Raw genomic sequence first — 288,358 nt, 5'->3', positions numbered from 1 at the left:
CCTTGCCCTTTTTGACCCAGACTTTGTGTTAATACAAAAAGCCCATGTAGAGTTTTCATCTTAGTTTTTTTTATGACTTTGTACATCTTTCTGTACCTGCTATTTTCTCTCATGCAGCACAGAAGTATGTGTTTTTACATGATGAATCATGGGAAACAAATGCAGCTACAATTTCCATTGTGATTTATTGCAACTCACATGAACAGTGTTGGAACTTTATGAATGGCAGCATCTAACTGAGATTAGACTGGTGGTTTTTTAAGCCATATACTGTTTTCCTTTTTTTCATTATGCTCTGAAATATTCTTTTAAATGTATGAAATACTAGTAAAACTCTAGAAAACAAATAATTTATAATGAATATTACATTAAATAATCTAGGCAGGCATTCTAAATTAATTCTTTGCACAAAAATAGACATTAAGCACTAGAGAGCAACAATTCATAGAATTGTAGAATCATAGAACCACAAAATATGCTGAACTGGAAGGGATTCACAAGGATCTTCAAAATCCAGCTCCTGTCCCTGTGAAGTACACCCCAAAGTCACACCTGAAAGCATTGTCCAAATGCTTCTTGAACTCTGTCAGCCTTACTGCTGTGTCCACTTCCCTAGGGAGCCTATACCAGCATCCAGCCACCCTCTGGGCAAGAAACTTTTTCCTTGATATCCAAGCTAAACCTCTCCTGGTCATTCAGGCCATGTCCTCAGGTCATGCCACTGGCCTGAGTGGAGAATGAGAGTGAAGAGATCAGTACCTGCCCCTCTGCTTCCCCTCAGGAGGGTGTCAAAGAGCCCAGTGAGCTCTTCCCCGTCTCCCCCAGGCTGAACAGACCAAGTGACCTCAGTCACTCCTCATACATCCTCCTGTCAAGGCCCTTCACCATCCTCATGCCCTTCTTGGGACACTTTCCAATGTCTTTTTTGTATTGTGGCATCCAAAAATGCCCCCAGGACCCATGCTGAAGCCATCTGAGTGCAAGCAGAGCAGGGCAATCCTCTCCCTTGCCTGACTGGCAACACTGTGCCTGATGCCCCAGGACACAGATGGCCATCCCACACCACTTGACTGCTGAGGGCTGATGCAGATCTAACTTTAAGTATTTTATTGCTTTTATAAGTTGATAAACTGTATTTACAGTATTTATATTCCCAATACATCACCATCACCACTGTTCACTGCTTGGGGAGTGAATAGTAAAAAAAAAATAAAAATCTGGAAACAAATTACATCCAAGTCTCAAAACAATTAAAAATGCATGCAAATTATGGTGCTCCAGAAGTTAATCACTCCAACAGATGGCTGGTAGCTTGTTAATAAGAGTGAAGCAGACATTTGTCTTTTTTTTTTTGGAATCCCGTATCTTGAAGAGAATAGGAGTGCCAAGAGACCACCAAAAATGGGATTGCTGAAGCAAAGAGATTTGAATGTAAAATAATGATTAAAATGTCTCTGGAACACCAGAAACAAACCATTTGGGGCAACTCCAATCCAATTTTCCACTCTTCCTTATTCCCTGTCCTGTTAAGGCCTTGAATGCAAACACAATATCCCCTGAAGAGGGATTTGTATGTGGACTGTGAATGTGGATGTGGATGTGGCTTCCCAGGCTGGCTTACAGCTGGAATTGCTGCTATGCTCACAGCCACAGACTTTTCACCAGGGATCTGCAGGGATCCCTGGTGTGCAGGGAGAATCCTCTTGGATTCTGGAAAGCAGAACTTCAGCTTACTCCCAGCAAAACATTCCAAAATTGCCTTTAAAGATGAAATTCCTTTAACCGTACCTGTGGTGCTGAGGGGACAAGGTGCTGGTGGTCTAGAAGAATGTTTGCTCTGCTGTGCTGTTACCTTTAACTAAAAGAGAAAAAAACCCTTGCAACAGTGTTAGAGTAGTAAAGCAAAAAGAAGACCTTTTATTGGAAATTTCCAGGGGTCCTGGTGGTGATGGGGCACACCTAGCACCCGATTTCCACAATTTTTAAAGTTGATTAATTTGGATATGTAAGAGGTAAACCAATAGGAGATTCAGTTGCCCCAGTAACCCAACCCTGGGTCAAACCCTTGGAGTTGGTCCAAGTACCTCTTTACCCCACTTTTTGTTATGACTTCTCAGATTCTGTTTGGAAAAAAAAATCGTATTGTAGGTTCTCTTCCTGACAATTAGACTATACAATATTCGAGGAATGTGTTTAGAAGGTCAGCTTATTGTTCTAAAATCTTAGAGAAAGGATAGGAAACATATCAGAATTAATTAAGGAGATATATAATTATATAATAGTAGTTTACAGAGCTACGAATATATGAAAATTGAATAAAAAGCAAAAATTTTTTTGGCCTCAGTGCACACATGAACACACCTGTTATGTACAGTGATTTGGTTACATCTGGTTATTGTAAGAAGAATATTTTCACGGTCACTCCAGGCTCCACTGCCATGCTGTGCTGAGCCATGGGGCCTGTCCTGCATAAGGGTTGCAGGAGAAAACCTTCAGCCAGCAACATCTGAGCTGCCTCCAGAAGAAACATAAAACCATCAACGTGGCAGGGCAGAGCTAATTAGTAAATTAGAGTATTAATGCCTCTGTACTTCTGCTTCTAGGATCTGATTTAGGGTTTTCACTGACCATGGTCCTGTCCTCTGTAATTCAGTGGGGGATACTATGGGCTTCTGTTCTCAGTTTTGGGAGTTGGTGTGGCTGCATATTCCAGTTTCAGGCTTCAATATAATTTGGTTGTGCACTCCAGCTTTCTCTCTGCACAGAGCTCACAATTTCCAACACAATTATTTCCAAATTTAAAAACTCGGAATTTTACTGGTGTTGGGAAATTAGTAAACCAAAACCCACAGTCTAAATTAAAGCTTTTGAACAAACAGTGACAGAACTCAATTCTAATAAATAACATACCAGTTATTAATTAATAAATAATGCCCTGTTGCAAAGCCTATCATGCAAGATAGCACTTCTTCCTTCTGAAATGACAGCTCACAGATGAATATCACTGTGACAGTCTCTCTCACACCACAATGCATGTGGCTGTTAAAGCCTCCATTTAGTCAGCACACCCAAAGGAGCCTCTTAGAAAGCACAGATCTATAAACACTTAGGCCATATTCAGATACACACCCCTCCCATCTGCAGTGCTGTGCCCTGGCAGCAGCTGGCAGGGAGATGATGCTGCTGCCTGACCCAGCCCCTGCTGCAGGTGGGGACCAGGGGAGATGCTGAGCTGACCTCATGGGATGGCATCTGTCTCAGCAAACCAAAAACAGTGTTGGGGGGATCAGAGGCACTCTGTGAAGACAGCGAAAGTTCCAGTTGTGTTGAATGGGGGGCATATTTGTGGATAAAAGGGATAGAAAGGACTTCCTACATAAATTACTAGTCTGGGATGATAAACAATCCTTCACTTTTCACATCTTTTCTGTCTCCCTTGCCAAGACTTGCTGTGGTGAGAGGTGGTACAGGAGATCCTAAAACCCATTTTAGAAGCTTCCTTGTTGAGTAAGATCTTTAAACCTGCTTCTAAAATTATAAAGTGAGTTTCTAAAAAAATGCACACCTTTGTGACGCAGCTGTAAGATAACTAGCAGGCATTTTTTACTGCACAAAAAATACCCTCTTTTCCCCCTTGCCAGCTTCTCCTGCATCTCTGATCTTCACTGCTATACCTCTTTTCTTCAGTCATACACATCTCTAGGCTTAGTTTTTAAATGTTTTTTTTTTTTTTTTTTATGGCTGAACTTGCCTTGACTCTCACCCAAATACATCTGGCAGTATTGATAAAACTCAGGTAAATTGCAAATAAAGAAAACCCTCTACTTCTTGTTCTTCACACAACAAAGCCTTTATATTAAGCTCTTAGGAGAACATCACTCAGTTCCCTGTGCAGCTTTATAGAATTATAAGGTTACATGACTGTGACAATCTCTCCTTCTCTTCTGGTAACTCTTGTAATGTCTCCCTGGAATACTAACATAATAATCATAATGTGACACATTAATACATTTTACAAACCAGAATATTAACCACTTCACCTTTATCCTGCACATGCAGGTCACTAGATTTCAAATCCAATGGTCAAACATTATTATTTACTTCAAGTAACTTGCTGTTTTCATGCTCAAATTGAGTTCCCTCTGTATTGAGTACATTACTAGGCATCTAACACCTAAATTTGATTGTTCCTGTATACCATGTCTGAGATAAGAATCTGACCAGTAATATACACTTCTGGATAGTTTAGAAGAATAATTAATTTGCAGATTTCCTCTGTTCATAAAATTTTCAATACTCTAACAACCTATAAAATATCTATATATAGATATAGAAATGTTTATTTTCTGGTTTTATATAAATCAGGAAGTGACATTTCTGACTGGAGAATACTACATCAGACCATCTTATCTTGTTGCTTATTTTTTGTAAAGGCATTTATGCTGGAGCAAAGCTCAGAGCACTTTGAAAATGTAAGCAGAGGAGTCACGAATAAAAATCATACATGTATCCTAAATGCAGAACTCTTGATGCAGAAAGGCATTTGAAAGGGTTACAATGATGACATATGAATGTCAACATGACCAAGACTAAAGGAAAAGACATTGAACTGGGATGTTTCTTGCTGGATAAGAAAAATTATTTCCCATTCAGAAAATGCTTCAAAATCTAATTATTTTTATATAATCTGCCACTTCAACCTCTTCTTCCCAGCTATATGAACTACTGGAACAGGATTCTCAGCTTACATGGATTTCATCTTAATGAATTGCCTAATCCTTTCAAGAAAATATATTTTTATATGTAACTTTTGAGCACAGTGCCTTAATTATCAGCAAGAATGCTTGTGGACTGAAAACAAAGCCAGCTAGCAAGATTTGAAATTAAATTCAGAGCCAATTGCATTGGCAATAGCATTCCTGGACTGGAGTCAATATCTAGTTCCTGAATTGTGTGCAGTACCCCATGTTTCAGGAGCTCTTTTTCATGGATTGAAAACCTTGGAGTGTTACCTTACCCAGCAGCATGCTCTGCTCATGGCAGGGCAAGCCTCACCCCTGGCACATGGTAACTCTCCATGCTTCCATTTTCTGCTCACAGATTGTGGGGAAGGGGGATGTGGTGGGCTGCAGATGAGAAGCTTCTTCACATTTTTTCAAATATTGTGAATATCCTTTAAAGGACCAGACATGAGGGCAATTATCCTTTGACTAATCTCTCCCAAATACCCACAAGTTCATTTTTTTTTTTAAAGAGTCTGTGGGATTTACTTCAGTTTCTGCATTCTCAAGGGTTTTTTTCACCTTTTCTACCTGAGTTTTTCACCTGCTGTGAGTGGTCAAAATTTCAAGAAACATTTCAGACATCCCATGACAAGTGATAAGTTTCAGACCAGTTGGCATCAATGCTTCCAACAGCACTACTTGCAAGATTAGCTCTGCCAGCCTGTGGTTGGGCCAGGAGTGGAGTCAGGATCAAGAAACCACATAGCCACAGACTGCTTGCAGCACAGTGCTCCAGTTCTTCCAGAACAATCCCTATCATCCATCCTGATCTTCTTGCTGGATTCCCATGGGGTTTGCTGATGCTCTCCATGTTGTCTGAAATAAACTGGCTCAGGAAAACCAAGGCTAGAGGATCGCTGTGCTGTGACCACTTCCCTGGGGAGCCTGTTCCAGGGCCTAACCACCCTCTGGGGGAAGAATCCTTTCCTGATATGCAACCTGAGCCTCCCCTGACTGAGTTTCATGCCATTTCTTTGGGTCCTGCCACCGGTCCCAAGAGTGATCAGTGCCTGCCTCTCTTCTTCCCCTCACAAGGAAGTTGTAACTGCAATGATAACCTCAGTCTCCTCCAGGCTGAACAGACCTCAGACACTTCTCATACAGCTTCACCACCTCGCCATTTTTTGGCCCTTCTTTGGGCACTCTCTCATAGTTTTAAATCCTTTTTACATTGAGGTGACCAAAACCACACACAGGACTTGAGGTGAGGCTGCACTAGCTACACTCCACATCCACAGCTTTGGTAAGGTCTCTAGATTTTGCCAGGGAAGGTATGGTCTCCATCATCAAATGAAATTGATATGATTCATCTGTTTCTGTTCAAAGGATTATCTCTCTCTTTCCCTGGTTGTGCATATAATGAGGACTCAGAGTGACCATGCATCCACCCATCAGATTTCCTTTCCTGAATGCCGTTATGATGTTGTAATGAGAGACCTCAAAGTCCCCTCAAGGAAATAACTATAGCATAAAAAATACAAATCAAGTCTATCCTCAAGAGTCTGAGTCCTACAAATGCAAGGCTAGTAAACTTTCCACTGGAAGCAATCAGGCCTGTAGCTCTGTTCTGCACAAGAGAACTCCTACTGCAGTGGCTGAGACCACCTGCCACCTCCTGGGGACACTGTCTTTGTCTTGTAGACACAAGTGGCCAGGCACCTCCTTAATTGACTTCCACTTCCCCATTATCTCTTCCACCCTTTCAGGGCTAATATACACTTACAAATGTGAGCCACTCCCTCCTGCTCCAGGTCATCAGCATTTTTTCACTGTCTCTATTTTCTTTCTCATGAGCAAGTTTCTTCCTCACAAAAGGGCAATGATTAGTCTTTGCTCCAGAAACAATTATATGTTTGATTCTTTCAAGTAGTCATTAAAGCCTCAGATTATTTCCACACCATTTATTCAGCAGGATTTCACACACAGTCCTTCCTAGAGGGGGCAAAGTCAGCTTTGGCTGCTTTTACTAGTTATTTTCTTGAGTAACTAGCCAGCTTATTTCAGACACTGATGTTTCCTCTTTCTTTTTTCCTCTGTGCTCTACCTCCAGGTTTCTAAGCACCAACCTTTACATTTTCCCCTTCTCTGCAAAAGGGCAAGATACCAAACTCACTGACGTAAGTAGGTGCAGCTTCTAATTAAATCAAGGAGTTACACCTGCCCATGTCAGCAGAGAGCTTGGCTCGACATCCCTAGTGAGCAAAATGTCACATTACCTACCTGAGCAGGACATTTCAAATAAAACATTAGCAAAAACAATTAACTTTAAGCCATTAATCCCACCAAAGCTACATTCACCCTCCTAAGGATTGAAGTAAATTCTCAGTAAATGTCTTTGGCTTAATAGATTGTGAAGCTTTGGCATGAAATATATTGTTGAATGACACTGAATTAAGCATTGTCATATTGTATTTCTATATATAAATTACATTCTAGAACACATCTGACAACTTTTAACGATAATACTTAAGGAACTATTAGCAATGGAGCAGGTCATGTGGATCTTTGCATTCTATAACACCTATGAATTTTTGCAGAAATATGGAAGACATGTATATCTGTACATATATATATATATAGAGAGAGAGAGAGAGCTATCAAATACAGCACACTTTTGTATTCCATTAGCATCTCATTTTACATCAACAGATATGGAAGATTTATTACAGTATTGTTTCCTAAAAAATTTTATTTGGCACAGAACAGGTAGTAACAAATTTGCATGAGTGAGAGGTAAGGATGAAGTCTTGCTGTCAACACCTTCATTGCAGCTACAGAAGAGTTCAGCATGCTATCTAAGGAGATTTAAAGCCCAAGTTCAGCTCCATGCTAACTTTCCCTGAAAAGCACATGGCAGCTCACAGCCAGGTGGGGACCAGCATCTCCACTCTTTGTACTCTTGCACTCCTTTTTGCTTTGCAATGTTCATAAAACTCAGATAGGGTACACAGCCTCCCACTTCAGAAAAAGGATAGAACTGGCAATTCTTGTAGGTCAAAGCCCACTGTAGGCAGACCAAAGGAAAAGCTGGAGATAGAGATGGGGATCCCTGGAGGTGAGAGGAAAATAAATTTCTGCAGGAGCATAACATTAACAAAAGACTTCCAAAAATACAAGGTACCAGTTATATTCAGCCATAAGGTGAAAAAATATTGACTCAAACTTGAAGCATGAGAACAATGTAATTGAATCACTGCCTCATTCATTTTTAGTCAAAGTTTTCCCATGGAGAGAAGATCTAGGTTGACTTGAGGTACTTTTCCATGTACTCAGAGAAGTCTAAGAAAGGAGATTTGTACATACCAGGTAGAAGGCCAGGCAGGAGAACTGCCTGACTAACTTCTTTTTTAGAGGACACAATTATTTTTCTCCCTTGAAAATATAGCTGAATATGACAATATCTGATTTTGAATATCAGCATAAAGATCCTTTAGCCATGACCTGAGTTTGGCTTTATATCAAATCAACTGAAGTCAGGCTTACCATCAAAATCTAAATCTCATAGCACAATAGCATAAAAAATGTGTTTTAAAAACTCTTCCCACTTGAGAAGCAGCTGTCATTGCTGATGTTTGCAGTGATGGTTCCACACACCTAGTGTGAGTGCAGGTGAGTGATTTGATCTCACAGTGCACCTTCTACTGAAACACACTACTCAGCTCTCCTGCTAGAAATTCAGGACTGTTGCAATTTTCAATAGCTCTGCGTATTCTGCAGGGATACAAGTAGGTTTTGGTTCAATAATTATTTCGGATGTGTTACTTACAAGATTTCATACTTAGAGAATAGATTAAATAATCAATCTCTGCTAGCATTTCAGCAGGGGAATGAAGACCTCTAAACCCTGAGCACTGCTCTGGGCTTGACCCTAAATGTTTTCACAGCTGAAAACTCATGGTTTTAGAGAAGTCTTGCTGACGTGGAAGATTTGGGCCAGATACAGAAACTAACTCTTAAATTCAGGGCCAGCATGCTTCATCTCAGGACAAGCCCCCCAGGCACCTATGCAGCACCACTGCCCAGGTGCCAGGACGAGAAGGGAAAGCAGAGGGAGAGGAACACGTGCCCTCAGTTTGATCAGGGGGCCATGGCCAGAGAAACACTCTAGGGTGCTGTGATTTCAGTGCAGACTGGCAGCCCAGCTCTGCCTGGTTAAATCAATGAACATTTAGCAGATAATTTCTGGGTAGCTGCGATAGGCTGTGTGGTTCCATCCCTCAATTGCTTTAGCACTCTCCTCATTTTGAGCACATTAGCAGATTGATTGAAGTCAATGGTACAGTTCAGATACTTAAAATGAGTTGTGTTCTCAAGAATTTTGTTGAATTGAGGCCTTAATGAACATAGTTAATGAAGGTGGGATCCTCTGAGATTTGGACCATATTTGATCTTACGGTCCCCACTGCAGAGTCACTTGAATTCAGCAGAAGTCCCTGCTGCCAGCAGAAGGAATGTCGCCTCCCTCTTTCCTAGAAGATGCCCTTGACCACGACCCTGGCAGTGGGACCTGCAGTCGTGGCATTGGGGCTGCACAGGGCTGTGCAGTGTTGGACCTGTTGCCTGCACATGGCTGGGCGGGCAGCAGCAGAGGCAGGTGCTGGGGGTGGTGGCAGGTGGCCAGCAGAACTGCAGTGTTCTAGTTTGAAAGGCTCACATAACCACAGCACCACCTTTATTTCCTTGAAACAAGGAAATAAACCCCATGCTAAACCCCTGGAGCGATTATCTGACAACTAAGTATCCAGCAATTAGGTCAGAAGTTTAACAAGCTTATCAAAACTCTTTACCAGGGAAAACCTGGAGACTTCAGCATTTACATAAACTGTCATTAGTGAATTCAGACCAAACCTTATCTGCAAACAAGAGCATATACAACTAACAGACATAATGTGTGTACCACCTAGTGGCAAAGATCTGGGATTTCAATGTATTATTTCTGATTGAAATAAAATGCACATTCTGGGAGGAAGATCCTCTTAACCAGGCGTGCTACTATTGTGGATTTCTCATAATGAATATTTAAATCCATTAGCCTTTTTTGTGCTGTATGCCTAAAACCCATATTCAAATGGTGAAGAGTTTCTAAAAAAGTTTCAAGGGTTCTGGACCCCCTGAGTATGATGCTGATATATTCAGGGAAGGAAATTAGATAATAAATGTGATGGAATCAGAGAGGGACATACAAAATATTGCAATCAGGTATATACAACAAGACTGGTGGTTTTAAAGTCAGTGCCACTGCACACCTGTGTTCATTAGACACAATTTCTGGGTGTCCAGCAGCTCACATGAAATGGAATGAAATTAAGGGAAAAACCATAACTGTGTTTTCCACTGGATCAGGAGAGCTGATAATGTAGTAAGAGAATCCTGTTTTCAGTGTGGTAACCCTGCAACTGTTTGATTCATGTGTTCTCCTTAGAACTCAAGGGTGAATACCATGTTCTTTTGCATCCTCTGCCATGAAATGTTATTGGGCTTTCAACTGGAAAGTGCACAAAAGAAAAATCTCTGGATGGAGATGTCTCCAGACATGCAAATCATTACTCGGACAGTGAGATCACAACTCAAGAGAAAATAAATCCTATCATATTGTAAACATTTTAATTGAAAAAATGTTCCACTGGAAAATTATTAATCATTAATTTTTATAAGCTGTACAATAAACTTTTCAATTATAAGAAGCATAAAAATTATGCTTATTCTTCACAACCATCCAGTCAGTCTATTCTGAGCAGGTAATCCCATGCCCACACTTTGTGTGATGGCACTTTCAGTACCATCAACTAAGCAGGTTTGGAAATGGGCAGAAACACAGCAGTTATCTCTAGACAGGATGAGGAAACCTTCAGGCAGTCCAGGCAGTGAGGAACTCCTGGGTCTGCTCAGCACCAGTTTCTTACTTGAGGTAAGTCAGTAAAAAGTTCCTCCTGAGAACAGGCATGAAGTCCTGGCCATGGTGAAGTTTGCACCAAAACCTCTGTTAGCTGCACTTGTGGCACAATTTCACCTGGTGCTTCCAGTGATTTACAGCACTCCTGAACTGGATTCTGGACTGATATGGTTTTTAACCTCTCAAAGCAGCTTACAAAGTGAGGCTGCTTGATGGGACTGCAGCACCCACTGTGGGGGGATTCCATGCCTGTTTCAACATTTCAATCCTATTGTTGAGTATCTTGTGAATATTATTAACTTCAGCTTTGCAAAGGTGCTAATAGTCGTGATTCATGACAAGTTGTCAGCTAATTCTATATCTAATTACTTTTTAAAGACCTACACACCAATAGGGGTGGAAAAACCCAGGACAGATGCAGCTGGCATTTTAACATCCTGGGTGAGGGCATCACTGCAAATAGTTCTTGCACCAAAGAGAGCAGAAATGTAATAAATTTAACTTCAGATTTAGGAAGGACCCATGAGTTTCACCTTAGTTTGACAAGAGTCAAGCTCTCTATTGAGAGCCTGCTGAAAATGATCTGTCATTTAATGACAAAAATAATGACCTGCATAAGGTCATCACAGGTCCACTAGTTACATATGTACTGTAGAACAAGAACACAGTATATTTTCTACTGTAACACTGAATTTCAGATCTATCTGTTAAGCAGATAATAAAAGTCCTTTGGAAAATGAGCTGGATGCATCACTTAGAGAAGGGGACAAGCCCATCCATCAGATCCCTCACAAGCACCTGGGGCCTATCCTGTGGATCCCCACACATAAGTGAAGCTCTCAGAGAGAAAGAAAGCAGGTGAAATAACAAGGGCACAGATATGGAAACTGCAAAACTCTTGGTTGAGAGAATATATGCTTGTGATATAAAAATATACCCATCTTGTTTTCTCTTAAGAATAGAGATTGGATAAAATTGAACACTTTTCTTGTAGAAATAAAGAGTCAATCTTCATTTGCAATGTATCAAGAAAACATGAGTTTTGCCTGAGACTCAGAATTACTGAATTCTGTCAAGTTTTATAAAATTCAATGGGTAATTTCAACCATGTGATAAGAGATATTTCTGCACTGTTTTTGTCCAAGCTGATTTTCCTAAGTTGGGTCCCTGTACAAAAATTTCTGTTTTCTAGGCAGAACTTCCTGCTTAGCCCTGCCACCTCCCACCAAGGAGAGTGGATTGAGTTTGCTGGGGAAATGGGCTTGGTTAACATTTGTGCAGGCCCACAAAAGTGATCCCACTGCAGGCTTCTGTGCCTCATCCCTCCACATCCTGAAATAAACTGCATTCAGGTCTCTGCACTTTTCTACATGCCCACTTTGTTATCTCCCGTTTCTGGTATTACAAATATGGTGACTTCAGACAAAATTGCATATAAATCTTAATGTCAGACTGAAAAACAGCACCAGGTATTCCCTTCATGTAAAGAGGCACAACCACAAAGCAGCCATGCAGAGTGTAGTTTTTTCTGAGAAAAAAATACCACAAAAATATACTTTACTGAACTGCCACTGCAAGTATCAGTAATGACAGGAAATCGTTGGATTGATGAGTGTGACTTCCAAACTGCTCCCTTCAAGCATAGGAGAAAGTTGCCATGGGAATTCCACAATTCACCTCATATTCCTGTCCTGGGAAAAAATAGTCTTCCAGCAGAAAAGGACTACCTGTTTTGTCTGGACAAGCACAAAGTGTCAGACCATAAGGTGTCTTCCTACAAGTCACCTCCAGTTCAAGGAATCTTGGAAGCATTTCTCAAATCAAATGTCAACACTGTCACTTGGCTCTGTCAGTTTAGCAGCATGGGCCTTTCCAAATATAAATGAGTGTTTTATAAAATTTTGCACTTCTCAATTACATAAGTACATGTATTTTTTTTTTTTTTTTAATGATTGATAGCATGATGATACTCTTGCATTTCTTGAAGAGTGCTCCAGCTGGTTAGATTTTCACACAAAGAGGTGAATTGAAACCCCTGGCAAAACAAGAGATGTCTGTCATACCTTTTACTGATTAATAAATAGTTCTTGGCCTGCTAATGCCATTCTTAATTGGACTACACTGTGAGTAGCAATTAAGACTAAATGGCCACTTGCTGAGAGCTGGTGAAAAAGAAACTGCAGCTTTAGGCATTCATGTTCTCCAGATAAAGTACAGTTGCCTTACTTTGATGTTAAAGAAAGAAGCTTAATTTTTTTATGGTTTAGTATATTAAAAAAGAATTATTCAACTCACAGCAGGGAAATTGATTTTAGGTGGAATTACATTTTTTAAATTATTTTTTTCTTACGATCACTTTGTATATTTAAAGGCTCCTGACTGACAGCACTGGAGGTGGGACCCTCCAGTCCTAGAGCAAGGCAGTGACAGCTATATCTGCAATGACCTTGCCACATTGACTCACCTGTACCTTGACAAAATCATCCCAGGGCTAGAAGGAGATTTTCTGATGCAGTCCATGCACTGCTGGTCTGTCAGATAAATACTGAATGCATGATTTAGCAGTGCAGATGAAATCTGTCTAACTATTCACATCTCTAAATAATCCTGAAGCCCCTAATAGACTATGTAAGATCCTCCCTCTTCAGAAATAGGCCAGGGTGAGACTCATGCCTTTCCTCTGTAGTGGTTAAAATAAATGCCTGCAGTGAACTGAAATTATCTTTAGAGGATCACAGTCCTTATTTGAGAGAAACATCACATTCATTCCCTTATAACACCAGTTAGGAGAAAATTTTGTGCTCTTGAATGGCTAAACCTGAGGAGGACTACTAACCCCCACAGCTGGTAGTCTGCTGCCTTGCACTTAAGCTGAGGTTGAGATCCTGACAAAGTTTCCCAGCTGTTTTCTCTTCTACCCTTAGCCCCACCCTGGCAGCCTGCATCCTTCCACCTCCAATGCCAAGCCAGCTCAGGTGCTCCCACTCCCAGGGCACTGCTGAAAAGCCAGTGCCTGGACACATTCTCTGTGTCTCAGCCACCACAGCTCTTAGCAGAACTTTCAGCCCCCGAGTTCTCAGCCTGCCTGAAGGGATTTTGTCACTGGAAGCCTGCTGCAGTACTGGGAATAAATCCCCTTTTGGGAGACAGACTCAGTGCAAACTGGCTGGATGGGAACAGTGAAAAAGGCAGCTGTGGTCTCAGCTGCTTGGTCTAACCCCAGACAGAAAATACAGCCCAGAAGATATCAAGTTTTATGGGAGGGAAGCCTATATTTATAATGGTGGATCAAGAGCTCAATGAAGGTATCAGCCATAACCTCTAAATGTGTTTCTGAGCTCTGAATGAAAAGATTTCCACATTGGCTTGAACATAAGGAAACCTGATAGGTTTTCTAGGAAAGAAAATAGTTTCTCTGACACATCCTTACTAAAAAAAAGATCTTTGTGAATCCCAGTGCCCACATCACTTCTATACAGACTTTAAAAGCCTGAATGCCTAAGGATTTGTCTAAACCATGTCACATGCCAGGAATTTCAGCATGAGTTTTTCTTTGTATAACATATTTATAAATAGGTAACATATCCTTTCACAATGTTATCTGTATGTACACGTATATTTATATGTTTTTAACTTTCTAAATCTATTCTCTCCCTCCTCAAAGACCAAGACCTGAAAGTGCCTTGTCTATCATTGCAAGAAGTCTCAATGTCATTAGCATAATTTCATCACAGAGTATTATTTAGCACCACCACTAGAACAACTTAGCCTTATGAGATAACACTAGCAACAATGTTATTTCCTTTTTCCATTCCCCAAATATATTTCTTTACCATTTAGCTACTACTCAGCAAAAACACTGCTAAACGCCTGCAGGAAAGAAAACAAACTTAATCAAATTTATTTTGCAGATGCTGAGTGCCAGGGTCCTCTGCCACTCATGCAGCTTAGAGACCAGACTTCTGCACATTTTAAATAAGAAGCAAGTTGTTTTCCTTGGTTGTGGCAGTGATATCAACAAATGCAGTCTGCCTTTTAATGATGCCTGGGACAGGTCAGAGCCTGTGAGGGAGGTAGAAACACAAATGTCTCAAAGAAGCCAGGTACAAATCAGGAGAAATGGAGAAAAAAGCTGCTTTGCTGTCTGTTCCTCTATCCACTTGTGCATCTGAGGCCAGTCAAGGTGAAACAGAAGGGATTAAACAGAAAGCCACTTCTTACAGCAAATGATGCACTAGAGCTGGGCTGTGAAACACACTCAGTAATCTGCTCTGACTCAGAGACCAGCTGCAGCTAATTGGCACAGTTCCTGAGTTAGCTGCCATCTCTGCAGACCGTGCAGGGTGTGTGCAGTGTGCTGCAGCAGGGCACAGCACCTCTCAGTCGGGAGCCATCCCTCCCACAGTGATGCCCTGGCTGGGAAGGTTGTCCTTGGCCAAAGAGCAGCACTGGAGACCAGAGGGGAAACTAAGGAATGGTTCTTCCTTAAGTGCTCATGCAGCTGAGCAGCTGTCGTGGCTCTCTCCAGGCTGTCCCTGGTGGACTGAAAACTGGAAACAAATGTGCAGATGGCTTCTTACACTTGTTACCCTCTTACTACAAAGGAAAAAAAGGTGGTGCTTCCTTTAACACGCTTTCACCTACATTCTCCAATGCATTTAGCAGTGCAAACCTTTCATGTCCTGGAATGGGCTGGGATGTTCACCTCTAACCCACACATTTCATTGTCACTTCAGTACTGCCATATGGAAAAAGCTGCTCTAACCACAAATTGTGCATATTTGACTAAGTTTTTACTAAACAATTCGTAAAGTGGTGAGCTACCTCTTCTAAGAATAACATAATATCATATAGATAAGGCAGCAAATTTTTCTTAGCTACCAAAACAGCCTTCAACAGGCAAAACAGCAGTTTTTATTTTTTTGGTTTCTTTGGAAGAGGAGACATTTTGCAGAATATCTCTGAGGTTACATTTGCATAAGTTACATGTTCTGTTGTCCAAAGGGATCCATCCAAGGTGTCTTCTGCCACCCATCCTTTTCATGTTTACTTGTGAGGTTAGACCTCACATGCTCTTAATCACCAGCTTCATTGGGTTATCTTCTTAAATGAGCAAAGCAGCTAATAGTTGCTATGAAGGTGTTTGTTGCAAAGGCACACCAGTCTCAAAAAAGCAAAGTCACAGACATTAAAGTCCATGCTAAGTTTTGGTGTAGAGTCCCAAACAGAAGCAGAAGCTGCTCCTGTCAATGTCCTGGGAAGCTGATGTTGCTGTGGCAGCTTCTGTCTTCTTCTTGGGTGTTGATGATGGGGGCAAGAGAGCAAAGCAAAGCAAAGCAAAAAGCAGTGGCAAAAAGCACCAGCTCTCCCCAATGCACGCTCTGTATAGAAACTTCCCAACAAGCTGAGACACAAACTTGGACCACCACTTCTTAACCTGTTAGAATTCTAGTTCCTATAACACACCAGGTTACGTATAAACTACATATATGACCTATTTTGTTCTACCTGAAAATTATAAGCAATATTCTTACTATAGCTCTATTATGCCTAAAACAACTGGAGACTCCACTGAAAACACTAGTATGTTTTTCCTTCTATGCACTTCTACTCTGGCATCTGAACCTTGCACTTACTAAAAACATTAAAGCTCATTCTAAAACTTACTGACTCACTTACTTATCCTAAAATTTAAACTTATACCTCCACCTTGTGAGATGCTTAACATACTTCATCCATCCAAAGGCTTTAATTCAATCACTGCACTCTGATTTCTCTCTGAAGAATAAAGAGAGACTCCTGGCTCACTGACTCCAACACTTACTGCTCACCCTGCAGCTACTGAAGCAAGGGAGTCTCCTGATGCTTGTGGTGATGGGTAGGGATTCAGAACAGGGATGCTTCCAGGGCTTTATTCAGAGCCTTGTCACACTGTGGGAAGGCTGCAGGGATAAATCCTGTCTAGTTAGGTTATCCCAGGCATCTATTGCTCCTAGAAACAAGGCAAAGAGATGCAGGGGCACTTGCATAACACCTATCTTGAAGGCCAAATTCTTTACACTGTTACCACTTACTAGGTCTGCAACAAGTCCAGTTGAGCCAGCTTTCAAGGTTAAATTACATCTCTCTATTCTGAGTTGATGTTGCTGCACAAAAACAGAATTGGGCCCTTATTATAAGCATATTTTTTTACAGAGGATGACAAATATAAAAAATGCAAATTTTTTTGCTGGAAAGGGCTATACTTTCCTTGAAGATGATAGGAAGATCTTAGGAAAGTTTCACTCTAACATAGAATTTTAAATTGTATCAGACTTTCTCCTTCCTTGTCCTGGGATGAGACTGGGAAGAGTCATTACATATAATTACAGTTTCATATCTTAGGCCCAAATAGCTTCCCATATTTACAAGTCTATGTGCCATCACCATAGAAAGTTTTTATACATAAAATGCCAGTCCTTGTAGCTTGTGCTTGCTTTTCTAAACTAGACACAGAGCTATGCTTTACCAGCTTTTATCCAGAAGAGATAGTGCTGCCAAGTTAACAGCCTGGCTGTAAGCTTTCCATTAATTTTCAAATGTTCTTCATCGCAGTGGGCAGTGCAGATCTGAAGTTCAAATTTTTCATGGAAAGGAAAAGCCCCTTAGGAAGTCAGCAACTAATGATATAGAGCAACATAGCTCCAAATTTTACTGTGATTACATGAGCTGTATACAAATATATCTGCACAACAAATCCCAATGGACTGAGATGAGGTAAGTTGTGTTTTGGGTATTTTAAAAATCTGGAACATTCTTGGTGGAAAAAATTCCTCTCTCTCTTTTGCTGCATTTGTTTACACACAAACAACTCTCAGACCTTTTGTGCTTCACCCCATTTATGTCACTGAGGCTGCTCACATGCCTAGGAATGAAGGACATTTGTGTAAGAATCTCTGCAAATGTAACCCAAGAAAGCAGGCTTAGTTTGGTTTCCAGCTCCTCCTTCTTATGGGCTGGAATGGAAGATGCTGAGAAAATGACCTGTGGCTGCATGAGAGTGTGCATAAGAAAATTTAACAGGAATTTTCCATAATTCAAGCAGCTTGGGATCCTTTCCCTCACCTTGGAATATTTGGGTAATTGTGATGACATCCAGGGAAGGGAAAATAAGACTTTGGGGAGTAGGAAGGGCCTGGCTTGTGACTGGGTTCCTTCACATCCAGCAACAGGCTGGATCAACATCTCCCAAGCACCCAATTCCTAGCTGTGAAACAGTTTTCAGATGTGGTTTTTCACAGTCTTCTGCAAAGTTCACTGTACTCCCACACCCTAGACCATATGGGACTTATTAAACTCTTTGTAATAAATATACAAAGTCTGAGTTATGCCACTCAAAAAACAATGTGTCTCAATTCTGGCATCAGTCACCTGCCATAAAAACAGTGTGGTGCAAGTGAGAATAATATATTTTTCACTGGCATATTGTTGAGGATTTTGAAGATTGTTTCAGCCTGATGATAATAATATGGCAAAACTAGAGACATGATTTCCTCTAGTTTGAGAACTGTACAAAAATAGATTGCCTAGGGAGAAAATTAATTTCTTCATGTAGATTAAATGGAAGAACCTCTTTGAGGTACATTGTATCTTCCTTCTTAATGTTTTATGGTTTTTATTCTGTATTTTAAAAATTTAACATCCTGGGGCAGATGTCACTTATGTCACTTCCTGGGCAGGTTTGTCCTTATACAGTTAAATATAGAACACAGAACATCCATAACAGATGGAACTTCCATGCAGAGCAAAATCTGCTTTACTCTCACTTTTTCCTACCCAAATTCTGTTTCCCACAGGAGGGAGTTAAGCATGGAATCAAATTAGAGCTAATAAACTGTTGCATTTTTTAATTAACGAGAAGGCCACGTTCCATATGGAATGATGGAGTTTGACAACCTATTGCCAATCTTTCTGCTTTTTCACCCGTTTATCTGGGTCAAACTCTTTTTTTCTATGGAAGAAGGGTAAGTGAGGAACAACTCCACTGAGAGGCATGGAGTTACTCCATATTTATATACTATAGAAATAAGCCCAGAGTCTTTGTTTTGAGGAGCAGATGCAGACTCAAGAAAATTCAGCACTGTGACAGCCCATTACCATGGACTGCTGGGGGGCTTTACGCTGCAGTTCAGGCTGAGTCTCCTCTGAATGCTCCCACTGCTGTCACATTCCAGCATCATTGCTCCTGCTGGCCTCCTGCTATGCAGGAACAGCAGGAGCTGAGGTTGTGCTGACTCCCTTTGCCAAAGCAAGGACTGTCTAAAACTCTAGGAAGAAGCATAAAAAAAATCCAGGAGCTCCCTTTACTCCAAATTTCCCATGTGAGCAGCACCCAGTCTCATTTCTCTCACAGCATCCACAGAGAATTCTGCTGCAACCCTGAGACAGTGGGGTGTCCCACAACAGCACCAGCTGTACCCTGCATCAAGGCCTCCTTTGCTAAAAAGAAAAGAGGGGTAGCTGCAATAGGAATATCCCTACTAAGGGGAATGGAGGCCAGACCCAACTCACAAAAGTCTTATGTCCCCAGGAGGAGGGGTAAGGGACACTAATGGAAAACCTTCCAGTCTAGTAAGGCCTTCTGATTGCTACCTGCTACTGGCTGTTTAAACTGCCAGCAATTCAATAACAAAGAGAAGTCTCAGGACAATCAGAAGAGACTTCAGGCCCTAGGATGGTTGGTAGAGGGATCAGGAGCAGCAGTATTGATTTCAGAGACGGGACTGAAAAGTATCTGACAAGACAGTAAAAAACCTTTGAGAAATATTAAGGCAGAACCTATCTGACCAATCTGCAGACAGCTGAGTATTCAATTAGCATCCACCTTGTTAATAATTTTACCTTGCATTGTCCAGACCACCATCTTCTGGATGCATACCATGCCACTGTATGGCAGTGATTTTATTCTGGTGCTTTGTTGGATTTTGAGTGTCCTCTAAGCAGAAGCAGATCAGTGGAGATATCACAATGTTTATTTTAAAACTATTTGTTTTTTTATGTCAAACAGTTGGGAATTTCACTGAATTTGCATTACTTAAGTGCTATCTGAATATTTCTCCCAAGGTTGATCAGTCTAAAACATTCTACCTGAGTCATTTCATGGTATAGTTCTTGTAATTGCCTGAGCATGAAGACAAAACTTCTTCTTTTTATTTTTTATGTGCACGAATGACACTCAAGGACTCTTTAATTTATGGGGAAGCAAAGCAGAAAGGCATCTATTGGTAAATCAGATTGTATCTTTCAAACATATAAACTGAAATATAAACTGATGCACAAATGGCTTCATTAGTGATGAAATTATTGAAACTTTAAATGAAATAGTAAATGACATCAAAGCTGTAGAAGGCTTTGTCCCTCACTTATTTTTAAGTCTTTCACTTACTGAAAGAACTACTTTCTCTAAATGAACATCTGATTTCTAATAGAAAGCTAGTGTGTGTTCTGTTAGCTCAAAGCAAACAAGAACTAAAAAACCCCCTATCACATTGGTTTATATTTAAAATAAAACACACTATACATAAATATGTACAGAGTCAACAAAGCAGTTGCCTTTTATGCAATAGACATGAGAGAAGTTCCTAGAGAACTGTTGATCTGAGGTACTAAATTTCTCAGTATCTCCAGAGTAATTTTCAAATGGATAGAGATATTTCCTTTAATTACTAAAATACAACATAAATCTAATTAGTGTCCATAATTTTCAGGAATTGTCTTACTGAATTAAGTGAGAAAGTTAATGGATGCACTAGTCTTAAAATACTTTTAGGGTATCTTTGTTTTTAAAAAACAACATTGATCTTTAAATCAAATTTGTTGTTTCTCCTGATGTGTTATGCAGATTTCATCTGTGTCTACCACCCAGCCACTGTGAAAAGCCCTGTCATTCTCAAGGATGTGCCTGGAATCTCAATGCAGAAGGAAAATGCTATCCAACTGTCAGTTGTATTCTTTTTTGCAAAGTCCTTACCAGAATACAAATGTATTTATTTGGAGTAAAACACACTAATGTGCTCCTTAAATTCTAGGGTGGGTGAGTGCAATTCTACACTTTTTGTACTGTGACAACTGTTACTCCTCGTGTGAGTTGTTTCCAGCCTTTCAGAAGAGTCAGATGAATCAAATAATGTCCAGCTATTCCTCCAATGAGGTTCTCCTGCACAGGCAACCCCACCTCCCTTCAATATCTGCATCACCTGGCAAAAAGTCAGAAACTGAAAGAGAGGTTTAATCATGGAATATCCTGACTTGAAAGGGACCTGCAAGGATCATAAAGTCCAGCTCCTGGCACTACACAGCACAGTCCCAGAAATCACAGCATGTTCCTGGGAGCATTGTTCAAATGCTCCTTGAGCTCTGCCAGGATGGTGCTGTGACCACTTCCCTGGGGAGCCTGTTCCAGTGCCCAGCCACGCTCTGCAAGAAGAACATTTTCCTAACATCCCACACACACCTGCCCTGACACAGCTCTGTGCTCTTTCCTTGGGTTCTGTCACTGGTGATGGCAGAGAAGAGAGCCCCTTCTCTTTCCCTTGTGAGGAAGTGCCCACAGCAAGGAGGTCTCCCCTCATCTCCCCTTCCCCACATTGAACAGCCAGAAGTTCCTTGTGAGGCTTCACCTCAAGATCCTTCACCAGCTTCATGCTCTCCTTTAGACACTTTCAATCAGAGTTTTGTCCTTCTTGTACTGCAGCCATAACTTATACCCAAAGCTGCCCCCAGCACTGGAGGTGAGGCTGCCCCAGTGCAGAGCAGAGCAGGACAATCCCCTCCCCTGCCTGGCTGGTGATGCTCTCCCTGATGCCCCTCCTGGCTGCCTGGGCACTCCTGGCTCATGTTCACCTTGCCATGGACCAGGTTTCAGGAGAGTTTTTAACATGAAATTGAACGTCCCTGGTTTAGATGAGAAAAACTGGAGTTAAGTTGGGTTATTAAAACATATCAGTATTAATTTTTAGGGAAAACACAGCTGATCAAGCATAAAATCTAGAGATCAAGGAGTTCTGGGCTTTATCTGGGTATTTTAGTGCTTACTCTAAGGTGACTTGTTTTGAGCTAGGAAGTGGTAGACTTCAGTCCTCTGAGAAATATTGACCCTTGTCTCCTGCTCTAATGAACAGAATTTTATCTCTCCAAGAAGAAACTGTGTATGCATTAAAAATAACATGAGGAGAGACAAAATATGGATAAAAAGTATTTGCAGATTGAGGATAGAGTTTTTTTTTTTTTTTTTTTTTTGAGAAAAAGAAAAGTCTTAGAAAGAGTTATCTTTATTTTTGTGCACTCATGGGTGCCAGGCTGTCACCAAAGCCTCAGAGTGATATTCCAGAAACTTTGTGTTTAATGCTGGTTTATTAGGGATGGGAGATAACTTCCTCCTTTTCCCATCCAGGATCAGCTCTGCTGAAGACTACAGACATTAATTATAGCTGTACCTTCATTTTTTTTTTTATGGCATTGGCACACAGCTGAATTTCTGTTACATGTTGTGACTGCAAGGGAGGCAGCTGCCATGAAGAAGGAATTCACCTTACAAGAGCATCATTAGTGGTCTTGCATAGGCATCGAGCATTCAGACAGAATCCTGCAGCTATTTGTACACTCAAACAAAGTTTCCATGGAAATTTTAATCAGAAAACAACCTACAAAAGAATTGAGGTAAGTGTAAAGATAATGGTAATTATCCAAATGTAAACAGAAACTGTTAAAGAGACACCCTGTGTTACAGCTTTTTAGTTGACAAGCATGATCCAATTATTCAAATTTTGTGCTAGCATGATTCCAGAAAAAAAAAAAATTACACCAATTAATTTTTCCAAGCTATTCCAAAAGAGGTGAAGTAATTACATAACAATCTAAGCTAAATTTCTCCTCTCCAAAGCCTGAAAGCATGTATAAGGCATGGATTTGCTTTAGTGTGCAGAGAAATGAGAGAGAATGGAATGAAGAAATGGTCTGAGTAAATTAGGAGAACAAGGAGAGGAATGATACAGGGAGAAGGCGCTGAGACCAGAAGGGAAAAACACAGAAGAACAGGAACTACACCAAGAGGGAAGAAGTGAAGCTAAGAAAGAGCTAAAGCACTTATTTATTAATTATATTTAAAAATTCTGATGAAGATATTTCCTTGAACAGAGCATGAGACACCAAGAACTATGTTGAACCAGTACAGTTGTAGATTTGCAGGAAGAAATTGATACCTGATGGTCTGTTTCCCTGAAATCTCTACACCTCATAAATTCAAGGTGTCTCAGACTGGTCATGCTTGTGGTTAAATAAGAGGATAAACAGAGACACAGAGCATAAACAAGCTCTTTCTAAGCAGGCTACCTGACTAGCATCCCACATCATGCAGGCAATTATACCATTGACATTTATAAACCTTCTGCTGTAGAGAATATCCCCAATCCTTTTTGACAGAAATAATTTCTAAACTGAAGTGGAGTTGAGGAAGGGGTACAAATGGAAATGTGAAGGTAGTGTTCTTGACTTTCAGTTAACAGGATTAACGTCATTGAAGAAAACAAAATGTCTCCAGATCAATACTGGTGTAATTGAGGGCAGCACCTGACCCTGTGCTGTACTCACCTAACATTTAAGAGGGCAGCGTGCTCTTCTCCAGCTGTAACTTTCGTGATCTTTAAGTCTAACAGAAGTGGCTCAACAACTTCGAAGGAAATTTTCTTGTCCAAGATGGAAATTGAAGTAGAGAAGGGAGGCAGCCTGGCATGGGAGGTAAGATCACCCCATTAATTAGGTCAGTTCCTCTAAGCTTCTGAAGCTGGCTTGAAAATTCATTTGTAGCCTGAAAGAAAGTTAAAATAGCTGCTCACTATTTCAGAGAGAGAAAAAATTATTTCTTTATTGTTCTGACTTACTGCAGCTCACAGAGGTCAAAGACAGCATAGCCATGATGCTATTGCTCTCCTGTGAATCTGGAATGAAATCTGTTGTATACACTGCAATGCAGTCAACAGTGAAATTACTTCCAGTTGGGTTGCTGCTATTTTTGCTAATCTCAGCTAGAGTTTAGCTGGCTGTTTTCTCCTGAAGAATCCGTGTGAAAAGGGGGAAGATAATACACTGATGAAAATTACTGTTTCTGTTCAACATCCTATACGTAACAGTATTTGCTAGGGTCCTCTAAATATAGCAGTACATGTTTGGTGGTAGATGCTGCACACAGTTCAGACTGACGTTGCTGTGTGGGAGCAGTGACCTTCCCAAATGCCTTGTGAGCAAATCACGTCTACAGCCTTCCTCATCATCAGCTGCATCAGTTTCTTCTCCTTTAATAGAGAAACAAAATTGCAAGAGGGAATTAATTTCCCCAGCTATGTTCTTCCTTTTCATTCAAGTATTTTTCAAATTCAAGCACACAAGTAAATTAGGACTTATGCAGACTTGTAATTAAAATGACTGAAGATCCAAGGATGAATCAGATGGTGCACACAATTTCCACTAAAAATGCCAGTTAACTGAACCTAGATAACTTCCACCAAATCTCCCAGCTTGATCCTTTTGCTGGCCCCAGAAACAGGTTTGATGCTCCTAACCTGGAGCAGTGTAGGTGTCCCCAGGCAGGGGCCAGGCTCCAAGCCCTGCAGCAGCTGCTGCTGCCTGCCCCTCCCCACCCAGGGTGTCCAGTGCCTCCCAGCAGCAGCTCCCAGCTTTGCCCCAGAGCCACAGCTGATTTCCAGAGCCCCTGCCCAAGGCAAAGCTGGCATTCACAGCCATTCCAATGGCTGGGTTGAAGGAGCCTTTGGTTCGTGTGACATTTGGGTCACAGAAAGATTTCTGTTCAAAATACATAAACCAACTACAAATCCATAAAGCTGCACACCTGGTTTCAGGCCAGTTCTAGTATTCTTCCAAGGTATGAAAATCACTGTCTGTACCAGCCATAATCTTTGATTAAGAGACTAATGGGAATTTTTTTATCCACATGCAAATCACAGCCCTCACCCCGCAGTTTATAATGCTCAGGCAGACCACTGTGCTCAAGTGGAGCACTATTAACTTTAATGTGGGTCCCAGCCACGCATTCTAAATTGCCAGATTAAATTATATGCACACAGGGGCGAGTGCTGTCTACTGCATCTTCTACAGTGTGGAGCACATTGTGAGCATTTAACAAAGGATAATAGAAATATCATAATAATAACTATAACAATACCAATTGTAATTATGACAAAAATAATAAATAACATTGTCTACAATATTCTACTTCAATTTTCTTTGAGTAAAAAAACATACCAATTTTTATTGGAATAAACTATGATGTGTGCAGCAAGATGAGCCAAGTTTGAGAAAATTCAGCCTGGAATATTGAATTATTTTGCTGAATAGAAAACATCTTCATACAGAGTTGTTTAAATAAGAAACTTTTAATACCTTTTTATATGTGCTGCTTTCAAATTTATGATCATGGATTAGTGATGCACCCTTTCAGGGCTGGAGGGACTCAGCTCAGATTCAGCAGACTCCTGGCTCTCTCCTCAGCACCTAGGCCTGGTCCTTTCACCCTCCCCAAGGCTTCTGGATCACCTTTCCCAATCTCCAGAGGTGTGGGCAGCCCGTGGTGAAATCCCTCCTCCCAGACATTTTGGTCTGTTCAGGCTGGAGGAGACTCAGGGGACCCCTCTCTGCAGCTGCACCTTCCTTGGGAGGGGAAGTGGAGGGGCAGGCACTGATCTCTGCTCTCTGGTGAGCAGTGACAGGACTGAGGGAGTGGCCTGAAGGTGTGCCAGGTTCGGTATCAGGTTCGGTATCAGGAAAAGGTTCCTCACCCAGACAGTGCTTGGGCACTGGCACAGGCTCCCCAGGGAAGCAGTCACAGCACCAAACCTGACACAGCTCAAGAAGCACCTGTGGACACTGCTGAAGACCCAAGGAAAAATCCAACTCAGATTTTTCCCAGGCTGCTGGCTTTCTCATCTCCAGCTCGGATCTTTCCCAGGCTAAGAACTTTTCTCAGAGATAAACAAGAGAAGGAAGAATGAATGAATAACACCTGGTGTTGATCACAGAGCCGTGCGCGCGCTACGTGATGTTTTGCAGAAAGCATGTTTTCAGATGTTGCCTGATTAAACCAATCAACCTCTTCTATTCTGTATTGCACGATCTATCCTATATAAGAATGGTGGCCTTTCAATAAACTGCTTCTTCTTGCTGCCTTGAAGAAGTCGTCTGTGTGTTGCTATATTCACCATTCCTAGTCTAACAGCAACAAGCATCTGCACAACACTCTTGGTCAAATGGTGCAATTTATGGGGCTGTCCTGTGCAGGGTCAGCAGCTGGACTTAGGTGATCTTCATGGGTCACTTCCAACCCAGAATACTCCGTGATTCTATAAAATAAGAGCAGCAACAATTTGCAGCCATCCCACTCTGTTGTTAACAACTAAAATCTGAAATCTTTGAATCCAGTTGATTTCAAGATAACTGTATCTTTTAACTGGATCTTTCTCTGGGAAATGTAAGGGACCTATAATGTTTAGTGTTTTCTCCCCTGTAGACACCTATATATACCAAATAATTTTCATTATTGATTTTGGTAAGATAAATAGCTCAATTTCCTGAAGTTGCTTCTTTACAGTGTTTCCTGTGTGCATTTGCTGGACCTATTTCTGTACTCAGATTGCTAATGTTCTTCCCAGAGGAATGCAAGTAGCCCCAGCAACAGTGCCAGTTTGGTGAATCCTCTTTCTCCTATCTGATACTTCTATGCTTACATGTAAGGATAGATCAGGGTGAGAGATTTCTTTTTTCGTCTGTCCTGGTTGCAGTTTTAGTGTTTCTTATTTTGCCTTCCACAGATTTTAGATTGTTTTAGACAGTCTAATTCTAGACTTACCTACAGCTGATCAAGAAAAACCTTCAATAAATCAGTTGTTTCAGGAAATTCCATGATGTGAAGATCCAGAAACTTGTAAAAATTGGCTTGTTTCTGAAATACCTATGTCCTTAAGAAAAGAACTATATTTCAAAGCTGGTGTTAAACTAGTATATATATATATATATATATATATATATATATATACACACACACACATACATATATATCTTAGAAATTATCTGTATTTTTGACCTCCATTCTGGATAGACTCAATGTACTCTTCTTTAGGCTTCAGGAGAATATTACTTAGAAATAAGATCTAGGGAAAAAAAATTGAGAAATTCCCTTTGGCATGATCTAGAGTTTAAATCCCAAGGAATCTTCTCTATCTATACATTTTAGTCTACATATTTACTGGAATTGCTAAGAGGGATTGTATCTAGCCTTGCAGACCAATTAAAATTTGAAATCCTAGAAGACCACTTCCCTAACCACATCCTATCACAGCAAATTGTGACACATTAAAAGAGATTCTGGATATGAATTTATTAGGTCTTTCTCAAGTGGGAGATATAAAAGCCTCCATGAAACAGTATTAAATACTAGAAATTACTTATATCTTTGTTATAAGATTACTTATATTACTTAATAATGAACATGAAATTTCTATTTTCCACTTGAGCTTTTGGGGGTGGCCATAAAGACTTATATTAAAATGAATAAAGAAATGGAAGAGATATAATTATAATAAAAACCTAAAAAACAAAAAACCTGCCCAAAGTACAGTAAAATCAAACAAATCAACAACCCAAAACTAAACAAACAGGAAATGCTCTCAAGGCTTCATTTTCTTGGCAAAGGCCATGACTCAGGAGGTCACTTCCCCAAGAGTGTGAGCTGTGCTGGTACTGCTGGCTCCTGAGCCCTCTCCAGCCACTCAAATTCCACTTTAGACAGCTCTAGACTTGTTTTTGTTCTTGCTGAGGGCTTTAATCTCAGTTTGCACACCAGTCCCTGTTTTTGTAGCTTTCAGAAAAGCCAGGTATATTCTGTGAAGCTGATCTGTTAGTATGAGTGTGTTTACTACAAGCCACTTGTTACAAATGTGAGAAAGGATAAAGTTTTTTCAAGCCCATCTCTAAGCAGAGATTGATTATACTTCATAAATTACCTATAAAATAAAATTTTTTGCAGAATTTTTTTAATAATATGTTGTACTTCTGTAGGAACCTGTTGCCCACTACAAGTTTTTCTTAAAAGGCAAAAATGGAACTAAGTGAAGAAAAGCAGCCTAACTTCAGCATATATCTTAACCTTTGAGAAGTGCAGCATGACCTTAGAGGATTGAAATTGTATGTGCCTTCTGTTAAAGAGACTTCCATTAAAAAGCATATTTGATAAGGGCAAGCTACAAGGAAAAGTGCATTTCTGTAAGCACAAAAGCAGCACAATACATAAAAAGAAATTTCAAAAACAGTGATGATGTTGAAAGAGAAATTAGGCCCTTTCAGTAAGCCATTCAGTCCATCTGGAATGTCCTATAGACTGATCTTCATCCCAGTGTTTATTGCATAACTTCTATGTGAGTACAGTCACCTCTAAATTTTTTCCTTTTACTTAGCATTAGCACTCATCTGCAGAATGCTGGTCTGAAATGGGATTACTCCCTTTAACATTTAGAATCTCTTATCCTTTGAAATAGACTCTCCCTTTCTCTCTATGTGTTCTTTCCTCTACATTAGTAATTTAAAAGAAAACAGGATACATACTCTCATAGTGATGTAATAGTTTTTTGCTTTTAGCACCCAACCACATTATCATTTTCTGACTATTTAAAATATTTTTACTCTTTCTGTCTTAAATGGTTGTTTGTTGAGGTATTTAGCCATACTCCCCTGCAATATGATGACTTGATGGAGTAGCACATGTTTCATATTGGGAAAGAGATATCGATTGCTTCTGCTTAAATGGCTTGCAAACATCTAGTAAAGGATCCTGCTCTGTTCAGATTTTTATTCTCAATGCAGTGCCAGTGCACCATCTAGGAGCTGATGAAGGAATGGAGCTAACTGTTCAAAGTTCAAGGGTTATTCTTGCATTCTTGACTGGGATGATGTTAATTAGCCAAATGGTGAGTTGTTCCATCTACTGTTGTGATTGTCTCGATTAAATCTTATGTTCTAGCTCCCTGACTATATAATTTAATTCATTTATTAATTAACTTCAATAATTCCCTGTTTCTGAGCCACTTACATCATTATAGGCATCACATTATTGACTGGGGAGAAAGGCCTAGGTAACAAAGACCATCTACTTCACCCCAGGAAATCTGTTTCATTTCTGATATAATACAGACTGTCAGAAGCCACAATTTCCCTCTTCTGGCTCATCTGGCTGTAGAAAAATCTTGACAGCCTGCTGACATGAAATGGAAGAAGAAACACAGTAGAATAAGAGGAAATGATGCTGGGTTACCATGACCAGCCCATGGACCAAGCACATGCTCCCAGCAGCCAGTCATCCTCTTAAGGTAACAGCCATCAGCTGGAAACAAAATCTATTTGTTCTGTAGAGTGCCAGGGCCTCTCTGCTGAGAGCTTGTGGTCCAAGACACAGTGAAGGTGTCAGTGGCCCTGGTGCACTTCACAGAATTTACTTCCAACCTCTTAGACAGAAAGGAAATCACAGACAAAGTGAATATGATCCAGATTGGTGAAGTCAAGAGGTTTAACATTGCGGAATGCCTGACTGAAGGCAGTCATGCAGCTTTATCCTTTGAGACAGGTGTTTCAGGGAGGGCAGACGGTGAGAGCATGGCACAGGTGTGCTGGGAGCAGCACATGGTGTGTGCAGCATGGATGTGAGCTGTGTGGCTCATGGTGTGTGGTGTCCAGTGTGCAGTGCCCTTTCCAGCGAACCGATTTTATCCCAACACATGATCTTTGCTTTGTGATCCTCCAATTCTCATCTCCAGCCCTCCACAGAGAGGGGAGAGGGAGAGGATAAGGGGGCAAGCAAACGGCACATGGTTTGGAGAATCTCAGTGGGAGCACTAAACTGGGGAGTACCATTCCTAAGCCACAACAGGACGCAGTGGTGCCAATATTAGGTTTGGATGGCATGGCCTAGAGGGTCAAGATACAAGTATTAAACCTATTTGAGTTACTAAAGAACCTTGGTCTTGTTCATCATGTATGCCCAGATAAAATCTTCGTCAGCTTCTGCCCCATTCATCATGCACAAGGGTTATACAGACAGGGGTTTCAAGATCTCAGTGCTCTGACTGTTGATGTATTTATTTCTTCTTAAACTTTGCAAGAAAAGCAAAGGGCAGAAATGCAGAACAGGTGTGGTGATAGTTATCCTAGTAATCATGGGCTGTACCTTACTTAGGCCTGCCTTGTATTAAGGACTGTGCAGACATGAAGAAAGACTCTGCTCATGAGAAATTGGCAAATATGACAATCTCAGAGGAAGGAAGATGTGCTAGTGTGATAAAAAGCATGTGAGGAGAAAGGGTCTGAGATAACATTTCAAAGAGCAGTTTTACCCAAATCCATGGTGATATTCCTTCAAATCTTCCCCTATGATTCACACAGCATGATGACCTTTAAACACAGCTTCCATATTCTGAATTGGGCAGTGATAAACTAAAAGAGCTATGTTCAGCATGTTCCTTTTTTTCTGCTAACAACACCATAAAAGCCCTTTATCTGGTTTAATCATCAGCCTTTTCAAAAACTGTCTGTGTGACTACTGAAGACCTCTGGCTATCCCTTACCTCCTGAGCCTCTTTTTGTTTGCTTGAACTGCCATATCTTTTCTTACCTTAAGGGTATAAACCCTTCAAAGAAAGGGTTATCTCTCCCTTTCTCTTCCTGCTTGCTGTTTCAGTTTATTAGAGACCAGAATAGACTCTATTAGAAACTAGAAAAGACTGTTTTAATGAGAATGAGAATCCTTATTTATGTGGATGTGTTTATTCAGAAAACAGTGGTAATATTCTTGACATACTTTTAACTGTACAGGAATGGAAGGGATGCAACCCAAAACCTAACTAAAGCAGCAACATTTCATCCTCAGCCCTTATAACTTTATTATTATCACAGTTTTAACAATCAAACATAAATTGTGCCACCCTGTTTTAACTCAAAACCCGTTTCCAATAAAATTAATTTAATCAATAGATGGTCACACAGTTGGGTGTGTTGTGAAGTTTGGAAGTTAAACACGTGAGGGCACATCAGACAGTGGGAGAATACACAGCCTTTAAAAGGAATTAATAAAACCTTGGCTTCAAACTTATCACTCTGAATAATTTGAAATCTCTAAAGTAAATAAACCTTATATCCCTTGGTAAACAAAAAAAAATAAACCTTATAACCCCGTGCAGCCATTGCAGGTCACTCCATTATTTTGTTCTTTTTTCTGGATTTTTTTATTTGCTTGAACTAGATCTTGATCTATGTATCTGCTATGCTTTCCTCTTTAATTTAAGGAAGCAGTTTGAGTGCAAGGAGCAGTAGGAGGCAAGAAAGTAAAGGTATTTGTGTACTATTGGGAAATTAGATTTTCAAAGAAATCATCACGGACACAATTAATATAAGGCAGATGTCAAAAAAAAATAAGGAAGTTTAAAAAGGAACTTTCAAAAGGAACTTTCATATGATGTGAGTAGGAGGATAACAAAAATATTCACTGCAGCTGAGGAAAATTAATTCATCTGTTCTTTGAGTGCTGAAGTATTATGCCATGGGTTTGGGAAAGGCCAGAAGAAGGTTAATATGTCCAAGATCCATGCAGGTAATGATCTGACTGAGACTGTTGAAGAAGAGCAGACAGGCAGGACTAGAATCTAGAAAGTGCTGGGAGAATAAACATGGCTGAGGGTAGGTATGCAGAAGAAGTGAGAAAGCATTGTTAAAAATTGCAGTTCAACTATGAACCAGAGTAACAGAAAACAATAATACTGGTGTGACTGGCACTGAAAAAAAGAGTGGAAGTTGACAAAGGATTGAAAGGAGCTCAGTTTAAGCCAAGTTAATTTTAAGCTAAACATCTGATACCTGAAGAAAAGAAGAAATATTTTATTTGATCAAAGGAGATTACTTATGGGTAACAGAATAGTTTAAAATAGCTGCTTGGGTTTTTAAGGTTAAATATAGTAGCTCAAGCATATTAGACAGAGGTATCATAAAAGGAAAGGTCATAGAATAGACAGGGACCAAGAACTGTTCTTCAAAGGAGAAAAGGGGGGGAATTACCTAAAAGAAATTTTGAACTGGTGTTAGTGAGGATGAACAGACAAAAGAGAAGACAGCAGCACAGCAAGGAAGGTCAGCAAGAGCTTCAGGTGTGGAGTGTACTCAGCAACATCAGGAAGAGTAGAGATAAAAGTAGAGGATGAGGGGATGAGGTGGTTGATACAGACCTTAGTCAGAGGAGGAAGGACAGAATGAGGGCTAGAGCTGAATATAAAGAGTAGAATCTTCTCAATTCTAGGCAGGATGCACTCTTTCAGTAAGGTGTCAGCTAGTGGCAGGGAGATGGTGAAGCACTGAAGAAGCACTTTGTAAAGTTTGCTTTCTGCTGACACTGTACACTTTCTGCTTTCCATTTTCAAGCACAAAGTGCTGCATTCAGGTGCTGCACTCACAGCTCCTAAAGGCCTTTATAAATGCATTTGTTTTACCTGTACACTTCTTGTTCCTGTTCCTGCTGGCAGAATTGCAGATTGGATGTGCCAGGGTCAGAGCCCCTATGTCCTGATGGATCCTCCATTGCCCAACATGGTCATATAGCAGTGTCTACCATTTTTGCCACTGCTTTCTGTTAAAGTCAGTTTGAGACTGATGTGTTTCACTGGTAGCTTGGTCATATTTTGAAATCTCACTCATTGATATCACTTAATTCACTGTACATAATTTGGTAACTTCAGTAAGAAATATTGTATTATATATTACTAAATTCACTCTTTGGCAGAGAGTGTCCTTATTCTTTCAGCTTCTGTAATATATTTTCAACAGTGTGGAACAATTTTGAGTACCATATTTACATATGAAAGAGTTTTTTTTTCAGATATTCAACCTGAAGATGCCAACACATTCACCATTTAGAAGGTCTTCTACTGAGCTGTGGGGTTATAAGTTAAGTAGTTAATTTCCTTAAGCTCTTCCTGTTGCCTTACAGTGCCCTTTTTCTCCTTACTGCCCTTGTCATCAGCTAGTGGTCTTCCTTCCATTCCCCAAAATTTGCCCAGCTGTAAAAAGAACTGCCAAGTGAACTGCCAAGATTTGTCACTTAATAGTTGAACAACTTGTGAACAGATCACTGATGCAAAGAACACCTCATATGCAAGATGATGTGTTTATCCATGGCTACAGAATCAGTGTGTGAAGAGCTAAAGCTGGTGATGAAATCCAGCCTAGCCATGAAAGGGACTAAGGCTAAGCTCAGACCAAGAAGAGTTTCTAAATGCTCTGACACTGGGAGCTTGAGCTTTGACACTCCAGAAGGAGCCTCATTAAAGCAGCAGGTTCTCCAGTTATGTATGCATGGTTCTGCTTTCTGTAGTCCACTGTTCAGAGTAATAATTTGGAGCAGGAGATGTGGAAAAAGCTGAGCTAGGCAATGGATCTTGCTGAACTCAACAACAAAACACCTGTTCATTTACAGAGAAAAGAAGCTGCATTTCCAGGCACGCTTATTGCAGACATCAGCAGCATAAGGGAGAAAATATATGTCTTGGAAATGGTTTTCTGCTAATTTTCTGTTCTATGGATGGGAGCACTTGTGTGTTGCTTTACTAAAAGAGGTGGTGACCTTGAAAGAAATTAGCAGGAAAAAGGAGGATATAGCAGAACTTGTTTTACTCTTAATTACTTCTTTCCTGCATTTTCTCCTTCTGCTCAGTCAACAAAGAAGTTGCAAAATGATAAAGTGTATTTGAGATAAAAATTAAGCTGAAGAAGCACTATAGGTAATAGAAAGGCAAATGTGCCTCACAGTGGAATAAGATTGGAAAAACAGGAAAAAAAAAGAGAAGAGCCAAATATTTAAAAACCAAAATTTTGCCAACAGACATTATTGCTCTTTATAATAACAGATATTATCATATAAACATTTTGTAAAACAAAAAAGTAATTTATTAACATATTGTTCCAAATTTAATTCTTATATGTTTCTGTTTCTATGGGAAAGCATGGTCCACAGTATCAAAATGACATATATGGATTGACCCTACACCTGAGCATTCAGATGACATATAACAAATTTATTACTTCAAAATTGCTTCCTCTGTTACATAAAAGCCATTACTGTAGGCCAACTAATAGAATAATGACCAGGGAGACAGTATCTAATTGGCTTAAGTAGTTGCATGGCTGGCCAAATTTCATTGTGTATACTTACCTGAATTCAAGCTTTGAATTTTACAGAATAGAGACTATGACAAGTCACTACAGTGATTCTCTCATACTGTAACCTACACTTCATTTCAAAACATGAGGCATTTTAAAATAAGCCTAATGTTGTGCAAGGTTTCATGCAGCATCAAAATCACACAAAATCATACTCACAAATAAGAATTGATTTTTCTACTACCAAGATGCTTAATCATCCTGTGAGGGAGGTCAAAATTCTTATTCCATAGAAGACATTGGAAAAATTCAAATGGATTTACAAAACACTGTACCTTAACTCTGCTATTTCCTCTGCTACACACGTTTAGCTACCTGAAGGATTTAAGTTGTCACTCACCACCTTTGTTTCCCAGTGCCTTCCAAATCAAATTTTGAACAAGAGTGAAATACCTAAAGGAACCTCCATTTCAGTAAGACAAGAAAAAAGTCAAGTGTTTTTCTCCAAATGACTCAATCTCATTGCAGAACCACTGTGACTCAGGAACTCAGTCCATGACTGCTGCTCTGCTGTGAGGTCCCTGGTAAAGTTTACTAGAATGACTTCCAGCTCTCACACATGAAGAAGAAAATAAGCTTCCTCTCTCATTTTCTTCTCCCTTGAGCTCTTTAGAAAATAAACATATAGAATCAAATTCTCATTGGGTAAAATATGCTATATTCTCATAGCATTATTTCTAGTTGCTAGATTAGCCAGAGACAACTTCATGAGATGCCTGTGTGCCTCATCTGGAATTCAGCAAGAGCATTTCAATCAGGGCAACCAGCTTCCTTCCACTCTCTGCCTTGGAGGTCGCTGCAGATGCCTTAAAAATAAAACTGGTCATTACTATCCAACATAAAATATTTATGGTAAGAATACCTTGACCAAGCACAGGGCATTTAATTTTAGTTCAAACACCAGCTTGTGAATTACTGAGGGCTTCAGTGTTTTTTGTCTTACATTTATTTCCTGTTATGCTCCTTGATTAAATTCTGAAAAATATTCCGTTGACACAACCTTGCACTAGAATCCACAAAAGTACAAATACTGGGTTTTTTTGTATCTCACTGCTGATCTTTATTATTCAACCCTACAGAAATATCATGTTTTTATAGTTTAGATTTTTGCTAAACCAAATTAATGAAAAGATTGCACTGCAGAACACCTGGAAACGGCACTTTTTTTTCATTTTCTCATCATTTCATTTCCAGTAAAATTAGTGTTTCTAGTGTGGTTGCATCATTCTGCAGCAGTGATTTGTGAAGGAAATGGTGAGGCTAAATATACTGAAAATCTGATGAGTTCCCTGAACAACAAAGGAACTCAAGGCAAATGTTACAGTATTCCTGACAAAGCAGTAGTGCTTGTTTAAGCATTTGCTTCATAGACATTAAAATGGAGTAGTAAAAAAGAAAAAATCACACAAGCCTCTGCCTGGATCAGCCTTCTTATGCTATTTCTCTCTATTCTCTTTTAAAATAAAAGCTTGTCTGAAATAGCTGCTTTTGAGCCTTGGTGGTCTCTTCAGTGGCACCTCCCACAAGGTGGTCCTTGAAGGTTTTTTCCTTGACATGAGGGAGATATTTATTATTGCTTGCCTTCCAACATCACCCTCAGTAACTGCACAATGAACAAACCAAGGGAAGTTTCTGACCTGAAGAAGTGTATTCTGTCCTGTAGCACTGCAGAAAAGGCACATTGCTGGCAGGTGAGAGTGCTGGGTTTGCTCATTCATGGGGATTTGTGTGGTTTTGCTTTCTATCTAGTTCACTGGCAAGCTCAGGCTAAGAGACCTGCAGTCCCACGGCCAGACAGACTGGACACACTGTTCTTCCAGTGTGGGATAGCCTGGGAGGGAGCTCAGGTTCTGTGGGAGACTGGACTGCCAGTGATGAACGACTCAAACATCCAACCACCCTCAGTAACCACACAGGTGCTGTAAGAGGCTGGAATACTGGTGCCAATGGTTCAAACAACCAGCTGAGTGCTCTGCTAGTGATGCACAGAGTGGCCTCCCAGGTGCAGAAGGGCCTGAGGCTGCAAATGGGTGTCCAGATAAGGGAAAGGGCTGATAAGAGGCAAATCCTTCCAGGTGAGATAAATCCTTCCTATCATACCAATGTCCTCTCTCACATGACTCAGCTGTGAAAATTCCCCTCCCACGTGCTGGGACATTCAGTGGAAGGATGAAGGATTCACCTTGGCAGGTGGGCCATGGTTGATTCAACTACACAAACTTCAGAGGCAGAAGCAGGATATAGGAAGATATAAAAGATGTGGGAAGTGTCCAGTGATCCAGTATGATCCCATCCAGGGGAGGTACAGGGAGCATTCCCACCTAGCCTCAGCATAATAAACCCCATGGACATGGTTTTTTGCAGGCTTTTCCCCCTCCACCTGGTGGATACAGTCCACAACCACCATCTCGACAAGACTGCAGTCACTGAGAAGACTGGAAGAGGGCCAACAGGATGCTATTGGAATCTATAAAGAGTTGTGATATTTTTCAGCTTCATATGTTTCTCTGTTATTCTTTTTTTCTTTCCCCCCCACTGTTTCCTCTGTCTTTCTATTTTTTTGTCTCCTGTCTTCCTTGCAATCCTTAATGGCAGCTGAATCAACAAAAGCTATAATTATAACTTAGATCCAGCATTAAAAAAAAAGAAAAATATCTTTCGTGTGTATCTCTTGTTCTGTTGATGTCTGCTTGCAGAGGCCAGGTGAAGCCCTCAGGTTTCATGGTGTGATTCTGTAGTAGTTTCACAACAAGCATTGTGTTACAAGATTATCCTAAAGTGAGAGACTGAGCTGTGTAAAGCATCCTCTCTTGGATCTTATTTTGCTTTCATTTTCCATCAGTTCTGTCAATATTCTGTCTTCAGTACCCTCACAGATTTTATCCAGCCAGGATTCATGAACAAGAACATGCAGGAAAGCCTGCTCTCTCCTAAAAAGATGTCAGATGGAAAAATCTGGGGAGTTTTCCAAAGAAAACTGTCAGGAGAGTTTAGGTCACTATTTGAAGTGACAGGAGGCAGACATATTCATTTCAAAGTAGCTGCAGTGGCTAAACCTCTGACTGTCAACACTTTAAAAAGAAAGAATGACTACTTTTCCTCATGTGAGTTTTTAAATTTAATAACCAAGAAAAAGCAGTGGCAGCCATGCACTATTGGTGGCAACTGTGTAGCTGTCTATTGGTACCCACAGGAATAATTAAATTGGAATGCTAAAAGTCAAGACTAGGGAGACATGTACAGAGTTGTAGTTGAAAAGCTTAAGAAAAAATTCTGTTACCACAAAATAGATTTTTAGTGCTCTGAAGGGTTCATAATCACAGTGTACATTTGAGCACATTAAAGGGGCTGAAATAAAAAAGAAATGAAACCTTACGTCTTCAAGTGCCCAGATAATAAGTTGAAGGATGACATATAATCCCTGAGGTGAACTGAGTGTCCAGGCAGTAAAACTGCATGAAGAAGTAGCAGCTCTGGCTGTGGAGGGAGCCACAGTATCACAGAGGAACACCCAGTGCCTGTGTGACTCTGCTCAGACAAAGCTCAATGCCAGAGAAACCTGCAACAGCCCACAGCTGGCAGGAAGTTGATTTTTGTTCCTTTTAAAAAATTTTAAGGATAAAAGTGAGGGCTTCTTTTCTAGACACTGAGAGAATGTTTGAGGAAAATGTTTGAAGGGTGGTGTTAAAAAAGAGAAGAGGAAGAAATAGGCAATATCCTGAATTCTCCAATTCTGGAATGTCCTTTCAAAACATCTTTCTTATATTTCTCTGCCACTGAAGAAGTAGCTACAACACTAAAGCCAACAGTAATTGGAGTTATAAAGAGAGCAGAAACCAGATCAAACCAGGTATTATCCTCAAAAATTAAACTCTTGAAAATAAGATATCCCACATGTAAAACAGGGTTAAACATCAACAGCAAATCACTACCAAGCATGTTGTGTGCCCTGGGTGTTAGCAAGTGGCAAAGGAAGAAATAGCTTCCAACACTCTCAGCTGCAGAACTAAAGAGTAAAATCAGGAATAAAGGGGAAGAAAACAAATGGAAAGGCACCAGTGGTTGCATAACTGAGCACACAGTGCAAGACCCTCCTGGCCCACCTCAATCTTTTTGACTCAATCTTTATCAGGGTTCAGAGACACCAAGGCTATTCTGCTTTTGGTAGAAGTGCCCATGACACCAAAGAGATGTCTGGAATGATGTTCTGGCTGACAAGTGGTGACTCAGCAACCACAGCACTTACACTGTCATGGGAGGAATTGTCTAATACTGACAGCAGCATATCCCCTCAGCTTCTACACCCCATGGGCACAGTTTGCTTTTTGACTGGTGGTGTTCGTGTGTAGGGTCTCTGCCCTTCAAAAAGGATCTCCAAACTATTTTTCAGCAATGAACTAGGAATGCCAGAAATTAGGAAAAAGGAGTGGGGACTAAACCACAGAAATTAGGTAGTTTATATCTATGTAATGGTGCATGTATCAATTCAGACAAACAAGTAAAAAACCTACTGAGTATTACAGACTTTGTAAATAACATGATTACAAGAGAAACAAACAGGTTTGGGTTGGGACTGGTTTTTGTTTGTTTGTTATTTTTTTCATAACATCTTAAAAGCTAGAGAGAGATGGACATAGGTGTTATCTTTCTCACAAACTATGAAAATGGGATTGTTCCCTACTGACACACTGAAGGGTAGAAGTAACAGACTTGTAGACCATACTTTTCACAGTTATTTTTTGTTTGTAATCATTGCCTAAACAAACCATACCTCCACTATTCTTGCCTGAAAATCTCCAACACTTTTGCTTCCACTTCTTCTCAAGTCAGCCCTAATATTTTCAACTATTTGGGAGCAGGCAGTAATATCCTACAACACGTTTCTGACTGTGGGAGTCCTAGTAGTGTAAAATCTCTGCACTGCTTCTGCTTTTGCATTTGGTTTTGCAGACTGAGAAATATTTTTCTCAATCAATATCTTTATGTCAATCATGTAGAAGTGCAAGTCCAGCTGAGGCTTTGGCAGAAAGGAAGGATTGCTTCAAGTGCTCCCCAGCATCATAAGGTGATTAATTTGTGGGGCTTTTTGACCTGTTAGAACCTGATGAGTCTTACCTGTGCTACTGCTGCCTGTTTCATTGTCCCAGCCCCCTCACAACACTGCAGTTCATTTTTTAAGTCAGTGGGTAGAGATTTTCATTTAGCCCCATTGAATCACAGCCTATTTATTTATTTCAGTCCATTTAAACTCATTTAGATCTTATTTTCATTGAGATCCTTTTGAATGCCACCCCTCTTATCTAAAGCATTTTCAGTTCTTCCCAGACTTTTATGAAAATACATCAGGCATCCTCTCTCATTTTTCAACCAAGTTTTTATTCAATGGTAGGAAACACAAGACTGAGCCCCATACTATGCCACTCAATATGTGTGACCAAGATGGAAGTGAACCAGTGATTGCTATTCCCTGTGGCTGATTTTCTCAAGACCTATGTCATGGGTTTTGGTAGTTTCCCCTGGGCAGCATTGCACTAGTCTGCCTGTGAGCATGCCATGGGGGCAGCACAAAAAAAACACACTAAATCTGAAATATTACATCTCTACTTTATCCCTTTACCACAAACCTATTTACAGCGTCATTGAACAAAATTAGACTGGTCTGACACGATCTATTCTTGGCAAATCCATGTTGCCAGTTACTTACCATTTTATGAACTTTTTGGCATTGTCCCAGAATATGTATTTTAGAAAATTCTGATAACACAGTTTGGTTGTATATCAAACAACAAAATGGCAGAAAGTCAAGAGAGGACCTCCAACACCCTTCTGTTTTTCTGTATTGTCATCTCTACCAAAATCATGACATAAAAATCCCCATGACTGCACTCCCTCCTCTCTGTTTGAAGAAGAACATACTTAGCAATGTGGCCAAAAAATTTTAGTGTGACCCCTCACATCTCTTAGGTGAATATACTCACCCACACATGGGTCCTTGTACCACTAGGACATCTCTACAAGGACATTCTCTGCAGAAAGACCTTTGTGTGTCACTGCTTCAGAAAAATTCCAGCTCCACTCTGATGTTTTATAAGGTTAATAGTTTGACTGACAACTTTATTTCAAGTCATATTGGTTGGCATTGAACCAGCTGTGTAAACTCTTTTCTGATGGTCTGGGGATAAAGATGGGAAAGAGGGAGCATGAGGAGAAAGGACAGGATAATAAGATGTTTAGGACAGCAGTGTGCAAAACACATGGGTAATGTGCGTCATTGAGAGATATCACTGATGCCTGTGGCAAGCACATGATGAGACAAAAATGCCCAGATCTGTGTGTGAAGGGCAGAAGTGCAGTGAACACAGCTATAGCTCATACTTCTGCTCATTTCTTTGTTGGTTTGAAAAATGTTGTGCCCAAATGTCTGGCTTTTACCTTCCTGAAGAGAGGAGAAAATACTCTACCTGCATCCATGTGGTCTTGTCCTTTAACAGCAATGGCAGACAAACCAAAGTGGGTCTGGAGATGCCTGGAAGTGGATCTGTCTTCTCCATTAAACAGATTCTAATCCCACCAGCATAAATGTCAACTTGTGAACAGAGGATTCCATTTATTCTGCTTCTAGTCAGTGAAAAGCCATGGGCACAGATTCTGGGGTTCTGAGCTCCTCAGCTACATCTTGTTTTTGCCCAGCCATGCATAGAACAAGAGCCACTGGGAGTACCCAGCACACCAACAAGAATAAACCCAGTACTGCCTTTTCCCCTTGTGTTTTGCATTTCTTCCCATCATTAAGCCATTTGTGTGAAATACTGAACTGATTAATGTGGCATTTTCCACTAAACTGTTTCAGGAAATGCTGCACCTTACCAGTGGGATGCTTTTGAATAATTTAATCTCCTTAGTATAATTAAAGTTACTTTCTGAAGTTAGTACCTATTTTCCCTGGAGACACTCATCAAAATGTCAAGTGTTCCTTCTAGTGGAACAGCAGTCCCATACTACAAACAAATAGATTTCTCCACTGTTGGTTGCAAGTAGAAGACCTTTGCCTTTCTTCTTTGTCACTTCATTTTTTAACATGAGCAAATAGTGCATGAAATATTAAACAGTCTTTATGCACAGAATGACAGAAAATTTTGAAAAGCTTGAAGAAAAGAAATTAAGTACCATAGTTAACAATGATTAGAAGCATTTTTTGTATTTTACTGTGATTTAGGTGTGACTCTTAAAATGAAGTTTAAATGCTTATTTAAAAAGAGAACAAATATTATGAAACAAAATCTTTGCTTCCCTTAGCTTTTTCAGGGCATGCTTTTGCCTTAGAGAAAAGCAGGGTTGTGGTGCCACCACCTGGAGAGCTGCAGCAATTTTTCCTGTAGATAAAGTTTCTGAGAGTTGCTGGGACTGAACACATGAATTTACAGCTGAATCTTAGGGGAAAAACTCTATTTAAATTATAAGGACTGGCCTACAACCTTCATCTCCGGGTCATATGACAACAATTATCTACTCTGAAATCCAAAAGTAACAGGTAGAATGTATGTCCACAGCCACATTACTTTGTACCATTGGCCAAGTTCTACAAGTTCTCTATATGAGATTCTTTTATTAGCTTTTATTGGTTGAAAAGAAAACCCAGATAGAAGTTATGGTATGCATTTAGGGAACTGAGTAAATTTCAGCTATAACCTACATTATATGTGAAGGACTTGCATCTGTTCAGCATGTCATTTTTATTTATAATTGTTCTTCTTGCTCAATTTGGATGTAAAGTACAGTATAGTGTAAGCCAGAGATAAAGATAAGACTGTTAAATATCTGTTGATCATTAACTTCCCCTCAACTGAGCTAAAGATAGAAGAGTTAAATATCTGTTGATCATTAGCTTCCTCCTCCTAAGTTGTCATATATAAGCCATCAAGTTATTATAGGAAAGAGTTTGTGAAATAAGCAACACAATATCAAATATTGTCCTGTCTGACCTAGGCCACTGGTACATATGCATCGAGTCTAAGCTCATCAGGTAAGATCCTCCCTAATCACTGGGGACAGAGAGACACTGCTGGAATTCTTTACCCTGCAACAATTTCCTAAACCTCATGCAACAGACTACCTTCTGAAAAAGCCCATCTGTCCTCACCAGCCCAGACACAGCCTGCATACCCTTCACCCAGCAGATAACTCAGCTTGCAGATGGCCAAATGCCTGGTGGTCGTACCTCATCCTATTTCTTACAACATAAAAGGATTGTATAAACCTAGTGGAAACAATTTCTCTGCGCTGTACAACAGGAGTTTAGTGAATGAGAGGTACATCTGTGAATTTGAGGTACATCTTTGGAGGAAAACAGTTCTCTAACCAAATCTGTCAAGATGTTGCCTTTATTCCCACTGGTGGCATTTACATACATATGTATTAGTCATAACTGCTCTGCACTTCCTACAGCTAATCCTCCTGTTTATCACTTTGCTTGCAATGCTCCTATTATAAGATCACCAGATGTGGGGGGAATGACTGCCTGACAACACTGATTAGTCTAATGCACAACATAATTTCATTAGTATCTCGTAAGTACACTTGACGTTTAAACAGTCCCATTTCATAGTTTGCAAACATTTCAACCCTAGCACAGCAATGCCATGCAAGGTTGACTGCTCTTACTAATCCACTAAAGGAAGCCTACTGCTTTTGTACATAATGGAAAACCACAACAAATTTCTCTAATTTATTGGTCTATTGTATCAAGGATGCATAGACTTTAATCTGTTAACAAAATTTTAAGCTCAACCTCCTTGAACAAACCGTACATGTTCTTATTTTGTATATCTCCATTACCCATTAAGTCTAAACCCCACAGCCTTCAGCAGTTGCCTATGCACAGGCTGACAAACAGCAATGCAGCCACCCAGACCTCCCCCGGATGCCTCTGGGAGACTGTGCCCCTGTCCTGGGTTACAATGTAAAGATGTTCCCAAAGATATGTATTCTGTCACCATCTGCTGAAACCAGGAGGGGCAGTGATCCTTACCTCTGTGGGAAATATCCTCTGCTAATGGGCCATCTGTTAAAACCAGATGGGACAATGTTCTTTATGTTTCCCACAACCCATCCGTCCTCCAGGAAGATATTAACTGTTAATGGGCCATTGAGTCCCACTGCATGACTGATAAAATTACATCATCTCATTGGAAGATGCTCCAGCCAGGGGGTGGAGCCAAGCATTTCTCACCTAAATAAAAACTGAGATTTGGAATGCCAAAGCAGCCCTTGCCCACTGGTTTCCAGAGGACAAGAGTTACCAGGGTCATTGCTTCAAGAAGACCACTCATCTGGACTGCTGTCACTGCCCTAACTAACAGGGTGTCAGGTTGTATTCTGACTCTGTCAGTGGTTTTTCTTTTGTACTATTGCATGTATTTTATTTTTTCTCTTTTTTTTTCCTATTAAATTGTATTTATGACTTGGAGTGTCTCACTGGTTTTGCTTCCAAAACCACCACAGCCACTAACATGCATGAGCTTTCTGTTTTCTAATAAGCCAAAATTGTCAAGGACCAGTTAGGTGGAGCTTTTAAACCCTTTATCAAGAAAATAAACTTCTATGGTTTTAGTTGTTTAAATAATCTTGAGAGTGACAGACATATACCATCACAGTGTCCAAATGCCTGTGTATGGGATGATTCTGAAGAGTAACTTACATGGTTCTGGATTCAGAAGTACCACAAAACATGTTAATCACAGCAGTTATTAGCTGTTACAAGAGCCCCTCCAGTGCTTTTGTCATGGACCAGCCCAGACCCTCCTAAAGGGCTCCTGGAGTAGGTTCAGCTGCCCTGACTGACACCCTGCTGGGGATCTCAATTGCTCCCTCCCACCTGCACCTGGTCTGGGCATTGCTGCCCCACATCTCTTCTACCAGACTGTGAGAGGTGTCTCAGCTGGCATGGGCCAGGATCAGGCAAGCCAGCCTGCCTTCATGGGCAGATCACTAAAGAACAGCCCAAGGTGGGTAATCCTGAGAGCAGGCTCTTAATAGTGATTTTTTTTTTTTTAATTCCTCAGCTTCATCAGAGGGATAATTTATTTATTTGCCAGCATTTTCTTTATCTGTAGAATGAGGATTACAGTATGCAGCCTTTTGCAAGTTCGTACTTGTACAGCTCAAGTAGAGAGCGAAGATGATTAAATAGAGGATATTTGTAGAGGGATATGTCATGGTTTAACCCCAGCCAGCAGCTAAAGTCTACGTTTAGTCCCCCTGGTGGAAGGTAAAGAGAATCAGGAGAGTAAAAGCTAGAAAACTTGTGTATTGGAATAAAGACTATTTAGATAAAGAAAAAAGCCATGCATGCAAGCAAAGCAAAACAGGAAATTCAGCATTTTGCTTGGGCAGGCAGGTGTTCAGCATTTGCTGGAAGGCAGGGCCCCATCACATATATTGATTACTAGTGAAGACAATCAACATCCCTCTGAATGTCTGCTTTTTCCTTCTTCTCCCAGCTTTATATGCTGAGAATAATACCATACGGTATGGGATACCCTTGTGGACCATTGTCCCTGCTGTGTCACCTCCCAGCTTCCCACATACCTCCCGGAAAGGAGCGGGGAAGGTGCTTTTAAGATCTATTTCACTTTGCATTATCCTACTCTGATTTAATTGGTAATAAATTCCATTAATTTTGCCAAGTTCTGTTTTCCACATGAGAATGATCAGTGAGTGACCTCTCCCTATCCTTTTCTCAACTCATGAGACTTTCATTATAGCTCCTCTACCCTGTCCACGTGAGCAAGGCAGTGATAGAGTGGCTTTGGTGGACACCTGGCTTCCAGCCAGGGTCAAACCACCACAAGCACAAATCAAAACATAGTCATATACTACCCACTGTGAGGAAAATTAACTCTAGCACAGCCAAAAACAGCACAATATGGTATGGAAATGATGGATTTGAACTCCGGGGCAGGGAACTAGCTATGAAGTGGAATATTTTCCTCTTTTCATCTTCCATTAGTTTAGCAACAACTGACAGGAAGACTAATCTATAAGGCTGAAAATACCATGTCCTCTTTTAATATAAAATAAATCTTAAATATAGAAAAGCCCAAAGTAATGACATCACTATTATCCAAATTCATAAGGATGTCACTGAATGTGGTATTTCAACTGTGATGGAAAATAGTGTTTCTCAGTAGGTACAAATGGAAGCATCAATCACCTGCAATTGTTACAGCACTTTCTGCAGCAAAGGAAACCTGGTTGTTTTAGATACACCTACCTTACTAATGTGAATTTATTTTATCCTTGAGTCTCCAGTGGAGTTTCTAACAGTTGATCCTGCCTAGGTTTTTTTTCACAGGACACTACACAAGCTGTTAGACTTTTCAGTGTCTCACATACAGGCTCACAGTATGAAAGAAAATGACTCAAATTGCTAAATATGACACCAAAAGGTTTAGAGAGAGACAACATACCAAGATAAACTCTCATTGATTTAATAAATGGATTGCATATAAAGTACTCTTGGATGTTCTTAGAAGTACTACTGATACATATTCCTGATCTCTGAATTTACAATATGGAATGAAGAACTATATAGAAATAAAAGGATTTCTAACGAAAAAATGTTGGTAAAAATTGAAGGTTCTGTGACCAATATACTTTTAATTATTGTGTTCTTATCAAGAAGTATGATGTGATAATGTTCCTCAGAAATACACAGAGAAAGAGCTAGTCTTGACCTTTTAATGTGAAGGAAAGAAAAAAGAAGCATGAATATTTTTATTAGGAATGCTGACACATATTTTGTCTAGAATGAGGTGAAAGCCTATTCAGCCTTATGAAAATTTAATTTTAGTATTTTAAAAGATGCTTAGCTTGCATCTGTTGACTTTCGGTTTAAGGGGGGTTTTTTTCTTACTGATATTATTAATTTCTAGGATTTCAGTCTCCTGGGGCTACTCAATGGCCAATTTGCAGAGCCTGCTGTAATTAGCCCTGCTGGGTATCAGCCTGGTGATGGCAGTGCTCTTGCAGCTTGGAAACAAGAATGTCAGGCTGGACGTAATCTCACCCATTTCCAGAGAGAGGATCTGGATTATCACAAGGTCTGTACTGGCCAGTTAGGGAGTCACTTTTTATAGACCCTTCTTCATCACTTTGGCACTCTGTACTTGATGTCTTCATGGAGATTTGAGTATTTATATCTCATCCAGATCTGAGAGCTCTCTAATGTAGCAACAGAAGTTCCCATCTCAGGAAACACAGAATAACTCTTAACTACCACATTATTCTCATCAGTGAAGTGGATGTCTGTTTTAAACTGGGACCTTTTAAGCTGCATAAAGGGAAACAAAGACTTTTTCCTTAAAGAAGTTCATACATATAATACAAAATAGCATTTCACTTTTTTAGCAGTTTTGTCCCCTGGCTTGCCACCCTGACTGATTTGTAAAGATGTTTCCTTTCACATCACAGCAATGTCTGCCACACTTTTTTTACAAACCTGAGCCATCTGCCTTGGCTTATTGCTGAGCATGGACCAAAGGTTGAATGTCCCTTGTGCAGAGGATGCCAACCCAGCCTGGCTGGACCCTCTCCACACTCACAAGTTGCTCGGTGTGCCCACACCTCCTCACACTCCCCCTGCCCTTGGCTGCTTCCACCTGCTCTGAGTCACCCACGCAGTTAGACTTCCACCTCTGTTTAATCATTCTCAGAGTCCTTTAGTTTAAGCTGTCTGCACTTTGCACTGGCAGGCACAGATTTACCTGGGCACAGCCACAGTCACTGCCAAGCTCCTGCACTGCATGCAGGCAGGATTGCTTGCCTGTCTCTTTTTCAGCCACTGTTTGCCTTCATGTGCATGCAGCAGCTTTCCTGCACTGCCCTGCTCCCCAGGGAAGACCACTGCCTTCCTGTGATATTAAGTTCTGCCTAAGGCTGGTGGTAAAGCTTTGGTTTGTGCAGAAAAAAGAAAAAACTTGTGAAGTTCCATGTGGTATAAATCAGTGCTTAGATACTGTGAGGGTAATGCCATGAAAACATATCCAAATCAGCATTGAATCTGACAGTTTTTTGGTTTTTTTCCATGTGTTCTGCTGGAGACCCAAAGCTTAAATCTATTCCTTCGCTGAAGTAAGCATCTGCAGCCTGCTAAAGGGCTGATTTATTATTGTAGTGCTCATGATCTATTAACATTTAAAATATATTTTTAATTTATTTCAGGAAAAATTAATAAATTTGAGAAATGAACCTCTGAAAATGAGATTAATTTTGTACAAATAGACCCGCATAAATTATGTTTCTGGCTTCAACAAATTTAGTTTAATAAGGACATTTATAATTATGTCATATATCAAGAAAAGAAACCTGAATTACTTAACTCGACTCTAAAACTCAGCAAATTGTATAATCCTGAAATATTTCAGTTCCCACTGTAATGCTTTTCTGAAATATAAATAAAGAAATATTTTGAACTGTCTATAAATCTATCCTTCCAAATGTTGAATTCAGTTTAAAACAGCTTATCCTAAAAGAAAGATGGAAGAGTTTTGGAGAGCTGAAATCAGTACCTTCTCAGCTGCAGTGTAGAATATCACAAGCAAGCACATGCTCAAAAACAGCCACCTCTTTCCAAATGTAAAGCCAAAGCCAGAGAGGTCTGACAGTTGCTTTGACACCAGGTCTGTGCAAAGCAATTGAAATGGCACACCCATTTCCACTCACACTTTTCACTGTCTCACCATGGCTGGGCACCAACATAACCAAAAATAGATCTCACCCCTAAATTCAGTTCTTATTGCAAGTACTAGCCTGTAAGAGGAAATAACTTGGAGAACCTTTGAACCAAGTCTTATACTCTAGTTTTTATAAGGTTGTTACAGTTAGAATTTAATTGGTATTATTCAGCGTCATTTTGGCCCCATAATTCTTTGGCTTAGAATATACGCACTGGGGAGAAAATACTTTCTGGGGGGAAAAAATGACAGAAGGGTTTATGCAATTAGTTCCTGAAGAATTTATTTTAAAAGCCACAAAAATACTTAATTTATCAAGCTTGAACTTGTTGATGGGTTTGAATTGGCAAGCAATATGGGATTATAGAAATGAAAAAGGTTTATATGAGTATATTTTTTTCTAAGAATAAATAGTGATTTCACTAAGACAAAAATTCCAGAAGGAAGTATTTCCATAAGGTTAAAAACTAGACATACAGGTCTCCTCACAAAAGGAGTCTGCACAGTGGGTGACATTACAAGCCCAGTCCATCTCGTGCTCCTGCTCACCAGCCCACCAGCCCTCACCAGACCCCAGCCAGCCTCTGCAGGGTGGTATGGAGCACATCTCCAGGCACACACCAGAGCCAGGAGTCACCTGCCTGCTGTCAGCACCCCCAAGCACGGTGTGCACCACCACCACAGCCTGTCACCTATCTGATGCTGGTGAGAAACCCTGTCACCAACAGCATACCCAGGATCATGTGAATCCAGCTTGAAACCATCACTACAGACAACAGAGCTTCTGTGAGGGAAGACCATGCCTGGAACTAGCTGTACTTCCAGTGCATGGTTTCTGAGCCTACATGGCATTAACCTTGCTCATCTGAATGGGTCTGCTCAAGCCCCCATGTGCATTTTTTTCAAAAGCCATCCTCTTGCCTGGTTTATGTGGTGCTGTGCTCCCCAGCCCCAGCCAAAGCCACATTCACCAGTGGGGCTGTGATGGCCATATCCAGCTTTCTCTGACTCTGGGGCACGGATGGAATCCAGCAGCCAAGGGCTGTCTGGACCAGTGACCCACACCTCTTGCTGCAGTGCAGCTGTGGCTGTAAGGCAGTCAGCTCCCCACAAACATGGGGCCAGGCCAGGGATGCTGGGCTGCACCCCAGGATCTCCTGAGCAGGACTGTCTGTCCAGACTTCACCTCCAGGGTGAGCGAGCCCTTGCAGCAGCACATTCTCAGGACTTGATTAACTGCATGCTGAGCTTTGACACCTCAGCTGAGGGACACAAAGGCTTCATTGTGTACATAATCCTTCAGACACAAACCACTGTCCAAGTCTGCACTGCTGGGGTTGGACCCAGCCCCAGCCAAACTCCTCTCTGAGAGGTTCAGAAGCAAGTCTGAAACTGATGGGTCAATGAATGGCCCCTCCTGACATCTTTGCCTGACTCTGCCCTCTCTGCTGTAAATGGTTGAGTGTACCTTGCCACTGAATCTTGTTGAAACTGTCACATCTACTGCTGAAATTGGCTACATCAACAAAGCATATTGTGTCTTCTCTCTCACAAGTGAAGTGCATCACTCCTCCTGCAACAGACTGTCTTCAAAACTACAATTTCACAAATTCCCCAGCATTTTCTCTCCTTTCCTATATTTCATCTTACCCATGTGCTTTCCTACTGTGCATCCCGCCTCTGGAGTCCTTCAGGAGATAAAACTGACAGTGGAGAAAAAGACCCCAGTAATGTCTGAGGGCCAAGAGGTCACAGATGTTTCTGACAGGACAATTCCATTAATTCCTTCAAGAACGTTACAAAACTGACCATTTTTGGTCTACACCAAGAGACAAACAATAAAGAAATTTTGAGGTAACGTGCACATTACAAGCCATCATGCCAAAGTACTAGCAACAAGGCCAGAAGATGGCAATGACATCCCCTCAGGAAGCAAGGAAACAAACATTTTCTAGGTCAATAAGCCCTATCCCTTTCCATGAGGAGCCAGGTTACAGATGGTATGTTGTCAGGATTGGAGAGGCCACATATTACCTACTACAGCAGAACAAGTAAATAACAGGAACTTATATGAATAGTGTGAACTTGCCTTTAAGAGGTCAGGTAAGATCCAATAGAGGTTCTTCATTTTACCCAAGACCAAACAAAATCAAATAGAGGGCTCTTGCCCCTTGTTTAAACCCAAAGGACTTAAGCAGGACAGGTTTTCAGCCTTTTGCAGTTTGCTGATCCTTCCCTTACAGTTTGCAAGTTCCCCATGGCTCTGTATGCCAATGTAAGATGCCTGGCTACAGCATTTACCTGCCAAAGACCTACAAAAATTACCCTGAGACCTTGTTGTTGATGGGTCTTATCTCTGTTCAAGTCCAGAAAATGAAACAGAGGAGTCTCTAGACTAGGATTCTCCTTCAAATGACAATAGTTGCATCTGGCACAAAATTTCACTTTTCCAGTGCTGGAGCAAGGCACAGTGGATTGGTGTGATGTTGGGCAAGGCCCTTTTTCCTTGATGGTGTGCCATCAGCCAGTTCCCTCTGTCCTGGATATCAGAGATGCCCACAACACATCATAAACAGCCTGTAGCCCTGGAGGGCTGACCCTGTTCTCCATCTCAAAATGTGTAATTTCATGCTTTCCTAGTGTCCTGGTCAGCCAAGCAGCTGACCTTCAAGAGACAGACAGACAGGCATGGCTGAATGAACTCCCACTCCACCAGGAAGGGTGCCAGAATTTCCCTCTTATATATACCATATATAACTTAAAGGTTTTGAGCCCTGAAGCATGGTCAGTATAGGGGCATATGGGACAAGAAAAAAAGTCTAAAAAGCCAAGTTTCTACGGTGAGGGAGTCAGTGGCTCACACTGGATGAACTACAATTGCAGACATGTAAAACTATCATTGATAATGGACTAAAGCTGGAGTTTGATGCAAGTAAAGGTGTGTCAATTGAAGAATCTCACTAAAACTGTGACCTCCTCTAAAAGCAGCTCTGCATGTCAGACTCAGCCCCAAGAGCATGTCCCAAATCCAAGAAGGTGATTACACAGCTGAGCATTGAAGAAGTGTTGTCATGGGCTCTGAGTGCCTAGTCATGGACCCCTGGCTCATGGATAGGAAAAGATACAGCTTTTATTTTCTTGTTCAGAAGGAAAAGAATTAGCTTATTTCTCTCGGAGATATCTAGCACTGTAAATCATAGAATCACAGAATGAGTAAGGCTGGAAGGGACAACACTGAGTCCACAAATGGGGTATTGCCATTTAACTAATAAGCCATAGACATGCAGGAAAAGAAATGAATGATTTTTTTGTCATAGTCAGAGGAGATACATCACATGATGGGTTCTCCAAGCAGACACAATTTATAAATGGTGGAGTTGCTTTTAAGTATCCATTAGTGACCTACCTCCTTTCTCACTCAATTCACTCTAATTCAAAAATGATTTTTACCCAGCAGCATTATGATTTAAAGCCCTAATGCTTCCATTCAAAGCAAAATAATACATTTGAAGGATGAGATACATATTATTAAAAAGTTTAAATCAAAACAGAATAGTGCATTTTATTTTGAAGTGAATGTCTCGAAGAAATCTTATTCTTTACGTTTTGTCTCATACAGAATGTAGATATTTTGGGAAATGTCCACAGTTTCAGCAAAATACAGAGCTCCCAAGGTCAGGCTCTCTGCTCACATGGGATGGGAGTAGTGTTTGCCTGGCACAGCAACAATGTGGGAAGCTTATGTACTGCCTGCTTAAATGTAAACAATATTTCTTTCCAAATCCTCTTCTAATCCCTATCTGGTAAGACTGAGCAATAGCAATTCTAGCTTGACCTATCCAGACTTACAGATATTTTCTTGATGCTGAGCACAGGATATTTCTAGGAATTAACTTCTTTATTTAAGCAAATTCGTATAAAATAAGATTAGCTGACAAGTACAAAATGAGTGATAAGCCTAATACACATCAATATCTTTGGGTTTTTCTGATGGGAAGACCTTTCCTTGTTAATTTAAAAATCTTTGCATGATTCAAAAGAAAAGAGAGTTCAGGATTTTTATATATCAGCAGTCACCACTACAGGTCCCACCAAAACAACTTAAAAACAATGGCAAATGGCAGCAGGGATGATGGCTGAATTAACAGTTCAGTAAAACTATTGTTTCCTTGTGAGAATTAATATAAACCTAGTCATAGAGTCAGTTATTTGCTGGAAGTAGGATAATTTGAAAACACTAGGCTGAAATCTTTCAACCACCACTGAAAACACTGAGTGCTGAAGGAATGATGCTCTCCTTCACAAGCTGGTTTTACAAAAGAGACTATGAGCATGAACTAACCAAGATATCTACACAAGGATGTAGAAAGAGAACAAAGGGTTAGGTTCTAGATTTTGCTGGATTTAAATCCTTTAGCTGAGTGATTTCCAATCTCTTTCAAGTTAAGAAGAACTACCAACACTCAAGACCTCTCAGGGAGCTTCAAGATATTGGCAGCAGACTCCTGGACTTGAAACTAAAATTCTGTTTTTCTGTTTGCCATGGCCTCCTGTCTGTCACCCTGCAGCAAGCCACTGAGCCATCATAGGAGGGGCAGAGAGGAGGGAACTGCTAGTTTTCTGTCAAGCTAGCCAAAATTACATCTGTCTCTGTAAGGATTCACAAAAGAACAAAGAATGCAGCTAAACAAAAAAAGCATTCTCATGGATGTATGAAAGGATAATACATGCTGGCTGAGACTGAAGCCCTGATAAGCTGAGATAATATTTTCTGATAAACTTCTTACTCACATTTATCCACACACATCTGGCCCTCAGTGACAGCAGCACAACATTGCAATTTTTTAAAGAAAATGAGCTTAATTACAAAAATAATTTATATGGGTCTATCTGCACTAGTGAGTGCATTGGGAAAATGATGGGCACTTTTGAAAGCAATGAAAAGCAAACTGGGCTTGCAGGATTTTCCTGTTAGCCAAACATCTGTTTTACTGTTCCCATGGTGTTTACAGGTGTTTGGCTGAGTTATTTGCTTGGCCACACAGATACCAAGCACATGTCAAGTGACCCTGTTATTCTTCTTTAAGGAATCCTGCCTGTAGAGCCACAGCTCCTCACAGGCCTTGCTGCTGCTGCGTGGGATTACAGACAGCTCTTTATTATCTGTGACTCACGTCATGATTGGCTATTTGTACCAACACAGCCCGTGTATTGTGGATCCAGCTCAACACTCCTTTGTTCTCTGCTCACTGCCAGGGCTGCTGTCCCATCTCGGGTAGTCAGCATTGCATACCTTGTTTTTTGCCACTAACTCTGCAGCTGGGTTGCTAAACATGAGTGCTAAAACCTGGGTGCTCTCCTGGGTGCCTGTTCCCTATGGGGCCACTGCTGCTCGTTTGTGGTGGTTTGTTACTGGCCAAATGCCAGGCATGCACAAAAGTCACTCACTCACTCACCCTCCCCTGCCACAGCTGGGCAGAAGAGAGAAAAATTAAATAAAGGCTTCACGAGTTGAGATAAGGACCAGAAGAAAACAATTCAAGGGCAAAACATGCTCAACATAGGGGTGCAAAGTGAGTTTATTACAACAAAATCAGAGGAGGATAAGGAGAAGTAAAATAAGCCCTTAAAAACATCTTTTCTTCCCCCAGTCCTTGTCTCCTTCCCACAGACAGCTCAGGGAGACAGGGCCAGTGCATCACCCGAGGATTTCTCTCACTGCCAGGGAGAGCACCCTTCCCCTGTGAGACTGGGGGGTCCCTCCCACGGGACACAGCTCTCCATCAACTTCCCAGCCTGGCTCCAATCTCAGGAGCAGCACTCCTGCCAACCCTGCTGCAGCCTGAGTCCCTGCCACGGGCACACAGCCCTCCCAGAACTGCTGTGGTGTGGGTCACTGTTCCATGGGCTGCAGCCCAACAGGGACAGGCTGCTCCAGCCTGGGAGCAGGGCCCTCTGTCCCCCAGGTCTGCCACAGGGTCACAGCATCCTGCAGGCACCCACCTGCTCCATGGGCACCTTCCCATGGGCTGGGTGGATCTCTGCATCCCCTGGATCCCCATGGACTGGGGTGGATCTCTGCATCCCCCATGGATCCATGGGCTGTGGGTGGATCTCTGCATTGCCCATGGATCCCATGGGCTGGGGTGGATCTCTGCATCCCCATGGATCCCCATGGGCTGTGGGTGGATCTCTGCATCCCCATGGATCCATGGGCTGTGGGTGGATCTCTGCATTGCCCATGGATCCCATGGGCTGTGAGTGGATCTCTGCATCCCCCTGGATCCCCATGGGCTGTGGGTGGATCTCTGCATCCCCCATGGACTGTGGGTGGATCTCTGCATCCCCCATGGATCCCCATGGGCTGTGGGTGGATCTCTGCATTGCCCATGGATCCCATGGGCTGTGAGTGGATCTCTGCATCCCCATGGATCCATGGGCTGTGGGTGGATCTCTGCATTGCCCATGGATCCCATGGGCTGTGAGTGGATCTCTGCATCCCCCTGGATCCCCATGGGCTGTGGGTGGATCTCTGCATCCCCCATGGACTGTGGGTGGATCTCTGCATCCCCCATGGATCCCCACGGGCTGTGGGTGGATCTCTGCATCCCCCTGGATCCCCATGGACTGTGGGTGGATCTCTGCATCCCCTGGATGCCCATGGGCTGTGGGTGGATCTCTGCATCCCCCATGGACTGTGGGTGGATCTCTGCATCCCCCATGGATCCCCATGGGCTGTGGGTGGATCTCTGCATTGCCCATGGATCCCATGGGCTGTGAGTGGATCTCTGCATCCCCATGGATCCATGGGCTGTGGGTGGATCTCTGCATTGCCCATGGATCCCATGGGCTGTGAGTGGATCTCTGCATCCCCCTGGATCCCCATGGGCTGTGGGTGGATCTCTGCATCCCCCATGGACTGTGGGTGGATCTCTGCATCCCCCATGGATCCCCACGGGCTGTGGGTGGATCTCTGCATCCCCCTGGATCCCCATGGACTGTGGGTGGATCTCTGCATCCCCTGGATGCCCATGGGCTGTGGGTGGATCTCTGCATCCCCCTGGATCCCCATGGACTGTGGGTGGATCTCTGCATCCCCATGGATCCCATGGGCTGTGGGTGGATCTCTGCATCCCCCTGGATCCCCATGGGCTGGGGTGGATCTCTGCATTGCCCATGGATCCCCATGGGCTGTGGGTGGATCTCTGCATCCCCCATGGATCCCCATGGGCTGTGGGTGGATCTCTGCATCCCCTGGATCCCCACGGGCTGTGGGTGGATCTCTGCATCCCCATGGATCCCTATGGGCTGTGAGTGGATCTCTGCATCCCCATGGATCCCTCTGGGCTGTGGGTGGATCTCTGCATCCCCCTGGATCCCATGGGCTGTGGGTGGATCTCTGCATCCCCATGGATCCCATGGGCTGGGGTGGATCTCTGCATCCCCATGGATCCCCATGGGCTGTGGGTGGATCTCTGCATCCCCAGCTCAACACTCCTTTGTTCTCTTCTCACTGCCAGGGCTGCTGTCCCATCTCAGGTAGTCAGCATTGCATACCTTGTTTTTTGCCACTAACTCTGCAGCTGGGTTGCTAAACATGAGTGCTAAAACCTGGGTGCTCTCCTGGGTGCCTGTTCCCTATGGGGCCACTGCTGCTCGTTTGTGGTGGTTTGTTACTGGCCAAATGCCAGGCATGCACAAAAGTCACTCACTCACTCACCCTCCCCTGCCACAGCTGGGCAGAAGAGAGAAAAATTAAATAAAGGCTTCACGAGTTGAGATAAGGACCAGAAGAAAACAATTCAAGGGCAAAACATGCTCAACATAGGGGTGCAAAGTGAGTTTATTACAACAAAATCAGAGGAGGATAAGGAGAAGTAAAATAAGCCCTTAAAAACATCATTTCTTCCCCCAGTCCTTGTCTCCTTCCCACAGACAGCTCAGGGAGACAGGGCCAGTGCATCACCCGAGGATTTCTCTCACTGCCAGGGAGAGCACCCTTCCCCTGTGAGACGGGGGGGTCCCTCCCACGGGACACAGCTCTCCATGAACTTCCCAGCCTGGCTCCAATCTCAGGAGCAGCACTCCTGCCAACCCTGCTGCAGCCTGAGTCCCTGCCACGGGCACACAGCCCTCCCAGAACTGCTGTGGTGTGGGTCACTGTTCCATGGGCTGCAGCCCAACAGGGACAGGCTGCTCCAGCCTGGGAGCAGGGCCCTCTGTCCCCCAGGTCTGCCACAGGGTCACAGCATCCTGCAGGCACCCACCTGCTCCATGGGCACCTTCCCATGGGCTGGGTGGATCTCTGCATCCCCTGGATCCCCATGGACTGGGGTGGATCTCTGCATCCCCATGGATCCATGGGCTGTGGGTGGATCTCTGCATCCCCCTGGATCCCCATGGGCTGGGGTGGATCTCTGCATTGCCCATGGATCCCCATGGGCTGTGGGTGGATCTCTGCATCCCCCATGGATCCCCATGGGCTGTGGGTGGATCTCTGCATCCCCATGGATCCCTATGGGCTGTGGGTGGATCTCTGCATCCCCATGGATCCCTATGGGCTGTGGGTGGATCTCTGCATCCCCCTGGATCCCCATGGACTGTGGGTGGATCTCTGCATCCCCCATGGATCCCCATGGGCTGTGGGTGGATCTCTGCATCCCCCTGGATCCCATGGGCTGTGGGTGGATCTCTGCATCCCCATGGATCCCTCTGGGCTGTGGGTGGATCTCTGCATCCCCATGGATCCCATGGGCTGTGGGTGAATCTCTGCATCCCCATGGATCCCCATGGGCTGCAGGGCACAGCTGATTCACCATGGTCTCACCACAGCCTGCAGAGGAATCTCAGCTCTGGCACCTGGAGCAGTTCCTCCCCTCCTTCTCCACTGACCTTGGTGTCTCCACATTGTTTCCCTCACATGTTGTCACCTCCTCCTCTTCTCTGGCTAGGAAAAACTGTGTCCCACTTTGTTTTGAGGCTTTTAAAATATGTTATCACAGAGATGTTACCAACATCTCTAATTGGCCAGGCTTGTCCATCCTCAGAGCCATCAGGGATTGACATGGTGGGAGCTTCTGGCAGCTTCTGTCAGAACCTCTGTGGCTCCCCTGCTACCAAAACCAGGCCATGTAAAACTAACACACTGCTGTTAGTCAGAGCTTGGTTTTTGGAATTACAAGTTTTTGTATCTTCTGTTATTATCACCTTAAGCATAATTTTTCCATTTCAGAGAGTTGCAGTTTCGTCACCGAGGTTTCAGAACCTTTGGGAGAACAAGTTTGAATTCTTACTAACTGCAGAGCTCCTGATGGGCTTGGGAGGGGATAGATGGTCACGAGGACTGGGAAAAGACTTGATTTATTAATGTACTGTGTGCTTTGTCTGTGGCCTGGTGGTCTATAACAGAATCTCTGAAGTCACAGGCAATCCCTGGAGAAAGTTATTTTTCAAAAGGTGCAGTTAACTTTCAGTAAAGCTACAGAAGTGTTGCTGTAGGGCTTCTGAGTCCCTCTTTCCCTATAGCAATAGTGGTGATTAAAGCTGAGCAAGTTGCACAACTAAAAGTCAACTGAGTCTCTTTACTTTCAAATAATGCATGTGAAGCACATGCTTTATACACATAAAGCCACAGCAACCCTCTGTGGATACCAACCCATCCCCAGGAAGATGCTCAAGGCAAAGGGAGAGGGCTGCCTTGCTGTCCCCTCATCCTGCCTAGCTCTTTAGCTGAGAAACTGTAGTAAAGGGTCAGAATTGTACAGTGTCACTTTAAGACATAGAAGAATTGATAAGACTGATTGAGAAAATATGAGCTGGAGGCTTTGTTTATCTTGCACCCGGCTTAAGTGAGGACTATCAACTGAACGGTGCCTGGACTGCAGCTGAGGCCTCAGAGCTCAAGGTCATTTCACTTCCCCCTCTGGACCAGACAATGGCCACACTCCCTTCACCATGAAAAACAAGCCCTGTTGGAAATCTAGTTTATTAAGAAGAAAATGATAGGTGCAATGACCTTCTGATAAGAAAGCCTTATTGCCACTTCAGAATGTGGAGCAGGACCAAAGTGTTTGTTCTACTTCTTTTGTTAGCTATAAATCCTGACAGGAAGTAACAGAGATGCTCATTAATCCCCATTTAGATATTAACTAATTAACATTTAGATATTAACATACCCCTCAGGATGCAACGGAGAGAGAGCATGGGGCATGTAAAGCATGGGCATCATATGTCTCCAAACCCCACCTATAATGTGTGGTTCCATTCCTGTGGGACAGGCCAGAATTTATGGTGTAAAAGGAGAGAGCAGGATATGTTGGAGGGAGAGAACAGCTCTGGAGGAAGAAAACATCTCTGCCTGATTGGGATCTGTCAGTGGGCTCTCCTCCACTCCTGAAGAGGCTGTTCTAGATGAACCTTTTGCCTCCAACTGTGTTCATGTAGATCCATGAACATTCATTTGTCCATATGCATATACAGTGCTAACAAATCTTCCCCACTATACTTTCTGTTGTGCCTCATGTTAACATCTTTAGTGTATCAGCATGTATCAGTGGCAATCCTGAATTTTGCTTTCCTGTTGCTTTAATAAACCACACTATCCATGAATCTGGATCAGGCAAATCCATAATAAATGTGATATATCTGTAGTACTAAATTGGTAAATTGGATTATTGGTGCGTCTGTGCTCATGCAATTTTTTCTTTTGAGCTCAACCACACTTACAGTGCTAAACTAGCTTGTCTTGGTTTGAGAGATAGGTGCTTGTTAAGAAAGACAGGAGCCTTTCTTGAAATGGACAATGTAAACCACCTCCGTCCAAATTATTATAATTTCAGAATTAGGGAGGTCTCGGGCAAAGATATGGGAATAAGAATAACAGTTCTTTACTAGGAAAAATTAAAATAGAAATACAGTATCACAGAAAAAAAGAATCAAACCCAAAACACTGACGGAGTCAGAATACAATGTGACACCCTGTCAGACAGGGTGTTGGTAGCAGTCCCATTAAATGGTGGCTGCATCCTCCTGCAGTGGCAGATGTGGTTCAGCTGAAGCACTGGTCCTGTAGAAGGGTGCAGTTTTCCTCTGAAAGTTCAGTGATGATGTAGATGAGTCTGGTTTTCCTTTGGAACACAGCAGAAAATAGCCACTTTAATGTTCCAAATCTCAAATTTTAGTCAGGTAAGAAATGCTTGGCTCCTCCCCCTGGGTTGAGCATCTCGCAATGGGATGATGCAATTTTATCAGTCATTCAGTGGGACTCAATAGGCCATTAACAGAAGATATCTTCCTGGAGGAAGGATGGGTTGTGGAAAAGATAAAAAGCAATGTCCCACCTGGTTTTAACAGATGGTGATAGAATACATACTTTTGGTTTCATTCTGCTTTGCAAGCCAAGACATGACTATAATCAGAAATTTATCCCAGACACACACAGCTCTTCTGATATCTGAAGACCAGCTGGAACATATGGCAGTTTATTTTCAGCCTACACCCTTAATGCAACAGGAGTGAGACAATCCTGGCTGTGAAGTCCTGTCTTGCTGCCCTGAGAAATTCACATGGTGCTGGCCCTGGAAAGCTGCTAACCCCTACTGTGCCCTACCATGCATAGGGCACAAGAAAGAAAACCTTTCTGAAATGCAGCTGTCCATCATTGATCTGTGTCCAGCATCTCCACACCAGCCTTCTATCAGCTGAGATATGCCAAGACACATGTGCAGCTTGGTGATATCAAGCAAAGCACACTGAAAGGAGAGGGCTTCAAAGATTCACAGGTTTTTAACGCTGTTTTTAATGGCTTTAGCACTCTGACATGGCACTCTGTGGATGCTATAAAAAATGGATTTGTTAGTCAGGGGATTCCTTTGCATTCCTTTGTTTTTATTATCAAATTGCAAGAAGAAAACCCAAGCACTCCACAGACTTACATTATCAAAGCTCAGACAGAAACAAACCTCTGTGAGAAAATCTTAGAAAACTTCAAAAATATTCCACTCAGAGCATTGAAAAATCGGAAAACTTACTAGGATCTGTAATGCACATTTTATTTTTATGGACTATCTCTGAAGTGGTATTCCACAACACACCAGTGAGACCAAGGCTTGACATCAGTACAAAGGATTAAAAGGAGACTGATTCCAGTCACTGGCTCCACAAGACATATATTTTACAATGTGGCAATTTACAATTTGCAAAATAACAGCAGATTGCACTATGGCTTCTCACATGGAATCTCTGCAGAATGTAAGGTAGGGGAACATCCTTCTCACTCAGCTCCTGATGGCAGCTCAAGGAAGATGTATGTGATCCATCCCACAGCTGCCTAACTCCAGTGCTGACCAGCAGGAATCAAAGTATGGCCCTGCTCTCAAATCTTCCTTCATTAGGAAGGAGAGAGGTACACTAAGAGACAGTGCTAACAGAAAGTCCTGCCATTTCCTGTGGCTGGTTGGGACCCTTCAAGGAAGGCACAATCCATCAGGTAAAGCTTTCCTCCTTGGAAAGTCACTTCAGTTAAGGGAGAACACTTCTGCTAATTAGACTGAGTGCTGAACCACAGACAAGTCTGTGGTTCAGCACCTGGTGCCTGTTCTCTGGCACTAGGACTTCACCTCTTCTGGCTAGGGTGAAACTGGGAAAGAGAAGCTGAACAACAACTTTTTTAATGACTTGCTCTCTCCCAACAAAAGTACAGAAACCTGCAGCATACCTATACTGTTGGACCCAACAGAAGGAAAATGCAGAATGAACTGGGAGGAAATAACTTCTACCTTTTTAACCACATAGGACTAAAAAGTAAGTTGGTAAACTCATAGTTTAATCCCCTCTCTACTACAATCCAGTCTATCAGCAACAGTTTTGGAGTCCTTTTACTTTTGTTATGAAACAGCAGTTGTATTTTTTGGCATTTACCAAAAAGATATTGCTATGCTCTACCCCCTCTTCAAAAATTAAATCTTTGTTTAAAAAAAAAAAAAAAAAAAAGACTGTGGCTGTGGTAATAAATTATGTTTTCTGCATCATTAATATCTTCTTCTAGCAGATTGCCTCAGCTATGAGGTAAAAGCTCATCCCAAGAGAGGCAATGGTAATAGAGTACTCAAATAGATTAAGCATCATAGATTTGTTCTTCATTCCCTTATATTTATTCATGACTGTAGACTTTTTCCACATTAATACCAAATCTGCCCACATTTCTCATTAAAAAAAAAAACAAACATAAAAACAACAAACAAACAGAAAAAAAAGCCTGAAAGACATAGGGAAATAATCAGCCTCATTAAATACATTTAAATTAAAAAAAAAAAAAAAAGAGAGGCTAAAATTGTGTCCTGGATCGTGTTAATTTAAAAGTCCCATGAGAGCAAAAGTTGTTAATTTGGTAGCAAATTTCTATGAATCTGAATAGTAAATAAGCTGTAGATAGCACTAATTATGAAGATGTTTCAAATGTTACTGCTGCAGCTGCCAAAACACTTTCTATAGCTCTATTCTGTGACAACGTTTTTATCAAGAATTCAAAAGAAATAGCATCATTTCAACAGGCTGGCTTACATGTTTATATGGCTATATTTAAACAGATACTGTCATGCTTCATTGCTACAAAGCTTCAAGAATACTACATACTTCTGAGTGAAAAAAGTGGAACACTTAAAAAAAGTTGTAATCACAGTAGGAAATAACGACCTTTTAATTAAAAGATTCTCAGTCAACAAAAATCCATTGAGATATGAGCACATGGGCATAGTTTTGTAATTCTTGGCCTAAAAAATGTCTGCCAGGTTTAAGTATTCTAACTGAGACCATGCAAAACAGAGAAGTCATTGCAAGATCCATCTTTATAACCAGGGCCAATTGTATACTTCGTGCACCCAGAAGTTAAATCACCTTCCTTCCTGCCCCAACAGTATTTCAGCAGCTACAGTGTGTTCTTACTTCTTTTGTGCATAAGATTTAAAAGTTTTATAACTGGTATTTGTGAATAACAAATTATGTTTTTCAAAGTTGAAAGAGATAAAATAGCATTTTTCAAAAATTGAATGCATTATCAAAAGTGATACATTCCTGACATTAATCTATCATTGTAATTTCTTTCACTAAGTTGTTACTTGAATCAAAATGCATTGGAATAACTTAGTAGCCTCTACCATCTACTGCATGGATTCCTGCCACGGTCTAAAGAGAACATTTTTGCCCTAAAAGGCTCCAGAATTTTGCAGCAAGTCCATCTTTTTCTAGACAATTATCCCTGGATATTTCAAAATCTATGGACTGACGTGTAACTCCTGATTAGCTCTGGCAAGGGGAAATGTTTGGTTTTTCTTCATATCCTACAAAAAGACTGGGTTTTGACTAATATTAGACCTATTGTAACACAGGAAAGTCAAGTCAATCACAGTGATGGTTTTATTACAGTGATACTTGTTTTGAGTGTTTTGCTAATTTGTCGTGAAATTGTGTCCACTGAAAGATTATCTACAGAGCTGTAGAAAAGAAAGGGAAGCTTTCAAAGTGTTCTCTTGCTGCTTTTCTAGGCTCCTTGTTTAATTTTCCTCATTTACTCTAAACAAGAACGTGACAGAAGTGACCTTCTCAGAAAATTCTTTACGACACTTCAACAAGATATAATTCATGGAAAGTACATTAATGGTATGTTGGGGAGATAGTTCTTTATTCACAGATACTGTTACTTATTATTATGGGATATCTAACCAAGGGCAGAAAGCAGGAAACGGAATTTTCCAGACTCTACTTTATAGATTTTTTTTTCCTTATTTTGTACAAACCAAAATAAGTTCATTCTAACAGAAGAAAAAATACCCTCTTGACAACAGCAACCTCATTGTGCTGTGCTTTCAGGGGAGCCTGTCAGCAGCTGTCTGATCAACTCTGATCTTGATTCTCACTGTAAACATCAAAGATGCTTTTTGTGGTTTACCATAAAAAAGCATCAGACTTCAACAAGGGCTCTTTTGGGTTGGAGTTTTCTGGAAATCCTGTCTGCAGAAGTGCTAGAAGATATCCAATCAGTTTCTGCAGCTTCTGCTTCCCTATTCCAATGACCTTTAGTTAATCCTCTTGTTTCTCTTGCCAAAGTTGCAGCCTTTAGTCTTTTATACAGACCAATTAATCTCAAAACCTGTATAGTGGCTTAAATGCCAAATTGAAACACAATATTGGACACATAAGCATCTCTCCTACTCTCCTTTCACATACAGTTGACCAGACCTTCAACAGACCTTCAACAATACAATGGTTCTATGGATTTTGTGTCAGATTCTGTACTTGGTTACACAGGTAATGTTCACAGTGTTAATCTACCAACACAACGGGGTGGGATTTATACTGACGAGAACAGAGCACAAACCTGCATTTTTAAAATTCCTGAAAGCATTACAGTTTCCTTGAGTGTATCTTTAGCAAAGAATAATCTTAATGCTGTGCTTGATTTAGGCAATATTGACAGGCCCTACTGTTGACATCAATTCATTCCTTAGAGAAGACAATTAGAAATCCACTTCAGCCACAGTAGAATTGTATCTCAGTTGAAAGATATATCTGCAAAAAAATTGTCAAGAATGTGACATGCCCTATCTGTAGTCACCATGAAGACACAAAGACCTATGACCTATGTACAGGGCAGCTAGAACAAGACATATCTTCATTTCATTAGGCTGTTCTCAAAGCAGTAAGAAAGCTCTCAACACCACAGAATATCAAAAGCTTTCCTAAAATGTTAATGGTATGTGTACTCTAAAGACTTGCTCCAAATCTGTCAAAGGTCAGAAAAAAAAGGAATTTAGGAAAAGATTACCTTTTTCTTTTAATGAACACTTCTGTGTAATCCATTTATTATTGTGATATAATTGTAATTTGGTTAGAGAATCACATCCAGTGTTAAACAAATTAAACATTTGCTTAACATGCTATATATTTTTATGCAAGTTTGCTGAAATAATAGTGACCAGCACTTGGCTTGTATCTGGCAAGGTGTGACAGTGACATGCAACATACGACTGCAATTTGCATGTGTAATGCATTGACCAAGTTTGTTTGTATTTGTATAAAACATTTAAAAAATAAGATCCATAAATGAATGGTATAGATTTTAGGTACTAGTGAGCATAAATACCAATAAAATAGACAGCATTGATACATGAAGTGGACAGGCTAGTTAGTGCTGGTCTGCATGGATTAAAAGTCAATACACCTCTTCTGGTACAGTGATCATTTTATATAACATGATGCCCACAGCATCACAAAAATGCGGATGCCCTGAGGGACTCTCTGGATAAGTGTCTCCATGAAACAGCTTGCCTTGAGATCAGTCTTGCCCTGCAGCAAGGGAGATGTCTAAGCACATTCCCTCTGTCTCAGAGAGGATGGCTGAGCCGGGTTCACTGCTAAACCCTGGAGCACGGGGTCTGCTCTCCCGGCTGGTCACCAGGATTCCAGTGTTTCCATGTGCCTGCTGGAAACACTGCTGGCATCACCACCGTGCCACCCTCAGCTGAAAAACCTTATGACAATTTTCATAAACAAAGTTGAAATAGCACAGGATTCTGGGTGTCACTGCTGAACAAGAAACTCTTATAGCAATGAGTAATGCTCAAGTACCAATAATTATGCTTTGTATACACACACACCATTCCTATAAGGAAGTAAACAAAACTAAGCCTATGTAGCCAGTTATCAGGCAAAATGGAAAGGGAAGAAAGGAATTTTGTCTGCGCCTTTAATGTTTTTTTTTTCCCTATGTCTTTTAATAGTTTTAGTGTTTGGAGTGTCAAAGTACCATTGAAACTCACATAATTGAATTGTATAAGGTTACTGCAGATACATTCATTATTTCTGTTTACCAAAAAAAAACAACTTAAATCTCAAAACATATACTGAGTGTTGAGAAAAAATCTAGGACACAAGAATGTTCAGAATAACTTTAAGCTACAAGGCAATGACAGTTTCTTCATCATCTATAAAAGAGGATTTCTTTTCATGTATCCAAGATCATACCCTACTTTTCAGCTTTAAAATTCAACAGCTATTTCTTATCAAAAAGAATAAACCTCTCTAGTCCTCTTCTAAAATATTAACTAGTAAGTGGATTGTCTTAAGGTTCTCTGACTCATCTCTTGGGAGATGCTTTGTCTTCCTAAGTTACACTGCTGCCAAATATTTTTGCGAAGTGAAAGGAGAACTGGCATTCGCTGTCAGGAGTGACTTTTTGTCAAAATTTATCATTGCCATGGTAAATGTTATCACTTTGGTCAATCTAGTATACTGCATTTTAAAATATTAGTATATTGCATCTAAAATATTAAAGACAAATAATTTTTGAAGACAATGAATTTTTATTTATAATCTAAAACTGTTTAGAAATACATTCTGTAAACTCTTCTACATCTTTCATCTATTTATGCCTTTCATAGAAAAGTCATCACTCTATCACCTCTCTACTGAATAAAATTACGATCACAGATTGTAAGAAAAAGGACCCTAATTCTGCTGTATTCCTTCTTTCTCTTCCTCTTCCAGCCCATCACCTTCTTTTCATGGTCCTTGCCTTTCAGTGACAGAAAAACTGTAGGTAACACAAGAGATAGATTGTCTTCAATTACTATGATTTCAGATTTTATAGTATCTTGAAGTCAAATCTAATCCAACTAACCTAAACTATTACTTTCAGTGTAAAAATATGATGATCAATGAATGCTTATTTATGAATATATTGCTGTTTTAACCTGAGCAAATGAACAGCAACAATTCATCCTTCATCTCTCCTTATGCATGGAATTCACTGTTGATTTCAAATATGAAACTATTGATTACTGAGTGTAATTCCATACTGGAGTAAAAAGATGGTATTCAGTTTGGCATAATTCCACTTATTTTTATGTTAGGGATTTATTTTCTCTTTTTTCTTCCTCAATTCTGGTGGTTTTTAGCTTTAATAGTCCTTAGAGTTTGCCTTGCAAGTGCTATCAAATTCTTAAAAAGACAGAATTAGCACACTTCAAGGATTAAGTTTGAATTTAAATATTTAGCACTTTGCATAAAAAAGTGACCCAGTTTCAAAAATATTATCTGGAAAATTCCACACACAGCTGCAAACCTGGCACCGCTTTCTACGTATGGTTACCTATGCCATGGGCAATTTCCAATCTAATTCAAGAGAATCTATGAGAAATACTAGAAACATGTTTCTCCACATGCATTGTAAGGAACCAATTTAGGATATTTCAGAAACATGCAGTCATACAGGATATCAGACTTTAAAGTTTTTATTGATCCTGGGGACTAGACATCTCCATTTTGAATGTGATTTATGTCTGACGTATCACTTTCATCAACATTTTAGTGATTAACCTGGAAGACTCATTCCAAAAAAGCATCTTTCATGGTGGCCTACCTGAAGCTAATAAAACCAATTTTCATTTTGAATAGCTAGGTTTGAGATGGAAAAATTCTGAAATTATAGGGAATAGAAATCATTGTTCTGGTCTTTAAAAATGAAATTACTGAAGAACATTATGACATATGACATAATAAAAAGCATTTATTACATTAATTTCAACAGATTTTGACAAGCACTATCACCAGGATTTTCAAAGGGGCTTGTCTGGGCAACAGCTGGAGCCGCATCACAGAAAATGCAATGCATCCCATTCAGAGTGACCTGGAAGAGCTTGAGAAGTGGAGCCATGGGAACCCCATGAGATCCAGTGAGACCATGTGCAAGGTGCTGCCCCTGGGCTGGGGCAAGACCCATTATCAGCACAGGCTGGGGATGGACAGATCCAGAGTAGTGCTGGGAGAGGGATTTGGGGGTGCTGGTGGGTGAGAGGCTGGACATGCCCCAGCCATGGGCACTGCCAGCCCAGAGAGCCAAACGTGTGCTGGGTGCATCCAGAGCAGAGTGGGCAGCAGGGCAGGGAGGGGTTCTGCCCCTCTGCTCTGCTCTGCTGAGACCCCACCTGCAGTGCTGCACCCAGCTCTGGGGTCCCAGCACAGGAAGGATGTGGACCTGTTGCAGTAGTTACAGAAGAGTGCTACAAGGATGATGAGAAGGATGGAGCACACCTCTTATGAAAAAAAGCTGAGACACCTGGGCTTGCTCAGCCTGAAGAATAGAAGGCTCTAGGGAGACCTTCCTCTCCGTATTTAAAATGGGCAGATTCAGACTAGATATAAGAAAGGAATTTTTTACCATGAGTGTTGTGAGACACTGGAACAGGTTTCTCAGACAGATGGAAGACACCCCGTCCTTGGGGCTTTTTCAACATCAGGCTGGACCAGGCTCTGAGAAACCTGATCCAGCTGAAGATCTCCCTGCTTATTGAATGGACTAGCTGACCTTTAAAGGTCCCTCACAACTCAAATATTGCATGATTCTCTGAAGACAGCAGATACACGGTGGTGCAGCTCTTCCAGACCAACCTTCACTGTGCACAGGCCCATTGTGCAAAGAGGGATTCAGACACCTGGTACGTGCTGGAAAAGGAAGCTCTGTGGCTGAGGTGGAAAACTCTGAGCTGGCCCACAGCAGCATGTACACAATGCACACTAGTCACTCCAGTGGAGTCCTGGATAATGCATGCTTGGTAAGTAGCTGTATTTCTTTAATTAAGGCAAAATTGCCTGGAGAGGTGATAAGGTGACAGTAAGTTATTAAAAGGGCAGGTTGCCATATCTCAGTTACAGTTTTCCGGGAGAAAGAAGGCTCTAAATGCATGTGGAATAATTACACACTATAAGGAGGTTAAAATGAATATGCAGAGTTGCTCCTGGTGGGCATCATAGAAAAAGATTGGGTAGACATCTGGACAGGGCACTTCAGAACACTTCAGGATAAGGGTGAGCCTGTTGCACTTCACATTGCAAGGGCCTTGTAAGGTGGCAGACAAGAAAGAATGAGTACATATGAGAGTTCATATGTGCTGATTTTCTGATCATATGTTATCATCTGTTAGAAGAATATAATTAATCTTTAATAATAATTTTATTATTTGTATTACATATAACATTTATTGTCCTGTCCAATACCAACGGCTTTGTAAGCGTTGATAAATGTTTGCACTTTACTTTGGATAGATGTGCTTTTATAAAAATACTAAGTACAGATCTAAAAGCTGGGGAGCAACATGCCATAGAATCATATATATCTTATGCAAGACCAGAGAGTTTCTTACAAGGGAGAAATCACATTATTTTTCTGTCTGGTTGAAATCTAGGTCTTTTGCAGAAAAGTGCAACCATTTGGAAATGCATTCCTGTTGATGTACTCTAGAAGCAGAGTGAAAAATTAAAGCCACAAAGAAAAAGCTCAGATGAAAACCTAACTGAAGATTTATATCCACAAAAGGGCTCAGAAAGCATGTCAGAAATGGCAATCCAACAGAAATGTATTTTTCAGAGAAATCTGAGAAATATTGATGGAGTTTCAGGATCTTATCTCACCTAAGTGATATAATATTACTCAATGCAAACTACTGAGCTTTGTAAATGGCAAAATAAGAGATAAAATGTAGAAAAGTTCTCAGGTAATAAATCAGATCTTTGAGCCAACACAGGTACTATGTTTGTCCGCTTGAGCTAGTGTGATTCTTTAGTAAAGCACTAGACTATGATCTGCAAATATTTACCTCAGCAAATAATACTGCACAGTACCACATGCATTATTGATTGTGCAGCAATAATAGGCTATATTGTCAGCAGGCTGACTGGTCTTTAACATACAGCTTCATATGTAGCACAAATTTCACACCAAAAGACATCTCAACTGTTAGATGAATGGCTGTGGTTGTTCAGCCCTTAGAACAAATTCCCATAAAATAGGAAATACATGAAATGTTTCTGCATGTACTTGTAATTTTTTCTTACTCAGTGTATTTGGATTGGAGGACTCCTCAGACCTCCGGTTTCCTGGGATACAAGAATCAAATCTGGACCACAGAAAAATATTCAATAATTAGCTTTGCTTTCTTATGTACCAGATTAGGTTGGAAGCTTTTGTAGCAGAAATAGGACAGCAGAGATACCCACTAGGGTTCATGGTTTTGTGTTTGCCTTCATGGAGGTCTGCTGAATGTTGATGGTCTTGTTTGTGGGGACCATAACTCTGCTCATTCCTGGTGTTCTAGCACAAGCAAGGGTATCTAAATGTCATTGGTCTCAGTAAAAATAATTTATAGAGGATGCCTTAATCCCAATAATGTATTAATAACATATTTTAGCCAGGTCTAGGGAGACCTCTTTTTCTACATAGCAACAATATTTAGACTTATCTACCTGGCAGTTTCCTGGATAAGGTATTACTGAGCCAGCCTCTGGACACAATTTGCTTCAGTATGCCATTTTGTTGCTTATTCAAAGTAAGCCTTTCCCACAGTCTTACACAATTATTATCAGTCTTCCAGAGTGGTAGGTATTTGGCAGCGATGCAAGTTTTCTTTACCAATTATTCTGATGTGAATACTTTACACTTGTGTGAGTAGTGACCCATCAACGTTAAGGATTATGACAAATTAAAGAGTTTTCTGTGAAAGCAGTAAAACTTCAGGCAAAAAAATCTGTATGTAGTTTATTATGGGTCTGCCATGTGCCATCACCACCCAGAGTCATTCTGTTCACCTTTTGTTTGGTGAACACTGGGAAATCATGGAAAGCCAGCTTAATAAATATGTGACAATCTGTAAGATAGTCACAGAATGAAGTTATGAGATGATCTTTTATCTCTGGGGCACATAAGTTTAATCTCTAACTACAGTACCTCATTTGTAGAGTGTTTAGTACCCACAATTGTCTCCACAAGACCTATGAAATCAAATTCTTCAAAGATTTTAAATTAAAATAAGAAATTACATCTGAGGGGGGAAAATTGCAGTTTCTATAAATTAGTCATTGTGAATTAAACATCATTCTCTAAAATCTGTGGCAACTTCATGGGTAGATTATAACCTGTAGAATAGAAACCCATATGTCTCCCATTTAAGTTTCTCAATATGTTGGGTTATTTCAATAATTTATTTTACTCTAAGGATGAACAATTTGTGTAAAAATCACCTGTTTTTATAAACCTCTTTTTGTTTCAGAAGGAGATTAATATAAAAATATTTAAGTTACGAAGACAGGGAAATTATAGGACAGGGATTTTATTCTCATCATAACTAGATCTTGTTACTTTTCTATTTGCTTTGTATTGATGGCTGTTGACATCTGAGCAACAGAAACAACTTTTCTGGGGAATTTCTCATACAGGTATGCATGTATTGCATATCCTAGAATTGACTGGGTTAGCCTAGATTTGTCTGTTTTTTCTGATTTCCTTAGAGAAGGTTATAACCTCAGAATTATAAATGAAAAATGCTAGTAACTCTAACAACCTCAGTAATTACTAAGTTCATTTTAATGTCATTGATGGGCACTTAGAGGGTTTTGTATATAATTATATAGAAATACAACCTCTCCACATCTTCTGCCAGAATATGGAATGCAGGGATTCTTTCTTCAAATTCCTTAGCTGCATGCTCAAGCTACCAGGTAAATCATTTGGGCAGTGGTTGAACACACAGCATTAAACTTGTTGCTAAAATTATAACAGCTATGAAGTTCAAATGAAATCTGTTAATCCAGGTGGGGGAGAAGGTTTAAGCAGGAGAAAAAGGATTTGTCATGATTACAATAGAAATGTAAGGTTACAAGGATATGGAAGAGGTCATCTAGCCCATCCTCCTGCTCAGAGGTATATTCCATCTCTAAGAGACACTTAATCTCTTCTCGAATCACCTTCACTGGAGAATTATGACAAACACTTCGTATAATCTGATCCAGGGATTAAGTACATGTAACAGAAAGGATATTTTTTTATCTACAGTGTACCCTGTGCTATTCTTCAAGAACACATCCAGCCTAAACTGAACTTCTATTTCTGCAAGAGCAGCTTGACACCAGGTTGTATTAAGCATAATTATTGTGGGAATTTTCAAGGCACTATTATCGCACATTTCAATATTTTAATTCTCATTTGTGAGTTTAATATTTCAATTATGACATTTAATATTGCTGATATATTAGCTTTTGGGAATTGTAACTTTCTTCTACATGCCCAGTATAGTTTTTTAACAGCATGTTAGGAAGAAGGAAAAATGTCTCTTTTAAAATGAAACTTTGAAAAAAACATAAAATCCAGAGATGAGCTTTTGAGAGCACTCTACAGATTAGAAAGTCCAAAGGAGATAAAATGAAACTTGCTTATTTTTCAGATGCTTTTCTGCCATTTTCCTGGATGGCAATGGTGCCCTAAAAAGGAAGAAAATCAGTTATACCTTTACCAGAGGAAATAATAAAAATAAGAAAGGATCTTTCTTAGGGTAAGCTCTGTGACTCAGCTGGTACTTTATAGCACTTTACAAGTATATCTCAAAATTTTATTAACCAGAACTTAATACAAATATATTTCTTTAAACTGACAAAAGAGCACAACTTCAAAACATTTCCTACCTACCTTCAGAGCAAAACATAAAAAGCAGTTTCCTCCCCAGTATATTTTCACTGTCTGTATACTACTTAGTACATGTATAAAAAGCTTAAATGTATTTAAATGTATTTCACTGGGTGGACCCAAAAATATTCTAAGTGTTTCTTCCTTCATGCACTTTATGTAGTGAGCTTGGAAACTACAAGTTGATTGGAACACAATTATGAATATAAAAACTTTACACTATATTCACAGGGTATTGAGGCACGCTGATATTTTCAAATAACTTCTCTGCTGTGCCACCTGCAGCTGTCTGTGACTGTAGCCATGCCAGGCCTTTCAGCCAGCCACTGGATCCTCTTCAAAGGTGCCTCTGTCAATATGACAGATTCTATGCCTCCAGCTGGAGAGAGATGGAGACCTCCCGCCACCTCCTCCACAAGAAAAAGACTTGCTCAAACACTGATGCCTGCTGGAGTCCTTCCACACAAAAGTGTAACTTCTCCACATTTATACTTTGATCCTAAGAGATGTCTGTGCCACAGAATCCATTCCGGTACAGTTTATTTCTTGAAAATGGGTAGGATTTCACTGCCTGTTCTTTCAGAGTTGCACTCCTACACACTGAATCTAAAGGAATCCTTGATTTCAAATCATCTCAAAGTAGCAGTTCAGCTGCAACTATACTGAGGTAAACATCTGCTCTGACTGGGAAGTTACTGCAGTAAGTCCTTCAAGTCACAACCCTTCATTCTCATTGCTTTGGCAAAGTAAGAAGTGGTAAGACGTTTGCCTAGGGACTACAAGGCAGTAGGCTTTTAAAATGTTAGAAGTTTCATTATTTCTGAAACCCAGGAAAAAGGAACACTATTTGACCATAATAATTTGACATCGAAAAAATAACATATGTGTTGTTTTACAATAAAATGTAGGGTGTTAATAACTTTCAGCTATTGTGATTGTTACAATAAATAGTTACTTTAAAAATAAAAACATTATGCTTGCTGTGCTTATAAATTATGAGAGCTCTCTAAACACAAATTGATCAGAATGGTCTGCATGTATCATTTCTCTCTAGTTTCTAAGTTGAATAAATAGGAAGTGCAGTGAGATATGCAATGATATAGAAGTTGATAAATATTTTCAAATTTGTTTTTCCTCTGACATTAATGAAGACAAAAACATGCATGAATCCATTTGCAGGCAAATTTATTAATTTTTCCAGTGAATCTGTCAAATTATTAGACAACAAATGCATTTTAAGAAAATAATTTTATGTAGCAGTAATTTTTTTATAAGAAAACTTCTACTATTTTTCCTTTTTAGAAGACTTGATGAAAGTTTAGTCTTGGAAAAAACACAGAACAAAAATGTATCTGATTATTTTGTAGTAGGCTATGGATGAAAAGTGCCGTTTTAATTACTTTGATTTTTAAAAAACTTCTCTCACGATTTTTACTTCATAAAATTATGCTTCATAATAGTTACAAGTGGGCTTCAGTTGCACAATCGAGGTACTAATAGAGGGCTTTCTACTATCAGAGGTCTATGCTAGTGCTTGGAAAAAACTTTGGGATTGCTGTGCCATCATACTAATTTCCATGATTTTGTCTTCCAGGATTTGTGTAACCAATTCCACTGCTTGTCTTTCTTTAGAATAAATATCCGTTTAGCTTGAATTTAGGTCCTGACTATTGCATGACTGAGGAACTGCAAATAGGTATTTTTGCATTTTTTTCACTTGTATGTTGAGGAGCAGGCATTTTCAGGATGGAGCTCTGTGTACTCCATGCACATTACCAAGTCTGTTGTCTAGATGTTGACACAGTATGATGCCATGCAGTTCAGTCAGTTACACAAATGTTACACTAGACTTACAAAGGATATAAAAAAGGGGTGAAACCACAGAACAAGCACATTGACAATCAACATTAATTCAAATTTCAACATAAAAATGAGCTAAAGTGCTGCGTGTTAACACAAAAATACCTTATATATGAATACCTGGTTTTGCTTACGCTGTGTACTACTAGTACAGAAACCTATAGATAGCTATAGAATAAGATTTAGGACAAGTAAAGAAACCCCTCAGTTTATACAAGGTGGAATAGTTCTACATTGTTTGTTGCAGAAGTCTTTCTGGTGGTGCAAAGATGGGATGGAAATATTAGATTAAGCTCCAAAATAGATGCATGCATGCCAAAGTTCCTTTCACAGGTAATATGTCACTGGTAATTTCCTTCTGACAGAAAAGTGAAATTAGGTAGTAGAAGGATATAAGAAATGTATGTTTATCACTCAGTCAAATTGCCTGACTGGAACAATGTTTTACCACAATCTCTCTGAGATTTTCTGTGAAGACTTGGATAGGAGGGCTAAGAGAGAAAAGAAAGAAGGAAGAGGAGAGTGAAGGTTAAATACAAATATCCACAGTATAGGTGATCTGGCCTAACCTGTAGGCAGCAAGAAGCTCAGACAGAGGTTCATCTTCTCCTCAGTTTTACTCCAAAGCAGTTTGCTATCTAGTAGGAATTCTGCCTGTCTTTAGTACAATCAATAGGGAAGCATAATGAAACATGACCCCAGACACATAGCTGCCCTGGGCCAGACTCACTCAGCAGCAGCATATGGAGTAAGTAAGAGGATATGTAATGTGTGTGCCAGAGCTATAATGACCACATTACTGTCTACTGCAATCAGCACACCCAGCTTTCTTATTCTTCAGTGCTTCCCTCACTATTCTGAGACTTTTGAACTAGTGTAGTTTTTCTTGGATTGCCATTTTCACCTTAAGGACATATTAAAACTAATTCCACCAAGCACAGAAATAGCTATGAATACGGGGAAAAGCAAAAGATGTTGCCATCACTACTACAAATGTAGAGGTGGAGTGAAGGGCATGGTGAGAGAGGGAGGTGTGCTTTTCCCAGAAGCACTTTGTTTCTCTCATGTCTCCTGGTTTGAAAGGATTGAAATACATTCACATTCTTTTCACTTCTTGACTCCTTTATCTACCCAGAAATGCTCTGATTTTATGCATGCAGAAGCTCTTTAGAGTGCAGCTCAACCTGGAATAATAATGCAGTAAATGAAATAACAATTTTATTTCTACAGTTGCATTTGCTTTGGGGACAACTTTGCTCAGTGATAACTTTTCTCCAAACTTTTTAAACCAGTAGAAGTGTACTAAAACTTCTGGAGTGTTGGCCTTTTAACACGTGGAGTGATGGTTCCTGCAAGAGCAGAGACCAGCGGTCCTGGTAGCTCACTGACAACTCTATTAAATTCGAGATATGACAAGCATGTTTGAGCTTTACAGCAGCTGTTTCAGCACCTACATTCTCTATACAGGGAAAGCTATTATGCTTAGACATACCTGTCTAAATCTGAAAATCTAATCATCTATGTTGCTTCTAATATATAATTAGTTAATTATAATCTCCAAAGCATTGTTACTCAAATGAGTCATCTGTTAACTTGTTGAGAATTATAAATACATTTGTAGACATTTAAAACAATGGAATCTAGACTGCATGTGTGAAAGATAAAAGGTTAGTTATTAAACTTTGAGTGCCCAGTAGAAAACATTTTGACTCTCAGATAAGGGAGCTATGCAAAATTATGAATATTACAATAGTTCATTATTCAGAGGTAGTCAGATTTTTATATATGGTAATGCAGTGGGAAATACATTTAGGTATTTTATCTTCAAGTAAGGCAGTTCTCTTATTATTACTTTCTGACACTTTTGTATAGTGCAATTACTCAGGAAGTGCTGTGTCCATCGGGGGTATCTTTAAACAGTGATAAAATACAGATGAAGAGAAGCTTAAACAGAAAAAAGGACAGGAAGGGATCTGAGAGAGCTCAGCTAAACTGTTTTCACCAATGTACTGAAGTGGACAAGTCTATCAGTCTAAGTGGAAAACAGGGATGTCAAACTAGTTCACGCTCTTCTTGCATATTTTCTTACCCTTAAGTAAAATAAATCACCTATCATTATTAAATTTGCAATTTTTTTGGTAACAGGTTCTCATGATGACCTGAGAAGATATAGTTGTATAATGTCTTCTGTTAAAATTTGTTTCTACGTAATAAATAAGTCGACTTAATTTTTTTAATCTTACCAGTGACTACATGTTCCTTTAACCTGACTTTTGGCTGATCTGTTTACACATTTGATACCAGATTCATTCATAGAAACATAAATATATTTTCAGATGTGAGCTTTAAAAAGAAATTATTTCATATCAGTATGATTGTAAATGTGTACTGTGATTAATTGTATATGCTCACTAGGGCTGTGAAATAGTTAAAATACTTAATAAAAAATGACTTCTAAGTTATCATGCAGGTAGACTCCTAATAATAACTCAATTTTTATATTGAAATACAGTAAATTGAATTTTTTAATAAATATGATTGTGTCCGTGTAAAATGCAAGCATATGCTAGTGCTAGTTAAAGACTGAAGAATTCCTCCTAACAATTGAAACATAACTGGAGCATGATCTTTTTCCAGTATTTTGGATGACTAATCCAACAGCAGTCAAAGTGTTCAAATGAATGCCAGATCTTCAACAATTGCATTATTTTTCTGTATTGGCAAGAGCAATATGTACTGATGCTCTTGATGCATAAAAAGTAGACACAGCTCTTGGAATTTTGTAAATATTGTTTTAAAAATCATGAATACGCTTTCTAAAAATTGATCAGAATAATTCTATGTTGGGAGCTAGTAAAATGCTATATTCTATATAGTAAAATTTTCCTGTACCTCAATGAAAAATGTGTGACTAGATTTTGGAACTCAAAACTTTATTTTCCTCTTTAAAACTGGATTGAATATATATTAATATTAACATTAATAAATGAAAAATTTTAAGAGATATATGTTTAGAACACTAGGTAAGACCTGGTCTTTAAGAGTAAGTTTTGCAAGGGCTTTCTTGAAAAAAATAAAAAATAATATATTATTACAAAATCCCAACCAGTTAAGGATCTTTAATTTCATAAGAAAACTTCTTATAATGCATGGTCATATATTTTTAATATTTTGAATTTATTTATTATCAGCACTGTTCATTTTCCAGGCACAAACAAGCAGTTTGATGGCTAACTTGCACTGTGAATGCTTCTATGTGTATTTCATGACAATAACAAAAAAAAAAAAAAAAAAAAATCTCAGTTATAACAGCATATACAGCAATAAAATAATTGTGGGTCCTATTTTCATAAGTCAACTTCAAATATGTGTTTCAAGTTTGGAATATTTTAAAATAATTTGCTGGACTAAGGTCAAACTGTTTCAAAGATTTCAGGGTTACCTCCATCAGGGTTACCTCCAGATCTGTGTGTGCCTAAACACACATTTTATTTTAGAGTAGAACTTGATTTTGTAAACACTTAAGATTGTGTATATTTTTCTAAGATACACCTTTGTTACCTCAATGGGATGTTTTTTTTAGTAAAAGTAGTCACCTCTTTCTGCAATGACAGGAATCAAATAATTTTCCAGAAAAGCCTATATAGTTTACCACTCATATGTTATGGAGACATTTCCGTTAACACAGAGCAAATAATATGAAAAATAATTTCTTATTTAACTATTTCAAATGAGTCACTTTTCCATTACTCTGCATCTGACCTGAGAACCTGAATGTTTTTATTTTCAATACAAAGACATCAGGTAAGGTTGGAACAAACTAATCATAAATAAAACAATGCAGGTGAGCACAAAGGGTCTCACAACCACTGTCCAGTGGGTCACAAGAGAGTGGGCTTTATTCAGAGCAATTTTCTATCCTGGCCACAACTCAGGTCTGTAACTTTCCTTGAAGGTTCAATGACAAAAATATTGTTTCACTTGGGCTGTTTCCCAGGCAATAAAAGTAAGTTTCTAAGCTTATTGATTAAAACACAGGAGCTCATTAGATAAGGTGAGTTGCTGAGAGCAGACAGTTTTTATGATAAGCTCCAGAGCAGCTTAGCTCAGGTGTTAACAAGTATTTCTGAGATTGTAGTGTGGTGGGGGAAAGCTGTACCACCACAGCTGCTACTGTACATGTAGGAAGGTTGTAGGAACTGGGAGCCCGGCTTTCTTGACTCTGACTTTCCAGGCATCACACTGATTTCCGTACAAAACTGACAGTGGAAGCAGTGAGGTGAGGGAAGGAGAGAGACAGGCTGGCTGGGAAGGCATAGCTCTCAGTGCTGTGGCAAGGTTTCAGCTTTCATTCCATATACACAGTTGATGTGTGGATTGGGGGATTATTTTTACTAGACTAGTTTTTGCTTGGCAAGTAATTAGGGAGTTTGCTGTGATGCTGCTCTAGGTTACCAGAAGCTGTGCAGGAAGGACTATTTTAAACCAGTGGTAGATTTATCATGTCAGGAACCACCCTCAGAGGAGAAACCCAAAGGGCAATGTGCAACACAATGGCCTGCCTGGGATGAAGAAGCCACAACAGGGAAATGTGGAACACAAATCGTGTTTTATTTTTATTTAAGCTGTATAAAGACACTGGGCACGAGGCAAAGGTCATAGAATCACAGGATCTTAAGGGGTTGGAATGGACCTTAAAGAACATCTGGTTCCAAACCCTCTTCTGCGGGGCAGAGACGCATCTCTCAAGGACAAGCTGCTCAAGGCCGTTTTCAACCAGGCCTGGTTCACCACCCGGGCTGGGACATCACCCCAGCCTCCCTGGGAAACTGTTGCAGTGCCTCACCATTCTCACGCAGAATTTCATTCTAACATGTAACCTAAATTTCCCCTCTTTCAATTTGTACCCATTACTCTTTGTCCTATCACTACAGTTCGTGACAAAGAGTCCTTCTCTGGCTTCCCAGCAGGCTCCCAAGATGGATGGATGCTGTGATGGGATGAACTTCATAGATTAATGAAATATTCTCGAGAGATCCACAAGGATTATCTATCCAGCTGTGAGCTCTGCACAGCACATCCCCAGGAACCACACCATGTGCCTTCCCGGGGAACAAGAGCTGCAGGCAGGCTGGGGAGCAGGACTGCTCCTAAACTGCTCTGTTGAGCACATGGGAGCCGCATGAGCAGGCAGCAGGTAGATAAAGCTATTACACTAACGCTCCAGAGCAGGCCGGCCACCATCTGGTGCCGCAGGGAGCGTGTGTGTGTGCCCGTGTGCGAGGCCGGGGCAGCGCCTCAGGGCGACGCCGCCACTGCGGGCGCCCGGGCCCGGCCCCGCCCGCGCCCCCTGCGCGCGCCCGCGGCGAGGGGCGGGGCCGCGGGGCGGGGCGCGCGGGCTGCGGCCGCGCGGGCCCCCCGCCCCCTCCCGCCCGCCGGTGTCGCCGTGACGCCGCGGCGGCCGCGCAGGCGCAGAAGCGCCCGCAGCGCCTGTTGTATCCGGCCGGCGCATTTTCTCCGCTCCCCGCCTCCCCCTCTCCGGCCGTCCGTCGCTCCCGCCCGGAGCCGCGGCCGCCTCTGCCGTGCACAGCCTCCCCTCCCTCCCCGCGCTGTCCCCGGCCGGCTGCGCCTTCGATCCCCCCCGGCGCGCCCCATGAAGCGATGGCAGCGGCCAACTTCGGCAAGATCCAGATAGGGATCTACGTGGAGATCAAGCGCAGCGATGGTGAGCGGGCCGGGGGGGGCGGCGGCTGCAGACACCCTCCCCCCCGTTCCCCGCATCCCGGGCGGGCGGTGCCGCGCGCGCGGGGCGCGGGGGTCGGGCGGGGCCGCGCGCGCCGGGGCCCATTGTGTGCGCGGGGCCGGGGCGGGGCCGCGCGCGGCGCGCGCTGCGGTTGTCAGGGGAGCGCGGGCGGGGCCGGCGGGGACCCGGGGGGACCCGGGGGGACCCGGGGGTGCGGCGGGCACCGAGACGGGCGGGGCGGCCCTGGCTGGGGGGCGGGGGGGCGTTCCGGGCGTGGGTCGGTGGGAAGGGAGCCGGGGAGCTTTCGGTAGCGAGGGAGGAGGGCCTTCGGGGAGGGGATGAGGTGATGGAGAGGGGGGGGGAGGGAGGGAGGAAAGGCCTTTCCTTTGAAAGGGTAACTTCTTGTGTGCTCTGAAAAATGACACAACGGTTCCCTGACAGGAACGCTTTTGGACATTTCCATCACTTGGCATAAAGCATGATGTTATTATTTCAGATGTTCTTTGTGATTAAAATGTAGGAAGAGTGCTTGCTGTATATGCCCGTGAGTTGTAATTTCTCCGTTGAGGATCCAGTGTTTCTCGTCTTGCCCAGCTTCTCTTGGTGGGTGGATGTGTGATGCTGTCTGAAAATACATGTGAACCAAGAAGGCGTGTGTGCCAGGTTTAGGGTGCTAACTCTTCATATTTGTCTCTGGACATATTCAAAGCCCACAAAGATGTGTTCTTGTGTAACCTGCTCTAGGTGACCCTGCTTGTTAGAAGGGCTGGGCTGGATGATCTTCAGTGGTCCCTTCCAGTATCAACTGGTGTGTTAGGAGACAACTGACATGGGAAGTTGACTGAATCAATGACAGGTCACTCATTACTTCAGCTCTTGGATTTGAGTGGGAATATGTAATCTGTTCTCAGCCTCTCTGAGGTCTTTGAAGCCTTCTGAACAGGGGTGGGGTTCTGCTGGGATTTTCCGGAAAGGTTTTGTTGTTATTGTTGTTGCTGCTGTTGTTTTGTTTTGTTTTGTTTGTTTGTTTGTTTTGTTTTGTTTTGTTTCTTTCTTTTTTCTCTCCCCTGGGATCCAGAGGGTTGCTAAAGAGTAAACAGATGGCAAGAGAGGGAAAAGGGATGTGGAGGTCCAAAGCTCTGAAGCTGTCATGGTTCTGTCATGAGACAGGAAAAAAGCCACCAACAAGCCTTATGCAGCTTTTCTTTCTTGTGTTCCCTGCTGCAATTCAACCCTACAATAAAATAATGGTTGGTGTTGGCTGAACACAATTGCACCCAAACCCTCAATTTGTGCCAAATGCCTTGCCTGCCACGTGAAGAATCTGATCGGTCTGGCGATGATTTGCATAACTCCTGTGGATCTCTTGTCTGGGATTTCAGAAAGCTTCCCAGTAGCAACTTGTAAAACTTTTTCTGATATCTATGGGAGCTCCTAAGAAATATTACTGTTTGGTTTGTATGCCTTTGGAAATAAGGCATGAAAATGCTTTGCTGCTCTTGTTTTCCACTCTGTAGGGTTCTACACATTTCTTAATATCAGAAGAGATTTTGGTAACTCTCAAATATAACAATACTTATTTTCATTACTATTAGTGGCTTATGTATTTTGCTGTATCACTGAAAAAGGTCATGCAGCACATTAAGTATATTACTCATCAGTATTATGTATTAGGGGGATGTCTTCACATTAGTTTCTCAAACTGTAGGGTTTTGAGTATTTGTGTTAAGTTGGTCCATGTGTGAGCAAGACTGCAGTGTCATAATTAAGTGGTAGGTCGTGATAATTGTGAGGTGTCCTTGTTTGTCTTTGGGACTGGAAGAGATGTCCTGTTCAGGCTCCTGCAGCTAACTGTCCTTCTCTTACCATTAAACTGTAGGAGAAACTATAGGTATGTGGAAGTGGGCATTTTGAGGGAGATATGGAAGGACAGCCAGAAGATTGGATTGCCTCATAGAAGGAAGTTTTCTAACCTTAGCTGTGGTTCCATCAGTGAAAATTGGTCATGTTGCTGCTAACAAGGCGAGGGTTTTGCTGCTTGTCCCTCTGTCAGCTGAGTTGTTCCTACAGACTGTCTCCCATCCAGTGTGTCTAATGATTTTTTTCTTCTAATTATTTAATGTATTAATTGATTATTTGATTAACTAAACATAGTAGAAAACTTCTGGATGTGCTAGTTTTCTGCACAATTAGTGTGTTCCAGTAGCTTGCAGAGGGGTCTATGACCCCATCAGTATCAGTATGTAGGAAATATACATAGTCATAGTCGGGATGACATGAAAGTCTTTACATGTGATCTTCTGGATCCGCTCTCCCCAGAGCTGTATCCTAGGAAGAATCAGGGCTGTCTGTCAAATCAGCTGCTGTTGGCTGAGAAAGCACCATTAAAATGGTTTAGGAAACTTTTGGAAAGAGGAGTGTGTTCATAGGGGCTTTTCTTTTTGCATACTGTCTTGTCTGTAGTGAGTAGTTTCTTTAAACTAAATATTGTTTTGAGGGGTAGATATAGCAATTCTTTAAGTTTTTCTTATTTACCTATTTATTTGCTGAATCCAGAGAAGAATTGTTTAACATCATTAGTGAGATCAGTGAAAAAATGTGTGGGTTTTTTCATCTATCTGCCATCTATTTTTTTTCTGAATAGAGAGTTTTATTGATTCCAGAGACCTGTTTTTCTTTAAGTAAAGAAATGCATTTTTTTGGTGAAACATGATTGTTACAAGTAAGACCAGAACATTCTGGAAAAAATAAGTCCCATATTCTGTCATTTTGACAAGTTCTAATTAGCCTGAAGTGAGAGATTTATTGTAGGACTGAATAGAAAATGAATGTTGTACAAAAGAAAGGCATTGTTAGATATCGTGGCCAAAAACACGTGAAAACCTGTTTGTATAAACTCCTGCATTTTCAAGGACTGATATTGCAGACCTTGCTGTTTTTCCTCAGTGGGTAAACATCCTTATAACTGTTATGTTCAGCTGCAGATAGTATTTCCAGTTACAACTGGAATAACTAGTTACGTTTATGTATCGAAAGAGGTACTAGGTGGCCACCTAGCTCAGGTTTTTAGAATAATTTCTGATACTGAAATTTACTGCTTGGTTTAATTTATGTGTATTGCTTGAAATATGACCTGGTAGTCTGTCTTGGAAATGGGAAAGAACTACTTTGTTTTAGGTTGCAGTTTGCTAAGAATGGAATTTGCTAAGAATTTCCACATTTGAAAAATGTGCCTTATCACATGGAAGCTTAGGGCAGTTGGTAGGAAATCAGAAGGTACCTGCCAGACTCAGGGTAATGGTCCTATCCAGAAGATGTCCCTTGTTGAGGTCTAAAGATAGGCATTTTTCTGTTAATGAGTTCCATTTACACAAATGGCTATAGCCTGCTGTTTTATGTGTGAACTTACACCTGGATCTACACTTCTTGTGCATTATCCCATTAATGATGACAAAGAACTGTTTAAGTTCTTTGTTGTAGAAAGTTGTAGAAAGAACCTTTCACATTTTTTCTCCAAATGCAGTCTTTTCCTGAAACAAGACAAATCACTTCTGCCCTGCAGTCCTTTAGTAAGTTGGTTAATTTTTTTCTTTTTCTGTCCATTTGCTCCTCAGACTGTTCTTGTTCTCTCTGCATATCCAAAATGCTACCTAGAAAGGCATAGAAATTAATTATATATTTGCTCATTTTGAAAGTGCTGTGGGAGCGATGGAGAGGCAAATACAATTCTGACCTCACTGTGTCAGAAGTAATGTACAGGCATGAGGAGAAGGGACACTTGTAATTAGGAGACTGACTTAAGATTTGTCTGAACTTTCAGGAAAGGAAAAATGCTGAATTTTTAAGGATTAACCATGAAATGGTGTAAAAAAGAAAGATCATGACTTTATGCCCATGTTTTTCGTAATACAAAAATAGGAGAGCTGTCAGTGTTTGAAAAGGAAAACTTGAAATTGCTAAAAGAAGAAAGGACTGGGTACAGTTGTCACATGGAGCTTGTTACCAGAAGAGATTGAATCTAGAAGCATAGCAGAATTTTAAGAAGGATGGTAGGAATATCCAGTTTTACAATAAAAACTGAAAAAATACACCACCAACTGTAGACAGTTTCTGTTCTTCCTGAGTTTGTAGTTTAAATAACCTTTTACTGATGTGAGGTTGGAAGAAATCTTGCCCATGGCTGTAATGTTTTTAATTGCCTACTTAAGAATCTTCTCCATTTGTGTCGAGCAGCTGGACCTGGTCATGGCAGAGGATAATCCATTCAGTCCAAAAGCTTTTGGGGAGCTCCTCTGTGCTTAGTCTTGCTAAAACATATTGGTAACTGTTTTCACCTTCAGACTCAAATGAGACTACATTTTAGCAACAGTCAGGGCTAAACTTTGCTTCTTTTAAACCCAACTTCTGTGAAACTAATGTTTCTCAGAGTTGAGAGGTCAATAGCATCCTCTGTGTTGAGTAATCTTGTATCTTCATGTACAACTCCCAGTAGCAAGAATGATTTTATGGCAGGAGAGAAGATTTAATTATGCTATAAAATTTCTGTTCAGGTTTGGGTACTCACCCTATTTTACAAGCTCTTGAGGATAGATTCAAATGGTAATGTGTTTTTACTCTTTCCTTTGGTGACATACATCTATTTGTTCCCTATGATTATGGTTTTTGTTACCACATTTAAATCATTTGACTCAATTACCTAATCCCTATGTAAGCTGTACAGACACAGTGTGTCTTTGTGTTTCCATAATAGCCAGGACACACCCATGGTTTCAAGTCTGCTGTTGCTGGTCCAGCTAATTAGGTCCAACATTTAGGGTTATCCGATGTAGGTTCTCATTGTAACATCCGAAGTTTCTGGAGATTGTTCCCTAGAAAAATTGGCCAGGAGGATATGTTAAATTTTCTGTCTCCTTTTGGAATCACTCTTTATGCATTCAGCTTTCATTAGGCCATGAATTTTCGTTGTTACTCACAGATTCTCAGATATTTATGTAGGCTTTCTGTATTTTGTGGAAATAGCTTTTTTGCAAGATGAATAGCAAGAGTTGAGTCCTATTCTTTAGAGAATCTTCTTGTCTTTGTTCCATAATTGTGTTTATTACAGCATTATTTGCTGGCAGTAATGTCTTCAGAGCTGTACCTGGCAACTAAGATCACACAGCTTGCATTGCATGTTTTTCCCCAGTAATCTGTTATGGGGGAATCTGTTCTTTGTTTCTATTTAATAGGTAAAATTACTGTTCTTTCCACCCATGCTCTGTGATGGCCTGTGGCCTGGGCCTAGTGTTGCTCATCTTTTCTTCTTACTGCTTTATAAACAGAAAACTTCGCTGTGCTGCTATGGCACCGAGCATCACTTTTCCCCTTGTCAAGGTGGGACAGGACAGTAGATCATGGGGAAGAAGTTATCCTTGACTGAAGAGCAATGTCTTGCGGAAGTATCTCTGTTTGCTATAGGAGATAAACTAACCTTTTGAGGTTTTTTTTTTTTCATACATCCACTTACTCTGGAACAAGTAAAGAAATGAGAGTGAAGTATTTACCAGGTGAGCTCTTTTCTTGGAGCATAAAATCTGTAGCATATTTATTGTGTTGACTTGTAAAGTGTGCTGCTATGGTTTTTTGGGTTTGGGTTTTTTTTTTGTGCTTGTGGAATAAGTAGCAGCGACCAGTAAAATGACTCCATTGCTGTGTTACTGTTTAGGTTCTTCCTTTGTAAACATTTACTTCTTATATCATGAAGTGGGATTTTTTCCCCCCAGCTCTTCTTCCTTCTTTATTTTTTTGGGTTAACTTGTCTTCCTCACCATACTGTGTGACAGGATTTGGGATCAGGAGGAGAATGCTGTAGTCAACCCATGGTGACCACTAAAGTGTATTCCTTACAGTTGTTCACATTATGTGTATTCCATAGAGGAAAAGAATTTAGTTATTTTTGATACATTAAAGGTTTATGTTAGCTTCAGAATTAAGTTAAATTTCTAATGTGATACAAGAAGTAAGATGTGGAAGTTTACAGTAAGAACTACTAAACAGTCTTTACATTGTCCAATAGTGAGCATTTATGCAAAATATAATACATGGTCAGGTATGATGGTGTTTCTGATTTAAAACAGAGGAGTTTTTAAGATGACATTGGATTTTAAGAGTCAATTTCTCATTATGTCTCTGTAGCATAGATAATATTTGGAGGTGTATATGCTTTCAGTGTGTATTTCCAGATCTAGGAAAGAAGATGTTTGCAATACATTCTCTCTTATATCTCTTCATCTATTTCAAAAACACAAAAAAGCTTTCAGATATATGAGTAGCTCTTTTTCTTTGCTTGAAATCTTTGTGTGGGTGTTTCCCAGATTTACGACTCATGTCTTTTTGGAAGTCTTTTTTTTATTTTTGAAGATCCTTCTAACAACATTTTAAAACATTTTCTTGTAGTTGTATATTCCAAACCTTTAGGTTTTATTATAACTTGGTATTTGGGGTTTTATTTTATTTATTTTTATTTTATTTAAATTGTTCTCAATAATGGATTGAATACAGACATAAAACCAGATATTCCTAGCTATAGTGTTTGGAACAATTTTTTTTTGGGTTTGGGCAGACGTTTCCTTGTGACTGTTAGACAATTTCATAATTAAATTTGCTACAGTTAGTTTTGACTACTAGGATGTTTAACTTTAGACTGCTTTTCTATGCCTGCTGCATTGGGGTTAGCTTTTAGGTAGATGTCTTGTAGGGAAATGAGGAAGGGTACAAAACTAAAACTATGATTTAAATATGTCGTTTAAGTAGAGGTTGTTTAAAACTGCTATTAGCTATATCCTCAAACCCATTCATATTGTATATGTATGGGTACATGTGCTGTTTCCTTTTCCTGCCCTAGTTCCTTTCTTAAAAACGTTTACATTTTTATATTGCTTGTGGGTACAATTTTTAAAAGTTTTCATTTAAAGAATTAAACTGTCTGTGTTTTCTGTAATATTCCAAATATATATATATATATATATATATATATATATATATATCTGGGTGATTGGCATGATTTTCCTACACGTTTGGCTTATATGAAAGGATCCTTTGAATTCTGTATTAAGTGTTTAGCCATCAGACGCTGTTGCCTATGTGTGATAACCTGGGAACACACTTTGTTCATATCCCCAAAAGGTATCATGGTAAGGTCAATTCTGATCTTGGAACATTCACATACCATTGATTTGGTAGAAGTCAGTGAATTCATCTACCATTGTTAAAGCTTTCCTGACGTGAAGCCCCCTGTGGAGATGGAGCAGGGAGCCTGATGTTGGTCTCTTGTGCCGCTCTTCTCTGTGCCTGGTAATTGCTCCAGGGAAATGGTGCAGCCGCGGGTAGTAGTTCTCAGGGAGGGTGTTACAAACATGGCATTTCCATTTCCTCATTAAAAAATGTTCTGCAAAGCTAGTTTTGCTGCATTTGAATTTGGTCATTGCGAAGTATATAAAACTAGGTCTTACATTTGTTAGACAAAAGGCAATAAAGCTGTGTGTAAAAATGCTTTAGATTTATCTTTCTCAGATAAGAGTATGAATTTATCGGGCTATACTTAATTTTTTTTTTAAATGTGTGTAGTGCATAGAACCATTTACATGAACAGCACATGCCTGGAAGACTAGTGATAACTCTACTATTACTGTCTAAATTCAGTTGTTTCCTGTTGCTAGGAACCCGAGTTAATTTTAGAATTGCTGAAAAGGAGTAGGTAGTAGCTCTTAAACACAACTCTCTAAAACTGTGTCTAACCAAAACTTTTAATGATGGTTTTCAAAAATGTAAGTTATCAATTTGATTTAATCTAAGTATGCCACTTGATCAGTTTTTTCCTTTTGTCTTTTTTTTTTTAATTAGATCTTGTTTAGCAACATTGGATCTGATTTTGACTCTTGAAAGATGAATGAGGGATTTTGTTGCTTTGAGGGCTTGAATGTGGTAGTAGAGTTTTTTATTTTGCTTTATTCAAACAAATATGCTTTCACAATAGCTTAGTTTTTATTTAGTGGCAGTTCTTGTTCCATCAGGCATAAGCTGCTTTTGGGTTTCCCAGGCTTGTAAAGTTGCTGCATTTTCTGCCACTGATGTAACAGTAGCATGGTGTAAAACTAAGTGGTCAATCCCAATCAGTAACAAAGTGACTTGTGGATAACAAGAAGTCTTTTACTTTGTTTTCATTTTTAGGATTATGTGGAATGTTACTTACTTCCAAGTTATCAAAAATTTTATTGAAGCTTTGCCGAATTTTCTAAGTTTGATGTTCTCTTGGATCTCATCAGGCACTCACAGATTTGTGTAATCCCAGGCATCAGAGGTGTATTTTTAGTCTTTTTTGTTAATTACAGAACTTCTGTTAATTACAGAATTATTTAGGAATTGCCTTCAGTGGACAGTACACTGGATGTGTAGGTGGAGGGAGGTGGACTGTGGGCTTTCTCTAAAACTTTGTCTTTAGAAGGATGATGTCCTGCATACTTGTGCCATTGCAGTTTGGCTCTAGAAATTTTGTTGCACAGGGCTGCACATTTTAGTGTCATTGAAATGTATTACTTTTATTCTCTGACTAAACTACATGTGGAGTTCGAGGAGTATTTCTAGTTGATCTGTAGAAATGTTTGCACAACTGATCTGTAGAAGTGTTTCACCTGTAGAGATGCAGGAATGCATAGTGATGTACTAAGGAGGATCTTTGGCTCTAGGAAGAGGGCTGTGGAAGTAAATTCAGCTTGAAAATCTCAGGAACACTTAGGTTTTTGAATACTCAACATTTCTAATTTTACTGTGGGTTGTTTTTTCTTCTGTATTTTTATGATTTGAACCTCAATGTAAATTTTGGCATTTTAGTACAATAGGAGTTCAGGTGGTGATGAATAATGTCAATATTTTGATGACAACCAGATGATTTTTAAGTTATGATAAGCTTTCATCTAAGAAGAATTAAAATACTACTTAAAGTTTTCTTGTTGGTTTGAATTTTCAGATCTTGTTAATCTAAAATACAAGTTTTAAACTTGTGTGAGAATGAAGTCTTCTCACTTCTAAAGTGGAGCAATAGTTGTCAGCTCTATAATGAATTACCTAACAGTACTTGTTCTTACTAGATATAATTTTGTGAAGTAAAGAGGGAAAAAAAAAGTCCAACAAACAACTGTTTGATGGGATGCGTCATGGAAAGCAAAGAGTACCATTTGAAAATATCTGTAGAAGGTGCTGTTAAAAATTTTCTGTGTGATGCAAGAAACTATTGTTCTTAGGCAGGTATGGTCAGCTTCAGAGGAAGTACAGAAAATCATCAAAAGGAGATCTCTGCCATTTATTCAAACAACAAACAAAATGAAAAAGAAGGAGAGACGGAAAACTGGACAAGTCACATCTATCCTTTTTCAGATGATGCCAAACTATTTTAATCCACCACAATCTTAAATCCTGTTATTAAACAAATTTCAGCAACCACTGAACCCAAATGCTATTTGAAGGACTATCTAGATTTAATACCAGCCAGCAACTATGTACCACTGAGCTGTTTGCTCAGTCCACACACACACCTCCACCCTTGGTGGGATGAGGAGGAGAATTAGGTAAAAAAAGAATTAAGACCTGTAGGTTGAAAAAGGTGCAGTTTAGTGATTGAAGAATAGTAGTAGTAGTAGTAGTAGTGGTAAAAACAGAAACGTAATTGTAATGAAGAGAGAGACGACGATAGGAGAGAGAGAAATGAATGCCGAAAAAGGCAAGTGATGCACAGGACAAGGTCTCACCACTGCTGGCCAATATCCAACCTGTCCCCATGCAGTGAATTGAGCCCTCCCAGCCAGCTTGCTCCAGTTTATATACTGGGCATGATATTTTAGATATGGAGTGACGGGATCATAGAATGATTCGGATTGAAAAGGACCCAAAAATTATCCACAACCACCACCTCATCACTCCTGCTATGGGTCTTTCACTAGATCTGGTTGCTCAGAGGCCTGTCCAGTCTGCCCTTGAAAGCTTCCAAAGATGGGGCATCTATGGCTTCTCGCAACAACCATTTGCAGCGCCCACCCTCACAACAAAGATTTTTTTCTGAATATCCAGTCTAAACTTACTCCCTATGAGTTGGAGGCTGTTACCCTAGTCCTATCCCTACATGCTATTATAAAAATATAAACTATCCCTTTAGCTAGTTGAGGTCAACTCTCCTGGTTATGCTTCCTCCCAGGCTCTTGTGCACCTCCTCACTGGCAGAGCAGGGAACACTAAAATGTGCTTTTTTTGGGATAAACACTAACTAGCAACTACCAAAGTGTAAGTGTATTATCAACATTTTTCTCTTACTGTGTCAAAAGCACAGCAACACTGGCTGCTAGGAAGAAAGATAACTATCCCAGTCAGTGCTGTACCAGGACATACTTGAGCTGAATTCAAGTTTGTGTACACATCAGAAATGTAATGAAATTTATACTGAACACAAAGGACCTGGATCTGCACAAATATATAAAGAAATATTCTGTGAGTTACTTTGAGAAGCAGTTTTAGAAGTTTACAGAAGCTTCCTTAAAAATTGTTCAAATGGTCTCCAAAGAACTGCTGACTAAATACAGAAAAATATGTCAAATTATATTCAGTTTTACAAAACTATATATAAGAAAAAAAGGATACTAAACTATTCCTGCAATGTGTTTACAAGTTATGAATTCATGGGACGGGCAGAAGTGTTGTTACCAGGAATTGAATGGAAACCTTCACACATTGTCAGTAAAAGAAAAATTTGCTAGAGGAGAGCAAATATGATCCTGTTATACATTGATGTATTGTTCTCATTTGAATGAAGTTTGCATCTCTGACTGCTTAATCTTTCTTAAATTTGGGAACTGGAGGGGGTTGGTATGGGCTATGGAGGGGACCAGCAGGTGCTGGAAAACCACTCAGGAATTTTGGAAATGGGTAGATTGTTATTGTTTAATTTTTGGGTTTTTTTATACTTTAGAGGGGATATTCCTATGCGAATATGTGAGAAAATTTTTACTTTATGAAAGGTGAATGAAAACTTTTTTCTTCTCTCCTTAAATTTGAGAAAGTTGGGGTTTTTTTTTAAATCTTCTGAAGTATTTTTGCTTTTTGGAGGGACTCATCAGTCTCCTTACTACTTGCGATACTTCCAGTAAGCTCACCACTTCTATATGAAGTACACTAGTGAATCAGGTGTGTGGTTCATCTAGCCCAGCAGCTAGAGGCTATTTAGGGGAAGCAAATCAGCCTTTGTCTTCTCCTACTATCCAGAATTTTGTCTAGAATGTTAGAAGTACAACTTTGCCTGGTCCTAGCCTTTTGTAGACCTGTTGCCTGTGAATTTATTGAATACCTTTGTGACCAGACTTACACCCTTGCACACCCAGGATTGAGAAGTTCCCTGCTTTCTGCATACAGAAGTACATTGCTGCTTTCATCTGTCTGTAACCTACGCCTAAAAAGACCACTGCTAGCTTTAGTGTTGCAGAATTTTGTCGATAATAGTTTTCACTCATTTTGTCCTTTATGGTTGTAAAGTGCAACCATATCCACCCTCAGTGCTCTCCTTAAAAGTGCGCAGTCTTTACCTGCTTAATATCCTCGTTCTCTGTTTCCTTAGTTGTCCTTCTCTTAACCTCCTCTGATTCCACTACATCTTTTTTGAGGGGTCTGATAGTACTTGAGATGTGGATGTACCAAAGTTTTATCTATAGTTTGAAAAGGATACTTGCTTCTAAGTTTCAACAGCTTTTTTTTGTCATTGCAGGTGCATGTTTAGCAATAATATTTTGAGATAGCTGTGTCAACTTAAGGATCTGTAGAGCTCTAACTTCTAGCTCATGATTCAGCATTATAAAATTGTAATTAAGATTTGTTTTCTCTGGATATGTTATCTTTCTTTTAACATTTGTCTAGGATTGAAAGACAGGTGTCTGGTAAGGAAAGCAGGAACATCACTTGAAATGCAGAAGATGAACCCTTTCCCTCCGAATTATTGTACCTTAGAAATGAAGGTCTTTCAGGCGAAGAGATGAGGAAAGCAGTCCCGGTTCTTTCCGTGTGTGTCCCAAGGCAGACACCCGAGCCCAGCGCGTCCCGCCCGGCAGCGGCTCCGGCGGCTCCGGGCCCGGCGCCGCCCCGGCTGCAGTTCCGCTCCCGGCCGGCGGGGGCGCTGCCGGCTCCCGGCCAGGCGGGGCTGCCGTGCCTCCCGGCCGGCAGGGGGCGCTGTGCGCGGCCCGCGCGCTCCCTCACGGCTCATGGCGGGCGCGGCCGGCGGCGCGGCCGGGAAGGGGATTCCTTCACAAACCCCCGGTGCGGCCGGACCCGCTGCCCTCCGATAGCGAAAGGAGCTGCAGCAGGAATGTCGGAGCGGCTGCTGGAACCGCAGGGCGGGCTCACCCGGGCAGCGAGCAAGAGGCAGCCGAGCTCCCCAGCGTAGCTGGAACCACGGGGCATCCCGGCAGGCGAGGGGCGTGTGGCTGCAGGGCACTGAAACACCGGAGCAGTGGCGGGGAACTGGACAGAGGCAGCCCGGCTCCGAACACGGCACGGAGCGGCTCCCTGGCAGGGGAGAGGGGCTCGGGGATCCCGGGATTTGCCCTGAAGCACCCCAGCAGATGGCAAAGGATCCTTTTTTTCAGTGCGGCAGGGTGCCAGTAAGGTCCCAGTTCAGTGGCTGCTCTCACCAGCAAAGGCTCACACACAAACAAGAAGCAGGGCAGGGCTGGGCTCCAGTGGCGGCAGCAGCAGCTCGACCATCCTGGTCCAGGGCCGAGAGAGGAGGAAATCGATCTAGGAGCTGTGCCTGGCCCCTTTTCCCAGCCCAATACTCGTGTATCTCTGCCCCTGTGAGAGAAACCTCTCAGCCCCTACAGTAAAGCCAGCTGCACTCCTCCTGCTTCTGAGTAGTTTCTTCTTCTGTTTCTCTTCAGTACCGATTGTTACTGTTTCCTAACAATAAAAATGGGAGAAAAGTCCCTAACAGAAAGAAAACAAAAAGAAGAAACCCCAGCAATATTGAAGCTCATCTGCCACTTTTTTCTGTACTCCCATATTTTTGGGATGACTCTCTAGGTACCCAAAAAGGTGTCTTGTCAAAGGATCAGATGGCAAATTTAGTGTAATATAGTGATACTAAACACCAGGCTCAAAATGTTCTGTAAGTTTTTAGCTAAAGTTTTGAAAGACCTGTATAATAAAAGAAAACATGCTTTTCTTTCCCTAAACCCCATTCATTAGTACTTGCTTGCATGCAGTCTTCTTGTACAGAGGATTACAATATTTCACAATTTGCACTGTTTTGACTGTGAGTTTATCTTGCATCTCATTTTAGTCTAGTGTCCTGGTACCGTGATAATTCTCAGTGCTCATATGCTAGTTCACTTCCAGGCTCCTATCTGGAGTAAACCAGATGATCTGCCTCATACAGAAAGCCTGAACTCCTGTGTCTGGCTCTTGAGGAGAGGCCTGAATGCATCGTTTTGTCTGTCACTGCTTGGGCAGTCCTTTATTTTAGTAATCATCATACTTTCATATTCTTGTGTGTGTAGGTGGGCATGCAGCATGTGCACCTATTCATCCTCTTAAAGGTGTCATAGTGGGAGATTGCAATGCAGTTTTCTCATTTTTGTGTAGGTTAAGGTGAATTAAGGTCTTGATACTCTAGATGTGCCATTTGGGACCACATATGCATCTATAACAAGATTTCAGTTCATATAGAAAATGGACTTTGGACACATATCTTCTGATCATAAGTTACTTCCTTTAGTTGATGCAAAATTCCTTTTGGATGAAGTGTGACTGGAGAGTACATTCAAGTTGATGCAGTCTGGCAAAGCGTATCCAGAGTGTGGTGCCAGACGCAGTCGTGTACAAATGGCTGATGCCAAGCACCGCCAGCTTTGCTCTGCAGACCTCTCTGCCTGTTGCAGCAGTGTGCTGCTTGCTACCAGAGGCACAGCTGAGGGACCTGAGCTGAGCACTAAAGTGATGTACATCTGAGCAATATGACAGGAAATATGACATTCCGGGCAGTTGTGAACATCATCCAACCCCATACCAGTTGTTTTAAGGTTTCTGTCCATAGCACGGTCTGAAAGAAGGGCACAGAAGGGATTCTCAGGACATTTTCTCTTACATCCTGGTACTGTCCGATGCTTGAGAATGAAGATGTTGGTCATGGGTTATGCCATGGTTCAGTAAGACCATGACACAGTCTACCTTTACAGCAAATGCTGGATCCTTGTCTGAGTTCTTCCCCTCCATCACAAAGAGAAAGACTGTTGTGGTATCCAACAGCAAAACCAGCATAAGTGAATAAAAAGATTTTAGGCCATGAAGCAGCTGGCCATTGCATTAATATCAGTTTCAGAGGAAATTACAGCTCATCCTGCTTGATCCTGCACTAAAATAAATGGAAAAATTACAAATCTAATAGAATCTTTCTAGGAATGTACAGTACCTTGACTGAAAATAGTAGTAAACAGTGGAGGACAGAATACTGAAGTGGTTTTAGTCTCTGTGTCCCAAACTAGTGTGATAGAGATGAAGCAGGTTAACATGATGTTGAATCCTGAACCTGAGTGTGGAGTGACCTGATATTGGCCCTGCCAGGACATTAGGGTAGGAGAGGTTTTGTGCAGCACTGCCAGCATTGACCATTTTGTGAATGTAAGCCATAAGTTTCTCTGATTTAATAAACTGTTTAGTAGGGTACAAAAAATTATTCAGATGAAGTTTTAACACAAGAAAGGTAATGTGCTTAAGACAGGTGATGATGGTATACCTAGTAATTTTAAACTAATTTTTGGGACTGTCTGGCTAGTTTTTCCTATTCATTAAAATTATTAATTCCTGATCATAACACAGAAAGTAACACTGCTTTTGGGAAGCTTCATTACTTCATTAGAGTGTGATTATTGTCTATTGGGAGATGTATGTTGTGATGGAAGATTAAGAGGTGTGGAGCAAAACAACTGGGGTAAAAGTGGCACAAAGTGAACATGGTATTGCTATAGATTAGGAAATCATAAACTGTAAATGACAGGCGTAAACCCTTCATATTCTAGCTAGTCACAAAGTAAGTGTGGATAGGGTGAAGTGCCAAGAGGAAGAGTAAGTGCCGTTTCAGAATTACTGTTATTTGGCAATGAGTGCTCCTGTAGAAGGTGATCTGGAGCTTCTCTGGGATATTTAATCTCTTGGTTGATGGTGTTGGAAAAGCGGATGCTCTTTACTCGTAAAAGAGAGCATAGAGTACTAAATGACTGTGAACACATGAAATCTTAAAAAGAGTTTGTATATATTGACATCAAAGTGCTAGATTTCAAACATTTGAAAATGAAATGTTTTCAGTTTATTGAAAATTTTCTAGGGGACTTAGGACAGCATGTATTATATATGACTTGAAGCTGCTTCCTTCCAAATACCTTTTTCTGGGGATAAGTTAGTAAGTTGAGAGCATACCTACTCTTAAGAATGATGGGATGACTGGCATGGTACAGCTGAGACAACTTAATGGTAAATATCAAGATACCAGTGCATCTGTTGGCATCATAATGGGACACTTTGTTATGAATTCAGCTGCTTTAGTAACATGTATCCTCTTCCTCTCTTGACACTGGCACCTCGAGAGGTAATATGTAGTGTAAACTTCCTAAAGCTGCCATGGTGAGATGCTATTGAAGACCTTTTGTGAAGCCACTAGTATGACTGCCATTGATTTCACCAGCAGTTGAAGTTCTGAAAGCAAATAAAGACGAGATGTTTTAAGCAGAGCTTTTTAATGAAAGTAATGCCCCTTGAAATGTGTTTAAAAGGATATTAACACCCCACCCCCAAAAGGGACTGGACCTGCTATGAAGTGAAATAAAAAGCAATGTGTTCCTCTTACTGGGGAAACCACAGAAAACTTGTTTTGAATGTAAAGGGAAATTTTAGAGATCAGCCTGCAAAATGAAACATCAGCAGAAAAAACCCACCAAATCACAACATGACAAGACTGGAGATGGAAAATTATTAGAGAGGCCATTAGAAAACCATGACAGGAATGTGGGGATGAAGGTGCTTCAGTATGGACAGCTAACAAGTTCTGCTAGGCTGAGCACAGTGAGTTGTGATTTAGTTGTTCAGAGTGGAGGGGCTTGTTGATATTGGATGGATGGGGAACCAAAAAGTCACTTACATCCTGTTTGCTGTATGAGGAACTTTAAATGTACTGTTTGTATTTTGAAGCTAAATGTTATACACAGCTCAGTGGCATGTCTGTGTGTTGTTTATTTTTACCCTTCTCATTTCTTTGTGGACTGTCAGTAGTATCTGTTTGATTGATACTTGCAGAAATTACCTACATATCTAGATTGGAACATTTCTGAGTTTGGTAGCTTTTTATGTAAAGGCAGGAGCAGATTAAGTTGGATGTTAATTTAAAGCTAAAACATACAGGCAAAAGCGGGAAACCTGATTTGGGTAATATTACTCTCTGTTCTGAAAATCTGTGTCTGTTACATTGTAGATGTTTACAGAGATGATAGGATGTGGTTGTAATATATGTGTTGTATGAATGATTTGAGTACTGCTGTGATGATTTAGGTAATACAACAAAATGAGTTGGTAGCAGCTAGGCATCATTCATAAAAATAAATATTAAAATATATATTTAATTAGGTTCTATTTTTTTTAGTATTTAAGAACTTGCTTTAGAAATATTGTAGGGACTGTGCATGTTTAATGTTCATTTGATATTGTGTAACACTGTAACTAAGCTAGGCTGGCAAAGCCTTCTCTATTGAAATAAATTTGTATGATTAAGTAAAACAAAAGTAGTGTAAAAGTAGCAGATAAAATGAAAATAAAATTCTGTATCTACTGGTTTGTGAATAAATTAAACTTTGAAACAAAACAAAATCAAATACATTTGGTATTGTGGAGAAAGTAATATCGGTCAGCAGTAACTGCTAGTTTTTCCTTGAGGGATGAGCATCAGGACTGTGTATTGCAATTTGTGTGAATAGGGATGTCCCCATAGTTGAATAGGGGTGTCTCCCCAAGGACACTGATGGAGACACCAAGCCAGGAATCCTTTTTTTCCTTGGGAGTCTTTCCTTAAAGTTTGCTACAGGCATTATTTGGTAATTTTTTTTTTTCCCCTCCTTGAGCTCTGTGAGAGCAGGAAAGCTCTTCCACCAGAGTTGCCAGGACTGGAACTTGTAGCACAGAAGATAATTATCTGAACTACAGAATTCTGTCTGGTATGTGCTGGTTCTGTATTTGCAGCCTCATGCTTCTCCTAAATGTATTTTTTTTTAAATATATACCTGTAAGTTGGAGTTTGTATTACTTAAAAGAGATTGAAGAAAATTGTACTTTTCACAATTGTAATTTTTTACTATCAGTTGACAGAGGGTGAAGGTCAGTCTTGTTCAGGTGTCTCTACTTGAGGTAACATTCACATTAGTCACTCAAGAACATGAGTAGGAAAATCACGGCTATTTCATAAATATGTATTATAATCTTTTCAGGCATGAGTAGCTTCTGTTGCAGCATCCTCAGCAAGACTGTAGTAGGTGTGAAATTGTAGTATATTTTTACATTCACCTAATCTGCTGATGCCCTTAAAAAAGCTAAGTGCTTGGCTGGTGGTCCACTGCCAGAGCTAATGTAACACATTTGTGCTCCCGAAGATGTGGCAAGTGCAAGGGATGCAATGTGGACAAGCCATGAGCCAATGTTAACACTGTCACAGCCCTGTCCTGCTGAAAATAGTTGTCTGTATTTGGGCTTCCAAGATGGTCATAATGTAACACTGCGGGGTAGGGTCCTCCTGCTGTTTTGGGGGTGGAATGGAGGATCACAGAAATTATGAGCCTCTCTTCTCCATAGCCCAATGCAGAGCCTGAGTGTAAATTTTTAATTAGTATGGCTCAAAGCTATTCCTAAGATTTCATAAAGCTTGTGCATGAGATGTTTGAGTACAATGTTTTTTGGGGCAGACGCTCTTCAATTATGTGGAAGGGTGGGGAAGAATGTAGTCCAGCTCTATTCCTTGAGTCACTTGGGAAAATACAGAGGAGTTTGTCACATGTCAGCCACTGCTGTAGTCCAGACTGTAATTTAAACAGCAACTCATATTTCACACTGATAGCTTATGTTTCTGGAAAGTAGTAGGAATATGAAAGGGCCATGGGTTTATGGCTCTGATTGATCTCTGGTAAAATCGTGGTAGTTTGGAGAAGCTTGCAAGGTAGAAAATGTTCTCTTTGCTTAGAGGTATTTGCAGTGAGTTACCACTGCTACCTAGGCTAAGGGTTAATTAAAATGTTTGATTTAGCCCCGGATATTGGCTTTCACTGCTCTTCCTGAACGTTTTTGTGCACTACTAGCTGCCTTAAAAACTTCTACAATATATGATATTTATATTGTATGTCTGCAGATCAGGTCAGTATGCTTGCTTTTGTTTGTCAAATGTGTATCAGATGGCTAGGAGGAATGGGAATGGGGAGTTGATGTTTTTCACTTGATTGGCGTGAGAATATTGTACTGTCTGTGTATTTAATGTAGTGATAAAGTGTTGGCATCACACATTTTTCTGTTGTACTGCTGTACTGGCAGCAGTATTTTTCAACACCAGCAGTATTTTTTGGTCGCTAGAGATTAGCCAGATGTCACGTGCTGTACAACAGAACATACTGACTCAAATAATTGCTTTTTCAAATAACTTCTCCGTTAGTTTTGAGCCCCACAGAATTATAGAATATTCTGAGAAAGGACCTGTCAGGATTATCAGTCCATCTTCTGGCCCTGAACAGGACAAGAGTCATAGCATATGCCTGAGGGTGTTGTCCAAACACATCTTAAACTCTGACGGGCTTGGTGCTGTGATGGGGAGCCCTACAGAAATGGAACAATTAAAAAAAAAATGATGCTTGTGATCTGAATTCTAATCATGTGAGAAGAAGGACTAGAAATTAAGGAAATGCCAAGTGAAGAGTTGCTGTATCAGCTCTACTTCTCTTGGTTTTAAGATGTGTGTCTTGAATTACTTATTATTCTTCAGCTTATTATGCTGGTTTATTTTTACATGGACATGCTTACAAGTCAAATTTTGATACCAGTTCTAGAAAGTGCACCAGAAATTAGGGTCGTTGCATTGACTCACTCTCTGCAGATTGGCTCTTGTGTTTTGGTGTTTGTAGCTTGGTCTTGCTTTATATGCTAGACGAGGTTTATGCCAGTCTAATTGGTTGCTGGCATTCCTGAATTTCCCAGCTGCTGTATTCAGCTGTGTACTAGAAAAATATAATGGAATACTGTTTCCAAAGAGCAAGAGGCAATTGTAAAGATGTAAATGCTTTATCTGGCACTTCAATAACATGTAAACTTTTAGTAACACAGAATTTTTAGGAACAGATTGTATGAGTACATTGTCAGTTCAAACACTGCAATGAACATTTTATGTTTAAGCTCAGAGTATTTGAAAGATGGACATAACATTTATTTTTGTTAGAATGTGGGTTTTTGTGGGTTTTTTTCAGCCCTGACTTTCTTGGCCAGGGAAGGGATGAAATCTGGCACAGAGAAGGAAGATTTATTGTGATTCTTTGTTACGGCATGCTGCCTTACTGTGTTTGTTAGAGTGTGGGGTGTTTTCTGTTCATTCATCATCCTGCTTTGATCTCTTTTCATTTGTTATGGCAAAGATAAAACCTTTTTTTAAATATTACGTGTTCTCTGTCAAAAGTAACAGAGCACAGAAACAAATAGTAGGACTGTGACTATTTGCAGCTGCAGCCTGTGACACTGTCACAGGTTGCAGCTGCAAGTAGTGGCTTTCTTCAAAATTTTTCGAATTTGGTAATGTACTAAGTATTATTATAATATTGCATAGGATATATTTTACTAAACAGTTATTTTTCATGCATTGTTTTTTCTCTTGATTCTGAATTGGCAGCTGGGTTAGGCCTTAAAAAAGCAGCAGAAGATTATACCAATGTATGCTTAAATTCCTAGTTCTCAGAGTTTTTGTGTCCTTGCAGTCTCGTCTCAGCACACTTTGCAGAAGAGGTAAGAGTGGCATTACTACTGGAGGACAGCAGCTTCTGTTGCTACTTTGCTGAAGGACCACATAGCTCATTGAAACAATTCGACAACAGTATTCTTGCACAAAATTAAGTCCCTGGAGGTTATTAAATACTGAAATATTTAGGGAGAGGTGTATTCAGGATGGTGAGAATGGTGCTCAGGAAGGACAAATAGAAGGGTTTGTTCAGAAAAAGCATGGGTCTGAGAAATAAAAAGAAGAGAATGCCAGAGGACATAAACCAAGTGAAGCGAAAGACGGAGGCTTTTTATTTAGAATGTTAAAAAACTACTTAACTTGCTTTAGCGTGGGAGTGACTGTTATGCTTTGGGCCACGAGAAGCGTGGACGTTGTAAATGCGTGTGTAATGTGTGCTGCTGGTGAGGTGAGTGCTGCAGATGTGAAAGCTGTGCTGCCTAGGGCTGCTGGCTGCCCTGCGAGTTCCCTGAGAGCTACATTTCACCTGAGCCGCAGCTAGGCTCTTCCTCCACACACTGTGTGACAGGACAGGGATTTGCTGTTACCTTTCATGATCTTCCCTATATTCTCCCTTCTTAATGAATCTTAACTAGATGTGAATGTTTAGGCAGCCTTTGTAATAAAAGAAATATTAAGGGTATGTGTTTGGTACTCTGACTATTAGCTGAGGTAATTTGGGATATCATTCAAGGTTTTTCTTTCTGTCCCTCTGCAGGCCCAAGAAGGCTTAGACAGTAAAAACCCTTTTTTTCTTGTTTTTGGAAAACTGGCAAATTGTGACTGAAGTGGCTAAAACAAAAAGTTGAAACAGTCAATGAAGCACAAAACTAAAGGAGATTTTTGGAGCCAGTAGCTTTAGAAAGGAAGAGAAAATGCAAGGCAGAGAAGCCCAGACTGAAGCATCTGTGCTGATTATGCACCTAAGCAGGTGCACAAGTGCTCCAGGACGATCACTCATGCTTTGGGAACTGCACATAGTCCTAGGGGGTGGCTCATGGCACATGGAGCAAAGGATTGCTTCTTCATAGTATGCACCCTCATTACAGGAGGGTGTGCAAGGAGCAGTTGCTTTGGATTCGTGTTCTTTAGAAACCTCAGTTCTTGGTACTTTAAAGCAAAGCATGGATGTGAAATAAGTGTGACACTTGGGTCTTGATACTTTCGTGTCAGTGCATGGCTGTCCTGCTCTCCCAGTTGCTCTTCTATACTGTGCATAGGAAAGAGGACATAAAAAAAATGCAGTGTACTACATATTTTAGAAAAAAAATCCTTATTTCTACTGAAAATTTACTTATTTTATCTTACTCTATGGGGCGTGCTTCCTTTGGGGCTTGCACTGAAGCAGTCAGTGCAAAAGCACCTTAACTCAAGCTCAGCAGTCTGTGTAAGTAGCTCTTTCTAAAATAATGTTTTGTGTTGTTCCAGGCAGTTTAATTTTAGTTGAACTACCAACTGATTGATTGGTGCCTATAAAAAATGAGTCTCTGAACACTTTCAAAGGGCTTAATTTCAGTGTTGAAACTGAAACTTCACTAACAAGCTTTTGTGAAGTGCACCTAAGGGGCCTTTGGCACCTGTGGGAATCCTCTGGGGCTGGTGTTTTCTGTTTTCAAGGAGAGAGTCTTAAGTGGCATGGCTTACCTGAGAGGTTCTGTTTACTTACCATTCAATTTTCTGTTCATTGTGCTTTTCACTTGGATGCTGATTGTTCCATTAGAATCTCCAGTGGTGGGTCAGATCTGAGCCACTTCACACTGTGTGGCCTGCAATCACCTTCTATTTATCACCTCAATTTTTTCTACCATCTTTTTCTTACCTCTCTCCTTATGGCTCAGTGCAGGGATAGAAATATATTCTGGATTTTTTTTCCACCAGTTAATAATAAGTGATCATTTGTGTTTGTTTTCTAGGCCGAATTCATCAAGCCATGGTAACATCCCTAAATGACGATAATGAAAGTGTAACTGTTGAATGGATTGAAAATGGGGATACTAAAGGGAAAGAGGTGAGCTTGTTTATTTGGAACCTAAAAAAACCCATATGTAATCCATGTGAATATTACTTGGAATTTGCGCTGGAAACAAACATGAGTCATAAATCATAATTTACTTCATGATTCTTTGGTTACAGACTGTTTTGTGCAGAAAGTGTTGAGCAAATTCTGTTTTCTGTTGCAAATTTGAATTCTTGAGCTCTGTGTCATAGCTTTTAGGCAGTTGTTTTCATCTATTGATTTTGAATGAGATTACAAAGGCTGACTTTGTTATCCAATTTTTGCAAGTAGAAAAATCAAATTTTTAAGAGGGAGAGTGACATACAGTTCAGGTAGGAAATTAGTAGAACACCTAAACTAGAAATTTTCTTGTGTTTGTATTCTTGAGGAATTTAAGTGCCAGTTTGTTTGCATATTCACTTATTCTTGGCAGCAATTTTCCAGCCTTGCTTTCCTCATGAAACTGTGTCTTTTTGTGTATCACTTTCCTATGGCATATTTCTTTAAGTTTTGGACCATGTTAGCCAGTTTCAGTTTGGATAAGCATATCAGAAATAACTGCACTTTAAACTTTACTGGTTTTGTGAAAACGCAAGAAAAAGAAAAAAAAAGCCATGAGAAACTCCTGGAGAGCATACAGAATTTATACAGCACTGAGGTCTTTGAAAGCTTCAGCTAAGAGAAATAGAAGTCTATAGAGACCAAAGATCTTCAACATTTTTACAAAATCATATTTTTAAGATCCTGCCTCTCTTCCCTTACATTTTACAGCAGTTTGAATGATACTCAGTAATACTTTAAATGGAAAAAAATGATAAATTCAATATTATTTCAGCTATGATTTGACTTTTTTGGGTCTTGGCAATTCGGATTTTTTGCACTGTGTGGGAAATTTAAGATAACTGAGATCTCCTTCTTATTATTCTACAGAATGTCTTACATATTTTGCAGTAATTGTCAAATTACCATAATAATACTAGGTATTTCTCTTTAAGTTTGATCACCTTACAAAATTATGCTATCTGTTGGTCATTTTTAATTCATCCTTTTATTGAATGTGTTTTTAAATAATACAAAGACCAAAGATTAGTCTATTTTTAGTGAACATAAAATGATTCAGGTCTTAAAATGAAAAAACTGTGTTCAAAAAACCACTAAATATATTTGCTGTTTACTGTCAAACATAACAGAAGATAAAGAGAGGATTTATGACAAGTGTCATTAATGTGTTTTATGCTCTTTTTCACAGATTGATTTAGAGAGCATATTTTCACTTAACCCGGATCTTGGACCAGATGAAGATACTGAACCTAGCGCAGAGGCACTACCACCACCTGCTTCATCAGGCAAAGTAAACAAAATTGTGAAGGTTAGTAATTTCTGTGCAACATGTTCATAGTAACTTTACAGCAGCTTTATATGCATGATGTTATGCTTGAATTTTTAACTAAACTTTTGTGTCTGTGGTGCTATTTCATAACTCTGTTATTTTCTTTTTCCTGTGGTGAATAGGGATTTCTAAATTTTTTAAAGAAGAGATTTGGGAGAGAGGGAGTTGAGAATTAGTATTTGTATAACTAAATGTTAATGAAGAATTAAAAAAAGGTTTTGGAGTTTTCTGAAGCATTACATACAGTTCAGTCAGTCTTCACCCCTTCACTTTTCATGGTGGGATTTGGCAGCTGTAAAATCTCTTTTGTTCATGTAATGTTATTTTCATTCACTGGAGAGAAGCAGAGGTGGGGCTGCAGTTTATGCTTCCAATAGTATGGTGATCAAATAAGAGAGAATTCTTTCTTTATAGACTCGACGAACTGTGGTACCTTCTAAGAATGAGAATCCTGCCAGAGATAATAGAGGTAAATGTTATCTCTTTCCATTTTGATGAAGTAAAAAATATGGTAGCATTTTAACCTCCTGTTTATCTAGTATTCCTTAATATGCGTTTCTCTTTTGGTATGTATGCCTGTGACATGTAAAAGATATGATATATAATTCCTAGAATTATTCCCATGTATACTTAGGAATTCATACTGTGCAAATAATATTTATATGCAAGTTTAAGCAATATATTGTTACAAAAGTTAAGCTGAATTAAGTGATGGTGCAGAAATTTGAAGATAATTAATTATGCAATGTTAAATCATGCATGGACTTTTCATATAAAAGTATCATCAGCTTATTTGAATATACACTAAGTGACGCACTTTGAATTCTTAACATTTTCAATTTTAAAACTTTTTTTTTAACAGCTGTTGTTTTGTTAACAGTCTGTGTGTTAACTGTCGTAAGAATATAAGAATACTTAAGTCCTACAGGTTTTTTTATCACTCTACGTTTAACAGTGAAAAAAACAGAAAAAAATTACTGAAATACCACAGAAGAATAGGTGTATTGGATGAATACAGATGTAATGCATCTATAATGTGTGAAAGAATAGTTACTGCTTATTGTTTTCACTTCCTCTCCTATGTTCAACTTAATTAACTTGTACCAATGATTGTGATGATGATGATGATGATTCTTCTTCTTCCAAACATTAATCTATGAACATTTCTTCAGACTGCATTCCAGTCCAAACTTAGAAAATGAGCGGGCTTGCTTATCTTTGCAAGTGATCAGATTAGGACCATTTTTGCCCTTGGCTCTGGGGGTATCAAGTGGATTGAACAACACTAGAGTGTTATGGGGTTCTTCCTACCTACTGTGGTTCAAATATGAGATGTCTTAATGATGGGCTGTCCTCACATCCATACATTTTGTCATTTGTAGTATATTATCTGTTTCATATGAAATAACCCTGTAACTTGTATTTTAATGAATGCCATGCCTCTTACTATTTACTGTTGGCCTAAGTATTTTGCTTTTTGACCTTATAATTCAGCTTTTCTCAGCACAGTTGTCTTATTTTGTGTCAATGTGTACCGTAAGCTAGATCTCATATGATATGTGGAATGATCTGGGCATTTGTCTTGTGTGTCCTGTTCAAAACCTGTTTCTGTAGTCGTTTCCATATTGTACAGTGAGCTGGCCTTCGTTTGGAGTCTCATCTCTGGCTAGTGATCAAAATTGATACCTTCACTTTAGTACTGTTCTGACACATTCTGTTAGAAGTGTGTGCAGGAAATGGGTCAGCTGAAGCAGAGCTGATCAAAGCAACTATTTGAAAAACAATTTAAAGCATTCAGCTCAATCACATAGGCTTGCATGCTCACCACTCCCACTGCATTCACTGGAAAAAGACATCACAGCATCTTCAGGAACTGGCATTCTTTGCACTTAAAGAATCAATGCATAAGTTTAGACATATTGATTGTATCTGTATCTGTATCTGTATCTGTATCTGTATCTGTATCTGTATCTGTATCTGTATCTGTATCTGTATCCCTTCTGGTATGGAGGCAAAAAGGCTTCTTCCACTTACAGATTGTGCTGCACTTAACTGTCTTTAATTTCTATTGCTTTGCTTCTCCAGTGATCATATACTCAGTGGGGTTGGGGCATTTTGTGGAATCCAGAGAATGTGAAACAGTGGGGCTTCCTTTCTTACTAGTTTTTTGGATATAATTACAATATAAGTAAAATTGAAGCACTTTATGCTTCAGGACTGCGTATCTCTGAGTAAACACTTCATTCTGTGCTCACAGTAAGTTGTACTAATTCTGCAGTATTTAAAAATATACACATGCAGCACTGGGACTTAATAATCATGTTGTGTTAGTATACAGCACTAGGATAAAAAAGTCTGCAAACCAGATGTTTTTATAAATAGACTTTCCATGAGTAGACTTTCCTCATCCAGTAAACTGTTGTCTTTAGAATGGGGCCTCATCTCACCTTAACACAGCATTTCAGAAATGGGTAGAAAGGTTATTCCTTCATCTCCAGATGAGCTTATTCTTTTCCTTTGCAGTGGTTGGTTCTGCACGTGCACGACCTACTCAGCTTCCTGAGCAGTCTTCCTCCTCTCAACAGAATGGTACTGTTTCAGATATATCTCCAGTTCAAGCTGCAAAAAAGGAATTTGGACCCCCTTGTATGTAAACCGTGTATTAAGGACTCATTCATTTTGGGCATTACATGTACATTCTCTTGGATTATGTTGTTATCCATAAATTACAAATGGTCTACATGCTCAGTTGTCTGTGAGCTTCCTTGAGGAGCTTTTCAGAAGGCCGTAGCTAAATGTATGTTCATTTTTGTCATAATAGTACTAGTGTTTGGAATTTGTTTTTCCTTTATTTTCTTTTAACCATGGTGGTGTTGTTCAGCTTCTTTTTTTCCATTTTTTTTTTTTTAAATTTGTCTGGGCTTACTTTTAATTCAAACCAAGAGATCACATGTATCTGTCCAAATATTTTTTTCAAGATCATATATTTTTTGTTTGTGTAATTATTGTCCCGTTCTCATGGCATTTTTCTAATAAATTTTACGCATTTTAGAAATTTAAATGCCACAATGATCGAATACTAATCATATTTGTTTGAAAATATACTTGATAGTTGATGCCTTCTAAATATTGATGCATTAATTGAAGTTTACAGTGTAAATGTGGAAAGTATTTTAAAATTGCACCTTTTTCATTAAGCACGTAGAAAATCTAACTGTGTAAAAGAGGTTGAAAAATTGCAAGAGAAGCGAGAAAAAAGAAGGCTACAACAGCAGGAACTTAGAGAAAAGAGAGCTCAGGTTAGTATTTTTAGCTCAACTCATCTATCAGCAAGAGACATTTGCAAAATTGTACTTTTTTAGTCTTTAGCAATTTTATGAATTGTGATAATCTTGAAATTAAGTGTTTTCATTCTGTATACAGATTTGAGAAATATATTGGTGTTTGGTAGGATTGCTCTCATAACTGCTACTTTAGATGGTTTTCCTCCTCTTTTTCTTTCAACAGAAATCATTGCTTTCAATTGCTGTCTTGTTCTGCGTGTTCTTCAGAGAACAATACTGATGATAGCTATTTCTTAGGGAAAATGTATTTTTTGATAATAACCAACTCTAGACTTTTATAGAGGTCTGTTATTCTACAGGAGGTAATATAACATTATGATAAATAGTTTATTATGTTTTTTGATGCTTTATAGATCTGTTTGAGGCTCAAGTTTTAACAGGGACTTCTAATGTGTCTTTCTTTAAACTACTCTGTACATTTGTAATTTCATCGTGCAAGCAGCTTGGCAGCCAGTTGTTAAAAAGCTTGTGTGAAAGAAATGAAGTTGCTAATCCTTTGAGAAAAATCTCTTAATATTAAGTGACTTCTTGTCACAATGGGGTAAAAGCTTTAGGAAAGCTAGGAGTGTAATCTTGTTGGCAGCCATGTGCGTATGTGTTAGTCTCTAAAGAGATAGTATTGGTCTGCTGCTGACATGAGAATTACCACCATCAAGTAAATCATTCATACAGTTTATTTTTCATGGTTTAGTGATGTTTCCAGGTTGACCTAAAATCACCTATGTAAAATTTGTCTTTTATAATTGACATCGGTTTAGACAAAGCATTAATATGTCTTTATGTGTGTGGAATTACCATTTTGGGCTTTATATATTAAAATATTTTGAAGTGGTGTTACTTGTAAAATTTTATTTTTATTTTTCCTTTTTTTCTTGCATCTGAGTCTTAAACTTCTGTATGAGGAAATTGTGAAATGCAGCAATAATTTACCAAGCACTGAGTTCTAGTATGCAAAACCTTTAAACAGGGCTTGGAGTATATTAGGTAAATGCTTTCTCCATGATAAACCATACTTTTTTCTGAATATTATAAAGAAAGTAGTTTGTGAAGACTTACTGTCAGCAACTTTTAGTTCAGTGTAGTCAGAGTGAATGACATCAAGATACAGTCAGCTTCCAGGACACGGTTTCTTCTGAGGTGAGGATTGGCTCCCTTTCAGCTTAGTAACCCCAACCCAGTGCTTTCTGAGAGTGCCTACACTGTGTCCACAGCCAGCTGTGATTCAGAAATTTTATATGGTATGGGGGTAGCCAGGCAAACCTTAGTAGGTAGGGTCTGAGCACCAAAGCTGGCTATGTTTGGCATCAGCAGCATGTCCTGAAGTGTTGTAAAACAAGTATTTGCAGGAAGAAGTGACAGGAAGTTGTTTAATCAATTCTGCAGAAAATAAGGTAGGCTCAGGCTTAGCTTATTGGTGCTCCATGCATGGCCTCTTACACGACCATTCACTCTGGTACTGACAGCTCCAGATTTAAGGATGAGTTATCTTCCATGTCTGTGTTGTGGAGTCAAGTGTCCTGATTGTGTTGACTGCCTTGCTGATGGGATGGGGTGAGGACCAAAAAAGGACTTTGCTGTGTAAGTGCTTCTCAGGAGTAGCTAAAACACCCACTTATTATCAACCCTGTCTCCAGCACAAATCCAAAACAGAGCTGCATACCACATTCTTCTATGGAGAAAATGAACTATTCCAACCAAAACCATCGCAGCCTGGATGTAGCCTATTGAGTATCCTTGCTTTGCTGGGGGTCTGGAACACTTGGAAGAGTTTGCATTGCATCCAAATATGTGTATAAATTCACACAGAACCAGTACTTAGGACCAAGCTACTTTAACTGGCTTGTATCCAGCAGGATTGTGTTTAGAGCAGCTGGGGTTCCTGCACTGTCCTCCGTGGTGTATGTATGTCCTCTGTGGTGTATGTGTAGTGGAGTATCTGGGCATCTGTCAGAGTGTCGTACCTAAGATAAGGAAGTGTTGAGCATATGTTTCTTCAGTGTGAGGGTGCTGGCAACGGCAGGAGTTCTCTTTCTTGAGTAGACTATTAATGAGTTCTCAATTAATATATATTTTCTATTATATGTAAACCAAAATGACCTGGGAAGCATATAATTGTTTCCTTTATGGTCAGTAAATTAGCTACATCAGAGTGGAAAAAGGCAATAAACATACAATAAACTTTCAAGAGACATTTCTGGTGTTTTGCAGAAAAAATGAGACTTCAGTTAATGTGTGTTTTTTTAATAGATAATTAATTTAGGCCTTTTCTGGAAACAAAAAGTATAATAGAAGTTCTGTTGCATACTTTTCTAGGATGTTGATGCTACAAACCCAAATTATGAAATTATGTGTATGATAAGAGATTTCAGGGGAAGTTTGGATTATAGACCACTGACAACTGCAGATCCAGTAAGTATGCAAGCAACATAGAAATGTGTTGTCCTTCTATGTTTTTCTGTGTTTTTAATTTTTTTTTCAATGTATACTTCTGTCTGTTAATGCAAAAAATAGGTATTTTAATATATATTAGTATTCAATATAACATGGGTTTATTTTTCCAGTAATTTGTTAATACTGAAATGAGTAGGTTTTGGAAGTCGTAGTTTACTAAACTATTGTTAAGTCATTTAAATATCTTTTTAATATTAAATAATGTCAGTATGTATTAAGTAGTCACTTAGTCTTTGTATGGTAAATCTTCCTGGGATGCTAAGGGATGTGCACACAAAACCATGAAATTAGTTGAAAAATTATCTTCAGCATAATGATTACTGTTTGATCTTTGAAGGTGATGTGGTCTTTTGGTTTGCAGACAAGTCAGAGGAGTGGAATCCTTAAATGATCAAGACTCAGGTTCTGTGGGAATCAGAGAATTTGACCATTTCTGTCAATAGCATAAAGTTGGATTTCTTTGCCTAGTCCAGTAGTACCTGTTGCTCTGTTGGATTAGATCACTGTCTGCAAGGAGTTTTTTAATGTATGGTTCTCCCATTTGGGTTCTTGGCTACTGTGCAGGCACAAGGGGTTACATGTCCAGATGACTCACTGTCTTGGAAATTTCTCTTTGTTTAAATGTTATATAATTCGAAAAGAGAAGTCAAATAAAGTTAAATATTTTGTAACTGGAACTGGGATATGGTTCACTGAGAAACTTTCCTTTGCAGATTGATGAGCACAGGATTTGTGTTTGTGTACGAAAACGACCACTCAATAAAAAAGGTAATTGTTGAAGATTCTGTTAATTTATTTATCTGAAAATCTGCTTCTGATAGTAACATTATTTGTGTTAAACTATTCTAGAAATACTGATCAAAGGAGAAACTCTTATATTAGACAATATGTGTGAAAAGCCTATAAAATTTATAGACTTGTCATAACTCAGGGGAAAGAAGTAGTTTACCTGCCACAATTTTATGTATTAGGAGCTGAGGCACAGGATGAGTGCAGTTTTTTCCCAAGGACATCTAGGATGTATTTAGTTGACCTGGGAATGAATTCTACTGTAATCACTTCAGTATTCTTACATTGTATTAGGATCACTGTTATTTTAGAGTATCCTTGAAGTGATCTCCTGAGCAGAGACTTACACAGTGAAAACTTTCATTCATGTTTTTGTACATATATTTTTATACTTCCAAGCGGTCTTGGATCAGACTTCAAGGAAGTATCATATGACATGGTTGGTGCCTAAGTATGTCCAAGACATCCTCACAGGACTAGTGGATTACAGGCAAATGGAAGACTTGTATGCCCTGGAGTTGTTGCTCAGGGCTGGCAAAGTTACCCTAGAGTATATCATCAAATGCCACTAAAAAACTATTAGGTACTAAAAGAACTCCCTAACAACTTCATGTGATGAGTGTTTGAACTGTCTTTTTGCTGCCTGCTTGTCAGACTATAGTCTTTATTAAAAGAATTACAAAACAAAACAACAAAAAACTGTTGAGCTTTCAATTCCAGTTAAATCCAAATCTTCCTAGGAAGTTCTTTTACTTTCACTGGGAAATTAGGAACACAAATACCTACAGGATTGCAGCCTGTCTGAATCCAGTACTCCAAGATGTTTCCTTCCTTCTCTTTCTGTTACATTCTGTTCAGCTGAAGGACTCAAAAGATCATCTCTCTGATGCTGAAGCAACATGAGATGCCATTTATTGTTTTTGTAATGTCAGAAGCACACATTTAGGATTATCTGAAGCATACCCAGAGGAAAATGGGAGAAATATTTTCCCTTTTCCATACATACGTTGATACCAGCATATAGTTAGTTTTCTCTTATTTTTCTCCTTCACATTGCTGCTTCTATTCTTACTTTTAATTTTTACTTTTTCTGCTGGGGAAAATATCGCTTTCTACCTCTGCTGAAGGTGGACAAAGTTAAATTGCAGTAAATGAAAACAATTTGTTATGGGACATGAGATGGGATTCAGAAGTGGGATTCAATTTTGTGAAAGTTGTGTATCTTTGGTATTAGTGGTTGGGAGCTATTAAAAAAAATAGATCAGAGGTGTTTGTAGAACGATGAATATCTAAGTAGAAATGGGGTTGATACTTAAAGCTCTTTTGCATTTTTAAGAATAAACTGTAGTATAAAAGGTGCTAACTAAATAATCTATGCAGGGAATGATAATCTTGTATCCACATGATACAATCTCCTGAAAACACTCAGTTCATAATAGACAGTATTTTTCATGAAATCATAGAAAAGTATAAAGTAATTAGAGATGCTAGACTCTGACCCTATGATTAGAGAAAGTAAAATTAATTTGTTTTGTCATCAAAATGCAGAATTAGCACCAAAAACATTAGGTGTTCTCAGCATCAATTGCTTTGTGGATTGACTTTGCAGGAAGTAGGTGTTCACAGTGACACTTTGAGATTTTAGTTCAGTGACATGTATTTATAATTGTATGGTGGATTTCAGAGACATTATTCCTAATTTTCATCAGCAGAGAATGCAGGTTCTTATACCAAACAGCTGGGACGAATGTAAACATCTTACTCCAAATTCTTTTTAAAGACAAATCCTCTTTTGACTGGTTAAACTAAGAAGTTTTTGCTTCAAAGAATTTTCCTTCATAATTTCTTTTTGTCACTGTTCCTTGCTTTTTATCTGTGATTGCTGCAGAATAATTGCATTTCATTTTTATTGCAGTGCAGTTGAAGAATTGATTGTACTTTGACTGGAATGTATGTTTCCATTGGCGTGTAATGTAATGCAATGGTAACCATTGCACTGTTTGATCAGGATGTTAATCATGAAAAGGTTTCTATCTTGTTGTATAAAATCATAGCAAATTCTTGAACTGCATGTCTTGAAAGAAATTTTACATAGAAATGCAAGTAGGACACATTAGTGAATCCTGACTGTACACACAAAGGGTCTTTATTTTTGTGCATATTATGGATCACTGGGTTCTCTATTTTGCTGACTCATATACCATACAACAATTAGCAGTAAATTGCAGTGCTGTATAGTAATTATAATCTAGGATCTCACTGTTGAAGTCACCATGTTAGGAAGGATCATTATAATTTTCAGCTTATTCTGCTTATAAGATAATGTTTAGAAAGGATTTTACTTTGGAGGAATTATATATTAAAGATACTGTACTATAGGTTTCAGGAGGGATGAATACACAAATGAAAATATCTGTGAGGAGTGAAAGCAAAATTTAAAGAAAATATCAAGATAAAGTTTTAAAATGAAATGTATTATCATAAGGATGTTAATTTCTTTATGTTTTCAAGTTTGACAGTCTAAGCAGTATAATACTAACACCTAGTTTCTCCACTGGAGAAGGTACTTTTAAAAACTCAAAGGATATGGCAGTGAGTTGTAGAAGACTATATAATTGCTGAGAAATAAGACCTCACATCCAAGAGAAGTGTTATAGAAGACATAACAAATTATAATGATAGTGCTGTAATTAACAATCGTAGTATTTCTAAACAGTTTTGTACGTCTGTTTTAATTTCCAGCAATTGGTTGGATAGTATGACTAGACTTCCAAAATGAAATCTCGTGCTTAGCAGATTACTGTCTAGGCATCAGAAGCCCAAATCCATTACAGTGTTGTTACTTGGAGGAGCTGTGTTATCTGAGATGTTATAAGAGTGTAAACAATGGGAAAATGTAAAAAATAATGATATGTTGTTAGTTAAATATATATTTCACTTATTTTATAGAAACTTTAATGAAAGACCTTGATGTAATAACAATTCCTAGTAAAGATGTTGTGATGGTACATGAACCAAAACAAAAGGTGGATTTAACAAGGTACCTAGAAAACCAAACTTTTCGTTTTGATTATGCCTTTGATGACACGGCTCCTAATGAAATGGTTTACAGGTATGTGTATATGCTTCTTTTTGGTGAATCTTTTTTCTCATGTCTTTTCCATACTAATAACTGTTACATTTATGTTGGTCTTAGACTTTATTCCTATGCTCTTTGTTACGAGATGGTATATTGCAACCTCCATTCTTTTACCTGTTTTACTTTTGTTTTAACTCTTTATCCCTAATTCTTCACTTACAATGTCATTTCCACCTCTGTTTACCTGAGTCCTACCCCCAGTCCTCCTCCAAGTCCTGCTGCATTTCAGGCTCTAGCAAGTATCGCTTGCCTCCTCAGCTGCTGATTACTTGAGCCACATAATCAGTTCTCCATTTGCTTCCAGGTTATTGTCTTATTATTACTGAGGAACCTGAGTTATGGCTTTTGGTCATCAGGGAACCTTGAGGAAAGGGAAAGCCCTAGCACCAAAGAGCTTGCAGTCTGAAAATAGGATAATTAAGAGATGGAAACAAATCAGTAGAGGGTGAGAAAAGAGTACAAATAAAGTGAGAGTATTGCCACGATACCTGAGCTGACTTATCTTTGGGAAATTATCTGGCTGATGTAATGTGGAAGTATATGGAGCTGTTACCTTGCTGAAAATGCTAAATCTTTCTGATTTAAAACAAAAAGCAACAAAGACATCCTCTTTTAGGCCCAAGGTATTTGTATCTCCATTTTGTTCTTTGCTCTTCTGTTTCAGTTCCACTGTTCATACAGAACAATTCACACACAATTTTTAAAAGCATGTTTAGAAGTAGCTATTTCCCTTGAACAAGTTTCTGAATGAAGTGCATACGGTAGTGGGCAGGGTTAGACATTGTGACATAATCTTAGTCAGAATCTTAGTATGCATCTAAATACTGTGAAGGTTTTTGCAGGAAATGCTGATATGAAAAAGGAATTTGGTGAAGATAATTTTTCTTATGCTTGGGAAGTGCTTCCCATAGTCTTAAAGAGTATTGACAGAGAAATATCTTATTTCTTATTTATAATCTGCAACTAGGAAGTGAAAGTTAGGATCACGCCCTAATTGATAGTGGATAACAAAAAATCATAGTAAAAGAATTCTTTAAAGGTGGTGAAAAGAAAAACTTCTATCTTATGCTTGTTATAATTAGAGAAGGGGATGAAAGGAAAATCTTATAAAACTAATACTAACAGAAGAGTTGTAAAACAGCAAAGCTGTGTCCTTTGAGATTTCTATCTTTGCTGCTTGTCTGCTGGTAGCACTTTTCCTTTCCTTGATACTGAGGAGCTGTGGGAGAACCAGCTGGTGGATGGTGCATGAATTAATTCTCTTTCTTAGCAATCCACTTTTCTTATCTCCCTCCTTCCTTTATTTATCTGTGTGAACATAGTGTTTAATGTAAGGGGTGGTTTTGGTATACAGTGTTGTTATGATTTTGTACTGAGCATTTTCAGAGTTTTTATTAGTTTTTTTTGTAATACATTACAAGGTATTACAATGTATTACAAGGCAATACAGAATAAATTTTAAGATTATTGTATTAATACTGAAATGGTAGATCTCTAGTCGTTCTCCTTCTCCCTCATATGGTACAATAATGATCATTACTTGAAGGGCAATCTGTTTTAAAGTCTTCTGTAATAACAGAAGTAGAGCCAGATAGGTGTCATCATGTACTCTCATCAGAACCTCAGGGTCATGCTGAGGAAAAAATATTGTGTCTAGATGCTTCTGTTTGCTGCAATATGCTAAATTTACTGTATTTCTGTACTGAAAAAATGTTCAGTCCAACATGGAAAAGTACCTACTCTATTATTATTATGGCTACTATCGTTATTAGTACCATTATTAGTACTGTTATTATTTTGCTTAACCTGTATTTTAAGTATTTTTAATCCACAAATCACAACACAAAGTTTAACAAATCTTTGTTAATATTAAAATATTAATATTCATTGGTTGGGATTTGCCTTAAGAGTTTTAAAGGAAAACCAGTTTACATTTCTAAAAGACTAAGATTGCAAATAAAAGTTCTAGTAAAAGTAAAGTTGGAGTTTTTAAACACAGTATCATTTGGAGTGTAATCCTTTATGAGAATGTTTTAAGATATGTTTGTATTTTGTCTTACTTTAAAATAGATATATTTAAGTCCCTTTTTAATAAATCAGAAAAATAAACAGTTTCAAATTCAATCAAACAGAAGTAATGGAGTGCTTCTAAAGTGGATAGACATAATGAATTTTTCAATTTTTGTGTATAGAAAGAACAAACATCAAAATATGGGAGTATCCTCTTGAGAAGACAGAAGGTATATACTTAGAAGCAAAGAAGGAAAAACTAAGGCTGTTCAGGAATTGTCTGGTGTATTCTTGATGAAAATTCATTAGATATATTAGATATATTTGTTAGATTAATTTAGATATAGATTCTTTACATAACCCTGGTTTGCTGCTGAATGGCTCAGTCTTGCCTTATTGTTTTTGTAAGTGATTTTGTGTTTGAAAGCAGAAGGAAAGAAAGTTATATCATCTTAGTATTTCTGTAATTAGTTTTTTCCTTTATTGGTCACATAGATTATTTATGTGTAAACAACTGAAAAAAGTTTAGAAAGTTTTGCAGGGAGAATCATCTCCATATGTAACTCTCCATGAGTTTACCCTTTGCTTTTGGAGTTTACAATGAAATAGTGGTGATAAGCAGCTGAAGTAGGAACAATTGCTCTGTGTTTCTTAAAATAGAATTATAATCTAAAAAAAGAAATGATACTTCAGATAATACTGATACAGCAAATAGTACTTCAGGGATTAGTAAATTTGTTTTCATTCATAAGAGCTTGGGTAGCCATTATCTTGAGCCTTTTCTTAATGTATGCATGTTCTCAAAAATTGAGATGTGCAATGTTGTTTTGGCCTCTTGTTTTTCAAATTTAATATTGGAAGTTGATTTGGGAAGCAAAAAAAAACTACAGCAGAATTTTAGAATCTACAAAACTCCTATCTGCTACACTATCCTACTTCAACATCTTATTTTGGCATCTTGAGGGAGCTCCAGACTGTTTAGCAAAGTGTCAGATGTTGGATCATTAAAACAAGGAAATAATTGTTTTAGGGTTTAAAGGAGGATAATATTGTTGTAAAACATATGAGGGAGACTTCGTAGCTTGTGATGATTTGGAAAATTTTCGTACCTTTAGTACCTGATAGTCTCCTTACTTCAGAAATTGATGTATAAATGTCCTTTGATCTGTCAAAGTGCAGGACCAATTTTGTCACTTCTGGCCTTAACATTTTAATTTTCCTTGCGGTAGTGGCATCTTAAAGTACTTTAGTTTTTTAAGTACAGGTTTTTTTCATTTAAGGTTTACAGCTCGACCATTAGTGGAGACCATATTTGAAAGGGGAATGGCTACTTGTTTTGCTTATGGACAAACAGGCAGTGGGAAAACCCATGTAAGTAGTTCTTCTACAAGTAAGCAATACAATTTTTTGATGTGACACACTTAGATGAGTTCTAATAAATAAGGAATATATAAACTACAGTTCAGTGATTTTTTATGGTGCTTTTTTTTTCTTAGCTATTTTTTTTTTCTTTTTTTAATTTAGACTATGGGAGGTGACTTTTCGGGAAAGAACCAAGATTGTTCTAAAGGCATATATGCACTTGCAGGTGAGACTTCATTGATCAGTTGACTTTGGGCAGATCAGTTGAGATCAATAAATTTTCTACTCTCTGTCATACAAATACAACAGTTTCCAGACATTGCATTGCAGTGGAGCTTTGGTAATATCAAGAGATGTCCCTAGATGTGTATTCTTTACACAGTAATGTAAATATAGACTACTTGACAAAAATGCAATAACAAATTATTTAAGTTTTGGTGTCTTTTGGTGTCTTCTGCATCTTCCAGTGTAATGTGGCAGTTTAGATTGCATTGTTTCAGGCTTGGTTGACTGACCATATCTGTCATTCTTACAAAATATGAGGTGCTGTAAAATAGATTGTTACACATGAATGAATCTCTAAAATGAAGACACATGATGAGATTTCTTTTTATTCTGGAAATGTATTCACAGCTCGAGATGTCTTTTTAATGCTAAAGAAGCCAAACTATAAGAAGTTAGAACTTCAAGTATATGCAACATTTTTTGAGATCTACAGTGGTAAGGTAAGTACTTGGTGTTTTTCTGAAAAAGAAGGAGTTTCTCATACACAAAATGGTGAGCTTTTCACGTAGAAGATTTTTTCCCTCTTTGCATTAAAAGCTGTATTTCAAAAAACTCCTTACATTTCCATTCTATCATGTATTTCCATGGAATGTTTTGCATTATTTGAAATGGAATTAGAAACAGGAATTTTTTTTTAAAGCTGCTCTTTTGACTGTTCTGTTTTCCTCCTTTCCTAAGGTTTTTGACTTGTTGAACAGGAAGACAAAATTAAGAGTGTTAGAAGATGGCAAACAACAAGTCCAGGTGGTGGGATTACAGGAACGGGAAGTCAAATGTGTTGAAGATGTTCTTAAGCTTATTGAAGTAGGCAACAGTTGCAGGTATCTTGCAGAGCTTACACTACTTTTTCATTGTACCTTAAAAATCAGAACATTTTTTGGGGGTATTTTTGTAGTGAAGCCTTTTAATATGCAAAGGATTTTTTGATGATGTTTTCTGCAAGTAAGGAATCTACCTATGTTTTACATAGAGACATTTAGACTTTCTCTATTTTCTAGAGAGAAATAACTGTTTTTTCAATATGTGAATTGCGTGTATTATATAAGCAGTTACTGACTTAAATTCACATAATTTAAAAACTGGAATGCTGCCAGGTTCTTCATTTCTAAAAGGCCTTGATGCATACTGGCAGAGGTTAAGCACAATTTTTTAAACTTTTTTTTTTTAAGACTTCAGCTTCATTGTTTTTAAAATTAGCCTTGAGCATGGACTGCTGCATGATCAGATAAAATTGTCATCAGCATTTTTTGTATGAGCTCTCTGATAAACTGAAATATGTGAAGATCTTATTTTAAAAGGGAGGCAAAATATTACTAATCTTCCGTTTCCATTCAAAGAGATGGAAAAAGAGGTGTAATTGTACTATGTATATCCAGTTATTAGTGTTCTATGTCTAGTGTCCAAAGAGTGTTATCTTACATGCTATCAACATGTAATAAAATACAGAAATCTGCCCTGAAAACCTGTCATCATGAGGTTAGTGTTTAACATGTATGGTCCTCCACTGATTAATGTCTTTCTCTGCTTGTCACCTGTTTAAAGGACATCTGGCCAGACATCTGCAAATGCTCACTCATCTCGAAGCCATGCAGTGTTTCAGATTATTCTCAGAAGGAAAGGGAAATTGCATGGTAAATTTTCTCTGATTGATTTGGCTGGCAATGAAAGAGGAGCAGATACTTCGAGTGCAGATAGGCAGACGCGACTGGAAGGTGCAGAAATTAACAAGAGCCTTTTAGCTCTCAAGGTAACTGATATGTTTCTATTGCCTTGGAGTAGGTGGAAGCCTACATATAATAGCAGTGACAAGTGAAATTAGTGTTTTTGTGGGCTTTGATTGTCTACTTTATCTATTGATATGACAGGTAATACAATGCATTGATTTTTCCTCTAAATGCCTGAGGAACACTTACTAAGTCCCAAGCAGAAACAATGCAGAAACATTGTGCTATCAACTTACATGTAGTTTTTGTAAAATAGAATCAAAACACTCCAGTAAAACCAACCAACCAACCTACCAACTGAAAAACAAAACAAAACCCCCAAACAAAGAAGAGAACACTCCAAAAAACCAAGTTCACAAAAGTCCCCAGTGGTTAAATTTGCAGACATTTCTGATATGTATCTAAAATAGGAGGAAAAATTACTTACTTTGGTACTAAAGATATGAAATATAAACAGGAGGTATTTTTACTGATCTCACTATTATCTTTTTTAAATAAAAGGTAAAACTACACTGGCAACATATTTACTGCTGTTAATGTATTGATTAAAGCAAAACAACAGCAGCATTCCCAGAAAATCTAGCAAATAGGTAAAATAAACCTTGAAAGATGAAATCCATTTTTGTCGACTCCTCTTCATAGCAAATTGTCTGATACAGTCACTTTACAGATTCTCATACAATACGTCCAATCCAGGAGATATAAACTGAGCTAAGAAATACTACTTAAATATTCGTCTGTGCTTTAGTTTGATGTTTCATAGTTATTAAAAGAGGTTCAGTCTAAATAGGGGAACTAATTTTTTTATTTCAAACTGGTGAAACAATTAGAATTTATCTCTGGTTTTGGTTAGTTTTGCTTGGGTTTACTTCTCTCAGCACCCACACTGGTTTTATATAAAAAATCTGAACCCCAAGATCTGTGTGGTTACTTTTTTATTCCCAGTATAAATTTGGGAGAAGACTGGAATCTGGCTAGACAGATCTCACAGCACACCATAAAATTGTGATGTATAATATGTCATTGCAAAATTCTATAGCATATTGAAAAATTGGAACTTTGGCCTATTCTGATTTAACATCAAAGTAAGCAATGCAGGGAGCATTGAGTTGATGTTACTACTTATTTCCAAATGTAATTGAATAAAGCTGTTTTGTTTTGGTGGTTTGTTTTTATTTTCAGTTTATTTATTTTGTACTGGATAGTGCTCATACAACATATTTGGTTAATTTTTGTGCAACTTGTGTTTTTAATTATAGCAAAAGGTTCTGCTGATGCTGTACTAATGATTTTCGTCCAAATTATATGGGGAAAGGGGAAATAAAAATAAATTGAGGTCTTGCAGAGGTCTAAAAGGTGGTACAAAGAGATAGAAGTTTCTCAATGACATATTTGCTATTTTTCATCTATCCCAAAAATACTCCACAGCCTTTTCCATTTGTATTCAGAAGCCATGAAGTTATTTTCAAGTTCCAGTTAAACTAGTACATTCTGACAAAGTGGCCTTTGTTGCAAATCCAAGATTTGCTCTTTCCATCTGGATATCAGTCCTATCTTAACCTGTTCACCTGTTCAGGATTTTGGCACAGGAAGTTATTTCTGTAATGTCTCAGCATGGAAGTAGTGTTGTCATTTTGTTACCTGTTTTTCAGAGATGTATTGAAAACCAAATGTAGCTTAAAACTCTGTTACAAATTTGGAAGCTGGTGGCATCATTCTATAATCTTTTGCTAATAAGGAGATAATCTGATTCTAATTTTTCAGGAGTAAGCAAACTAAAAATCATTATAGTAAATTAAAATATAAATTAAAAACTTGCTGATTGCCATGTCAGTAATTCAAGACAGGATATGTCTGCAGCTGGGGGATTAATTGAACTTCTGTAGAATTATTCATGTAATACAAAGGCTATTCCATCTATTAGTGCAGCTAAAAGCAAAGCTCTAATTTGAAATACATTTGAAGTATGGTTGGTTGTAGAAGTTCTGTTTGCAGATACTTTAAAAGTGCACCAAGGAAGCCTTTCATCTGAAGAAGGCAAAGGCAGAGTCTGGAATTAACAGTCAAAATATTATGACAACAATGCAAAAATTAAAAATTAAAATTTCTTTGCATAAGAATAACTTCTTAGACAATACTAGAGCGCTGAGTGGACAGAAGTGATAGTTAGGTAATGGTGTCTTGGTGTCACTGTTGTACTTAGTTGCTGCTGTAACTTCTGTAATGATTTAGTAATATTTACATCTACACAGTATTGCTCACTGGAACCCAGTCTGTTGCAAATATTAATGTAGCCCCTTGCCTCTGGGAATGTAGGAAGAGAAGATCTTATCCCTGTTTCTTTACATAAAGAGTATTTTAAAACAGGGAGTGACCTAACATTTTCAAGTGTCTTGCAATGCTAAGTAGAGAGCTTGCTTCCAGTGGAGAGCTATGCCTACTTGGTTTGTGGCTGGTGGAAGCTTTCAGAAAGTTTGTTTTCTTCAAAGCTGTAAAGAAAGACAAAAAAATTAGTAAAATCAGAATCAAAGCTACTGCTTTTAACTGATACAGCTAACCCATGTCCCTGTCCATACTGCTGCTTCTGGTAGAGCTTGTAGCTCATTCAGGCTTTTGTAGCTGATAATCAGGAACAATTGTTAGCCTGAACATTTCACATCAACATTGTTTAGTTTTGTTGTTGGATACAATAAATGTATACAATTTGGATGACATTGAGACAGTTTCTAGGCTGCTAATCCTTCTAAATTTTTTTCCTCTCTACTGAGCTTAATGAGAAGTAGAAGCCTAATGCTTATTGAATTCAAGATTTAACAGTAAATTTTAATGATATTTTTGGGGGAGTGCATCAAATATAAGGCATACATTTTCTTATTCTGAATTGCATTTTTATTATGTTTATTTAACCCATGATAAAGAATCTCTTTGTTCTTTCAGGAGTGCATTAGAGCCTTAGGCCGAAATAAGCCTCACACACCCTTCAGAGCAAGTAAACTTACTCAGGTGCTAAGAGATTCATTCATTGGAGAAAATTCCCGTACCTGTATGGTAAGTCGATTTGGTAACTGCTCTAACAATTAGAAAGCGAAAAGACACTGCAAATTTAGGATTTATGTTTAAAATTGATTGCTTGCTACTGGTAGTGTGTTGGACTTGAATTTATTCACTAATTGACATTATATGTGGAGTGGGATTTCAAAAGAGACATTTCTGAATGGTTTAGATTGAATATTAGGAGAAATTTATTCATCAAAGGGGTTGTCAAGCATTGGAATTGCTTAGGGAAGTGGTCTGGTCACAATCCTTAGACATCTTTAAAAGATGTATGGATGTGGTAGTTAGGGACATGGTGGTGAGATTGGCTGGGTTAATGATTGGACTAAATTATTTTAGAGGTCTTTTCCAACACTAATGGTTCTGTGATTCTGTGATTTTAGATAACCTGTTCCCTTCTCACTTTTTTATTGACCTTTCTTATTGTTTGTTCTAGTTTTCTAGCTAGGCTGGCAGCTAGAAACACTTCTAGCTTGACAAGTTTGTTTGTTTTTAGCAGTGTCTTAATGATAAAAGAGTCTTGCAGAATTCTGGAAAAAAGGGTGTAGACTGGAAATACAGTGATGAGTTATATTTTTAAATGACAAAGATTAAACTAAAAGTTGGTATCAAGGTCATCAGAATATGCTTCAGGCTGTTGTGTGGGAAGTTGGGATAGATGGGATGAATAGCTCTTGTAAATACATAAAGTAGATATAAGAATATATAAATACATAAAACAGAACATAAATAAAAGTTATTTTAAATAGTGTAAATTAACTATTCTAAGTATACCAGTATTTGTAGATATATAAATATAAAAATAATTGTTGAATAGCTGTAAATGTGCATTTCCACCAGACTAAAAGAACAGAATTTTGACTGAGTGAAAGAACAGATAAAAGTCCTGATGTCCAGTTGCTTTATTTGTGCATCCTTAACATTTCATTTATGAGAATGTGAGCTCTCTGCAGTGCGTACTGATAACTAGGCTTGTTCGTGTGGGTTACTTTTCACAGGCTCCTTTGAATTAATTAGTCTAGAGGCCAGAGGAGTCTGCACACTACAATGTGAAAATTATGGTCTTAGGACAGCTTAGTCTTCCCTTTAGTTGTTAGGTATGGTTCTAATTTGAAAATGGTGGTAAAATAGCATTTTTATTAACCTTATTTTCCTTCAAATTAGTTTTCTAATGAAACAAGAGGATAGTTTTCTTTCCCTCTGAGACATGCCTGACCAAGCTGAAGATGTCCCTGCTCACTGCATGGGGGTTGAACTAAATGAGCTTTAGAGGTCTCTTCCAACTCAAATCATAGTATGACTCTGTAACTTCATGAATTCTGTGCAAAATAAGATAGATGGTGCAATTCTAGCAGGTGCATCCACACTGCTGAAGGAGGTTTGAAAAATTAGCCTGTTGGAAGTTACTCTCTGCACACCAAGTAATTAGTGTTTGTGAATATATCATGGAAGTTTTTAATTAATAAAAATCCCCTCTGAAAGTGGAAGTATGCTTGAATTATTTTTTTAATATTCTCATTCATGTAACTACAGTCTCTTCACAATTAAGCTTAAGAAACCTCTTTGAGGATAGGATACTGCTTTCAAATTCATTCTTCTGCTATTTTTCTTAGTAGTAGGACCACTTGTGACATTCTAGTTTTAGTGTTTGTTTACATGATTTTTTTAAATTAAGAATGTAATCAGCAGAGTTTCATCTCAGATACTGTCATGGCTTGGCCCCAGCCAGCAATGGGGGTTGTCACTAAGGACTTTCTCAACAAGACAGATTTGATCCACTGTTCAAATGGAACAAACATGTTGTTTGAATAAGACATTTTTCTCCTATGTGGTACTTTTCAATATGGAATGCGTATAAAATGATGTAGTAAAATACTGTGATTTTTAACTTGCTAAAAAATTCTTGAAGTAATAAAATATCTGCTGTATGTTTTCCACTTGCTTTCTGATGTATGAATCTGTAAGGAGGATATTTGAGTAAAACTCATTGGGTTGTTTCTACACTTCATTTTTATTAACTTTTCCTTTTATTGTTTATGGATATGTTGCAGTTGAAGAAGTTGCACCTTTAGGGATGGAGTGTTCTCTCTGTATATAACGTTAAACTATGATTTAGAAGTTCTTTGTTTTTTCAAATTTCAGAAAAATACTTTGAAAATAACTTCATAACGTGGACAGTTATGACTAGGATTTGCTTCCTTCAAAAGAAATTCAGAGACGTACAGTCAGCACAATTTTCTTTAAATTTTTTCAGTCATTGCAGTTTTACTGTTCTTGCCTTTAAATAGTCTGAGAAACCATTTAAAGTTTTTGAAGGGTTGCATTGTAGGGTAGTGAATCGTCATTTGAAAGTTGCAGTGCGACTCCATAGCATAGTCTCATTTTTTAACCAGTGCTCCTTCTTGACATGTTGCGTCTTTCATGTGATGAAGTCATAGCTGAAGTGGTCAGACCCCTCAGCCCCCCAGGGTCGGAGTAGGAACCTGCAGACTTCTGTGTCCCAACAGGGCCATTGGTTGCACCGTGATGGCTTACAAGCAGGGTAGATAGATTCAAAATAGGAAGAATGGTTATTGCAGGTTTTAAAGATACTCCTGTCCATAAGTAGTGTAGCTTTTGCCATCCTCATTTGGAATTAGGAGCAAGAAAGTTAGCAACGGAGAGGTCTGAGTCCTCTGTCCTGCCTGGAGTGGGCTTTTTGAGGCCTGAGGAGAGGTTATACACCAAGACTTGTGCACAAGTTCATGTGTCCTGAGCAGGGTGTTCACACAGACCAAGCAATGGCACTTCCCTAGAGCAGCTGTGCCTTATGCTCTTTAAAATGTTGGAGCAGTCTCCTAGTGTTACAGGAGTCATAGTAAATAGGTAAAGCAAAAGCCACACACACAAAGCAAAGGAAAACATGGAATTCATTCACCACTTCCAATTGTCAGGATGGTGCAGCTGTCCCCAGGCTGTATCACATGTAACAATGCCTTGGGAAGACAAATGCTGTCAATCTAAACATCACTGTCTGTGGCATGCTCTGAACATTAAACTGGTGGAAGAGATGCATGCATTTTTAATATTACTTGAGTTTGGAAGGACTTTAGGAGCTTTCAGATTTTTGTTAATTAGCACCCAGAACAAGAGACATGCAGCTGTGTGATCTCAAATATAAGTTTATTGTTTTCCTTAGTAATTGATGTGTACCAGTATTAGTTTAAACTTAGACCTGTATGGTCACTTCCACCACATATTTTTCCTTTCTCCCCAGAAGGAGAAATTCCTCTTGGGATGACTACCTCTGCTTTTATACAGGAATGTCAGCAGCAGGATGAAAGAGAAGACCGGGATTATATAATCACCATCAGTTTCAGTCTCCTCAGTCTGTGATGCCACAAAAATGTTAGTGTGTAGGTTCATAAAGGTGTTTGTTCTGCATAGAGCCATTATGACTGTTTAGGAAAGAGCACAGGTGGAAAAATTGGACTGCTGAGAGAAACTAGGACAAATAATGATCCCACTTTTTCCAGTCATAGTCATAGTTTTTTCCAGTCATAGTTTATCAGTCATAGCTGATTTTGGGAAAGGTGGTGCTGTCTTCAGAGTAATTAATTTAAATGGAAAAAGAAAGACCTTTAGATTCCAGATTGGTCTCATGGAAGGTTTGCCATCAAGTATTGTTTACAGATAATTTCTAATTGAAAAAAAAAAGTATCTCTACTTAGGAAAATAGTGAAGCTTATCTTTACTACTGTTAAGTTCAGTTTCTGATGTAGCTGAAATGAGCATAGAATCTCCTTGAACAGAGAGTCTCAAACGATACATAAAGAAATGTGATAATTGTCTGTGGGATATATTAGACTTAGAATCTACAGAGTTGCATATTTCCTTTTTTGAGGAGTGTATTTTTTAAGTTACAATTTCACATTTTCACAGTGTGTTACCAAGATGGTTGGGGAAATTGAATTTCTATGAATTTTTGATGTTCCTTGTAGGGTTAAAAAAATTACATTGGAGCTTTGACTGGACATCTGTGTCCCTGAGATGCTGTACATAGCAGACTTTTTTGTAGAAGATCAGACATGAAACTGGAGATTAAAAAATGTATACATTTAAATTTATCTACCCTTTCATCTGTATAAAGTGATTTACCAACATGTGGCTTGTTTTCTCCAGATCGCTACAATTTCTCCGGGGATGGCATCATGTGAAAACACTCTAAATACACTGAGATACGCAAATAGGTATGAAGAGTGTTATTTCTTAAAGCTATGCTGGCTGTTGATGACTGACATTGGAAATAGTGTTGTTCCATGATGTATGATTATTTTAGCTACTTGAATAATTCAGTGGTAGTTGTGTTTCTTAATAAGATTAAAACTGAATTACTGATCCAGGTTTACTTTTCATTTAAATTGTCACTTTGTACAATCATTACAAAAGAATCTATTAAAATGGCATCTATGCCATTATCCAGAGATGTATAATGTGGATTGCAAGGTATGTGGGACATACTACAATTAGTTTTGCCCTTGCTTTGAAAGGACAATCTCTTGCATTAGGGCTAGTTGGTGTTCACGACAATTCCCTGGGGTGTTGGCTAAAATACCTTTCTATGATGTGATTTTTTTTTTCCCATTCCTTTGGTGGAATTGTGTGTAGTTGCCAGTCTCTATTATATGCACATATAAAATTTCATGCTTCCAAAATTCAATCAAATATTTGAGAACCCTAAGTAAAAGCTTAAAAAGGCAGAAAATCCAACAGGCTTTAAGATTAGCACCTCCAGGGGCAGATGCATCACTTGAGACCTGTACTGCACTAAGAAAGTGTTCAGCTCTCTCCAGTGAGTGTGAAAGGAGCCGTCACCTGCTGCAGTTCTCCTGTGTTTAAAGTCTGTGGAGATGGTGCAGTCTGGTCCTGTGTGTCCCTGCAGCCAGACCTGTGACTCAGAGACGACCCATTGCTGCAAAGGACAAAGGTGGCAGACAGCCTCTGGGCCATCAGAAGCCCTGGCTTTGCCAGAGGAGGCCACCATGTGGGGCTCTGTTTGCCTCAGTGAGAGGTCAGGCAGAACCGCAACTGCTCTGCCTGGCTAGGCACAAAGGCCTTCTAGGAAGGCTTACTGCCTGCTTCTATCATCTCCAAATATCCCTGTACCTGGGTTAATGGAGCCAGTAGTAAACCTGCCTAGCTTGGACCAGTCTGTCTCATCTCCTCCCTGAAGAGAATGAGGCATCTACTCCTCTGCTTAGAATAACATGATTCAGGACCTTACACATTCAAGACATGTTGGAACTTCTACCCCTTATACAACTTATGTTGCTGAAGTGACTCCACAAAATGTCACTACAAAACAAATTAAGCACTTCTTTCTGGTGTCCTAAGTAGTTGTGCTGAAACTGCTTCCTCCTCTTAGTGTTAAAATTATATGTTGTTATGGAGTATATACCTGTCGCTGTAATGTTGCTTTATGTGTTTTGTATTATTTTTTATTTTTTTCTAACAATACATCATTTTTGTAGTAGCTAGTTTTAGGGGATGGACACTAGTGTGTGGGCAGTGACAACAGGAGGTGAAATAGAAATTACACTTTTGGTAGCTATAGTGATTTGATATTTTAAAAGGACTAATTTAGTGGAATATTGAATGTAGACCAAATCATATTAACTATACAAACCAAGATCTGGAATTATTATTCTCGAAACACATCTGTTATAGTCCCCTACAAATTAGCAGCACTGGTTTTGTTTAGCTTTGTTAGTGATCTGAGCTGTTTGCAGAGTGTTTAAATATGTTGAAACGCTTGTGTTATAAAAATAATTTTGTAGTTAAACTATTAAAGAGTATGTTAAACAAAGAGTTGTCATTTTGACTGTGTTTATGAGAACATTTTCTTTTAATTTGCCACTGTATTTTGCTGCTGCAGAGTAAAGGAATTTGGAATTAGTCCTTCGGACATTCCCTTCTCACAGGGTAGTGGCAGTCGCTCTGATCTCTCTCCTTCCTATGAGTATGACGACTTTTCTCCTTCAAACACCAGGTCTACTTCATTCTATACATGGAACTTTTATCTTTAAGTTTTCCTTTTGGCTATGTAATTTTACAGACCAACCTTTCATTAGTCCCCTTGCCTTGAGTCACACATACTTTTTTTTTATTTTGGTTTGGCAGGTGATGGTTCTGCATGATATGCAATCATCTTCCCAGTATTTTGTTTACCCTCCTTAAACATCCATATTTTGTATCCAGGCTTGCTAGTTTCCTTCATACATTAAAAAAAAAAAAAAAAAAAAAAATGGTGATGTCACCTTTGTACATTTAGTGGACCAAATATAACAGTTCTGTGTTTAGGGCAATTTGAATATAATAATAAGGGAAAATTTTCTTACATATGTGTATATATATGTTATTAAAGCTGTTGAACACTCTGAAGATAAATGAAAAATATTTTCCATTGTAGTAAATAAGTGTTACTTGAAAGAACATTTTTCTGATTAAAGAAATTAAGAATATGTCCTACAACTTGCTTTCAGACTTTCATGCATCTTTCATAAACTTGCTTTAAAATAGGCTTTTTTTGACAGAATCATGATCAAACTACTTATGTGCTGTGAGAGCCTACCATTTTATTAAAATATTTTCATCTTTGAAATTATTGAAATGATCTATTTTTTTCTCTGAAACACTCAGTTGCAAGTTATTATTTTCTTCAGAATTTCTTGGTTGTTTTGCTTATAATATCTAGTGCAGAGTTGATTGACTAATTTTTTTAAAGCACAACTGTGTATGCAGAAAAAGAAAGGTTGTTAGGTCTAGGGTGCTAAATGACCTTTTCTTTGAAATATCACCCATTGTCAAAGAGTTAATGTTGAGGGGTTTGAACGTTTTGCCCTCCTAACTGTTGACAAGTGGTAAGATTTCAATCAGAAAATGCTTCTTACTAGATTTACTTTAATCTACATGCAAGTAGTAAAAATGCAAGAGTCCATGCTTTTTAGGAACTGGACAAACATATTTTTACTGAAAGTACACTAAATCTGTGAAGTTGACATCATCATTTTCCTTATTAAATGAATTGGTTGCACATAAACCCGTAGAGCTTTATTTTTGGTTGTGACACTTTTGCATAGGAGGTTACTAATTTTCAAAAGAATGTTTTCTGCCCTTAGGGTGAAGGAGCTGACGGTTGATCCCAGTGCCACAGGAGATATCCGTTCCATTATACACCATGCTTCCAATCAGATGGATGATTTGGAGACACAGTGGGGTGTGGGAAGCTCTCCTCAGAGAGATGATCTCAAACTGCTTTGTGAACAAAATGTGAGTGGTTTACAGAATTACATGAAAAGAGATGACATACAGCGGGCAGAACAAATCCAGATCAATAGCCTGTTAGTAGGATCTTAAATACATACAGCAAACCTCTTCACCTTTTCTCTTAATGGTATTAAGCTCTTTTCCTTACACAAGAAAAACAGAACCCGAAATCTTTATCTTTCTTGCTGATTAGGGCTTTTAATATCTATGCAGGCTGTGATGATGATCTATGGTATGCATTTTTTCCACAATAGCATCACATTTTTTTAGGCAGTTGGAAGTATTCTAAAACTCATCTCTTTTACTTAACACCCTTTGTGGTTTTGAGCATTATTTTCTCTGCATGCAAACCCCATTTCAATGGAGTTGGCCTTTCCCTGCATATAGAAATATGGCTACCAATTATTCCTCCTCCTAGCATCCTGGTTTTCCTAGGGTGAAACCCCACTGCAGTGTTTGGGGAGACAGCCACATGATGTTCCCAGTATGTCTCCCTGGGCTGGAGGAGTAGGGAACTGAAAGAAGCCTTCTGAAGGGCATTCTCCCTCATTGCTATTATCAGCCTTAGTCCTGGTCCTTAAATATTCAAAAGGGATTAAAACTCTATTTGTGAAAATGCCCATGAAAAATAGAAAGGAAAAATTCTTACAATTCTAACATTTTTCACAAGACTCTTAGTCTTATCAGACATCTCTTTGTGACATCTGCAGTATATCTCACTTTAGTAAATGACTATTTTTCCAGGACTCTGTATTATAAGAACCTGGTAGTGATTCCTAGAGCTTTCCATTGGATGTTCCTTCCAACCAGATATACTGTCATATCACTTGTTCATTACTCATGTTGAATAAATTTAAGACTTACTTAATGTTTTAAAAAATATTTCAAAGGCATTGTGTAAGGAACTACACTGTTTTGCTAAACATTCATTACAGCCTACAGTACTTTCCTACTCTTTTGTTCACTGTTCATTTCTACAGAAGCCTTCTTTTTCCCAGTTTGTAAATCCATATGTCCATTCTTCTAATTTATCAATCACTATGTACATTTTCGATTTCTCCCTTCGCATTTATTTAACTTTTTTTCCAAAGCTTTAATTTAATATTGATTTCTTGGAATGTATTGAATGTAATTGCTGTTCTCTTTTTTGGAAAATCTTTTCCTGTCTGTTGCAGCATGCACAACAAAAAGTCCTGCCCAAAGTTTTCTGTGGGCATTAAAATCCATTAGAAATTAGTAGAAATTATAATTCTTCCCTTGAGACTTCCTCTTCCCATTATTTTAACCTGTTATTTTAATGTGGAATATTCTGATTTCCAGTACTTGCTAGGATTAATGACTGGAAATTTTTTGGTGAATATTAATTAAATTTAATTTTGTAAATATTTTTAATTTATTGCCCCTTCTATTCATTCCTGGAGATTTTCTTAATACTTCTCAGAAGTATTTAATTCTATTTTTGACAGGTTTTTCCTTCTGCCTGTTTTTTTTCCATGTTCTATGATTAAATGGGTCACACTCAACATTTTTCTGTAGCCACAGTTCTTTCCAGGCTAACAAAGTTAACTATTGTTTTTAGGAGGAAGAGGTTTCTCCACAGTTGTTTAGTTTCCATGAAGCCGTGTCACAAATGGTAGAAATGGAAGAGCAAGTAGTAGAAGATCACAGGACTGTCTTCCAGGTAAAAGATGGAGCTCTACTTTGTTTTGTCCTAATTCAGGTTTTCCCAATGAAAGTGCATACTCTTGAAGACAGTGGAGTATCTGGTCTGTAGCCATTCTGTCTGTCAAAGAATCCTAAACTGATTTATTGTGTTAAGCTGATTGTATCAAACAAATAGGAACAGATTACATAATACCTGATCTTTGTCCCTATGATTAAAGAGAAGTACATTTCTGTGTTATTCCAGAAATTTAGTAAAATTTTCCTTTGCTGGACTGGTAATTAACAGTTACATCTCTGTCAGCACCATTTCTGTTTGGTCATCTCCCTTCAAGTATTGTGTCTGAATCTGAGTATTCATTTGTGACATCTCCCTCTGAGATCCAGAAGAGACACATATATTTCAAACTGCCTGTTAGCTTCCATGTTACAGCTACTTAAAGATTTCACTCGCTGTTAGTCAGGGCTTTTGGAAGGAATACTGCCCATGTAGTGCTGGTCAATGCTATGCAACCTTTTACACTCACAAAATCATGGCAATAAGTTACTTGTTTTCAGAATGAAATGTGGATTGATTCTGTTCATAACCTTAAAGCCCTTATGCAAGCTTTCTGTTTGGCACATTTGTTCCTAGAGAACAGCAGACCATCAAGCCTGTAGGGAATACACATTATCTCCTCAGCTTAGGTGTCTAACTTAGTGGAACATTGATATGTATTCATAATAAAGCAAGATGCTAAATAAAACATCTTACAGTGGATGTAGAGATCTAGTTACTATGGAACATTAGCCCTGAAGTAAAACATACAGAAGTGTAAAAGTCATATGTCATATGCTGTGGCTATGTCCTAATGCAGCTTCTGGAGACACAAGCTGCATTAGTTTAAGATGTAATTGGCTCTGTGTGTCCATCTGGCCTTCTGCTGGAGATCACTGCTCCTTCTGGCAGTCCCTGGGAGGAGATGTGTCCGAGTCTCAGGTCCCTTCGTTCACAGCATGGCTTGTTAGTTTATGCTGTGTATGTAGGTGGGCTGCACCCATACAAAATCCGACAGCTGTGCTAGTCTTCATCTGTCAGCATTCTCCTGGAAGCAGCTGATACACAACATCCTTTCCTAACGAAAGGGGCTAAAACACCCATGCAACTAACTGTGCTCTTACATGTTCAGGAGTCTTTGTCTTTGATGTACAAGGTTATGTTAGATGAGATCAATCTTACCTCAGGGGTAAGCTCCATCTCTCCTGAAAGCCAAAAAGCAGACAGGGGGTTTGGACTACATTTCCAGTTTTGCTTGGGCTATAGAGCACAGAGGGAAATACTTCATCTTAATGTGTCAAACTGAGCTTTCTAGTATGCCTAGAACTGTCAGCTGCTTTCTTTTTTTTTCAGACCAAAGCATTTCCAATGGGTTCAGTTCTTCTGATCACAATTCTGCATGGTTCTGTAACATTTAAACTTTTGGCTGCATTCTTCTTTGTTACAAGCTTTTTTTTCCCTCTTATTTTTTGTAATGCTCAGAGGGCAAAGATGAGCTTCTTTAACCAACATTTATTGTAATCATTTGTGTGGATTTAGATCATATCATAGTGAGTTTAAAATAGATATCCTTTTATACAGCTTCTCTCAAAACAGGGCAGAATTATCTTGGCTCCTTAAATATAATAATGACTGTGACATAAAGCCTGACTTCAAAGTTTGACTCTTGTCAAGCAGACACAAGCATGACAAAATTCAGTTCCCTAAATTTCTCAGCTTTACGACCATCTGATGTTGTGAATTTGAAGAGAGCTGTGTACCTGGGGTTTGCCTGTGATGATATGACCACTGAAATTAAAAAATGCAGCTTTGCTAAATTAGGAATAATGTTTCATTTTTTGATTGAAATCTGTTCTATTGAGGTGACTTTAATGTGTGGTCATTGTGCAAAAAAGTCTTAATCAGTCTTTGTCTTGACACTTTCCTGATGTATTTTATTGTATTTTTAAACTTCTATCTAGGAATCCATTAGATGGTTGGAAGTTGAAAAACTGCTTCTTGAGATGACAGAAGAAGTAGACTATGATGTGGATTCTTATGCTACCCAACTTGAAGCAATTCTAGAGCAAAAAATTGATATTCTGACCGAACTTAGAGGTAAGTTGCTTTTAATCACTTGTCTCTGCATTATTATCAAATGCCATGGAGACTTGAAGTAAAAACAAGGAGGAAAAAAGAAGTGGTTATATTCTAGAGTCTTTTTTCCTTGCTTATGCCGGCCTTCAGTGGAAGGAACATTTATTCTGCAGTCTAAGAACTAAGCTCACATCTATGATCAGTTCATCCTAATGAAAAGGAAGAGTCTGTGCTTACCTCCAGAAAGTACAAACTCAGTCTTGCAACTTTTCTTTTTTTCCAAAACACTCAAGGTAAGAAAATACAAACCAACTGTATGAAAAGGAATAGAAGGCCATGCAATGAGGAAAAAGTAGTAGGTACTCCCAGTCCCTGCTGTTGTGTTGTGTAGTGTAGCTGGGAGCCTGCTGTTATTTTTAAGACTGTGCTTAAGAGTGCCATCAACCTCTGGTATTTTACTTCTTAGTTTACTTTTTTTTTTTCAACAGCCTTTGTTTAAATTTTGTCAGCCTGTCTTTGAAAAACAACTGCAGCTAATTCTTAGTGCCCAAAATTAGCTCTTCCACTTATCTTCATCAGCTTGTCAGTTAGGTACATAAATTTTCCTTTTCATTAACTGTTTAGATTCCAGGAGACATACTGCTATGCTGGCAAAAGCTCAAGGGTGGGTTTGGGGGCTGATGGAACAGTTTTCTTGATCTATGTTAAAAAACTCACTTTTAAGTTAAAATCTCGCTTTTACCCAGTCTGAGTATCTGCTCGGGATGCAACAAACAGATCAGATGTGGTCTGCTTGCCTCCTGAGCATGCCAGTTACACTTCTACTAGGAGTTGGAGTTTCCTTTTGTTTTTATGGATGATGGCTTTCTCTTCAGAAGATGACGATTTGAGATACCAGCAATGAAAAACTGCAGTTTAGGTGACTGCTTGTTCTTGAAAATCTTAGCAGATACTGATTCTGAAAAGGCTACTGAAGATAAAATGCTGAGAGATCTCGCATCTTTACAGCCAGCTTAATGTAACTGTAGTTTTACAGGAGGTAACACATATAAAGTAAAAAAATGCTGTCTTGGTATCGCCTGTGTTCTGCACATGGCATGTAATGGTCACTGAATCGTTCAGCCTTTACTTCTGTCACTGTGGGACTGACATATTTTTGCCGTCATTTTAATTTCCTTCTTCCCATTCTTAGGCATATTACTGGGGAATGAAAGGGACGGGAATAAAAAAATGAGGATGCCACACTTCTTTCCTTAGGTTTCTCCCATTCTTACTGAATTACAATGAAACCAGTGAATGATGCATTTAAATATTTACAGGGAGTAAGTTCCAAAACTTACTCACAAATGTTTTGTCATTCATAAGAAAACAAGAGGGGATTAGAATTTGCTCTTCTGATTTTAGAATGTATAGAAATGGCAGACACTAAATACACTAAATACATAAATAAATCTTGTTTGTCTGTAAGAGTGCTTTGGAAAGTGCTGGGAAGGAAATGGATATTGGTGGTGTGTATCTCCTGAGATTCTCTAGTAGCAGGAGAATGGAAGTGTGAACATGCTGAGCATACAATTGTGTGGTTTACAAACCTATCCTGCCTAGAGACAGGGGTAGTATCCAAGAAGAGACTAAGTTGCTAAGCAACTTGTTTGTGTGGTTGTGAATGCAAGCTTAGCTCAGTCCTCTTGTAGTTTGTAGTGTCAGCTGTTTTTGTGGAGGAATGTTCTTTGTTGTTTGTTAGGGCTGGGATGTGGAGGATCAGGGCTTAGTTTCAAGATCTGTTGAGCATAGGCACATCAGTACTCATTCTTCTGTTTTTACCTTAAAGACAAAGTGAAATCTTTCCGGGCAGCTCTACAAGAAGAGGAACAGGCCAGTAAACAGATCAACCCGAAAAGACCACGTGCCCTTTGAAAAGAGCCTCTGCTGCTAAAGGAATTCACGAACCCGTACTGCTGTAGCACACATTTGTTACAAAACCTAGTGACCGAGAGAACTCAACTACTTGAAAGTGTAAAAATGTTAGAAATGTTTGTGGAAATGTCCTGTTTCTTATTCATCTGAATGACATTTTCAGTTTTATGTGAAATGCTCCTATGATGTCTACAAAATGCTTCTAGACCAGACAGCACAACCATGCAGGGTTCAGATCTGTGAAGCACTTTGTTTTAAATATTTCATTTATTCAAATAGTGAAATGTTTGGAAATACTTGCCATATTTTCAATAAAGTAAAACTGTGGCCATTAAAAAGTCACAGCACTTCCTTCTGACCATGTTCAGTTTTATGACAAAGACCAGCTGTGCAGTTTTGTGGCATGCATGCACACTTCACTAGTGGTTTTATGTAACTTCTCTTCCACAGACAGCTGTGCTTAACTCTTCCCATTCTGTGCCTTGATGAAGGCTACTTTAAATATCCTTGTTCTGAAGCACAGCCTGAAGAATACATTCCTTATTTGTCAATATAAATTACTTTATTGTGTGTGTACATTCTTGATGTGTTTTCAGAAGACTTATTTTTTGGTGGCTAGTTTCATTTCACAGGATGTGCCATATCATTTAAAGAGGAACTGCAGGCTTTTAAGAGTGGATGAACAGCTGGACATTCCATTTTTCTTGTAAAAACCTGGAATCTTGATTTGAATACCATAAAGAATGGTTATATGATTTTAGCATCTTATCTGTAACAATTTAAAAAAACCAAAAAAAACCAACAAATAAACAAAAATCCACAAAAATATAAATTAGTTGATGTATATTAAAGGGTAATGTTTTAAGTACTGAGGAGAGTTGTATCTTAGGATAATGCAGATAATATGATATGTGGTATGGTGTGATAATGCTATGTATGGATAAGTTAACTATCAAACTTTGGGGATAAATATGTCCATACTGGCCTTTCACATACTGTTTTAAAAACTTGGATTTTGATGCATGACAAAGTTACATGTACATTAACTGTAGTTTGCAGTAGCTTGAGTAGTTCTGTTGCTTTAAGAAGTAGCTAATACTTTTCCCTTTGTACAGTGCCAGCAGCTGAAAAGTGGGGTGAAATTGCATCATTTGACGATTTTGCACAATACCTCTACCTAGTGCTAATAGAAATCCCACAAATACCTGAATTCTCACAAATGGCGCCATGTGTATCAGCACTTTTTAGGTGGTGGCACTCAAGTTATTTTTGCAAGTCAGTATCAAAAAAAGATTGACCTTTCATGTAAGAACTTCTTGTCAAATGAAGAACTGTAGACCTCTCTAGTTCTCCCTCTTTCCAGGAGTTTGTATCAGCAGACTTTCCCTTGGAAATGTTTAAAGATTACTTTTGGAATACAAGCCTGTTTATTTGTGCCAGGCCTGGAGGGGGGGGAATAAAGGGAAGGCAATGAAAAGAGTTAAATGAGCCAGAACTTCTTGTAGTGTTTAATGTTTGTATCTCCCATAGAAAGGTAGACTATGGGAAGCTCTTGTCGCATCATGGTTAAAAACAAATCCTCCTGTGTGTAAACATGAAAACTGAAACAATGTAGATTTTACATAATGTGTTTAATAAATAAAGCTATTAAATGAATTACATCTGTGAATTTCTGTTATGCTTTCGGAAGGGTTTCAATTTGTAAGCACATCACGAACATTTTTGAAAAAGCCTCTGATTTCAAAATAAAGCAAACTCTTCTGTACAAGTTGTTACATGGAAAGAAGTCTCCAGACCACTGTCCTGACTTTAGTTTTGCAGGAGATTTTTTAAAAAAATAACGTCTTTCTGAGCATTTTTTAAGATCATCACCCATCACAGGTAAAAGAAAAAAACAATGGAATGGAAGGCAATAGCTTCTGTTAGCAGCTGATAGTACAGGTTATCATAATATCAGAGGTTTTCTCTGAAGCTGCTCTAGACAATTCTTACTTTCTAAAAAGCTTCTGAAGACAGGCATCCTACAGGAATACCAGTAAAATTCCATATTATTCGTCCATGCAAGCTTAGCACCTCAACCAGGCTGTGACTAACTGTGGGTCCAGAAAGGACAGTCAGCTTTCAGCACCTTTTTTACAAAGCCCTGTAAGTTACACCTGACCTGTCAAGTAGCACATGCAAGCTGAAACTGTGTCTATTGCCAGTCCTTGTGCTAGATCCTGCTTTAAGTCAGATCTACACTGATATTGAAGCTTAGAAAGTTAGAATCAAGGAAAATTGATAGGGCTGGTTGTGACACTTGAATTTCTGCAGCCCCATTGCCATAACGGACTGAAATCACTTGAACAGGATTCAAATAAGCTTATCCTCTATTCCTCTCCAGTAAAACAAAATTATTAAGGAAGTGTGACACCTATCTTCAGCACTTGTTCTTACTGTATTAGTCCAACATATTCCTTGTGGCTATTTACCTAACTCATTATTTGATTCTGCATGAAGTGAAGCAGCACTAGAATTACTGATCTATTAAATTGTGAAATAAATATGCAATTCAGTTTTTGAAGTCAATGCTTCAGGATGCCTGTAAATTTGAGTGCCTATTTCTGTTCTTCTGAATCAATGACTTTTAAAAAACCAATGACATGTCATGGCTGCTAGCTGGGCTCAGGACATCTTTTCCAGCCTTAATGATTCAATAATGTGTATAAATAAAGTTTTTCTTAGAGGAGGTTTTGCTAATTTGCATGCATTGCTCTAAATCTCACTGAAAGCTATGGTATGTGCTAAAACTTTTCCCTACCTTAACGAAGTAGTTACCTTAAAAAACAGCTGCTTGAATTCAGTTAACAAAAACCCCAACCCTGCTGCCTGTGTTTATGAGCCCTGGCCCACTGGTAGTTTTTTTCCTGTTCCTACAGTTGACAAGATGGCAAAGGCAATTCTCTAAAGTCCACAAGGTAAATTCTTTTGTTTTCTGAGAAACACTCACTGGGATTCTCTAAGTGAAGCAGATTACTAACAGGCTTGGAGTACTGGCAGTTACCAGAGGGATGAGAGAGACAGGCATTTAAAATCAAAAGGAAGTGTTTAAATACTTTAAACAAACACACAAACGACTGATACTAAAAAAAGAGAATTACTTCAACTTCCTTGTTGCTGTCCAGACCCCTCAGGGGTTGTACTGTTGAGTATGGTGCATGAATATACTGAGGTGAAGTCCATCATTGGAGAACACAGATTTCAATTACTGTCAATCTGTGTTTTGTATATATATAGAAAAACACAGTCATGAGGTAGTCCAGCACCTCACTTCAGCTTTGAAAGAATTTACTGCTTTTAAAATACTGAGCAGCAGCTTCTTGCCTATTTGTCTGTGATAAAACCACATCTAACATTTTATTTTGAGTCCAAGCGTATACGCCGTATTCTGTTCATTGATTTCATGAGGCGCTTGTCCCATTGCACACACTCTGGCTTGGGTAAAACTTTGGTGAAAAAATACAGCATCTTTCCAGCAGTATCTATGAAAAATGGATGCCTTCTGAATTGAAGCCATGTAGCAATCTGAAAGAGTGAAGTAAGTATATTACAATTCTAGCAACTCAGACTTCAGCCTGAGGCACTTTTAAGATGTGCAAAGACAATAGCATGAAAGCCGCCATCCCTGATGAACTGCAAAGAAAGAATTTTTACAAATCTGGCACTTGAAGTTATTAGCAAATTTGCCATTTTTGAGATGCAGGTTTATTTTCAAAGCAGTTATGTTGCATCCTACCAGGTTCATTGTGTTTCTTCAGTGAGCACTACCTGTCTTAGTTCTCTGAATGTGAAACAGCTAGGAACTTTTACCTTGAGTTACAAGGGCATCCTGATGCCACAGGAAGTAAGAGCAGAATGTAGCAGTTAATCATTCATATTTACAATTATGCTACAGACTACGGCCTAATCCTCAAGGCAGAGAAAGGCTGTGTAAGACTCCAGGAAATCTGAATAACCAGTTTACACTATGGCTGTTTTTGAAGGAGATACAGAAGGGTCTAGTACACAAACACCTGAAATAGGAATACTTATCTACTTGCTCCTCAATATTATAAACAACATTTAAAATATATAAATAGACCTTAAGCGTTGGCTCATGTTCAGGACTGGAAGCAAGGAGTGTCTGGTACTGAGAGGGAAACCCTGCTATTCCTGTGCAACCCAATACTAATCTGCTATGCAGGTACAGATGCAGATAGAATTTAAAGAAGCTTAAAAGGAAGAGAAAAAAAAAGAATACCGAATGAAATCATCTATATCCATTGAGCGGGCTCGTTTATCAGAGTAACCTGTATCTTTAAGAACTGTCTGTATCTTCTCTGCAATTTTGAAGTTTTCAGGGATTTCCTGTCAATGAAAAATGGGATTGAAATAATTTTTCTACTCATAACATAGAAAAAGGTTAATTAAAATGATCTAATTCTTTCCTGCTCTTAGAACAGTTCTTGTTTCAAGTGATAGAAATTAAGTTACACTTTTTCTATTATGTATTATTGTATTATTCCATTGTAGCTGCATTTTTGTATCTCAGTCCCTTCATTACTTTTATATCACAACAGTACTGAAAAGAACACATGCAATGTTTTATTGAACTAGTAAAAGATCTTGAGAACATACATATATGGACAATATTATAATAATATACTTCATTTTAAGCTTTTTCACTAAAATGTAACCCTTTTAGATTTATCTCTAAGAAAAGAGGCAAGTTCCTCCACCTTAAAACTCTTTTGGTAAACCTTTAATACGTTAATCTTTTCAATGTTAATTTCTTACTCTTACAAAAGTCAGTATGTAGGTCACAATAAACAGAAACGGAATGTAATAGATTAAGGAGAAACTTACTGTATTATGTAAGGAACAATGAATTCGGTAATTATGATCCAGCAATTGCTCTACAGCACTTGATCTGAAACAAATATATGTTTAGCATGAAAACTGAGCTGTAACCTAATATTCACGTGATTGGTTAATGTCTACTACAAAAAACTGTAATGATTACACAGAATTGTTCTTTTTAAACAGCTGCCTAGTTTTCTTCTAAAAGAAAAAGCGTGTGACATCAGTACATATATCTTCCTGCATGGTTTATCACTGACCATGTGACACTGCTATGCATTTGCACAAAACAAACTGGATAGGCTTTCAAACTTTAAAAAGATTTCCTTTGATAGAAGTTACTTACTTGAATGCTGCAGAGAGTGTCTTGTTTTTCCTAACAAAGGCTATCCTTACCAGACCATCCCACTCCTGAAATGAATAATTTCAGAATTTTAAAAAGCAATATACAGCTACTACAAACAAAACCAGTCACTACTGACAACTTCAGAACAATACTGAATGCAAGGGAAAATTCTTTGTGAAAATGTCTTTCTAAACAACACAAAACCAGCTGTGTCTTGGACAAAGCAATACAAATGGAGGAGAAAATACTTCACTGAACTGTACTTTTTTGTGCCTAGGTGCAGAGAAGGGAAATACTTGAAGAAAATCTGTTTAACCTTGGGCAAGGCTAAAATGGTCTGGAAGTGTTCTAAAAATTAAGAATACTTTTCTTTAACATTTGTCTTCTGAGATTACACATGCTCATCTGAAGATAAATCTCATATATTCTTTTGATCAAAACCTGGAAAATCATCAGCCAGAAACATCTCTGGGAGATGTGAACCATTATGAAAGGGACATTAGTACTAGCAGTTCTCCATCTGATCATGATCTTATAAAAAATACTGTACATAAAGCTGCACCCAGTTGATGGTGGAATTGTCTGTTATTGTCCTAACACAAACCTGATCAACAGAGAAATAAGCATTTTGGAAACTCCAATGAATAGCTGGTAGTTTGTACTAGTATCAGCGCATGGAATTGAGTAGTAAGTGGAAAGAAAAATGAAATTAAGTACTATCACTAGCATGTTATGTTGAGTTATACACTGCTCACCTGGAAGTTGATGGGTGGTGGTGGGTTTTTTGGCTCTATTCTGACAACACTGGATTCGACTTTGGGAGGAGGCCTGAAGTTGTTCTTTCCAACCTATTAGTTAAGAGCAGTCAAGCAGCTGTGTGAATAAGCAGCAAATTCCTCACATCCCTTGCAACACTCTTCTTCTGTGTTTGACAGCAGTTATCTAAATGCAGAATGACATACCTTCATCAGGTGGTCCACTCGAGCCAATAGCTGGGTATTAATAGACAGTCTGCAGTACAGCTTACTTCCTGGTTTTGCAACCAAACGAAGTGCAAATTCCCTTTGGAACATAAGGATTGCACACCTGAGAGTAACAGAAATGAGTTATGTGAGAAGCCAGCTAACACACTTGGAAAACACACAATTTGCCTCAGCACTTAGAAGAATAAATGTTTATAATGAACAACTCTGCCTTGATTAGTATGTTGAAAAAAAACCCAAAACCCATCACAGAACTTCATGAAGCCATTTAAATCTCCTTAAAGCTGTTACATAATTCGATTATTTATACTGCTAAATGGATCAGGATCAAGACAGTCTAGTCTCAGAGTTGCCTGACTATAATAAATAATTTTGAATAACTCTATGCTGAGTCCTTCAAATCCAAGCTTTCCAAAAATTGACCAGTAACATTACCAATGTTTGTCTGAGTAAAAGCAAGAGCTGCTGACATACTGATGTCTGATAAACAGACAGGGCAGTTACATTTTAAAATCAGACAAGAAAGTGACTTGGCATTGATTCTACCCTTCCCAGCCTAACTTAGGTAGGAAGGTATTGGAAATGCTATGATGCCCTGTGTATCCCTGGAATAATACTTAACTGTAATACTAAAGGGGTGTAAGTCCTGCTTTTATCTGCTGGGCACTCACTGTTGCTAAGTTTAAATTTTCTCCTCATGCTCAATACATCAACATAAACTTAATTTCCAGGCACTGTCAGGCTATGTATTTCTGTATATAAAGAAAAATTTTAGTGCACATCTGATCCATCAAACTGCTGTTTTAGGAACTAAAAAAATATTGGTTTGAAAATATTTTTAAAACTATTTTCGTTCCTCTCAGGTAATACAGAGCTCTATTCTTCCACATACCTGAAAAAAGGTCTATGAAGCAATAACTTGAAAACAAAAGGTGAAGAAATCTGAGAAAAAAATTAATAATGTTAGTATAATTCCTATTATACTAAAATTAGCATTTAAAAATAATTTTTAAAGGGTTGTTGTATGCTATGTTGTTTGGCCCATACCTGGTAAGGCAAGTTAGCCACACATGCATCAAAGAATGGTAAGTCTGTTTTCAAGACATCTCCAACCTTGATTTCAAGTTTGTTGGCTAGACACCTGGGGGAGAACATACATTGTGGTTATCCTCAGAGAAGCAGGTTGCCAAAATTTGTACCAAAGTAGCTCCACTGCTTTAAGAACTCCCAGTTTCCATAATTGATACTTACGTGCCCTGGACTCTCTTCTGAAGCTCACCAACAAGTCTAGGGTCAATTTCACATGCAATAACCTGAAAAATAATGTGCATATTTGCAACTCCATGCAACTCCTAACTGGAATTTAATCATAAAACCCCCAACCCAGTAGCTGTTGCTATGGTTTTAAAGAATCCTTTAAAAATCCCTATTGGGCTATGCACCTTCCTCCCTCTCCAAATACATGCAAGCGTTACCACATAAATGGATAACGGCAATGTAGTTTGATAAAACCACACAAAATTTATATGATCAGCTAAAAACCCATTGGGATTATTCAAATGTTAAGAAAAATATCAATGGAGTAATTCTACTTAGGTGCATCATGCCTATGAAGACCCTTCTGTCTGCCAGAGTCTAAGCCCCAGCGTCCTCAGAACTCGGGAAGAGCGTGAATGGGAGAGTTTGCACTTACTTTTTTGACTTTCTCCAGCATCTTTACTGTCAGGTTTCCAGTTCCCGGGCCCACTTCCAGAACGACATCGGTGCGGCGCAGGGCAGCCTACGGACAAACCGCATTTCGAGTGTTTAACTAGCACCGATTTCGTGCAACCATTTAACTCTGAAATGAAAGCGAGCGCTTTTTTACACAGTAAAAAGTTGGAATTGGGTATCAAGGGCCCGTGAGAGTGGTTTAGAAAGGAAAGAGTGGGAAGGAGAACAAGAATGTCGTGGCGCTGGTTTATGGGGCATCGCGTAAAGAACCAGCGGGCTGCCAGCTTCGGAGGAAAGCCAACGCAAAGGGCACCACGCACCGCGCCCGGCTCCCACCTTATCGACGATGCTGTTCACCACCAGCGGGTTCTTCAGGATGTGCTGCCCGGCCCCGGTGTTGAACAGGATGCCTAGGGCAGAGACCGGCGCGTTACCGCGGGCAGCCGCGATGCACCGGCACCGCGCCGGCCCCCGGGCTGCGAGCGCCGGCCCGCCCTGGGTTCCGGGGTCCTGCCCGCCCGCCCGGCCCGCTCCGCTCCACACTCACCGCAGGCGCGGCCCTCCCGGCGCTCCGGCCGCTTCCCGGCCCGCGCCTTGGGCATAGCGGCGGCTCCGCTTGGATCCCTTCAGGCCGGCTCGGCTCGGCTCGGTCCCGCTCGGCTCGGTCCGGCTCGGCTCGGCTCGGCTCGGTCCGGCTCGGCTCGCCCCGGCCCTGCGCCCCACGTGCCGCGCGGCACTGCAGCCGGAGAGCGGCCCCGCGTGAGGCCGGCGGGCGGGACAGCGCCCCCTGGCGGGCCGGCGGACCGCGGCAGCACGGAGGGCGCGCACTCTCAATCCTCCCGGGATCAGCGGGTCCGTCCCGGCCGCAGCGAGCCCCGCGGGATGTCCCAGCCTTCGGGACGTGGGAGCAGCCGTGAGTCCTAAGGGACGGTGGTCAGCGGAGACGAGAGAAGTCAGCGGGTCCACACAGCGTAAGAATGGGTGTCTTTAGTACCCCGACTTAGTCCGTAATCACGTGGCAGTGGGTTTTGATAAAGGGGCAGCGTGGAAAGGGTATGAGAAAATGAGAGATGAATGAAAGAGGGAGAGAGAGAGGAAAAGAGGGTTTGTGAGAGAGAGGGAGAAAAGAGAAAGAAAAAGAGGATTTTGCAGGGCGACCCTCATCAATTTCTGCCGATAAGGTAGCGCCTTAAAACTCGGGTTTTAGACACTGCACAAAGCGCCTGCCCGCTCACGGCCCGGAGTCGCACTGCCCGTTCAGTCACTCCCGGCCGCTGGCACGCCAGTAAAGTAAACTTTATTTTTTACATACTTTCTGTATTTTCTGCTTTACTTTCTCATATATCTTTTTAGCGCTATGTTCTGACATAAACACCACGCATGTCCGCCGGGATGCCCTGCTCCGCCCGGAGCATTGTCAGCGAAGCGCGCCAGAATTCCCGCATCCCGCGGCTCGTCCTGCGGCGGGAGCGCGCGCACCTCCCGCGCCAACCGCCCAGCGCGCGCGCACCCGCCGCATGACGTCAGCGGGCAGCGCGCCCCCAGGCCCCGCCCCCCCGCCGCAGGCCCCGCCCCCGTTCGCGTTGGCGGGCGGAGCGGCGCGGGCGGCGCTCCGGTGTCGCGGGGCAGTGACGTCAGGGCCGCGCCGGGAAGGCGGTGGTGCCGCCGCGGCATTCGCTGGTCTCGGTTCGTGGGAGGCCGGGAGGGGACGGGGCGGACGGAGGAAGGCGCCCGCGGCTGCCGGCCGGGCAGCGCCCGAGGACACGGAGCCCCAGGGCTGTGTCGCTGCGGGCGGCGCTGCTCCTGCTCGCTCGCTTGGGCTGCTGCTGCGCCGGCTGTGCTCCCGGTTGCGCTGCCCGAGACGGCGCGGCTCCGGCGTGCAGTGCCCGCCACGGTGCCGGTCCGGGGCACCGCCCCCGCGGTTGAGGCAGCGAGGCCTTCCTTACTTGTTATCCTGCCAGCGGCAAAGGGCCTGCTCGGAGCTGGAAGGAAATAACTGTTGCCTAATTCCAGGGAACAGGTTCCCGCTTTCTCCTTTAAACTGCTTTTAGTTAGGATAGAATTAATGGGAAGGCATGGGAGGAAGATGAGGCGTTAACCTGACGGAAGTTGTTTTTTTGCGGGGAGGGCTATGTACTGGCCTTTATTGTAGGTGGTTGTTTTCTTCCTGCAGGCTGAAGAACAGTTTTTCTGCTGAGCAGTGTCTTCCCTTAATCAGAGACAAGCTCAGTGCAGCAGTGGTGAGTTATTTCTCCAGTTTGTTACCATAGAAGGCAGCAGTCTGTGTAAAATACAAGAACAAGGCCGTAAGTGCAGTAGTGATGCTGCTTCCCTGCTTCCATGTGCCTTGCTTCCCGTGTCTCACACATGAAGTCATGTCTGTAACGTATTTGACATGGCTTTTAAATTAGCCCACAAAGCACATCAGCAAAATGCTGCCAAATTCAAATTATATTCGTAGTATATAAGAGATACCTCAGTTTTTGCTAATGGCATTTTCCTTATGGAGTTTGGTTTCTTAAAACTTCATAGCAGCACCAGTTTGTCACTGCTCTCTGTTCTTCTTCTCTCGTTCTTCCATTGTGCTGTTCTCATCAAGGGCTTTTGCCATCATGTGTATAAATGATATAATAAAGGTTTTTCTTACCCGTGCTTTCAAAACTGTATCATCAGAGGTGGGATTTAACAGTAGTTAAATCCCATGTTCCAGAGAATGAGGGATGAAACCTTTCCAGCTCAGCTGTTTAGCACTAGTTTGTTCTTAAGTGGTCTGTCAGGTCTTTTTGAAAATCCATTAAATTATATAAATTAGGATGAAGTCAAAGGAATGAGATTGACCTTGTAGTATGGGTCATTCTAGAAATTTACTATAAAATATTAAAAACCTTCTTACATTCTCTCGGTATCCATTTGGCTTTTCCTGTGTTGTCAGTACTGAACCGTGTGACAGAATAATTTTTGAGTTAATCCTTGGCATTGTCTCACTCATTTCTTTGCTCTCTGCTTTTTTGTTGGGAATTTTTGGTCACTTTGGTTGTTCCTGTTTAATGTGAAAGGTCATTCTTCTCCTCAGAATTTTTAATATGATGTGAATGTCTTTCCTGGAGAGCCTTTCTTGTTCCTGTTGTTTATTACTGTCGTCCTCATTGTTCTTATTTCTTGTATCCTTCGTGTCTTCTGCATTCTTTTTTCAGACCTAGATTTTAGTTTCAATGTTGAATTTTTGTAAAAATGAAATTTTGGAAATTCTATTCCTGTATTTTTGTCACTAGCAGTATGGGAGAAAAACTGCCTCTAACTCTTTCCTTCTCAAACATTTTTATTTATTTTCTTTACTGTGGCTTTAATTGGGCAAACTATAGATAGCTTCGTTCAATTACACAGCGATAAATTAAGTTTGTAGATTTTGAAAAATCTTAGTAATGCTTAACACTAGTAATTGTGTTGGTTTTGATGACTGCTGTAGTTATTAGTAAGTTTAAGTAGTACCTTCATTAACCAGAATAGTTTTAGTTCTTCTGGATGCCCTCCTCAGGAGGACTGCTGGCATGTGGCATGGTTGATACAGATATTACAGTGCTAGAAAAGAGATTCATGGAAAGCTCTTCAGCTTTGTGGAAGGCTGGAGAGACGTCAGTGTAACTACTAACTTCTCCTGAAGGTGACAGTATCCTTGCAAATGTATCGTATCTATGACTGAATGCCAGCATTTGTGTTATTATTTCAGGAATTGTGTGGCTTTTCAGCATCGAAACTTTGTTTTTCCTGTTTTCCTTGAAACAGATGTGGTGTCAAGACAGTCCCAATTTTCTGCTTGAACCTTCTGAGCTGCAGGGTGTAGCTTTATAGTTGTTCATTAGCTGTATAATCTGCTGATAAGAAGTGGCAAGTCTTCTTTATAAGCACTCTTCAGGGAGTTTTAAGTGTCTGCAAAGTCTTCCTTAGGTTCCACTGTCTTAAACAAGTCCTCAAACTCTCCTCACAGATAATTTGCTTTAGATCACAGACTCTCCTAGAAGCTCTGGCCTCTCTCCTGTTTATTCCTTCTTGAACTGAAGAAAGGGATAACTGTGAGAACCAAACTGGAAACGGTGTCTTAGAAGCTGTCTCAGACACTGTGTAAAGCAGGGTAACAGCAGCCGCTTGTGCTCTTGAAGTAGCCCAGAATGTATTTGCACTGTGGTTGGTGAGAGCACACTGTGTTTTGTATAATATGTTTATGGCTTTGTCGTCTTCTCATTTCATAAAATCTTAACTGAATTTATTTTTGCATCTTCTTACAGTGGGAAACAATTAATGGAATTCTTAACAAAAGAGAACAAAAATGCACAGAATTAATTGTCTGGATAAGAGTGAGTTGTTATGCTGCATTTTCTTGGAAAAAGTGAAGTAGGGAGGTGTTTAGTGGTGAAATCTTTCATTTTTTACTCCTTCAGATGTTTAGCAGTCACTGATTTCCTTTCATAGCTGATGTGATTTTTAAATTTGGATGTATTTTAGTGTGATGGGAAAAGTACCTAGACACCTTTTTGTCTCAGGATAAAGTTTTATATCAGGAGCATTGATTCTTCAGGAAAGTCATTAAACTGGCAAGGCTAGTATAAAACTAAAACATTTACAAGACTTTAGAATAGTTCTTGAAAGGAAAATGTGTTTGCAGATACCCCCTTAGAAAGAGAGTTAAAGAATAAAGTCTAGAACAGGAATGAGGCTTGAATATTTGCCACTTAAAGGAGATGAAGGAGTTTGAACGTGCTGTTATTGGTATTTGTGGTCTCTGAAGACACTCGTTGTACTAAGGGGTGGCATTTGATGTGTTGTTTTTATTCTAGGTGTAACTCCATTTATTTTTTTTTCTGCCAGCTGAGAACTTGAGAATATCCTATTGTCATGTTCAGTATTGTCATATCCAGTGGGATCTTGGAGAGCAGCTTTTTTTTGTGGAGTGCGGATAGTCTTTTTCCTTTTGCAGGACAGACTTCTGGTGTGGTGTCCTGGTTTAGAGCAGGTTTGTGAGGAAACCTCTGAATGGAGGCCCTAAGCTGGTTCAGAGAAAAAAAATGTTCCCTCAGAGAGAAGTGGGAAAAAAACTGTTTCTTTAACTGACAAAGCGTTACCCAGAAAAAAATTTAACAATACCAAAGAGCAAACCTCCCGCTGCTCTGAAGGAGATGACAAATTTAGAAGAGTCCCTTCCGTGGGTCACAGCTCAGCTCACTCAGGCTGTTCTCAGTCTCTCTGTGGGTCACAGCCCAGCTCACTCAGGCTGTTCTCAGTCCCTCTGTGGGTCACAGCCCAGCTCACTCAGGCTGTTCTCAGTCCCTCTGTGGGTCACAGCCCAGCTCACTCAGGCTGTTCTCTGTCCCTTCCATGGGTCACAGCTCACTCAGGCTGTTCTCAGTCCCTCTGTGGGTCACAGCCCAGCTCACTCAGGCTGTTCTCAGTCTCTCTGTGGGTCACAGCCCAGCTCACTCAGGCTGTTCTCAGTCCCTCTGTGGGTCACAGCTCACTCAGGCTGTTCTCAGTCCCTCTGTGGGTAACAGCCCAGCTCACTCAGGCTGTTCTCAGTCCCTCTGTGGGTCACAGCTCAGCTCACTCAGGCTGTTCTCAGTCTCTCTGTGGGTCACAGCCCAGCTCACTCAGGCTGTTCTCAGTCCCTCTGTGGGTCACAGCTCACTCAGGCTGTTCTCAGTCCCTCTGTGGGTCACAGCCCAGCTCACTCAGGCTGTTCTCAGTCCCTCTGTGGGTCACAGCCCAGCTCACTCAGGCTGTTCTCAGTCCCTCTGTGGGTCACAGCTCACTCAGGCTGTTCTCAGTCCCTCTGTGGGTCACAGCTCACTCAGGCTGTTCTCAGTCCCTCTGTGGGTCACAGCCCAGCTCACTCAGGCTGTTCTCAGTCCCTCCAGTGATGGGAAATGCCACTGCCCACACCAGTCCTGGTGAGCTACAGGTGTGAGCTTTTGGTACTCCTCTGGGTGTTCAGTTCAGAGTAGTTTCGAACAATTCCATGAAAAATTGAAAAAACACAGTCCAGTGGATCCCTTTCACCTCAGCTAGCTCCAAAACTAGCTAAAAGCAAAAAGAATCTCTCTCCTGCTGTCCACTGCAGGCAGCACAGTCTGTATGAAGGATGCGGGGCGGCCAGTGCAGCCTCTGATAACAAACTCTGCACCTCCTCTTCCTGCACGCTCCTGGAAGCAGTCTTAAAACTGCAGAACTCAGTATTCAACACCAACAGGCAATTTGGGGATACAGGCATCATGAAGTCACCCCAAGACACATGACAATAACAGTCACATTGGATTTGCAGGTCATGGCGTTGGACATTTTCTAGTGAAAGGGATTTCTTCTCCTTCTTCCAAAATGTTTGTGTTCAGTTTGGTTGTTATAGCAATGGGTGTGGACCACAGAAAAGCAGGAGAAAGCAACAAACATTCCTGATACTGCTCAGTGTTAATTGTGAGGACACAGACTGACATTAGTAATTGAAAAAGGGAAATGACACCCTTACTCGGTAATCAAACCTGGAAATTCTGGGTGTTGTGACACAAATGCAGGCCTTACCTTCCTTCTAAGAATGTGTTGCTTATAAGGTTGACAGACTGTGCCAGAATTTCTATACGTGCCTCATGTCTCTGAAAGTACCCAAATGACAATAGCTATTTAATGCTCACCTCCTGAGTTTCATCTCTAGGACAGTCTTGTAGAAGTAGCTCAGTAGTGAGTAAAGCTGTAGAAGTCCCATGAACTGTGGAGAAAGTCCTCGTCCCTGTGATTTAACCAATCTATGGGGTAACCTATGTCCCTTTTTCCTTTCCATGCAACAGTGAGGTTGTTGTATGTATGTATGTAAGAGGTGAAGGTTGTCTCTATCCCATAGTATTAGAGCCAACATTCATAGCCTTTGCAGTTCTGTGAGGTAAGGAGTATCTGTATATCCTGTGTGTAAATTAGGGTCTGAAGAGCCCTGGTTCATCAATTTAAAAAGAAAAAAAAAGGGGGCAGTATCACAACAAACTAAGATTGGAGAGATCTGGGTTGAACTCCTCAAGTACAGCTGTGTCTGTCTTCAAGAATAACTTTCACATGTGCATCTGTACATGGCAGTAATTAAAATTGTATTTTGATAAATTTTGTATATTTATCCCACTAAGATAGGAGCTGATGCCCTCCCTGTGTCAATTGTCTTTACAGGAGGCATGAAGAAAATAAGTTCCCTATAGAAATCCCTTTGATGGGAAGGTGAGGACTTTGTCAGAGTTTAAATTACATGCTAGGACCTGAGCCTGTAATGGCTTGACATTGTTGGAAGTCTGGTATTCCTCCTCGCTCCTGTAGTGTCCTCTGGTGTCTGTGGGGCTGTGTGCTTAGATGGCTCGACTTTTTGGCTCGTTTGGGTTTTTTTGTTGTGTGTGCCCCCAGTATCCCACCCCTGCCTTTTGGTGGACAGTTATGGCTTAGTCACAATTTGCAAGTTTGCTCTAAGTTCACATCACATTTTGACAAGAGCATGTATCAAGTTTTATCCCCTTTTTGCCAGGATCGGGATTAAATGAGCGAGGTGGTATTTCTTGTTCAGACTCAGATGTTTATTAGTTCTTATCTATATTACAGTCTCACAAACTGTGAGTTCTACAGCACTTCAAGCTAATAAAAAATGGAGCTCTATCTCTCTCTACAAGGCCTTTTGAGGATAAACTGTCCAATTAAGAAATGACACCTAAATTACTTTTACTTTTAAGCCAATAACCAGCCACCTGTGGTCTGCAATGTGGACTATTTTATCCAATCATACAGTATCACCCAAACCCTGGAGAAGAAGGTGAAGAGGAAGGACTAAGCCTCCACCGTAAAACCTCCATCTTGCTTTATATGTATCACTAAAATCATAAAGTTTTCCACTATGTGATATTACAGACTTATATTCAAACTACATGCCCATAATCCCAGTTCTGTCTTTCAATTTTGGAAGCCTTCTCCACGGCCTCAGGTCAAATGCAGTGTTCTCCTGGGGGTCAGTGCCTGTCAGCGCAGAAAGTTAAAATTCTCAGTGACCAGGGTTTCAACAAGCGTGAAATAAAAGCTGCCTGCTGTTCTGTCTGCTTTTTTATGCCTAGCACACTTACTTGTCTAGGAATGTGGTATGAAAATGATTGTAAAACTTGACCCAGACCAAGACCTGTATTTTTCCCTCTCCTTCCATCTTTGGATATTTAAGGGGTTCAGGGAGAAGCAGAGGGTTATGCTATTTATTTTGGTGACCATAGCTTGTTGTTTTACCTTAACTTACTTGTAGCTAGCTTAAACTGCACATTTGAGTTTTTTGCAGTAAGGATTGATTCAAAATAGTTTGTTAATTTTTTTTTTGTTTCTTTTTATTTTCTTTCTGTTTTTTTAAAAGTTGAAATTAATACAAGTAAGACTGGTGACTTACTAGAAGAAAACAGAAACTGTTCAGAGGAAGTTTTAAAAAGTTTAAAAGGTTTTTTTTCATCTCTGCTATTTGTATTTGCTACACATTTATTAGATATTTTTCCAGTTAATTTTTTGCCATCCAAATCATACAGAAAATACCAATTCCTAAAATATTTTATAATATTTATAAATATTATCTAGAAGTTGAGTTTTCAGGGAGGTTCTTATTTTCTAATTCAGTTTTACTATTTGGCCTGTGACAGCCTCATCCAATATTGTGTGAGGACTGTTCTTTACATGGGATCAAAAACCAACTGTGCAAATTCATTGAAGATTGAATCTTGAGGGTTGTTAAATTCTCTGCCTCTTAATAGAAGATCCTTGAACCAGAGTTTCCTGGATGACAGGCCAGCATTATGTACAGATGTCCTAACCTGGGTATCTGCTGTGGTTTTAGCAGAGAAAGAACATTGGGTTAAATAAATTTTTGTTTGACCCACTAAGCTTAGTTTGATTTTTTTTTTTTTTTTTTTTTTTTTAGCAGTAGCTCAAACAGTAGCTGCTCCAGTTTTTAAATGGAAATACAAACCTTTTCAAGAATGAGATACATTATTAAAAAAGATATTAATCTTTCACTTTGATTTTTATTGTCATTCTTTGTTGTTGTCTTTGTTGTTGAGCTAATAAGAAACTGAGAAAAAAAAGGTTTTTTTGCTTGCATTTTACTAAGTTAAATAAGTACGTCTTCTAATGAGAACTGTTCTACGTGAAGTATATAAATTTCCAGTAGAAGCAAAAGCCTGCAGGTTTTTTCTTCCCCTTTTTAAACATGTTATCCTAGAGGTGGTAGCACTGGCACTGCCTCTGTAGGCCTGGGGAAGGATTCTTGCACCTTTTCATGGAAGACACCCCTGCAGTAACCCCCTCTGGCTACCTGGAGGGTAGCACAGCTGGTTAAAGCTGGAAGATTGGAAGATTCTTCACTATACTTGGAAGAATAAAGTGAGATGGAGTTACCTGTTCAATTATTGCTGTAAAGAGAGATGTGATTTTGTTTCATTGGTTTGAAAGTATACTTTCTTTAATCTTAGAACTTTCAAATTTTCATTAGCTTTTGTTGAGGATGATTGGAGATTTGGAAGTGAAGAACTTTTTTTTAGGAGTGAATTTTTTTTTTTCCAATTGTGCAAATGTTATTACTATTATAAAAGGTCTTCAGTATTGTGGCTAGTTTTGTTGTTGATTTTTCTAAAACTAATCAAAGTTTTAAACCTTTGTCAGAATAAATTTCATTTCTCCCACTTTTTTACTGTGGCTGCAAAATTTAAATCTTGATTTTTTTCCCTGAAGGTGGAAAAATAAGCCATTTTTCCTGTTAATCAAAAGCAAATCAGAGTCATTACAGTTGGAAAAGATCTGCAATATTGAGTCCAGCCTTTGGCTGATCACTACCTTGTCAGCTGCACCACTGCACTATGTGCAACATCCAGACATTTCTTGACCACCTTCAGGGATGACAACTACATGACTTCTCTCAGCAGCCCTTTCCAATGCTTAACAATTCTTTCCATGAAGAAATTCCTGTTGATGCCCACCTGAACATCCATCTCTCTCCTCTATGAAGAGAAGCTGTTCTTTGTTGTTTATTTAGAAACCCTAAGTATATGAATACTTAATTGTGTATGTGTTATTAAAAGTTAACATACACTTTAAACAGTCTTTTTTATAAGCAGGAAACAGGCTTCATAGTTTCCTTCAATATATGTCTTTTTCTTACTGTGGCATTGTTTCTGTGGTCTCTGTCATCTGGAGAGCAATATTTTGTTTTCCCTTTATAGGGTACAAGGATGCCTGAGGATGTGTATGCATTGGAAATTTTGCAATATGCATTTATAGTTCAACTGGTTAGCATTTGTATGCTAAATAAGAAGGAAACCAAATATGTTGAGGAAATTTTTTTCATAGAGGACTAATTGTGAGACTTAATGCTTTCTTTTTTAATTAATGTGAATTGTTTTGATGAATTTGAATTATGGAATTTAACTATGTGAGTAATTTTCTCTCCTGAAGGAAAAATAAAATGCAAAAATGTTAATAACCTTCATCTTTGCCTCTTTCAGACAACCCCATGGTTTACTCTGCTTACAGCTGAGTAATCATCTGTAGTTGCAGTTTTGATCTTAGCTGCTGTACTTCACAAGAGAGGTAACTATTTTAAAATCAAAATATTTCCTGAAGTTCCTCAAATCTAGCAAATGTTCTTGTAATGATAGATTTAATGCTTGCTCCTTCTGCTGAGAGATTTCTGAAAGCAAATAGTTCTATCCCTGTACCTTAACTACCTGTGAGTGGGTGTCATTATCTTTACACTGTGTAGTCTAATGAAAAATGAGTGTGGGGTGTTTGGGTAATATGAAGGAAAAATACCTGTCTATATTTGCTATCTTTTTCTCCTCAAGTGTTTTTTCTCCTTTTTAAATGTTTTCAGATTTTCATGGATCTCAACAGTGCTAGCACTGTTGTTTTGCAAGTCTTGACACAAGCTACTAGCCAAGACACTGCAGTGTTGAAGCCAGCTGAGGAGCAGCTGAAGCAGTGGGAGACACAGCCAGGTTTTTATTCAGTCTTGTTGGTAAGATACAGTGGAAAAGTGCTACTAAGTAAACTCTGAATAATTTTGAGTGCTGGTCTCTAGAACACAGTTGAACCATGACCTGTGGCTGAGAGAAGCCCTGAGTTGTCATGGTTCAGACACTAGAATCCTTATGCTGAAGAATATGGTAGGTAGGATATTACAGTGATAGGCATTGTCATCATTTTGTCTCAAAGTAAGCTTTTTTCCCCAGGCATTCAGAAGGTGGAATAGCAGTGTGAGTGGGCAGTAGTGCTAAGTCTTTTATTGACTTGTTATGAATTGTAGATGGTAGAAGGCCAAGAGGGCCCTTGTCAAAGAAATTGCCTTTAGTACCTCAAGAGGCAGGAACCCTTTTATATACCAAGGCAGGAATAACCTTTTCTTCTTTTGTGGAGGTGATGCTTTATGAACATTTTAATAGAAGTTCCCTCATGCTTTCCATTGCATTGTGTGATACCTCTCTGGGATTGCTTTCCTTTTTGTTATTGGTAGGAGACTCCCACAGAGGTTAGCTGACCTGGCTGTGGTAGTAAGATCCTGAAATGGGGAAGGTGAATACTTCTAAAAGTACTATGACCATTTGTGAAATGGATGCATTAATGTGGTCAAAGTGGTGACAAAAGGGAAATGAAATTGTTTCAGCAAAGACAAAGTTAACTCTGTTGTTATTCTCCAGTATCTATGTATATTTATAATAGTCTTAAAAACACAGGAAAAATGCTTTTTCCACGAGCATCTGTCTTCAGTGCATAGATTGGATGATTCAGATTTGTAGGGTGATATGTTCTTTTCTCTGTAGACCCTCTCATTCGTTTGGAAAGTTGAAGGCAAGCCTGAGGGTTTAGGGAAAGGGGATAGAAGAAGATGCTTTGAGCTGTCAAATTTCCCTTTATGCACTGCCTTTGCTGTAGTGTAGCTGTGGTAGTAAATAATCTTCATAGTAAACAGCAGAGATTGCCACTAGTGACATTTCTTTTCTCTGGATGTTTGCTTTGAGACCTTACACCTCAAAGTGTAGACAAGTTGAGCACTCATAGATGTAACTGGAAGATATCTGAGTTAATTTTAAATAAAAGGGCTAAAAATTAGATGCTTATCCAAGAGGATCAAATGCTCGTAATTCCTTTTACGTGGTTAGGTGGATTTGTTTGGGTCCTATCAGCCTTTCTTTAAGTGAAATATCAGTACAGTCTTCCAAACTAAACAAGTGAAGTGTCTACTTCTTCGTTTAACATGGTCATGACAAGTGGGCTGTCTGGGAGAGAAAATAGTTGGAACCTTCTTGGAGGAGTAGGAAAGGGTGCAGGGAAGCACCCTTAAAGGTAAATGTAAATGGAGAGTGGGTAAGACAGCTGACATCTGTGGGATGTGGCAAGTAATATAATTATTTACTGTGGGATACACTTGCTTCTGGGACAATCAGAGCACAGAAAATCATAAAGAAACATGAGACATGCATCTTTGATCCTACCATTTTTAGTACCTAGTGGTGTTGCTATCATTACTTTTCTGTGTTTCACTTTTGAAGGTATTACATATTTCTCTCTGATTCAGAGATAAATTGGATGGTTTTGAAAAGAACTTCTGCACAAGTTACATCAGTTTGTATATTGGTTTCATTCCTGTTATTTTTATGACAGCATTACTGTGTTATATTAAATACTTAATGTTTTAGGAAGTTCATATGAAGATACAGAGTATAAAGAGAAGTTCTACTTGTTTTTGTTTAGATTCTTTGGTCTTTTATTTTTTTATCTAGGCCTGGTCTAGTTTCAAGGTGTTTTTATCAGTGGAAGTTTTAATTCTGCTAAATATTTTAGCAAGGAGAGGAATAGTTGTTTGTGAGATCAATGGAAGTTGCAGTATGAGTAGTTTGGGTTTTCCGTGTTTCATTTATTTTGAAATATTTTTTTTATGATATGGAAGTTGTGTTTGAAGTTACCTGTTTGTATTTTAATATGCTTAAGCTGCATTTGGGAAAGGTCAAGTCCTTTAGAGATTAGTCTATGTTCCTAAATGAGCTTTGGGGAAAGAGGGCATATTACTTTTCTGATATTTTTCTACTGTTTGCTAATTTTGAGGTCGATATTGCTGTTGGCACATAAGTCTGTTTACTTTCTAGTGATTGGAGTGCGTTAGGGTTTATTTTGGTTGGCCATTACCTCTAGAAAGATGCTACTATTAATAGAAATAGATTTTGAGAGAAAGTTAGGTTTCGAATTCATAGTGAAAATGAAGTCCTGGGTTTCTACAGTGCTGAGTCATTTGAAAGATTCGTTTATATGTCTGCAGACATGGTGCCCAAAAGTAGCAGATGCTTTTGACCAGAAACCCTGCATTTTCTGGTGCCTTCTTACTGGGCTTCTAAAAGCAATGAATACAAGTGGTGCACTCTTTCTGCAGTGCACTGTATAGCAACAACACTGAACTCACATATGCTTGCTTTCAAAAGCAGGGAGTAATGATGCCTCACCCCTTGAGAAGGATCCATCTGATGCAGTAGAAAACAGGAGGAGAGCTGCTGTTCAGAGTAGTACCCGTGTTGAGATTCAGTAGTCTACCTTTATTTTAGTTTCTCTTGGTTGGTTAACTTTACAACATTACAGCACAAAATAACTCCTCTGTGTTTGTCTGTATGTACATACAGACTTATAAAAGCATATAGAGATAGATACATATGTATGCATGTATCTATAGCTTTTTATTAGTAGAAACTAATTTCCTAGAATAAGCATAGTTGAATTTGAAAATTGCAGGCTACAATGTTTTACAAACAGTATTGGTCTACAGGGTGGTTCTTTGCATATGAGAACATAACAAATAAATAACCTGAAGACTGGATTCTGACTAGAATAAGGAATTACCCTGTATTCTGCAGTGGTACAAACTTCTAAGAGCTGTGTCATTAAAGAATGTAAAAATTGTCTGATTCTAGTAATTTTTACCTTTATATTTCCTTCTCTGCCAGACAAGATTAGCAATACTTTTGCCATATATGTTGTTTTTTGTAAATAAATCCAGATTTAGGCTACTGATAAACTTTTTTTTTAAAAATCTCTAAAAATTTATGCTTAGCTCAGTATTTTCACTTTCCTGTCAAATGATGATTAAGGCTTTTTGTTTATGTACACATGTATCATGGAGGTGTGTGTATTCCTACATATACAAAGGCATGTGTTGGTACAATTTCTGTCTTGCTTGTGGTGTCCTGAGCAGTTTTTGACTTTTTTTTTTTCTTTTGTAAACAGAATATCTTTACAAATCATAGCCTGGATGTGAATGTAAGATGGTTGGCTGTGCTGTACTTCAAAAATGGAATTGATCGCTACTGGAGGCGGGTCGCACCACAGTAAGTTTTCAGTTCTTCCACTTAACTGTCTTAAAGTTGGTTTTGTTATGATTGCCAGGCTGGAAAAACAGTAGATCCTTAATTCATAGAAGTTACATTGGAATTTATGCTGAAACTGACAACGTGCTTCAAACTTCAGGACTTGCTGATAAAACATTTTATCTTTACGTTGCTTCTATGACTCTGTTCATTATTTACTTTTGAGAACTGAGTTAGAAGTCTGTTTCACAGATATTAGGTTTTAAAGTGATGCAGTAAGGGTTACAGCAGCAAGACCTGTATTTACTGATAGTATCAGAAGTGAAAGGTAGTCAGTCTGTTGGAGACTGAGAGAGACATTTTATTTAAGCTGATTCATATTGAATGTGTATGTGGGAAAGAGGCAGTAATTACCATACTGAGAAGTTCTGGTCTTCATTTTTTGTTGTTCTGATATATTGGTTCTGATAATGCATGACAAAGATGTCTCCAAAGCAGATGAGAAATATAAGCACTTTTCATGAGTACAATGTAATTTACTGAAAAATTACAAAAAGTGCCATTTTAATATATAACCAGTGGAATTATATACTTCCCTGTCTTTTAAATGAAGTGCTTATTTTTCTTTTAAAAACAGGTGTGATTCCACAAAGAGTTTCAATTCCAGAACTCATAAAGGCTTGCAAGTGTCCAGTCTCTCTTAAATGCTGGTAATAGATGGAACTGTCCATGTCAGATGGAATTAGATGTAGGGAATTAGATGGAATTCTAGGTACAGTTTTTCTGGATCACAAATCTAAGTTACTGTTATGATACAAAGTATGATTTTCAATGTTCTTTGTTTGAGATAGTTTAATGTATTTTGTCTTGCATTGTAAGCTTTTCTGAAGATCTACCAAAAGAGGAAAAAATTATAAAATTTTGTATCCACAGCACATTTTATGTGGTGTAGTACTCCTTCATTATTGCATAGAGCACTAGAGTATTAATCTGTGTGAATAAGTATATAATTGCAAAATACCTGCAAGCATTTGGATTATTTTTTATGTGATAGGAAAATACCATCTCTTTCATGAAAGATGGTATATATCTTTGACATTTCTGGTTAACAGGATTCTGCTTACAATACTAGTACTTTGCAAGAGCTGTTGGAAGAAGTCAAACATCATTTCAGTTTATTATTTTTAGATACCGGTAGCATTTCTGGTAAAAAAGCTTGGTTTATTTCTTGCAGAACTAAAGACTAGAATTTTACTGTTTGAGGTAAAAATTAAATAAAAATCTTTCAATGTAGTTTTCCTGTAGTTTTAAATTAAATGTAATTTTAAAAATACATTTTTCTTGACTACTGAAGATTCCATTAAATCTATGTTAAATTTCCAGTGCAACCCTATTTTTCCCTATTTCCAATTTTTCTGCCACTAATTTAATGTGATTAAAGCAAAAAGTAAAATTTTTAAATTGTTGGCTGGTGCTAAGGATTCAATGGAGTAATGAGTACTAAATCTTTATGTCCAGCTGTTTTTCTTTCTAAATTTGTTAGATGGGACTTTTTGTCAGAACTCACCCAGGTCGTTTTTTTTGTAGAGTGTGTTGAGGTCATTTTCAGAAATCCTGATTTAAACTAAATTCTTAAGTTAATTATTTTGTGAACCAATCGTACTTCAAATGTCATGATTTTTTGGAGGCTTCATTGTAGTGGCTGCGTTTTTGTTGTCTTTGCAAAATTCTTGTCTTTCATCTTGTGTGTCACTTCAGCAGCTGTTGCCTGTCCATCCATAGTAGTACGTCAAAGCATGTTTTGATGTACAGATCAGGCTAAAAACCACATTTTCCAGTGAGAGTGATTTTGAACATAAGCCTAGGAACTTCCTCCCTCCTGCTTTTTCAGGCAGCTTTTCATATAGCTGTGGTGAAGAGTCTAGAGTTGTCATAGACTCTTTTCAGGCACATTTTGGCCTTTTCTTTTGAAATTTGTTGTCAGCCTCCTGAAAAGCTGGTCTCACAAGATAATTTTATATTTTTTTTTATTTTCTTCAAAAGTGGTTTGTCTTGAATTCAAGAGTTGAACATGTTTTTGATTTTACAGACAATTACTTTTGTGTCCCATCTCTTGTGGACTTTGTTCTCTTATTTGAGTACTGTGTTAGCAACTTTAACAATACTTTTTAAATATATGTTTCTACTTGTGTGATGACTCCTCATAAGCCAGAAATCCAAATCTGGAATATCAGACTTTAAAAAAAAAGCTCGAAAAGAATTTTTTAAGTATTTGGATGTATATTTCTCCATACCACACACACACAGAGAAAGATCAAAGTAGTGTTGAACTTGCAACTTGAGAAACATTACAGGATAGTAGATAGTACTTAGAATGATAGTACTCAGATGAAGTTGTTTTAATTTTTGGGCACACATAGTTCAATGCTGAAGGGAAATAACTGGCTGAGTGAGGCAATTCTTCCTAATTTCTCGCCTGCCTATGACTTTTATGCATGGAATTGTGGAACTGCCTTTCTTGCAAGGCATTAAGGGTGGCTGAGGTGTGGTGGCAGTCTGTGTCTCCTTCAGGGCTGAGGGTGTCCCAGTTCTCCTGCAGATGTCACTCTCGTGTTGTTAAAACGCTGAATTCCTCCTCCCATGGTCCAGCAAACCCTCAGGGACCGTCACACAGTGCTGTGTGGCACTTGCATCAGCACTGACTTCTTAGATTTTTTTTTTTCATTACTGTTTTCCTTATAAGTTTTTCTTATCAGAAGCTCGTGTGTTTGAGGTGTTCATCCTCATGAATCTATTTATTTTCTTTCTTTTGTTTTGTCTGCAATGGCAAAAACTTAATTACAGCGTTTTTATTTACAGTAGGTAATGAACTGAATCCTTGCTGCTCTTAGACTGTGCATATGATCATTTTAATATAATTATAATTATGAAAAAGTGTTCAAGGCCAAGGGTCTTATGAGCCCACAAAATAAATGAAGTCATATATTAAAACAGGATAATTTTTTCTTTACAAACCAGGTTTTAGGTGTTTTCTATTGTCTCTGAAACTGAGGTGTTATACAATCTACATTTAATTGAGAGTGGATTTTAAAATTTTATTAATAGGAGCTTTTAGCTTTTAGAAACTACTTAGGGGATGCCTGTATGTGTGGAAATTATATACTGCATTTTCCCATTATAAAAGAAAAACCCAAAAAACCACAAAAATTTATTTTTCTTGAACATGACCTTGTGGCTTTAGATTAAAAAATTAAATTATTACATGCAGAAAAGCTTTTACTGTTGCAGAAATCTCTCTACCATTTTTACCAAAATGTTTTTAGGCATAATATAATTTTATGTGGAAAAAATATTAAAGCCTGTGTCTTAATTTAAAAAATAAAATCTAATGCTGCAATTACCTTGGAAAATAAGATTAAGTGTAGAGTTCTGCGTCACCAGTGAACCAATGAATTGCCCCTCTTTTGTAATATACTTCAAAAGCTAAGTCTGATGTAGGAAATGCTGAGTACTTGTGTTTCCTGCAGAGAAAGTGAAAACTAGAATATTTTTGCAAATGTTTGTTCTTATGGCAATTCTTGCCTCTATTCTTTTATTATTTTGAGATTTGTATTTAGTATTTGTCTAGATTAGTGTGAAACTTATGCTTTAGGGAGCTTTAGACATAATTTTAGTTATCAATATATAAAACTAGCTGGTTAATATCTGTGCCTGAGGTCAGACAAGAGGAAGTGGTTGTGTTGGTGTATTTAATCTTCTTAATATCCAGTCATTAGTCTTCACTGAGATGTGATGTTTGCATGTATGCTTCCAAGTCGTTTCAGTGTTAGGTGAAACTTCTGTCTGAGCAACCTTGGGTGATAACTTACAGGCTTTCTATGAAGAAGCAGCAGCTTTCTAGGTCCTGTCAGTAAATGAAAATGTGTTGGCGTTTTTGGTTTGGTTTGGGTTTTCTTTTGCCCTGATAGTATAATCTATAAGTACCAGCAAAACTTTTTTTAAAGCAGTGTGTTGTGTTTCCTTCCTGGAACTAATAAGAAAATTGCATGATACCATACTGTAGCTGGTAGTCTTAAACTGATAGAGGTTACTTAAAATGAAATACTAAGATACCACAATGCTGCACTTGAATGAAAATTAACCTTTATGGCTTAGAATTTGCCCTGCTCAGTATTTTCCCCTGCATTTTATGGAGAACGTATCAGCATACTTTTCACACAAAGTGTAATTTACAAGGGGTCTGTACTTTTAAGTATAAATATATTATTTGCTTGTAGAAAAGGATTTCTAATAGAAAAGACTGCTTTTAAAAAAGAGCTGTTATCTCATATGGTGATTGCCTTATTATGGACACTTTTTGGCCATTGTCCATTAGAATACATAGGCAAATTCATGTTCAAATCCTCAGTTCTGGCAGTAATGACTCTATAACAATTGTCTATGATCAATTTATTTGTATTTTGTACAGTTCTGAGTTTTTTCACAATATATTTGTGTGTCTCACTCTGTCAATTCTCTTTTGCCTTTTATCTTTAAAAAGGTACCTTCAGATCTCAAATCATAAGACTAAAATGCCTTATAAGTATTTTTTTCACTGTTCCCTCTCTTCTTAGATACTTGAGATAGTGGAAAGAATCTTCTTTTTTTAGTTTTGATAGTGTTTTTGATAATTACATATTAATTGATAGTATTTTTTTAATTGAAAATAAATAATATTTTAATAAATATATCCTGGCAGTGCTCTTTCTGAAGAAGAAAAAACTACATTGCGTGCTGGACTTATCACCAACTTTAATGAGCCAGTGAATCAGGTTAGTGGTGATTGTTTATTACTCTCCCAAGAAGTGCTTGTATTGATAGATAGTTTGGTTTCTTTCTTTACAAAGTATTTAATTTTTATAATACAGTTGCAGTTTACGTATTGCTTTCCAGACAGATCTTTGGGTGAGATCTTTTACTGCAGATCATGACTCGTTGAATTATAGAACCATTTTGGGTGGAAACAACATGTTTTGTCTCTATGGTTTGTTTCTTTTGGTGTTGCAGTGGCAGTTTGTTGTCTTTTGCTGTTTGTCCAACCATTTGGTGAAATGGTTCAGGGAATGGATGTAGCTCAAAGATAAACTTTCCCTGAGGGATTTTTTGTTTTTTTCAGCTATGTCTGTTCTCTTACCTGACTCCCAGTGTGGCCGTACAAGGAAGTGTGGCAGTGGCATAGCAGGAATGAGCTGTTGAGATTGCTGCTGTATAAATCCACTGGAGCAATATTGCTGTCATTGTCTGGTTACAGCATTAGTGAATTTAAATAAGCTTAATAAAGATTCAGTGTGATGGTGTCTTTTCTTACATAAAGTGACTAATTGTAAGATGTGATTTTGATTAGAATAAGAATTTTTTATTATATTGAGTACAGAACTAATGTTAGGGGCACAGAATATGCCCATACTACATGGATCAATCTTACTTCTGCTAACTTTTTCATCATATAAGTATAAGATTCTGCAAAGAGGTATTTGCTACTATTTTGAGCTGGACCTTAAATAACTTTGTCAAGGAAGTACAGAAATTATAGGCATAAGGTAAAGATTAAAAAGAAAAGGCATTGAAAATAAACTTCTGTTCTGCAGACAGTTCTGTTCTAACTTTTCAGGATTTTTTGGAAGGATTAAGGTAAATTCTAGGATTAGAGCAATTTATCAAAATTATGGTATTTTAGTCTTTGTAGAAGCCCATTGTGAAATTTTGTGGCAATTTTGACTAGAGTTAAAATTTTTCATTGCAAATGCCATTTTTTATAATGCGCATGAAGTATTTCAAGATTTGTTATGCAGATATAGTTTCAAGGTAAACAGTATGACCAAATATTACTTGTTTCTGTATTTTAACACAAAAAAAACCCCCTACAAAATATGTCAAGGTAAAGCTTCTACTAGATAGCATATAATTTATCAAATATTTAATTTTGAAGCTTGTATCTTTTTTGCTCATATAAGTAGGTAAATTAATTATAAAACTCTAATATTAACTAAATTGTTTATAAAACAAAACTTTTAATCAATAGTTTTTCTATAAATTCATAAGTATTTCATCAGTTTGTCTGCTAAGATAGCATAGCATGTTTTGTAGTTGAAAATGCCACTGCTGATGAGCATTTGTGGAGTTCTCTGCCAGTAGTTGCAGTTGAGATTTGAGCCTTTTTAACTGACATTTTAAAGTGGCTTAGTGTTTTGATTTGTGTGTCCTTATGACATTTTTGGAATGCCATTTTTAAGATGTGGAGATTTTTGTTTGTTTTTATGGCAGCAGTCCAAGTAATTGCCTGAGCAATTATATGCAATATTGAAATATGTTTACAGAGTCCATATCCTTTTCTTTCCCCTTATTCCCCAATCTGTGTTGTAGGTATCCAAAGGTGTCCTTTCAGAGGAATCTTTTAGTTCCCAGCCTGCTTGATATGTCTGAGTTTTGATATCCTGTGTTCCTGATAACTGCACTTTTCCAGTCTCAGATATTTCATAACACAGTTGCTATCTGCTTGTGCCTTTTGCATCACTGAAGGCAGAAAACATTATGGCTCCTGTATAGAAAGAAAAACAACACAAAAAAAGTGAGAAATAGACATATTACACAGATGTGATGATATAGATTGACTTCCAGAGGAGGTAGAGGAGAAAAGGAGAACATACCATTTGCTAAGAGCATAATTTCCATGCCCTCTGAATATATTTAGCATATCGGGGGAACAGTGGAACAAAATACTTCTTCAAATATATGACAACAAATTCTTTTTTTTTTGTTTCTCGCCATTTAAAAAAGCTAGTCCTCAAGATAAAATTACTTTCGGTCTTCCTGGGAGATTGCTTCTTGTGTTGTTTATGGAGAAGAATTTATTTGCTCCCCCTGACAACTGACAGAGGGGATAATCAACTATTTGGTCTGGTAATAAATAGGATTCCCAGCTTTTCCTTGCAAATACTGACATCACTTTCCTGAAGCAATTCTTCTCACTAAGCAGCATCATAGGAATAAATACTATAGAAAACTTGGTGAGGTTGTCAAACTCCAGATGAAACAGGTCAGGAAGAAGAAAAGAAGAAGGGCATAGCTCTGTCTTCCTTAGGCCTGTGAATTGCTTGGATTCCTTGTGGGAGACTAAGAAGGTGGCTGGAAGTGTGGTTGTTCTAGGATGTTGAAGGAGAGCATGTCTTCTTCGCTAATCCAGTCAAGGACCTTTTCAGTTAGAGTGGGATAAGAACAGGGAAAACAAGAATATTAAATATTAGAATATTTGAGGAAGGGTTTTGAGGGACCATACAAAATACGTTAAGGAATGTTCAGGGGAAGGGAGTTTCACAGCAGCCAAGTGTGGAATAGACAGAAAGAGGACATAAGAAGGGGCAGTCGTGTAAGCCACAGGTGGTCTGTACCTGTGCCTGATGACCACTGCCTGTCCTGTGTTCTGGTTACATCCCTTACCTGTCTTATTCTGTAATCTCACTCTGTTCATCATGCCTGTGTGCTACAAGGACCAGGTTACAGCTGGTGGCAAGACTGGTGTGAGTGGGATTTGGGCCCAGCAACCCAAGGCAGATGGTGCAGGTGCCCCTGACGTGTGGTTCTGAAGATCTGGAGCAAGAGAGAGTCTCAGTTCCAGTTGCTGAGATGGGGCTTAGGCTTGCACATAAGTGTGCCTAAAAGTCAGGTAGAGCAGAGTAAAGAGTAATATCTGTTCAGCAATGTATGTTCATAGAAAGTGATAGAGAAGATCACTAAGTAAAAAGTGGTTCCCAAATATTTGTTACTTCATTTATATGATTTCTAGAATAAATATAGTTGCTGGTCTTCATGTAAAATTTAAACAAGGCATTAAATTTAGTATTTTGTGTAAATAGTTGCTAAAAACATAAAATAGAATGTTTTTTCTCCACATTTATTTACATTCAGCAAACTTAAAAACAGCATAAGAAAAAGCACACAAAAATCTAGCAATCCATACTAGTCTTATTTTGGTCTAGGTTTTATTTGGCTGTGGATCTCATTATTCATTTTCTAAATGCTCTGTGACTTAATGGTGTCTGTCTTTTGGGTTTTTTTTTTTGCAGATAGCGACTCAGATCTCTGTACTGATTGCTAAAGTTGCCAGAGTGGACTGTCCAAGGCAGTGGCCAGAACTTATACCCACTCTTGTAGAATCTGTGAAGGTGCAGGATGATCTTCAACAGCACAGGGCGCTACTTACGTTTTACCATGTTACAAAGACCCTGGCATCCAAACGGCTTGCTGCAGACAGGAAGCTTTTCTATGATGTAAGTAATGTGATCCAGTATTGTAGAGCATGCAGGCTTTGTATTGTACATGCTTGCTTCTTTCTGAGTTTAGCTGGCATTAATAGCATGTCTGTGGACTTAAATGTCTGCCTTTGGAACAGAAATGTTCTTATGTTGGGTATCTGTGTACTGTGGAATAACTGGAAGTCAGTTGCTGGGTAAGATGTTTGAGACCTTTATTAATTTTGCATACAGCTTGAACATATCTTGATTTGTGTAAAGAAACAGAGCTTCATCTACAGAACATAGTATCTGCAAGTCAGCCTTATGATGTACCATAATCTTCTTACTTTTGTTGGAATTTATGGAGTTTTTTTGGAAGTGTGTTCTGAATTCTTACATCAATGTAGTCTTTAAGAAATACTGGGGTTTAGACCTCTATACTGCCATATTTTAATTTTTTATCATCAGCAGGAATGTGTTTGAGGTTTTTCCAGGCCATCTTTTCAGGTTAGTTAAAAGGCAAGATGTGAATGCAAATGCCAGATCTTGTGCCATTCAGCTTACATTCTCCACTGTAAAAATCCACTTATTAGAAGACAGATGTAACTTTGGCTGCAGGCCATGCATCTCCAAACCCATTTGGAGTTGGGCAGCAATGTAGAACAGTTAACTGAATTTAGTGAGTTAAACATTTTTTCCAAACCTGTTACTCTTGAATTTTTGAAATTTTAGTTTATTCCTTCATTTTAAAGGGGAGAGTGAGCACTGAAAATGAAGACTGTTTATGGAGATGTACCTATTTATCTATGTAGAAATTTCTGTCTATGTAATCAATAAGATGAAATTTTAACCATCAGGAGTCTGAGGCATTGAAGACTGACTTGTCAATAGGACCTCTGCTAACCTTAGTCAAAGCAATCAAATAAACAGGTCATGTGCTTTTGACTCCATTTATGGAAGATGTAGCAGACCAGATACGGAAATCTGCAATATGAAGCTGTTAAGTGCTATCACAACTGAGTGAGAAAACCTTTATATTCTGTTTGTAATTCAGATATCTTTATCAGTTAAGCGCTGTGTGTGAACTGTAATGTGAATTAAGTTTCAGATTTGTTCAGTTCTACCTGATTAGAAACTATTGGTTAATCTAAATTTAAAAATTTTGGCGGAAAAGGTCAGTGTTTACAGCTAGATCTACAAAGTAAAGTTAGTTTTGGAGTAAGCATTGTTTAATACTATTGCACCTGTAACTGCTAAGTGTGTCCCAAGTAAGCTGATTCAGACATTTGCTGATTCAGACATTTACTGATTCAGACATTAATTTAACTGTAAAATGTTGTCTTTGTGGAAGAAGAGGTGATGAGGAAAACTGATAATTTTTTGGAGAGTCATATTGTATTATACACCAGCAGCTTTATTTACTGAAAATCAGGTAAGAAAGGAGCCCTAAATAGTTTTCTTTAAGGTGAGAGTCATAGTAGTCCCCCCAAGTAGTCGGGGAAACCAGTAAGTCTATCATAACATCTTCAAATGAACGCAAGGTATTTTTCTGCAAAATATTTTTATATTAGTACAACTCATTACAACTAAGAAGAGAAAAATTGTGGACATTGTGGCCTGTGATACCCACAAGAAGCTAGATTAAATATTTTAATTGTCTAAACCAGCCTTTAAAATTTAGTAATTTATTATGGCATAGCATAATTCAGGAAACAAAATATATTCTTGATCTTCATTTTTCAGCTTACATCAAGTATTTACAGCTTTACCTGTTCCTTGTGGAATCATCATACAGATACATTCCTGCAGCAGATTTGTACAGGGGATGAAGCTGCAGCTGCAAATTCACTAGAAAGGACCTTGTTGTCATTGAAAGGTAAATAATATAGAATTATGTTAAGTGTAAGGAATGAAAAGCTTTCTTCACAGGGAATGTGTAGAACTTCTTTGGTAAATAGTTCCCATTCTCTAACAAAACCATGCCCATTGGGAATAACCATATTCTTGATTTATGCTACCTGTGCTACTAGCAAGGCAGAGAGAGGATTGCTCATGCAGAAGGGAAAGAGAGTAGTCTTGTTTCTCAGTATGTGAGAAGCTGTGCATTCCACTGTGCACGTTGTAAGAAGTCAATATCTAGGGTTTTGGAAAGTGGGTGGCAAAACAGGATGCTTTCTTACATGTATTGTAATTTAGGCTTGAATGTCTTTAGCAATTAATTGAGGAAGCTGAGCTACAAGTTTCATTCCATTAAGTTCACCCTGGTCCAGTAAAAAGCTACCCTTAGCAGTTAGTTTATGTTTCAGGTTGGTGCTCAAAGGCTTATGAGTGGAGTAAATGCATATCCTGACTACTTGGCTGCTTTGAGCAACCGAGATTTTTGTATGCAATGCTTGCAATGTAGGTAATATGTGTCCTGAATTGTTTCAGAAGATGCAATGTGCAGCTTTTCTGGGTTACTGGCAGTGATAAACCTGAGGGAATTTACAAGTGTCTTATGGGCCTTACTTGACTGTACTTGGCCCTTTTCCTACTGCAGGGATCTTTCGGGACTTGAATGCTTAGAGTTTTGGCAGAATTCTTCCTGATTGAGTAATTCTTGGAGTTCTCTTCATTATTTTACACAAGGCGTATTTTAAAGTAATTTCAACAAGGTGAATGCTGGGTATGGATGAGGCATCCAGGACCTAAAACTACATGTATTTTTAAAGCATTGAGTTGAAAGAAAGGCATGGAAAGTGGAATTACAACTGTGTTCTGAAATTTGTGGAAACAAGAACTAATAAATAGCTACACAAGTAATTTTTTTTCCCAGTGCTTCGAAAACTAACGGTCCATGGCTTTGTAGAACCTCATTGGAATGCAGAGGTGATGGTAAGTGCGTTTCTAGTTCTAGATTAGAAATCATTTGTGATGATTTAAGATGTTCTCATAATACAGTGCAGAATAAGCTTCATCTTTCAAAGACATGTTTGTTTTTCAGGGTTTTCTCCATGCTGTGTTTGAGCGGTTAAAACAGTTCCTGGAGTGTAGTAAGTATCTGAGTATCTTTCACTGTTAAACATTAGAAACTGAATGCAAATATACAGGCTAGTGCATCATCAGTCAACATTTAGTTGCAAGGTATTTTTGTATAAGTCAAAACTATTTCTTTAAATGCTGTCAAACTATCAAAGAAGAATTCAGAAAAAGTGTCTTTTTGTATGAATGGGCTAAAATCACACCAAAATTTTATCTGGTGTCATACTTTAACAAAACATACTTCACTTTTTTACAAAAACAGATTTTAAAATGAATAGGAAGAATTTTTTAAAATAAGTTATATGAAATTTTGATATTTTGATGAGGTTCCTGGGTTCAGGAATCCTGTACTTTGGTAAGAAGGCTGATCTGGGCTTTGATCCTCATTTTTAGAAGAGGTGGAAACTTCCCCAGTTTGCCACTTTCCCTATACTACAGTCAGGCTCCTATTGGTTCTTTCATTTTTGACAAGAAAGGTGCAGAGTTTGAATAGAAGAAATTGAAGGCCATCCTGTGCTGAAGTTTGGTATTTATTGTAGTCCCCTAGAAAATGAGGACTTTAGGGTTTCTGTGTTCTAAGACAAGAACTGAGCTGAACCTTCCCATTTCCACTTTTCTAATCAGTAAATTGTTTTGCAAAAGCAGGTACAAGTACCTTATAGGATTAGTGTTTACATTTACTATATCATGTTTCTGCCTGTGTGCCTTCAATATGGCCCTTTGTGGTTTTTCTTTTGCTTTATAAAGGTTTTGTCTGGTCTTTTTCCCAATTCGGAATGTTTTCTAATGTCCATAATAAATTGTTCTTTAAGATGGAGTTTCTACAAAAGCACATAATAGTATGTGGTAATAGTTTTATTAAAAGAACATCTTTATATTTTCAATGAGTAATTGTTTTTTTGTCTATACTAGCATTTGTTTGCATTATTTTAACTGCCTTTTATTATTGAATTTTCTGTAATGATGTCACAATTGTTATAGCCTGATCAAGTGCAGTGGATTTCACTGCAGTTGAGAGAAACAGTTTAAGATTTGTTTATTCCCAGTACTCATTACCTTGAATTTGACTTGGTATTGATTTTGCCCTAGAACTTTCAGGCTTAACTTAATCTTTTAACTACAGTAAAAATAAATTCTTCTCCAGTGTTAATTATTTAAAACTTAGCTATCCAGAATGAAAATGAAAGCCTAAAAAATAATAGTGGTGAAATGTCTGATTTTCCAGGTAGAACTATAAGAGCAGAAAGCATATGCAGAGATCGTCTAGAAAAGACCATAATTCTGTTCACTAAAGTGGTAAGTGAAATCTCATTTCAGTTACTGTACAGCTTCTGGTTCTCCATCCAGATACATATGTATCTTAAAGTGAATCTGTTTCAGACCTTTCAAAGAAATGGAAGGAGCTGCAACTTAAGACTTTGTTATGAGTCGTATTTTTGAAGAAAAGTCTGTTTACTCACACTGATGTAAGTTGCAGCAGCAAATAATACATTTTCTTAGCTCAAACAAAATTAAGTGCATTCCGTAAGTAAATTATTTAGCTAGAATTTGTTTAAAGAAGAGTTCTAGAAGCATTGGTAAAACAATGGTAATGGTATAAAGGAATAAAGAAGAAATAGACTCTTCATCTTATCTTTTAGAGGCTGTTAGATCACTATTTCCATGGCTTTGTTTGTTCTTTGGGATTACTGGCCACTAATTAATCAAAAGAAAACGAACAACCTACTTTATTGCCTTGTGAGGCTTGTAAAGTGTGATACTTGGACTTGTCAGCTGATTCTCTGTAACTGTTAAATGCATATTGTATTGAAGGTAATTTTAACATAGACATTTGGTCTGGTTTTTTGTTTGTTTGTTGGTTTTTGGTTTTTCTTAAAGTTATAAAATCTACTGAGTTCCCATTGTTTTCAGTTTCTATCTAGAGGCCATGGGTATAATTTCAATATTCAGCCTAGTTATCAGAAGTAAAAAGCACCTATCGGCTTCAACAAAATTGAGCTGAAGATGCTCTGACACATTATTTTTGTTATAGCACTTAGATTGCAAATGTGCCTCTTTTTTCACAGACCCTAAGAGAAAGTAAATTTGATTAATAGGAAATCTACCACCTATAGAAATTCACATGCAAGAATGTGCATTTAGGCATTTTGCAATTATAAAGGAGATTAAAGGAATCCACCAGTGTATTTTAGATCACTAATTGGAAAAGGCAGGTTGAGAAAGCAAGTGCTTGTACTGCAGTGGTGTGTTGAGGGGGAATTTATATATCCTTTTTTGCTTACACTAATTCAAATAGAGATGAATTATCTGCTGAAATACTCACTGTTTTAAGTATGGCTGATATATTTTATTTACTACTAGCTAGCTGGTCTATCTGAATATGGGTATTGTTCCTCATACTTAAATAACTTTGAACCCAAATCAAGAATTTTGCTCTTAAATTATGCTTTATTACCAATTGATACAGATCTGTTCCTAATTTCCTGTCCATCTTCAGTTTTCTATAATTTTGTGTGAATTGACACCTGGTTTTGATAACTAGTTTACTAAAACATTTAATAAGACTTCACTAGAAGTGTTTTGATTTTTCTTTTTCTGTTTCCATTTTTTAAAGCTTTTGGACTTCTTGGATCAACATCCTTTCTCATTCACTGCTTTGATTCAGAGATCTCTGGAGTTCTCTGTGAGCTATGTTTTCACAGAAGCTGGTGAAGGAGTTGTATTTGAGCAGTTTATTGTACAATGCATGAATCTCATTAAGATGATTGTAAAAAATTATGCATACAAGCCATCCAAAAACATTGAAGGTACTGTTACTATTTAGTAAAATATTTTTTTGTCTTGAGAAACATTTTGCTGACTATTCTCATCAGTCAATACTCCTTTATTAATGTTTTAATAATTGCTGAAATATGTATGGTGCTGCCTGCATATTGATAATTGTTATTTTAACTTTTAAAGTATTAATGTATATTAATAATGACATTCCAAAGGAATTTTAAATGCAAAATATATTTGCATTTTTGGTTTTTTTAGTTTCCATTGAACTAATTTTAAAAAGAGCTGAGGTGTATAGAATTTGGTGTATTTTCATCAACTGGTTTGTTGTATCTTTCCCATGAGAAATGTTTAATGAAATGCTGTTTTTTCTATAATTGACTAATACCAGTACAGTGAAATACAGAAACACAGTGGATTGGAGATGCAGTTCAGTAAAGGAGTTCATTTGTTTTTGCTCTGTAGGACTGGTGAAACTTCTTACACTGCTGTATGTGTGAATTTAAAAAACACCTCAACCTTTCACATTGGTTTTACATGCGGCAGTGACTAGATAACGATTAGCATTCTCTATGAGTTTGAAAAAGTTTTATATACGTACTGATACGTGTGGGATTGGATTACTTGCTTAAAAACCTGTCTTACCAGCTGAAAGTCAGTTAAAGTCTGCTATGAAAATACATTTTTTCTGTTTTTCCCAGACGATAAGATTTTTTGTTTATTGACTTTTTTCTGATTTTACTAGACTAGTCTTTGATCATTAGGCCACTTAATTAATCTTCATGTTTTATTTCAGACAGCAGTCCTGAAACTCTTGAAGCACATAAGATAAAGACAGCTTTTTTCACATACCCAACACTAATGGAAATATGTAGGAGATTAGTCACTCACTATTTCCTGCTGACAAAGGAAGAATTGACCATGTGGGAAGAGGATCCAGAAAGCTTCAGTAAGAAACATGCTATATAGTTGGTTGTAGTGTAATTAGATGTTTGTATAAGTGCTTCATGTCCACATTTTCTCCACAAGTTGCCTACTGCAATATTGGCCATTTTACTTCTTGCAGTCTTCTTACACGGACAAATACTCCCTCTAGACATTCTTTTGTAATGAAAGATTTCTCTGTAGTCTATGATACCCTCTTATCCTAACGCTAAACTTTGTTTGAACCACAGTTGAAATAATACTTTTTTCTTTTTTTTTGGAAATAATAGCTGTAGAAGAGACTGGAGGGGATTCTTGGAAATACAGTCTCAGAGTAAGTGTTCAATTTGAAAGAAACCTCTTAAACATTCCTGAATGCAATTCTTGATAGTTTTGTAACCAAGACAGATTATACTTGAAATAAAATCCTTATGTTTCTTCAGATTTAGTAAAGTTTAATTGTTCTTTTTTCAGTGTTCAAACTTGCTGAAATACATGGGAATCTGTGCACTTGATATTTTAGGAGGGAAGGAGAAGGATTTGCTTTAGCATTTGGATTATGTAGCATCTGGTTAAGGGCAGCAGAAGTTTTCTCTTTTTTAAACTGGTGACTGATGTAACCACTTATGACTTTGGTAGTAGACATGACAAGTGAAGGAAGTTCCAGATGCATCTTTATTAGTTAATTATATTAATTAATTAGTTGTTATATTAATTAATTTAGTTCAGATCAGAAATAATAGTGTTGTAGTGTATCTCCAACTGTAACCGATGGGGTTTGCTTTGCAGAGAGATCTCAAGGTTATTTTGCTGGATTACTTTTATTTTAAAACTAAAAACTCAGCGTGGTGCATATAGTATGTTCTGGTTGTAAAAGGCTGTTCAGTGCAAGTCCCTGACCTACAGCCAGTGAGCCAACACAAAAACAGCCTGTGTCATACCCACAGTGTGGTCACTGGTGGTGCAGCATCAGCTGTTTCAGTCCACAGATTCATTGTTCTTCTGCCTCAGAACTGGTTGATTTAGATGCAGCCATCAAACTCTTGCTAGAGTTAAGCACAGTGTGTAGTAGAAAGAGTGCTATTTCTTGCAGCATTAATTTTGCTACTATATATTTTGTGTTTCAAACTGTGACCTTCGGTTCAAGGTATTCAGCACTTAAAATTTTAGCATAAAATGTATTTTAATTGCCTTTATTTTAATAGATTCTAACCAGATCTTTTAATTTTTCAGCCGTGCACAGAAGTTCTTTTTATTGATATTTTTCATGAATATAATCAAACTCTTACCCCAGTTCTTTTAGAAATGGTTCACAGTCTACAAGGTAAGTTCTTCTAAAGAAAAGAGGGGGGTATAAAATGTAGAACTGTTTAGAGGGACCCCTTTGGAAGTTTTTCCCAAATTTGTCATAAACCAGGATAAATACATAACATACTCTTGTCAGCTACTAAACGATTTGATCTTGTAACATTCAATTTTATATAGTGTGTTCTCGCTGTATTTTTCAAAGGACATGTTAATATTCTAAAATTATTTCTAAACCTGCCATTACAGAGCACATTGTGTATCCAGGAAGAGGTCATTGTAAAGGCTCTTGGGTTTTATCTTAACTATTCTAGATCTTTGACAAATGTTGTGGCATTTCTAATATCATGATGTTTCAGGCTTTCTTGGGAGCGATCCACAAGCTTAATTAACTCATTGGGTTGTTTTTAATTGGGAACTTCCTTATCAAATGTTGCAAGGCAGTTCATGCTGTGTCTCTGCCAAAATCTTGAGGGGGGAAAATAAACTTTAAAAGAAAAAGTTTAAGTTAGGCAGTAATTTTGGAGAGTCTAGATAACTTTGCAAATCTGAAGAATCAACTTTAAAAATTTATGGGTTTTCTGTATGAAGACTGAATTATTCATAGGTTGAGGAGTGATTAATATTTTCTTTGTTTTTCTTCATGATTCTTTGCCCATAAACTAAGTTTTATAATAGCCTGAAAAGATCATAGGTGGGAGTGGCTTTTTTTTCCCTTGTCATTTCAGCTCAGGTTGTTTCCCCTGGTCATCTTAGTAGAGTTACAATATTTTGTACTCAAGCTTATCAGAAAAGATCATTGCATTCTATTAAAATAAAATAAATGCTCATTTTCTGAGAGTTGTTTCTGACTTCACAAATGTGTTCATAAACTACTTTGTGTATGTAGGTTTTGGGATGGCTTGTTGTACTGTAATATGGGGAATAGTAAACGATTCCTTGTAATAGAGATGACAGTCAATGTGGTTTTGTTCTCCAAAAATTGCATAATTTAATACTACCATACTGAAAGGTATACCAGTACTTTTTAATTCTTCTGGGGTGCCTAGCAGTTTTCTTATGCTCTTCATGTTTTCAAATTGACATTTACTGTTGAAGTACTAGATGTTCTAAAGAATCCATTAATTCTTAAAAATTCAGAAAATATCAACTTTTAGACACACGTATAAAAATTCAGGGAACTAGGTCTAGGACCCTTTTGGATGTAGTACTATGAAGTTGACAATTGTCTGCAATTTTCAGGTTTTTAGTCTGTTCATTTAAAATACTTGCTTCTGGCTTAAGTGTATGTTGTTATTAAAAATGTTTGTTGTTTGTTATTAAAAATGTTCTCCAAAGAAGTAAGTCAGAATTAGGATGTGAAAGCAGAGATTTGTTTTTGATGTATTCACTGAACAAAGTGCCAAGACTAAACTTGTAAATTGAGTAAAAGCAGTGAAAGCAGTCTTAATTCAGGTCTTCCTTTCTTAAAGTATTTAAGTGCAAAGTTGCTTGCGTTCCTGGTTTTAGTGACACTTTTTTATTTAACTTTGGCTTGTAGGATCTACCAACATGGAAGATACCAATGCTATACTGATTAAAGATGCTGGTAAGTTAAGTTTTACTTTATCTTTGAAGTCACAGAGCATTTGTGTATGTGTTTTACTTCTCAAAAATTACATGAAGAATTAGCAAGATTTTTTTAAAGTCAATTGGAAAGTGGGACTTAAATTCTAATTCTCCTTTCATTGATGTTGGCCTTCACTTTTGAAAATGTTAATGTAAAAATGCACTGCTTTTTGGCTTTTTTTCTGAAACAAGTAATCTCCTTTACTGTCCTGTTCTTTCTGCTCTGCCAAGTATTTACCTTTAGTATATTCATGGAGATACTCTGTCCATTTTACTAGTGAGGAGATTTTATGGCAAAATAAAATAATTGTTTCTAATGGAACTCTCTTTTGATGATAGAGTAAGATCCTCATAATTCTTTTGGCTTCTATCGATTTTCTTCTGTAGTATCTTTCTTTTACTAATAATTTCCAGCGGAGTTCCTTTCATCATGATCTGATAAAACTTTCTAAAGAAAGATATGCTTCAATTTTGTTTTCTTTATTATGTTCAGGTTACCAAAATATTGTTTGAGTATTAAACTGATCTAATTATTTAGTATTAAAAAATCAGCATCTAAGCAAACAATAAGCATGACTGTTTTTTTCCCCAGTGTATAATGCGGTTGGACTGGCTGCTTATGAACTATTTGATAGTGTGGATTTTGATCAATGGTTTAAAAATCAACTGTTAGCAGAACTACAGGTTTCTCATGACAGGTAAACGCTTTGGTTTGTTATGCCTTCATCATTTAAATACAAACTGTTGATACAAATCAGATAAGATGTTATGCCTAATAATCGCCGAGTTGAAAAATACTCAACCTTGAAACATACACACTAAATGAGGAGAGGTATGAAATGCATACAGATAACTGATAGCAGTCACAGAAGTGACAGTGTTCATGTTTAAATTACTGTGTGGTGAGTACTTCCACAGTTCTGTAAAAGTACATTGTCTGTCTTCTTGCATACATTAGAGTTGACTAAGCCTTCTCAGGATAACCACCTTTGCTCATTTGAAAAAAGATGTTTAGGCCTTCAGAGAACCTGGAGTCCTCTAGGCAGCAGAGTCCAACTGAAATAGTCTCTGTTAAACTGTATTTTAGCCAAGAACAGGGATTTGTTCTTCTCTTTAAGTTTAAATACAAGCCCTCTGTAATTCTGTTCAGTAAATTTTGTTGCAGTAGAGGGGAAATAAAGGTTTGGGTTGTGTTTGTAAAGTGTGAATGATTGCAGCTTGTTCTACATGAGGAGGTTTATACAGTCCATCTGCCATGGTGTTTCCTTCTGACCAAGGTCACCCTCACTTGTATGGCCTGCACACGGGTACGTCCCACTGTTTAGTGGATGGGTGTTTTGAAATGGGGTATTTTCAAAGATAGTTTTGGCATCTCAGAACAGACAGAGCTGTCGCACCTCGTAACTGTCTGGAAGACACTGTTCCTACCTTTCCCTCAAGCTCACTCTTTCCCCAGGGGAAGGACAGTGACCAGTATTGTGCATGCTAATCCTTATCAGACAAGTTAAAATCAGCCATTGACTCTAATAAGTGTGTCTTATTTTTCTCAACGCAGTCATGAGCAGTGACCTGAATGTCCTTTCAAGACTGTTGCTGTGTTTTTCTTTTACATTTGCAATTCATCTTACCAGTGGCAATTTTATGTAAAACATGAACTAATTTGTTTCCTTGTACCCTTAGGAGCTACTATAAATTGTAAATTATTTTCCATAATTGGTTGCTAGTCAGCTCTTTTATTTCCAAATGCTCTGTTTACAAAGAGATTTCAATTTCCTGCAGAGTGGAGCCTAAAATATTAAAATGCTTCTTTCCACTACAATCAACTTTGAAAAAATTAAATACATACTTTTGCATGTATAACCTTATGTTAGTGAAAAATAATGATTGCTGTAGTTGTTTACCTGCTGTCTCCTAATATTTTTATTCTTCTTCTCTTTAGACTATTTTTTTAACTAAGATTTCACTTAGTATTTACAAGTGGCCAAATACTCTAATGTTTAGGCTAAATGTTAGAAGAGCAGGAAAAAATGGGAGATCTTGTAATAGGGTTCATTTGCTGTTGTGCTTCACCAGCAGCAGTCTCTAAATAAAGCTGCCGTGATCTTTGCAGCCCGTGCCAGCTATGGTATTGTATTCACCCAAATAGTGTAAGTAAAACTGACAAGTTTTGTGTTGTTGATACAGTTGTATTACTGGAAGACATCTGATCTAACCATCTGGTTGGCATCTGTGATATCCCAGGATATAATTCCTGTGGGGACAGAAGCTTGCATTAGAAGTTGTCTGAAATTTTGAAGCCCTTTTAACTTGAACTGCTTTTACTGCCTTCATCACTGGAGATCACCACAGCAATAAGGGAAGGCAGGGTTAGTGCACTGAATGGAGTGCTGCTTTAACAGCAGCTTTGGGAGTACACATGCAGTTCAGATAAAGTGGGTTGGAGGGTGTCCTCTGCTGTCCCACAGAATGTCCCATGGTTTGCTTGTTCAGAACTGGTTGATGTTTGGAAACACAAACCTATTGTTGTCAGCAGTGAGCATGGAATTTGCAATGTTTTGTTTTCTCTGTCTTGTTACCTGTTGATAGTAAACTAGTCAATTATGACTGTAGCAATAGAGGACATATGGAATTCATAAAAGAAGTTCTAAAAGATTTTTAGAAATAGTGCATTGCCAAATTTATCACTTGCTGTGATGCTTAGTTTTGTACTGATTAATGGGAAACTTTTCCATAATATGAAAGTAGTTTACTGAGTACTTTTTTTTTTTTTTTTTTTTTTTTTTTTTTTTGCGATAACTGAGAGAGAAAGTAAAGTACTTTTGACTTGAATATCTAATGTAGTCCAGACTGCTTGAAGGTACTGTCCTATGACTAATGTAGCAGAGATTGCCTTATTTTGGAATATGGTCACTTTTCCTGTGTGAGCTTTAGGTCCACCAGGCTTAGTGGTGGACCTATACTCAGTCACTGTGTGCTCTTTTTGTAAAAGCTAATCTTCTGAGGTGAATTTTTTCCAAAAGTAACAAATGTAGAAAAAGTCACACCTCAAAAATGAGCACCTATGAGAAACTTCAGAATTAAAAAGCAAACCCACAAAAAACCACCAAAAAAAAAAAACCCAAACAAAAAAACCTAGACAAAACCCAAACAAGTACTTACCCCAAAAAATCAAAAAAGCATCCTATATTTTCTCTACCATGAAGAAAAATAAAATAGAGATGCAGAGGTAGGAATGTGTTGAGCAATAGATATCACTAAACCTGAAAATCTTTGCTGTCAGCAGACAGTTATGTATTTACATCATGTCATTTAAAACTTCTCTTTATGTGATAGTGCTTTGAAAGCTATCCAACTCCAATATCAAGAAAATCACTTTGTTTTTTAAAAACTCTGATATTTACAAATTAAGTGTCACATACAGGCCTTCTAAGAGTAGGAAAAGTTGTATCATCACAGCTTCCTGAGCAAGTCAAAGGGTGCATTAATAGGCAATGTTTTGTGGAAGTCATACCTCAGCAGGTGTCATTCATGCTTCACTGCTACTCAGTAAACATCAAGCAACACTGGGCTGTTATTCCTCATTAGATATGTGTTCCAGTATAATGAATTGCTTTATATATACCATATCCACAACTTTCATGTTCTCTGAAGATATTCTTTGTTTATAGTTTTATCATTACAGCAATGTTTAATAAAACACACTTACTAAATGTAGAGAAACCTCAATAAGTTCAGTTTAAATGGCTTCTTGGTGGCTTACAAGGCAGTAATTCATCTACTAAAAAAGTGAAAAATACATTTATAATAACCATTACTTAAAATTCTCTAGATATGAATCATCTTTCTTAACTTTATACAGCTGTAAGTTAAACATAAATCTGAATTATTTGATCAATGGAGAAAAATAGCCTCTCTGTGAAATGCTTTTCTCAATCATTATTCTGGTTTGTTCTTCCCATCAACTCTAAAGCTGTTTGATTTGTACCCTTGTTGTGGCACTAGTGCAAGAGTAGGTAGTGTCTGTTCTTAGAATAGTTTTAGACTGATGAAGTGAACTACTCTGACAGTTGCTATAATGCAGTCCTTAAGTTAACATTTTTAAATTGTATCTGACTTAAAATTTTTGAACATAAACAGAATGTCAAGAGAATTGCTGGGAACTGTAGTGAAAGGAGTAGATACATGATTTCAGTAATAAATGTAACATTATTTTTATTATTTTAATCGGTGTGCTGAGTGCAGAATGAACTGAATCTCTAGGGAAGCATTTAAGATTCAGTCATTTAGGATGAAAATCATATTTTTCAGACTAAGGTGGTTTTTCCTGAGCCTTCTTGTGAAAAATTTTCATGGAAAAGTTTTCTGCACTGAAGTTGATCTTGACAAACTAAGTCTTTTAATTGTTTTGGGCAATAACATTTTCATCATGATTCTTGGATTTCTTTTTCATCGAAGTATTCTGTGACAACTAGTGTAATGATTAACGAGTGCAATTGTTTTCCTCCTGCTTTTGAAGGTATAAACCAATACGCCGACGAGTAATATGGCTGATTGGACAGTGGATTTCTGTAAAATTCAAATCAGACTTGAGACCTGTTTTATATGAAGCAATTCGTAACTTGCTTCAAGACCGTGACTTAGTGGTAAGTATAAATAACTAATCTTTTGGACTCCACATTTGTTGCAACCACAGATGAAACAGAAATAGATCACTTTGTGTAAACTTGATTGAGAATTTCACAACATCAGACTTTAAGGCTGTTGTGTCTTGCAAAAGACAAACTGTTGGGAAGATTCAGTGATGTTTAATTGTGGAGATACTGAACAGTAATGTCAAAGATATTAAATGAGGCCTGAAGATGTTCAGTAGGTGATGACTTTGGTGGGAAAAATGAATTGCAAGAGCAACAATCTGTATTTGATAGGAATACAATTATCAAATATCTTACAGTAATTTATTAACTAATGGATACTTTTTGTAGATAGAACAGAGTTATTCTGTGACTAGTCTCTTTACTATGGAGCATTGATTTTGCAGATGACACCAAGCTGTGTGGGTTATTGATCTGCTGGAGGGCAGGAAGGCTCTGCAGAGGGATCTGCACAGGCTGGATCATGGCTGAGGCCAGTGGTGTGAGGTTCAACAAGGCCCAGTGCTGGGTCCTGCCCTTGGGTCACAACAACCCCAGGCAGTGCCACAGGCTGGGACAGAGTGGCTGGAAAGGACCTGGAGGTGCTGGTGCCAGCAGCTGAACATGAGCCAGGGTGTGCCCAGGGGGCCAAGAAGGCCAATGGCATCCTGGCCTGGATCAGCAATGGTGTGGGCAGCAGGAGCAGGGCAGGGATTGTCCCCCTGTCCTGGGCACTGCTGAGGCCACACCTCGAGTGCTGTGTCCAGCTCTGGGCCCTGAGTGCAAGAAAGACACTGAGGGGCTGGAGTGAGTGCAGAGAAGGGCAATGGAGCTGGGGCAGGGTCTGGAGCACCAGTGCTGTGAGGAGCAGCTGAGGGGGCTGGGGGTGTTTATCCTGCAGAAAAGGAGGCTCAGGGGTGACCTTATCACTCTACAACTGCCAGACAGAAGGATGTAGCCAGGTGGCATTGGTCTCTTCCCCTATGCAAGCAGTGACAGAATAAGAATTGACCTTGAGCTGCACCAAGTGCGGGTCAGGTTGGACATTAGGAAAGATTTCTTTCCTAAAAGAGTTGTCAAGCATTGGAACAGGTGGAGCCACCTGGAAATGTTTCAATAATGTGTGGGTAGGGCATCTGGGGACATGGTTTAGTGATGTTGGATTAGATAATCTTAACCATCTTCTACATCCATAATGATTCTGTGATTCTATGGTTACAAAGGCATTAAAGTTACCTGCTAACAGGATATAATAAATGGTATTGGTTGCTAAACTGCTTGAGTACAAATCTGTAGTTTTAATCTACAACTTCAATTTAACAGCAGATAAAATGAAATTAAGATGCTGGTTTTACTATTGTTTATTTTGTTTTTGTTTTTAAACAAACTGTTCGAGCAGGTCACCAAAAAAAACCAAAGTAGGTGCATATTAGTTAGTAATTGCCAGTCATAGCAATAATTTCTGTGATTCCAGACAGCTTTAGCAGTGCAGGTTGTGTTTCTGTGTCAACTGTTTTATTTAATGCTTTGTAAGGCATTTCTAAGCATCTGCAGGAAGAACAGTCTAACTTACTGAGTTTATTTATTCTGTGCTTCTTAGCTGGCAGCAAGCTGTGACATAATTCTAAGTAAAACTCCTCCTATGTTGCAAGAATTTTTATCACAGTCTAGATAGATATCTTCTTGTTTAATTTTTTTTTCTTGAAGGTTTTGCATGAGTAGCTTTTTCAATTCCTACCGTTTTAGCAAGGACAAATATAATGTGAAGTATACTGAATGGAAAGGAATTAACTGCATTTCTTAGAGGATGACAGAACACAGAGAATTATTCAATTGCCAAAACATCAAATGATATTGTCAGGTAGTCTGTGAATAATCAAAATATTTAATGAACATTTAATGAATATTTAATGAATAATATGCATGATGCTTCTTAACTTTTTTCTTTCAGGTTCGTATTGAGACAGCTACAACACTGAAGTTAAATATCCTTGTTTGCAAAGCTGATTAGTTCTTAATTCCGAGTTGCTGGAAAACAATTCATTTTAAACACACTACCAAATTCTTTGTGTTTCATTTTTTTCATATCCATATAATATTTGCTTATTTGAGTCTTCGTATCTGTCTGCAGTCTGTATTATTTTTCCTTAATGTTTATTTACCTGTAGATGACTTTGAGTTCAGAACTGACCAGTTTTTACCGGTAAGAGCATTTATATATTCTGAAGAGTAGATAAATCTGTACAGAAAAGCAGGGAAAAATATTTTTTAATTTTGAGCTACATTGTTCAGTAATCAATGTGTGTGCACATTTGTATTGTCTGTTCAGTCTTCACACACCAAAATATATACTCATACTGCTGACGTTAAGGTTGCTGATGTGTAGATACACAATTCAAAATTTAGTATTATTATGCTGTTATAGCTTCATAGCAGTGTATTTCATGCTCTGTATACTGGGTGTTTCCAGATAGTAAGTTACTTTATGATAGGAAAATATTAAAAGTGTATCTAATAAATACATCTCCACATCACTGTGCCTTTCCCACATGCCTGTTTCTTGCAGTACTTTCCAACCTGCTGATTATTAAAATTGTTAAATACAAGTGTGTGCCTTAAAAAGGCACTACTTTCTGGTGCTTTTATGTTTGTGTTCTTTGCCATGGTCATTACTGTTGTCATTAATTAAACAGTGGAAAGTACTGAAATGAAGCTAAAGTTTCATTTTGGTCATTCAAATTTAGCAGATGTTTTTTTCTCATTTCATTTTGACTTCCATGTTTATTTCAACTCACTTGTGAACAAACCAAAAATGCAGAGTGCATCTAGACTGTAAACACTGGGTTTTTCTAAGTTGTCTTTTTCAGTTCAATATTTAACTCTTGTCTACTGGCCCAAAAGCTAGAAGACTGTACCTTTCATTTGACTCTTAACAAAGTGTTCCTTCTGAAGAGACAGTCTGTTTTGATTGTGAAATCATATTTACATTTATCAAAATGTGAAAATGGCATGAATTCAAACTGATCATGTTTGACTGGTATGTAGGAGTAATCCAAATTTTTAACCTTGCTTAGGCAGTAATTGGCTAATCTGCTCTTTTCCAAGTGAAAGAGTAACATTTTGCACACTTGGTGCTTTACAAAGTTTGTGGGTGTCTTAGAGTTTTAAGTGCACGGGAAAATAACCAGTTCATTCGAGCAGTTGTATTTTTGATGGTCTAATCTGTAGTTCTTTATTTTTCTTTTAGTACCTGGAGTCCATGTTTACACTGCTCTTTCAGCTACTTCAGGAAGTAACACAATGTGACACCAAAATGCATGTTCTTCATGTTCTGTCCTGTGTGATTGAAAGAGTCAATATGCAGGTATTTTTAATATATATATATATTTTAGTTCTAGCTTTCTCCTGAGAACACAGAGGAGGACTTGTTGTGGAAGGAAAATGTCATCAGTTAATAGACTGGTTGTTGTTGTCAACAACCAGTTGGCAGTACTTGGTCCTCTTTTCAGTTCTCATTTATCTTTTGTGTAAAATGTTAACTTACTTTTCTTAAGTTACTATGTATTTTTGTATTGAATCAGCTTTTAGAATACCTAAGGATTTTTACATCCTGTGGCATTTCTTGCAATTTTATTTTTTTATTTGTGATTTATTCTAACAGTCTCATATCTGAACTAATATTTGAATCTACCATACATATTAAAAAGGCATTTTGGGGGAAAATGCCTTGCACTCATAGGGAGTGTGCAGTTAAGTTTGTTGATATTGTTGATATGTCAGTTTCTTGTTGATGCTGATATGGGTCACAGTTACCTCTACAGCACTCTCTTCAATTGCATGACAGGTTTCAAATTAATGTTGTGAATTTTCAGAATTTTAAAGTATGTACTTCCGCTTTTACATAAAGAATTTGAAGATGATTTTGCAAAATTGAGCAACTAATATTTGACTGCTTTTGTCTCAGGTTCTGTTGTGTTGTGTTTGGTTGGGGTTTTTTTCAGTATTACTGTATTACGGACAAAGAAAATGCATGTTTTTGAGTTGATCCTGTCTTTCTACAAGTAGTCCTGTCTGAGAGACAGATGAAGCTTTCATAATTGTCCCTTGCAGAAAAATTCAACATGACAGCAGATTTCCTTGCAGTTTAGAGAAGCAGCATTAAAAACAAGTTGAGAAAGAACCCTTGAATTATGTTTAGGTTAATTCATAATTAAATACTTTCAAAGACACATTAACCTTTTAGCATTGAGGACCATTAAAAAAAATACATACTCTAGGACAAATATCTGAAAGTTATATAGTCTTACTCCTGCTCAAGGGCTAGGTGACTCCAGAGGATATTCAGCTGCCTTTGTTTTTTTGTTTTCTTTGGAGGGGAGGGCTGTTCCTGGTTTTAAAGAATGCTGTTGTTTAGGAATTCTGTCTAAGTGAAGAATATACTAATATGAAAATCTCTGCATATCAAGTTTTAAATATTTTTATGTTGTATTTCTTAAGCTTAATTGCCATGCACAAATGTCCCTGTAAGTAATATATTCTTTTCAAACTACTCTGCAGTCAAAAGTTACTTCAGTCACTGAGTAAAGAATAGAAAGTTTTAGAAAGGTTTAAGCAAACTGTGTTTTTACTGAGACAAAAGCAGCTCCAGTATTTTTCAGAAACTGTGCTTGAGATGAGTTATTAGTCTTGTTTCATGTATTAACAAAGCGGTTTGTGTTCTGAACTTTAGATACGACCATATGTAGGATGTTTGGTTCAGTATTTACCGCTCCTTTGGAAGCAGAGTGAGGAGCACAACATGCTACGATGTGCCATTCTAACCACCCTGATCCATCTCGTCCAGGTAAGGAATCTGAGTCACATAAACATTGTCAGTACCTCCTACAGTTGTTTCTTGATGACAGAACAATATATGGTTGTATTGCCTGCAGAATCTGTGGTATTAACTACTTCTTTAATACAGACTATATGCCACACTACCTTCTTCAACCCCTGCTGCATCTCAAAGAAAATATAGTAGGACTAGCAGAGACCAAGAGAAGAGCTCTTATTATGACAGTGTCTGTACAGGAACAGACTTAATTATGCAGGCACTCTTGAACTTGGGGAAATGCATGACTTAAAAGGATGGTATTATAGAGGTTAACAGTGGAGAGAAAGTGAAAGGAAAATGACAAATATTATTATAAAAGGAGAAATAAATGTTCTTTCCAAAGTGGTGTAACTTTAAATGAAGAGGAAATACATTTTTACCATAAGAAATTGTGGAAATACTTCTTCCTGTCCCCCGTGGAGACCAAAATATGAGTATTTTTTTACAAACAGTATATATCTTTGTGGACATAGGCACAAAAAGTTGAGACAGATTTGTAGAAGAGTCTTTTTCTTTTTTGTGTTTAAGTAAGCAAAGAAGCTGCAACTTAAAAATACCAAGTAATTTTAAATTTTCCATTATCAAAAGTTCAAGTATCAAGTTCAGGATTCCACTAGCCACAACTCTCTTAAGTAGTAATATTACAATATATTGTAATGCTGCTCATTAATTGGCAGTCATTCCCAATTTACTCTTCATTGTTCAAATATCTCATGGATCATTTGAAAACTGAATCACTGTCATCAGTCTGTGAATCTTTGTGTAGTTATAAAAACAAGTCCTTCTCCTGAATATTAGAATATGTCAAATGATTTTGTGAATTATAAGAACCAAGAAGTAATTATTTCCTCGACCTGTAAAACATTCAGCTTTTAGTCACTTGGTATTTGTTAGACTCATGACTTCTCCAAGAAAGAGAATGACCAGTGAATGTTTTTAGGAATGTATGTTCTGTATAATTTTTTCTTGCAGTCAGTTGGTAAGTGAATTGTTTTCAAAAATCATAACCTTCTCGAGCCATGCTGAGAGAGAGCCTGGGAATATCAGACTATTGTTTTATGAAATGGAAGCAAGTTCAACCTTTGATTTCTTGAATGCATGTTTACATGTGAATGTAAAAGCAGTGTAGATCTTTTCCATGCTATTTTTTAAAATGCTTGATTCAAGGCTTCTAATGTATTTAACGTTTCTTACTTATTTTGTAGGGATTGGGAGCAGACAGCAAAAATCTCTACCCTTTTCTGCTTCCAGTCATCCAGCTAAGTACAGATGTTTCTCAGCCTCCACATGTCTATCTTCTGGAAGATGGTTTAGAGCTGTGGTAAGAGCATTTTCTTTCTGTTTCTAATTTTAAAACAGTTATTTTTATATCCCCAGAAGAAAGAAGTTGTAAAAATCTTTGAATATTAAAATTTATATGTTCTTGTTACCTTACCTTGACATCAGCTATATCGCACCTCTTTGCAGAAGACAGCATGCTAGGAAATCTATATACTTAGTGTACTTAGCTGTTGGTAGTTGTGTTTCTTCTGTTACTCATTTTCAGGCAGTTGATACTTAAGATACCATTCTGTAGTGATCATGAACAGCAGGACAAAAAGTCTACTGTCACTTTAATGTGTATGCTGATTTAACAATTTGGTGTGCTTGACTTCAGGAGAACAGTGAGCCAATGGATCAGGTCTGGTTGCAGGAAGAAGTGTAATAATCACAAGGATAAAATGTAGAAGTTACTTTCTATATCTCAGGCTATTTGGTGATTGAACATAAAACAAGAAGTGACACTGTGCTCAGTTTGCCATGAGCCTGATTTGTTTCTGATGCAGCTGATGCTATAAGAGAGGAGAATGGTTACCTGGACCAAATTCTGAAGAACAGGAATACATAGAGTTTGTCTTAAAATAGTGAGTGATTCCTTTGATCTAAATTGTAAATTAGTATTTCAGTTACAAATATTTAGCTTACAAGTGATCTGTTCTATAGACAGCAAAAGTGAGTTTTATATTGCTGGTGGCAGCAAGTCGAAGTGCTTCTCAAGAGCTTCTCAGAATTTAGCATAGTGGCCTTTTACATGTAGCAGTTCAGAATTTTTATATCTTCTTAATAAAACTGATCTTCTGATGTCTGTGCAGAAGAATGATATTTTAAGATGTCCTAGAGCATCAGAAAAATCTGGAGAGCTTGCAGGGACAGTTAGGACTCCAAGGGCTTCTTGAGCCAAGAGCAGGAAAACTACTAAGATATTTCACATAACCAGACATATTATTTAAATATGGTAATCCCAGGCCTAAGATTCTAGGAAAAAATGGAATTTGTTGCTGTGGCTTTAATATGTATGCTTAATTTATAACTACTGTTTTCAAATCCCAGGAATTTTAAATTGTTGGAAACAATGTATGATAATCAGTGTATCATTTCAGACATAAAAAAACACGTAAATGTGTGAGCTGGTTCATCAGAGCTTCTCCTTTGAGGTTTAGAATACAAAATGTGTTGTTTTTGCTCTGCAAATATTCCACTGTACCCACCTTCTCCAAGTTTCCTGGCTTGCTACTTTGATATGCTCACTATTGCATTTCAGAGCTTACCTTGTCTTTGTTTTCCTTTGTTCTCCTACCTTGGCAAGACCTGTGCCTATGTTGATAAGTGTGTTGTAAGGACTATTGATCTGCTTTGAAGTATGTTTCTGGTAATTGTTACACATTGTAGATAATATAGATGGTTACTGGAAGTTAAAATGTTTATATCTGTCAAAATGATTGCTCAGTGTTACTCATACATCATCTGAAATACTTTGCTTAATCTGTTCTTAGGTTAGTGACATTAGAGAACAGTCCATGTCTTACACCAGAACTCCTGAGAATATTTCAGAATATGTCTGCCCTTCTTGGTAAGTATTTTACTAATAAAATTTCAGGGGTTTTTCCCCTGCTGCTTGTTGTTCATGCACTGAGCAATGCTTCTTTGGCTGCAAGTACTAAGGGAGCTTGCAAGATTGTAAAAAAAATGGAGGAACAGGTTTTTATTGTCTGACTTTCTATCTTTTTAAATATTTATGATCTACTTCCCCTAGTTCTCTTTTTTTAATAAGTTGGAACTGCTGTACATGAAAGATAAGACAAATTTCAGCTTATTGTTTCAGAGATTATTTTAGGAAGTTTCTGAAATTTAACACCAAATGTGCTAAGTGTTACTGATATTGATTAAATGGAATACTTGCCTGTTCTGCTTACAATCAGAATGAAGCTATTAGCTTTTCCCTTATTCAGTTCATAACAATGTAGGATGTTTTCTAGCTACCTAAATATGTCTATAAACACTTGGGTCAAGCACTGAAATTAAAAACAGCAGTTTGTTGGCAAAACATAAATTTAATAATGAGAACTAGGATTCAGTGCTTAGGAAATACTGATATTTCCAGCACTTTTACTTCATAATGAAAGGGAGTGTAAAAATTCTGTTGTTTAAGTTTATGCTAATATGTTTGTGTGCTCAAACATATGTTTGAGCTATATTTAGCTGTGCTTTTGAGGTTTCGGTACTAATGTAGCAAATGAGTTATTTTTTTTGAAGAAATGTCTTCACAGAATCACAGAAGTTAGCTTTTTAACTGATAATTGTTTTCAGGACTTAATATTTTGTTCTATTTTTACTGGTCAGTAGAAAGTTACATCTTAGTAGGTAGGTGCAAGGTGATGTCTTCTGTTACTTGTCCTTATGTACAAGATGTCTAATGGCAAAACTGCTCTGTTTATTAGTGTCTTGGTGGTTAAATACTCCACAGCTACGACTAAAATTCTGTAGCTGCTGAGTCCTTACTGTTGTCATCATGCATAACTACGCACCTACCCTTCCACCTTCTTGTTCTGTGTCAGTCGGAGGTGGTGTATGCTGCAGGTGCCTGCACTGCATGAATGGCTATGATTTTCATGGTTTGTCACACTGCTAATCTTGAGTTAAATTCAGAAATACTCTGTGTTTGTGGCTTGTTTGTTTGCTGATGATATTTTCTTCCCAGTCCTCATGTGATAGTTTTCAGAGTAGAGATGAGTAGGAATGGAAACCTTGGCATATGCGTCTTAGAAAAGGTGGAACTATTCTGGAATATTCTATATTTGTAATGATTTCCATGTTTTGTGAATGAATCCTAGAGAATAGTGATGCTCTCCTTTGGAAACAAATTACATTCTCATGAGAAGTTATTTATTCTGAATAGTGAAAGCTCTATGATGCTGGTAGAGTAAGTAGTACAGTAAAGCTGTGTAGGGTTTCCTCACAAGCCTTCAAGCATGCTTATGTCAAACTTCTTTTATCAGGGTTGGGAGTGAGTGGCAAAAACACAGCTGATGTGTAATCAGAGTGATTTCATCCTATAGGCTTCTGTACTATGTTTCCTGAGCATTTTTCTGAGAAAATGTTTTTCTGAGTGTCATGTTTGTCAAAAATTTTGATTGCTACAAAACGATGCATATTTTGTCAGGAAGTGGAAACATTCTGGTATGTGCTTTGCCTAGAAATTCTATCTGCTTACATGGGGAGCATCTGACTAGACAGCCTCCACATGACAAAGACATGGTATTATGATGTTTAAACAGAGCTGGAATTTTGGATTAGTGCTAACCTTATTTTAAAACATGGTAGTTAGAAAACCAGTACAATACTGTCATCTACTACCTATCAGGAAGCTACTTCATTCAAGACACTTGAAAGAGGTATGCTTCACTTAAATCAAGTGCAACAGTACAGTTTAAGCATCTTGCAAAAGAAAAAGTATTGGTCAGTGATGATCAACTGTGCTAATTAATTAAAAAACCTGTAGCTAAAACTGTAGCAGAGTTTTTTCCAGTACACCGGCAACATGATTCAGCTGAAACTTCCATCACTTCAAGTCAGACTCTTCTGTCCTTCTTAGCATGCTGATGTAGCTATCAGAACAAGGGGTTTTAACTGAGAAGTTAAAATTGCAAAATCTTGTGTGCCGTAACAGTCTGAGATAAGATTGTCTGGTTTTCAATTCAGTCTGAAGTCATCAAAGTAGAAGTCAAAGGACAGATGAGGTGAAGGAAAGTTCTAAAAAGGTGCTTGTGTCCTTTGGAGTAGAGTGGAAAGCTAGCAGCAAGACGGTCCAGAAAATTAGTTCTTGAAAATACAGTTTAAGGAATATTAACCACCTGACCTTTGTTTTCTGAACTTATTTTTACTGAATGGAATTGCTGTAATATGCAGGTAATGTGGCTATGTTTCTGGTATCTTTGACTTCTACATCAGTGTGTAAGTCATTCAGAAAGTTATGTCAGAGGTCAACATGAATGAACTAGAAGGGCTGGAGGGCAGGGAGAGAGGAATTAATATGTGAGATTTTTTAACTTGCAGGGAAAGATATATATATATATATATATAGGGTTTTTTAAATTTTCCTTTGTTAACTAATCTGAAAATAATATGTAGTTGTTCCCTTCCAGATGTAATTGTCCTTATGAAAAGATCTTTTTGTAATTTCAGGATAGTACAGCTGTAGGAAGTAGATGTCAGAGGAGTTATACAAGTCAATTAGACTTGCCTTTGGAAGCAAAATGTTGCAGTTGATGTGAATAAGTGACCGACCTTCAAAGATTATGGCACTATGACTGATGTACAGTGATTATTCACAGCATAATTGTCATACTTGGTTATCAGTTCAGCACTGCTGCTATGGTTTAAACTCTGTTGAAGTGTAATTGCCCTGTAGAGGGATTGCACAGTCTCTTTAATACATCTCTTGTATTAAATAATTCAGAATGGAGAAATACAATAATTGTCTGAGGATGGAAGCATTTCTGCACTGAGGCTGCTTAAAATGTCAGTTGAATCTGATACAGTTTTAGGCTGGGAATATGGTCAAAATCCAGACATACCTGTTCCAAGAAGCATCAAGTTTAATTTACATGTGCTGTATTTTTAAAGTTACTGGCAAAAACCAGGTTGCTGGAACTGTACTAACTCCTTTGATCCAAACAAAACTCAAAGCAGAGCATTAACGATTTAGAAAAATGTATGATTCAGGAAAACCTGGCAAGAGAATTGGTTGCTTCTAAATGTAGTTAGTTCAACATTAGATCTTTCTAGAAAATTTTGCTAAACATTGAGCTGCAGATGAGTGATGGAAGTTCTGTAATTTTCATTCCATCTGTCATACCTGTTTTCATTTTGGCCTGGAGTACAATTATTGCTATACACATTTTATTACTTTTTATCAGTTACTACAGAATCACAGAATGGAAAGTTATGGAAAACTTGGTAGTACTTCCTGTTTATATGACCATTTATTTAGAATTTGTGTACTTGCTTCAGTCTCTAAAACTTCAAATATGATTGTATCCAGTAAAGAAAAAAACCACAAATGCAGACCTCTAAGGAGAATGCAATATGTAACTCTAGAAATATGCTACTGAAGCTAAACTCATGATATATCTTGGAATCTTTTGATGAGCATGTTGGATTGATTGTTGTTCTCTTTTCAAGTCAAGAGACAAAAATAATCATAATAAATGATTGCAAGATGTGACTTGAGTACCGACGTATGAGCATACTCGTGAGTGCAAAGCTGTCCTATGCCAGTGTCGACTGGAAGAACATTAATGTTCAGCTTAGTGGGTGGGGAAAACAAGAAAATCTGCTGAACCTCCCCAGAAATATACAGATGCTATAATGGAAAAGCAGCCATGGTCATGGTGATAACTGGCTTTGGTAGAAGTTTTCATATATATAAATATCACTAGGTGTAAGCCACACTTTCCTACAGCTGCTTTCATCTAAGCCATGAGAGACATATAAAATCTTGTCAGATGCTTTTTCCATCTGGTGAAGGAATTTTATTTAAAATTCATTTAAAGTATTTTCCTATTGCCTCTCCATGATGATTTTATTAGATATTTTAAAGGTGATGGAGCTGAGGTCAATTTCTTTTAAGAATAGTTTGTCTCCCAAACTGGTTTTAAGGAAATTTATCCCTTTGAGGTTTTTTGGTCTTTTGCCTTGTTTTTATACAGTGCAGACTTTCTGCACTAGTATCAACATCCATGTGAAACTTTGAAACTTTTCATTTTGCTGTCTGCTTATACATGCTCCAGAGTGTTTTGTTTTTTTTTTTTTTCTTAAACAGTCCTACAGGTAGTGCCTGAGGATATATCTTTTTTTCTCTTTTCAAACTGCTGCTGTATATCATCCTCTGTGTGTATCTGTCTCTTAGACACGTATGCTCTCTTTACTGAAGTACTCAAGCTGTGCCCTGCAGCTCAGTGTGTGTCAGCTCAATGCCATTTGATATGGCATCTGGGTCAGAAGAGCAGAACTGCAATCTTTATTTCATTCTTTCTGCGCAGCTTTTACTGACTCCATGTAAGAAAGACCATTTATCCATAATTGCAAGTCTCTAAAATACATGTTTCATTTATTCTGTCATTTATTCATTTATATCTTCTCAGCCCAGTGTTACATCCATATCTGACTTTGTTTCTTGTTTTTAGTTGGCATTGGCTTTTGAGGTTGTAGGATTTCTTGTGCTTCCATTTGAGCATGAGAGCTGTCATCCTACTTCTGTAATTGTCTCTGCAGGGAGAGAGAACCTGATTGGCACTGGATCTAAGATCTTTTTTCTGCTTGTTGGCATCTGACATTACAAGCTGCAAGAGGAAAAAAAAACTTCTAGAAACAAATCATCTTGTCTGTACTTCAGTTTGGTGGTCAGATTCTGATTGTAATTTCTGTTTTTTCCAGAGCTGAGTTCTGAAAACCTCAAAAATTGCTTTAAGATCATCAATGCTTATATTTTCTTATCATCATCTGAATTTTTGCAGGTATGTTACCTTTATATGAAGATGCGTATTACCACCTCAGTTCCTTACTGGCAAACTTTTTTCTCTCATCTTGGAACATACCATACGCACAAACATGTATGCTCTTATTCATTTTTGTGTATACAAACATACTGTTCTCATATTAACTCTTTATAGTGCATGGTGGATGCCCAGATTTGGAAATATTACTATTTAGAATTAGTGCTTTGTGGATTGATTGAGTAGTTTGATATCTGAGAAAGTCCTATGTTGGGTAATAATAATTACTCTTATTATCCTACCAGATTAAAATTATGAATATATGTTCCATCAGAGTTCAACTAGAGATATTATGCCTTTTGTCACACCTTCTTCATTAGAAAATTCTTTGAGATTGATTGTTTAAATGTCCTGCAATGTTAAAAACACAACAAAACGCTTAGATTAGATTTTAATTAGTTTAGAATGATGACCATTTTAGCAGATAAAATCTTTGAAGAGAAGCTGGGTCTTTAGGAATATGTAGACCCTAAGGAGACCCTTGAGTTTTGAAATATATACAAATATATTAAATTCATTGCATAATACCTTCTTTTTCATTTTATTTCAGATGTATGCAGCTGACTTATGTCGGTCATTTTGTGAGCTTTTGAAAGACATAACTACAGAAGGTCAAGTTCAAGTTTTAAAGGTGGAGTATAATGAAAATAATATCCAGAGGCTCAGCTTTGTAATGTAATATTTTCAAATAGAATTTAGAACATGTAGAACACAAAGACAAATGTATTTATCAGAATTTGACATTGGTGTTAAATCAACAGTGGTGGTTTAAGTACTTTTTTGAAGCCTGTGCATCTGTGTAGAGACCTAGTGAGTGTAGAGCAAACTTTTCCAGTCTTTACTGAATGTGATGTGTATGTATATGGTCTCCATAAAATTCCTTTGTGTACATACTTCCATTGGTACCAGACAGACTTCAAACAATCTTTGTTTGCCTTTGGTGTAAGTTGCTATTGTAACGGCTGCAATGGCTTAAATAAAATTACTAAAGGCTTTTCAAAGCACCAGAAAGTTATGTTTTCACACAGCCTTCAAATGGTGTTGTGGAACTCATAATCTTTTGAAATATTAATAACATTAATTTGAATGTGTCTTTTGAAGAATTTCAGGAAATTAAGGTGGAATATACATTGAAAGATACCTGATTAGTAGCTGTAGTGTACTAGTTCTAACATTTCCAGTGGTTGCACTAGCAGGGGCCTCTGTGTTGTTTATGAAAACTTGGACTTGAATTAAATTAATTTTAAGTGTGATGGAGGATATAAATTGGTTCCCACCTGTCTCTTTTGGTGGATAACACAACTGCTTCCTGAATCCAGGACAGAAAACAACTGGTGAAGTTGATAATTTTCCCTGTTTGTAGTTACTGCTGTGAGGAGCTTAACACCTCTAGTTTCAAAATTTAAAATGTCAATTCAGTCTATCAGTGATACTATTTAAAGTCTGCAGTTGGGCAAATGTTTTGTGCAGCAGCTTTTAATCAGATTTCTAAAATGGAATTATACTGCTAATACAGAATCATTTATTCACTCGGGTCCCAGTGTGACCTTGCATTAGCTACAGAATTTGTCTAGTATACTTGGAACACTTTCCTAGTATGTCCTCTTGATTTCCAGAGGGATAACTGAGCTATCATCCTTGTAAATATTTTTAGAAAAAGTGAAAGTTTTGTCAGGGTTCATTATGCTGACTTGTTAAACAAATTAAAATAAAATCTAGATAAGCATTGGGAACAGAAACACCCCGAGGTATTCTCTGAAATAGTTTCCTACAAACAGCTTTGGCTGGATTGTAAAGAGACATTAGAACAGTAATTAAATTAATAAGGTTGAAAAACTCTAATTTGGACTGATAAGACAATTTGTTGTAAGATTGCTGAGGCTTGATGTGACTTGATTTTCTAATTATCTGACACAGACAATAAAAGGTTTAAAAAGACTGTGGGAGCAAAGGAGTTGGCCAAACTTGCAGTACTCAGGAAGATGAGTAGGGGAAGAGTTATGTTTACCTTTGTATATAATAAACCTCTTTTGTGCCTCCGCATATTAGAGGTCTACAAAATTGAGAGGCATTGAGGAAGGTCAACTCCTTAACACTTTTCTCAATGCAAAAAGTAGAGTATTAAATGAAACTATTGGGAACAAGGCTCAAAAATTTAAAAAAAATGTTTAGGAGAGATTGGTCAAGAGCACAGAATCCTTGCTGGAATTCCTTTGAGGTGGAAATAAATGAAGTGTGTTTGAGTGAGGAACCTTAATAAATGCATCGGTTTGTTCACACATTTGGCACCACTGTCTTTACCTGGAAGTAGGAGTGAGGAGGCCTCAGCCCATTATTCTCACAGCCTCTTCACAACTCTCCTGATGCAAGGGTAGAGCACAATCACCTGATCAAAAGAAAAACTGAAAAAGGCAGGAAAACAAGTTAATTCAGGGAACAGCGTGTGGGGGGAAAAAGAATAAAAAAGGGTAAAGAGTCTAAACGCTGGGAACCCCAGAGTAAGGTACCCAGAATATGACCTCTGAGAACACATCTGCAAAGAGCTGGTAAGTCTTAAATAATGGTTTCTTAAAAAGGTGACATGACAAAGCTCTGGAAATATGCCCTAAACTGCTGGTACTTCACCCTACCAACCACCTCAACCTGCTGCTTTTCCTGGGACCATGGTTGAGGTCCTTTTTTCTAAGCCACCTCATCAACTTTGCCTGGGCCATGGGGAGGCTTGGGAGGTGCTTGGCTAGGTGGGTTTCATTGACCTGTCATCTTTCACCAAGTGTGTTTATGCAGATCAGATTTGTAGAATATTTTACTAGAATATAGTTTCAGCAGTCTGGGGTTTGCTGGTATTTAATCGTAAGCATACTATGAGCACTTTATATGTGTACACCAGTGCACATGGTTTTAAAGCTTTGGTTAAGATTTATGAATGTACTTCAGTAATGGTCTAATTTGCTTTTGTTCTTAAGGTTGTAGAAAATGTCCTAAAAGTCAACCCTGTGTTGGGTCCTCAAATGTTTCAACCCCTTCTGCCATCAGTATTCAGGGGAATTATAGATGGGGAGGTAAGAGTTACTTTAACTACTCTACTTCTCCTTTGGAAAATGACAGCACCTTTCTTTATCTCCAGTTTTTCATATTGATGTTGTATTTTCTCTTATTTTAAGAGCATGTGATATATTTTTGACATCTAGTTTTAAAGTCTTTAAAACTAACACAGTAACACAAGAAAAGACAACCTATCACTTGTTTTGTCATGTAGTGTTTTAATACTTGTTTTAATAAAATAGCACAAATTTTATTCTGCTGTTCCACCATTCCTTCACTATCAACACTTTTAAGACCTGTAGCATTAGACCTAGTCTAATTCTTAGTTGGTGTTGGAGGGGGTTTTTTCTTTGTTTGTTTGTTTGTTTGGTGAAGATACATACTATTCCTTTTTAATTGTATGTGAACCAGAGAAAAACAAACTGAACCAGAAGAAGATCAACTTGACCTTCTTTTCCTAATTGGCATATCTGAGGAGTAGAAGGATGTGAGATAGAGTCTTTAAGATTTTGCTGGCTTAGATGTCTTCACTTCTCGCTTTTCTCTTTGTATTCAACAAACTTTTATGTTGGATGAAAATGAGTAAAATCAAATATGCTTTAACTGTGTTCAACCTTTCAGTTCTAGCAGCAATCAGTGGGTAGAAATTCTTCAAGCTTTTTGACTTCTTTGATCAAAACCTTTGGGTTTTTTTCCCGTTGAAGACTTTGAAATATCAATATGTGGCTCCAATTACTGAGCTGAATAAGATTTCCAAATTTAAGCCAAGTAATACTCTATAGCAAAATACTTTCTGCTGTTTAAAGCACAAAGATAGAGAGTAGGTTATTAAAATGTCTTCTGATTTAAGACTAATAAATTCATTTTACCCTACTCAGAATGTATTAATCTGGGTTAGAATTTTCAAATAAATGTTGGTATTTTGTTTCTCAAGTAGGCTATTTTACAAAATACAGTTATATTGTTACTTGCTGAATTTAATATGAAAAAATCTATAGCTTCTTTTAAAAATAATAACCAAAGATAATAAAATAATGAACTTATTACTGTATCCAGTTAATTTTGAGACACCTGCAGATTAGTTATTGGCAAAAGTATTACAGTTTCTATCTGAGAAAAGTAACAACTTCAGAAATACTAAGTGTTCTTAATGCTGCTGAAATTGTAAGCAGTAACTTGAAACCATAATCAATTTCAAAAGTACAGTACAATAAATTGTTAGTTCCCTAAGATACAGGTTTTAAAATTAAAGTCACCTTGCAAGTTGTCTTGGCTGTTTGGATGAAATTGACTTTGAAATTGCCATAGTTTTCATATTGTAAGAACTGAGAATTCTAGTGAAGATTGCTCACTCAGTCTTCTGTTCCTAGAGCCTCTTAAATTGCAATTTATAATTTAAAATTTAGTTAAAAACATAAGGGATGAATACAGGTGTTTTCCAGGTATTGCTGCTGTATGTGTCAAATATTTTCCTTTTACTTAAAACAAGCACCTTTTGTTTTGGTTATTTTTGTTTCAGAGATATCCAGTGGTGATGTCTACTTATCTGGGGATCATGGGTAGAGTTCTGCTACAAAATGCAAGATTTTTTTCATTACTTTTGAGCCAGATGGCATGTGAATTGGGTCAGGAGGTAAGGCTTATTGTCCTTTTGTGTCCTTCTGGTTTTTTTGTGTCTTGGTATTTCAGCAGTGTTACATTAGGAAGTCTTGCTTTCTTTTGACCTGAAGAAACTTCCCTCTCTGTTATCCATTCTTGTTCCTGCTGAGTTAATCTTGAAAAGGGCACTTTCCACTCTTTCTGTCCTTTCCCTGAACACCTTATAACAACTTCTACATGTTGCCATAATTACTTACAACATCCCATTAAAATTTTTATATAGCTCTTAAATTCTCTTCTTGCTCCATCCCACAATTAGCTGTGTAATTAGCCCCTTAGTTGTAGGGTGAGAATTTCTTTCCCTGTGCCAGCTTGGTGGGTCTTGCATGTGGAGAATGTTCCAATCATTCTCCCAAGTTTCTAGAGTATCAGGTTTGGTGTGCTTCAGTTTCACTGGTGAGGTTACTTTTGCTACAGTGAGGATTATTTGCTGCAAGTATTCTGTTACATCTTTAAGTGAAATTTTAGTCATTTGCTTTTCTGGAGCATAATACAGTTTTCAGATAATACAGATAATTTTTTGTTGCTGTTTTTGTTTCTTAATTTGTCACTGTGTAGATAAAATAGAATAAATCCATGTGCTTGGTTTCTGTGAGACTGTTTGGGGAAAACTGAATACTTTGCTGTCCTGAATTAGTTCTTTCTTCATAAATGAAATGCATATTAAACATCTAGGTTACAACTAATGGTATGGAGGGCTCAGGGCCTGGAAGGCTTGTCATAGAAAATTTTAAAAGTACCTGTTGCTTGTTACTTCTGTCGGGTGTACAACTGTATGGTGTCTTTCCAAGACTAAAGTATCAGTTGCTAGAAAAATTAAAATAAATTATTTACTAAACACACTGATGCGCTCATAACTGAAAAGGACTGTTGTGTTTCCCAATGCAGTTGGACCAAATTCTTGGTAACATGATTGAAATGTGGGTTGATCGGATGGATAACATCACTCAGCCAGAAAGAAGAAAACTTTCTGCCTTGGCATTGCTTTCTCTTCTGCCATCATTGAATGGGTAAGCAAACGTGCAATGCCTTAAATAACAGTGCTTCAACAGCACTGGGAATTATTCTAAAGTATTTCACAATTCTGCAGCTAAATATTCCAATATGAGTAGTTTTATTTACTTGCTTTTCTCCCCCAAAAGAATATTGAAAAAGATAGAACTTCCATGCTACATTATATTAATTGATTTGGCTTCATAGCATTACAGTAACCTTTCTTCCATTTCATAAATAAAATCAGGAGCCAGCACTGCAGATTTTTTGTTGATTCTCATATTAACTTAGAACTGGATGCCCCTCTCATATGTGATTAAGTAGTTGCTTTAGTTGACATGTTACTATTTCGGTGTCTCTTCCAGGGAACAGTGTTCAGTTTTCTTTCCTGCTGTAGGTGATATGAACTTTCATCCTGGTTTTCTTCTTTATGACATTAAATGGAAGAAAGAGTTGCTGTAAAAGACGGTGTTGTTGCTGTGAAACATTTTTTGCACTGCAGATTTTATAGCAAGCAGATTTTACTATTATCCTTTTAGTAGCTGTCATCATTGCTGGATATACATAGAAAATGAACGTTTTAAATGAAAATACTGAATACACTGACTTCTAAGTTGTTAATACTAGAAGTCATGTATAATACATTTAGGTGAGAGTTCAGTCCGTAGTTACCTTCAGATTATTTTTATCTGTTTGACGTTCAGGAAGACAACACTGCATGAGTTTACACTTAGTCTGATGTGTTTCCTTAACAGTCTTTAAGTACTGTCTGTTGGGCATTTATATTTTGCTCCCAAATACTAAAAGCTATGTTAGTATCTGTAGAATATCTATGGATCTGAATATGAATATGTAGTATCTGTCAAAACTGTAGACTATGTAGTCACTGAAAAAAAAATCAGGGAACACTTAGGTGTTATTTAGAGGCTTCATTGCTTTTTATGTGCACAGAAATTTTCCCTTTTTTTATCTGTTGGATAGTCGGGATAACCATCGAGCTAAAGGTGATGCAAGCAGGTTATAAAAGCTGCTTAAAAACGTTATAAAAGGTTTTTTCCCAGTAAATATAACAGTGTTATGTTGTTCATAAGTATATTTGAAATGTTTTTTAAAGAGGTGTTAGCTACAATTTAAGGTGCTGAACTACATCTGTCTTCCTGTGAAGTTTCTGTTCAAGAGAGGAAGGAAAAAAAAATTCCTTTAGATAGCCGTGTTATTTTGAACTATGTTCAGCTGCTCCAGATTTCCTGCTGTAAAAGCCAATTATTTCTGGCAGTCCTTAACATAATAAAACCTTCTGCAAATGACAGCTTTATTTTTCAGTTACCCATATCACTTAAGAAAGCTGCTTCTCAAATAAAAAGCCTCTCTTTAGTGGACGTATTTGTGTCAAAGCTATGAAAATTTCACTTACACAGTTGATAGACTGCCAAACTTACCTTCAGATAGAGCGTGTGAAATGGATTCTGTCAATTGATTTTTTCTTTTACTACAACAATATGAGTCATTCTGGTTTTGCTGTATCTCAGGGGTTGTACTACACAGACTTGCTGCATTCTATATCTGTAGGCTTCTTGTGCAAGTCCATTTGCACAGGTTTAAATGTAACGCAGTATTTGAAAAGAACATTTTGATTAGTATAAGTATTTTCAAGAAAAGCTGAAGTAATTGTTCCTATTGGAATGTCTCACTAACCGGTTTCCTGATTAGATTTTACGTTCAGTATCCAAGGTAAGTTTTCTCAACTGCAGAGGCAGAACAGAATTTTGTCTTCTATGCATGGCTGATGGGCTGTCTTGGGAAGGCCAAGGTGAGGGTGAAATTCTTCCCTCAGCTTGCTCAATAGCAAGTTCAGATTTTCAAGGCTCTGCTGTAAGGAAAACAGGCATCTGTGCTGTGTCTAACACTTTCTGAGATTTTTTTTTTTTTCCTTTTGAAAAGAGAGGAAAGAGAGGGGGTATACAAAAATAGTGGGGGGAAAATGAAGATAACATATAAAATGAAGATAACATATATTCTCCTTCTTCCCTCAAAATTGTTTTATGGATAAAATGTTGGGGAAAATATTAAACAGTGACCTTTTTTATTCTCCATGTAAACTCTGTATAGTATTACTTCATAGATTTAAATTTTTCTCTAGTTAGTGGTTAGGTTTAAAATTACAAATATGTGGAACTCTGGACTTTCTGCATTTTAGGGGAAGGTAAAACTTCATTATTAATTTAAAGCCAGTTTGACACAAATAATTTTCTGTTTCTAGTACAGCACCTTTGACAGTGAAGGATTTTAGAGCAGATAAGACAGAGCAGTTGTTCACAGTGGCTCTTGAACTGACTAGAAAGCAGGTTGTAAAGTGAAAAATTGTTAGCCACATGGTGATTTTCTCATCTAAGCAGTACCATCCATAGACAGACGTAATGGCCTGCTTCTGGTATCAGTAGTAGGGCTGCATTTTATTCGTGTGCATGTCCTTCAATCTAGCATCCTGTTTATCTTCCCACAGCTGCACATCGTGTTAGTGGTTAGAAATTCATATTAAAAAAAAGAACAATAAGTGCTGCTTTCCTGATTAGTGTGTTGCAGCACCTTTTCGCAGAACAGTAATTTCCTGGTATTGCTTAGGAGTTTGCCCAAATTAAATGTGGTACAGTAGTCTGCTTTGCTATCCAAATGCAGTCAATTAATATTAGCATTTTTTTTGTGTGTTTGACAGATATATGCATTGGCAATATTTTCCATATTTTGTATTCCCACTGCCTGTTTATCACTTATCCATCCACATGCATTTGCATTCATTTATTAAAAAATCTTACTATTTCATAAAATAGGCGAAAGACTTCTGTCTTTGAACCGTTTTATGTAACAATGGGAAGCAGTAACATTTAGGCAGTAAGGATACACTCGTGGAGTTACAGTGTCTCCATGTTCAGTACATGAGGAAAGTGTGGATAGACACACAGTAGCTCTAACCAGAATAGTTTTTTTGAAAAACATGCAAGAACTTGAAGTTTTTTGGAGGAAAACTATATTTGAGCTAGAGTGTGAGACATGACATGTGACAGCAACCTGGATGAGTAAATTCACAACTGTTGTGAGTTTCCTATTGTCATAGTTCAGTCATATTTGCACTTGTCTACAACCTTAATGACTTGTTCTTGAGCAGGCAGCTGCAAGAGTACTCTTTGAGACGAGTTGAGTTTTATTAGCTGTGCTCTTGGTGTCTGAAATAGTGCCTAGTGAATATGGTCAGTACCAGCATTCTACCTTTTATGTGTTGTGGAAAATGTGTGGGCCTCCACCACTTCCTAGGGTTCTGCATTTTGAGCTCTTCAGCATCCTTTGTAGTTCCTGATGCTAAAACAGTATTATGATCCTTTCTCATACCTATATCTATCTGTCTGTCTGGAAAAAATTATCTTGCTTATTGCAGTATGGTATCAGTATTACAGTGTTTTGGAATGTCCTTCTCTGGTGATATTTGAAGATCTTCTAATGATTTATTTATCAAAGTAGAATTCTTTTCTATTCCTACAGTTGCATGAATTTTAGTAGTACACAGACCACACTGAAAGATTTCCAAAACAGGCCAATAATTGTGGTCCTTGAGCATAGGCTTATTTTTGGTGGACCTACCTTTGTGGAGTGGTACTATTTTTAAGTAGAGGAGACTCTACTGAGCTAAAAATATGAAGTATTTTAGTTTATCTTTCATCATTTTGGTTTCTGGTACATGAGTACTTTTCATTTTACCCCTTTGAGTCAAATATGTTTATGTGTTGTGGGGAAAGGGTTAAGAGATTCTCCAGGTTTCTAATCATTATGTAAATGAATATCTGCTTTTCTTCATTGTGTATCAAGTCTGATATGTCGGCCAGTGTGAGTTCTGCCAGTTAGATAATTGGCATTTTGTGAGTGTAAGTACTTACAGTGTGCAATTATAAATCTTCATTAGGTTATTACAGAGTTTTGCCTCTGTCATTTTTTAAAATTACTTACTTAGAAATTTTAATTTTCCTCTTAAAAAGTTGTCTATATGTGATGTTAGTAAATGGCAAGAAAGTGCCTAATAAAATGTCATGTTCTCCTCAGGATAGTTATGTCCTCATTTATAAAGTCAGAATTTCTTACATAATTACTTGTACATCCTCGTTTCTTTATAGGGATGATACTCCAAAGATATTTTATCTTCCCCTCCATTTTTTTTAATCTCTCTAGTTAAAGGTATGCTCACCCACGCCTCTAATAGACTATTAGCATTTAAAGGAGCTCTTTAAATTATGATTTTGCAGTTGTCATCAGTGCTTGGCCTTGGATTTATTTAGCTTGCCTGACAGGTAACAGCACAGTTTTAATGATAAGAGTGAAAAATGTGGCTTTGGTCTTAGTCTGACTATCAAAGTCTGCATATTCAGAAGGTTACAGAGAGCTCTGCCAGCTTCTTTAATTGCACGTCACATTATGGCATTGGCAGAAGGATGCACTCATTAAACTTTCCTTGTTCACAGTCTCCCATCAATTTTTCTCCTACGCTTGATTGCTACTGTTGACTGGTCAGGAGTATATTATCTTTTCCCTAAGACCCTTAACCCTTGATTTCAAGGAAAAATATACCAAGTGATAGCAAGGAATTATGTCACTAATTGCAGCTAAACTGCTACAAAAAAATAAGCTGGAGTCATAAGGGTTTGGATGCTGCTGATACCTTGTTTTTGTTCATGGTCTACATAAAATATTTCAGAAGTCTTTCCTAAAACTATTCTAATTGTGATTTACCATAAATTTTAAGATTCTAATTATATAAAAGACAGCAAAAGATAACAGAATAACTAATTTCCTTCAAACCTTATGCAATGTATGGTTTACATGTTTGCAAATTAGATACTGAATAAATAGTGACTGAAGTATAGCATATTACTAAAAATGTGCAAAAAACACAAGATTGTAACAAAAGTGAAAAAAAAAACCAAACCCAAACCCTAGATTTACAGCTATTTTTGCACTTGAGTTAGTTTGAGCCGTTTTGGCACATCTGCTTATCTCTCTGTGATATACTCTGTGAAATCAGAGACTGCCAGAGAGTAGCTGAGATTTTTCAGTGACTTTCTTTAACAGTACCAGACTATTATGATAAGATACCAGAGCTGATAAACACCACAATTCATGTCACTACAAGACCTTCTGCAAATAAGTACTGTCTTGAAAAATAATGTTTCATATCCAAACAATTTAATGAGAAAGTGAGTATTTAAAACAAAACATCATGTTTTGATATTAAAAAGATGCTTAAATATGAAGAAAGCCTGTATTTTTAACAAATAGCTTTTGTATTTTGTGTGTAGGTATTCTCTGTAGTAGTTGTTAAGAGCTGCTGAAGTTTTCTCTTTCTTTTAAATATTTGGAGCTGTCAGTTGCTAATGCCAAGTGTATGCCCATCCTGTCTCCTAAACTGGGAGGCAGAGTGTGGTTTTGCAATTGAGCTTAGTTTTGATTAAATTTCTGGAAGCTGAAATTTGGGAAATTAATTTGAGTTCTGTAGACCTTTTGGTTTGAATTGCATTCATATTGAGAACAATAATACTTTTATAATTTCAACAGAATTGCTAAATATTGCAGTATGCTATAGTGTTATTGTCAGCATGTCACATCTGTGCATTACATTCATGGCCAGCCTTTTTTATGTTACTGTTTTGTTCACAAGCTTAGTAGTTGTTCCAAAGAAGACTTAGATTTGTGAGTAAAGAGAAGAAACTAATTCTACCAATTTCACAAGGTGAGCTTTTAGTTTCACAAGAGCTTTCTATCATAATACTTTACTGTACCTTGAGGTCAAATTAGGTTTATAGAATAGAAACTTATTTTTCTTTCCTCAATGGGAAAAATAATTATGTAGTTTTCATGCTTCTCATGTAGAAGAGAAAAATTTTCAGTGAATGAGGCAGTAAGTTAGGATTCTTACTGAAACAGAAATATTAAATACTAGAAGGAATCTGCAATATTTGAGACAATCAGAAATGTTTAGGTAAACTAAATAATGAGAAAAACAGAAAAGTGTTTTGGGATGTGATAAGTTAATAAGGTATCAACATTTCACCTGCCTACTGCGTGTTAATTAAATGTTGATGTCTGTGCTACCTAAGCAGTAGTTTAGTTCCTGATGCATTGATTTGTGATCATATCTAGAGATGATGTGGGCAGAAGGAAGTAGGAGTTAGAAAAAATGAAGTTGTACAATAGCCACCTGTGGAGTATAGAACTAGAAGGAAGAAAGCCCTGCAAGAGCAGATGGTAGCTAAATACACAATGGGAGGGCAAAAAACAGTTTCACTCATATAAGCTTAGAGTAATAATTATAGTGCTAAAAATTGGTTGTCTTAGTTTGTGGGCTTTAGCATAATTATGTGGAAATTATGAGACTGAAATCCCTTCTCAAAAATAGACTTTAGACCCTGTTTTTGAACTTGTTGTGTTTTTTCTGCTATTCATAAGTGTCATTTGGATGACTAGTTTGTACCACCTAATATTCATTATATTGGCTTTAATATAGCATGGGTGCACTGTGCATGTATGTTCTTTCAATTACTTCAACCTGTCATTTTATGCACAATTTGACAAATTGCTGTTACTCAGGCTTCATGCTTGTATTTACAAGGAGTCATTGTTGAACTAGATTTTAATGTTGAAAAGCCAATAACATTACTTCACACTTCATCAACATTAGTATATTAAGATTAAATTCACTTGTGGGTTCAAAAATAATTTTTTCTGTTACCATGTGAAGCTGTGTTCAGGTGCAAACCTTACTGCTCTCTTGCTGCAGAGGAAAATTTGCAGTGAATAAAATATGAGAGCTGCCTAAGCTTGTTAGTGTTTCCTGTGCTTTTTTCCTACAGTTTTCAAAAAGTAATGGATTTTATTGTTTAAGTGTGAACCAGTTTAAGAAATGCTGATCCAAGTTACACAGTATCCCACCCAGCCTTTCTTATGGTTTTCCCCAAATGGTACCACTTAATTTTGGCACGTAATTTTGTGTCTTGTTCTCAGCAGATACTTCTTTCAGATACTTCAACAATATGTAGTATTAATGAAATAATGGCTCTAAATTACATTGCAAATTACTGCAAGCCTTTGGGTGCAGTACTGACGAAGTGTAAAACAGAACTTTCTCTAGATTTCCTAGTGCGGAATGGAAGGAGCCATGATCTGGATTAGGGCTTTTTCCTCCCATTTTGGGCATGAGATTCAACTATCAGAAGAGTCCTCAGTGTGCTCAGAACCACAGTAAAGCTAGGGTCCAAACAAAAATATTGTGAATATTCATAAGGTATTTTCAGTGCAAGTCCGCAGAGACATTCAGCCACTTACTGGTCATCAGCTTTCTTTTATCTGGTTGCTGCTTTAGTGATTCCTCTAATTTTTGATGGTGCCTGATATACTGTACTTACACTTCATTAATTCCTTCAAAACGTGTTTTTCAAAACGTGTCACTTCTGACATTTTGCAAAAAGAGAGCTCTATGAACATTTGCGTTTTAAAATGTTTTTTAAAATTTGTCTTACTTCTTGTCTGTATAAAGGTTTGTTCCATACGGCACACCTTGGAAGAATTTTTGTTTTGTTGGTTTTTTTGTTTTTTTTTTTTTTTACACATATAGGTTTCAATATAAAGAGACTATTGGTAGTGAAGTTTAGGTAGAGGATAATTTTCTGTTTGAAGTCACTTTCCATTTTGGCCAGTCTCTGATTTTCTCCTTATCTGACTCTACTGATAATTTTTTTCCATTACTCTTACTGTTCCATCCTCCACATCCAGGATACTTCACCAACTGTGAACTATACGGTGTTTGCCTTTTTAGTAAATGACATGACATTTTATTTTATTTCTCTCTATGTCAACAATTATGTTAAATACTGTGAAAAAATATAAGTGTGTAAATAAATATTCAGATATGTAGAATTAGTGTTCCTATTGATCTGTTGATCTCAGCAAAAAAGAAACAAATGCAGTCCTTATTCTGTGTTGTAACTGATACAGGCTTTTTCTAAAATGGCCCATGGACCAATTACACTTACTGTTTTCTTATTTTAGGCTAGATGTTTGGAAGAAAGCTGCTTCAAAAGCATGTCCCTGTCTATTCTGCTTCCCTTTCTCATGTGCGTCCTGCATTTCAGATTGGATTATATAGACAAAGATATTTGTGTTACATTTTACCCCTTATGTGAACTCATGCTTCCTGTGTGAGGTCACTGTAGCTGAAGGGACTTGATGTTCCTGCTGTTACACCTCTTTTTTGGTTATGGCTACTGTTGGGCTTTGTCATTGTTCTTTTGCTGAGCAGAAGGTCTTATTGCAGTAAAATCATGGGGTGTTAGTTGTGTTGCTATTTATAGGCTTAATCTCCCCTTTCCTCCTTTGATGATGTGACTGAGCTTTGCAAATATTTCTTCCCTGTGATGAATAAACTGAGGGTGTAATCTCTGGTCCTTAACCAAGAGGGATATTTATCACCCTTGTAGTGTTTTTCTGCACAGGAGACACTGCAGGAAACAAAAGCTGTTTGTGGAAGGTGTGGCTCTCAGAACCAGATGCCATCTCATAGTCCTCTGCGGATAAATTCGCTTTAAAAAGGGTGTCGTAAAGTAACAATTAACAAAGTCAGGTCAAAAATACAAGTACACAGCAGCTTAGTGCCACATCATGCTAGTCTCATGTCCTAAGATTTCATAGGTTTCTTTGGGATTGCTGGCAGGTTGTGCCTTGCCAGAGGGCAGGAGACACTGGGCTCTTCCCTCCAGAGTGTGTGTCTTTTCCCCTTGGCCAGACCCCTGGGTTGTGTGTGCATGTGGCAGCAGCTTGGCTCTGTAGACAGAGAGCAGTGTAAGTGTTGCTGCCAGTTTAATGAAGCATTTCAGGTTCTGGCTGAAAGATAAGGAGTTACAGGTAATGCAATAGTGCTGTTACAAATAGTTGTGCTTTATTCTAAAAGTTATACCTAACTAGAGATAAAACTCTTTTAAGCTCTCCTAGATAAATCAGTAGATTTAAAAAACCAAACAAACCCCCACCCCTCCAAAAAAAACAAGACCAAAAAAAAACCCAAAACAAGCCCCAAACAAAACCCAGCAGTTACGGTCTAAGATAGTTCTTGGTTTTCTAGAAACAAATCACTGAGATTTCCTTTCCAACAATACTTCTGAAGCACAGATAAAATGGCTTCCTGTCCCAGAGTTTCCTGTATCCATGGCAACCTGACTTCAGGCACTTCTTTCTTGGTTTCCTGAGCAAACTGTTGCTAACCCTGGAGCAAAAATGTGAGGTCTGTAGTACACGGCAATACTGCCTTCACGAAGGTTTCACAGATGATTGTAGTTGGTCAGCTTATAACATAGTCCAGTGGACTGCAGACTGCAAAATAACGGAAATCATGAACTTCAGATTTGGGGTAAGGAAATGCTTCTATTTATTTTAAATGTAACTCAGCTTTATAGAAGTAAAATTCAAATTGTAAGTGAACTGCTGGTAAAAGGTAACTTGTTTACAGTTGGCATTTCTACTTTTAAATGCTTTTAAAACATTTCTTAGTGATGGTTAACTGTAACAAGTAGTTAATATATAGTATTTTTAATTTAATATGAGCTGTTATTTTGGCTTCTTAGATGCTTTTATTCTACAGCCAATTAAATATTTTCTGGCTGTGTTAGCACTGTATTTATTTAATTGTCCATTTACTTACAGAATTTTTTTGCAGTGGAATCCAGTTAGTAAGTTGGAGTTTTAAACTGCTTGTTTGGCATGAGAGAATAATATGTAAAATACTGATCTTGAGAGCAATGCTAGTATTTTTAAGACTGTACATATAGATTCAAATAATTATTAATAATTAATAAATGATGAATATATTTGAATTAATAATAATATTTATATACTTCTTTTTATCTCTACTAGTGAAGTCAGAGATGAGTAAGAAGGCCAAAGACAGGGATATGTGTGTTCTGCAAAGTTCTTCACTCTGCCCAGGAGCATTCCTGTGTATGTTTAATTGTTTTCTTTTGTTGCTGCTCCAGAAGGAGGCTTTTGGCTGTCCATCTGCTTGTCAGCTCTGCACAGGGAGACAAGTTAGCTGCCGTAATGCAGGGCTTTCGAGCATCCCTTGGAACCTTCCAAAAACAGCAATTCTTGTTTACCTCAGTGGAAATAATATATCACATGTCACTCCAAATGATCTAAGAGGCCTTCAGAAGCTTGCTGCACTCTACATGGATAACTCAAGTGTTTTGTATGTACACCCAAAAGCTTTTGTGGAAGTCCCCAGACTCAGCTACTTGCATCTAAATAGCAATAATATTAAACGCCTGGATCCAGGAATCTTTGAAGGCCTTTCCAATCTTCATTGTTTATACCTTCAGAACAATCAAATAGCTTTTCTTCCCAGAGGATTATTTAGTGATCTTCTTTCTGTTAGATATTTAACACTTCAAAGAAATCGTCTCAGTGTCCTTGGAAGTGGGACATTCTGGGGCATGATAAGTCTCCAGACACTAAACCTAGCGAATAATAAGATTTCACGGATATCAGATTCAGCATTTCATCATCTTGAAAATCTTGCATATTTGTTTCTTGAAGGTAACAACTTAACACTAGTGCCGTCAAATGCTATTGGAAGGCTCAAAAATCTTGAAAGACTTTCTTTGTCTCACAATCCCATTGGATCAATTCAGCCTTTTGCATTTAAGGGACTTAACAAGCTTAGATATCTGTCTTTGAAAAATGTCAAGCTAAAATGTGTTGCTGTAAATGGATTTTTTGGATTAAACAACCTTAGTCAGCTAATCTTAAGTTATAATGATTTAGAAAATATAAATTCCAGCACTTTTACTTTATTGAACAATTTAATGTATCTACAGCTAGACAGAAATAAAATAGCCAGTATTGGTGATGGTACCTTTGAAAAAATGGGGCAGTCACTTAAAGTACTCAGTTTAGCATTTAATAATATCTCAGAGTTGCACCCTGAAGTGCTCAATCCATTAGTATCTTTAACCCATCTTCAGGTACATTCTAATCCTTGGAACTGCAGCTGCAAAATGCTTGCATTACTTAATTGGCTGGCATCATCTTCTGTTTCTGCAAAAATGCACTGTCAGGATCCCCAGAGTGTGCGTGGTAGAGCTGTGCAATATGTGGAGTTTCCAGGCTGCGTTGGCCCCGCTGCCGGCGCGGGCTCTGCCCCGGGTCTGGGATCCACTGCTGCCACTCTGCAGGTGGCCTGGCACAAAGGGGGCAGCCACGGCACACTGCAGCAGCTTGTCACTGCAGAACCTGAGTATTTCGCTTTCTGGGAAGGAACTACAGCTGCATCTTCTACCCCACTGCCTCATGAGGAATACGCTGTTGAAATGCCATCACAGGCAGCTACAGTGTTACCAACGTTACCAGTGCAAACACCAGCAGAAACTGTACCTACTAATACAAATGTAGAAGAAGAACGGTTGTTCACAACAGATCCTGCTCCTGTGTCATTAAAAACAGCCTTGATTTGTACACAACAGGTTGAAAAGCTGAATCAAGCTTTTGACATTTTACTAGCCTTTTTCATTCTGGCTTGTGCTATTATCCTGTTCTTAACCTGTAAAATTATTCAGTTTAGGCAGAAACTAAAGGTGCTGGAAAACTCAGGGGAAAAGAGTATAGAATATTATGGCTTTTATCAGCCTAGCAGATACAACATAACTGACTCAGTGCAGTCTCTAACTCGGAAATCAGTGGAACATTCAGAACTGGACCAAATAAGGCTGCTCAAGCGAACAGCATCAGAAAGTCAGGCACAGGTCATCTTGTTTGAACATTCATCATTGTAATTTATCTCATTTGATTTGATGTTAACTGTGAAATGAAAGGGCAAGAAATCAAGAATTCAATTCTGTAGAAATATCTCCACCAGTTGAAATAAATTGCTTAATACAGCTGTGGAAAACAGCACAATTTGGGTTCTGCATCACCATTTGCTTACTGAATGTTTTGAAATTATTTCATTATATGTCATTACAATCTAACATGAATAGGTTTATTAGCCTCAGTCCCTGTTTGTAGTAATTGTTCACCTATGCTCAAGTATACATGCAGTATAAAGTACACTTTAATTTATTTTGCACTACTTAATGATCTGAGTTCCTATGGAAATTCCATGGCTATTGTGAAGCAAGCAAAACATCAGTTCTTAGTAGGATCATGAAGCCAAATAATCTTGGGGATCAGAAAACAGTGTTTTGTGTGTTAATTGTAATGGAGTTTCTACTCTTCCTCTATTAAATAAAACACAGTAGAAAAAGCACATTTACAACTAGCATGTTCAAACTCTCAAGTAAGAGAAGAATTTTAAACTATACAAGTTCTATTCATATCTATAGCATATTGTAATATACAAAGTTGTGTGTTCAGTCTGTATAATGAATATATTAAAGTGATTTTTTAATTAGTGTGTATCTGTGTCATTTTATGAAATATCCCAAATTGGAGTTAAGAAAAACTAAATTTCTGTTGAAATTCACCAAAGTTTAATGGCTAAATTTATAAGGTATTAGAGCTGGTTAGTTATTGCCGATAAAAGATCATCATCTATGTCATCTATGTAGTAATATTTTGAGGGACTATTTAGCTAGATAAGAAGTACAAATTGAAATACTGTATATACATAATTCTAAATTAATGGCTGGAAAAATTTTCATATTTGGTTTATATTTGGAGATGTCAGGTCTAGGTATGTGTTCTTAGTGAAGGCTTCATCTTCAAAATAGGGATATTTTCCTATATTTGTATTTAACTTTTTATTTCTATTTTGGTGTTCTGTTATTGTCATGTTATGTCTAGTATGTTGTATCTTTATTTTCAACCTCAATTTCTGCAATTTTTGTTTTTCTGTTTGTTACTTAAATAATTCAAACTTTATTCAGGAATTAAATGTCATAAAATCGCGTTCCAAATAGTCCAATGCTGTAACATTTTCAACCAATGAGACTTAGTCTTGTGGATACTGTTTGTCTTGTTCAGGTCTGTGTCCTTGAGATTTCAGCTGTGTTGTTTATAGGTTACACAGTTTACAGTTAGACTCAAGGAAAAGTGAGGAACAATGCTCTGATAGACTTTCCTCCATGGTGTTGATTTAAATTGTGTATGTTGCTGTTCCAGGCTCCAGCCTGGAGCCTGTGCCATTCTGCAGCTGAGCCAGAACTGCCCTCAGCATACTTGTTCTATGCCTCCTCTTTCCTGCTGGTGTAACTCCTGTGCATATCCGGGCTGTGCAGGTCCTGGTCATCCTGTTTGCCCATCTGCAGTCCTTTTCCAGAAGGGAGTAATCTATTATCTGCTACCAGGACCATATGTAAGTCTTGACTGCACTGAGTGGGTGAGAATGTGACTTCACTGTTGTTTGTTATTAGTGTAATGAAATAATACTATATTTGATTGTAGTTTACTGTATCACAGGTCAATTATTTCTAGAGAACACACAGTTCAGCTTCTTGGCTTAAACTGTTTGGTATTGCTTGAGTAGAAACTATTTTTTAAAATAATTTTCTAACGTAAGATCAGATGTTAAATATAATGGGCAAATGCTTTTAAGAAGGGAAAACATTGACTGTAATTTATGCACTTCTTTCCAGAGGCTAATCCACTGCGATCTCTTTCTCTTTAACCCAGTTTTGTTACTTTGTCTCTCCTGCATAACTCCTTGTGATAAATATTAATTCTATTTTCACTTAGTAACAACTGCACAATCAATGATTGCACAGTGATAGGCTCAGCAATTTTATGTGCTGTATTTCTAAGTTTTAATTTCACATGGACACCTTCAGAAATAATGGACTTCAAATGCAGTAGAAGTTTTTCTTGCTGGAAGTGCTGCTGTGCCTTTGTTACAGAGGAGTTTTGATAGTGCAAAGGTTAAAAACTGAGTAAACCTAATTCTCAAATCTGGCAGGGAACAGCTCTGTTATTTTAGGCTCTGGTTTCCACAGCTGCTCTTTATAGAAAGGCATGAGAGGTTCTCTCTGTAGGTGCATCTTTATCACTGACAAGCTGTTGTGGGAGTTCTTTGCCAGATGTGTCTCACCATCTGTAGTGGTGGAGCATGTAAGGAAACTGGTGTCACAGCTGTTTGTGCAGCAGAGAGTTAGAGCAGTTGAAAGCCATCCTTTGGAGTGAAGACATCCTCTCATGTCCAGCTTGCCAACACAGGGATTAGACTAGGCACTGAGACATTTATTATGCAGTTGTGAAGGAAATGCCTTTCTTTTTCAGTCAGTGTCCTTTGTATTTAAATGTTCACACCAGGAAATCAACCCTTTCATGTACATGTGTGGTTCATATGTGTATTAAAATCATTAGGGAATACATTGGAAGCCTTAGTTGGGGCTCTGTCCTCATGAAGCAAAGTGGTGCTTCATGAAGATCAGGTTTATGGTCAATCGTAGGACTCCCCTGGAAAGATTGCCTCAGCTGCTACTTCACTGCTTTAGGAGCTCCCTGGAATTGTGCAGCTCCTAAGGGGCTGTGTGTGTGTGTGATAATCGTTTCTGTCACTTACAGTATGTGCAGAGTCATCTCTATTTGTCCCACTCCACCTCTTTCCTTGGCTAATGAGATAAAGAATTAATTAAGCTTTCTCATTATGTACACTAGTAAAGATAATAAATCAAACTCTTCTTGGTGTTTATTGCTTCATCCTGGTGAATGTAGAAAAGCAAAAGATGTTTTATCTTTCATTTAATCTCTGAAAAAGTATTTTTTCTCATATAGATGTTTTTTCTCATCTGAGGGATATGCAAAGTAGATACGGGGTCCATTTTATTTAAGCACCACTAAAAATATGTCAAGACGTGTTTTAGCATGGTGATAGAGTTTTGTCTACAGTAGTTGGCTATATAATTGAAGTAAAAATTGTGAGTTTTCACATAAAACCTCAGGATAATAACTTGTGCAGATAACTATGTGCATTAGAAATGATAGACAGAATGAAAAAAAATCCTACCTTTTTCACTTTCAGAACATATGAGATCTATTTTGTCCTTTGCAAAGCTTTTATTCTTTCATCTGAAAACTTATGCAAACTTTGAAATAGAAGTTTTGAGATTATTCATATGGAAGCTGCCCTGAATGCTAAATTTTGTTTCCTTTATTGGTAAGTTGAATTTTATTAACAGGCAGCATAAAATATCCTTTCTGTAATAAAAATGTAGTCATTATATCTTTGAAACTGGATTATGGAGTGGCTTAGGTCCTTATTGTGGGCCTTTTACTCCTGCTGCATACAAAACCTCTTTTGAGAGGTTTTGTCCCAATAATTTAGAAGACTGGGTAGATAAAAAACCAGTTATAGCCTGATGCTTTTGTTTGTTTCATTGCTAGGCTGGATTGTGTGCAACTCAAGGTGGGAACTGCCTTCCTCCAGTTTTAAGATTTTAGTATAAAAAAATACTAACTGTTCTGTTTTGAAAATTCGTCTGAATACAGCGTTGGTCTTCTTTGAATCTGCTCTATTTCTGTATTTCCTGAAATAAGCAGGCTAATTTTAGTCTCTTTGAAAAGGTATTGCATTGAGTGGCATGGCTTGCTTTCTCATCTATGAAAATAAGGCCTGATGCATTTTATATTGCTGTTGAACTTTGAGTTTTCTTTTTTTGAAGCATGAGTCTGTGGTGTCTTTATATTTCACCAGCATATGTCTTGTGTTTTAGAAATAGTTGCACTGTTTATTGACTTCATACTTGGTAAATATTTCAGTGGGTCTTTGGCAGGAAGAAACTGTATGTCCCATTTAAAAGGGAAAAAAAAGAGTATTATATTTACTAAAAGCTGCAGGCAAGTTACATTTTGAAAAGTCTTGTACATTCTTTGTTCTCCTTAAAAAAAACAAAGAACTCTCATGAGTCTTCCACTAAAGAAAGAAGTGAAATGCTATTTCTCATTTATGTCATGAAGTAAGACTATCCTTTTCAAGAAATAAATGGTTTCCCTATGTGTTTTTGCAGTAACTTTCAACTGTCAAGAACAGTGTTTTTGCTGCTCTGTGCTGGCGAGACCCCAGCTGGAGTGCTTCATCCAGCTCTGGGGCACTCAGTATAAGAAGGACCTGATACTTGTGGAGCAAGTCCAGAGGCCACAAGGTTACTAAGAGATGTGGAGCACCTCCACTGTGAAGACAGGCTGAGAAAGTTGTGGCTGTTCAGCCTGGAGAAGAGAATGTTGTGTGGAGACCTCTCTTAACCTCCCAGTATCTGAAAGGGCCTGCAGGGAAGCCAGAGAGGGACTCTGTTCATCGGGAACTGCAGCAACAGGACAAGGGGGAACGGCTTAAAACTGAGAGTAGGTTTTGTTTAGATGTTAGAACAAAATTCTTTACTGTGAGATTTGTGAGGCAGTGCCCAGAGAAGCTGTGGATGCTCCATCCCTGGAAGTGTTTAAGGCCAGATTGGGTGGGGCTTTGAGCCGCCTGGTCCATTGGAAGGTGAGCTGCTTGTAGCAGGAGGGTCAGAACTAGGTGACCTCTGAGGTCCCTCCTGGGATTCATGCAGCCTGGAATGAAGGAATGATACAGGTGTTGTGTATGAACAGGGCATTGTTTGCTTCTCCAGAGATCAAAGTGTTCACATTTGTTCTTTGTTGGATGTCCCTTGTCTAGTGTTGACATGAATCTGTGCATTTTGTTGGAAAACACTAACCTTACTCATGTTGGAAAATATTGACTGTTAATGGCATTTTTCTAGAGATGTGTTTCAAAAACAAGGATGAGACAAGAGTCTTAATGGAGGTGTGGTAGGCAGGACCTCTGACTTGGGGGAACCTGCTCTGTCTCGGGGGGCTCATTGTGCAGGTGGCTGAGGCAGTGTTCACTTTCTCAGCCGTGCTGTGAGGTCAGTAGGTTGTTCGCTTGCTGTCTGCAGAACCTCACAGAGATTGTCTACAACATGTAATGCTTTGCTCTTCTGGATGTGATGGGGAAGCCTTTTGGCAAAGGAATAAGCGTCTTTTAGAGTAGACTGCTGGCAATCAGGCAGTAAAAATTATGTCAGTTTTCATTTTGTGGACTTCAGGAGTTTCAAGTCTGATGATACAAAGTACACTTCAGATTCTGGCATATAAAGGTAGCTGAATTTAAAAAAAGGGAACAGAAACTAATCCTTTGAAACAAGGGATCATGAATGAAATTATTATTTACCAAAACAAATATAAAAGAAATATTTTTTATTCTTAGTATTCTAACTTGATAAACATTTTTTCCAAGGCATCTATTGCTATTTAACTGTTTATCATATGTATAAAGTTTTGCTGTGTGTCTGACAAGAAGTTTCTCAAAAGCAGTTGCTATTGTATAAGGAGCTACAGTTCATCCATGTCTTGAGTTTTCATTCCAAATAAGAAAGGGAAAGAATATTAGGAAATATATTTGTCTGTGTTAAAACAATGACCAACTACAATCGAAATACAATATATGAACTTCATGTTTGGTGCCTGTAAATAAATGGAGTGCATCTGCCTCTGCCTCTTATGGAGCAGCACCAGCAGTGTTTTATTAGGATGAAATTCCAAGAAAGCAATAAAGTGCTTCAGTCAGTGTCAGTCACAGGAAAAGGGTTGTTGTTTACTGTCACCAGTTAGGTCATTTCTCTTTCTTTGCTGCATGTAGCTAGAGGTATTCCTGAGATGAACGTCTTTTCACTTGCAGTTTGTCTTCACACTTTCACCATTCATAGAGCAGGAGTCTGAGATCCCAGGTTCTACAGTAGTGTGTCTCTGGCACTAGATGTACAGTAGCAGGAAGTGGAGCAGAAGCAGCAGTTGGCTGCTCTCCATTAACCAGGAGATTAACTAACTGGTGGCACCTACTTTATCCATCACGAGGAGATCCTTCCCCTACAGGCACATCCTTTCTCAAGACAGGGCAAATTTAAATGTGTTTAGTGTAGTTTTGGGCATTGTGGGCTATCTAGTCAAGCCTTCAGGTCATGTTGACTAAAGGTACTCGTGCCTTTTAACTCCCAAGTGATATCTACCAGCCCTTTGCATTAGTATTAAATAGCCTTATATGTCCAATGGCAAAAGGTGCCCGTGTTGAAACAGATAAAACCTTTTGCCCTTTCTCTGTACAGTTAGGAAAGTCACATTCTTGCAGAACTGAGTGCAGGGTTTTTCCCCCCACTCTAGGGAGTTGGCCTCCTAGGAGGGTGAAGAAATGCAGGTAAGTAGGGGAATGTATGTTCTTTACAAGCAGCCATTGCTCAAAGAGTTGTGTAGGTTTATGAATTAAATAGTGATGGTAAAAAAAGGTGTAAATGTGTTGGGAATAGAAGCCACTACTCTCTTCCCTGCTGGCAGGAGCCTGCCCTTCCCACTCCTGACTTCTGTGCTTATGTATATTTTCTTCTATGCCATTTGCAATTTAATTCTAGGTTTTCAGTGGCATATTAAGTTTTCTTATACTTAAAAATAATGTTTCTTGTATATTTTGAAGCTATTTTGTAATTTTTAAAAAATGCTGAATTAGTTGCTTGATAGCATGCTCAGCTAAGCAGTAAGCAAGGAAAATACCTCTCAATAAATGTACTCTACAACTGAGCAAATTTCCTGTGCAGTTCCTTTAGCTAAGTCACTTCCTGTTCTTTTCCAATGTTATCCAAAATAAATTTTGTTCTTTTACAGTGTTATCCAAGATAAATTTTGTGGTATCATCAACATTTCAGTGGAAGGACTGCATGATGTTATGACTGAAGATTCTGAAACAGGAACATACAAAGAGTAAGCAGAAATTCCAATTTAAACTGGATTTAACAGTAGCAGTACTGTTTTATATGAAGTGTTTTCATTTGAAAAATCTGTAGTCAGTTAAGACATGGTTGTTAGAGTTCTATTTACTCAAGAGCGAGTCTTTTAGGAAGACAGAAAACTTTTGGTCTTAAAATACTTTCAATGGGGAAAGAGGGCTTAAAATGACAGTATAATTTTATATGGTTCATTAAGTTATCTACTAAATTATGTCTTAAAACATTCATATTTATTATTATGATTATTATTATGATTATTATTAGTATTAGTATTATTAGTATTATTAGTATTATTAAAACATTCATTCTTTTTTGCTTGCTTGACTGTTACATCTAAAATTTCAATACAACAAGCTTGTGTGTTGATAGGGACCACCCTAGCTCAGATGTAGCTCAGAGTTTCTTTAAGTGTGACAATATTTCACAGCCTGGAGAACTTGAAAATGTATCCCACAAGGACAGTTCTCCAGTTGTTCCATGTAACGCATGTACTGTTACAGGATATATCTCAAAAGACAGTTTACAGAGCTAGGAGCAAGAGCTTGCTTGTAGCAGGAATGTGGGTGTTGGAGTGTCCAGAGTGCACTGCCACCCAGCACCACACTCGTTCATCTCCTGATGGCTCCCAGGTTACTGGTAGTAGTATGTCAAAGCTAGGGGAAAAAAGAAAGCCCAACCCCTAATGAATAATAAGATATTTTTTGGACAGTGATACTAATGTAATTTTTATCTCTGTAATGATTACTTACTTTTAGAATGGACTTGTAAGACAGGTGCTCTGCAAGATATTCTTACAGACAATTCTAATAACAGAATTTACTGATGCTCTGGTGCTAAGAAGCATTTTCTTTTAAATCATTTCATGTTGATGGAACAGACTGTATATTAACTAATTAATATTAACTGCTTAAGGGGATGTTTGCTGGAAACAGACTGTATATTAACTAATTAATATTAACTGCTTAAGGGGGTGTTTGCTGCCACTGAAACTAGGTGGCATAGAACAGCCAGAATGCAGTCTATTAAATTCTTCATTTAAAACAGGTGGCATGCACACAACTGTGTGTTGAGAACAGTCCACACTCACTGAGCCTGAACTATGCTTAAGAATTGCTTGCCAAAGTACTTCCCACCAAACTGTCAGTAAAGAAGATGTAGCTCCAAAGTCTGGCAATATGCACAATGTCTGGCACTGTGTTTTGTTTACTGTTGGAGACAACATTGCAGAGCCCTTCCATTTCTAAGTATGTTGCTTTGCCAGTACTTGTTGAAAAGAGTTCTCACTGAGAAGTAAATAAACTTTATCTTAGTTCATTTCATATTTTAAGACTGAAGGCTTGTAGAACTTGTCACTACTTTTCCAAACTCTGGGCATTGTTTTTACTTCATAAAGTATAGTCACATTGAGCCAAGGACATATTTATGTTGACAGGTTTTGTAAGAGCTGTTTGAAAGATTTTGACTTTTGCATAATGTATTTAGACATCATCTGGAGGGTAAAGTGAGAGCAGTCATCTGAAATCTGAAATCATGTGCATCTCTTTAGGCTGAAGAAGAATGGCTTAACTCTGAACTGGTTCAGATAATGTGTAGTCCACTGATTGTCATATTAGCTAATTATTGTAGTGCAAGAAGTAAAGTTATGTGCATGTTTAACACAGGAAAATCAAAGCTGAAACATTATAGAACTTCAGCCACTGAAGGGTGAAGAGAAGGTAAACATGTACAGGGAAAATTGCAAAGGTTAAACCATGGAAATGGCTTAAGTGGCTTAACCACTTAGTGAGTACATTTTAACTGGAATTTTTAAGCAACTGTTGTAGTTAGAGGAAGTGGTAAAAGCCTTGTCATTTTTTTAGATTTATATTAGATTTTAATCAGGTTATGGAAATGTTTGCACTATCTTACAATACAAAGGGATTATACTCAGCCAGGTTTCCTAGAATTCATATTTCACATTGTAGTGATAATTATAAGAGCTTTACAAACCTCAGATTTTCTGGAAAGGGAAGCATTCCATTGCTCTAGACTTGTTTCACCAATAGTCAGATTTTTCCCGGCTTTCTCACCCTCTCTTGTTTTATTCTTTCCTCTCCTTGTGTTTGGGATTTTGTGGTATCTAAAATTTATGAAAGTCTGAAAAAGTTAACTCAGTCTTGTATGTTTTGATAATTGACATTTTGTCTCTTTTTTCTTAAATAAACTGAGATGCCAGCAGCCATTTGTGAGCAGAGGAGATATGCAGTTTTCTGTCTTATTTTGAAATAACTAACACCTTTATTAAAAAATGGCTTCTGTGTTAGTATTTGGCCCTGCTTACCGTGCTGTTTAGCAAGTGTTTCATACAGCTCTGATTTCCATTAGTTAATGGAAAACTAAATATGTAAACAGAATAAGTCTGAACATTTCATATAATATCATATGAAAACACATAAAATCACAAACTTTTTTCATTTTAGTAATATTAAAATGGGTTATTCGTCTTAGTTAATGGAGCATTTCACATGCTTGTGGAATGCAGCAATTAAAAATGCACAGTAGTACAGGATTGAAAATAATCTGCATCTGCCTTGGTGCTTTGAAATATGTGAATTATGTGTCCTTTGTATCTTAAATCATACCTGATACATGATGGCAAGTTGTCATCACCTGGGTGCTTTTTTAATCATTTTGGTTTTTAAAGCAGAAATTCCAGGAACAGATTTGATAAAGTGATGGAATATTTGTCTGTTGTTTTGGCATAGAGCATGTAACATGAATGAAAGACATGTTTTCTATAGGATAGCTTTCATTAATGTCCTTATAAGTCTATTCAAACCATTTCAGCAGACAGGAAAACCTCTGACTTTTAAACTGTTCTAAACAGTTGGAGTTTTTTTCTTCATATTTTCTGGTTTTATACTTCAAAAATAAAAGTTAAAATATGGCTGTTATTTGCACATGTGAGCACCTACCAGTTGAGGGTTTCAGCAAAACAAAAAATGAGTTTAAAACCTTTGTTCAGTGCCTTGTAGATTTTATTGTAGAACCAATAGCACTGTCCTTACTAGATTTCAGGTCCTTTTGTCATAGATCTCAAAGAAAAACATGAATGCCGTGAGACATCTTTGCAATCTTTGTATGTGTGCCACTTTGACTTAGTATAGAGTGCTTGTACAGCCCTTTCTTGAAAAGAGTGGAAAATTTTCGTAAGGATCAGTAGGTTTTTCTATATTAGTTTTTTAAAGCCACGTAGTCTGTTTTCCAGTTGCACAAATGCACTTTAATCCACAACTTAAGCTAAAATATGGAGGAAAACTGAGATTGTTACATGGGTGGAGTTGACAGAGAACATGCATTCATGGTTCATTAGGTTCACTGTTCTCAGAAAAAAATTACTTGTGATTAAATTGCCTGATTTTCAGCAAACTCCCATATCTGTTGTGTTTTCAAAACTGCTTTAAAATAATTTTTAATGATAATGTATGTTAAAACTGTTCTTATTCCCATTTTCAGCTGCATGTTAATGTCTCATTTTGAAGAACCCCAGGTTACAGAAGATGAAGAACCTCCCACAGAACAAGACAAAAGAAAAAAAATGGTAAGTTTTGGGTCTGTTATTCAGTCATAGACCTGATTATGTGCTTCACTTCTGTCACATTACATTCTTTTTAGGTTTGGTTGATCTATTGTTCTTGGAAGATTCATATTTTGAATAAAAAAAAGAAAATTTAGTGCTAAACCTTGCAACCACAGCATGCTTCAGCTTGCTTTTTTCAGCTTGATAACTGTTATCAAAATAAACATCATCTGTTTACAAAATCTGGGCATTACAATACTAACACGATATAGAAGGAATTTACTAAAAAAAGCAGAGAGCTAAACTTTATTGAAACATCATGGCAGGCCAAATTTCTCATATTTAAAAGACTCAATATGCCTGCATAGAATTTTTTTTTGTAGTGTAAAGAGCTCTTACAAAGAGACCAGTGTATACTTGTGTAACATTTCTTTTAAATACTAAATTAGCAATATATTTATAAAAGTAATATCATACATCTTTTTTAAAAAATGCCAAAACCTTTCTGTATTCTTGTGCTATTAGAAATGCCTCAAGAGAAATTCCTAGTGTCTTGCAATTTCAGATTTAAACAAAATGCAGAAATATAGTTTTCTGTGGTCCCAAAAAATGTATAATACAGTTCTATAATTGTTACTTTAAAAAAGCATCTCTAGTTTCTGTTATATTTCCTTCTTGCCTCTGGGCTTAAATTCTAGCTGTTTGTTGCAGAGTGATAGTATTTATTCTTAGTGTGTTTCTATAATCTCACTGTATATATGTATATGGCATTATCAATAGGGGTTGATATGTCTATAGATCAACAGGGAGAGAGACATGTTTTGTTTGTTAATCAGATATAAAAAGCAAAAGTAAATTTAAATCTACAATGCTTTTATATTCTTAGTTTTGAGTATACTTAGACTACATTGCTGTCTGGCTAAAGTTTTAATAGTTACGTGTCAGACCTTAATCTTTCTCCTGCAGGTTAACTTCAATAGTTCAGATATATGTTGAGGAATTTAGACTTGTTAGATTTGTAATGGACTACTATCCTGGTTTGAAGGACAGGTGTCTGCCAGAAAGGCAGAAATTTTCCTTTTAAACAGAGACCCGAGTTCCACTCCCCCCAAAGTATTATAAACGTTTGAATCAAGGACTCTGAGGCAGAGATAAGGGGGTAGGAATAACAGCTCTTTTACTAATATATCCAACTGTACCAGCAGAAACAACAGCAGTTGTTAAAATTACTAACAAAACAGAACAGATAACTCGGTTCCAGTCCTTTCTTTAGCTGTGAGCACGCTCTCTCTCGGCGGGACCGGAGGCGGGAAGGGGCGGCCGCGGCCGCGCCGGTCTCAGGGGGGAGCGGCTGGAGCGGGCAGCTCCTCGCTCACCGTTTGGGTTCTGGTGCTCAGCTGTGTCCGCAGAGACTGGAGGCTGGAGCAGGGCAGATGCAGGGCAGGTGATGGCAGAGGGTCTGGCTCTCTCCTGCATTCTGCTGCGTGGCTCCAAGACCGAGAGGATCCTCCTCCCCGCCCCCAGAAACACGAGTCCCCTCCGGAAGCACGAGAGCCCCTCTCCAAGCCGATCCCACCCACCCCTTTTGTCCAGAGCCAGCAAAGATCCGCAGTGTACCCGGCAGCTCCATTGGCATGACAATGGGAAAAATTTTTTAAATTGACACAGCAATAGGAAAACACTCAACCCCCAACAACTACCTTCAGTGTGGATATGTCAGGCAAAATGGAAAGCAGCACCTTGAATTATGCTGTGCCATTAAATGGTACAACACACAGTATGTTGCTGATGAGCACAGTTACAGTGAGGGAACAGTTCTGGGCTCACACACAATACAGCATCAGGGTCGTTTGAATAATGGTCAGTGTGTTTTGATAAGGAGGAGCTTCACCAGACGAGGAACACCACATCAAAGATCTTGGTTTACTTCCCTTGCCTGCGTCTTCCCTTTCATATATCTTCCTTTGCATATCACTTTCCTTTTATCTGTAAGGAATTGCTTGAGGTTTGCTCCTTGTCTGCTCTTTAACATTAACCTTAAATACGTTGTTTTCTTGGGAAGTTTACAGAGAATAAATTATCATACATGAATGTCAAAGCCTCATTTATTTTGAATTTCATAGTCTAAATTGAACTATTTCCACAGTTGCTGTGTTTTCTAGATTCCTAAGCATTACTGAAATGCTTTGTTTTTCTCCTTTCAAGCCTTCTTTGTAAGAACAGCTGTCCATTTTAGTCTTCTCATTCTTATATTTAGTTAATTTTCCCTGATATATTTCTGACTTAGGCTTTCTATGCTGTCATTTTTTCAGCTAACTTTAGTATACACTATATACTTACTCTGTTTAATGTAATTTCTTGCAGCTGTGCAAACAAGTAAACTGTAGTTGTTATGAATGTTTGCTATACATTCATTCTGAATCCCAACTGAAAGAGCTTGTTATATAGCTTTGTAGATGGTGCAGAAATTGAGACATGACCTGGCTATTTATTTCAAAATTGTACAGGTCCTTTGGGTAGTTCACTAGTAGCAGAAGTGTCTGATAATAATCAGAATTGTTAATCATGGCTTCAAAAGCACAGCTAGCATTTGGTTTTAGAAACTGGATTAAAGCAAACATCACCTGATTCCATTCCTGTCTACATGTGATAGAGGTTTCCTCCTCTCTGTAGGAGCACCAGTGCACACACTCACATGAAACTTGGAAAACTGTAGTAGCTGATACCACTGACAAAGTAAAAGAGGGAATAAATATATAATGTGATAAGAAAATCAAGAGCAACCTAAAGAGAATCAGCAAAATCTCTGAACTGTTTGTCTGCTTCAAGCTAGTATTTCCAGCCAGTGAGGTGAAAGATTAGTTTCTTCAGTCCAGCCTCAATGTGGGCACCTGTATCCAGTTTCAAAATAAAGTAATGAGATTGAAAACTAATCAAATCCAGGTTTTCACTGAGCAGCATAAAGCACATTGCAGTAATGTGTAGTTACTAGCCAAACTTTTGTTTCCTGTCTGTAGCTGTTTTGACTAAAAAGCTGTTGGAATTTGCTAGTGGTTTTTTTTAACTGGAAAATAGATTTGTTTTGCCTTATCAGAATCAGGCACATTTCAGTAAAACTGCTATGGCCACACACCTAGGAACTCAGAATACATACTTAATATATAGTCCTTTGCCAACTGTGATTGCTGTTCTTCCAAACTTAGGATTTTGTTTTCTGAGTCAGTGAAGACTGCAGCTGTCTGTGGAATATTGTTGACAAACTCATTGTATCAAAACTGTTTCTTTTGTTTTGTTCGTTCTGAGTACAAGTTCCAAAAAAGTAGAGCAAAAGAAAATCAACTTCTTGTTCTTGCAGGAACCTAATTTATTTAAAATACTTCTGATGTGGTTATTTGAGTGAAAACAAGTTAGTGTATTAACTCCTTCATAAAATCTGAAGGCTCTTAAGTCTCATTTGACTTAAAGATGGGAGATGATGCTTCTAGCAGCAAGCATTAATCATACTGTAGAAGTCTCTACTGGCTTTGAGTGCTGCTGCTTTGAATGATGAGGCAGCCGGGGAGATGTGAGAGCAACAACTTGGCAGACACAAGGTCAGTGCAGAAGGGCAGGAGGTGCTCCAGGGGCCAGAGCTGAGGTTCCCCTGCAGCCCCTGGTGCAGCCCATGGTGAGGCAGCTGTGCCCCTGCAGCCCCTGGAGGAACACGGGGATGCAGAGATCCACCTGCAGCCCCTGGAGGAACACAGGGATGCAGAGATCCACCTGCAGCCCATGCTGGAGCTCGAAGGAGTCTGACCCTGTGGAAAGCCCACGCTGGAGCAGGCTCCTGTCAGGACCTGTGGCCATATGCAGAGAGGAGCCCACACTGGAACAACCTGTTCCTGAAGGACTGTACCCTATGGAAAAAAAGGGATCCACGCAGAAAAAGTTAGTGAAGGACTGCAGCCCATGGATGCACTCATGGGGAAGAAATGTATGGAGTACTGTCTCCTGTGGGTGGAGCCCCATGATGGAGAAGGGTAGGAGAGTGAGGAAGAAGGGGCACCACAGACAGCTTGTGACAAACTGACTGCAGTCCCCGTTCCCCTTTCCTTCTCCAGCTGCTCCAGAGGAGGTAGAGAATTTAGGGTTAAAGTTGAGCCCAGGAAGAAGGAAGAGGTGGGAGGAAGGTGTTCTGAGATGGTTTCATTTCTTGTTACCCTACCCTGATCTGGTTGGTGGTAAAATAATTTGCTTACTCAAATCTGTTTTGCTCCTGTGAGAAGATGGTGAGTGATCTCTCCCTGTTTTACCTCAGCCCATAAACCTTTCTTTATATTTTCTCTCCCATGTCCCAGTTGTGGAGGATATGATTGAGTGACTTTGGTCAGGGTTACAAGCATGAGAACAATTATATTTAAATACCTGTTTTTCTGTGCAAAATTGCCTAGGATAATTTTATACATAACAATTCAGAGCTATGATCTTACAGAAACTAACTGTAAATGCATTATATGTCCCAAATTATGGTTTTATATGAACAAATGCCAGTCATTCAGAAACTGGTCGATTCTTTGCTTGGCAAGGCAGGAAAAGAATGCCACCCACTTCAATAAATATTTCTTAGAGTAGTTGTGATTTAGAAATTTTGTTAGAAAAATATACTATATTCTAGAGATTCAAATTACATTTACTGAAAAAAAAAACCCTCCTACAGAGTATCAAACTGTTACTGCAATTACTTCCCCTTTCTGAAGAGTGTAATGGTAATAATAGATAATAAAATGATCAAGTCTTACCTTGAAATAGCAAAATAGTTTCCTGACCTTCCAGCATAAACAGTGGTCTTGTTTGAGTTTGACACTAAATGAACAGATCTGCATGAATTGCCATTGATTTCAACATCCTACTCCTTTATGATGCAGCAAGTGCCAGGTGTCCCCATCTCCCATCCCCTGAAAGCCCTGAGCCTGCTTTGCAATACATCCTCTGTCAGTGTAGTCTCTTCTTTTATTTTTGCTTTCATTAAAAGGCAAAATGTGGGAAAGTAAAGACAAATGTCCTGTCTTTTCCTGCCCGAAAGGAAACTATATAATCCAGCTGGATTTATGAGGTTTATAGGTATCAGTACTGAAGTGTGTCTATTCTTTATACATGTGGACAGTTTATTTTGTTTGTTATATAGTCTAAACAAGTTTGACTTTTTTGGTGTTTTGTTTTCTTACTAATAAAATAAAACTGACCATAGTCCATGCCATCACTAAAGTCCTTGGTAAGATCTGATTTTTAGGAGTTACAGTTCAGCAGTAACTAATTAAGCAGCTTTGAAATTGGTTTATTATTGTAGAAGCATGAAACCTTAGAGCAAAAGTGTAATACTCAGGATTTGTTTTAAATAGTTTTAAACTAATATTTGCCTGGATAATAATAAATTTGATCTTTGTTTTGCACAAGTGTTTCCTCTTGTTTCTCAAGTAAGTAGAAAGAAAGTAAAAACAGGTTTCTGTCTTGAGCTGAGGTTATAGTTAAAATGCATAAGTCATAAAGTGTTTTTATTGTGGTTATATATTTTTCTTTTGCATGTTTTCCACAGCTTGCATTGAAGGACCCAGTACACACTGTGTCACTGCAGCAGTTCATCTATGAGAAGTTAAAGGCACAGCAGGAATTACTGGGGGAGCAAGGTTTCCATGCCCTTATGGAAACTGTGGATACAGAAATAGTTGCCCAGCTACAGGAATTTTTACAAGGCTTCTAAATAAGCAGAAAAAAGATTTTCTATGTCAATTTTTTATTTCAAAAATACAAAAGAACTCTAGCCTTCTGTCTTGTATGGACAAGTCTAATGAAAGGTGAAAATAACTTGTGACAAAAGAATAAAAACAAGTTTCTGCTGTTGCTCTTAAACTATGCTCTTTTGGTTATTGTTTGGATTTTTTTTTTTTTATAATAAAGGATTAATTAAGAGTTTTATTATTAAGCTAACATTTCCTTGATTCCTAACATGGCAGATGCTGCCCTAGGTAGTGCCATTTTCTGGTACCCTTAAACATAGTTTTGGCTCACAAATGTATGTCATAAAGTCAGAGGTCTGAAGGAACTTACTAATGTATGTTAATGGGAAGCATCTGTTAATTCAACACTATAATTCAGTATCAGAAGCTGCTTCCTTTAATACTGTAGATCTGTAACTTTCTCCCTTTCTATTGCTCTTTTTAGACTTTATGTTTAACCATACAAACAGAAGGATTTAGGAAAGCAGTAAGACTGTGAACAGAAATATTCCTTCATGAGAGAAAGATAATTCCCATTTCAATTGTCTCAGAGTAAAAGAAATTTTGATTGTAACACTTAAATTGTATTTGAATTGTTAGAGAACATCAGTGTGTATTTCTGTCTGAAGAGGTGAGTTTTCATTTTTATCACCACATTTTCTTGAGTTCCTTCTATTTCACTTCTAGCTGTCTTAGTACAGAGATACTCACTGGTGGTAGATGAGTAGTTAATTAATTTGTGGCCATATCTGGACTACTTAAAATTGCCATGTATCTTAATTCTTTGTGTTTTTTCTTCAAAGGCATGTCATCAGGATACTTCAGGAGGAAGTATCCTCATGAGGATAATTGTTGATAAAATGTTTAAGCCCAAATGGTCACAGTTAAAACAATTATTTACAAACATGGGGCTTACTTTTAATTATTTATTAGTTACCTGGAGGGTAAAGCTGCTCCTTTCTTTGTGCCTTTGTCTTTTGTACCTTGCAGGTGGAAGTGGGAAGAAATTTCATTTCCACATTTTTCCTTTTAACTACTGATCTTCCATCTTCAAAGCTGAAATTAACTTTGCTTCACTGAGGGATGATGAAGCTACCAAATCAGGTTGTTTTTCCAGAGGAGATTAGCTGTTTAAAGGCACCTACAAGCTTTTGACAATCTTACCAGATGATTTAAAAAAATATGAGCCTTTTTTAACTGATCTTTTGGGGAGTCATCTTTTTTGAAACATTCCGTCTGTTTGCAGAGGAAGACGCATCTTTCCTTTCCTCCTTTGGAATCAGAGTATCAGAGGCTGTTGGGGCTCTCACAGTCCTGAATGCAAAACCTCCCCTGTCCCCCACTCCCAGCACCTGTCAGGAGAAGTTGTGTGAGAACTCAGCTCAATGGTTCCTGCATTTCACCTTGGCATAGGGGGGATTGCCAGAATTGCTACTCTTTGTGTTATGTGTATGTCATTTCCTCAATCATGCACCATCATCATCTCATAATTAAGAGGCTTATCTGGTTACATTTAGGACTTGCAAAGGAGGAGACTCAATGTGCTGATGGTCCCATTCAGCTGTGAACCACAATTACCAGAACCTGGCGGTTTTGACTAAATTTGGATTTGTTGCACAGTTAATCTGCAGACACCCTAAGCTTTTAGCTCAGTATAAAATCTGTGCAGATCTGGTCGCCCTTGCTGGCTTTGACCCACCTGGCATGACTGTCTGGTGCCCAGAAACACATCCTGGCAGGAAGCAGCACTGTCCTTCCTCCATTCTGAAAAATCCCTTGTGCAGTGCCCAAACCTCAGGCACTCCCTGGAGTTTCAGAGGGAGGCAGGTCCTACCTGCTGTAGTCCAGCCCTGGCCTAAAGGCTGCTCTCTGCTCTCTGCTGTGTGCCCAAGCCACCAGCTCGCTGTGCAGCATCTCACAGGTCAGATCTGTCATCGTGGCCGAGCTGCCTGTCTGCATCGTTCTCAGAGCAGCCCCACCCCCTTTGCCTCATATGGTGGAGTGTTTACTGCAATTTGTGTTAATGCATGATGGTGGCAGAGACCCTGTCAAGATTGATGGGCATACTTTCAGCTAATAACAGCACAATAAGTTGTGACTAACTTTCTGAGTAATGTCTTTGTATAACTACATGTGTTCATTTCACATGCACTAGGGAGCAACTTAAACTGGTTGCTAGGTGTTTGGCTTGTGATCTTGGAAGACTTTGCTCTGAGGCTCGGAGTATAATTGAAAACAATCATCATTATCATAAATGTTTATGTGACAACCATTGTCAATGAGCACAATGCTAAACAAGTGCTCGTCTGCAGCCAGCAACACTTGAAGTGGAGGAATTTCAGCTTGAAACAGGAGAAAAATTCTTAGATACTATCATTATATATTAAACCCTTATACATAGGATTAAATTTTCACTGGAAGAGTATGGATTAGGACTGCAGCAAGCTATAGCCTTTTTGAATTTGATGGTGGAATTTTTAAGTTTGGTCTCTAGGGAAAGAACGGAAACCAAATATAGCAATTAGCCTGACACCAAACAGTTTCTGAAATTCTCATGAGGAAGGATCTTGGGTCCTCTTGTTCCCTAGGCTTTGATTTTCAAGACAAAATTCATTTAAATTGGAGGGGTTTTTTCCTGTGGCACAACTGAGTAATTGCAAGTGCTATCAGTTTACTTTTCAGAAAAGGCAGTGATTAAGGTGATGACAAGCTTTCTGCTTTTGGTAAGAGTAAAGATGACTAGTTCTGCTGCTTCCACCTTCAAAACATTAGCTTTGGTGTATCTATGATAACCATTCTTAGGCCCCTGGCCAAAATGAAGTGTTAATAAATCATGTGCTGTCTTTGCAGTCTGTTAAATCTTTTTCAGCTTTAGAAACTGAATTCATGTAAGCTATAACTTATTTCTATTTAATAGTTGAGGTGTTTGTTATAAAAATATGACTGGATATGACCGAAAACATCAGCTTAGATAACCTGTGGGTAGGGTCTTTTGTTCTCAGAGTGCTCTTTGCCTTGCCAGCAGTGAGGCCATGGCCTCCCACCCTCCCTGCAGTGGAGTGATGGATTCTGTGTCATTGTGAGCGAGTGCCAGGGCCAGGCTGTGTGCTGCTCAGCCATGGTGGTGTCCCAGGGGTGCAGAGGAGTGCAGGGTGCCTGTCCCTGCAGCCCTCGTGGGCAGGGCTGCTGCACAGAACTCTGCTCCTTGCCAGGGAAGTGACTGCTGGAGCAGAGCAGGGGCTGTTCTGCCTTCTGTGCCTGCACTGGGAGGGGGTTCCACGATTCCAGGGAAGAACACACCACAAAGGTCATTCATGTCTACTTCTTCTCTTCAGCATCTTTGCTGAAGTGTATTTTTCCAGTGTATTTTCCCTAAATAACTGAGACTATTTCAGATGGTAGTCTGAGCACCCTGGTCTAGTGGAAGGTGTCAACCCATGGCAGAGGGTTTGGAACTAGATGGTTTTAAGGTCCCTTCCAACCCAAACCATTCTATGATTCCATGATTCTAAGCCTTAGAGGATTTGCAGAAGGGAAACTCAGGTGTTCAGACATTCTCCCAGGATACCTGGAGTGAAGGCCAAAGTCCTAAGCAGAATCACAGCTCTTAGCTATAAATTGTAACAGATATGATCTTTTCTCTGATGGTTCAACGATAAAATCACTTCTTTACATCATATTAACACAGATATCAGGTTTGCAGTTAATATTCAATACTGCTTGACTTTTTTCACTTAGTTTTTATTAATTCCAACCTCTAGTAATAGTCCTAAATTGCAGCTCACAGTGTTAGAACAGTGAACATCTTCATGTGGCATCTTCAATGCCACGTCTTCATTTAGCAGAAGCAGCATCTTTGTAGCTTCATAAGATACACATTTTGAAGGCTCTTCAAACTCATTTACTTGTCTTGCTTCAATGCCTCTGCTTCAAAAAATAAATGATTACTAATTTTAAAATGTTCACAATTTCCATCTTTCTGCTAACTATGATTAATAATGATGACTAATCACCAGGTAGTCAGGTTTGACTGCTTCTGTAAAAACATTTCATAAGGTTCAATAGCTTGTTCATAACACATTTTGCTGACTCTTGGGAAAATGAAATCAAATTAAGTGGAGACAACCCCCTTAAAAATTAAATTGGGTGTGCTATTAAAAATTTAATAAGGAGTGCTTACAAATGTTACATCCTCTGTTCCTCACAGTGGCCAGGCAGTTTTTTAGGCTGTGTGTACTACTGCAGTAACTGGTGTATACAGCATGCTTGAAAATGGTGATTATGAAGGAGTTAATTTTCAGGTTTATGCAGATTGGGTGATCAGTTTTGGTCTAAAATGAAGTGAAAAGGATTAAAAGAATTTGCTGCAAACGAGTAAACTCCACTAGCAATACATAAATGTAACTAGAGTGTGCCTCTTAGAAGCTGATTATAGGGAATAAATGCACAACCCACATCAAGGTGTGTGTCATTTCTGAAGCAGTGGATGTTGGCAGGTGGCAAAGAAGTTTACCTGGGCTGGAGTTGTGCAAGCAGTTGACTTTTCATTCCCTTTCTGAAGAGGGGAAAATGCTCAATGGAGTGTATTACCTTACCTAAGCTTTAATGCTGTATTTCTTTCTTTTTGAGGACTTCTTAACCTGCTTTTAATGAAATACAATTTTGAGATCAGGCTGTCACTTCTAAACCTGTGAAAAGCCCAAAATGTTCACAATAATTATTCTTCAATAAAACATTTGCTGAATGTGCATATTGGTTCAGGTAGTAGGAAAGTTTTCAGTTTTCAGTAGTTAACAATAATCTCTTGAAAGCTTATCCAATTCTGTAATGAGTGTAGTGCTAATGAAGAGATACTGCTTAAAATGATGACAAAAAATTGCATCAGTCATACAAATACCCAATAACTTGCCACCTTGAGAAAATGGAAATTGCTGATAGGTAAATTCTGAGCAGAGAAAATGTGCACATTGTTATTTTGTTGCTTGACAGTGTTTCAAAGATACACCATGAGTAATTTCAAAAGTATTTTAAACTAAGTAGTCTTTTTCAATAGCAAATAATCTATTTATTAATTGTTACCATTTTATTTTTTAAACTAAAATGACAAAGATACCTCACAGATATTTTTATAGGATACTGAGAAAAACTAGTAATTGTCATACCTCTGGGTTGTGGGAATGATTCCTGACTAGCTAACTGAGCTTTCAAGGGAATAGAGACTTAAAAATTGCCTTCACCCTGATGCTTCACCAACCCAACTTTAAACATCAGGCAGGTATGCAGGGAAGCTTACAGGCACAAACTACATGCACAAACAGCTTTTCACCTTGTTCAGCTGTTGAAATGCTCTGCCCTGTATTTTCCCACACTGCACACTACCAGGTGCAGCTTTTTGGTTTACTACATCTGTAACAAGTGCCTGCTGTTTCACAAGCACTTGTGTTTTTCAGTTCTTAAATACATAAATGAAATCCTTGTATGCTGGTCATCAAGCACTCTGGTGAGGAATAAAAGATGCAGATTGGTTTGTCCAGCAGCTGAGGGTGAGGAAAGTGGTCAGACTCCCATCCCCTCTGGCTTTAAAAGTATTTAAGCATTTTATTCAGTGGTACTCTAATGCCTCATGTGTGGATAGACCCTGGATCCCAGGAGTCCTCATCTAGGTTTTTGCTGCTAGCTGTACCCATTTGTTGAAGCATTTTGATGTATAATTGTTTCTCTCCTGAGAATCCATCTGAGAGCCCTGCAAGCAGAATTGTTCTGCTGTGCAGAAGTTCCTTTTCATCCTCCACCTCCTGAAGCACTTGTGAAGAAACCAACAAATTTATCTCAGCCTCTTTGGAGAGATTCTGCAAGCGCAGTGTCAACTGCTGAGAGAGAGGAGCTGGTCTTTGGGAGGCTGCAGCACTGGGGAGGCTGCTGCTGGTGCAGTCAGATGTGAAATGCTAACATCTCAGTAACAGGCAGAGATCAGGAGAGTGAATAAGCAGTTTTCAACCTGGCTGAAGAAAGACTCCACAAAGCTTCTGTGTTACGACTGAATTTTATCAAACTTTATGGATGATTTTGGAGCACTGATGAAAAAAAAACCAACCTGCCAGTGAAATAGAAACGCCAAAGAATGTAACTGAGCAGGGTGGAGTAGTGTTGTGACATGATGCTGGCCAAACTGCCACAGCTGGGGAGGCTGCGTGAGTTGAAATAAGGACCAGGAGAAAACACTTCAAGGAGAAAACATGATCAGCTTAGGGGTGCAAAGTGAGTTTATTACAACAAAATCAGAGGAGGATGATGAGAAATAAAATAAGCCCTTAAAACCACAATTATCCCCCCAGCCCCTCCCTCCTTCCCACAGACAGCTCAGGCAGACAGGGCCAGTGCATCACCCGAGGATTTCTCTCACTGCCAGGGAGAGCACCCTTCCCCTGTGAGACTGGGGGGTCCCTCCCACGGGACACAGCTCTCCATGAACTTCCCAGCCTGGCTCCAATCTCAGGTGCAGCACTCCTGCCAACCCTGCTGCAGCCTGAGTCCCTGCCACGGGCACACAGCCCTCCCAGAACTGCTGTGGTGTGGGTCACTGTTCCATGGGCTGCAGCCCAACAGGGACAGGCTGCTCCAGCCTGGGAGCAGGGCCCTCTGTCCCCCAGGTCTGCCACAGGGTCACAGCATCCTGCAGGCACCCACCTGCTCCATGGGCACCTTCCCATAGGCTGGGTGGATCTCTGCATCCCCTGGATCCCCATGGACTGGGGTGGATCTCTGCATCCCCATGGATCCATGGGCTGTGGGTGGATCTCTGCATCCCCCATGGACTGTGGGTGGATCTCTGCATCCCCCTGGATCCCCTTGGACTGGGGTGGATCTCTGCATCCCCCTGGATCCATGGGCTGTGGGTGGATCTCTGCATCCCCTGGATCCCTATGGGCTGTGGGTGGATCTCTGCATCCCCCTGGATCCCCATGGGCTGTGGGTGGATCTCTGCATCCCCTGGATCCCTATGGGCTGTGGGTGGATCTCTGCATCCCCTGGATCCCCATGGGCTGTGGGTGGATCTCTGCATTGCCCATGGATCCCCATGGGCTGTGGGTGGATCTCTGCTCCCCATGGATCCATGGGCTGTGGGTGGATCTCTGCATCCCCCATGGATCCCCATGGGCTGTGGGTGGATCTCTGCATCCCCCTGGATCCATGGGCTGTGGGTGGATCTCTGCATCCCCATGGATCCCATGGGCTGTGGGTGGATCTCTGCATCCCCATGGATCCCCATGGGCTGTGGGTGGATCTCTGCATTCCCCATGGATCCCCATGGCTGCAGGGCACAGCTGATTCACCATGGTCTCACCACAGCCTGCAGAGGAATCTCAGCTCCAGTGCCTGGAGCAGCTTCTGCCCTCCTTCTGCACTGACCTTGGTGTCCCCACATTGTTTCTCTCACACGTTCTCACCTTCTTCTCTTCTCTTCTCTTCTCTTCTCTTCTCTTCTCTTCTCTTCTCTTCTCTTCTCTTCTCTTCTCTTCTCTTCTCTTCTCTTCTCTTCTCTTCTCTTCTCTTCTCTTCTCTTTTCTCTTCCTTCTCTTCTCTTCTCTTCTCTTCTCTTCTCTTCTCTTCTCTTCTCTTCTCTTCTCTTCTCTTCTCTTCTCTTCTCTTCTCTTCTCTTCTCTTCTCTTCTCTTCTCTTCTCTTCTCTTCTCTTCTCTTCTCTTCTCTTCTCTTCTCTTCTCTTCTCTTCTCTTCTCTTCTCTTCTCTTCTCTTCTCTTCTCTTCTCTTCTCTTCTCTTCTCTTCTCTTCCTGGAATTAAAACTGCTCCACTACTTTTGTTCCACTTTCTTTTTAATATGTTTTATCAGAGTGTTGCCATCACCTCTAACTGGCCCAGTTTTGGCTTGTCCATCCTCAGAGCCATCAGGGATTGACATGGTGGAAGCTTCTGGCAGCTGTTCACAGAAGGTTCTGTGGCTCCCATGCTACAAGGCAATGTAAAACCAACACATGCAGCAGCACAAAGTTGGATGAAGCTCCAGAGCTATAAATACAGAGCTATAAATACTGTGACAGATGGTTCAGAGTCAGCCCTTGTATGTCATGTTTTGCTTGGGGCTTGTGAAATGAAAATCTAGAGTGTCCCATTGTTGAGAGAAAGCATTTAAGCAAGCTCACACACCTGGAAATGAGATTTCACAGACTCATTCATGTTGGAATATTCACTTGAGGCCATCTAGTTTACCCCCCTGCTCAAGACAGCCAGCTGCAGCAGACTGCCCAGAGCCAACTCCAGCTGGTTCTTGAATATGTCCACAAGTGAGGGCTCCACAGCCCTCTGAGCAGCCCCTTTGACCACGCTCACATCTTGTGTTCCAACAAAACCTCACATTTCAGGTTTTGTCCACTGTGTCTTGTGCTGTCAGTGAGTGTACCTGGGAGGAACTGAGCTTTCTTCATCCCTCTTGTTGGGTATTTACACATCCAAGATCCCTCAAAGTTCTACAGCCTCTTTCTGTGGACTGGGTTTGGGGGAAAAATTCTCTCAAGGAAGATACAATGGTGAAACTCAGTGGGCCCTAATGTTACTTGGTGTGGAAAAGAAACAGGATTTTTCATGGACTGGAGCAGGGCAGTGGTCAGTGTTTGGGTTGGAGACTGGATGGATCCATCATAAGAAGAGGATATGGATTTCCACAGACTGGAGGGGTCTTACAGGTACTCTGTCGTGAGGGGGTAGAAATATCTGAATATCTGAATGAGGATATGTCAGGAGCAAGACCAGAAGGAGGTGAGGACCTCTTCAGGAGAGATGAGGTTGTGTTTTATTTTTATTTCTTGTAAAGGGAGGAAGGACTAATTTGGGGAAAGGCAGAATTTGAAAATACTTTCTGCCTTGACACCTACAGCTGGCAAATTAATTGTGAAAGGAGTGATTGTATGTTGTACTGTCTAAAGTTGAATTTGCTCACAAAATCTGCCCTGAGATTGAGGAATCAAGAACAGAATAATTTTGTCCCATGTTTTAGGTGAACTTGCACAACTGGAGACAGATGAACCCTGAATTTGTTTGGAGGCATCACATATGCCGTGCCATGAGCATGTTTCATCACTACAAAAAGCAGCAATGTTGGCTTGGCCCATTTGTAAAACAGCAAGGAAGACATTTACGTCAATTTGAGATGGGGATGGTGACTGTTTTTCATGAGAGCATGATCTCTGGAGTTCAAGGCTCTTGTTCTAATATATAAGCATATAAGTGGGAGTTAAACACCAAAGACATAATGAAGTCTTTAATGTCTTATTGCCCACAGGCATTGAGTGGAATTATTTTAATTTGCACTTCATGCCAAATCAGTTTGCAAATAGAAAAATAATGACAAAATCTGGCTTTAGAAAACTTATCAGTTTTAGTGTGTTGAGTCACTTCTTCACTGTTTTGAAATAACATTAGAGTAGTACAGAACACTTAGACCTAGCAGACCATATCAGAGGCTGTTCTATTTCTATATTTTATTTTGAACCTCTTTTACTCTTTATTGTGAAGAATTCTGTGATGCTGCACCTAATTGACCACTATGTTAGGCACTTTCCTATTCTACTTACCAGATTCAAAACTTTTTTTTTCTTAAAGACTTATCTTTAACATGCATTTCTTAGGCCAATATGCTGCATTATCTTTACAGACATATAGAATAGGAAAGTTAATCACAAGCAATTAAATAAAACTCAGTGGCATTAGGAAATTCTGCTGGCCCTAAATCTTGGAAGACTTTGAACTAGTAGACAGAAATTGAGAAGATTTTTCTCAGGCTTTCAGAAATACTCTGTGTTTGCTTCAGCTGGCATTTGAGGAAGATCATGATGTCAGTCAGGTGAAGTCCCAGGTGACTGGAAAAAGGGAAACATGGCACCAATCTTAGAAAAGGGTAAAAGGAAGAGCCTGAGACCTGCCAACCTGTCAGCTTCACTTCTGTGCTTGGGCAGGTGATGGAACAGATCCTCCTGGAAGTTGTGCACATGGAGAACAGAGAGGTGATTCAGGACATCCAGTTTAGCTTCACCAAGAGCAAATCCTCCCTGGCCAACCCAGTGCCCTTCTATGATGGAGTGACTTTTCCACATTAGTGGAAAATACGAGGGCTGTGGATGTCATTTATCCAGACTTCTGTAAAGCCTTTGACACAGTCCCCCACAACATCCTTCTCTCTAAGCTGGGGAAAGAAGAATTCAATAGGAAGGGTGTTTGTGGCTAAGGAATTTGTTGGGTGGTGACACCCAGAAGGCAGGGGCAGCTGCTCAGTCCCAAGGGACATCAGTGAAAGGTGGTGACTATCAGAGGTTTGCACTGGGACAAGTGTTATTTAATGTCTTCTTTAATGGCATAGAGGGGTCAAATGCACCCTAACAGGTGCTGCAGCAGATTTGCAGGTGACCCCAAACTGAGTGGTACAGCTCACATTCCTGGAGGATGAGATGCCATCCAGAGGGACCTGGACAGGCTCCAGAGGTGGCCCATGGGAACCTCATGAGGTTCAACAAGAACAAGTGCAAGATGCTGTACCTGAGTCAGAGCAGACCCCAGTATCAATCCAGTTGGGGATGAACAGATCAGAGCAGCCCTGCCCAGAAGGACTTGGGGTGAGAGGCTGGACATGACCCAGCCATGGGCACTGCCAGCCCAGAGAGCCAAACGTGTGCTGGGTGCATCCAGAGCAGAGTGGGCAGCAGGGCAGGGAGGGGATTCTGCCCCTCTGCTCTGCTCTGCTGAGACCCCACTGCAGTGCTGCACCAGTTCTGGGGTCCCAGCACAGGAACAACATGGACCTGCTGGAGGGAGGCCAGAGGAGGCCACCAAGGTGATCAGAGGGATGGAGCACCTCTCCTGTGAGGAAAGGATTGGGATTGTTCAGTCAGGAAAAGAGAAGTCTTCAAGAGGACCTAACTGGAAATTTCCAGTACCTGAAGGAAGCCTGTAGGAGAGTTGAAGAGAGATATTTTACATGGGCATATAGTCAAAGGACAAGGGAAAATGTGTTTGAATTAAAATAGGTCAGGTTCAGATTAAATATTAGGAAGAAATTCTTTGCTGTGTGGGTGAAACAGGTTGCTCAGAGAGTCTGTGTATACTCCATCCCTGGAAGTGTTCAAGACCTGTCTGGATGAGTAACCAGGTGTACTGGAAGGTGTCTATGCCCATGGAAGAGGGGTGGAACTAGATGATTTTTAGTATCCCTTCCAACCCTAACCATTCTATGAATCTGTGGTTCTAAGACTTCAGGTGTACCTTTGTATTTACTGTATTTTTAGACTAATTCTCCCTGGCCTGGAGATTGGGATGATAGCACAGTCCTCACAGTGTTGCTCATGCAGATTGATTTTGTCTGAATTGCACATTACTGCCAGTGACTCAGCAGAGCTTGACCACAACCAGCTTATATTGTGTGCTGTGTGATTTCTCTTCATAGCTTGGGGAAGGATAATTTTAACTGCCTGCTTACAGAAAACAGGTGAGCACAAGATTTCCTCAGTAGGAGCAGAAGAGCAATGGACTGCCTCGGGCAGGAAGAGGCTAGAAAAGGTGTGTTTAGGAGAAAAAATGTAGAGGAAAAGGAAAAGGAAAAGGAAAAGGAAAAGGAAAAGGAAAAGGAAAAGGAAAAGGAAAAGGAAAAGGAAAAGGAAAAGGAAAAGGAAAAGGAAAAGGAAAAGGAAAAGAAAAGAAAAGAAAAGAAAAGAAAAGAAAAGAAAAGAAAAGAAAAGAAAAGAAAAGAAAAGAAAAAAAAGAGAGGAAGGTGATTAGAGCTGACATGGGAACAGACATAAGAAGTGAAGGTACTAAATTATGAAAATTATAAACACAAAGGGCTGGAAAAAAGGAAAAACACAGGTCACAGTGTCAGTGTTCTGTTCAGTGTGCATGCACTGACCTGTCTTTCTGTCACTGTTACTGGAATTACTTTATTTCTCAGAGCTTGTCCAGTGAAATAGGCCCTTGGAGCTTGCATCTGGGGCCTTTGAGTTTGCCAGAATGTCTCCTGTTTTGGGGCTATTTGTTGCTTGCAGCCATATTTTAGAGAAGCAGTACAAATCATGGCAGAGTTGGTATGCTGTTGGTGCAAGTTGTCCTCCTGTTTTAAATAAGAAACAATGCATTTGCTTGAAACACTATGAGCTGCTACTAAGGATGGGTAGGACTGAAGCTTCAGAGCTTAACAGCAGCAGATCAGTGGCCTGTCACCAGCTGACAGCAACACAATAGCTCTGATCATTTTTGCACACCCCAAATATGGATGTAAAGCCTTACTGTAGGCATCACCAATGAAAAATGTGACTTTGAAGCTATGATTAAGAAAAGGCAAACAGACAAACCCCAGAGTTACATTTGCCTCCCCATAAGAGAGTGGGGATTTTTTTGTGTAATCTTATCTCTGGAGTTGTCAATCTACCAAATACTAAATTTGCTGAAAGTTATTACTTTAACTCTTCTTTCAGTAGAAATTATATTAAAATCTATATTATTTCCCTTTGCCCACAGTTATGTTTGCACTTCAAAGTCAATAAAATCTACAGCAATAAAATCCTAAGCAATCTTACATTCAGGCAAGTACAAGGGACTTTGTGTGCTGCTTCAGGTTAAATTGAAGTTTTAACTCAACTTCATTTTGCAGTAAATTTGGATAAAGTAACTAATACAAGCTTTAGTGCCCAAAATGCAATACATTTCAGCTGAGGCTCTGGAGACACAATTTAAAGTGAAAAGGTTGTGACATTATTAAGCTAACATACGCTCCTACTATAAGATTTTTAAGTAGTGTAGTATGGGCAAATTATATCTAACCCAGGGCATCCATTCCTCTCCTGTTTTTTATGGTGTGAAATTACAAAGCAGAGCTCAGGAGCCTACAAATTCTGTGTTCTTGGGGTAAGAGATGGGAGGATTTGATTTTCTTCCCCATTGATTTGTTTAGGGGCCCCATAATGCAGAATAATTGTAACTTACTGCTTGGATAATGTTACTATTAGAGAACAAAGTGAGAAATGGTGCAGAGATGTTGTTTATACCACGTGGAGCTTTATCAGAGTGTTAAGGCTCCAAGTCAAAGCTGGTTATTCTTTCTTCCCAGAGCTGCTCTGCGTGCTGTCCTTGATTTCTGGAGTTCTGCTGCTCCCTGTCCATGCTGGCACAGTCTCCACTGCTCTGTGCTTTCCCAGAACCTGGCTCAAGGAACAGACTCTGCAAAAACTAACCCAGCTCTAGCTGAGCCAGAACTGGTGGTGTTGGGCCAGAGCTGGCTTTGCTGAAAATGCCCTTGTCTGTTGTGTGCAGCATTCTCAAGGAAGGAAGGTGACCAGAGGGACCATGTCTGGATCTGCTGGCACAGGCTGAGACAGGTGCCCTTAGCTCTGGATCCTCATAGCACTGATGCATCAGCCACACTTATCTGACTAAACTGGCCTGTAATTTATAAATTATGCTCAAATTAGTCCATATTTGAGCTAATAAACCTTTGTCACACCCAGTTCAGTCAACAACGTGGTAGTTAGGGTGTTTCTGTACCTGTTGCCTTCTTAAACTGTGGCCTGAATGTCTCAGAGATGTCTCAGCAGCACTAAAGCCCAGTTAAAGTCATCTTGAGAGGTCTAATTTGTCCACAATTGACCTTCACTTGTAGGGCACAGGAGATAATTTGTAGTGTAGTCCTTTCACTTGTAGTCAGCCCAATTATGTCCAGGATCTTTTTTTTTCTTCCCAGAAAGCACACTGAAATTTAGAAGACCAGTTCTGTACTGTGGCTGCTGGAAGATGTGAGTGGGTGGTTTGTGAAGAGCCACCATGACTCATCTCCTAAGGGGGGACACCTTTCCTGGAAAACACAAGCAGTGTGGATTGGATGGACAGGGCAGAGAATTAGGACACTGATTCATGCTCACTCATACTGGTACTGTGTGGAGATTTTTTTTGTTTTGTTTTGAGTATTTTAGTCATTGCTGCTGAATGACATGTGTTGGGCACTGCTGTCTGAGGCTGGGCAGCTGCAGAGCTTGATGTAATTCACCATGTGGTTCATCCACTGTGATGACAGAGGTGGTGGTGAAGGCACAGAAGATAGAAATGCTGCTCCCCTCATCTTTTTATTTGGCTTCAGATTCTTCTTGGACCTCATAACTGTTCCTGGGAATAGTATGCTGAGCTCTTCTGTGTGTCATACTTCATAGTAATAGTTGTTACTGTTCAAGAAAAATAGCATAACTAAAACTATTGGACTCTTATTTGATGATGCTTCTTGCTTTCAAAGAATCACAGAATTCTTGAGGTTGGAAATGCCTCTAAGATCATCATTTCTGACCATATCACCATTGTGTCACCACCAAACCACTTTTCCATGTGCCACATCCATATGTTTTTTGAACACTTCCAGGGGCAGTGACACCACCACTTCCCTGGGCAATGCTTGGCAACACTTTCTGTGAGGAAATTTTCCCAGATATCCAATCCAACCTCCCCTGGTGCAACTGGAGGCTACTTCCTTTTGTCCTACCTCTTGTTACCTGGGAGAAGAGCCCCAGCTCCTGCACCCTCTTTTCAGGCAGTTATAAAGGGCAATAAGGTCCTTCCTGAGCCTTCTCTTCTACAGGATGAGCTTCTCATCAGATATTTGCTTATTATCACACTAAACTGACAAGCAAAAATGAACTGGAGTGCGTTAACTCGAGCTATTAAATGATGTGGCACTAATTATGTCTGCCATAAAACCCCAGAAGTACTAAGGCAAATTCCTCTTTTCACTGAATTGCTATAATTTGGAGCAGACTGTAAATTACACAGAGAGTGTTTGATTTAGGGGGTGACATATGCATTTGTCCTGCATTTAGTAAGATGCTGTACAATTTGCTGAAAGCTTATTTGCCTACTCACACTGTTCATAAGAGAACTCTCTTTTGGCAGGAGAGCCTCACTTAAGCAAAGCTTTCTGCTAAGGGACCAGAAGAAGAAAAAAAAAACAGTAAAAATGGGGTAATGTTAGTTTTTAATGGTAGTACATAGGAGAGAAGCTATAATCCTGTATTAAATATATTTTCATAACAGATGAGTGCATGCCCTAACAGCACAATATGGTTTGCTGTCTATGTAACTGATAAATGCTCTTTTTTCGGGTGGAATCTTTCCAAATACAAAATAACAATTTTACCAGAGAGGTTATTGCTTTGGTGCTCAGGAAGGAGGAAAGGGGATAAATCTTGTGGATTTGCTTACCTTAGCAGGCTTTACCAGGCCTCGTTATTCAGCTCTGCAGCTGAATATGGTCAATTCCATTAACCTCGAGCATCACCAATCCATCACATCATGTGTTCCACTGCTGTGCTGCTTCTGCAGTAATACAGAAGCTGTTGGCAGAGCTGAAGTACTGCTAATTAAACAAACACACCACAAGCCTCTGAAAACCTTGGTTATCAGAAACCTATACATTCTTTCCTCTGTGTAATATTTTGAGTCATAAATTAGTAATTTTTTCATATATGGGAAAGGTGCATGATGAAAAACTGTCTTATGAAGATTTCATGGGGAAAGTTTTTGGCTCTATAGATATTGAAACAACTGTTTTTTTCTGGAATTAATATCCGAAAAGGGCAAGTATTATGCAAATTATATTGCAAAATATATGTACTTGGTTTAGGGGTGTTTTTTAGAAGGTCAGATATATTAGCTGATGTAACTTTAACAGATCATGTGTTTCAGTGTATCTGCTGCAAGCAATGAAAGAAGGATTGCAGAGATATATATACATGCCATATATAGGATATATATATCCTATATATGTACAGGATTGCAGTGATATATATACATTATATAGCATATATATGTTTGCAACACCATTGTATTACCTGAGGTAGGATGACGAAAAAAAAGGCTCTGGGGAGCCCTTCTAGCAGCCTTTCTGTACCTGAGGTGGCCAACAAGAAAAGCTGGAAGGAGGCTTTTAATATGGGCATCAGTGACAGGACTAGGTACAGTGGCTTTCAGATAAAAAATGAGAGGCTTAGATCAGATATTAGGAAGGAATTCTTTACTGCAGGAGTGGTGAGGCACTGACACAGCTTGCCCAGAGAAGCTGTGGGTGCCCCATCCCTGGCAGTGATCAAGGCCAGGCTGGATGGGGATCTGAGCAACATGGTGTAGTGGGAGATGTCCCTGTCCAAGGAAAAGGGGTTGGAAATAGATGATCTTTAAAGCCAATTACTGCAGGGTCATTGTTTACCCCAGAACTTTGGACAGAATATACTAAGAACTTACAGTTGTTCTTAATAATAACTTTTGAAATCCTTGGTATATTTACAAATCTCATCTTTAGTCTTTAATTGCTGTCATCAAGGATGTCCCATCTCACTGAGTTGAGGCCCCTTTGCACACAGTGTGTAAAAACAAACTGAAAACTGTGCTGAAGAGACTGAGCTGTCCTCTGCCATGGTAGAAGATGTTTCATGCACAATGAGAATGCATCTCTGAGTTTTTCAAAAGAAGATTTCAGCACTTTGCATAGGCTTCTTGCAAATGGCAGTCCTCTGAGCATTATTGAGGCCCTAAGTAGGTTGAGAACAAAGCTTCAGGTAATTCTGGTGATGCATTTGACATAAATATAAGGGGCTGTCTTGGGGAGAAGTAGGAGATATGTTTCTCTGGGGGAAATATTTGTGTCAGAGAAAACATTAGGCCATGCCAACTAAGCTTTTTACCACCTGCATGTTCTTTTGAATAATGTGCTTAAAAACAATAATCCAGAGGTAGAAGGTAGCTTCCCACAGAATACAGGGGACATTCAGGAGTCTCTGCACTATTCAGGAAGAATCTATTTTGTGCAGCCTTGTTGATAAATCCTGGATGCCTGTTTAGTCTACAGCTGTCACAGATCAAAGAGATGGGGCTTGTCAGGCAAAGCACTTTAGACCAAGATGTCAGGTTTGTGTTCCCCTCTCACTCAATGCACTCAGGAGCTCATCACAACTGGGGAGAAGAAGAGGTTGTTGCAAAGGACAGTGAGTTGATTTTCATTTTTAGAGACTCATGGCTCACAGTTCTGGGACTACATGTGTGTATTTGTATGGCCTTAGTGCCAATACATGACATGTCAGAAAAGAATTTTACTTTGCATAGTATTTTTTTCATCATAAGTTTAACAGTATTAAAACAAGAATTGTCTGAGTTTGCTTGATTTTTGGCTATGACTTATTCAACCAGTATTTTCGAAGGTGTGAATAGTTTCCTTGTATGCAATTACCTGTGAAGTTGCAAAATTCTTATTAAAGCCACAAAGCTTGTGAGCCTATAGAGTAAGTGTGCATACATCAGAATTGCTCATCTTAGATCCCCAGAGGGGGACAGTTAGAAATAATTCAAATAAATCAGATGGAAAGGTGACAGTTTCTCTTCATTAGCACAAACATGTTTTGAGTTGAGGTTCTTTCTAATGTTCTAAGGTTTTTCATGCACAAACTGGAATTTCCTGGGGTCAGCATCCCTGAAACCTAGGAAAACCTTAAGGCATTCACGTCAAACTGATGAAATATATTTGATTGCTGAGCCAAGCATGAAGCTTAAAAACCCTACAGTACCTGTTAGCATAGAGAGATTTCTGAAGCAACTTTACTATACTTCAGCTGCTTCAAATGATTTTCGTCCTCTCCTCTCCTCTCCTCTCCTCTCCTCTCCTCTCCTCTCCTCTCCTCTCCTCTCCTCTCCTCTCCTCTCCTCTCCTCTCCTCTCCTCTCCTCTCCTCTCCTCTCCTCTCCTCTCCTCTCCTCTCCTCTCCTCTCCTCTCCTCTCCTCTCCTCTCCTCTCCTCTCCTCTCCTCTCCTCTCCTCTCCTCTCCTCTCCTCTCCTCTCCTCTCCTCTCCTCTCCTCTCCTCTCCTCTCCTCTCCTCTCCTCTCCTCTCTCCTTTGCCTTGAATCCTCTTCTTTGCAAGGCACAGTACTGTAAAAATGAAAATAAGTAATCTCCATGCTGATGGCAGGTCAAATGGCATGAATGTTTCAGGGGTTTCCAAAATGGTTTTAATCTTCCTCAGTGAGCACACGCTCGTGTAGTGGCTGGGAGATTTTTTACATTCTTTCGGTGAGAATGGGATAGTGTTACAGAACACTGTGTAAGGATGACAAAGCTGAATACAAAGTATTCATGAAGATACAAAGGCAATGTGGTGTTGGGAATGCTGGGATTTAAATGTGTCTAAGAACAAAGACAAGACAGAAAAAAATGTGCTTTTTAAAAGCAAAATAAATATGTATCAATGGAAATGGAAAATTGCCTTTGAGATGGTGGACTATGCCATCAGTTATTTATTTGGGCCAGTTTATTAATATGGTTCTTTAAAAATAAAAAAACAAGACAGTTTTTAGAGATTTGGAAGTTCAGCTGTTGTGGGGCTCTAGCACCTGTTCATAGGATGATTCTTCTCAAGGGTCAATTCTGTAAAAAACTTTGTAAACACTTTGGTCTTCTTACAGCTTACAGTTTTTCTATAATAATTACAATGTCTGTTTGTGCATATGATGTGTGGGAGGTTCAATTGTGTTCAATTGTGTTCCTCAATTACCTATTATGAATATTCCTATTTTTATATTATTACATTTATTTGCTGGAGGTAATTCTGAAAGTTTCTAAACCATTTTCTGTGCCTTTGCTTTGTTCTGAATGTTTTTATGTTATGCAGGTAAGAACAGGAGGCATAGAGCCTTAATAAATTGGTTCTTGGTCTTTTTTTTGGTCATCAAACCTCAGAAAAGTCCTATTCATCATCTGGAGTGTCTAGGGAATGGCATTAATGACTGCACAGCTTATATCATGTTCTGAGATTAATTTAGTTACTGCTGATGGTGCTGTTTTAAAACAACCTCCTTTTGACTAAAGGATTTCAGGGATCACTAAATTTCAAAAGGCAATACAAGGTCTGAAGGAACCAGAATCATCTTTGTTGTTGAACTTTATGTTCACATTGAGTAAAAATTGAGCTGGGCTGATAAAATAGTAAAAGATAAATACAAGTAAAAGAAGTTATGATGCAATTCTGTACTCTATATCTAAGGAAGGGTTTCTGAAAGGAGACAGAGGATATTAAAATGAAGATAAAAATTATACATGTCCTATTGCTCTAAGTAATGTGGAATAGGAGAAAGCAGAAATTTTTAAGCTGCATCTAAGTAAAGACAGGTAAAAAATGAATTTTTCTTTTAGCAAATTGTATTGGGATTTGAGTCCTGTTTTTCTGGACAGCATGGTTGCATCAAATTTTATTAATCATCCAAACCTTTTGATCTGTGTCTGGGTTCATTTCCTAAACTACTTAAAACTCATTAAGCAAAAACTTGTGCTTTTTTGAAATATGGAAGCTAACTGACGAACATTTATCTCTGTGACAGACCAGTTTAAGTCAGCAAGACTCAGGATTTAGCACCAAAACTTTCCAAGGAAGTCACAAAATATACACAAGTGTGGTTTTTCCTTATTTTTTTCTGAAATAGAAATTACTCTCACAGCCTCTTATGATGTGGGGTAATTTTCATTTGTGGTTAATTCTTCACTCTGTAATGCTTTTTCCTGGATAAAATTTTATTTTCTTACAATACCTTCACATACCAAGTAATGCCTTGAAGGTTAAAGCTGAAGAAATTGTTTTCATGCTCCCTAGAGCCAGAGCAAGAAGCATTTTAGTTGGTTGAGTTATATATAGAGAAACATATATACATTTCTCTCTCTCTCAAATTGTCTTGATTTTAAAAACAATGTTCAAAGAGTCAAAGGTATATAAAAAGGCAATTACAGAGATTGAATGCTTTTCTACTATCTAGTTTATTTGATGACACAACATTTGATGATATATGGGGAATATTAGGAACAAGAATTGTACAAGCCAGGAGTGAATCCTCTGTTTTCCTCTGAATTCCTTTGTGCTGCTGAGTTCTGGTTGCATTTTGTCAAACCCTCTTAGTTTGCAGCTGGCAAGGAATGGGTCGGTGTGAGACTACCAAACTAAATCTAGATGTTGCAGAAAGCAGCCCTGCAGCTGCTATACCTCCTTACAAACACTTTGGCTTCTTTATGCTGAAGAGGGGCTGTGCCTGGAGGCAGAGTGTGAAGGTGACAATGCAGTTGTCTAGGAAACAGGCTGTAAAGATGGAAAGAAGAGGAAAAGTGGCAGGCTGGTCCTGTCATACTATCTGTGCCTCCATACACCACCCTGGTTCAGCTGAAAGCTCAGTTAATTGTTCTGTGTTTTGCAGGTTTTTTTTTTTTTTTTTTTTGCAAAACAGGGGTTTTTTTTGCTCCTGCAGTGCCTCTGGAGCAAGGGAGGGAGCAGGAAGGGTGGGGTGGGACAGAACTCAGCTGTGGGTTTGCTGTCCCTGTGCTTTTTATATCCCGTCTAAATTTTCCTCTATGGATCAGCCTGGATTAGTGAGCACACCCAAGATGTGGAGAGTTCCTGCTGAGACAGCTGATGTCCCAGACTGACTTCCCTTCTTCCAGGTGCTGTGTTGCTGTCCAGGGAGCAGGGAAGACTCGTGGCTTTGGTGCCAGGGAGAGCTCCCAGAGCAGTTGGCTCTGAAGTGATCAAGGGCAACTTCAGCTTCTGGATGAGTGGCCTCTGGTGCTGAAACCATGTCTGGGAGGCAGTGCTTGTCCAAAAATACAGACTGAACAGGACTTTTCCTGCCTATGACCATGCACAGTTTTGCTAGCATCATGAGGTAGTTGGGAGGCTGAGTAAATAGAAGGATAAAAATACCACTTACAGCTAGCATTTCTGCTCACTTCTAAAAGGCAATTTCTCTTTTAGGGCTGGAACTGTCTCTGTTCCTATATCTAGGAAAAGCCATTTGGTCTCCTTGTCCCCACTTTTGGTTCCAAATGCAGTCAGAAAAGTTGTCTGTCACAAAGACTAGCCTGTCTTCCACATGTCCGACTAGTGACACATCTGAAATTTATGTTGTGCTTGAAGAATTTAAGTGCAACAAAACCTGACTTCTGTTCCACAAAAGAGCCCCCTAGAGGAGCACCAGCTGTTATTCCTTTGTATCATTGCTTTTGGAGAGAGGTAACAAGCAACTCTTGTTAGACACAAGTATTTTTGGTTGTTAATGTGAAATTTAACATGTTTCAGACTCGATGAGTAACATATTCAGCCATTTGTCTGTGGGCTAATTGAGCCTATATTTCAACTCATGGAGTGGTGGTTCTTCATTGTACCCTCGGTACCAGTTCTAACTCTCTCTCAGAAATGAAGCATCTGCATTCATTAAACATTTCAAGCATTTTGTTGACTTTACAGAAGAATTTCAAAATTTAAAATTAGGCTTAGAATGTTGTCCTTTGTTTTGTCTGAAAATTTAATTTTGTTCCTATGAGGGTTGGTTCAGATCCAAAACTAGAAATTTCCCACCAGGGAATTCTTAATATTGTGATACCTGCCTTAACAGTCTGTATATTGAGTTTAGTTTTCTATAATTTTAATGTATCTGCAGTGTCTGAATAACAGTTAAGTATTTTAGGTCTCTAGGCTCCCTCATTTTGAAGGTACATTTGGCTGACTTAACTTACCACCTTCTTTTTCCTATCATTTATATGCAGGGTTTGTAATTTATAAATGAAAATAAAATTAAATAGATAAGCCACATATCTGAAAAACTTACAGAAAGAAGTATCTGGAGCTACATCTTATATTTTTTTTTCAAATTACTAGTTTAAAGGTCAGAAAGCACCAACACAGAACAAGTCAAGTTCACTCAAAGGAGCTTTGAAGGTTTTTTGTTCATCTTGAAATATAAACAATAGTAATAATTTTTAAAAATGAAAATGTTATGAGTCAATCATCAGTGCTTTCCTTACCATTTTGCTGTTAAACTGGGATTATGATTATATGGGAAAGCAGATGGTTCTTTACAGATAAAGTGCAAATAATTTTCACTATTCCAAGTAATTTCTCCTCAATGTGCTTCTGACCTCAAAGGTGAAGAAAAAAACCTGAATAATAAAAGCAGAGAGAGGTAAAGGTGCAAAGTGTTAGCAAGGATATAGAGTTCTCAGGGGAATTAGCTGGAATGAGTGAATAGGGCATTATAGCTCTAATCTCTGTGACTGTAGACTTTTGACTGCTCTTGCTTTGCTACCAGACTGAATAAGATTTTTGGTTCAGAGGTCTGGTATTTCTTGAGTCTTCTCTGCTCACAAATGTGTTCTTCAGTCATCTGTCTCAGCAGGACCACAAGCACTGTTGTTAGATTACCCATTAGAGGTAACTCTGGGCTGTGCTTGAAAAACCACTATGATTGAAAGGTATGTCTGTAGCAATATTTGTTTTTTATCCAACTATGAGCATCAAATCTTAAATTGGCATACTCATTTTTCAGATACGTCTATGAGTATGCATTTTGCTTTGTGATGATCAGTTTTCAGCTGTGAGAACTAGGCTAGAAGAATTTTATACTTAGTTAAACATGATTTAATCACATCAATATATAACTTCTTGCAAATCCTAAGTGGAATCAATTTATCACTTGATCATCTTTTACAGGAAAGATATAGGTTATTATTACAATTAGATTACAATATTATTATATATATATTTACAATATTATTTGTGTTCATGTATACACATACAGGTTTCTCAGATTTCTCTGAATTTTTTCATTTTTAGCCAAGGTTGATTTCATACTGATGGCACAAACTGGGGGAATGGCTGATACTCCTGAAGGCTCTGCTGCCTTTCAGCTGGACCTTGGTAGGCTGGAGAGCTGCACAGAGAGAACCCTGATGAGGCTCAACAAGGGCAAGGGCAGGGTCCTGCAGCTGGGGAGGAATAACCCCAAGTACCAGCACAGGCTGGGGCTGCCCCACTAAAGAGCAGCTCTGCAGAGAAGGACCTGGGAGTCTTGGTGGATCTCAAGGTGACAATGAGCCAGCAGTGAGTCCTTGTGGCCAGGAGGCCCAGTGGGATCCTGGGCTGCATTGGGAAGAGTGTGGCCAGAAGCCAAGGGAGCTGATCCTCCCCCTCTGCTGGGCTCTGGTGAGGCCACACCTGGAGTGCTGTGTCCAGTTCTGGGCTCCTCAGCACCAGAGAGACAAGGAGCTCCCTGGGAGGGTCCAGTGATGGGTCACAAAGATGATGAGGGCTCTGGAGCATCTCTCTTACGAGGAGAGACTGAGAGAGCTGGGCCTGTTTAGTCTAGAGAAGAGAAGACTGAGAGGGGATCTCATCCATGCACATAAATATCTCAGAGGTGGGCGCCAAGAGGATGGTGCAGACTGTTTTCAGTGGTGCCCACTCACTGGATGAGGAAGAATGGTCATAAACTAAAACACAAGAAGTTCCACCTCAACAAAGGGAACAGCTTCTTGATGTTGAAGGTGGCAGAGCACTGGAGCAGGATGCCCAGGGAGGCTGTGGAGTCTCCTTGCCTTGAGAGATCCAAACCCCAGCTGGATGAGGTCCTGTGTAACCAGCTCTAGGTGACCCTGCCTTGGCAGGGGTTTGGATGAGATGATTTCCAGAGATCCCTTCCAATCCTAAATGTTCTGTGATTCATCATGGATGAAGGGAATGACTGCATGGTTTTGAAAGGGTGGCTTGGGCTTTGCTTGGAGAGAAAGAATTGTTCACCAGTTTGTGATGAGGTTTTGTTTCAATGAGTCCATCCACTGCTCTCATATTACCCTCTGTAAAAGTGTCGTGACTCTACTTCCTTGACATGATACCTTTCTCTTGAAGTGTAAAAAACAAGCTTCTTAATCTGTGCTTTTAAAAATGTTCCTAAATTCAGAGTTCATCCTGCACGTCCCTGAGTGGCTCTACTGGGGACCTTTCCTTGAGGTAAGGAACACATTTTCCCAGCCCATCCTACTGTGTGTTGTGGGTGTAAATACTGAGATCTGTGTCACTAGGCAGCCTCTACTGGCATAATTTCCTTCACATTAACAGGATTGACTGAATGTTTAACACTGCAAAACACAAATACAAATAAGACTTGATGCAAATGAACAAAAGTAATTAATTAGGCTGAGTGGATGTTATGGAAGAATATTAGGTAAACACAGTTTAGATTTTGTTTGCTTGGGTTTTTGTTTTTGTTTTTCAGTTTTGTTTTTTGCTTGTTTGTTTTGTGGTTTTGGGTTTTGTTCGTTTGTTTGTTTTGGCTTTTTTGTTTGCTTGGGTGTTTCTTTTGCTTTTTGGGTTTTTTTAGGGTTTTTAAATTTGTAGATATAGAATCAATTTTGCTCGTGTGGGAGAAGCTTGTAACTTAAGAAAATAGATCAGATATCTGAGAGGCATCCCATACTGTATATCTAAGGAAATAAATCTGTTGTGACAACCACCAGTAGTTCTTCAGCTGTGATGAAGACTAAGTTATTTAAAAGTTCTTGCCCCATTTACTAAAACTATTGATTGATATTACTGTCACAGTTCTTGGATTTTAGTGTTAAAACTTCACCATGATCCAGTTGTGCTTGGAGAGTTTTGTCAAAGGATTGATCCAACACTGTTAGTTTCCTGGTTTAGAGCAGGATCCAGCTTAGGCTTTGCTCTCTTGGGAAAGAGGAATGAAAAAAGGGAGGAGATGTTGGTCAGGAAAAGGTGGCATTGGGAACTAAGTCACTGCCTTGATGGAGAAGGTGGGGAGAGATGAAAGGAGTAGCCAGAGAGGATGGTGTTACCTCCACTCTGGTTGCTGCTATTCTTGAATTATAGAATAGAATCATTTGGAAAAGATTTCTGAGGTCATCAAGTCCAATCCTTAATGCAGCATCACCATATTCCCCTCTAAACCACGTCCCTAAGTGACACATCTACACATCTTTTAAAAACCCCCAGGGGAAGTAACCTTTTTAGACCTTCCCCTAAAATCTATCTCAAATGAATAACAGCATATTATACACTGTGCACTGACATCCTTGGCATTACCAAAAATATAAATGTTTTCCTTAGAGATTTTCTATCCAAAGTCTATGATGTCTGTGAATTGAACAAGCTTATATGAGGAAGAGAAAAAAAAAACAAGTATCTAATTTGACACAACCAGGAGCTGCAAGATATTAACTCCATTTTGGGCACCAGTCTTTGGAAACACATAGAACAAGCACTGGACGAGTATAAACTGGAAAATAGTATTAGCTTCTCTAGATTTTGAAACTCTTATTTTTCCATGTTTTTCAAATATTTTTATCAGCTCTGACTATTGTTAAAGAAAGTCAGGTGTCTTCTTCAGCTGATATCAAATCTACCAGAGCCTTTCTTCTTGTTTATAGCCTTTTTAAACTTATAGATGTAAAAGTAATGCTTGGAAATACCAGTGTTTTAACATCTAGAGCATAAAATTATCTCACTTAAAATAACAAAATACAAAAGCCAAAAAATAATTATTCCGGATGGGAAGATCATAAATTTTTCAACTCTTCAGTCCACACTATGATGAATAACCATTTTTCTACTTTAACATTTGTTTAAAAAAAAAAAGTTAAATTCAGAACAGGACAAAATTATTTGTGCAAAAAAGAGAAGTGAAAATAATGCTATGACCATGGAACTGCATCCTGCCTTGGTAGCTTGAACAGGGATTCTGATGGTAAAATGCTGAAATACCCAAAGAAAATTTGGTCAAGCCGTCTTCTGATTTTCAAAGTGCCAGATTTCATCTTCCAGTTTTCTTCTACAGCCACTGAGGGAACTGCAGATCTACTGTTTCTCTAATAAACCTACTTGCTCATACCTTCTTGTAGTGCAACACCTACATATTTTGTGAAGCACAGCAGCTGAAGTCTGTCCCTGCCATGGGTAACCTGCCTGTGGGGGTCGAAGGGACTGTGTAGTGACTGTGCTTGGGATGGACATAAAGAATTTTGTACATCCATTTATCTTGGTTTACTCTGCACAGGTGTCTTCATTGCAAGTTCTTCTAATACAGACCACACTTCAAAATTGTGCTGTACGGACACTGGCTAAAAATGCCACTGCTTCATGTATTTAATTTGATGTTATTTTGAATCACGCTGGACCTTCATTACATAGGGAGTTTCTGAAATGCAACACTTGTCTTCTGTTTGGAACCTCCCATCAAACACACAATCTCTGGTTTTAAGTGGATTTATTAACACTGTCTGAGACTTCACCTTTAAAAGAAATAAAATTATCAGTAGGTAAATTAATTTTCATCACTTCTGTACTTGATTTATTAATAGTAAGACCCATTGGCTTGGCAGAGTTTGCAAGACCATCTGTCTTTTTGTGATTATCTTCAGTTAAATGCTTTTCTGTGCTAAGGAATCAGGCTTGGTGAACTGATCCAGCTCTGCCAATAAATATTATAAATTTTGTTTGAATGCTGAAGAGGATGTCGATTGTGGATAGAGGTGAAGTTCACCTACACTTAAGCAATGATTGGTTGAGAGGAAGGGGAGATATTTAACCTGTCCTTAGAAATCATTCATAGGCTGTGTTCTTGCTTTGTCCACCTGTTGGCCAACTTGGCCCTTCTGAATAGTGGTCCAAAAGCTTGAGTTCTGAAGATTTAGAAAGAAAAGGGATTTCTCTAACTCATTTTGGTTTCATTGTGAGTATATCTTTCAACTATTGCTATTTTTTTCTTTTAATAATAGGCTTTAAGGAGCATTTACCTACATGTAGATTGATGATATTACAAATCCCAGTTACAGACTGTCACGGTGTGACTTGGGTTTGCCAACCTTAATATATTTAATTTCTTTTAGAGACAAGACCCAGGAGTAGAGACAAGGCAGGCTCAAAACTTAAAAAAAAAAGGTAGAATAAGAAATTTATTAATAACACGAAAAACAATTCAGAATAAGATCCCTAGATTGTTCCCTCCTCCCCTTCATTCCACATTTCTTACCAACAAACATACAGAGAACACTTCAGTCAGTTATACATCCAAATAATCAGTTCAGTTTACTTAAGAGAGAAAAGTCCCTTTTTTAGTTATGGCTTAGGGGGTGTCTCCACCTTCACAATCCACATCCGCCCGGGAAAAATATTGCAGATTATGACTCTCCTCTCATTCTTTCACAGTCCTTCCAGAGCTGTGCTATGGGTTATGTTACACACTTGGGGTACCACCTTTAAAGGCAGGCTGCTGAAAAACAATTCTCTTCATCTCCTTCTCCATCAAATGTCTCTGCTCATATTCCAGTCCCAGAACAGAGAGAGAGAGCTCCATTTCCCCAAGACAAAAAGTCTTCTACTCAAGCATCCAAAACTTCCCCAAGTATATTTCAAAGTTTAAAGGAATTTTAGTGAAGTCACAATCCCCTTAGCCCACAAAAAAAAAGTTTTCAGCTACTTATAGTTTGCATCTTTTCAATCTCTTCCCACCAGAAACTATCTTTATTCCGCTGACCTCTGTAGTCTCCATGCTTCATTTCTTCTCATTCAGGAAAGCTCAGGAGATCAAGGATCTTATCCAGGCATAAAGAAGTTAAAATTGTATCCAGATCATGAAGAAAACTACATAGGCAGCTGGAGGCCTCTTCTGCCACTTGGAGAGGCGAGCCCAGCCGAGCCGAGGCCATGTGTCCGGTGCCAGGGCCATGTGGAGCCAGGGGGCCCCTAAGCCAGGGGCTCCCCACAGAGCTTGTGCTGGCCAGGGGCCCCTCGCTGAGCCCGGAGCCAGACCAGGGGCTGGTGCCCCGGCCGGAGGCCACCGCACCTCAGGAGGCCGGAAGCCGAAAGAGCCCGAGCCGACACGATCCACTGTGATTTGTGACAGCAAAATAACCTTCCATTGGTTTCCCGAGCTGTCCATCACCAAACCAGCTCTCTGATTGGTGCCAGCAGCTCACAGGGGAAGCTCCCAGAGACGGGAGAGCCCCTCCCACTGCCCAGCCCCATGGAGCCTGCCCTGAGGTGAATCCGCCCCTCCCCCCAGCACGTGAAACCAACACACTGACCTAAATTGACTGAATGTATCAACAAAAAGTAGAACCATTACTGAAAAATTCAGTGTAGTAATTACAGGTAGAACACCTACTTTGAAGAAGAATTAGTGCTACAAGTAATTCAGGAAGTAGCAACTCTGATGGCCTTGATCACTTCACAAGAATATTCTGAGTTGGAAGGGACCCACATGACTCATTGAGTTCAACTCCTGGATTTGCTCAGAATGCCACAAAAATCACACCATGTGCCCAGGAGCATTGTTCAAATGCTCCTTGATCTCTGTCAGGCTGGTGCTGTCACCACTGCCCTGGGGAGCCTGTTCACCCTCTGGGGGAATAACTTTCTTTTAACATGCTTCAAGGCAGTTCAAAGAGGAGAGCTATTTTTCTGTTTATGTGCACACCAGTTGAAGATTAAAAATCAGAATGGAAAATACCACCAAAGTGCTAGTATTTTCTAATTAACCTTTAAGAATTAGACACTACAGATGCTATAAAATTCTCAAAAGGTGAAAATTTCTAGACCTATGTATAGGAAGGGACCAGCTTAGGGAACATTAGCTTCTCTGAAAAGACCCATGCTGTTCTAGACTCAGATGTTTTAAGGGATTAGCAGGCCAGAAATCATCTTTAAAATGGGAAATTTTCTTGTAACACTATGAATATGAATTTGAGGAATATGTGTTGCTGTACATATTCCTCAGTCGTTCCTGAGGAAGAGCAAACCTTTGCAAGACTTTGTAGCTTGGCTGCTTGTGGATTAGCTGTTTATAATTTTAAACTATTCCAGCTTGGTATTTGGCTTTGTTTTTTAGGGCTGGACCGACTTTTTAGTTTTGAAAAATAAATTTGTGTAGGGAAAGCTGCATCTTCTATGTTTAAGATCTTTCTTATTGAAAATTTTTATGACAGTAAATTTATATCAAATAATCTTCTTCTCGTGTTACTGTAATATTTTTGATCTTACAACCCTCGAGTTGCTGCACAGCAGTGATACAAACAGGACCAATCCCAGAGACTTGTATTTTTAGAATATGTTGTCTTTTGTAAGAAAGTTTGCATTTGAGATGTCAGAAGCTACTAGCGGTTTTTCATACATTCTCTGACCATCCCTTTTAACAAACATTGTCAAATTTTCTGTTTGTGCACAGCTTTATATTTCTCCTAGATTCCACTGAAAGGCTGTTTCTGGATTCGAATGCTCTGAACTAATTTTGCACTAGTTATTCCAGCACCTGAGGAGTGGGTGGCAGGCAGCTGGAAGGAGAGCTGCAAAGGGAGGCTGGCTGAGGCACAGCAAAGGCAGCTTTCAGCAGAAGGAGCCCCAAATCTGACCTGCCTCACTGAAATACTGAGATGAGGTGTTTTACAAAGAGAAAGATTGAAGGGAAAACTGACAAGTAGATACCTCTTATTGTTACTATATATTTCTTTGTTACTACATATTTCTTATTGTTACTACATATTTCACAGGGTCAGTTAGATTATTAAAAAAATCCAAGACAACAAAAAACCTAATCAAGGAAAACCCAACAACCACTAATAATACCAATAAAAAAATCACCATCATATCACCAAGGTAAACCAACCAACCCACCAACCAACCAACCAACCAACCAACCAACCAACCAACCAATCAACCCCAAACAAACAAAAACCTCAACCCAAACCGACCAAAAATTCCCCCAAAACAACAAAAAAACAAACAAAGAAAGCAGAACAAGGGATAGAGCTATGACCTAGGATAAATCATCTTACACCAATGGGTTACTTTCTTAATTTAAGCATTATTTTTGACTTTGGAGATTTTAAATGTGCAGCTGTTAAAAATCAAACAGCACATAGGAGGTTTGTTTTCATTTGAAAGTTAGTATTCAATCAGGAAAAATCCCACATGTATAATTTTAAATACAAGAGCATTCTTTTCCAAGGCTCCTTTCCTGACTGCCCTTTGCTTTAGCATTACTGGTACCCTGGATGATCACATCTGCTGCTCCCTACAATTCTGTTGTGGTTTCTGTGTTATGAAAGCTTACTTTCCTGTTTCCACTTTCCTCAGTCCTAAAGACTTGCATTATAGTCAATTATATTTTCCTGACGTAAAACTAATGTAAGACAAGCAGAGGATTATATGCAATTTATAGTCGTGTTGGAATGTGGAATGCTACAGGGGGAATAAGCTGTTAAGTGGGTGTTTGATGCAATACTTTATTCTACAACACTGGGTAATACAGGGGGATTACAGTTGCTTATTCTTAAGGCTGAGTGTAGCTTTTTTCTTTAATGCTAATGCAAAGACAAAGTCCCTGGGCTCAAAGGCTACCACCACAAAGAAGCATGCAGATTTGACATGTAATTTCCATTTGCTGTTGCCTCAGTGCACTCTTGTTTGAAGATATTCTTCACATTCCCATGACAGCAATGAATCACAGCCATTTGATTTTGTATACTGGCCACTAAATAATTTATCCCCACTTAGCCATTCATTCCCAGCATCAAACTACCCATTCCAGACATTGTAGTGGGGCATATAATTTTTATAACTGATGTCTGTACCATATGTCCAGGGAGTCAGCTGAAGGTGGTTGGATTTTTATTGGAAAGGAAATAAAATTACACAGCTACGCTATTTATAAAGGCTACTAAAAGTTTGGTCTCAGCAGAGGCTATTCAGAAGAAGTATGGACCTACAGAGATGTTTAAATAGTAATCAGAGATTGATTGCTGTTGAGATTGTGAACAAAGAAAAAGCTTTATTGCTTCTGGCTTTGTTTTTTGCCAGAAATATAGATGCGTTTTCACAGAGATATTTCTCTAGATACTTGATCTCTCTGAATTTAAAGATAATAATAGAGAAAGCAAGAACTCTTACAGTCCTGAAGAACTGAAATAAACACCTGAAATTAGAAAGGAACATTAAGTAATGTCAGCATTCAGGCTTAGTAAATAATGCCAATGTTATTGTACTCAGTAAAAGCTGAACTGCTTTCATCATTGCTTAAATCCCAAATTGTAAATGCTCTAAATTAACAAGTCAAAATTCACACCAAAGGAGGTCCCATCTTGATTCTTACTCTTTCAATTCTTTCTGGTCAGTCACGTCATCATTCTGATTCTTGCTCTGGTCTTTTTTATTAGTGGAAAATAAAAGGTTTTGTGCCATCATATTCACTTCAGCTGCATCAGATTATGAAATGTACAATACTTGTTTGTTATGCTACTTCATTTTTAAGGGTCTTTTTTAGTAATTTAGAATAGCTCTTATATTTGAATTAATTTCTTTATAACAAAAACAAAAAATTTAACAATTCATTAGTTACTTGAAAGAAAAAATATGTGGGTGAAAAATAAAAAAAATGTTTTTATTTTTTTTCCTGTGGGAATATTGTTTTGTTCAGAAATTCACATTTTCATTTCAGTTAAGGAACCTTATTTGTAGAAACAGGCTACTGATGTTTAGCTGGATGACTAAACCAATGGACTAGTTTATGCTAATGAGAAAATAATGATGTTTTCTGTGATGTTTGGCTCTCCAATAATGACCACTGAGAGCTTAGGACTTTGACAATGAATGTGTCTTATGTAAATCACTAAACACCATGTTTTGATACGGAATCAGTGTTTGATAATAAAACTTATGATGGTCCAGTCCTGTTGCTGGAACAATTTGGCAAATATCAGATTTCCTCTATATATGCTTTCAGAGAAACACTGCAAGATGACTTATTTGAGTAAGTAGGTCTGTCAATACAAGCACAAACTCATGCTACATACTCAAGTATCTGTACTTGCAGTTCTTTACTAATCATGTTACAGAAGGCTGGGGTTGGTGCTGCTGCTTGAGCGCTGTGAGAGGGAAGGTGTGACATTGGAGCTTGCCACAGCATCTGCTGCAGTTCTGGTCTCTGGCAGCATCAGGAAGGCTGTTCGTGGTGAGTGAGCTGCTTCTCCAGCAGCACCATAAGACATTCATTTACCCTGTCCAGAGGAACGGGCCAGTGCCTGTGTGTTGTCTAAATCCCACTTCAGCCTTGCAGAATGGATGTACTAGTTGTAATTTTATGTGGAATGACACTCTTAACTTTCTTGCTTCCAGACTTTGTATCAGTCTAAACAAAATTGACTTTATCTGAGTACAATAGTGATATCAGCCTGTCTGGGACTGAGCCAGGTGGCAAAAGCACTGCGGGGGCTATAATCCAGACTGTTCTTCTCCCATTTATGTGAATTGTGTAAAGAGTTGGTGTGTTTAGGGTATGAAAGCTATTTATCCCAACGACAAACAAAGAAAATGTTAATATTTAGTTTGAGCACCAAGCCTTCCAATGTAGACCATAGTATTTTGTGCATAAAGTATACTCTGGCAAAGGTCCACAGCACACATTTTATAGCCGGTGGTACTGTCACATAGTGCCCCTGTCTTTCTGGTTATTCTTTTGCATAGAAAAAGTGGCTACTGAAAAAAAAAAATTGCAACTAAAAACATGTCACATGTTTGAAATAATGTTTCTTCTCCATAGCTCCTCTTCAGCAGCTTTCCAGTTGCATGATCCTCCAGCTTACCTTTGAATAAAATGCGAGATATTCCTGGTACAGTCCACAGGATGTGCCTGGTCTAAATTGATGTAGGCAACACCCCTTCAGTAGAACACTTTTTTGTTTTGTTTGTTTATATGATCCCCATGCTGGTATATGAAAATCTTTGCACTTCTGATTTATGTAAATAAAAAGAATTTACTTGCATGAAGGGTCTATTTAAAAAACTAAGTATGAATTATACTGTGTGACCAACTCAATAAGCCATCCATATTTATTATTGATAGATTTCTATTAAATGCATAATGGCCACACTTCTGGGCTCCATCATGCTTTGAACAATGATAGCACACAGCAAAAAAATCCCCTTAAAGCTGTTTTAAAACATTTGCTTTTGTATAACATGTATGGAATTCCAAATATCTTTCATGTGAGTTTTTTGATGGAGGCCTAAAGAAACAAAGCTGTGTCTACTTCGTAGATGTGGCTAGGCATAATGTTTAAAAAAACCCCATAAAAATTACATATTTTGGTTTTCCTTTGTGTAGGAGATTTTAAAAATTATTTCCCAGGAAACTTGCTACCCTCTTTTATAGAGACAGAATGGAGTGGTTAACTTAAGTCACCCCTCCAGAGATTTTCAGAAGAAGTTCCCACAAAGACATAACCTACTCCCCAGAAATACCCAGATAAATTGAGGCCAGAGAGGTTTCTTTCCCAGAAAGTATTATGGTTGAGTGATTCCTTTAGTTTCCATGAGAGAGGAAAAGTTCTGCACTGATCTCTCTGGGTTTCTGTCTTTGATCATGCAAACAAGGAATGAACTCTTATCATACTACTCTTATGAAAAAATAGATCTTCCATGGACGGGGCTTTTTTCATGTTCCTGGAAAAATGTTTCCCTTCTGTTTTCTGTACAGCCTCTTGATGTGGCTTGAATTTCATCTGTGTATTAGAATATAGAATATTTTCAATTGTATTCTTATCAGTGCACAAATCTCAAATTTTGTGGCTACTTAGTTGAAAATTGGCAATGTAATGGTATACCAGAGGTTAGGAAACCTCAAGTGATTCTCAGTTGTGAATTATTACTTAAATTGTGTATATTTTTTTGCAAACTAAGCATCTCTAAGTTAGGGAGCAAGTTTGGATCCTAAGGAACCAAGATGCCCCTTGGAATCTGCAGTCAAATGCCAAATAGTTCAGTTGTTGCCAAACTGATCCCATGGTAATAAAAATGATCAAAAAAAGTGATGAGTCTTTGCAGTAAAAGTGTCTGATAAATAACTGTACAGAAGATACAATACTGTACAAAAAAAACCACAACAGTACATCTTAAAAAAAAATCTGAAACATGCAGTGACTACGAAAATTACAGTTGATACATGTAGATATGTATAGACAATATAGATAATGCATGTGGTAAATCTTCGAACAGTCTAACAGTGAGTGCATTTCTTTGTTATTGAATACCTTTTTTCATAAAAAGAATCCTCCGTATCCAATTCATCTGGGACCATCAATGTTTTTATTTCATTACTGTTGCACTACAAGCTGTTAGCAGGAAGCAGATGAGTATGAAAATGGATCAGCTGAGAAGAATTTTCATTGCTTTTAAAGTACAACTTATAAAGTTAAATTATTTTATCTATAATTTTACTTATTTGCTTGGTTTACTTGAATCTTGTATCAAACATCATTCTTTATTTCAAGGATGACCTGTAAGGAAAAAGGTAATTGATGTGACATAATTTTCAGCTCCTTCTAAATTTTTTAATAGGAAAAACCAATATTCTTGATAATAAAATTTTGTACTATAACTAGTTTGGACTGATATTCAGATTTTCCCTGGCTAGAAGATGCAGACTTTGAGGAATGCTTGAAATAATGGCAATAATGAAACAAAATTTGTGGAATTTCTAGGGTAAAGGACAAATTAAATTATTCCGTTCTCTCTGCTAAAAATGTCAGGAAGTAAGAAAGACTCAGTTAAAAAAAATAAAAGAGAGAGACATTTCATAATTTTATAAAACTTACTTGAAAAGTAATTGAATGTCTTCAAAGATTTGGAAAACAATGGGGGCCAGATGCAAGTGCAACACAAGAGATATGGGCACAAATGAAAAATTCCTTGGAGATCACTTGAACATCTAAATGTTTAGTTGTGAGAAAAAGAGCTGCATAACAAATTCTTTCCAGAAGTAAAAACAATAAAATAAAAAGTAATTTATTAATACTCAGTTATTATTTTTGGTACGGACTCTTCAGAAAGTAATGAGTAATAATTTTAAACGTTTTGGGGATTACTTCTGACCTCATATTCAGAAATGCACCTCTCAAGAAAGGGTAAATTAACTCCATTCTTCCAAAACAGGGGTTTGATCCCATGTGCTGAGGTCATTTCAGCTGGCTCATTGACTTTGAGTGAGATTGTTTGAACACATAAATATAATATGTTGTTTAATTATGCCAAACTGAGCACAAGCCAGAAGCACTCACAGAAGAGAACTTCAAAGGACATGCTTCATCAAAGCAAGAATATATGGAGGAGAGTTTTCAGAATTTTTTGGATTCATGTCACTGAGAAAAACGAGAAGATGTTAGTGTCCTTCATACAAAGATAATGAAAAGATTATTCCAGTGTATATAAAGCATTGTTTGGCTGCATTATTAAAGACCTTGGCTCGCTTGAAAAATGATCTCTGATGTTTCATTTTCTTATGATCTATGCACTGAATAGAAATCTCTTCATGGACTAGTACTCTTAATGAAGGTCCTAAATATATGGTGGCTGAATATATTAAAGAAGATTATCACAATAATGGGGCATGAAAAAAGGAACAAGAACTTTTTAAAGCCTGAATTGGTACATGGCCTCTTGGTGGAAAAAGCAGTCTTATGTAAGTGATCTGCCATCACTGCAATATACTAAAGGAAAATAAAAGGAGTAAAGCTTCAGTATTTCTTCATCCTGAAAATCTGTGTGATTAAGTCCTCAAAGACCTGATCCTCCGTGGCCTTACTTTTTTTGGTGAAAATTGAGTCAGTTCTCTTTTCCTTAAGAGAGTTCCTCTGCAATGGGTAAGGTCAAAAATTTGAAGCCTGGGGGTGTTTATGCCTATGTCACTTAACCCTAATTTGTCTTGGTAGTGATCTGGTCAGGAGCATAGAGGTTAATTGTTTCCTAAGAACACCTACAGAATCACTGGAGTAGCATTATGCCCATGAAAAAAAACCCAAACCCAACAGAGAAGCAACAACCCCCAACCAAAAACCCCTCGAGATCCACCACAAACCCTCACAAACAAAAAACACATGAACCTGGTATAATAAAAATAAAAATAAAAATAAAAATAAAAATAAAAATAAAAATAAAAATAAAAATAAAAATAAAAATAAAAATAAAAATAAAAATAAAAATAATAATAAAAGTTTTCCAGAACTTTGTACTGGTGCAGTGTGACTCAGAGTTTAGTTCTCCACACTTGAATATCATGACTTCCATGTGACATGACCACATCTATAGAGGAAAAATTACTTTTTGCCAGATCATTGTTGTATTTGAAGGGAAAGGAAGTATTTCCCATATACAGGTGGAAATATTTTTACAGCTGGTTTTTCATGTTCATCATCTTGCCAATAACTCCTTTTTCATTAGCTTGTAGGGTAAATTAATGCTTCTATTGCTTTCTGGCTTTCATGCACTTGCAGCCCAGCAGTGCCTGTGCAACTGATGGATTTCCAGGACTCTGATGGAACCATGCTTGGAGGAAAATGTTTGAGTTCCCTTCCCCCAGCTGTTTTCATCGTGCAGGAAAAGTTTTTAAATCTAGTTTTGTGGTGGCTAAGTAAGCAACTTTGCTTTCCAAGATCTTTGAAACCATTATCCTGGAAACTAGTCATTAAATAATAAAAATTGTGACACAGGATTAAATTAATGTTCTGTTTTCTGTAATTTACTACAAATTAGATGTAATCATATCCCTCCAGGGTTCACTTGTAAAGAAGATTAAATCTTTTCTGACTGGTAGGCTAGCAACAGGTACAGTCAGAGAGAAAGATAAGAGAGAAAATTTTAAAAAATGCTTTTGTAATTTTCTTTCCAGATTTACAAGTTTTAGATAAAATTAGTGGATTTAATCCGCTTATTTAAATTTGAAATTGATAGCTAAACCAGACACTTTCTGCAGAACATAATATGGTAACAAACCAAGGAATCATGTCTCTCTAGCGGAGGCATGGAGAAGTGCAATCACTGCTCTGTCCAGCATTTCATTTCATGCAGCAGCTGCGCCCACAGTCTGTAACATTAAAACCAAACACTGAGCAGTGTTCTAGGGTGAAGGCTGCTCAGTGGAGTTCACCTCTAGCTTGGGGTGTGCATAACTCAGTCATTGATTTTTGGGGATTTTTAAAAAGCTTATTATTAATTTAAAAGCATTCCTCTTTCAAAGGAGATTTTCCACATCCATTTTTAGAGGATAGAATTTATTTAACTCCATTTTGCATTTAGGTATCTGAGAAATTTGGGTAAGGAGAGGGGATGAGCTCTGTGCTGTGCAAGTTAGGCAGTTGTTTCCATGGTGAAGGCCTGGCACTGCTTGCTAAAAGGCTGCTGAGATCAGTAGACAGCTGAAGTGGTCAGCACTCCAGAAGATGATTTGCACTCTAGAAAATAATTTGGCTTTCTTAATTTTTCTGAAGAAGTTAAGGAGCCTTATTATAGTATCTTAAGTGATAAAAATACATAGAATTGTTCAACAAACCACTTGTCCATGTATTTTCTTGTAAAATAAACTACCTTTCTGTGAACATCTTCAAGAGAAAAGCAATTACATTCCAAAATTTTTAGCAAATTGCATGCATAAATTTAAGAAAAAAAAGTAATTTCTTTGAAACTTCACTTGTAAGTGCTGAATATGATCTAACTGCTCCGGTCATCATGATGCTCAATGAACTCTTCAAGGAGTAGAAAACATGTTTGGTGGAGAAATATGCAGAAAGACTCTGTAAGAGTCTCAGAATGCAAGTTTTCTTCAAAAGAGCATGGATATGAGTCAGTATACAGAAAAAAGCTGCAGTTAATGATGAGGAAAATCTGTGTTTGGGTGCAATCTAAGGACATTTCACAGTGATGCCATAGCTTAGTACAGATTGCACTATCTGTTCAGAAGTGCTTAGCTGTTGTCTTGTTTTTCTAACTTCATCATTCTTCATTCCTCTAAAACTTCTGCACCTCACCATGGATCAGCCTGTTAATTATGAATTTCGTTTTGGAGATTATGCATCATTGTACGTGTGCATGGTATTTAACACACTAGTGGGAGTTAAGCCCACAAACTTCCATGGACAGCTGAAAATTGTTCACATTATTTCAGCAGTACAAATAGGTAATAAACTTGTTGACAAGAATTAAGGATCACTCTGCACAAACACATGCAAATGTTTTGTGTACATCTCATATGCTTCAATTTGCATTTTCTGTGGTTTGGAAAGGGTCTGATTGCTCAGAAACAGCTTATAAGGGTGGGTGGTCCTCTGTGCCTAAAAGTTGTATATGCCTACAGACTGTAACTTCTGAAATTAGGTAAGATCAGTTTCTCTAGGCTGCAGTTTGTACAGAGTGTTTCTTCTAAATTCTGCGTCAAATTTCACTTGAAATTCTTCCAGCTGACCTTTAAATTCATGGAAATGCTAATGGACAGTTATTAGGACAGTGTGGCTGTTGCTGTACGTACACTGATGCTGAGATTCCATTAAATCCTCAGGCATTACAATACTGAAATAGTTGATGCTAGATCTCTCAGTTGTCAGCAGCAGTCCTGTTTAACCAAAAAGAACACCTGGGATATAACACCTTTAAAGGGCACGGTGTGTGAAAAGTAACAAACCCACTTTAAAAAACACTGCTGATCTGGTGACAAGTCGTGCTGGAGGTTCTGAAGTCCTCTAAACTGTTGTCTTGGTACATGATCTCTATTCATTTTTATCTGGTCTGGTATGAGCAGTGAGTGTATGGTAGATATTTGTCAATACAGCACAGCACAGAAGATGCAGGTCAATCTCTACTTTACTGTCCAGGCATTAGAATAGGAACTCTTAAGAACAGATCACAAAGCTTGGTTTTTTTGTGAGAAAACTGGGGACAAGGGATAGCTGAAGTTGCCCTTGTTGTGGGCTGGTATTTTTTCAAGGGTTTTTTTTGAGTCAACCTATCTTGTGATATCTAATCTAGCAGTTTTTTAAGGTGGAAAGAAGGATAAAAGCTATCAGAAGACTGTAGGTTATCACTATTCTGGTCTCCTTGTCTTCCAAGTGGATATTAAAAATAATATTACTATTATTATTTATCATGTATTATAACTTATTCTACTACATAAATTCCTGCTAAGTTATCTAAACTTGATCCAACTAGTGCTCAGCTGATGTATGCAAGAGAAAACAATTTACATGTTTCTTTGTACAGCATAAATATGCTTTAAGATTTTAAAATGAGAATAAAGATTTGAGAGCAAGGTTTTGGGAGTTTCTGGGAACTAAGGTCACTATTCCATCTGTGTTCTCATCTAAATGAGGGAAATTATAAGACATTATTTAAAAAATCAGTTAGTGATAGATGAATGAGATTATGCCATCTTAGAGCACTTTTCAATTTATTGTCTTGTTTTCATCACAAATCTCTTTATATATATATATATATATATATACATACATACATATATATATATATATATATATACATACATACATATATATATATATATATATACATATATATATATAACAAAATTATTAATGATTTGAAGTGTTTGGGCTTTTTTCTACTGTTGCCAGAAAGGTATCCTGCTGAGAAAAAAGCATTTATGCTTATGCTGTATCTGTCTTGGAGTGCAGACCTGGTGCAGGAAAAATGGCTGGGAATGTAATCACAGTGAAGGGAAGGCTCTGGGCACACTTGAGTGTCATTGCTGCTGGAGCTGTGCTTTTACTCCTTAGTAGAAATCCCAGGGCAATGGAAAATGATGGAGAGAGCCTGAAGAACAACGTTCTGATTGTCAGGAGTCCTGGGCTCTTCCTGCTCCTCCTCTTTGTGTTGCCTCCAGCTGAACCCAGTCTCTCTCTCTCTGTGGTCCCTGGGCTCTCTGGTGCTGTTTGCCTTCCCAAGCTGGCAGCTGTGTGGTCTCCTTGGAAAGGGGCAGTTCTATTAATAGAAAAAAAATTTACACACTTGGCTTTCCACATTAGGAAAAGAGGTGTGTGTGGAATCTTTCTTGATAATTTCCTTATGTCTCATTAATTTTGTTTCACTCCAAAGCATGGCCAGTGTTTGCTTTGTGCTGATCACCAGGAAATGAGCTGAAATACAAGTCCTGTTGGAAGCAACAGTCATTATTTTAAATGTATTTTTCTGTTTAATTTATAAACACCAGTGAAAGTCAGATAATGAAGTGATCAATCATTTTCAAACAAAAATATTATCTCTTTAAAATGTTTAATCAGTGAAATCAGAGCACTAGGGACTCCTTTTGCCAATGAAACCAGAAGCCCAAAAATGACAGCCTTACTGATGGTAAAAATGCACCACAACCACCCAAACTCACCTACCTCTCTTTTAGTTGCTCTTTTGATATTAAATTTGTAATTAGAATCCTTGATTACCAAAGCAGGAAATAGCCATAAACAATTCCTGGATTGAATAACAATAATTTTATATAGATTTGCAAGTGTTTTACTATGGGCTTTTGTAATTGTTTTATAAGCCTTTGATTTAGTATTTTTGTTGGGGAAAAATGGCAAAGGAAAAAAATTACAAATAGATTTTTAATACCTATAAACATATATAAAACTTGTCACAATTGTAAATATACAGGAGCTGGAACAGGAGGTGTGGCATGTGGCAAACTGAAAGCTGATTAACTATGTTAACTATGACTTCATGTGAGTGACACACTGTCTTTCCAGGATGGGCATTATTCATGGGAAACACTTCTTATGAAGTAGTGATGGATATTTAAAAAACAAACAAACCAGCAAGCAGAAAGTTTATTCTTAATCTTAGTTGAACCACAGAATGAAATAGTTGCACAATTTTGTAGGAATCAAGTGGTGTGTTCACAGATGTTTTGGAAGCAGGAAAGACAGGAAAGAAATGGTGCAGGTTTTTCAAGAGAGACCACAGGAACATGCAGTTTTGTCTGGGTGGAAAGCTGCCTCTTTAATTTCTTCATTTGTGACAATGCCCACATAGTGCCACGTTTACCATTGTAGGAGTTTCATAGTTCAGATGCAGATATTTTGACAATCTACTGTAGATATTGCTGGATTTAGTGATGGTTTTCCAGATGAGTATGAAGGTATAGGGAAACAAGGAAATTAATGACATCAATACTATAATAAAACTCTAGGTAAAGTGTTCTGTAGAATACCATACCATCCTCTGCAAATCATTTTTCTCCCTGCACAATGGATAGTCTCTTCTGTTTGTTACTGTAGGATGGTTTTCAAGACTTAAGCCGCCCTTAGAACTTTGTTTTGATGAAAGTGTGTACAAAGAATTCTCAGGTCTGTGCTGAAGTGTTTACATTGACAAAGCTCCTACTGACACCTGTGAGAGTTTCACCTGTGTGACTTTACATTTCAGGCTTTAGTCCAAGAAGGTGAAAAAAAGACTGAAGTACAGACGAAATGAAATTCTGCATATTCAACAGCAGAGAACTAGATCAGATCTGGCTTCCCACATGCAAGACATAAGAAATGAATGTCAAGACTATCTGGTCTCATTATCCCCATCTGAAGGTTGTGCGGGAGTATTTCAGAAGGGGTCATGATGAAAAAGCTGAGCTCTCAGATATGTTAGTTCATCCTTTCACATCATGATTTAGCACAATTGTTGGAGTACTAGTGCTACAGTGTGCACATCTCCTGGAAATTTCTTTAAATTCTGTATGTTATGTATTTTTCCCCAGTTGGAAAATCATAAAACTGAAATATCTTGAATTTCATTTGTTCATGATTATATACAAATTGCATATGTATATCATACTATATATATGAGGCTTTCAGGAAGGACAGCAGCAGCAGAACAGGTGAACAAAGCAGCCAATGTGTCCCTCTGCAGAGACAGGATAATGTTTCAGGACTCCCACCTCAGTGGGTCTGGCAGTGGAGGGAAATGCTGGGAAATGTTCATTTTGGGATGATGTATTGTCTGTGTTGTGTGGATCATGGAACCACCCTCTACTCTGTGATGAGCAGGCACATTTGGGATGCATAAGGTCTTCTGACCTTAACATGGGACTAGGTAGACTACAGTTATGTGGAACATACCTCCATTAAAAAAAAATTAAAGTAGGCTTAATCTTACAGAAAGTAGGAAACTACAGAGTGTCTTCTGTGTAAAATTACCAGGGATGAAGAAATCTCAAATAGATTTAAATTACACTTGCCCTTTTCCTGGCATTGGAGAGCTTAGCATGCTATTTGAATGAAGGGGTGAATACAGGAACTGGAATGTTATGACTGGTGGAAAACTTTCCTTGCAATATTATCTGAAAATGCATAGAATTCTAAATTAACTTCAATGGTAATCCACAGTTTAATCTCCTGACTGAGAATATTTCCTTGCTCATTTGTCATAAAATATAAATCTAGAAAAGATTGTACTCATATGGTTTGATTTCCCATATTGAAAGTATATAGATCTCTGCAAAAGTTCCTTTTTCATATGGAGTGATATTTTCAGAAAACTGAAGGAAGATTTTGTTGTTGATAGATTTCATTGCAACATTTGGTAAATTCTTTGTAATCTCCATCAGTTGAAATGAAGTAAGGTACTTTTGCTTATTTCAAATGTAATGAGATTTATCCATGGCTTTATCATTATTGTCCTGTCAGAGTGCAGATGCTGCAGTGTTTCACAGAGTGAAAATGGACTCTTTGGTGTTGCTTGGATTTCATTGATTAGTATCAGTGGAAATGAGGATTAAAAGCTGCAATGTTATCAGAATGTCCCTGGGGAGCAATAAAGCCTCAAGCACATTGGACTCTCAAGAGGCTTGAACACAGGGTGGTCAGGCAACTGTGTTCAGTTCCAGATGCTACAACTGCATCATCCTCCTGTTCAGCCTCAGGTGTGTGGAGGGTCACAGCAGCCCCTGGTGGAGATGGAAATGCACAGACCTCATCTAAAAGGGGGAGGACAAAACCACAGAAATCATAAAAACAAAGTAAGCCAAATGTAGAGACAATACGCTGACCTGAACCACCAGCTTCAGCTGCTGCTCACCAAGCCTGATCTTTCCCAGGGTGTATAGTCACAGCTGAACCAAATATGAAGATATGAGAACCATCATCTGGGAAAACAGTCACCACCACCACTGCTTCTGTGCCACGTTTTAAAACAATATCAGATAGCACTGGTTCCAGCGAATGCTTCCACTCACAGGCACCTGGTGGGAATTTGCTGTCCTGGACAATAGTCAGGTGAGGATGTGTCAGTCTTCATTGATCCTGGAACATGGTGATCCTCAGCCTTGCTTAATTGCCACATCAGCTTTGTTTTTCCCTTCATAATGTTTCCTTTATCCTGTTTATGTTGCATTTTGCTATTTACTCCATGATATTCTGACTTAGGTTCTGCTTTTTATTTTTAAGGGTTTTTTTAATGTTTCATGTATTGCTTGGCATTAGCTTTTTTATATTCTGTCACAGCTCAATAATTGTTTTCTAAATAAAGCTAAGCCAAGTATGAATAGCTGTGCCATAATGGTCACAGTTGCTGAATCTCAGACTAGGGGTTACAGTGGCATGACAATGGAATTATTAGTGTCTTGTATTCTTTTTATAAGTACCTCAGAGAAGGCTTCCATAAGCCTGAGAAAATTTATAACAAGGCACCTTTCCATGGCAGTTTAGTTGTATGACATATGCATGATGAAGAAGTAATGTGTTAAAAAAACCCCCAGATATTGAAATGAACAGTGCACAAGCAAATATGGAAACTATCAAAGTTTAATTAATGATTTATAAGAAGAGATAAACCCTCTGTTCTGGGGTTCTATTGCAGTTTTATTTTCCTTATTGATGTGTGCTCTTGGAAGGATTCAGCAGTTCACTGCTCAGGTGAAATATGACATTAGTACTTGGGAACAGCATTTTTGAAAATCAGGATTTGAAATTTCAAACCAGAAAAATCAACACTATAATGGGAAAGGTGGAGTTCAAACAAGATCTCAACTCTCTCTTTATACTTGATATGATCTCTTGGGTTTTTAGGGTTTCAGAAATTGTACACTGGGTCCAATTGTAGCTAGAATAATGAAACTGAGTTTCCATTAGTAATTTTTTTTCATATTTTCATTGTTATTTCTAGAGCTTTTCACTATCCTTGTAGTATTTGTGAGCTCTCTTGTGTATCAATAATATTTATAGATAGAAAATATCAGAATAAATTTTGCTGCAGACAGTGGAAATGATTTCAAGCACGCACAATTAGCCAATTTAAATTATGATGAAATTGTCCCATGACCTTTATACCACATAGTATTGGCAGAATATATAGATCACGTGATATAATCATGACCATATGAAATAAAAATATGATTTAAAAAAATGTAAATTTGCTGATAACTATTCCCATCTTTCATACTTTTCCAAACAAAGAAGGCAAGGTTTGTTAGATGTATTGGTTGCACTTGGTATGTGATGCTGAAAGATACACTGCATTTCATAAAGATGTAGCCAAGGGAAGGAAATCTGCATATTATCTTGAGTCTGAGAAGCAGCACAACTGGAGCAGGTACATATCTCTAGAGAAAAAAAAAAAAAAAAAAAAAGTGACTAATTATGCAATTTGCTGAGCTTCAAGACCATTATAGTCATAATTTTCAGAAAAATGAAAAATTGAGCAAAATTCAGAATTACTTCAGCTGGGCAAACATTTCAATCATTACTGATTTTTTGCCTAAACTATAATCTGTTCAAAGCAGGGAACATCATGTTTCCTGCTTTTGCAGATTGGTGGAATACACCTAATTCAAAAGAAACAACATGTTTTATGAAGGTAAAACAATAATTTGATAGAATTCAATTAATTTAATAGAATATATGAAATTTTAACATTGCTTTGAAAAGGTTTAATAAGCTTGATGGGAAGGTTCATCTTATTAGCTACTGTATGGAAGAAACATAAAAAGCAAAGCTGAGTCAGAATCAAGTTAGAACGGTTCATTGAATCAGTAGTATTGTAGTGTTAATTCAGGATGCTACCAGTCACTTACTGAGGCTCCCTCCACCTTGAGCAAAGGTTGTTTAGTCTCAGGTAAGGAATGGAGAGATAACCTTGAGAGATACCCTTGCTCAAGGGGTGATTCCCCTGATGTGCAGTCCAGCTGCAGTTCAGGGAGAGCTCAAACTGGTGGTAATTTTGTCAGAGTTGAGACAAAAGGGTTCTCCTCATCTTGGCTCTGGTGTTTTGTATCTTGAACTTTTGGGTTTCAAAGACTTTCAAAATATGTTTCAAAACACTTTCATTCCCCTGCATGTGATCCAGGGACTTTCCAGCTCAGGTCACCCCGAGGTCATGAGCCCTGTTGCTCTTTACCCAGCCTTAACCAAAGTACCTGGGTAGAAATTTGTGATCAACAGCAGGTTGGTCATTGCCAAGGATAAGAAAGGAAACAAACTAAGATGGTGCACAATATGGAACATAATAGAAGGTTAGCTTTAGCACAGCTTTTCCAGAAAGATGGATTAATAGAGATGCTGCAGTCTTGAGTGCCAAGGATTGCTTTTATGTTGTTCTCAGTCCAGCTCAGGCAAACCTCAGTATTCTGCAAACTGTGCTTGAATCCAGGGGCACCTTGTGTGATAAAACTTGGGATGTGCAACTAAATATTTGGCTTCAGTTGTCTCTGCGCCTTGTTCACAAGGTCAATTATTGTATTGACTCACAAAGTACCCATTAGCTCTGAGATGATACACATGAGCAAGATACAAGATGGGAAATGGGGTTCCTCAATACAAGTTGATTTTGGTAAAAGCCCACAGGGGAAGAGAGTACAATTCTGAAAAGAGAGATGGAGTATAGTGGTAATTGAAACTGTCTGTGATTTCTTCAAAGTATGATAACACACAATGATAATGTGTAATCTGATGGATTTTATCGGCCTTGAAAGAAGACTGATAATGATTTAAAGTAAAAAATATTACTATTAACTTCACAGAAATGTTCCTGAAATAAGGCAGGTATTGGTTTGATAAAATTGCAATAAATTTTACTGTAGGAAATGGTGTTCTTGTTATATGGAAGTTAGTTGCTTGGTAATTTTAACATCTCATTATATTAATGCATAACATTTGAAGAGCTTCAGCTTTAAAACAGAATTCCCAAGTTCCAGTATTTAATAGCTACAGTATCAGAAATAATTATGGTATTAATAAAGACTTAAAATTGACTCTGGAAGAAACAGATATTGCCTGAACTTTGTCCAACTATGCTTGAATTCCCAGAAAGATCTAAGTTATTTTAGTACAATCTGGCTGTGGAAATTTTTAATGCCTAAAGTTTCAGAAAAATTTAAGCCTTACTTAATTTTCGAGGTCTCCTCTCTCTGAACAGGTTTACCTTTTAAAAATTAGCTTTTATCCATCCATTACTTTTATGTTGTTTCCCATATCACTTTTTTTTTTGCCTGTGGGATTTTCTTGATGAGATTGTAAATTCAAAAAATGTTAGATTTTTGACATTTTGAAATATCAGTAGAGAGGCTTTGGAAAAAAGTCAGGTTCAGGGGTTTTCATCAGATTAATCTATGATAAACTGTTTATAACTTTGTTACTAATATACTTCATACTCACATTTTTACTGATGAAGAAAACTGTGCATCTCTTTTCCATGTGCAATTACATTTAGTGCAGTTAAACTGGAGCTAATTTGCACTTGTGTATAAAAACCAGAGCCAGACAATATCTGTTATTCTCAATAATGGCATCAGCTTTGCAGAAAATGTAAAATTAGACTATTCTTTTAAAAAAATTCTTTAGAGGTATTTTTGATTTTTGTTGTTGTTGTATTCCCTGTTGATTCTTGATATGGAGTGCAAACTACAGTTTACTGCTACATTAAACCCAGCCTGAATTGATCTTAGAAGAAAGGTCCTGGCAGAGTTTCTGTGTTTAGACCAAAAGTTCTGGTTTACATTTGTCATGGATTTATGTGGGATACTGAGTATGGATACAACAGGTAACAGCTGTGTAATCAGGATAAAAAAACAGCAACAAAAAATCCTGTGCCAGCTAGGCAGGATTAAACTCTTTGGCTGGCAGATGCCACAGCCCCTCATGTTTATAACACAAGCAGGCTTGCTCAGTGAGGATGTTTTGGTATTTTAACACACAAATTTCTGTTTTTAATGTTATTTCACTTAAAATGAGACAAACAAAAGTTTTAAGAAAACAAAGCCAGCCAACCAAACAAAAAACAACGCAAAAAAAAAAAAAAAAATCAGCAGAGAAAATAAAATTTCTTCAAGGAAAATGAGCAGATTTATTTGTGCAGTTTCACAGAGACTTGCTGCTCCTTGCACATCACAGTGGAAGTGTGGCACTGTCCCCACTGAGCTGTCCTGCTACAGACTTGTGTGGCAGGCAACACAGACACCTGTAAATGCTCTGTGCTGCACAAGAAAAACAGAATTTGCATGGAGCATGGCCCTCTGCCTGCTAGCCATGTGATTCCCAGAAGCAAGGAAAATAAGTGTTCCTGCTTTCTAGGATATTGTACTATATGTGTGTTCAAGATATTTAACTGCTTTGGGTTGCTCATGATCACTGTGTGCTTACTGGAATTAACATACAGCTAATGCTGGTGGGCAGCAGTTGTCAGCCTCAACAAAAGCAATTAGCTGCCTAAAAGGCAACAATATTTTGTACACTTAGTTTTAGCTAAAATTTCAGTTTCACAAACACTGAATAATCTATAGCCAATATTATATCATCCAGGTATTATGCACAAGATATAGTCTGTTTATCTTTGTTTCCAGAGTCAACTTAATTTCTGTGGCTGTGGGATAGCACTCAAGAAAGCCTCTGAGAACACAAACAAATCAGAATATGCCAAACATCTTTCATGGTCACAGGATGTAATTCTAGATGAAATTGTTTTCATAGTTAATTATTGCAGTCCTTAATGTAAAAAAAATTAGGATGTCTTAATTAGAATAAACATATAATTTCATTTTCTAATGAAAAGTAAAAGGGCCAGCAGAGAATTAAAAAATTTGAAACAACAAACAATAAACAAGGAAGGAAAATGATGTTGAAATGAAGTGTTGTTGTGTTTATTTATTCTGTGGCTACTTAATAATGGTAGCTTAAAGCTGCATCCTTGTACACATTAATGATAATGTAAATATCCATTGCCCAGTATTAATTTGCAAGGGTAAACTGACAGAATGGTCTAATGAAGGAATGAAAAATTATGAACTTATTCTTCCAGACAGCTGGATTAAATACAAGTGAATCTTTGAAACATTATTTTATTAAATTGCCACTACAAAAAGATGGTGTGCACTACAAGCACATAATTTTATTTCCCCAAAGTAAATTCAACACAGATGGTCTTAATTTAATTCCTATTTCTATCTCCCATCAATCTGATGCTGTTCTTCTTCAGCTAATGTTTTGGAAGGAGCTGGGAAGAAGCAAGTAGGATGTACCAAGCAGGAATTTGAGGAGAATAACTTGTTTTACCAGCCGTGTGGAGGTTGCTGTGCAGTGATGTGTCTGACTAGTCAGCTGCCTTTGGACAGTCATGGTCACTGTCCAGTGATGTCTCAAACAGCAACATGCCAGCTGTTAAAGAAAGCTGAAACACCCACCACTCTGATATTAAGAGGAACAGGGAAAGTGCTTCAGCTACACAATGAACAATTTTCCTGGCATGCATGTGTTCCTCTTTAATCTGATGTACTGGCTCTGAGATTGATGAGCTCCAGTGCACACAGCAGCTGCTGACACAGGCTGCAGGCACAGAGCTGCTCTGAGCGCCTGTGCCAGCCTATATCAAGAAACAGGAGAGGAAATTGAAATGGCAATACTTTGGAGGTGGTTGATGAGGCTGGCTGATAACTCCCACTCTTGAGGGAGCCATAAGCTGTGCTTCTGCAATAGGGGAAAAACAGACAAGCAACTTGGAGAGAATAGCGGCAAACATATTTTCTTGCCGTTTATTAATTTGCATTTCTGAATGTCTGTGTTGGTGACTGTTAGGCCATTTCAAGGAAATGCAAAAACCGCCCTTCTGTTGTAACCAAGGAAACATATCTGAGGTTTAGGGCAATCCAGTTGTCCTTTCAGCTCCCTATCCACATGCATTGCAGCAAGGCTGCCTAGGAGGGACGAGCTCTGTGTGAGCTCAGGTGAGAGCCTGTTCTGCAAAACCCTTGTTTCTCCAAATGAACTCTGCAGGATGTGGAGCCAAGGATCCACAATGCATCAAGTTGCTGCTGGGAAATAGCTGCAACTTTCAGGGAGAAGGAGGAGAAGCTCCCCTCAGCCCTGACTTCTCAAGCACAGGCACGAGCAGCCTCATGGGGCACCTGCCACTGAGAGCTCAGTTGCCACCCCCCGAGGTCCTGCTCAGGTGGCTTTTCTGTCAGAAACTAGGATAAACAACTAATTTATTGCCCCAAGAGGTTTGAATCCATCCAAGACTTTTGAAATATGCAGAGGGAAAAGCCATGCATGGAAGCAGGCCCATGTGGGGTGGATGGGAGGATTTGGGAAGGATTTGGAGGAGCAGGCTGGCTGTGAGTCACAGTGCCAGTGCTGCAAGATGTGTGTGCTGTGGGTGTGCTGTGCACACTTGGGGTAGAGCAGTTTCTCCTTTCTGCTCTTTTATCTGATGGAAGGGTCCCCTTCAACTAGCTAAGTTTTCCTCGCTTGCTGCTAATGTGAAGGCCCACCCAAACCTCTATGAAAGATGGGACCAAAATATAGACAAGAGAATTTTTTCTTTCTTAATAGGATCCTTCCATTATCATGGTTTAATGCATATACTGCACTGTTTATGCAGTATGTTACATTTCAATTGAATTCCAGTATAATTTTTAAAATTTGAAAGTATTTTCAGACTTTTTTCTTCTGCTAAAGCATAAAAATAGAATGAAATCATTAACAGGAAACTTCTCGGTTTGATTTATAGAAAAAAAACATTACATTTTGGGAAATCTATTTTTATCATTCATTTGGAAAGGGAAGGATTATTTTACAGCTTTGCATATGAAACACATCCATTTACTGGATAAATGTAGTGTCAAGGTGTCATTAGAGACATAAGTGAGAAGCTGGAACTGAGCAGGTGTTTAACCATCTATTTTAAGCAAATTTTTTTCTCCTATAAGAAAAAGCATAGATCTTCATATGTAAAATTGAAAGAGAAGTTTATAGGTAACTGTAGATGGCCTGTAAGTCTAAAAAACCATCTTAGTGTTACCTAAATCTTAATGTAGAAAGACAAAACCTAGGAGAAAAATAGAGCTCTCTGAAGGTCAGGAGGTCACGTCTTCTGTCATGTAGCCAACTAAAAAGCATAGTCCACCTACCATAATAATCTTAAAAAAATATTACAGGGAGAAGATTGGGTGATCTGTCATCAGTACAGTGATCTAGCAAAAAATGCATACAAGAATCCAGTCGTCATCAATGAGGTTGCAACATGTGCTGAAAAACCCCACAAATTTAAACTTAATATAAAACTAAATCAAATAGCTAATTAAGCATGATTTTCCCTTATAATAAGAATAGTAAAGGGAAAGGTAGATTTGTGTTATCAGGCTGAACAGAAGGAAACTATGGCAGAGGAAGCAGAGTCTGGCAGTTTTAGTCAAGAAATGAAATGGAAAGATAGCTCCAATTAGTACAAGAGGCCTGGTTTCATGTGCCCTCTCACAAATCATTCTGGCACATCCTGCATTTGAAGACAATTCCTACTGCTCCTCATACAGACCATAGCTATGATTTCCACTGTATTAAGCCCTGCTGAAAGTGGGTTGCAAATATAAACCCTATTTTCAGCTTTTAAAGTCAGAGAAACAGATTCAAGTAGAATGAAACAATAAATTTTTGATATAGATAGCCAGTATCTGGAATAGCACATCTTCCAATGTTGTCTACTACATCTCATTAAAGGTGAGAACTACTTGTGTATGTATTGGTCTCCTTACTTTCCAGATGAAGTTGTTTAAAACTGAAGATGTATTTTCTAAGCTAGAAATACTTTTGATGATTAATTTTGCAATGAATTAAACTTTTTCTCTTCTCCCTTCTCCTGGACATCTTAGGATTAATATTTTATAGAAAGAAATAATGTGAGCTTTTCTCTCTAATATCTTTACTTTGCACGTTTTGCTAAGAGAGAGTAAAATACTGAAGAAATATGGATGTTCTTTGATGATCTGATCTTACGTTATTTATAAAAGTGGCAACAGGGTGGTTGATTTTGGGCAAGTAGGTTATTTTGTTTAAACTACACCACTTGAACTGTAGTGCTTTGTGAATTTCTGGGAAATTCACAAGATCTTCTAAGTAAAAACATTTTGAAATACAAGAAGAAATTTTGAAGCTTTCTCCATTTTCAATTTTTCATAGTGTTAATATTTGTTATTGTAAGGATCTTAAGCCTATATAAGCCTTCTTTCAAGCTGTCACTGCTCTCTAATCATTATATGCTCTTATTTCAGTCTTGTAAAAATTACCTAGAACTGCTGCTACATTTATTATATACATTTTTCATTTGGTTCTTCATTCCTCCTTTGTTTGCAGTAGTATCTCAAAATTTTATAGAAATTAAGCTTAAAATTAAAAACAGATAGCAAACTTTCCCTCCCAAAAAAGTTTTTAACCATTATGTTATAATAGGGTGGGCAAAAAATGATGAAAACTGATAAAAATGGAAATTCTTTAAAGACATTTTAATTTTAATTTCAAACAGGGCAATATAAATTTATAATTTAAAAAAACATTTGAAAACTTTCAAACAAGTATTTTTCAAATCATTACAGATAATTTTATTTTATCAGAGATACTGAAAATTTTTTTGCATTTCATTCAAAGAAGTTTTTTTACGTTTAATTTGCTAACACTATCAGTGAAAAATTGATATAGGAATAGTTTAAAGAGCCAGAATTTCCTAAAAATTTTACAAGGTTTGTAGAAATCTATCCTAAGATGCCTGGCTGTTGTGCTCTAGTAGATCTGCTCAAGTCAAAGCAGGTGAAATATCAGGGGTCATGCTTTTGCATCTAGTATGACAATTTTTCAAGTTGTGAGTCTTGTGCTTCAGTAGTAGGAGCAAAATAAGAACACTTTTCAGCTTATCTTAGAATTTTAATTTTTTGGCCTCCATATCCCTCAAACAAGTCCTGTTTCCTCATGGAATACTGGTCTGGTCTCTGAATGAATAGATAGCTCTGAAAACAAATGATGGAGCTTTTCCATTTGACCTCAGACTGATTATACTGTCCAGTTAGCACTGCTTTCTTCATCTGCAGGAGTTGGGTTGTTGTTGTACCCTGAGCTGCTCTGCCATGTTCTTCATCTGCAAACTGTCTGGCAACATCCCTTGTGTCTCCTGCATTGCCTGACTCCTGTTTGGCTGGGGTACTTTGCTCCTTGCAGAGCGAACACAAACCTTACAGCCTTATAATTAATTTTCTTCTTTTATTTCCTCCTGCTTTTTCAGTAAATGAAACTGCTGCTCTAAAAGATATTGGTAAAAATTTAATATAGATTTGGGTTCTGATATTGCGAGGCAGAGCTGTCATTTATTCAAACTGGTAAGGGAGAACTGCCTGCTTGTTTAATTTGGGCTGCTCTATTCCTTACATTATACAGAGTGAGGGTTCAGCAGACATGAGGAGGAGACTGCTGGAGATAACACTGGGGATGATGCTTTGTCATAGCAGCTTTCTCTGGAAAGGTACCTGACAAATACACAGGAACATAGTGCCAGAGCTCTGCTGAGGGGTGAATCAGCTCTTCTGCCTGTTCTTTATTAGTCCCACACAACATTTGCTAGCTTTGACTTAATTCATGGGTTAATAGTTTATGTCCCTCTGGCACCTCTTGGCACATTTTACATACCCAGTGTGTCTCCAGGCTGTTTCATTCTCACTTCCTGATGCCTTCCCTGCTTTTACTCATTCCTCATAGCCTCAAAATGGGCTTGCTGCTGGTTTCCAGGAGAGCTTTCAGAAATGTAAAGCTGAACTTTTGGACAGGTTTCTAATCTGAGAGCAGGGAGGGGGTTTGTGCAGGTGTTTAAAATGGGCTCCCTGGGAGTTTGCTGAAGCAGGTGTGTGCAGGGAGCTGGGCTGTCAGCTGAATGTGCAGGAATGGGGTAAGAAAGATCAGGCCTGCTTTTTTTTGTCTTGAATTGGCTGGTTCAGCTGCTGCTGCTGCTGGAGGGCACAATGCCTGAGCACATATTCCTTCATTACCATGGGATTGAGATGGGATTACCCCATAATCTCTGAGTACTCAGGTACCTTGTGACACACATAGCTTTGACAAAGCTCTTTGTAATTGAGGGATTGGTTGCTATGGGCTGCTTTAGAGCTCTTCTGACGTGAGGGAATACAACATTGTTTAGCTAAAGATGCACGAAAACTTCCAAAATCCCTTTTATATTGAACTTTCAAATTTTATATTTCATATTTTAAATCCCTTTAATGAAGGAAGGATAAAATTTTAAAATAATTCAGCTGTAAAACGCTGCTACATAAATCATAAGTACTTAGGTCTCATATATGACTGTAGCTTTGAGGTTAGCATGCACTGTGGAAATGCATGGATGCTTTGAAATGTGCTCCTCATCACCTGATTCCTTAGTGTCTTGTTGTGCTTCACCTCTCACTAGTGTGTATCCTAGGTGTAAACAGCATTGTTTGTGACCTGCACCAGAAGGGCTAAAAATGAGGGCCAGGCCAGCCTGGGCAAGGTCAAAAGCCTCTTTTGAAAATCCACAATCCTGTTTGCCACATTTGCACTATTTGAGGCAATCATGCAGTTTCCAGAAGTGGCATCTCACCTGTGGCTTGCTACAAAATTTGTCTGCCTTTCTCCCAAAAGGCCAAAAAGTCTCAGAAGAGATTGCTGGGACTCACATGTCCTGGTGCTGACTGTAAAAGTGGAGAGCATATCCCAAGTGGCACAGACACAATGAATAGGCCAAACAAAAGCAGGATAAAAAAAAATAAAATAAATTAGGATGCAAGCCATTGTCACAGATCAAGCAGCACAGATCACAGGGCTAGTGTAGGAAATTTATTTGATGTCTGAGGAGTCCTCCCAATGAAATATTATAGGGAATGGAATTTTCACTTTTAGGGGGTGTTTCCAAGTTTTCAGTTTGGGTTAATACGAGCAAACAACTAATACAACATTCTATTCAAGAGACCCAGGTATTTAATATGGCAATTGGTCTATCTTAATAGCATTTAAGTATTAAGGAATGTTAGTTACAGTAAGGGATTATGCAATGCAGCACAATTTTACAAATGTACTACAAATATTGAGCCCTGTGTGAATTACATTTTAATTTGCAAATACTCCCTTTATGGAACCTTCTGTTCTCTGTGTCCAGTGAAAACAAGTGCTGGCAAGAACCAGCACTGGCATTTCAGAAAGTCAGGCATTCACATGCACCAATACTAGCTCCTCTGCTTTCTTACTTGCCTGTAAGAAAAGGGCAGCAAAGATTATTACTGGTCATTCATGTACACACCCCTGACTCTGCTGTGTAACTCCAGGCAGAATTTCAAGTTTTGGTAAAACGAGGTTCTTCAGATATGGACAGCATTGATGCTACAGAAGAAGTAGGGTGTTTTTTCTTAGTCTGTAATACAGTTTGTGAGACTGCAGTTCTAGAAATGTTTTAATAATTTTTCCAGTTAACATATTTTTCATTATAAAATGGAAGAAGGAAATAATTGCTGTCCAGGTTCCAAAGCTCAACATGTAAGACTACAGAAGCAGAAATAGCAATGCAAAATGCTCATCAGTATCTTGCACAATTTAACTTTGTACTAAAGACAAAAAAGGCACATCTGCTCCTTTTTCTCTCCATCTGTATTGGCTCAGGATGGGAAGATTTTCTTTTCATCTTCTAGAAGGCTTAGGATGTCTTTTAGTCAATGCTGTGAATTTTCCTAATGAATTTCTCCCCTTCTTTCTGCAGCTACTTTGAATGGTTTTCTCTTCATTTTAGATAGCTTGCATTTTTTATCTGTTCCTTAGAGAGACTATTATATCCTTTCTTCCTTGTGACACTCATATTTTTTATTTGTTATGATTTTGTTAATTCTGTAAAGTTTTAAACTGTTTTGCATGTATACTTTTGCTCCTGTAGTTCTTTCTTTGTAATAATTTTTCCTAATCTTCCTCTTTCAAGATGTTATTTTTTACACAGACAGTCACCTAAGATCTCTGATAATTAGCAGCAGCTCATTATTCATTTTCATTATGCCTCTGTATTAATTTTGTGATTAAAGCCAGGGAAACTATAAAGTTGCTCACTTTATAAACTTTGCATCATGTCTGGTGATTGATACATTACTTTTTTATTAATCATCCCTGATGAGGAGGAAGTTTTTTTTGTATTAGCACAGTCAGAAAACCAACAGAGCTAATAGGTGGAGATATTGGGGATAATAGCCCTGGAAGCTTTTGCTGTTTCTTGGTAAAAGCCAAATACTTTGTCTATCCTTAACCTAATGCTGCACAAGTCAACAGAGTGGCCAGGACTCATATGGGGGCCTGGATGGAGAAATTGTGTATTTCCTGAGTGGTCTGGTGTATCTGTGAGGCAGGGAGACGTGAATGGTGTTACCTTTGCCTCAAGCCTAGAACAGAAAACTTTGCAATTTATTAGTATATTTTAGTTCCTAACTTTGCAGCATACATGTGATTCTTAATATAAAAACAGCCAGTGGAAAAATACTACTGAGCCACAAAACTTCCCTTGCATTGTATTGTAGCTTGATCTATCTCTGTGTTACACGGCGTATACTGGATTCTAACAATAATAAGGAAATAAAAATCATTATCACTTCCATATTATGAAGCACAAAGAACCAGTGTGCATTTCAGTTTTTACCCCTATAACAGCACAGTTTTTCTGGCTTTCTGTGATCCTTGGTTCAAGCAAAAAAAAAAAAAGTAAAAGTAAAACCTGGGATTTTCCTTGGGAAAACAAAGCCAATGGTAGACCAATATGCAGCCATTAATCCTGGGTACTAGATGAAAACCTGAGCAAGGGCTGAGTCCTCACATTTTCATTGATTTATGAGGAAGGCTGTTAAAATTTATGAATGAGAAAATGCTTTTGATCTTTAAATGTGGATGAGAGTAAAATCATTGCAACTATCTCTTCTGTCTTATTTCTCCACTAGAAATCGTCTCTATTGTCTTGGTTCGAAGGACAGGTGTCTGCCAATAAAGACAGAAGCTTCTTTTTGAAATGGAGAATGTAAACACCCCTTCCTCCAAATTATTATTGTAATTTTGAAATTAAGGGGCTGTCAGGCAAAGGTATGGGAATTAGGAATAACAGTTCTCTACTAGGAAAATTAAAATAGAAATACAGTATTACAAAGAACAACCCAACCCTGACAGAGTCAGAATACAGCCTGACACCCTGTCAGTCAGGGTGTTGGTAGCAGTCCCATTAAATGGTGGCTGCATCCTCCTGCAGTGGCAGATGTGGTTCAGCTGAAGCAGTGCTCCTGTAGAAGGGTGCAGTTTTCCTCTGAAGGTCCAGGGATGATCTGGAATCCAGTGGAAAGAAGGTACCTTGCTGTCCAAAATCTCAGTTTTTATCTAGGTAGGAAAGGCTTGGCTCCTCCCCTTGGCTGGAGCATCTCCCATGGGATGATGTAATTTTATCAGTCACGAAGTGGGACTTAATGGCTCAGCAGCAGATGATATCTTCCTGAAGGGAGGATGGGTTGTGGAAAAGATAAAGATGATTGCCCACTTAGTCTTAAAGATGGACCATCAGCAGATAATATGTGCCACGGAGATAAGGAACCACTACCCCACTCAGCTTTAACAGATGGTGACAGAATACACATTTCTGGCCACATCAACCCAACACATTCATGAAAGTCTTCAACGTCCTGTAGGCAAGTGTGTGTAAATCCTCTCTAAATATGATTCAGGAAATCATGTCTGGGGTGCCCCCGCATTTTTTATTATACATGGAATATTATGAAAACTGTATATGTTAAAGATGTAGTTTTTGGGCAGAGAGTCACCTCAATATTATCCATGTTGGATCTTGCTTGGTTTAGCCTCCCAGAAAATAGTCTCCAACTAAAGCACAATTTCCAGTGTTAGGTGAGACCAAACAAGGCTCATGGCACCCATACAGGGTTTGAGTGGGTCCTTGGTTGTATGAGATGAGCACATAGACTGCTGTATTTGTGAGTTTTTGAGTGAGTGTTTTATCCTGGCTAGAGTATACTGTAGCTGTGCTCAGGTGGTGCTCAGAGTTGAGTAGGTTATTGGCATGTTTCTTCTCCTCAGTTCTTTGGAACGGCTGTTACAGAGGTTTCACTTTCTGGAGAAACACAGCATGCCTTGTACAAAAGCAAATTTACATGGATTTTGGTTAGTAAATGCAGACAATTCTATAAAAATGCCACGAAGTCCTAAAAGAGTCAAGAGCTGCAGTAGTGTTTGCACAGGCATGTTAGAAAGCACACAGTGAGCTGCACATGTGTTCAGTTGCCAGCTTGACCAAGGAACAGAAAATGTGTATGCAGTGGGGTTACAGTATCTGTGGCAGTCATGTTTTAATCTTATGTCTAATTTCTTTTTAAAACTTTGCATTTTTGTACTTAAACTAGTAGTCTTGCAGCAATATTGTGATAAAGGTTTGAGAAAAGCAGGACCCTTGAGAAAGGGAGTATCCTTTGGAGATTGACAGTAGGGTTGGAAAAAATGGCTTAACTGTTTTTCATGAAGGGCCCCTTCTGATCTGAAACAAGATCAAATTTCAAATGCATCTAATGGAAGAGTACAAATATCTGCGGGCTTTTCAACAGACCAAACATCATAACACTGCAAATATTTGTCTTTGAAAACCCGAATTATTCTATTAGCTCTTTCTGACAAAGACAATATTTTATTCAGGTCTGAAGCATATCCATGTTTGGTTCTAGCAAACACTTTTTCAGATAATTAAACTTCACAGAACTTCATTCCATGATAAAAGTCAGCTGAAAAATGAGAGAACTAAAAAAATATTTAGAAGCCTAGTAGAACATGAGAAACTGGCCATGAGCCACTTCAAATATAATGTGGCATAGATGAGTGATGCATAATTTAAAAGTTCAACAAAAATAAATTGCCATACTGTATCTTAAAATGGCAGGTTGGTATTTTCAGGTCTGATTAAGCAAGAGCATTTTGAAGAAGGTTTTAAAAGAAGAGAGGATAGAAGATGGCAGGTGAAGTTTCTAAAACAGGGAAATACTTGGTTTAAGCTCTGGAAGAGCTACACGAGGGAAAGATATGTAAATTGGTTGGCTAAGTTTATAGAATAGCCTTCTATAATAATGTTATGGCAGATGGCATGTACAGACTAGTTATTTAAGAAGCCCATTATTATCTTTAGATTGGCTTATATTTATGATATGAAAAATAGGCAGGTAGGAAAGAAACTTCATAAGCTCCTCGATCATGGAGGGGCTTTTTTTATATGAAAGTTGAAAATCCACAGAATCTTAGAATGGTTTGGGTTGGAAGGGACTCCAACTCCCCTGCCATGGGCAGGGACATCTCCCACTGGGCCAAGTTGCTCAAAGCCCAGTACAACCTGCTCTTGAAAACCTCCAAGGATGGCGCATCTGCAGCTTCTCTGGGAAACCTATTCCCGTGCCTCACCACCTCATAGGAAAGAGTCCTTCCCTATGGCTAATCTAATGTTACCCTCCTTCAGCTTAAGGCTTTTTGTCTTATCAGTTGCCCCTGTGCTCTTGAGAAGCCTTCTTGTGAGTGCCCAATAATTAGGCACTCGAAGCAGCTGTAATGTCTCTAAGCCTTTTATTCTTCAGGCTGAACAACCCCAGCTGTCTCAGCCTGTCCTCACAGGAGAGGTACTTCAGTCCTTAGATCATTTTTGTGGCCTCTTCTGGACTCATTCCAGCAGGTCCATGTCCTGGGACCCCAGAGCTGGGTGCAGCACTGCAGGTGGGGTCTCAGCAGAGCAGAGCAGAGGGGCAGAATCCCCTCCCTGCCCTGCTGCCCACTCTGCTCTGGATGCATCCATCACACGTTTGGCTCTCTGGGCTGGGAGCATACATTGCTGGGTCAAGTCCATTTTTCAGGCATGAAAACCTCCAAGTCCTTGTTAGTGGATTTGTCTCCAGTCCTTTACTTTTGTCTACTGGGATTGTCCTGACCCAGGTGCAGAACCTTGCCCTTTGCCTTGAGGGATTAATGAGATTCCCAATTCTCAAGTTTGTCCTAGTGCCCCTGGATGATATCCCATCTTTCAGTAGTGTCTCCTGCACTGCTCAGCTTCCTGTCCCTGCAGATGTTCTGAGGGTCACTCGGTCCCACTGCCTCTGCCACTGATGAAGATGCTGAAGAGCATCAGTGCCAAGACAGCCCTGAGGGTCACCACTCATCACTGGCCTGCCCCTGGCACAGAGCCACTGACTGCAGCTCTGCCTGCATCCAGCCAGCCAATTCCTTATTCTCTGAACAGTCCATCCTTCAAATCCATGTCTTTCCAATTTTGGGATAAGGATGCCATGTAGGACCCTCTCAAAGGCCTTTCAGAAGTCTAGGTAGATGACATTTAGGCTGTTGCAGTCACTCCATTGGTCAGGAATGATCTGCTCATAGTAAGGCTGTCCTGATCACCTCCTGGTCTTGCATGTGCCATAGATGCTTTTTTTTCCCTAAAATGCACTTAATTGCAATAAGAATAAAAACTAATGTTGCAAAAGCAATGTAATTAAAACAGTGTAATCTAACATTCCTCTTTTAAACTCAAAAATGGTGACATTATCTTTCTTAGTAAGGAATTAAAAAGCTCTGGGAAAATTTGCTGCTAACCAGCTATGCAGCAGCAATAGATAAATATTTGAGGAGTAGTCTTATTCTTTAAAGAAGTAAGATTTTCCCCTGGTTAATCCAGGATATAAATGTTTTAAAATATCTATTTCTCCACTGAATAGTCATGGTTTGAAATTTATTATACAACAGTCCTTTAATTCCCTTTGGCTTTGTTTAAAAACCAAGACAAGCAACCTAGAAATCAAACAGACAGGAATAAAATCCTCGGTAATTACTAGTGAGAGGATGGCTGTGTATGCATTATACCAATTTTGGGATAGGATTCTTAATTCAGCAGGCATTTGTGTTGGTTTTACATGGCCTGGTTTTGGTAGCAGGGGGGCCACAGAGGTTCTGAGAGAACCTGCCAGAAGCTCCCACCATGTCAATCCCTGATGGCTCTGAGGATGGACAAGCCTGGCCAATTAGAGATGTTGGTAACATCTCTGTGATTACATATTTTAAACACCCCAAAACACAGTGGGACACAGTTTTTCCTAGCCAGAGAAGAGGAGGAGGTGACAATGTGTGAGGGAAACCATGTGGAGACACCAAGGTCAGTGGAGAAGGAGGGGAGGAGCTGCTCCAGGTGCCAGAGCTGAGATTCCTCTGCAGGCTGTGGTGAGACCATGGTGAATCAGCTGTGCCCTGCAGCCAAGGGGATCCATGGGGATGCAGAGATCCACCCACAGCCCATGGGGATGCAGAGATCCACCCACAGCCCATGGGGATCCATGGGGATGCAGAGATCCACCCACAGCCCATGGGGATGCAGAGATCCACCCACAGCCCAGAGGGATCCATGGGGATGCAGAGATCCACCCACAGCCCATGGGGATCCAGGGGATGCAGAGATCCACCCACAGCCCATGGGATCCATGGGGAATGCAGAGATCCACCCACAGCCCATGGGGATCCATGGGGGATGCAGAGATCCACCCACAGCCCATGGGATCCATGGGGATGCAGAGATCCACCCACAGCCCATGGGATCCATGGGGATGCAGAGATCCACCCACAGCCCATGGGGATCCATGGGCAATGCAGAGATCCACCCACAGCCCATGGGGATACAGGGAATGCAGAGATCCACCCACAGCCCATGGGGATCCAGGGGATGCAGAGATCCACCCACAGCCCATGGGGATCCATGGGGGATGCAGAGATCCACCCACAGCCCATGGATCCATGGGGATGCAGAGATCCACCCCAGTCCATGGGGATTCAGGGGATGCAGAGATCCACCCAGCCCATGGGAAGTGCCCATGGAGCAGGTGGGTGCCTGCAGGATGCTGTGACTCTGTGGCAGACCTGGGGGACAGAGGGCCCTGCTCCCAGGCTGGAGCAGCCTGTCCCTGTTGGGCTGCAGCCCATGGAACAGTGACCCACACCACAGCAGTTCTGGGAGGGCTGTGTGCCCGTGGCAGGGACTCAGGCTGCAGCAGGGTTGGCAGGAGTGCTGCTCCTGAGATTGGAGCCAGGCTGGGAAGTTCATGGAGAGCTGTGTCCCGTGGGAGGGACCCCCCAGTCTCACAGGGGAAGGGTGCTCTCCCTGGCAGTGAGAGAAATCCTCGGGTGATGCACTGGCCCTGTCTCCCTGAGCTGTCTGTGGGAAGGAGGGAGGGGCTGGGGGGATAATTGTGGTTTTAAGGGCTTATTTTACTTCTCTTTATCCTCCTCTGATTTTATTGTAACAAACTGACTTTGTACCTTTACATTGAGCCTGTTTTGCCCTTGAATTTTTTTCTCCCAGTTTGTTTAATTTTTTTCCCCCTCCTCTGCCCAGCTGCGGCAGGAGAGGGCAAGTGAGAGACTGTTGGGTGCCTGCTGTCTGACTAGTGTCAAACACACCAGCATTAAACACTGGTATGATTTTGCCATAGTACATAACATTGAGCAATACTCTCAAGAAGTATTGCATTGTAGAAGTCCTGAGGTACAATGAGAGTGAATTATTTAGAAGAGCAAAAGTGAAAATACACAGTGTATGCAGAACTTTTCCTCCCACAGCATTGTATGCACACAGGTATTACCCCAGTACAAACATCACGGGAGCAGTGTGAACATCACACATACTCTGCACTTCATGAGAGAACGTTTTATGCTATTTTATGTCAGATTTAGAGATGTGGACTTTTGATGGTGTTGGTTTAGAACAACCTCAACTGAGTACAGCAGTACTGCAGGCATTGCTCCCAAAATAATTCTCTGAACAGATGTAGACTATGTCTGATAGCAAGCAGATAGCAAGTAAAGCAGGAAAGGAGGAAAGCAGGAAAAAGCTCCCTGCTACTTATTCAAACAACAGGATGCAAATCCTCTTCAGAGGTGCTGGTGAGCAGACACATGGTGGTAGTTTTTAACACCAGCCCAAATAAACCACCCTTCTACCACAGCTGCTGGTGGTCTCCAGCACCAGTGCCTTCTGGCTGCAGTGCCTCCACCATCTCCTTTCTCTGCACATTGCACAGGGCACTTGTCTTGCAATTAACACATTTTTTATACTGAGGCACTGAGTGTTTTAAGTGTGAGGTCAGGAGAGGAATTGGTTAATGTCACATTTTAAGCTCCTGTCACTTTATGAGCCACACTCACATCATTTGCCACATGCAACTCTTAAGGAACAAAGAAGGCTCTTTGAGTACCAATATGCCAATTTATCTACTTGATCCCTTGGATCTCTTTATGGAGCAGAAATTGTGGGTGGATACTACATCCCATGGGGATTCATGGGGAACTGGAAGGAAGATCAGCCTTTTTAGAAGCTTTTGTTTTTCTGATTTTCCAAGATTTTAGAGTAGGAGGCTGAAAAGCTGTGGGTTTGTGGCTGTGTTGATGATCACAGGCATGCCAGCCCCTCTGGTCCCTGTGGCATTGGCCTGGATGCTGCTCCTGGCAATGCCACTGACTGCTGAGAGCTGTTTATTAGTGCAGGGTGCAAGTGGTTTTAAGGAGCCCTCATCAGGTGAAGTTGGATATTTGGGATGCTGATTCTCCAGGAGCTGAGATATAAATGAGTGTTACTGGTTTAGGAATTGAGTTTCTTCTTCTGATTTTGAACTAATAGGGTTTTGGTCATTTCAAGAACTTTTACATGCTGTTTAATTATTTCAATTTTCATTTCTTAGAGTTTATTTATGTGTGATCAGCCAAAACTATGAAGTTATCCAATTAGCAGTGCTATAGATAATATCATGCTGTATATGTTAGAATTATTTGAAAACCACATTGCATTAGTATTGTGTTTCTGCAAAAGGAGAGTCTAGGGAGAAGAATGCATAAAATAAATGCTAGTCTGTGCTCTAAACTGCTCTTGTTCCCGTATTGAGATGTGTGTTTTTATGGGTTGAAACAGTGTACTAAAGAAGATATGTTTAGAATTTACTGCTGCTGAGAAGTTCTCTGTCTTGGTACCCTGCTGTAATAGAAATATGAATCTTCAATATTTCCTATAAAGAAATTGAAGATATAGAACCTAGGAGTAAGGTAATTTTCCTCCTAGAGATGAAACTATCTTTTTAGTGCTACAGAAGAAAAAAAGCTTCATGCCATAAGCTAATCAACAGAGAGTCTGGAAGACATTATTTTCTTTTATGGTACAGCATCCTTCTCTAGAGATGGTTGTAGAAGTGCCCTGGCTCCTACTGCAGCACCTGACGTAAGTAACTCCAACAGAAAAAAGTATGATGGGAAGTCTTAGGTTCCCATTTCTATAAGAAAGCCTATCATATGTAATGCTTAGAAATTATTTTCTACTGACAAAAATGCAATTTCAGCTTTAAGGCTTAAGTCTTCGATATTCTTGGGGAGAATCTTGTAATTTTACAACTGTATATTCAGAGAAAAGGTTTTATTGACAGTACTGAAGATCAATCCTGATGGGACATTAAAGGGTCTATTATGTTTTCATCAAAGAGTATAAAATTTTATTTAGTTTCTATAAGAAAAACTAGATT

General features: G+C 38.6%; 4 protein-coding genes across 12 annotated transcripts; 3 read left to right on the top strand and 1 right to left on the bottom strand.

Annotated features, from left to right (window-relative positions):
• The first annotated feature begins 78,507 nt into the window (after positions 1-78,507).
• KIF2A (kinesin family member 2A) lies at positions 78,508-134,874 on the top strand. Of its 5 annotated transcripts, none has more exons than XM_056513745.1 (21): positions 78,508-78,796; positions 100,796-100,890; positions 102,128-102,247; positions 102,683-102,737; positions 104,792-104,914; positions 105,467-105,567; positions 107,926-108,021; positions 108,777-108,831; positions 111,802-111,964; positions 115,282-115,372; positions 115,526-115,589; positions 115,997-116,088; positions 116,327-116,469; positions 117,191-117,395; positions 120,310-120,420; positions 124,588-124,655; positions 126,341-126,454; positions 127,584-127,734; positions 129,311-129,412; positions 131,392-131,527; positions 133,335-134,874. In XM_056513745.1, the coding sequence occupies exons 1-21, from the start codon at positions 78,733-78,735 to the stop codon at positions 133,418-133,420; spliced, it is 2,235 nt and encodes a 744-aa protein (XP_056369720.1). In that variant the 5' UTR covers positions 78,508-78,732; the 3' UTR covers positions 133,421-134,874. The 5 variants fall into 5 exon arrangements, with proteins under 5 accessions (XP_056369720.1, XP_056369723.1, XP_056369721.1 ...); XM_056513746.1 differs by having other exon boundaries at positions 78,515-78,796; positions 104,792-104,857; XM_056513748.1 differs by lacking the exon at positions 126,341-126,454.
• A 158-nt stretch (positions 134,875-135,032) lies between these two features.
• On the bottom strand, positions 135,033-142,102 carry DIMT1 (DIM1 rRNA methyltransferase and ribosome maturation factor). Its single transcript, XM_056513752.1, has 12 exons — positions 141,888-142,102; positions 141,677-141,750; positions 141,321-141,407; positions 140,879-140,940; positions 140,675-140,768; positions 140,520-140,569; positions 139,607-139,730; positions 139,400-139,492; positions 138,645-138,709; positions 138,305-138,368; positions 137,700-137,806; positions 135,033-136,984 (listed from the first exon to the last, which is right to left on the bottom strand). The coding sequence occupies exons 1-12, from the start codon at positions 141,940-141,942 to the stop codon at positions 136,942-136,944; spliced, it is 918 nt and encodes a 305-aa protein (XP_056369727.1). The 5' UTR covers positions 141,943-142,102; the 3' UTR covers positions 135,033-136,941.
• A 40-nt stretch (positions 142,103-142,142) lies between these two features.
• Positions 142,143-224,956, top strand: IPO11 (importin 11). Of its 4 annotated transcripts, none has more exons than XM_056513741.1 (32): positions 142,143-142,311; positions 143,514-143,580; positions 151,876-151,960; positions 152,244-152,387; positions 155,639-155,739; positions 160,457-160,529; positions 163,821-164,024; positions 165,732-165,864; positions 166,804-166,862; positions 166,972-167,020; positions 168,235-168,305; positions 169,624-169,816; positions 170,584-170,736; positions 171,002-171,045; positions 171,945-172,035; positions 173,557-173,604; positions 174,217-174,322; positions 178,141-178,267; positions 180,207-180,240; positions 180,418-180,458; positions 181,503-181,619; positions 182,985-183,098; positions 184,334-184,449; positions 185,942-186,018; positions 190,884-190,963; positions 191,553-191,633; positions 193,969-194,064; positions 195,567-195,680; positions 196,595-196,716; positions 215,390-215,485; positions 219,007-219,091; positions 224,643-224,956. In XM_056513741.1, exons 4-32 carry the CDS (start codon positions 152,250-152,252, stop codon positions 224,805-224,807), a joined length of 2,928 nt encoding a protein of 975 aa, XP_056369716.1. In that variant the 5' UTR covers positions 142,143-142,311; positions 143,514-143,580; positions 151,876-151,960; positions 152,244-152,249; the 3' UTR covers positions 224,808-224,956. The 4 variants fall into 4 exon arrangements, with proteins under 4 accessions (XP_056369716.1, XP_056369717.1, XP_056369719.1 ...); XM_056513742.1 differs by lacking the exon at positions 142,143-142,311 and adding an exon at positions 142,955-143,026; XM_056513744.1 differs by lacking the exons at positions 142,143-142,311; positions 224,643-224,956 and adding exons at positions 142,976-143,026; positions 220,617-220,658 and having other exon boundaries at positions 219,007-219,170.
• Positions 202,786-209,171, top strand: LRRC70 (leucine rich repeat containing 70). Of its 2 annotated transcripts, none has more exons than XM_056513751.1 (2): positions 202,786-206,138; positions 206,761-209,171. In XM_056513751.1, the coding sequence occupies exons 1-2, from the start codon at positions 206,121-206,123 to the stop codon at positions 208,552-208,554; spliced, it is 1,812 nt and encodes a 603-aa protein (XP_056369726.1). In that variant the 5' UTR covers positions 202,786-206,120; the 3' UTR covers positions 208,555-209,171. The 2 variants fall into 2 exon arrangements, with proteins under 2 accessions (XP_056369726.1, XP_056369725.1); XM_056513750.1 differs by having other exon boundaries at positions 206,642-209,171.
• Positions 224,957-288,358: the final 63,402 nt, after the last annotated feature.

The sequence above is a fragment of the Oenanthe melanoleuca genome, chromosome Z, assembly GCF_029582105.1.
Source record: "Oenanthe melanoleuca isolate GR-GAL-2019-014 chromosome Z, OMel1.0, whole genome shotgun sequence".
Lineage (NCBI taxonomy): Eukaryota > Metazoa > Chordata > Aves > Passeriformes > Muscicapidae > Oenanthe > Oenanthe melanoleuca.
This window is presented reverse-complemented; position numbering and strand designations above follow the sequence as displayed.

Excerpts from the sequence above, each read along its gene's own strand:
- KIF2A (XM_056513745.1), top strand. The coding sequence starts at position 78,733 with ATGGCAGCGGCCAACTTCGGCAAGATCCAGATAGGGATCTACGTGGAG. Across the intron at positions 105,568-107,925 it reads TTAGAGAAAAGAGAGCTCAG|GATGTTGATGCTACAAACCC; the intron begins GTTAGTATTTTT and ends ATACTTTTCTAG. Across the intron at positions 108,022-108,776 it reads CACTGACAACTGCAGATCCA|ATTGATGAGCACAGGATTTG; the intron begins GTAAGTATGCAA and ends TTTCCTTTGCAG.
- DIMT1 (XM_056513752.1), bottom strand. The coding sequence starts at position 141,942 with ATGCCCAAGGCGCGGGCCGGGAAGCGGCCGGAGCGCCGGGAGGGCCGC. Across the intron at positions 141,408-141,676 it reads TGAACAGCATCGTCGATAAG|GCTGCCCTGCGCCGCACCGA; the intron begins GTGGGAGCCGGG and ends GTTTGTCCGTAG. Across the intron at positions 139,731-140,519 it reads CTTCATAGACCTTTTTTCAG|GTGTGCAATCCTTATGTTCC; the intron begins GTATGTGGAAGA and ends TGTTACTCTCAG.
- IPO11 (XM_056513741.1), top strand. The coding sequence starts at position 152,250 with ATGGATCTCAACAGTGCTAGCACTGTTGTTTTGCAAGTCTTGACACAA. Across the intron at positions 173,605-174,216 it reads TATACTGATTAAAGATGCTG|TGTATAATGCGGTTGGACTG; the intron begins GTAAGTTAAGTT and ends TTTTTTCCCCAG. Across the intron at positions 183,099-184,333 it reads CCCTGATCCATCTCGTCCAG|GGATTGGGAGCAGACAGCAA; the intron begins GTAAGGAATCTG and ends CTTATTTTGTAG.
- LRRC70 (XM_056513750.1), top strand. The coding sequence starts at position 206,653 with ATGAGTAAGAAGGCCAAAGACAGGGATATGTGTGTTCTGCAAAGTTCT.